This window comes from Bolinopsis microptera, chromosome 1 (assembly GCF_026151205.1).
Source record: "Bolinopsis microptera isolate Bmic1 chromosome 1, MBARI_Bmic_1.0, whole genome shotgun sequence".
NCBI classification, from domain to species: Eukaryota; Metazoa; Ctenophora; class Tentaculata; order Lobata; family Bolinopsidae; genus Bolinopsis; species Bolinopsis microptera.
The window spans coordinates 16194551-16439257 of record NC_087072.1 but is presented as its reverse complement, the minus strand read 5'-3'; the positions used below and the strand labels follow the sequence as shown (position 1 = coordinate 16439257).

The window sequence follows — 244707 nt, the reverse complement described above, 5'->3', positions numbered from 1 at the left end:
ATTCATGTACCAACGCTACATAATATGCAGTAATGGGAGGGAGAGCGAGGAGGGAGAAAAAGAGAGCCATTTTATGTCACATTTGTGGTACAAAAACATCAATTAAACCACTTACCACCGACCAATTTGAAAAACCTTATTCATTTGGCTTCGTCAGAGTTTTGTCGAAACTATACCGAAAAAAACCAGTCCAGTAACTCTTACCGTTTTCTTGATTAAGCCGCTCGGAAATTACACGCGCACACACACAGACAGACAGACTGACACATACACACTCTGAGATTATTGTTCAAGATGTTTGGTTTGGATCTAATACTAAGGCAAAATCGCAAAAACGTTTATTTCAAAACCGCTTGGACCCATTTCCGCTCAATATAAGGCAATAAGGTTCATCCAGCGCTAGTTATCGAACTGTTTTCTGCGATGGCCAGTTGCGCTGGCCATCGCAAACTATCGCGTGCGACAGTGTCGCATAGCCAGCGACAACTAGCGCTGGATGGCGACAACTAGCGCTGGATGGCGACAACTAGCGCTGGATGGCGATAACTAGCGCTGGATAGCGACAATTATCGAACATATATATTTTGCGCTGGCCAGCGTTATCCAGCGCTGGATAGCGACAACTAGCGCTGGATGGCGACAACTAGTTGTCGCCATCCAGCGCTAGTTGTCGCGTTTTGACTATCGCAAAAGAACCGGCAATAATTGAATAATTTTGATAACAAATAATTTGAGGACAACATGACACTTCAAAACTTTGAACATAACACGAGGAAATATGGACAGAATTGAAAAATAACAAAAACCACATTCAAAGACTGAGGAATCTGGAAGACTCTGCAACCCAGGAATCAACTACTTAGCTATCATAGTTCAATAATCGGTTCGGTATCGACGTTACATACTTTGATTTTCCGACTTTCCGACTAAAGCTGACTTAAGAAATGGAATAAATTTTACTTTCCTAAAATTAAATCGTTGATTTTATTTCTATATATCATTTTTTTCCCTTCAAATATTCCAGTACATTGTGCAGAAAGTTGGAGATTTACATTTTGGAAGCATGTAGGGATAGAAATCTGATATCGATCGTAAATACTAAAAATACTCTAGCACAATTGTAACTGCAGTTTTACAGAACTCTAAATGCTTAATGAACACGTTTGCAGCCTGCAGGTACCACCCGTATTCACACTCAGAATTGAGTTTAGTCATTTTCCAATACGAGATTGGGGACGTGTCCTATAAACAAATAGCAAACAAGGCAATAATTACGACCCTCTCGAAAGCTGAATTATGATTTTTTTAAATATATGGACACGTTCATTGAAGTTTGAGGATATTGGTAAATTTCTAAAATAGCGTTTTCGACGATAGTGGCTTAATTTGAGCATCTATTAATCTAGCGTGTTCATAAGTTATGAACATTAGCCACGTGACCCATACTCCCATGTGCACTGCTAAGAAATAAAATTTATTGCTTTTAGGCACTATAATGTAAAAAATGTCACATTTTTGTGACATTGTTTACCATAGCTGCCCAATTAGCATTTTTTGGTCTAAAATATAGTAGATTAGGTCAATCTAACAATTATGATACAACGTAGGCCTAAAGGGCAGTAATCGAACGGCTTTAAGGCAATATTTCGTAAACTTTGTCACACTCAGAATACGAGACCTCTTTTCTACTGTGAGGTTTCCTCAAAACCCTTTCAACTCATTATTTGATGGTTCTTCTGCCAGTCATAGCCCTAAAATATGTTGTTTTGAAAAGTTAGCAAATACATGCACTTGGTTATTGGGAAATGATGTAAATTCTGTCACATTATATGGAATTTGAAATTCTGGGTGGATTTCCGAAATCATTTAAATATCTGATTTTGGTTTGGAAGGCGGGAAACTCTATATAAGGACGATACACGGATACAGTTGATTCAAGTATAGGGCAGTTGTTGTAAACATCGTCACAAAATGATACGACATCGTAAATAGGTTACATTTTGCGGGAAAACTCTATATAATGACGATACACGGATACAGTTGATTCAAGTATAGGGCAGTTGATGTAAACATCGTCACAAAATGATACGACATCATAAATAAGTTAAATTTTGCGGGAAAACTCTATATAAGGACGATACACGGATACAGTTGATTCAAGTATAGGGCAGTTGATGTAAACATCGTCACAAAATGATACGACATCCTAAATAGGTTAAATTTTGCGGGAAAACTCTATATAAGGACGATACACGGATACAGTTGATTCAAGTATAGGGCAGTTGATGTAAACATCGTCACAAAATGATAAGACATCATAAATAGGTTAAATTTTGCGGGAAAACTCTATATAAGGACGATACACGGATACAGTTGATTCAAGTATAGGGCAGTTGATGTAAACATCGTCACAAAATGATACGACATCATAAATAGGTTAAATTTTGCGGGAAAACTCTATATAAGGACGATACACGGATACAGTTGATTCAAGTATAGGGAAGTTGATGTAAACATCGTCACAAAATGATACGACAGCGTAAATAGGTTAAATTTGGAAACAATGATTATAGTATGAAATAGTCTGTGATTAACATATTACGTACATTATAAAATGGGCAGGGGTTACTCATTTCAGACTGTAATTAGGACTGTTCACGTGAAAGAAATTGTATCTAAATTTTTACAATGTCGTATGTGATGAAATTTACATTTCTTGACCCTATTTTGAAGAACCATATCTCAGTTAGAATTCAATGTTCTTCCAGGACTTATTGGTTGGTTATTGTTCAGCAAATTAGAACTCAAGTTTAACAATGCTGAGTTTAATTTTACTAAGTTACTGAAATGTGACAAAATTCACTTTTCCTGCCCCAACAGTATAATTTCAATGTGACTAAAAATTGGCATGGGTTTCTACGTTTCTTGTATAAATCCATTCCAACTATAATAAGGACTATTGATATGAAAGAAATCTATCTAAATTTTAAAATGACGTATGTGACGAAATTTACATTTCTTGCCCCTATTTTTAAGAACCATATCTCAGTTAAAATTCAATTTTCTTCCAGGAATTATCGGTTGGTTGTTGTTCAGCAAATTAGAACTCAAGTTTAACAATGCTGAGTTTAATTTTACTAAGTTACTGAAATGTGACGAAATTTACTTTTCCTGCCACAACAGTTTAATTTCAATGTGATGAAAAATTGGCATGGGTTTCTCTATTTCCTGTATAAACCCATTCTAACTATAATAAGGACTGTTGATATGAAAGAAAATCTATCTAACTAATGCAATGGCTGATGTGACGAAATTTACATTTCTTTCCCCCTATTTTGAAGAATCATACCTCGATTAGGATATAATGTTACTTTATCACCATACCTATGTCGATAAACTAGTTATTTTGCCAACAAATAGCAAATAAAGTTATAATATTTTTTTGTGACGAAATTTACAAATTTTTACCCTGTTCAGGTGTTGAAATTTATCCAATGTTAACATATCACTGCCATATAATAATTTATATGACCGGCGTATGGTTGAAATATTGTTAATTGATCCATAGTACGTAATATAGGGTGTTTAAGTTGGTATACTAATATTTACTCAATTTCACACATGTTGAGATATCATACAAATTTATGTGACTAAATTTACCTATTTCTGCCTTCTGTATTTGTATTTGCCTATAACAATGAAATATGTGAACAATTCCAAACACATTCAGCTCACAAAATAATGCTAAACTATTCGGCATTTCTTGTCAGGATATCATAAACATCCCTCATATAAATTTATTAAATGTGTGACGGAGTTTACATGGTGCTACCATTTAAGGAAAAAAGTCGCTAAATATGTAGATAATAGTCTTATACAACTATTCTATGAATTGGAAATTCGAAAATTTGGTCAAACACGGCAACAAGGGGTCCATATAAACTCCGTCACGTTTTTATAGTGTGACAAAGTTTACAACTCACTGCCGGCTGCATTTAAGCGATATCTTATCGTCTGATAAAGATATCGTTATGCGACAAAGTTTATCTAGAGGATGAAACGATTATCCTAGGGTTAGAGGGTTTATATAGTTTTATAGTGTGACACATTTTACATCATCGTGCCATTCAGTAGGGTCACTAATATTTACCAATATCCTCAAACTTCAATGAACGTGTCCATATAAGAGCGTACTGTAGCCAGGTGATGCTAGAAAGATTTGTTCGGTAAAAGTATAGATTTGAAGCATAATCACAGTGATTGCATTTTGATGTCGCGTCGAGCCCTGAAAGTCATTATATTATCAAACGCGTGCCACAACTATCAAGATAAGCATATTGAAGTGCGCAGATGCACACACGCATATATGTATATACTATATAATTATATATAATATATATGGATTATGGAGACATAAAAGGTGCTTGATGCTGATAGGACGTTATAATGATACATATGTGATTTCTCATTTCATGCATTGTTATTGTGAGGGTACCATACTTTGCTAAGGAAGGGTGGATACAGGATACTGTACGATGATATGATATTATATGATCGAGGAATCGGTATAAGTCACGATATTGGCAATACGAAACTTTTCCGTAAAGAACAAGCCATGTCGGCGTCAAATGCATGAATGCTATTTTTAAGCAAAATAAGGGGAATACGGATTACTATTGGGGATTAAACATGTGTTGTATATAAATTACAACTTGCTCTTAGTCCTACTGTTTCGTTAAAATATATACCAGTAGTATAATCACAGCTGGTTACTTGATAACAGTATTTGTAAGAGTTAAGAAGACTGACCAGTCGGCCAGACTGATGTGATGTGTACGGCTATCTAGAGATATTTTATAAAATAATGAATATTAGGGCAATAATTACACTATACCCTGATCGATTTGATAAAGCTGTTCGCGAAAAAGTTTAAAGAGGTAACAAATGGTAAAATGTTATGGAGCTGTTGGTTCAAATATTCATAAGACTACTTAAAACGATGGTCAAAAGAAATAGAGCATATCGGTGTGCAGTGTGGGGCAATTGGCAAAGGATCAATAGATATATTTTTTCCGCTCTCTTGACTCTTGATTCATGATCAAAGATCGACCCACTCAAGAGAGCGAAAAATACATTATGCATTGTCGACGTTTCAGCTACAGGCTGCCAAAAAAGAGGTCATTACTCATAAGATAGGCGTATATAAAATAAGGTTGTCCAGATTACTGGTTATCTTTGACTCTTCACCCTTGGTGTAGGGCTCATTGGATAGAATTAGATCTCGGAACGGTATTTCTAAGTTTAATATTGAAATTTAACCGTACAAAACTTGTAGTTATTATATTCCGCAACATGACGCTAGAGAGAGGCTATTGTCAAATAATTAACAGGATGGAAAAGAGACAAAGAGTATCTCTACATATTATTACTACATATTTTTACCACATATTTTTACTTCTATTCGGGTCGGAAGAAAATAACATCACAGCAGTGGCTTTTCAAATTCTGCATATGTATGCATTCTAACATTATAATTTAAGTAGTTTGCCGTATTACACGATTACAGACTATTACAAGATAGTATTAGTAGTGAACCACCTGCCCAGCGCACCTAATTTTGCTGATCAGTAGCTGTAATGCCCATTTATTGACCCAGTACAGACTGCACTACTAAATAATAGTGGACTGTATACTGTATACTGTATATTATCACCAGTGTCCAATAGCGCACCTAATTCTACTGATATGTTGGGCTCATTCATTTAAGTATTTATCCAGTATATAGAGGTACCACGACAATTGACCCCCCGACAATTGACCCCCCGACAATTGACTCCCCGACAATTGACCCCCCGACAATTGACCCCCCGACAATTGACCCCCTATGTAATTACACTGGGGTCAATTGTCGCGAAATCTAGGGTTTAGTACGACAATTGACCCCCCGACAATTGACCCCCCGACAATTGACGCCTATAATGTAATAACACTGGGGTCAATTGCTGCGAAATCTAGGGCTTAGTACGACAATTGACCCCCCATGTAATTACACTGGGGTCAATTGATCGGGTCAGGGTCGGGGTCGGGGTCGGGGTCGGGGTCGGGGTCGGGGTCGGGGTCGGGGTCGGGGTCGGGGTCGGGGTCGGGGTCGGGGTCGGGGTCGGGGTCGGGGTCGGGGTCGGGGTCGGGGTCGGGGTCGGGGTCGGGGTCGGGGTCGGGGTCGGGGTCGGGGTCGGGGTCGGCCCACATCCAGAAAGTTAAAAATTTCCTCGCAGATACAAATTTTCTGCTTTTTGTGGCCCGCTCGCTTCGCTCGCGAATTTTCCACTTTCGCAATGTCGGCAATTGAAGCAGGACAGTTCTAAAGCATTTGGAGCTAGGCCCCAGAAAATGTTGTTGCTTGGCCACATTAAAATCTACAATAACAAAATATTTAAAGCCCTTCAAAATAGTGTCTTACAAAATGGCTTTCTCCTACAACCCAGTTACAAAATGACCCACAAGTAAAACATGGCCAGCTTGCACCATCTGTCTTAGTTATCACAAATTATTATATGTGCCTTGCAGAGTAGAGGCAACCATACCTGAGAAATGTAGACTGCATACAACTTAAACTTTCGCACAAACAGGAATTGAAGATATGTTTGCCGCAGCCAAAAATTCTTGATGATTTTGCCCACACAGAAGGCCTAGAAGCAATTTGGCAATAGAGATCACATTCAAACACAGTTTCAAAAACGATTAAAAAAACTGTTAGTTTTTTCCTATTTCATCAGGGACAAAAGAAAATCGCGATTATTTAGGCTAAAAATCGCGGTGCCGCGACAATTCAAACTAAGCAAAATTGCGGCGAAAGATAATGTATTTGCAGAGCTTTTAGATGTCAGAAATTCGTTAACTAGCTTGTTAGCATAGTTTAAGATTAGGGAGCGACAGGCTCGTCAGGCAAAACAATAGCATCTATATTAATAATCTTTAGTGTGTTAGCCAAGGAATAGTGCTAAGATCTAAACAAACTCTTCTTCATGATGCCTAGGGGGGGGGGGGGGGGGGGGTCTTCACCAAAATTTTCTCGAAATTGACTTTGTAGTTGTTTCTGATGGAGGGGAGTGATATCTATCAGCTGTTTTTGGTCCCATGGAAAAATATTGTTCCTAGCCGAAATTATTGCCTGTCAAAGGTCAGCGCTTATGTGTAATTGTATTGCGCGAGCGATTTTCAATCGCGCGCCCTGAAAATTGAGTCTAAATTAAAAATTTTCTAAAGCCTATCTCAAAATTCTGGCCCAACAATCTCTTCTAAATGGTCTTTAGAACATATCCTGAAAGTTTCAGGGTGATTGCTCAAAAAATGTAGGAGAAGATAGATTTTTAGACTCGATTTTCAGGGCGCGCGATTGAAAATCGCTCGCGCAATACAATTACACATAAGCGTTGACCTTTGACTGGCAATAATTTCGGCTAGGAACAATATTTTTCCATGGGACTAAAAACAGCTGATAGATATCACTCCCCTCTATCAGAAACAACTACAAAGTCAATTTCGAGAGAATTTTGATGAAGACCCCCTCCCGGCCCCCTTAAGTTAGAAAACGGTAAGAGGAACGTGGCTGGTTTTTTTTTCGGTATAGTGCCCACAAAACTCTGACAAAGCACAAGAGCCTAAGTTTTTTAATCGGCCGGTGATAAGTGGTTTAATTGATGATTTTGTGACCCAAATTTGATACTAATGTGTCTCTCCCTCTTATCTCTCGGTCTCTCCCTCTTATCTCTCGGTCTCTCCCATACTCAACAGATATGCTATATCGAGTATTACTATTAGATACGTGAGGGGCACTCAGAATTGAATTGAAGTATGCTTTGACTGAGTGATTTCATACTTTTGCACCGTTTTAACTACCAAAATAAATGTAATGGGTTTTTAGAATACAATAGGCGGGTTTATACTTTTGCATTTCAACTCCGATAGTGAAGTCCCGGACGTAGGCCTCGGTTACACTAGTATAACATAATCTTGAATATATTATTGCTATCAAACAGCATACTGGAAGCTATACTGGTCAATTATGTGTTGAGTTTGTACAATTTGTATAGCAACTTAGACAAATAAACACCAGCGATTCAAGCTGTAACTTACTCATTGTTACACGAATTATGAATTAGGGATACACGGGTTCATAGGATTAGATAATTAATGACAATTACTAGTTGGTTTGTGTGTATATAGAAGGTCTGTGCGGCTTCTAGTGATAATAGAAAATTAATGATAATAATAATAACAAAGTATTTATATCCCGCTCATATTAGCTTATTAGCAACTAGTAACCAAGAATGGTACTAGCTACTTATGTCAGAGCGGCTCTCCTAACAAAGAGAAAACTATAATAATTTAGAAATCTCCAACAAAAATTTTTCATTATTATATTATAATTATTACGTAAAAATTATTGTAAAAGTTATCTTTATATAGAAACAAGGAGAGTAACTTACATATCGAGGCACTCTCCTTTGAATACCTAGCTATCGAGAAGGACTCGGAGCGAAAATTTTCTAAATCGAAATTATTTTCAAAGTTTTTCTGGAAACTACTTTTGTTCATGTTTCATGCTACCCTGATCATTATGAGCAGAAAATACTTTTTCGGTCCGTACCTACATTTGGAAGGCTGTGGATGTGATTAGTTCCATATACTTATAAAGAATGTGATATTTGGCCCTCAGATTTAAAGGAGAATGCGCAAATTTGGTCCTCAGAGAACTGGAATAATCAGGATTTGTCGAGAGGATCGGAGAAAATTGCGATTTGTCTCTACTCGGCAAACGTCAAAACTCGCGATTTGTCGCGGAGAATGGGAAAAATCGCGATTCTGCACGTGCCGTGATTTCCTTTTGACCTTGTCTTTTATTTGTCAACAATTTTGGATTGTTTTTAGAAAATTCCCTCTTTACCCCAGAAAATATATGGTAAAATGTTTCAAATTTCAGATCATAAACTATAAATTTCCTCTTTGGCACCAAAAATTTCCTCCGAAATCGAAAATTTCCTTGCAGATTATCTGCTAGTCTGCTATGGTTTCTGGCAGTGGGGGGGGGGGGGGGGGGGGGGTCGGAGTCGGGGTCGGGGTCGGGGTCGGGGTCGGGGTCGGGGTCAGGGTCAGGGTCGGGGTCGGGGTCGGGGTCCTTGGTCAGGGTCGGGGTCGGGGTCAGGGTCAGGGTCAGGGTCAGGGTCAGGGTCAGGGTCAGGGTCAGGGTCAGGGTCAGGGTCAGGGTCAGGGTCAGGGTCAGGGTCAGGGTCAGGGTCAGGGTCAGGGTCAGGGTCAGGGTCAGGGTCAGGGCCAGGGCCAGGGTCAGGGTCAGGGTCAGGGTCAGGGTCAGGGTCAGGGTCAGGGTCAGGGTCAGGGTCAGGGTCAGGGTCAGGGTCAGGGTCAGGGTCAGGGTCAGGGTCAGGGTTAATTGTATTTAATTATATTGTCGGGGGGTCAATTGTCGGGAGGTCAATTGTCGGGAGGTCAATTGTCGGGGGGTCAATTGTCGCCCACCCGTATATTATAGAGTACAGACTATTATTAAATAAAAGTGTAGCGGAGGACCTCCTGTTACTACTTTTTTAAAAGCTCTCACCGGTCACCCTCTAAAAACCCTTCTTTTCTATCCTTCTATGCGGTACTTTTCATTGTGTTTGACCTCTACTACTCTACTCAACTCTGATTTCTTTGTTTTCTTTATCTTCTTAGCACTTCCGATTCTCCTTTTTTCTGGAGGACGAATTCTTTGTTAAAGAATTGCATTTTGTTAACCGGCGATCTGATGAATGAAAATATGCGAAAATAAGGGAAGCTGTGAAAGCCAGGTAAAATTGTAGAGTGATAGGAATGAAAATAAAATAAATGACATCAATGATGACTGAACGGCTAAAATTCGGGTATTGGGAGCTAAAGAAATAAAAGGAAATGATACAAGCTTGCATTTATTTACCAACATGATAAGTGCCCTGCACATTTAAGTTGTACAGGGTACCTCTTACGTTGGTCACTTCCTTATAAACTTATAGTCCTGCCTCATCGATGCGAAACCGACAATGAAGAGGCATAAGAATACAGTTATAGTTGTTCTGGACCGCCATGATAGAAACAAAGATTAACTGATTAAGGTACGTAAGCCCAAAGTTAGCTCCCTCCAAACCACAATCATAGATTTATGGGATAGATATGTGGAATTTATCAGTGTTTGATTTACAATAGTCATAATATTGAGTGTGCTTGTGAATATTTTTGGGTCATTCTAATGCCAGTCAAATATTGTAAATATAGGGAGGTGATGGATAGTGATCATTTATGACTCTCAGAGTCAGAAGTAACAGGTCTAAGGTCTATTTGTAATGTTGTTGTCGAGGCACGAGGCATTACACCCAGGCTTTTCTTGAGTTGTAATGATATCATGAAAGAAAGCCTTTACTAAATAGGGAATCTTCATACTGTGCAATAATGCTACTGTGTTACTATGGAGATTATGTTTAAAATCACCTGCTATGTGTTGTTTTGGTGCTTATCAGTATTGACGGACAGTTCTTGGGAGAGCTTGCCTCTGCATTGCCCACCTTGGGATGGGCGGTTTTATTACTCACCTATAGAAGTAGATTTCCTAGACTACCTATTGTTACAAAGAGGGTTTCTAGATTTTCTGTTATTGTGAAAGAGTTGTTATTTTTGACAGCATTGAAGGAGTTCTAGGACATATTGAGCTACTCCTGAGCCTTTTACTTTCGAGGCGAAGTATCTGATAGAAGCTCTCATAGACTAGTGAGTTCGTACAAGTTTTTCATTTCAGGCCTACATTTCGTTTCAGAGAACAATTACAGAGAATTGTTAGTAAACACTTAGCTATTTCCATTTGCCAGCGAGTCAAAGTTTGATTTGTTGCCATCAAGTTTGTGAAAAATATTAGTGTGTTTTGCACTGTTAATTCGTTAGCAAAGTGCGGGTTTATGTCTTTTTACAGAATAATGAGTCACAGCTTTCAAGTACCATCAGAGATTTACGTATGACAGCATCTGATCAGTGTTGTCATCATTGTCATCTTTCAGAAGCTTAAATGGGTTATAAAGGTGTTACTGTAGGTGGATACATTTTTATTGCTGTACAGTCATACTTTTTTATTTTGTTTGTCATGGTGTTATAAAATTAGAGTGACTGGGACAAGTACAGTGGTAGCATTCATTTATTAGATTGACCTAAGTAAATACTTTTTAAACAGTGGGCAACAGGACCTCTTATTTAAGAACATTCATGTTGGAGGGCTGATTAGCCTTCAAACAATGAGGTGTCCTCCGGCGGCATGGAGCATAAAGTGTTGAACCTAACCTTACCGTCCCTCCTCCCCCTCTCCTCCTATCACGTCCCTCCATTGCATCCTAACTAGGACTGTATTACGGTTTAAAGTAGCTAGTTTGGCCACTCCCTTCATATTGAATTTTTTGCAGGTAATCCGTTCGGCCCTTATCTGTCAATCTCCCTGGACAGGTTAGGCACAGGTTATCCAGTGTTTATTGGCTAGGAAGTCATCAAAGCCATCATACAGAATGGACCACCAAAGTTTTTGGGGAGTACATCACGACGAATAAGTTTCTATAAAGGAAGACTTTCCTATTTTATCAGCATTTCGAGTTGGTAAAAAGAGGACATAGAAATACTTGGGCCAGTTGGATTGGCCTCTTGAAATTTGTCAATCTTTGACTACTAGATGACTAATATTAGCAAAGAATTTCACGCTGAGATTTAACAGATGGTCTTCAACATCATTTACCACACTTAATATACAATGTTCTTGTCTCAATGCAAGTTATGGTTATTGTCATCTATTGTAGGAGTCCAAACATTCCGACCAGGCAGAGCCACTTACAAAGCTCCTTGTGTGATCCTCTCTCCAAAATTTCATACCTGCTCCATTTGAATCAGAGAAGATACAAGTAATGTCCGATTTCTTTCCATCTATTGATCTGGAAGGTGAAAACTATATCGTACTGCACCAGTGACTGACCCATTCTGGATAGAGTGCTTGTAGTGAGCATGACTCCTTCTGGTATCTGTAAAATGATCTTGGAGTAACTACTTGTGCGTGGAACTGGGTTGTTCTTTTCAGTGATGAGGACTTTGCATTCACCTCATGGAAAGAGTCAATATGCTAGACTCTGGATGTATACCGGTTCATTGTTCCTGAATGTTCAGGCCAGATACCCTCGCCTTCTTCATAGCGGTTGATCAACACGCTTGTTCATTACAGGGTTTCCTTCTGCAAGAACTCCCATTGATTTTCAGGTACAAGTGTAGCAATTTTATCGGGATCTCCACGGTTTTCTTATTCTCATCTCTGGATCCGCTTTTACTTGTACTCTCTCCAAAGATTCATACTGAATGCCCATTCTCCTGTCTGAACTCTGAAGATGATAACTCGCAGTATTGGAGAAGGTCTTGAATCAGCATCACTGTCGATGAATTCTTCAACGGTGTCTTCCACAGTTTTCTCCTCATGTTTTGATTGAAATAATTTTCGTGCAATACATACAGAATGAATGGTTAATAATTTAATATAGATGTTGGACCATTGCTCTGTGTTCGGGATGATTCCTGGAAGAATCCAGTTCTTTTATGCGGGGCACCCTACTAAAGCCAAATTGAGATTATAATAATCATATTCTAGAGAAATAATCAGATATCGAATACCATCAAATAATATGATATATATGAGTAGTACCATATTTACTATGCAATAATGCCCCAACCAACAATAGTGTAAATTTTTATATAGAATTCAATTTCCATCTTCATCATTAAACCTCAATACCTAGTCAATTTAATGCCAAGCAAAATTAAATAACTTTCTTATATACCTTACTGTATTAATACAAAATTAATTAAACATTTGGAATCTGTTGACCAGTGAATAATTTTCTAAGCCGAATGCAAGTGAAATAATTTAGATGGCTATAATGAATGCCTAATGTGAGTATCATTTGTCAATGTCCTTGTAAAAAAAAGTCTGTACAAGAGATATGAGTAACTTAATATAGAAGAAAAAAAGGAAGTTGTCGTTGTTGTAAATAAATAATATATCTAGATTAAATTAGATTTTAAAATATCATTCAGTCAATGTGTCGTCAATAAACTGTTACGATTATCAAATGTTAAAACTGGGTGATACAGTCACCAAAAAAAAATACTAAGTATGATAAGTTTATAAATTAAATGTGGGCTATAAAAAACTACACTAAGTATAATAGGTCAATAAATAAAAGTGGTTTAAAGGTGGTCTTGGATTAGAAGGTGCTTTTCATTTAATGCAGAACCAGATGATGGGCTGATCATGAGGAATTGTCGTCTGTTTGGAAGATTGATCGCTCGTTCGGTTATCTCACAGCATCGCGAACCACTGTTTCCTGAAATTAAAAAGTATTATTATGTTTAATCAAACAGATAAATGCATTATCCGGCCAAGTTTCAACAAAAACTGAAAGTTTGAACTGGTGACGTTTAATAAGTGAAACCCATGTTTATTTTTACGCACAGATGATTTTGTTTTGGCCATTTACTGTAAAGAATAATAAAGATCCGCTTTAGTGCAGTCTCTGCCGCAAGCATCTTTTCAGCAGTCCCTTCAAATGTGCGATAAGATGTCTGGAAAATCGCAGGGTGACGCCAATTGATGCTCGGAGAATGGGTGTATATTGTATATGAAAGAAGATATTACATGTCACAATACCGAGTTATCTTAATATATATATAAGCGAGACGATTATTTGTATGTATATATCCGCTCCCCCCCCCGCCATTTTACTGAACACACGGGCATCAACTTTAACGCAACTTTCCGCAATAACCGTTTAAAAGATATACATCTGAAACTTTTTTGACTGGGTCAAATGCTTTAATGGCCTTCAAATCAGCATGAAAAAATAAAAAATTGGCCAAGATTAATAATTTTAGTGCACAAATTTGGCTCCAAGTGGTGTCAAAAACGCGAATTATATAGGGTAATTATCTTTTTTGTCTCTCGAGTCTTTAAAACCACTTTTGGGTTAGACGGGTTCAACTGCTAGAATAATTCCTCTGGACAAACCAGAAAATGTGACATCATCCTTTGAGACAGTATGTAGCTCAATAAACTTTTTTCCCTGTTTTGCAAGCTGCTCAAAGTTGTATCCAGGACAGGGTCGTTACTTTAACTTAACACTTGGCAAACGGCATTGAAAAGCGTCTTATTTGGATAAGTTCGGCCAGGTATCCTAATGTTGAAATACAATATTACAAAGTTTGGTAACATAAACTTGTTTACGCAAAATTACAAAAGGGAGATTTACATTCTTTTAAATTTGATTTAAACGTTTAACTAAACCTGTCCAGAGCATTGCCGACTGCTATATCCAGGGTTTCTCGAATATCATGTAGCTTGTTCATGTAATGATACCTGTGTATTGCCTCCGACATCGTTAGGAGTACTGTGGGTATCTGCAACCTGTACTGTCAGTATACATTACACATGATTATATTGTATTCAGATACTCAGATGTTTTGATTGTTTTGTATTCCCTTGTATACACATCAATCATGCATTATATCAATTTTAAACATTTAATTAGTTTGATATCTGAATAATGTCACTGTTCATAGATTTCCTTATCCATGTGCCAGATGTATGTAAAATATCTTTTCCTTTGTAAGATTAAAACAAAATAAATCAAGCTGTAACTCAATCAACTGAGAGAAATGGATTGAAATCTGTTTTCACCAAAACTACGAGAACTATCATTCTGAAGAAAATAAACGATTAATTCACAAAACAAATTAGTATACAGAACCTGTCTCCCCATCTCTAACATGAGGCGATACAATGGTTAACAGGCATGAGTGGAATGTTCCAGAGTTGCGCCAGAGTGCGCGCTACAACTGCAGTGCTGACTAGCGGCGCTCCCATGCCCGGTCCTTTAGTATAACTCACACAGTCTATATCGGATAATTGATACACCTGCTTCCTGAAAAGAAGAGGATAGTGCTTACGCTGCACGTTTTTCCTTTACAAGTAAACTACACATACAAGTTTCAGTATGGCTCGGTGAAAGTCACAGGATGAGTTTGTTAAGTTTTAAAACAGCAACTTACATCGATAAGCCTGTTTGACTAGTTTGAGGATATTGTCTCGGTGATGTTGCGCGGTGTTGTGACGTGGTAGAAACGTGACCCCGTGGTGGCACAGGTAGGTGCGTCGGGGTGTTGGGACAATTTCTTCAAGATCCGCACAGTCCTATCCTATCGTGTTTGCACTTCCTTCCAACCGATTGAGATAACCATTGTTTCAGCTAACTATAAAGATGGAAATTAATTGTGCTGAAAAAATGGTTGCTTACTATTCTTTGTTCTAATTAATACAGTATATAAAATCAAATTGATTGAGACAGTAAATTAGGCAGTAATATACCATACTATAGGAATGTTACGGTAAATGAAATAAGTTAAATAAAAAAGTAACGGTAGTCATATTTCTTAAACGTTCACAATGTAAGCTAAGCTAAGTCGCTGAAAAAATCAGCAGTCTCGTTCGACTTAATTTCCTTCGAATCTATAATATGTTTAATTTTTTTTCTTAGGCTCATCTCTGACGATCTGACCATTATCATCATTTTCTCTGATTCACCACTATCCTGATCACTGTGCCTTACAGAAAGTTTTCTTAATATCATAATCAGTTTCTCTAACGTGACCACGCCCGAACAAACATAATCATGTCTATTGACAAGATCTCCTCTCATCATGCGCAAACACAAGGCTCTCTATAGAGTTTATCAGAGTGATCCCCAATGGGGTCAGGGGGTTTGTGAGGAATAGAGGGAGTAGCTCGGATAACACCGTCCTAACATCCTAAAACTAGAATTCTCAGGAATTAACAACACAGTATCACGCTCACTTCCTCCTGAAAACGGGTATTCCTGTCTGATATATCCCCCCAGTTGTTCCCACATAAATATGTTCAACACCCCCTCTCCGTCCCGCACACACTTTACTGTTGGTACGCAACCCACGTCACATGTTATAATGCTCACTGTACATTCCGTCAGATCGTGATTGGTGTTTGGTTGTCGTGAGTTCTGACAGAGAGGCGACCCATCTCAGATGCAGTACCTGGGTGGATCCTGTGGAATCCGAACTGGAAGGTGGAGTGAATTGTCGTGCTCTGGTTGTTTCATCGATGGGTTCTTCTTTTCTACAGATCCCACAATTTTATAACCTGTAAATTGGAAAAAGCATTATGGAAAGTTTGTTAAATGCACATGGCTATAATTTGGAAAGATTTGAATGATATTTTGACCTTTTTGAGGAGAATTCAGCAAGAGATCAGAATTATTACTCACACTCACAAAAACATTCAATATATATAATGAGCATTAAAACTAAAGAAAGTAAATACAACTTACCCCTTCGTCTCCCCAGTTGCGAATACCTTCCCATCCCTGACTTCACACAGTGCCTCCAGCGGATTATCGTGAGCATTTGATACCTATGCTGTACTTCCTAGTCTCAATATCACACACAGAAAATGATTAGTCACTTGAAATGGACAGTGGGTGTGAAGTTGCCTGGAAAATCAAAAATACGCCGACAAGAGGTCCGCGTGTGTAGAATCAGTATCTTTTTTGGAGATCATCATCTTTGCAGGGACAGGAAGACGATCTCGCCCTCGGATGGTGATGACTGCTGTGAGGTCTTGGGTCGGATGGGAGATGATGTCGAAGGGGAAAAGGGGCTCTGGTTTTTTTTTTAGTTTGAGACATCTTTTGGGCTTCTTCATTGTGCTTTGTGTTTTTAATAAATTGTTGTCTACCACCTCTACAGTTGCTATCTGTAGATCATTATTATAATAACGGTCCGGGATATAAAGCTTGGTATCGTGATTATGCACTCAAAAGCAACATTGACAAACAGTGTAATGAATGACTTCTAATTTTTGCCTTCATAAAACACAGAAAATTACATCTGTCTTTGATTCGTTCTTCTTAACATTATAAAATCAGTCAGTACTTTAAATAACGCAAATCAAATATTTAAATATGCTGTGGTAGTCGTTAAAGTCAAAATATATTTGTCAAACTGTAATTCCGTGTAGTTGTGGTCACAAAAAACAGTAGCCTGTTTGAGATTTTGTAGCAACAATAAACTGTTTAATTCTCGAGTTAATTATCTTTATATCATATTCATTGTGTATTCTTGTAATCCGATAACATTCTAGTTGACTGTACTTTATTGAAATCTTTTTCAGTATTTTAAGATTAAAATTTCGTAGTTCAGATAACTCAGAAATCAGAAACTCATGATCAATCTTTGTATCCTCAATGTCCGACGGATGTTGTCTCCTTTTTTCTTTTTTTTGTTCTTTCTGAACTACTCTTTTTTTTACCTTGATCTGTATCTTGCTCCTCCGTGGATTGACTGACTTTTTCCTTTTCTTTTTATTCTTCTTGCTCTTTCTTCTTCTATTCTTCTTTTCTTTTTCGGACGTCTTAATCACTGCCACCACTAGTATCTTCCATCCAACATTGCTTTCATCTGAGCTATCCTCCAACTCTTTTTGGTGTGCCTCCATATCCTGGGTATCGTGCTGAGGAATTATTTTAATTATTTCTAATTATTAATTAGATAAATTGCCACATGCCTAGCTTGAAAATATTTCCTACTTACTTGGCACTTGTGTAGCGTCTGTAGAAGCATGATTCGGGCGTTGTCTGCCACGCTATCCCGATTAGAAGCTTGCTTGCATTCATTCATCAATTATTAAGTGATAATTGTATAACATCAATTTTTATTGCTTGATTGGATTTTCAAAAATAAATGTGTATGCGGAATCAAAGAATTTGATCGTTCATTACTGATGGCAAATCGGTCGATTACAATTTTAACGACACTCTAAAATAGCAATTTCACGTAGACCAACGAAGGATCTCTAGGCACAAGCAATTCATACCTTCTGCCGCATCATGTGATAACATTCTGGATCCTCGTGCATCTTACAGGAACTGTTCGTTTCTGAAGGTTCCCTTTAGAGGCTAAGTACACTCTGTATCTCTGTTCGGTGAACATACTGTTTGCATCGCCCAACTATTGCTTCACTTGTACCTCCTTCCCTAGTGGAACTCACAAGCCCTTTGTTGGGGCAGACTTCAGAAAATTCTCGCACTGCAACGAAAAACTTACCATTATGTGCCCATAACTTATCCCTCGAAACTTTTTACTCGAAATTACTAGTACCAGAATAGCCTCGATATAAAATTAATCATAAAGACGTATTTAAAAGTTTATAAATCATACTTGATACACTTGTTTGTTTAGTAAACCAACTTGTACACGTTCTTCACCTCGCTGTTCTCCGGCTGGTTCGGGCACAAGTCTCGGGTTTCTGCTCAGACCTGCCTCCGTGACCATCTTCTAATGGATCTTTGTAGAACAAGTCCAGTTGTTTTAACTTGTTGCTCTTTATCTCGAGTTGGAGCCAGGCGTTCTCGAGCTTGGGGGGATACTGAACCCTTCGACATTTCTGCTACAGGGTGGGATGATTGTAAAACAATGGATTTTTTAGATGGTTTAGAGTCTCTGTAGGAAGATGAATTAATCAATTCAGGAACGAAACTTAGAAGCTTTCACTTAATAGAATGAATCGTGCAAAATAACAAAAGATTTGATTAATTAGAATATGCCAAACTTTATGTAGTCAGTAAATACTCGTTCTGATCATTAATCAGCGATATAATAAACATGAACTAAAAATTAAGAGCTTAGTTGGTCATACGTTATACTAACATCCACTAAGTCTTATATATCGGTTTGACCCATAATCATTCATTTTACGTAGTCGGTTTGTAGCATGTTCTTGAATAATTAAATGTAAACATCAACTCTAATTAATTATTTGAATCCAGTCGAGATATAACTAAAAAGTCTAGGGCCCGGTCAAGGTGAAATTTTGAATAGGTAAATATTAAATCCTAAACAGAACCGATTGAGCTAAAAGGTACAAACAAAAGACATCTGAAACTAAACTTATATTGTTATTAAAACTACTTTAAATATAATTAATAATCAAATAACGTTATGATTAGATAAATCTGATTATCTGAAACTGTCAGCAAAAACTTTTGGTAAGGTTAGATGATATTTAAGGGAATTTAAAAGTAAGATACAGCTAACTGGTTGCTATTTTTTATGAATAAACGAGAATTTTATCAGCTGTGGAGACAGAAAATTTAAATACCCATTTAACCCTAAATTAAATGTTTCAGAGTTTTCTCAACCTTGACAGTTTTACCAATACCTAGCGTTAGACTAGTCCCGCAAAGACAACGCAGTACTATCCACTGAGGGTGGCAGTGCATTACCAATAACAAAAACGAAGATCCCAGGATTGTATAGAACTGAAGGGTAAGGGTCATGAGGAGCACATCATGGGGCCCGAACTCAGACACGGTGATGAAGATGAAGTTTTGACCATGAGAGCAACTGGCAAATCGAAAGTGATGATTTCGGGAACGACTTCGGGGTGTTTTGTTGCAGAATGTGAGCGGCTTCCCCAGAATCTATCCAGTGGCCAACTGAGATTATCGTCATGAACAACTGAAATATATTGTCTATATGATTTATGGCAATAGAATTCTCTCTTTTATTTATAAATCTTAAGAAGCCACGGGATAGTTAATTTATGGACACGTGGTCAGCCAATTAATCTACCAATTGCAATGTTCAGAGATAACACACTCACAGCTAGGATTTTATATAAAGTTTGTAAATATCCTTACCAATGCTGACAGGTTCATCATTAACATCTTGTAGTGTGCTTATCCGTGTCCTCTCATTTTCTCTTATATGATCCACACCAGTTAAGACCGTCTGTAAGTGATTATTAATTAGTGGAAATTCGTGAGTAACGACATGGAAACATACCATGCAAGGAGAGGTATTGTCAGCGATGAGAAGTCTGTACACTTGGGCAAGTATTTTATGGTCATAGTATTTCTAACATTTTTATCACAAATCGTTTTTATTATAGTAAAACGACGGACAATCCTATGCAGATTTAAAATACATAAACTCAGATTGGATCAAAATGTTAAGTCAATCACATAATCAAAATGCTAAACTGATACGTGAGAAGTTAGTTATATTTGTCCGTGTACCCACCAAGTGTCAAGGAGGTGAGATGCTAACATTTCAACCAGACATCGTACATACAGAGCCGTCCAGATTTACCGTCTTTATACATGAACGAGCAACTCAACTACTATCAACATCACCGACAGGTACTTGACAATATTATACCTTTTTTACTGAGTTAATTTGAAAATAATAAAAACCAAAGTTATCGTCACTTAACATTAGTGTTTATGTTTTTTTCAATTTAATCTCACAATGTGATACATGGTAAGCAATAGCTTCTCCTGTTCAAAATTTAACATCATATAACCCAGTCATCTGCTTTGTTTTAACGTAACCAGCATAATATCACTCCAAAAGCAAGCATACGGGAATGGGTTTCAACTCTTTCCCCAACACTTGAGTCGGATAGTTTTGACCCATTTTAAGGGAGGCATTGGATGCCAACATGGCTCCCAACGTAAGTACTCCGCAGATAAAATCAGGTCTATGTGGTGTCCTTGTCGATGGCGAGTCTTGTCACCAGAAGTTTTACTGTGATTAAATGGGTATTTACAGATCCGCAGGTAAGACCACTTTCAGGTACATGATCACTATTTGGGCTTCAAAATAATAGCCATTTAGAATAGTCCATGGTTTTGTAGTCACATGGGATTTTAGGACATGTTAAGTCGTCCATTCCTTTGGCGAACATAGCATTGTTGATGCACTGGCAAAAGACAAAGAAACATGGTGTAGAAATATCTCTCTTTTCAGCCCCATATGTTTCCTCGTGTTATTTTCTCGTGGGGTCTATGCTGTAGTAGAAGTAAGCACAGAATATTCCTGAAAAGAAGTTTTAAATGAATATCTAATTCAGGAATTTTTGTTATGAAGTCATGTATCTGTTTGAGTAAGCAATATTAAAGCGCTCAATTGGTTAGATAGATGGAAATCTTAAACATGGAACCAGATACTGATTTACTGCTATCATATTTTTAACATATGTAATGGTCGATTGAATTAAATATTCACCATCTTACCTATAACAACATAGTAGTAACTTGGCATTGTGTTCCTATTTCATGATATAAAACTCTTAATATGAGAGTTTGGTGTTCTCAGAACAAAACAGTATAACTTGTTAATATTACAAGTATTATAACCTCTGTTTTTGTTGCTTAACCCAAAACACCACCCTCTTTATCTTAAATAAGAGTAATGCTAAAAAACTGGTAAATTATTACAACTGCATTTAGATTTTATATATTGGTGTGAAACAAGAATATTGATAAATTTAAGTAATGAATGATATAATTTGAGCCTAACAGCGTTTACTATGGTGACTTATTTTTTCATGCAAGCTTCAATTCTACATCTGTTTTGACTGGACACAAAACATAAAGGTAATCTGAAATGGCTCCTGGGATAGCAATCTTGTTAGTAGTTCTTGTGCAAAGTTTGTCAGAATTTGTGAGGTAGTACAGTGTCAACACATCTTTTATATATACTACAGAGGAAAGAAAACGACAAAGCAATTGCAGTGGTACACACGCCGAAAAAGGGTTCCTGTTAGGTACAAGCGATCAAATCAAGCTATTAGGGGTCGTTCACATAATACGTATCAGTTTTTGGACAATTTTTAAACCCCCTTCCCCTACGTAATCAGTTTTCACAAAGCTTTGTGTCAAAATTACACTATCGTTATCATTTGGAAACTTCATCCCTAGGCTGATTATGTAATATGTGAGCGGACCCCTGGAGTACAGGTACTATACTATGAAACATATAACAAACCGTTGTGTGAATATTTTCATAAAAAATTGTACGAGCGATAGCGTCGATTTAAATATATTTGGTCAAAATACGCGATGGTCCTTGAGTAATTATTCAATGCCTTGTTATCATTGCTTATAAACGAATAAGTGTTTCTAATTGCACATGTAATGAGGCGAGCGTACGGAGGCGACAAAGTCCTTGACGGGTGATACTGGTAAAATATTTGTTCCAAGTCCGTGACGAGGTCCGCCACAGACGTTTTTGTAGGTTATAAACCTACAAAAATTGCAAAGCATACAGTTTGGGATTTGACAAATTATACTCGTCTAAGATTTCTTCGAAGTAGCGCACGCTGCTTCCTTTTGATTCCCCAGCAAATCATGTCATGGTCCTGACTCTAGTAAATTTTCCGACCTTTCTTCCCCCATCTCAATTCATCAAGAGCCGTCTCAAAAAAGCTCTTCACTTGATACCAGCAATTGACAACACATGGGCGTGAAATTGAGTGGCTCCCCTAAATAGCTGGGGGCTTTAACCAGCGTAGTCATTCAGCTATCCATCCCTTGCATACAACTAATTACAAAAGCGCTAATTATACCTGTTTCAAAAAGGCATCCTGTCTGGAAGTCCCTGACTGCCGTGTGATAATCTTTGGAGCTATTTTTGGATCTATTTTTATATTGATATGTATTGTATATACCTTTATATTCCTCCGCATAATATTTTCCATGTCCGCCTGAAAACCTGGCACCCTCAAATCCTACTCTAGATACCCCAGAACTCATCAAGCCTAGTCTGAATCAAAACTAGTTGACCAGCTCGTACCAGTTTCTGGAACAATGGGAACCTTTGGGCCATGCACAAGCAATAGCATGTATGGTCTGCAGTGGGGTCTCCTTGTCCTTGGATCTGGTGTTTTGATCCGTCTTTTTTCTCTTATAAAATTTCCATTTTGTACTTAGAATCACCTTTTTAATATGTTAATTCGACACCACTGGTCCTAGTTAAAATTTAGCCATGGGCTCGACTACTCGAACGAAACAGTTCAATAGGTGTGACATATTTTATATTCTATAATTATTTCATATGAATCGATTGCAATGATAATAAATTAAAATACTTTGTTTTACTAAAAATAATTTGTTTTACTAAAGAGCAGCGGCTGTCGGTACTGCATATCATTAAACAAATGTAAAGTTATGGGATTGTGCTTTGACATTTACTAGTCTGATAGTTCCTTGTTGCTCCTCTCTCACGTATTTTTCTTCCTGTTACGTCGACGCTTTCATGAAGCTTGATTAAAAAGCCGCACGCGTGCAAAGCGCTTAGTGACTGGCGGCATGTAATAAATAAGTAAAAAACTATAAAGAATAATCACGAAAAAACACTTTTATTCGAGGTAGACCGTGCATTTTGTTTGAGATTAAATTTTATATTCGCACTTAGTGTTTCGTAAGGCTTAATGATGAGATATGGGGACTGAATTTTGTTGGTTATAGTGTTGGAGGGACTTCGCAGCCGCTTTCGACGCGCCCGCAGCGAATACTAGGCATTCTTGCTTTCGCATCTTCGATGCGCGTCATCGTCGTCGTCGTTCGTCGTCGTCGATCGTTGCTAGGCTTCGCAGAGCAACTGATCTGACGGATTGCATGTTCATTTTGGTATAGCGCGCAAAACTTCTTAAACATTGTATAAACTTATATTTCATTACACCAGCGTGATTTACCGCGCCAGTATAATGAAATGGCCCGCGCTATATCCGTTAAACTTGCAGTCATTATATCTTATATTTTTATTTTGTATCTCTTATAAGTAACGCGAAATAAGTTGTATCACCACTCCCGGTTTGGGACCCCAATGTTAACCTTCAGCAACTGTCCGCCAATATACTTCTAGAAGTATGTTCACACTATTTAATGAACAAGGGAGATCCAAATTAATATTATCGAAACTCATCAACAGCAGCAGTTTCCGTCAGTGCTGTGATGGGTTTTGTCCTTCTCTTTTCTGTGTCCCGTCCGTTTTGTTTTGTGAATTGTTTTGTAGGAGTGTTTTAATATTTTAAATCGAATACGTAACTCAATAGGTTAATAATAACAAACACCATACTTATTTTAAATTAATTGATTAATATCGATATATAACCAACATCCAAACATTAATTTATTTATTACCTTTTATATATGAGTTAAACGATCGATGGCTTATCTAAAATTTCGATAATGAACTTCATATTTATTAGTGCCGCGTGCTGATATATATTTGGGATTCAATCCCACCCAATCGTGGCGATAACATACTTTTGTGCTTGGCCGGTTTTAGGTTTGAGGTTTGTGCTCCAAAAGTGGTAAATCGGGTGCTAGGTAAAGACTCTGCAGCCAACTGGGTCCTTTTTGCCATATAATAATACAAAAGTAATAAATCAAAGTTAAATTTATTACCATTATTCACATCAATACTTATCATAAATTCTAAGATTGGCAACACAATGCGAAAATGGATGTCTTAATAAAAACTTGATTTTGTGTTCACTAATAATCTATGTACTTTCAAAGTTGAATTTAGTTAATGTATGAAATGCCACCCTCATTGTTAGGGTTAAAATTTAATTCTTAAAAATTTTTTAAAATTGAGAAGATTGCTCATATGACTTAAAATTTATATTTTAGCATAAGATATCTAATTTTTAAATAGTTGGTTACAGTTCTATGACAGTACTGGCATGATCAATTTTGTTGTGGCTGGTAAAAGGACCCAGTGCCTGTAAGGGCTTTACAGAACCCCTGGGGCCCACAATGTGCTGGGATCAGGCCAGATGTTATATGTAGAGCAATGTATTTATTTCGGTGCTAGGGTACGTGGTATAGTGGTGGTTCATGTTTAATGGGTCAGTTTTTCTTTGTGTGATAATGATCCATCCAGTGCTAGTGATGTGAGTAAATCATGCCCTTCCTACAATATATCACGTTTAACTATAAATTTGGTTTTTACCAAAGAAATACTGTGGCACTAAGTCAAGAATTTAAAATTTGTTCTCTCATGGGACTCATTGTATTGTTAAAGCGTTTTTTTTCCCCAGCACTATACACAACAAAAACCTGATCGGCCCACGAGGAAACCACAGTCGCAGAACAGGAACCCCAATTCGTGATCCTCTATTCTGCAGATCGTGTGTATTTATCTATGAACTAAGCTTAATGCAGTTAGTAAATTTTCTGGATAATTAAAGTCGTTTGATTTGTTTATGTGTCAAAGTAATGTCCTGTTATCATATATTGGCATCCCGGTGGGCAAACACTCCACCCAAAGGCTAAGGCAAAACCCTTTCAGTGTTTCACCATACGAAGTTTAGGTGATTTGAACACTTACTTCAGCTACAACTCCTCACCCATGGACGGCGAGACGTAGTGAGCTCAAAATATCTATAGCATTTACAGTCAGCAAACACTATACACAACATACATACGATAACTAACAATGTTCAATGACATTACTCATTTAAAAGAAAATATAATCTGTATCTAATTTTTAAAATAAATTGAAGAATAATAATACCTGAAAGAGAGGAAGTGAAGGTGTGTGGGGGTTCGGGTGAGGTTAGATAGAGTAGGAAAACAACCAGGATCCTGGGGCCGCAGGATTTTATAACTTTGTTGTTGATGATTCGTTTTTTGTCGTCTCTTAGGTTAAATATAGGCTGATAACTTGTCATGGTTTTTTTTATTTTGCAATACACCGTGGTTTACTATATGATCTATGTTTACTAAATGCCAACCTATTTCAATGATAATTCATTTGCATCAAAGTTGTAACTGCACCAAAGCTGTCGGTGCATATTTAGATTTATTGTTCTAACATTAGATTTCTTATGAATTAATTCTTGATTTTACTGATGGGAGTGAGAGAAAGTCTATTTATACTTGTTGACTTCGGTCAGTGAATTTCCAAATACTAGTTGATTTGATAGATGAAATAGTGATGGATGGAGTGGTTGGGATGAAGTAGTTGTCTCGTCTTGGTGACTGTTGAATAATGAGAACTTGAGACTGGTGATTGGAACTTATTAATTTATCATTTCCATTTATCAGTGAACTTATGAAGATTGTGTGGAACTGTCAGAATGTTAACTAGGTACAGCATTGTTTTACTGTGAGTCTAGTCAGAATTCTTTGCCTAACATCTGCTTGATGTACTTTCGGTCTTTTCCGAGTGATAGGCCTTACTCTGGCACTTGTTTGATTTATTGAAGTATGTAATCATTATCACCAAGGAGATAATCTATGATTTCTTTTGTGTTTTAAATATGGCTTCTAGTTTTTATGTGTTACTCCTCCCCAAACAGATATTCAATAACATAGGTGTGATTAAAATGGGTGGAGGTACAGGTCCCTTATATAGTTTTTTAGGTACTCAGCAGTCTTAAGTTCCACATAGTATACCTATCTAACATTTCCAATTTACGGTTTAACGCTCTTAAAGGAGCATCCAAGTTCAGTTTTTGTTCAATACTGGACTCCAGAAACTTAGTTTTCCCTCCACCTTTTTATTTAATATTTTATTTAGTGTCAGTTCTAATTACATTTGTGTTTGAATCTGGTTCATTTCTACAGTTCGGGCTTTAAAGTGGATTTTAACTAACATTTCTTTATGTTGATTTTGCAGCAAGTTACTATTCATATACTGGATGACATGTGTAAGTATTTTTATTTGCTTTGCAGTTAAAAGTGTTTTTATACATTTATCTACAACAAATATGTTGGTTGTAATCGGCAAAAAAGTATAAACTTACCTAGGTCTGATAATCTGTATATTTCATGATGTTGATTAAGAAATGCAAGGGACCTAATATACCCCTGAGGTACTCCAAATATTACAGCAGTTTCGGATCTTCTCCAGTACTGAATACATTTTGCTGTCTATTAGTAAGGTAACTGGCTATCATATTTATTTGCCCGTCCCCCGAATTCCATTATCATTCACTGTTTTTAAGTCAGTTTATCATGACAGATTGTGTCAATTGCTTTTCTTAAATCAATGGAAGTTGCCTAGTACGTGTTTTTTATCTCTTTAAGAATTTTTCAATGTTGTCGCAAGATGTTGAGTGCATGGTTGTCGAGTGATTTTTTCTTAAGCATATTGATGTTCATATAATAATCCTGCGACTGTAAGAAACTGTTAAGCCTGGAGAATTTGATTTATTTCATGTATTTTTACCGAATATTGCTATGATTGAGATAGGCTGTAATTTTCTAGAAGCTACAGCATTTTCTTTCTGAGTTTTGGACTTATTTTACCTACTTTTAGGTCTCGAAAAAGTCACTGTTGCAACTTTCGTAGTACAATAACGATTTGTTGTGGTGCTACATTTTGACTGATTCTGCCTTTTACTTATGTACTGGTATGTCGCTAGCCTTGCCATTCTTAAGTTCCCGATATGTTCTTAGCCACCTCATCAGGTGAGCATCATGTAGCTATATATTTGCTGTATTCGATTTAGTAAGAAGTCACAGGAACTTGGAAGCTGATTATTTGTAAGCTTCCTAGTTCTGTGTATGGCTGCATTAGTTAGATGCTAGGGTACAAAATACTTATGAATTCATTAGCGATAAACTCTGCGAATCAGTTATCTTTTCATTGTCTTTGGTAAAATATAGGTCTGATATCACGGTTTCGGTTGCACGAATTTTTATTTATCAGTGCCCTGGTTTTACTTGGATTTCCCTGAGTTTCCAAGTAAATTACTTGTCAGAATAATATCAAGATACAGCTTTTGATTACGAACCTTTTTTAGTAGACTTTCTATATGCTTTGTAGTCATCATAACGGTTTCTTTTATTACAGCAGATTTGAACACAGGCATGGCCCCTTTTGTGTCTGTTTCGCCTGGTTACACTTAACTTTTCCTGACTTTCGCCCCAGTCATATAAGCCCATGGCTGTGGTTATGAGGGCTATATCCCGCCAGTAATCCATGGTTGTTCTGGATAGTGCGCTTAGTGGTTTTGGTACCAGCTAGTTTGCAGTTTCGTCAATTGCTGTTTTTAAAGATATCATGAAGTAGTAAAATCTATAATTGGTTCAGTGGTCTAGTTTGTTACCCAAGACTTCAGCAAATGTATCAGTGGTTTGATTTACTATAGTCATATAATGAGTGTGCTTGTGTCATAATTTTTGGTCTTGCTAATTTCCAGTCAAATATTGTAATTAGGGAGGTGATGAGATATGTGTTCAGTTATGTCTCAGAGCAGTATCAGAGTCTAGGTCTTTTGTAATGATGTTGTCGATGCACTGAGGCATTACATCCAGGCTTTTCATGGAGTTGCTAATGATTATCAATGGAAGAAGGCCTACTACTAAATAGGTACATCTTCATACTGTGCAATAATGCTACTGTGGTTACTATGGAGATTAATGTTAAATCATCGACTCCTGCCATAAAAAAAAAAAATAAATTGTGTGTATGTTTTGGTGCTTTATCAAGTATTGACGTCTGTTCTTGGAGAGCTTGCCTCTGCATTGCCACTTGGAGGGCGGTATACTACTCCTATAGAAGTAGAATTCCTAGTGAACTTCCTATTGTTACCAAAGGGGTTTCTAGATTTTCTGTTACTTGATGAAAGAGTTGTTTTTTGGGGACAGCATTTGAAGTGTTCGGAATAGGAGCTACTCCTGAGCCTTTTTCTTTCGAGTCGTAGGTATCTTGATAGAAGCCTCTCATAGCCTTTGTGTGTTCGTACTAGTTTTTCATTTCAGGGCCTACATTGTTTCGCAAGACCCAATTACATGAGAATTTGTTAGTAAACCTAGCGATTTCAATTGCCAGCGAGTCAAAAGTTTGATTTGTTGCCATCAAGATTTTGAAATATTAGTGAGTTTTGCACTTGTAATTCGTTAGCAAAGGTGCGGTATATGTCTGTTACTGAATATGAGTCACAGCTTTCAAAGTAACTCAGAGATTTTACGTATTACATTCATCTGATCAGTGTTGTCTTCATTGTCTCATTCAGAAGCTTAAATGGGTTATAACGGTTTACTGCTAGGTGGGATACAATTATTGCAGTACAAGTAAACTTTTTTATTTTGTTTGTACTGGTGTTAAAACATCTAGAGTGAATGGACAATTTACAGTGGTTGCCATTCAATTTTAGATTGACCTAAGTAAATACTTTTTTAACTGTGGGACAACCTCTTTTTTAAGAACTTTCGTGTTGGAGGCTGATAGCCTTCAACATTGACGGCTGTCCTCACGGCGGATGAGAATAAAGTGTTGAACCTACCTTACCGTCCTCCTCCACCTCTTCCTCTATCAGTCCCTCCATGCATCCTAACATGGAAGTATTACGGATTTAAAGTAGAGTTTGGCCACTCCCTTTCCATTTGAGGTGCAGGTAATCACGTTCGGCCTTATCTGTCAACTTCCCTGGACATGGTTAGGCAAAGTAAGCCAGTGTTTATTGTCAGGAAGTCATCAAAGCATCAACGAATCTGGAACACCAAAGTTTTTGGGGAGTAGCTCACGCGAATAAGTTCTATAAATGTAAGATCTTTCCTATTTAAACAGCATTTCGAGTTGGTTAAAAGAGGGACAAGAAATAACTTGGCGGTTGGATTGGCCTCTTGCATTTGTCAATCTTGAATTCTAGATGACTAATTATAGCAAAAAATTGCACGCTGAGATATTTAAACAGATGGTCTTCTATCATCATTTATACACCACACTTAATAACAATGTTCTTGTATCACATGCAAGGATAAGGGTTAATGTTCAATCTATTGTAGGAGTCCAAACATCCGACAGGCAGCCACTTACCAAAGCTCCCTTTTGTGTTCCTCTCCAAATTTCATACCTGCTCCATTTGAATCAGAAGAAGATACAAGTATGGCACGATTCTTTCCATCTATGATCTGAAGGTGGAACTATATCGTACTGCACCAGTGACTGACCCCTTCTGGATAGAGTGCTTGTAGTGAGCTGCTCCTTCTGGTCATCCTGTAAAGATCTTGGAGTACACTTGTGCGTGTGAACTGGGTTGTTTCATTTCAGTGAAGAGATTTGCATCACTCAATGGGAAATGATGTCATATATGCTAGACTCTGGTTGTATCACCGTTTCTTAGTCTGTATTGTTCAGGCAGATACCCTGCCTTCTTCAGCAGCGGTTGTGATTCAACTCCGATGTTATTTACAGGGTTTCCTTCTGACAGAACTCCTATTGATTTTAGGACAAGTGTAAGCAATTTTATCAGGGATCTCACGGTTTTCTTATTCTCATCTCTGGATCGCTATACTTGTACCTCTCGCAAAAGGTAAATACTGAAGCCCATTCTCCGAACTGAACTGAAGAGATTCGCAGTATTGGAGAAGGTCTGATTCTGCATTCCACTGTCGTTGAATTATTCACGGTGTCTACCACAGGTTTTTCCTCTGTTTTGATTGAAATAAATTTCGTGCACATACATGAATGAATGGTTATTAATTTAATTTTATGTAGACCAAGCTCGTGACGGATGCTTCCTGGTAGATTCCAGTTCTTTTAGGCGGGGCACCCGACTAAAGCCAATTTAGATATAATAATCTATTTCATGAGAAATTAACAGAAAACGGAATACCAATCAAATAGATGATTATAGATGAGTTAGTACCATATTGAATATGCAAAATGCCCCCAACCACATAGTGTAAATTTATATAGAATTCAATTCCATATTCCTCATTAAACCTCAATACCTAGTCAATATAATAGCCCAAGCAAAATTTAAATAACTTCTTATATACCTTACATTGTCATACTACAAATGAATTAAAACATTTTAAATACTGCTTGACCTAGAGAATAAATTCTAAGCCTATAATGCAAGTGAAATATTTAGATGCAATTAATGTATGCCTAATGTGAGTATCATTTGTCATGTCCTTGTAAAAAAGTCTGTACATGAGATTTGAGTAAAACTAATATAGAAGAAAAAACAGGAAGTTGTCGTCTGTTGTAATATTATATAAAATATCTAGAATTTTATTAGAATATAAATATCATTCAGTCAAATTGGGTTGTTCAATATACTGTACATTATCAAATGTTAAAACTGGGTGATACAGTCACACAAAATAAAAATTTACTAAGTATGATATGTTAATAAATTAATGTGGTCCTATAAAAACTACCAACTAAGTATAATAGGTCAATAATTAAAAGTGGTTTAATGGTGGTCTTTGATAGGAAGGTGCTTAGCATTTTATGCAGAACAGTTGATGGATTATCTGAGGAATTGTCGTCTGTTGGGAGATAGATCGCTCGTTCGGTTATCTCCACTGCATCGCGAACACTGTTTCTGGAAATTACAGTATTATTATGTTTAATCAACAGATAAATGCATTATCCGGCCAAGTTTCAACAAACTGAAAGTTAGTAATGGGTGACGTTTAATAAGTGAACCCATGTTAATTTTACGCACAGAAGATGATTTTGTTTTGCTTAACCCTGTAAAGAATAACAAAGATCGCTTTAGGGCAGTCTCCTGCCGCAAGGCATCTTTACAGCAGTCCTTCAATGTGCGATAACAGTCTGGAAATTGCAGGGTGACGCCAATTGAATGTTAGAGAATGGGATGTATATTGTATATGAAAGAAGATATTACATGATACAATATCCGAGCTTATCTTTACTATATATAAACGCGAGACGATATATTTGTATGTATATATCCGTGCCCTTTTACTGACTCCACGGCATCAACTTTAACGCATCTTTCCGCAAAAACCGTTATAAGTTATACAACTGAAACTTTTTTTGACTGGGTCAATGCTTTAATGGCTTCAAATCAGCACTGAAAAAAATAAAATAAAAAATGGCCAAGGAATATTAATTTAGTGCCCAATAAAATAATAAAAAATTTTTTTTTGGGGTACTCCAAGTGGTTGTCAAAAAACGCGAATTAAATAGGGAATAATCACTTTTTGTCTATCGTGTCTTAAAACCACTTTAGTGTTAGACGGGGTTCCTGCTAGAATAAACATTCTTTGACCAAACCAAGGAAAAGATGACCATCCTTTCCTTTGACTCAGTTAAGGTAGCTCAATAAAACTTTTTTCCCTGTTTAGCAAGTGCTCACATGTTGTATCCTGGGACAGGGGTCGTTACTTACTTCATCACTCTGGCTAACCTGCATGTAGGCGTCTTATTTTGGAATTAATTCGGCCAGAATCCAATGTTGAAATACCAAAGATACTAAGTTTGGCTATACAAAATAGTTTTTACGAAATAGAAAGCGGAGATTTACTCTTTTAAATAATTTGATTAAACGTTTAAACTAAAACCGTTCCAAGTGCTTTGACGACTGCTAGTATCCAGGGTTTCAACGTTATCATGTATCTCTGTTTCATGTAATTGATCAACCTGTGTATGGCCTCCGACTCGTAGAGTACTGTGGGGTTATTGCAACCTGTTCCTGGTCAGTATACACTACACCTATGCTTTATTGTATTCTGTATACATCTGATGATTATATGTATTGATTTTCCTTCTTATTACACATCAATCTGCATTATAATCATTTTAAACTATTTATTATTTTGTTTTTCGGAATATTTTACCCACGTATTGATTTCCTTATCCTTGGCAGAAGTATTGTAAAAATATCTTTTCCTTCGTAGATTAAACAAAATAAGTCAAGGCTGTAACTCAATTCAACTGAGGGAAAGGGGGGGGAAAAAAAAAAAAAAAAAAAAAAAAAAAAAAAAAAAAAAAAATAAAAAAAAAAAAAAAAAAAAAAAAAAATGGATTGAAATCTGTTTTCACCAAAACTGAGAATATCATTGAAGAAAATAAAGATTAAATTCACAACAACATGTAATACAGACCTGTCTCACCCATTCTCAAAATGAGACGATACATTGGTTAAAAGGCATTGAGTGGAATGTTCCAGGTTGCTCCAGAGAGAGGTGCGCGCGCTACACGGCAGTGCTGGACATAGCCGGCGCTCCCATCCGGTCTTTAGTATAACTCACACAGTCTATATCGGTTATTGATAGACCACCTGTTCCTGAAAAGAAGAGATACGGTGTTAAGCGCTCGTTTTTCCATACAAAACTACACATCAAGTTTCAAGTATGGCTCGGTGAAAGTCCATAGATTGAGTATGTTAAGTTTTAAAACAGCATACTTAATCGATAGCCTGTTTGAATAGTTTGAGGATATTGTCTCGGTGATGTTGCGCGGTGTGACGTTGGTAAGACCGTTGACCGGGGGTGCACAGTAGGGTGGTCGGGGGTTGGACAATACTTCCACCATCCGCTCAAATCCCTACTCCTTTTTACTTGTTTGCATCTTCCTTCAAACCGATTGAGAGTACCATTGTTTCAGCTAACTTTAAGATGGAAATTATTGTGTTGATTGTTGCGTACTATTCGTACTATTTATTTAGTATATATAATCAAATTGATTGAGAACAGTTAATTAGGCAGGTTAAATACCATACTATGGTCAATTTTACGGTAAATAGAAATAGTTAATATAAAAAGTCAACGGTAGTCTATACTTCTCTTTAACCGTTCACTATAGTAAGACTAAGCTAAGTTGCTGGAAATAAATCCGCAGTCTCGTTCGTACTTAATTTCCTTCGAACTAATATGTTTAATTTTCTTTTTCTTAGGTTGCTCATCTTCTGACGATTCTGACTCTTCATCATCATTATCCTCTGAATCACCACTATCCTTATCACTGTCCCTCAACAGAATGTTTTTAATATCCTCATCCTGTTTTCAACGGGACCACTGCCCTAACAAATTAATCATTCTATTGTCATGATCTCTCTTCATCATGCGACAAACTACAGGCCCTTATAGAGTTATCAGAGTGATCCCAATGTGGCGTCAGGGGTTTGTGAGGGAAAGAGGGTGGATGGAGGTAGCTCGGATAACACCGTCCATACATCCTAAAACTAGAATATCATAAGAATAACACAACCACGTATTCCACGCTCACTTCCTCCGAAAGGGTATCCTGTCTGATATTCCCCCCAGTTGTCCCACGGAAATATGTTCAACACCCTCTCCGTCCCCGCAAACAACTTACGTTGGTTCGCTCCAGTCACATGTTAACAGCTCACTGTCTCATTCGTCAGAACGTGCTATGAGTTTGCTTTGTGTCTTGGTTCCAGACTAGAGAGGCGCCATCTCCAGATGCAGTACCACGGGTGGATCCTGTGGATATCGACTGAGAAGGCGGCGATGAAGTGTCGTGCTTGGTTGTATCATCACGATGGGTTCTCTTTTGTCAGTTCCCACAATTTATAACCTGTAATATTTGAAAAGACAATTAGTAAAGTTTGTTATATGCACAAGGCTCTTAATTAGGAAAGGATTTGAATGTATTTTGACTTTTTGAGGGAGGGAATCAGCAAAGATATTTTCAGGAATTATTACTAACCTCACAAAAACATTCCTTAAAATAACTGAGCTTAAAAACTAAAGAAGTATAAAACAAACTTACCCCTTCGTCATCCCCAGTAGGCGAATACTTCCCATCCCTGACTTCTACAGTGCATACAGCGGATTATCGTGAGGGCATTGATACCTATGCGGTTCTTCCTAGTCTCAATATATCTCACACAAATGATTGTCACTTGAAATGGACAGGAGTGAAGTGCCTGAAAACAAAATACGCGACAAGAGTCCGTGTGTTTGACCAGTATATATTTTGGGAGATATATCTTGCAGGGACAGATAGACGATCTCACTCTCGATGGTGCTGACTGCTGTGAGGTCTGGGTCGGTGGGGATGATGTCGAACGGGAAGGCTGTTTATTTGCGAGACATCTTTTGGGCTTCTTCATTGTGCTTTGTGTTCTTAATTACTTGTTGTCTACAATCTACTGCATGCTATCTGTAGATCACTTTATTAATAACGGTCCGGATATAATGCTGGTATCGTGATTTATGCACTCCAAAAGCAAACATTGCAACAGTGTATGATATGATTCGAATTTTTGCCTTCAATAAAACACAGTGAAAAATTACATCTTGTTCGTATCTTCTTAACATTATAAAAATCAGTTCGTACTTTATAACTCACAATAAATAGGTAATATGGCTGTGGTAGACGTTAAAGTCAATAATATTTGTCAAAACTGTATTTCCGTCGTTGTGTGTCAAAAAAACTAGTAGTCTGTTTGAGAGTTTGTAGAAAATATAACTGGGGTTAATTCAAGAGTTAATACCTTTTAGTCCATATCATGTGTATTTTGTAATCCCGATAACATTCTAGTTGACGTACTGTATTGAAATACTTTTTCAGTATTTTATGATTAAATCGTAGTTCAGAAACTCTGAATCTCAGAAAACTCATGATCATTCTTTTGAATCCTCATGTCCGACGGGTTGTGTCTCCTTTTTTTCTTCTTTTTATTTTTCTTTTCTGAACTCCTCTTTTTTCCATGATCTGTATCTTTCTCCCTCGTGGATTGATTGACTTTTTCTTTTCTTCTTATTGCCTCTTCTTCTTTCGTCTTCTTCTTTTCTTTTTCGGAGTCTTCATCACTGCCACCACTAGTATCTTCTCCACTTTGCTTTTCATCTGAGCTATCCCTCAACTCTTTTTGGTGTTGCCATCCTCATCCTGGTCATCGTTTGCTGAGGAATTATTTTAATTATTTATTATATTAATTGCCATGCCTAGCATGAAATATTTTACTACTTACTTGCACTTGTGTAGGTTGTAGTAGCATTAGATCGGCGTTGTCTGCCACAGGCTATCCCGAATTAAGGAAGCTTGCTTCATCATTCATCAATTTATTAATTGATATTTGTAATATACATCAATTTTATTGCTTGATTGGATTTTCAAAAATAAATGTGTAAGCTGAATCAAAGTATACTGATCGTTCATTACTGATGGGCAAATCGGTCGATACAATTTTAAACGACACTTCTAAAACATAGCAATTACAACGTAGACCAACGAAGGATCTCTAGCTCAAAGGCTCAATTTACCTACCTTCTGCCGCATCATGTGATACATTGATCCTCGTGAATCTTACGAAGCTGTTCGTTTGAGGTTCCCTTTAGAGGCTAATGTTCACTCTTTATTCCTGTTTCGGTGACCATACTGTGTGCATCGCCAACATTGCATCACTTTTACCTCCTTCCCTAGTGGCATCCACAGCCCTTTTGTTGGGGCAGACTTCAGAATTTTCTCGCACTGCAAACGATAAACATACATTATGTGCCTAACTTATTCCCTTCGAAAACATTTTATCGAAATATCGTACCTGCATAGCCACGAATATAAAATTATCAAAAGACGTATTTTAAAACGTTATAAACATATTGTACACTTGTTTGTTATAAACAAATTTACACGTTTTCACCTCGCTGTTCATCCGGCAGGCGGCTCACAAGTCTCGGGTTTCTGCTTCAGATCTGCTACGTGACCATTTCTAATGGATCTTGGTAGAACAAGTCAGTTTGTGTTAACTTGTTGGCTTCTTTTCTCGGAGTTTTGGAGCCAGGCGATCTCGAGCTTGCCCCCCCCCCCCCCCCCCCCCCCCCCCCCCCCCCCCCCCCCCCCCCCCCCCCCCCCCCAATTCGGGGGGATAATGAACCCTTCCGACATTTTCGCTACAGGGTGGGATATTGTATAAACAATGGTTATTTTAGATGGTTTAGTGTCTGTAGGATGATGATTTAAACAATTCCAGGAACGAAAACATAGAGCTTTACATAATAGAATGTATCGTGGCAAATTAAACCATAACGAGCTTTGAATATCTTGAATAATGGCCAACTTTATGTAGTCGTAAACGCGATTCTGATCATTAGTCAGCGAAATATAAACAGGATACTAATATTAAGAGCTTAGTTGGTCATAGCTATACTAACATCACATATACTTTCTTATCGGTACCAAATCATCATTTTCGTAGTCGGTTATGTAGCATGTTCTTGAAAAAGAAATGTATTAACTCACTCTAATAAATATTTTGAAATACAGTCGGAGAATTTAACTAAAAAGTCTAGGGGGTCCAAGGTGAAATTTTGAATTGTTTAATATTTAATCCCTTAATACAGACCTGTGAGCTAAAAGGTACAACAAAAGAGATCTTTGAAACTAAACTTAACTGTTATTAAACTATCTTCAATATATGTAATAATCAATTAAAACGTTATGAATAGATTAAAATTTGATTATCAGATAAACTGTCTAGCAAAAACTTTTGGTTTTTTTTAAGATGAAATTTAAGGGTATTTAAAGTAATATTACAGTCTAAAACTGGTGCAATTTTTTATGTAAATAAACGAGAATTATATCAGTTACTGTGGTGACCCAGAATAATTTATTCCCATTTCAACACCTAAAGTTAAATGTTTCAGGTGTCTCAACCTTGACAGTTTTACCAAACCTATCGGTCAGACTAGTCCCGCAAAGACAATCTGCTGTCCATCCACTGTCGGGTTGCCAGGGCATTACAAACAATATCGACAGTATCCTCAGGATGTTAAAGTTACTTACGGGTTGGGGTCAGTTGGAGCACATCAGGGGCCCGAACTAGACACGGTGTGAAGATGAAGTTTGACCGTGGCACTGGCAACTCCGAATGTGAGATGTCGGAACGACTTCGCGGGTGTTTTGTGCAAGAATGTGTGGCTTCCCAGATCTCTCCAGTGGCAAAAGAGATATCGTCATGATCAACCTGAAATATATTGTCATAATTGATTTTGCAATTATACATCTCTCTTTATTTATAAACTAAGAAGCCACGGGAGAAGTTAATTTATGGACGGTGATGCAATTAACTAACCAATAGCAATGATTAGAGATACACTCACAGCTAGGATTTATATAAGTTTTGAAATATTTACATTGCTGACGGGGTTCATCATTAACATCATGTAGTGAGCTTCTTTCCGTGTCTCTTTTTCTTTGAGCTCTCAGTTTGGACGTCTTGTAAGTGATAATTTTAATTAGTGATATTCGTGAGTACGACTTCCGACATGGAACTAGCATGCAAGGAGCAGGCTATATTGTTCAGCGATGAGAAGTTATTGTACTTACTTGGCTATGTATTTTATGGTCAAAGTTTTAACCTTTTATCAAATCGGTTTTATTATAAGGTAAAACGACGGCAATTGTGCAGATTATACAGATTGTCAAAATGTTAAGTCAATCACATAGCTTCAAAACAAGCTAAATGATTCCGAATAAGAAGTTAGTTATATTTGTCGTCTGTACCCACCAAGTGTCAAAGGATGTGTGAAAGTAACAATTTCAACTGAACAATCGTAAATCCAGAGCCGTCGATTTACCGTTCTTTATACATGCACAGAGCATCTCCAACTACTATCAACTCACGACAGGTCTTGACATCTATTATACCTTTTTCTGAGTTAATTTGATAAAAATAAACCAAAGTTATCGTACTTAACATTAAGGTCACTGTTTTTTTCAATTAACTCACATTGTGATACATGGAGCAAAAGCTTCTCCTGTTCAATTTCAACATCATATAAAACCCAGACAACTGCTTTTGTTTATACGTACCAGCTAATATCACTCAAGCAGCTCACGGGAATGGGTTTACAACTCTTGTCAACACTTGCGTTCGGATAGTTGGCCTTTTAAGGGAGGCATGGAGGCCAACATGGGCTCCAACGTAAGTAACTCCGCTGATATATCTAGGTATGATGTGTTTTGTCCGGAGGCGTGTCTGTCACCAGGAAGTATTCCTGTAATTAAATGGGTATTTACAGACACAATGTAAGACCACTTCAGGTACTGATCACTATTTGGCTTCTAAAAAAATAGCCAATTATATTTGTCACAATGGTTTGTTATAGGTCACATGGTATTTTAGACATGATTAAGTAGTACCATACCTTTGGCGACATAGCATTGATGATGCACTGGCAAAAGACAAGAAACATGGTGTAGAAATATTCTCTCATTTTCAGCCCCATATGTTCCTCTTGTTATTTTCTTCGTTGGGACATATGCCGTAGTACGAAGTAGCAACAGGAATATTTCCCGAAAAGTAAGTTTTAATGAACTATCTAATTCAGGGAATTTTTGGTATGAAGTATGTCATCTGTTTGTGTAAGCTTAAAGCGTCATTGGTTAGATAGATGGAATCTTTACATGGACCACAGATACTGATTTACTGACTTATTTAACATATGTAATGGTCGATGAATTAAATATATCACCATTTACATATAAAATAGTTGTAACTTGCAATTGTGTCCAATTTCTGATATATAAAAAACTCTAATCTGAGAGAATGGTGTTTTCAGTACAACAGTTTACTTTTTATAATATTACATAAGTATTATTACTGGTTTTATGTAGCTTAACACAATAACCACCTCTTATCTCTAAATAGAGTTATGCTAAAAAATGGTAATTTATAAACAACTTCATTTAAGATTTTATATATTGGTGTGAAAACAAATAATGAGTAAATTTAAAGTATTGAATGTATATAATTTGAGATTAACGCGTTTACTATGTGACTTCATTTTCTATGCAATCTCAAATCACAAAACTGTTGGACTGGACCCAAATCATAAGTAATCTCTAAATAGCTCCTGGGAAGCAATCTGGTAGTAGTTACTTGTGCAAGATGTCGATGTTGTGAGGTCAGTACACAGTGTCAACAACATTCTTTTAGATATACTACTGAGGAAAAGAAAACAGACAAAGCACATTTGCAGGGTGACCACACGCGAAATAAGGAAGTTCCTGTTAGGTACAAAGCGACTCAAAATCAGCTATTGGGGGTGTTCACATAATACGTAATCAGTTTTTGGAACATTTTTTAACCCCCCTTTCCCCTCCGTATCAGATTTCCACAAAGTATTGTGTCAAATTACCTATCGTTATTTTGGAAAACCTTCCTCCCTCGGTGAGTACGTAATTATGTGAGCGACCCTGTGAACCAGGTACTATACTTGAAACATATAACAACCGTTGTGTGAATATGTCTTTTCCGCCAGGCCTAAAAAAACCTCACCCGTTCATAAAATGGTACGAATCGATAGCGCTCGATTTAAAATTTTTGGCAAATACGCGAATGGCCGCAAATTGTGTAACTTATTCAATGCTTGTTACATTGCTTTTTACGAAATAAAGTGTGTCCTAATTGCACATGGAATGTGCGCAGCGTACGAGGCGAACAACCGTCATTGACGGGTGATGTTACTGGTTAAAATTTTGTCTCTAAAGACCGTCGACGAGTCCGCTCGCGTTTTTGTAGGTTTATAAACCTACCAAAAATTGCAATGCTTTACAGTTTGGGATTTGCAAATTATACTCGTCTAAATTTCTTCGATGGATGCGCACGCTTGCTTCCTTTTGATATCACCTGAAAACAATGTCATGGTCCCTGCTCTAGTATAATTTTCCGACCTTTCTTCCCCCCACTCAATTTCAAAGAGCCGTATCAAAAAGCTCTTACGTGAAAACCCAGCTAATTGACAACATGGGCGTCCAGTGAAATTGAGTGGCTCCCTCCTAATTGCTGGAATTGTAACCAGCTTTGTCTATCAGCATCCCTTCCCTTGCATACATCTAAATTACAAAAGCGCTTATTAGACCTGTTTCAAAAGCATCCCTGTCTGAATGTTACCTGACTGCCGTGTGAATTCTTTGGATCTATTTTTGGATCTATTTTTTATTGGATATGATTTTTATATACATTTATATTACCTCGCTTATTTCCATGTCCGCCTGAAACAAACCTGGCACATCCTAAATCCTACTCCCCACCCCTAGAAACCCCAGACGCATCAAGCCTAGTCTGAATTCAAAACTAGGTGACCTGCTTCGTTAAGTTTCCTGGACAACTCGAACCTTTTGGGCCATGCACAAGCCAATAGCATGTATGGTCCTGCAGTGGGGTCTCCTTTGTCCTTGGATCTGTGTTTTTGATCCGTCTTTTCTTAAAATTTTCCATTTGTGTCACTTTAGAAGCACCTTTTTAAAATTGTTAATCGACACCACTGGTCCTAGTTAAATTTAGCCATGGCACGACTACTCGAAACGTATCAGTTATATGGTGTGAATTACTATTATATTCTTATAATTATTTCTTATGAATCGATTGCATGCTAATAAATAAAAATACTTTGTTTTACTAAAAATTACTTTGTTTTACTAAAGCGCAAAAGCGGTGGGTTGCATTTCATTAACAATTGAAAAGTTTGGGATTGTGCTTTGACATTTTCCTAGCTTGATGTTCCTTGTGTGATCCTCTCATCGTATTTTTCTTCTGTACGCGACGTTCATGAAGCTTGAAAAAAGCGGCGTGCAAAGCGCTAGTGACTGCTGCCATGTTAAAATAAGGGGTAAACTAAAAGAAAAAATCCGAAAAACACTTTTATTCGAGGTAGACGTGCATTTTGATTGTTATGTTAAATTATTATATTGCAATTGTTTTATCGACGGCTTAATGAAGAGATATGGGACTCTGAATTTTTGGTATAGTGTTGGAGGTCTCGCCGCTTCGACTGCGCCGCAGCGAACTTAGCATTCTTGCTTCGCATCTTCGATGGAGTCATGCGTCGTACGTTCGGCGTCGCGTCGACGTTGCTCTGCTTCGCAGAGCAAACGATTCTGGTCGGATTGACTTTGTCAATCAAGGTATAGCGCGCCAAAAACTTAAACATTGTATAACTTTTTCATTTCATTACCCAGCGTGATTTACCAGCGCCAGAATTATGAAATGGCGCCGCTCGCTCGCGCTATATCCGTAAACTTGCAGTATTTATATTCTTTATATTTTTTATTTTGTATCTCTTACTAGTAAAAACAGCGAAAATTATAAGTTGTACTCAACACTCTACGTTTTGGACCCCAATGTTAAACCTTGCAGCAACTGTGACAGCCCAATATACTCTAGTAGTATGATCACACCTTTTTAATTGAACAAAGATCATAATTAAATATAATTCAGATTCTCAATCTACAGCAAGCCAGTTCTCCGTGTGTGTGGTGTCCTTCTCCTTTCTGTGTCCCGTCGTTTTGTTTTGTGAAAGTATTGTAGTAGTGTTTTAATATGTAAGCGATCGTAAATCAAATAGTTACTATTACAAACACATATTACTATTTTAATAATTGATAATATCGATATATCCCAACAACCAATCATTAAATTATTCTTTAATAACCTTCTATTTTATGTGTTAAACGATCGATGGGCATACTAAAATTAGTATTGAACTTCATATATTAGTGCGAGTGCTGATAAATATTTTGGATTCAATCAACCCAATGTTGTGCGATAACATTTCTTTTGTGCGGCGGTTTTAGGTTGAGTTTGTGCCCAATAAGTGGGTAAATCGGGTGCTAGTTAAAGCTCTTGCTGGCATCTGGCTCCTTTCGCCCAAATAATAAATAAAGGTTAATAAATACCATAAATGTTAATTTATTACCAATTATTCAATCAATACTATCTTAAACTTCTAATATTGGATAACACAATGGCAGATTGGATGTCTTAAAATATAATTTTTGTATGTCACTTCTAAGCTATTTACTTTCCAAAGTTGAAATTTTTAGTTAAGTAGAAATGCCACCCACATCATTGTTAGGGTTAAAAATATCATCTTAAAAATTTTAAATTGAGAAGATTGCTCTAGGAGACTTAAATTGAAATTTTGCAAAAGATATCTAATTTTTAAATAGTTGGTTACAGTTTTATGACAGTACTGGCATGATCAATTTTATTGTGTGGTTAAAAAAGGACCCAGTTGCCTGTAAGGCTTTACGAACCCTGGGACCACAATGTGATGAGATCAGGCAGATGTTTTCTATGTTAGGAGCAATTTATTTATTTCGGAGCTATGGTTACGTGGTTATAGCTGGTGGTCTGTTTAAAGGTCCGTTTATCTTTGTGCTTGCTAATTATCCATCCTGATGCTTAGTGATGTGAGTAATCATGCCCTTAGACAATATATCACGTGTAACTATAAATTTTGTTTTTACACAGAACTGTGGCCAATAAGTAAAGTAGTTAAAAATTTGTACTCTCATTGACTCATTGATAGTTATAAGCGTTTGTTTCCCAGCCACTACTACACAACAAAAACTGTCGGACCACCGAGGAAACACATTCGCAGAAAAGGAAACCCAATTGTGCTCCTCTATTCTGCGATTCGTGGTGTATTTACTATATACTAGCTAAATGCAGTTAGTATCAATTTTCTGGAATCATTAAGTCGTTTGATTAGTTTATGTGTCAAAGTAATGTCCATGATAATCATATATTTGGAGCCCGGTGGGCATAAAACACTCGACCAAAGGCTAAGGCAAACCTTCAGTGTTTCACCATACGAAAGTAAGGAGATTTGAAACACATACTCAGCCTAAACTCCACCCAGGGTCTCGAGACGTTCGTGAGCCTCAAATTATATAGCAAGACACCAGTCAGCAAAACACTATACACAAACATACATACGATAACAATAACAATGTATAATGCCATTACTTTCATTAAAAGAAATATATCTGATATCTAATTTAAAAAATGAAGAATAACTGAGAGAGGAGATGGGAGAGTGGGGTTTGGGAGAGAGTAGGTAGGAAAACAAACTGGGATCCTGTGCCGCAGGATTTTAAAATTTGTTGTATGATTGTTTCGTTTTTGTCGTCTCTTAGATTATTTTGATGTTCTGATACCCTTGTCATGGTGTTTTTTGCAATAACACCGTGGTGTTTTACTCATATGTTTTGTTTACTAAATCAACTATTTCAATGATAAGCATTTGTATTCAAAGTTGTAACTGCACCTAAGCTTTCGGTCATATTTTGAATTGTCGTTCTATCATAAGACTTTCTTAAGTTATTCTTGAATTTACTGATGGGAGTGGGAGAAGTCTATTTACACTTGTGGACTTACGGCAGTGATTCCAAATACTAGTTGATTGATGAGAATTAGTGAGGATGGAAGTGGGTGGGATGAGTAGTTGTCTCGTCTTGGTGACCTGTTGATTAAAGTGAACAGTGAGACTGTGTGTATGGGAACTTATTAATTTTTATATCATTTCCAGTAAACAGTGCAACTTATGAAGAATGTGGTCAGTCAGGAAGTTATGTCTCCGTTACTGATTGGTTTACTGTGTTCTAGTTCAAAGAATCTTTGCCTAACATTCTGTTGATAACTTACGGTCTTATCCCTAGTGATAGGCCTTACTCTGGGCACATGTTTTGAACTTATTGAAGATATGCTTAATTATCACACAAGAGAATTCTTATGCATTTCTTTTGTGTTTAAATATGGCTTTAGTTTATTATTGTTACACCTCCCCCCAAAAAGATATTCCATAACTTAGGTGTGATTCAAAAAAGGGTGTCTGGTACATGTCCTTTATATAGTTTTTTAGGTACACAGCGTCTAATTCCACATAGTCTACTATCTCACATTTCAATTTTACGTTTAACGCTCTTACAGTGGCATCCAAGTTCAGTTTTTGTCAATATATGACTCCAAGAAACTTAGTTGCTCCACCTTTTTAATCCTATATTATTTAGTGTCAGTTCTAATTCATTGGTGTTTGATCTGGTTCATTTCATACAGTTCGGCTTAAGTGGATTTAACAACAATTTCTTTATGTTGATATGCAGCAAGTTACTCTTCATTTACTGATGACATGTTTTAGTATTTTTATTAGCTTTGCAGTAAAGGTTTTTATACATTTTTCTAAAAACAAATAGGTTGGTGTTCTTCGGCAAAAAGTATAAACTTACCTAGGTCTGATACTCTGTATATTTCATTGATGTAGATAATGAAAAGCAAGGGACCTAATACTGACCCCTGAGAACACCAATATTACCGTACAGTTTTTCGGATTCCTTCATCCACAAGTACTGAAAACATATTTGCTGTCTATTGAATGGTTAAACTGCTATTCAATTTATTTGCAGTCCATCGAAATTCTATAATCACTTCAGTTTTTTAAGCAGTTTAATCATGACAGTTTGTGTCAAAAGCTTTACTTAGATCATGAAGATGCCTAGTACGTGATTTTTTATCTCTTAAAGATTTTTCAATGTTGGTCGTCAGAGATGTTGAGTGCATGGCTTGTCGAGTGATTTTTTCTAAAGCCATATTGGATTTTCATATTTAATTTTTAAAAAAATTAATAAAATTATTTCCTTTTGGGGGCGGAACGAAATAAATAAAATAAGAAAACTGTAATGCCTGGAGATTATGATTTTTTGCAAGTATTTTTCCGAATATTGCTATGGTTGAGGTTGGCCTGTTAAATTGTCAAGAAGCTCAGCATTTTCTTTTACTTATATATTGGATTATTTTACTACTTTTAGGTCGAATATGGAAAAAAGTCCCTGTTGCATACATTCGTTGTACAATACCGATAGAGTGGGCTAATTTTGCCTGAAACTTGCCTTTATATATGTAATGGTTTGTCGTAGCACTTGCCATTCTTAAGTGCCGATATGTTCTAGCCACTCCTCAGGTGTGCAGTCAGTAAGATATATATTTGCTGTATTCGTATTTAGGTAAGAAGTCACAGAAACTTGGAAGCTGATTTATTGGATCTCTCCTGTTCTGTGTAGGCTGCATTAAGGTTAGATGCTAGGGATACAAAATTGCTATGATTTCATTAGCTATAACTCTGCGATCAGTTATTTTTTTCAATTGTCTATGGTTAATTTAGGTCTGATATCCGTTTCTGTTTGCCTCGATTGTATTTTTCAGTTCCAGTTTTCTTGGAAATTTCCCTAGTTTCAAGAAACTTGTCTAGAATAATATTCAGATACAGCTTTTTTACGAACCTTTTTTAGAGCCTTTCTATATTCTTTGTAGTCAGTCATACGGTTTCTTTTATTACATGCAGATAGATACACTGGCTTGTGCCCCCTTTTGGGTCATTTGCATTGTTCTACACTTAATCTTTCCTGACTTTCGCCAGTCATCATACAGGCCCATGGCAGTGGTGTACTGAGGCTTTAATCCCGCCAGTATCCTTGGGTTGTTCTGGATAGTGCGTTAGTGGTTTGGGGCTACAGCTAGTTTCAGGTTTCGCACTGCTGTTTTTTAAAGATTTATGATAGTTAGTATCATCTATAATGGTTCATTGTCTAGTTTGTTACCCAGTCTTCTCAGCTTTTTTATCAGTGTTTGTTTTACAATTGTCATAATTTTGAGGTGCTTGTGAATTATTTTTGGTCTTGCTAATTTTCCCAGTCTCATATTGTAAATATAGGGAGGTGATGGATATGTGTTCAGTTATGACTCCAGAGGCAGTAACAGGTCTAGTATTTGTAATGTTGTTGTCGATTGCACGAGGACATTACATCCAGGCGTTTCTTGAGTTGCTAATGTATCAAATGGAAAGAAGATCTACTAATAGGACATCTTCATATGTGCAATAATGTACTGTGGTTACTATGGAGATTAATGTTAAATCAACCTGCAATGTGTGTTATGGTTTGGTGCTGTTATCATGTATTGACGACAGTTCTTGGGAGAGCTTGCTCAGCATTGCCACCTTGGAGGGCGGTATATTAATCACTATAGAAGTTGAATTTCCTAGACTACTATAGTTACAAAGTGGGTTTCTGATTTTCTGTTTACTTGTGATATGGTTGTTATTTTTGACAGCTTTGAAGGTAGTTACTCTGGACATATGGAGCTTACTCTTGTGACATTTTACTTTCGAGTCGATGGTATCTGGATAGAAGCTTCTCATAGCTGTGAGTTCGTACAAGTTTTTCATTTAGGCCTACATTCGTTTCAGCAGACAATTACAGAGAATTTGTTAGTAATCTAGCTATTTCAATGCCAGCGAGTCAAAGTTTGAATTTGTTCCCATCAAGGATTTTGAATATTAGTGAGTTTTGCACTTGTAATTCGTTTGCAAAGGTGCGGTTTTATGTCTTTTATAGATATGAGTCACCGCTTTCAAGTAACACAGGGATTTTTCGTTTTTACATCATCTGCTTCAGTGTTGTCATTCTCATTTCATATTCAGAAGCTTAAATGGGTTTTATAACGGTTTTACTGCTAGTTGGGATTCTATTATTGCTGTACAAGTCAACTTTTTATTCTTGTTTGTTATGGTGTTAAATATTCTAGAGTGAATGGGACTATTACCGTGCGGTTGATCCAATTACTAGATTGGGACCTAAGTAAATAATTTGATAAACCAGTGGGCACAGATCCTCTTTTTTTTAGAACATTCTATGTTGGTGGATGTTTGCCTTCAAACATGTGGCTTCCTCCGGCTGCATGAGTGATAAAGTGTTGAAACCTACCTTTACCGTCCCTCCTCCCCCTCTTCCTCTATCAGTCCCTCAATGAATCCTTACAAGGGACAGTATTACGGATTAAAGTAGGCAGTTTGGCCACTCCCTCCTCCAATTTGAGGTGCAGGTAATCCGTTCGGCCTTATCTGTCAAACTCCTGGTCTAGGTTAGGCTAAGTAAGACAGTGTTATTGTCAAGGAAGTCAGCAAGCAATCATCGAACTGGACACAAAAGTTTTTTGGGGAGTTGCTCACGACGAATAAGTTCTTATTAAGTAAAGAACTTTCCTATTTTAATCTGCATTCGAGTTGGTAAAGAGGACAAAGAAATATCTTGGCAGGTGTTTGGCCTCTTGAATTTGCTCATTATGATTCTTGATGATCTTATTTAGCAAATTTTTCACGCTGAGTTTTTACATGGTCTTCTAATCATCATTTTTATTTCCTCACATATATACAATGGTTTGTTTCCACATGCAAGATAGGTGGTAGGTTTCTATTGGTGGTGTCATACATTCCGAACAGCAGCCACTTACAATGTCTTTTGTGATCCTCTCCAAATTTCATACCTGCCCATTTGAATCAGAGGAGATACAAGTATGGCACGTTTTTCAATCTATTGATTGAAGGTTGAATCTATATCGTACTGCACCCCAGTGAATGACCTTCTGGTAGTAGTGCTTCTTGTAGTGAGCCTGACTCCTGATGGTCATCTTGTATATCTGTTCTGGGTGTTACACTTGGGCGTGTGAACGGGGTTGTTCAATTCAGTGAAGAGGATTTGCTGGCTACCTCCAAGGTATAGAGTCATTATGCTAGATCTCGGGATGTTTCACCGGTTTTTGTCTGATGTTCAGGCAGATAACCCTCGCCTTCTTTCATTGCGGTGATCAACACGCGGTTCATTTCAGGGTTCCTTCTGACAGAATCCTCATTGATTTCAGGACAAGTGTAGCCATTTTATCAGGGATCTCCTCGGTTTTTATTATCTCATCTCTGGATCTCGCCTATACTTGTACCTCTCTCCAAATGAAAATACTGAATGCCCATTTCCTGACTGAACTGAAGAGATTCGCAGTATTGGGAGATGGTACTGATTCGCATCAATGTCGATGAATTCTTCCACCGGTGGTCTACCACAGGTTTTCCTCATGTTTGATTGAAAATAAATTTTTCTGTGCACTTACAGTTAATGGTTAATAATTTATATTTATGTAGACCAAGCTCTGTGCACGGATGCTTCCTGGAATGATCACCGTTCTTTTTGGGGGCACCCTACCTAAAGCCAATTGAGATTATATTATCATATTCCTAGAGAAATAATCAGAAATAGAATACACAATCAAATCATCTATGATATATTTTGAGTAGTAACCATATTTATATGCAAAATGCCCCAAACCACATAGTGTAAAACTTATATAGTTTTCAAATTCCAATATCATCATTAAACCTCAATAAACCTAGTCAATATTATAGCCCAAGGAAAATTATATAACTTATTATATACCTTATGTCATACTACAAAGTATTAACAACATTTGAAAATCTGTTGACCAGAGAATAAATTTCTAAGCCTTCATGCAAGTGAAATAATTTAGATGCAATATGAATGCCTAATGTGAGCTATCATTTGCAATGTTCCTTGTTAAAAAGTCTGTACAAGAGATATGAGTAACTAATATAGAAGAAAAAACAGGAGTTGTCGTATGTTGTAAAATAATAAAAATATCTAGATATAAATTAGAATATTTAAAATCACATTCAGTCAATATGTGTTCGTCAATAAATTTTACAATTATCAAATGTTAAACTGGGTTGTACTGTCACCAAAAAAAAATACAAGTATGATAAGTTAATAAATTAAATGTGGTCTATAAAACTTCCACAAGTTAATAGGTTCAATAAATTTTATGTGGTTTAAAGTGGTCTTGTTTAGAAGTGGCTTATCATTTAATGCAGAACAGATGATGGTGATTCATGAGGAATTGTCGTCTGTTGGAAGATAGATCGCTCGTTCGGTTATCTCCACCAGCATCGCGACACTGTTTCCTGGAAAATAAAAAGTATTATTACTGTTTAATCACCAAGTAAGTGCATTATCCGGCCAAGTTTCAACAATTCTGTAAAGTTTGAACTGGTGGTGTCGTTTAATAAGTGAACCTCATGTTTAATTTTTTCGCACAGATGATTTTGTTATGGTAAACCTGGTTTAAAGATAACAAAGATCGCTTTAGTGAGTCTCCATGCCGCAAGCATCTTTTCAGCAGTCCTTCAATGTGCGATAAACAGTCCTGGAAATAAATAGCTTGGTGACGCAATGAATGTCGAGATTGGTGTATATTGTATTTGAAAGATGATATTACATGCAACAATATCCGAGTTATCTTACTATTTATAAAGCGAATGACGATATATATGTATGTATATATCAGTGCATTTACTGACACCAGCGCATCACTTTTTAACGTAACACTTCCGACATAAAAACCGTAAAAGATATATACAACTGAAACTTTTTTTGATGGGTCATATGCTTTATATGGCCTTCAATCAGGCATGAAAAAATAAAAATTGGCCAAGGATTATAATTTAGTGCCCAATAAATTGGACTACCAAGTGTGTCAAACCGCGAATTAAATATGGTAATAATCATTTTAGTCTCTCGAGTCTTAAAACCTACTTTAGGGTTAGCCGGGTCTGCTAGACTATACTTCTTGGACAAACCTGAAAAAGCATAGACAATCCATTCTTTGACACAGTAAGGTTAGCTCAATAAACTTTGTTCCCTGTTTTGCAATGTGCTCAATGTTGTATTCAGGCCAGGGTCGTTACTTAACTTAACACTCTGGCAATCCTGCATGAGCGTTTTTTGATTAAGTAGGCCAGAATCAATGTTGAATTACAAAGATACAAGTTTTGGCTAACAAAAACTAGGTTTTTACGAAAATACAAAGCGGGAGATTACATCTTTAAAAATTTGTATTATCGTTTAAATCTTACCTGTCCGAGCTATTGCCGACAGCTATAATCCAGGGTTTCACCGACTTTTCATGTTTCTCTGATTTTGGAACTGATTACCTGGTAATTGCCACCCGAACGTAGAGTACTGTGGGGTTATCTGCACTGTTACCTGGTCGTTTACTTTTACACATGTTTATATGTATTCCAGTTTACCTCAGATGATTATATTCGTATTGATTACACTTCTTATTACACTCAATCTGCATTTATAATCATTTAAACATTTATTATTTTGTTTCGGAATAATTTTTCACTGTCATAGATTTCCTTATCCAGGTGCAGAGTATGTAAATATCTTTTCCTTTGTAGATTAAACATTAATTCAAGGCTGTAACTCAATCAATGAGAAATGATTGAAATCTGTTTTCACCAAAACACGAGAACTATCATTCTGATGAAAATAAAGATTAATTTCACAAACAACTTGTCAAACAGACCTGTCTCCCCATCTCCAACATGAGCGATACATTGGTTAACAGGGCATGAGAGGAATGTTCAGAGTTGCGCAGGATGTGCGCGCCTGCAACAGCAGTGGCTGACTAGCGGCCGCTCCCATGCCCCCGGTCCTTTAGAATACTCACATCATTCTATATCGGATATGATCCCTCGCTTCCTCCCCCTGAAAAAGATGAGGATACGTTGTTAAGCTGCACGTTTTTCCTTAAAAAACTACACAACAAGGTTTCAGTATTGTCGGTGAAAGCCTGAGATTGGAGTCATGTTAAAGTTTTAAACAGCAACTTTACTCGATTAGCCTGTTTTGACTTGGTTTGAGGATATTGTCTCGGTGTGTTGCGCGGTGTGACGTGGTATGAAAACCACGATTGACCCGTGGGAGCACAAGTAGGTGCGTCGGGGGTTGACAATTCTTCACCATCCCGCACAATCCCCTACTCCCTATCATGTTTGCACTTCCTTCCAAAAACCGATTGAGATAACCATTGTTTCAGCTATCTATAAATAGTTGGAAATTAATTGTGCTGAATGTTGCTTACTATTCGTTTCAATTAATACAGTATATAAAAATAAATTGTTTGAGTACACAGTAAATTAGGCGTAAAATTACCATTCTATAGTCAATTATACGGTAAAAGAATAAGTTAAATAAAAAAGTTAAACCGGTAGTCAATATTCGTCATAAACGTTCACAAAAGTAATGCTAGCTATATGTCAGCTGAAAAAAGCAGCAGTCTCGTTCGACTTTTATTTCCTTCGTTACTAATATGTTTAATTTTCTTTTTTGGTAGACTCATCCTTCTACGAATCTGATCATCATCATCATTATCTCTCGAATCACCATATCCTTATCACTGTCCTCAATGCAGAAAGTTCTTAATATCCTCGTCCAGTTTCTCACACGGTCCACGCCCGAACAAATAATCCATGTCTATTGACAAGATTTCCTCTTCTCATGCGACAAACACAAGCCTCTCTATTTAGAGTTATCTGAGTGATCCCCATGTGGGTCAGGGGTTTCGTGAGGAAAGAGGGAGGTAGCTCGAGAATAACACCGTCCATACATCTAAAAACTAGAATTTCTCAGAATATCACAACTCAGTATCCACGTCACTTCCTCCTGAACGGGTATCCTGTTGATATATCCCCCCAGTTGTCCATACGTAAAATATGTTCAACACCCCTCTCCGTCCCGCACACAACTTTACTGTTGGTACGCACCACGTACATGTTACCAGCTCACTGTCACATTCGTCATGAACGTGTGCTCATGAGTTTGCGTTTGTCGTGAGTTCCAGACAGAGAGGCAGACCATCTCCAGATGCAGCTACCAGGGTGATCTGTGGAACGACTGAGTAGGAGGTGATGAGTTGTCGTGACTCTGGTTGTATCAATTCACGATGTGTTCTTCTTTTCTTCAGATCCCACAATTTTATAACTGTAAATTGGAAAAGCATTAGGTAAAGTTTGTTAAATGCCACATAGGCTATAATTAGGATAGATTGAATGATATTTGACTTTGAGGAGAATCAGCAAGATTTTCAGTATTATTACTCAAAACCTCACCAAAAACATTCACATATAAAACTGAGCTTAAAAACTAAAGAAAGTAAAAAACAAACTTACCCCTTCGTCATCCCCACGTAGCGAATACCTTCCCATCCTGACTTCACACAGTGCATACAGCGGATTATCGTGAGCATTTTTTGATACCTATGTGTTACTTTCCTAGTTCAATATCACACACACAAAAATTTTTGTCAACTTGAAATGGAAACAGGCGTGAGGCCTGAAAACAAAATACGCCGACAAGGAGTCCGCGTGATGTAGTACAGTATTATTTTGGAGATATCATCTTGCTGGGACAGAAGGACGTATCTCACCCTCGGATGGTGCTGACTGATGTGAGGTCCTGGTTCGGATGGGAGATGATTGTCGAAAGGAAGGCTGTTAGTTTGAGAAATCTTTTGGGCTTCTTCATTGTGCTTCGTGTTTCTTAATACTTGTAGTCACAACTCTTCTGCATGACTATCTGAGATCATATTATAATAACGGTACGGGATATAATGCATGTTTCGTGATTATGCACTCCACAAAGCAATACATTGCAAACAGAGTACATGATATGACTTCTAATTTTTGCTTCATTTAAACACAGAAAAATTACATCTGTCGTATCTTATTAAAATTATATAATCAGTTCGTACTTAAAACTCACAAGAAATATGTAAATATGCTGTGTGGTAGACGTTAAAGTCAAATTATATTTGTCAAACTGTATTGCGTCGTAGTTGTGTCATAAAAAAAACAGTAGCCTGTTTGAGTTTTGTATCAAAATAAACTGTTTAATTTCAAGAGTTAATACCCTTTTTATCCATATCATAGTTGTTATTTCTTGTAATCCGATAACATTCTAGTTGACTGTACTTTATTGAAATACTTTTTCCAGTATTTTTAAGATTAAATGTAGTTCAGAAACTCAGGAAACTCAGAAACTCATGATTCAATCTTTTGAATCCTCACTAGTCCGACGGATGTTGTCTCCTTTTTTTCTTCTTTTTATTTTCTTTTCTAGAACTCCTCTTTTTACCATGATCTGTATCTTTCTCCTCAGGGGATTGATCTGACTTTTTCCTTTTCTTCTTCTTGTCTTCTTCTTCTTCTTCTTCTTTTTCTTTTCGGAGTCCTTCATCACTGCACATAGTATCTTCTCCAACATTGCTTTCATCTGAGCTTACCTCAACTCTTTTTGGTGTGTGCCTCCTCCTTCCTGGTCATCGTGCTGGGAATTATTTTAATTATTTTAATTATTAATTACACTTGCAACACAGGCATAGCTCTATGAAATATTTACCTACTTACTTGCACTTGTGTCGGTCTGTAGAAGCATTTGAACTCGGGCTTGTCTGCCACAGGCTATCCCGAATTTAGAAGCTTGCTTTCTTCATTCATCATATTATTATATTGATAATTGTAATTACATCAATTTTTATTGCTTGATTGGATTTTCAAATATAAATGTGTAAGTGAACTATGAATACTGATCGTTCATTACTGATGGGCAAATCGGTCGATTACATTTTTAAAACGAACACTTCTAAAAACTAGAATTACACGTAGGGTCCAACGAAGATCCTTCTAGCTCACAAAGCATTTCTTACTTCTGCCGCATCATGTGACATTGGAATCCTCGTGCATCTTACGAAACTGTTCGTTCTGAAGGTTCCCTTTAGAGGCTAAAGTACACTCTTTTTTCCTGTTCGGTGACCAAACTGTTTGGCATCGCCAACTTTGCATCACTTTTACCTCCTTCCCTAGTGGACATCCACCAGCGGAGGCTTTTGTTGGGGCAGAACTTCATAAATTCTCGACTGCAACGAAAAAACATACATTATGTGCCATAACTTATTACCTCGAAAACATTTTACTCGAAATAATAGTACAGCATAGCACGAATATAAAATTTAATCAATAAGACGTATTAAAACGTTTATAAACAACTTGTTACACTTGTTTGTTAGAAACACTTGTAACGTTCTTACCTCGCAGTTCTACGGCAGGTCGGGCACACAGTTCCTGGGTTTTCGCTCAAGTTCTGCCTCGTGACCTCTTTCTATGGATCTTGGTTGAACAGGTCCAGTTGTTTTAACTTGTTGCTCTTTTCTCGGAGTTTGGGAGGCCAGGCGATCTCGAGATTGGGGGGATACTGAACCTTCGACTTTTCTCGCTACAGGGTGGGATATTGTATATACAAATGGATATTTTAGGAGGGTTTAGGGTCTGTAGGAAGATGAATTAAAACAATTCAGGAACGAAAATTAGAGCTTTCACATAATAGGAATGAATCGTGCAAAATATCCAAAGCTTTGATTATCTAGAATATTGCCAAACTTTATGTAGTCAGTAACTCGATTCTGATCATTAATCAGCGAAATAAAAAACATGAACTAAAAATTAAAGAGCTGGTGGTCATACGTATATAACTTCCACAATTTACTTATATATCGGTTACCATATCATCATTTTAGTAGTCGGTTATGTAGATGTTCTTGAAAAATAAATGTATTAACATCAACTCTAAATAATATTTTGATCGTCGAGAATATAACTAAAAAGTCTAGGGCTAAGAGGGTCCAAGGTGAAATTTTGATTAGTTAAATATTATATCCTTAATAACAGACCGATGAGCTAAAAGGTACAACATAGACATTGGAAAAACTAACTCTAAATGTTATTCTCACTAATTCAATATAATTAATAATCAAATAACGTTAAGAATTGATAAAATATGATTATAAGTAACTGTCAGCATAAAACTATGTTAATGGTAGATGGAAATTTAAGGGACTTTAAAGTAAAATAAGCTACTGGTTGCATTTTAATGAAAAATACGAGTAATTATAAATCAGTCTGTGGAGACAGAAATATTAAACCTTAACCCAACCTAAAATTAAATGTTTTCAGAGTTTCTCACCTTGGACAGTTTACAATACTAGTTCTGGAAGTCCGCTAAAGACAACAGCGTACTTATCCCACGGCCGGGTGGACTGTGCATTAACCAAACAAAACGATCAGATCCAGGATTGTAAAAGAACTTCCGGGTAGTGGTCATGTATGGAGCACATCAGGGGCCCGAACTCAGACACGGTGATGAAGATGAAGTTTGACCGATGGCACTGGCAAATCCGAAAGTGATGTTTTCCGGGAACGACTTCGGTTGTTTTGTGCAGATTGTGTGGGCTTCCAGGTTCTCTCCGTGGCCAACAGAGATTCGTCATGACTACGAAATATATTGTCATAATTGATTATGCAATATAATCTCTTTATTTATAAACTTTAAGGATGCCACGGGAAGTTAATTAGGACACGTGGACAGCATTTTAACCAACCATTTGCCAATGTTCTCTAGGAGAGTACACTCTCTGCTTGGAATTTTATTGATAGTTGGATTATCTAAATATTTCTTACCAATGCTGGGGGAAAAGGGTTCATCATTAAAATCATTTTTTGTTATTATGGTTAAGTTGAGCTTTCATTTCCGTGTCCTATCATTTCTCCTGAGCCACCACTAAGTTAGACCGTCTGTAAGTGAATAATAATTAGTGGAAATTGTGAGTACGTAATGGAAAACTTTGCCATGCAAGAGCAGGCTACTTATATTGTCATGCGATGAGATGTCTGTAATACTGGCAAGTATTTTATGGTCAAAGTATTTAACATTTTAATCAAATCGGTTTAATTATAAGTAAAAACGACGGCAATCTGTGCAGATTATAAGTTTTGATCTATATGTTAGTCACTCTCATATATCAAAAAGCTAACTGTTCGATAGAGTTAGTTATATTGTCGTGGTACCCACCAAGTGTCAAGGATGTGAGAAGTACATTTTCACAGAACCAAATCGTAAATCAAGCCGTCAGATTTACCGTTTCTTTATTCATGAAAAGAGCAACTCCAACTACTATCAACATCACGACAGGTACTGACAATATTATACCTTTGTCCTGAGTTAATTTGAAAATAAACCTAAGGTTATCGTCACTATAACATTTTTGTCATTGTTATTTTCAAATTAATCACTATTGTGATACATGGAGCAAAGCTTGACTGTTCAAATTTAACATCATAAAACCAGACTTGCTTTGTTTTAACGTACAGCTATATATCACCTATGCAGCATCACGGGAATGGTTTACAAACTCTTTCCCAACACTTGAGTCGGATTTGTTGACCCTTTTAAGGGACGGCTTTTGGAAGCCACATCGGCTCCAACGTAAGTAATCCGCAGATTCAAACATCAAGGTATGCTGGGTCTTGTTCCGGAGGCGAGTCTGTCACAAGAAGTATTCCTGTAATTATATGTGTCATTTACAGGACACAATGTAAGACCACTTTCCGGTACATGAACACTATTTGGCTTCTAAAAAATAGCCAATTTTAATAGTTCAATGCGTTTGTTAGTACATGGTTTTTTTAGACATGATTATGTAGTACCATTACCTTTGGCGAACACTAGCTTTGATGATTGCACTGGCAAAAGTCAGAACATGGGATAGAAATATCTCTCAATTTCGGCCCCTATGTTCCTCTTGTTATTTTCTCTTGGTCTATTGCAGTTGTAGAGTAGCACAGAATTTTCCTGAAAAGTAGTTTAAAATGAAACTATTAAGTTTAAGGGATTTTTGTTATGAATAAGATAATGTTCATTGTTTGAGTAAGCATTAAAGCAGCTCAATTGGTTAGATAGAGGAATCTTAATCATGGACACAGATACTGATTTACTGACATATTTTAACATAAGTAATGTACGAGTGAATTATATATATCACCATCTTACCTAATTAAAACATAGTAGTAACTTGGCTTTGTGTCCCAATTTCATGATATAAAACTCTAAATCTGAGAGAATGGTGTTATCAGAAAACAGTTAACTATAATATTACAAGTTATTATAATTGGTTTATGTAACTTAACCCAAAACACCTCCTCTAATCTTTAAATAAGGTTAATGCTAAAAAAACTTGGTAAGTATAAAAAAACAACTTCATTTACGATTTATATTATGGTGAAAACAAATATGATAAATTTATAGTAATGAATGACATTATTTGTGATAACAGCGTTTACTATGTGACTTAATTTTCATTGCAATCTCAAATCAAACTGTTTGACTGGACACAAATCAAAGTAATCTTAAATAGCTCCTGGGAACAAATATTGTAGTAGTACTTTGTGCAAAGATTTGTCGATTTGTGAGGTCAAAGTACAGTTGTCAACAACAATCTTTTATATATACTACAGAGGAAAGAAAACAAGACAAAGCACATTGCAGGGTTACCTCACGCCGAAAAATGGAGTTCCTGTTAGGTACAAGCGACTCCAAAATCAAAGCTATTAGGGGTCGTTCACATATTACGTAATCTGTTTTGGAACAATTTTTTAACCCCCTTCACCTCGTAAGCAGTTTACACAAAGCTATTGTTTCGTCAAAATTACACCTTAGTTACTCATTTGGAAAACCCTTCTCACCTCGGCTGATTAGTAATAGTGTGAGCGACCCCTGAGTACCTGGTAACTTACTTTGAAACATATAACAAACGTTGTGTGAATATTTTTCATAAAAAAATTGTCGAATTCGATAGCGCGCGATTTAAAATTTTTGGCAAACATACGCGATGGTCCATTGTGTAACATTATTCAATGCTTGTTATCATTGATATAAAACGGACAATTAAAGTGTTTTTTCCTATTTGCACATTGAATGTGCGCAGCGTACGAGGCGTCAACGTCCTTGACGGGTGATACTGGTAAAAATTTGTTCCAAAGACCGTCGACGGAGTCCGCCCAGCGTTTTTGTAGGTTATAAACCTACAAAATTGCAATGATACAGTTTGGATTTGCAAATTTACTCGTCTAATTTATGCTGAAGTAGCGCACGCTGCTTCCCTTTGATCTCACCAGAAAAACTATGTCTTGGTCCATGGCTCTAGTAAATTTCCGACCTTTCTTCCTACATTCAATTATCAAGAGCACGTATAAAAAAGCTCGTACTGAATACCCAGCATTTGCAATACACCTGGGACGTGAAATTGAGTGGCTCCCCACTAAATAGCTGGGCTTGAACCAGACTTAGTCATTCAGCATCCCACCCTTGCAACAACTAATTACAATAAGCGCTAATTATTACCTGTTTCAAAGCATCCTGTCATGGAAGTTCCACTGACTGCCGTGTGAAATCTTTGGATCTATTTTTTTGATCTATTTTTATTATTGATATGAGTTTTATTTCCTTTATATTCCTCGCAGAATTTCATGTCCGCCTGACAAACCTGGCACCATCAATATCCTACTCTAGACAACCCCAGCACTCATCATGCTTGTTGAATTCAAAACTAGTTGACCAGGCTACGTTACTGTTTCACTGGTCATACTGGAACCCTTGGGACATGCACAAGACAATTAGCATGTTTGGTCCTGCAGAGTGGGGTTCCTTGTCTTGGATCGGTGTTTTGATCCGTCTTTTCTTAAAATTTTCCATTTGGTCAACTTAGAATCACCTTTTAAATTTTAATCGACACCACTGGGTCCTCCTAGTTAAATTTAGCTCATGGCACGACTATCGAACGTAACAGTTAAATAGGTGTGACCTACTATTATATTCTTATAATTATATCATATGAATCGATGCACTTGATAATAAATAAAATACTTTGTTTTTAACTAAAAATACTTTGTTTTACTAAAAAGAGGCAAGCGGTGGGTCTGCATTTCATTAACATTTGAAATGTTTGGGATTGTGCTTTGACATTACCTAGCTTGATAGTTCCTTGTTTGCTCCTTCTCACGTATTTTTCTTCCTGTATCGACGTTCATGAAGCTTGAATAAAGCGCCGTGCAAAGCGCTAGTGACTGGCGTGCCATGTAAATATTAAGTAAAACTATAAAAAGAAAATCACGAAAAACAACTTTTTTTATCGAGGTAGACCGTGCATTTTGATGTTATATTAAATTATTATTTTCGCACTTGTTTTTCGAACGCTTAATGGATGAGATATGGGGACTGACAATTTTGGTATAGGGTTGGAGGACTTCGCCGCCTCGTCGCGCATGCGGTACTAGCTTCTTGCTTCGCATCTTCGATGCGCGTCATCGTCGTCGTCGTCATCGTCTCGTCGTCGATCGTTGCTCGGCTTCGCTGAGCAACGTTCTGGACGGATTGACATTGTCATTCTTAGGTTTAGCGCGCAAAATCTTAAACAGTGTATAACTTTATCATTTTTCTTTAACCAGCAGTGATTTACCGCGCCAGATTAATGAATGGCGCCGCGCTATATCGTAAACTTGCAGTCATTTATATCTTATATTTTAGTTTTTGTATCTCTTATACGTAACGCGAAATAAGTTGTATCACAACTCCCGGTTTTGGACCCCAATGTTAACCTTGCAGCTAACTGTGCCAGCCCAATATACTCTAGAAGTATTGATCACACCTATTTTATGAACAAGCGATCCATAATTATATAATCAGATACTCATCAACAGCAGCAGTTTTCCGTCCGTGTGATGTGTTGTCCTTCTCATTTCTGTGTCCCGTCAGTTGTGTTTGTGTATTGTATTGTAGTAGTGTTTTATTATTTAATCGAAACGTAACTCAATAGTTTATTATAACAAACACAAATCTATTTTAAATAATTGATTAATATCGATATATACCAACAACCAATATATTAATTATTCTTTATAACCTTTTATATATGTGTTTAACGATCGATGGCATATCTAATTTCGATAATGAACTTCATATTATTAGTGCCGCGTGATGATAAATATTTTGGGATTCAATCCTCCCATGTGGCGCTAACATACTTTTGCTGCATGGCCGGTTTTAGTTGAGTTTGTGCTCCAAAAGTGGTAAATTCGGGTGCTAGTAAGCTATTGCAGGCAACTGGTCCTTTGCAATAATAAAACAAAAGTTAATAAAAACAAAGTTAAATTTAATTACCATTTATTCATTCAATAACAATATCATAAATTCTATATTGGAATACACAATGCAGAATGGATGTCTTAATAATATAATTTTGTTGGTCGCTAATTATCTATTTACTTTCAAAGTTGAAATTTAGTTAAGTTGAAATGCCACCACTTCATAGTAGGGTAATATATTAATTCTTAAAAATTTTAATTGAGAAGATTTCTCTTTGACTTAAAATTTTAAATTTAGAAAAGATATCTTATTTTTAAATTGTTGGTTACAGTTCTATGGACAGTACTGGCATGATTCAATTTTATTGTGGCTGGTAAAAGGACCCAGTTGCCTGTAAGGGCTCTTTACGAACACCTGGGGACCACAATGTGCATGGGATCCAGGCAGTTGTTTTATGTGAGAGCAATTTATTTTATTCGGAAGCTATGGTTACGTTGGTATAGCTGGTGGTCATGTTTTAAAGGTCAGTTTATTCTTTGTGTGCTAATTATCCATCCTGAGCTTAGTGATGTTGAGTAAATCATGCCCTTCTACAATATATCACGTTTAATTATTAATTTGTTTTTACCACAGAAACTGTGGCACTAGGTCAGAATTTATAAATTGTACTCTCATTGACTCATTGATAGTTAAAGCGTTTTTTTCCCCAGCACTATACACAACAAAAAAACCTGTCGGCCCACCTCGAGGGAAACACGTCGCAGAACGAGGAACCATTTGTGTCCTCTTTTCTTTGCGATCGTGTGTATTTCTATATACATTGACTTAATGCAGGTTGTAAAAATTTTCTGAATCATTAAAGTCGTTTGATTAGTATGGGTGTCAATGTAATGTCCATGTAATCATATAATTGGATCCCCGGTGGGGCCAAAAACACTGATCCCAAAGGGCTAAGGCAACCTTTCAGTGTTTCAACCATACGATGTAAGGAGATTGAACACATACTCAGCCTACCAAAACTCCACCCATGGGAAGAGACGTCGTGAGCCTCAAAATATCTAGCATATCCCCAGTCATAGCATACACTATACACAATTACATACGATAAAACAAAACAATGTATAATGCCATTATTCATTTAAAATAGAAAATATATACTGCTATCTATTTTTCAAAAAATTGAAGAATAAACCTGAAGAGAGGAGAAGGAGAGTGGGGTTTGGTGAGGTAGTGTAGGGAAAACAAACAGGATCCTGTGCGCAGGATTTTCAAAATTTGTTGTTGATGATTCGTTTTTTGTGTCTCTTAGATTAATATAGGTCTGATACTTGTCATTGGTTTTTGCAATAACACCATGGTTTACTCATATGATTATGTTTACTAAATCCAACCTATTTCAATGTAATTCATTTGCTTCAAGTTGTTGTAATGCACAAAGCTGTCGGTCATTATTTAGATTGTAGTTCTAACAAAGATTTCTTAAGAGTATTCTTGTGAATATATTATGGGAGTGGAGAAGTCTATTTCCTTGTTGACTTACGGCAGTGATTCCATAATACTAAGTTGATTGATAGAGGATAGTGAGGATGGAGTGGGTGGGATGAAGTAGTGGTTCGTCATGAGTGAAATGTTGAATAAAGGAGAACTTGAGACTGTGGATTGGAAACTTATTAATTTTAAACAGTTACAGTAATACAGTGAATTATGAAGATTGTGACAGTCAGGAATGTTATATCGTTAAGATTGGTTTTAATGTGTGCTAGTTCAAAGAAATCTTTGCCTACATCTGCTTGATAACTTTACCGGTTCTTACGTCCCTGTGATAGGCCTTACTATGGCACATGTTTTGAACTTATTGAAGTAGCATCCATTATCACCAAAGAGAATTCTTATGCATTGCTTTTGTGTTTTAAATATGGCTTCTAGATTTTTATTTGATACACTCCCCAACTGATATTCAAAACATAGGGTGATGATTCAAAAAGGTGTGGTACAGGTTCCTTATATAGTTTTTAGGTACACAGCGTCTAATTCCACATAGGTCTACCTATCCTCACATTTCAATTTACGTTTAAACGCTCTTAAGTGAGCATCCCAGTTTCAGTTTTTTGGTCAATAATGACTCCAAGAAAACTTAGTTTCCTCACCCTTTTAATTACTATATTTTTTAGTGTCCGTTCTAATTCATTGGGTGTTTGAATCTGGTTCATTTTTACAGTGGTTAAAGTGGATTAACAAAATTTCTTTATGTTGATATGCTGCCAGTTACTCTTCATATATGATGTAACAAAGTTTATGAAATTTTATTAGCTCTTGGCAGTAAAGTGTTTTTATTACATTTATCTACAAAATTATCGTTGGTGTTCATCGGCCTAAAAGTATATACTTACCTAGGTCTGATTTATCGGTATATTCATTGATGTAGATAATGAAAAGCAAGGGGACCTAATATGTTCCCCTGAGGAAACAACAAATATACAGACAGTTTTTCGGATTCTTCTCCCAAGTACTGAACATATTGCTGTCTATAGAAAGGTAATGGCTATCAATTTATTTGCAGTCCCCCCGAATTCCATAATCCATTCAGTTTTGTAGCAGTTTATCATGACAGATTGTGTCAAAATGCTTTACTTAAATCATTGAAGAGGACTAGTACGTGAATTTTTATCTCTAAAGATTTTTCATTGTAAGTCGACAGAGAAGGTGAGTGAATGGCTTGTCGGTGATTTTTCTAAAGCCATAGTGTTTCATATATTTAATCCTTGCGATCTGAAAGGAAACTGTAAAGCCTGGAGAATATGATTTTTTCAAAGTATTTTACGTTATTGCTTAAGGTTGGGGTGGAGAAATAGGCCGTATTTTCTGAAGAAGCTAGCTTTTTCTTTCTTATTTTTGGACTTATTTTTACTACTTTTAGGTCGCTGGTGAAATACGTCCCTGTTGCATACATTCGTTGTACAATACCGTAGTTACTTTGTGGTAATTTTGCATGATACTGCCTTTACTATTTGTTACTGGTATATTGTCGCTAGCCTTGCCATTCTTATGTTCCGATATGTTATTAGCACCTCCTCAGGTGAGCGTATGGTAGATATATATTAGCTGTAGTCGATTTAAGGTAAGAAGTAAAGAAACTTGGAAGCTGATTTATTTTGTATCTCTCCTAGGTCATGTGTAGGCTGCATTAATGTTGATGCTAGGGTTACACAATTACTTATTGAATCATTTGATTTAAAACTTGCGCTCTGTTATCTTTTCTTCGTCTATGGTAATAAATATAGGTTCTGATATCACGTTTATGTTTGGCCACGAATTATATTTATCAGTTCCCAGTTTTCTTGGTAGAATTTCCCTGATGTTATTCAAGTAACTTGTCAGAATAATATTCAGATACAGCTTTTTTACGAACTTTTTAGAGCATTTCTATATTCTTTGTAGTATCCATAACGGTTTCTTTTATTACAGAAGATAGGAACACAGGCTTGTGCCCCCTTTTGTGTCAGTTTCGCCTTGTTTACACTTAAACTTTCCTGACTTTCGCCCAGTCTTCATACAGCGCTTGGCAGTGGTTTATGAGGCTATATACGCCAGTAATCCATGGTTGTTCTGGATAGTGCGCTTAGTGGTTGTTGGTACAGCTTAGTTTGCAGGTTTCGTCTATGCTGTTTTTTTAAGATATATGAAAGTTAGTAAAATTCTATTAAATTGGTTCATTGTTCTAGTTTGTTCACCAAAGACTTCTAGCATAAATTTCATCAGTGTTGATTTACAATTGTCATAATATTGAGTGTGTTGTGAAATATGTTTGGTCTTGCTAATTTCCCAGTCAAATATGGTAAATATAGGGAGGTGAGAGATTATGTGATCAGTTATGACTCCAGAGGCAGTAACAGAGTCTTAGGTCATTTGTAATGATGGTTGTCGATGCACGAGGCATTTTCATCCAGGCTTTTCATGAGTTGCTATTTGAATATCAATGGATAGAAGCCTCTACAAATAGGAGACTTCTTCATACTTTTGGTTTTTTTTTTGTATGCTATATGCTACTGTTGTTACTATGGTGATTATGTTAATATCACCTGCTATGTGTGTAAGTTTGGGGCTTTATCAAGTATTGACGACTGTTCTTGGTGAGTTGCTCAGAATTGCACCACTTGGAGGCGGTATATTAACTCCTATTGTGTTGATGTCCTTAGACTTCCCTATAGTTACAAGTGGGTTTATAGTTTTCTGTTACTTGTGTAAGGTTGTTATTTTGACTGCTTGAAGGGTTCAGGACTTATAGAGTACTCCTGAGCCTTTACTTTTCGATCACGAAGGTATCTGATGGATGCTCTCTTTAGCCTGTGAGTTGTACAAGTTTTTCATTTCAGGGGCTACATTCGTTTCTGCAAGGACCAATTACAGAGAATTTGTTAGTTAACCTAGCTATTTCATTGCAAGGAGTCATAGTTGATTTGTTGCCTATCAGATTTGAAATATTAGTGAGTTTTGCACTTGTTATTCGTTAGCAAAGGTGCGGTTTTATGTCTTTTAACAGAATATGGTCACAGCTTTCAAGTAATAGAGATTTTTACGTTATTACTTCATCTGCATCAGCTGTTGTCTTCATTGTCCATCATTCAGTAGCTTAATTGCGGTTATAACGGTTTAATGCTAGGTGGATTACTATTATGGCAAGTACAACGTAACTTTTTATTTTGTTTGTCACTGGTGTTAATATCATCTAGAGGGATTGGACAATTGCAGTGGTTGCATTAATTATAGATTGTCCTAAGTAAAATACTTTTTAAACAGTGGGCACAGACCTCTTTTTTATGAACATTCATGTTGGAGGAGTGTTGATAGCCTTCAAACATGAGGCGGTCCTCCGGCGCATGAGTATAAATAGTGTTGAACCTCCTTACCGTCCCTCCTCCCCCTCTTCCTCTATCGTCCTCATGCATCCTAACAAGGACAGTTATTACGATTAAGTAGAAGTTTGGCCACTCCTTCCAATTGAGGTGACAGGTAATTCGTTCGGCCATTTCTGTCAAACTCCCTGGACAAGGTTAGGCAAAGTAAGCAGTGTTATTGTCAAGGAAGCATTCATTGCCTCTCATCGTATCTGGACTCCAAAAGTTTTTTGGGGAGTAGCTGACGACGAATAAGTTCTATAAAGTATAGAACTTTCTATTTAAACAGCAATTTCGGTTGTAAAAGGGACAAAGAAGAAATACTTGGGGCATGTTGGATTGGCCTCTTGATTTTGCTCATTACTTGCATTCTAGATGACTAATTATAGCAAATAATTTCACGCTGAGATTTATACAGATGGTCTTCTATACATCATTTAGTACCACCATATAAAACTATGTTCTTGTATCCTCAGCATGATATGGGTTATGTATCTATTGTAGGAGCCAAACCATTCCGACCAGGCAGCCACTCCCAAAGCTCCTTTGTGATCCTCTCATATTTCATACCTGCTCCATTTGAATCAGAGATAGATACATGTACTGGCACGATTTCCTTTCCATCTATTTGATCGGAGGTGAAACTATATCGTACTGTGCACAGTGACTGACCCTTTGGATAGAGTGCTTGTAGTGAGCCTGACTCCTTCTGGTCATCTGTAACTGAATCTTGGAGTACACTTGTGCGTGTGAACTGGTTTGTCTTTTCAGAGAAAGGGACTTTTGCTTTCACCTCCCAATGGAAGAGTCAATATGCTAGTCTCTGGATGTATCACCGGTTCATTGTCTGAATGTTCAGGCAGATAACCTCGCACTTCTCATTGCGGTTGTATAACACGCTGTTCATTACAGGGTTTCTTATGCTACAGATAATCCTCATGATTTTCAGGACAAGGTGTAGCAATTTTATCAGGGATCTCCACGGTTTTCTTAGTTCTCATCTCTGGATCGCTATACTTGTACCTCTCTCCAAAAGAACATACTGAATGCTTTCTACCTGACTGAACTGAAGAGATTCGCCGTCATTGGTGAAGGTCTGATTTCAGCATACTGTCGATGAATTCTTCCACGGTGTCTACACTGGTTTTTCCTATGTTTGAGTGAAATAATTTTTCGTGTGCACATACAGAATGTTGGTTATTAATTTAATATATATGTAGACAAGCTCTTGCTCGGATGCTCCTGGAAGAATCAAGTTTCTTTTTGCGGGGCACCTACCTAAAGCCTAAATGAGATATTAATAATCATATTCCTTGAGTAATATTCAGGAAATCGAATTACCAATCTCAAATAATATGATATATATGAGTTGTAATCCTATTTACTATGCAAAATTCCCAACCTCATAGGTTAATTTTATGATTTCAAATTCCATATCTTCATTAAACCTCAATACATAGTTCAATATAATAGCCCAAGCTAATATTAATTAACTTCTTATATACTCTTTTTTTTTTGTTTTTTTTAACACTGGTTTTTCATACTACATAATTAATTAAACATTTGAATATCTGTTGACGCAGAGAATATAATTTCTAAGCCTAATGCATGTGAAATAATTTAGATGAAATATGATTGCCTAATGGTGTGTATCTTTGCAATGTCTTGTAATAAAGTCGGTATCAAGAGTTATGGTAACTAATATTGAAGAAAAAACAGGACAGTTGTCGTCTGTGGTAAAATAAAAAAAATATCTAGAATATAAAGTAGAATATAAAATAAAATTCAGTTCAATGTGTCGTCAAATAATACTGTACAATTATCAAATGTTAAAACTAGGGTGATACTGTTCACCAAATTAATATATAAATAAGTTGATAAGTTTAATATTTAAATGTGGTCTATAAAACTACCACTAGTATAATAGGTCATATATAATTAGAAGTGGTTTAATAGGTGGTCTTTGATAGAAGGGGCTTATCATTTAATGCAGAACCAGAAGATGGCTAGATCATGAGGAATTGTCGTCGGTGGGGGAAAGATAGTAGATCGCTCGTTACGGTTATCTCCTCCAGCATCGCGAACACTGTTTCTGGATTTAAAGTATTATTTAGTTTAATCAAGATTTAAATGCATATTTCAGGCAAGTTCTCATACAAAACTGTAAGTTTGAACTTGGTGAGTGTTATAAGGTGGACCTCATGTTATAATTTTACGCATCAGTGGATGTTGTGATGGTTTTAACCTGTATAGAAAAACAAAGATCCGCTTTAGTGCAGTTCTCCCTGCCGCAAGGCATCGTTACTGCTGTCCCTTCAATGTGCGATAGACAGTCCTGGGAAGAATAGCCGGGTGACGCCAATGGAATGTCGAGAAATGGGATGTTATTGTTTATGAAAGTAGATATTACATGCAACTATCCGAGTTATTTACATATATTATGCGAGACGTTAATATGTATGTATATTCCGTGCATTTTACTGTCACAACGGCATCAACTTTAACGCAACTTTCCGCAAAAACCGTAAAGATATACAACTGAAACTTTTTTGACTGGGTCAAATGCTTTTTATGGCTTCATAATCGCATGAAAAAATTAATAATTGGCCTAGGAATAAATAATTTTAGTGCCACAATTTGGGCTCCCAAGTGGTGTCAAAAACGCGAATTAAATAGGTAATTAATCATTTTAGTCTCTCGAGTCTTAAAAACCACTTTAGGGTTTAGGACGGGTTCCTGCTAGATATACATCTTGACAAACCAGAAAAAGACTGACATCAATTCTTTGGACACAGGTAGGTAGACTCTAATAAACTTTTTCCCTGTTTGCAAGCTGCTCAATGTTGTATCCAGGACAGGGGTCGTTACTTAAACTTCAACACTCTGGCAAACCTGGCATGAAAGCGTCTTATTTGGATTAAGTACGGCCAGGAATCCAATGTTGAAATACAAAGATACAAAGTTTGGCTAACATAATACTAGTTTTACGAAATACAAAGCGGAGATTTACATCTTTAAAAATTTGTTAAGTTTTTAAACTACATCCTGTCCCAGGACATTGCCGACTGCTATATCAGGGTTTCACCGTATCATTGTATCTCTGAGTCTTGTAACTGTTAACCTTGTGTTTTGCTCCCGACACGTAGAGTACTGTGGGGTTATCTGCCACTGTTACCTGTGTCAGTATACATACACATGATTATATTGTTATTCAGGTATAACCTCTCAGATGATTATATTGTATTGATTAACCTTCTTATTAAACATCATATCTGCATTATAATCAATTTGTAATCATTTATTATTTTGATAATCGGAATAATTTACTCTGTCATGGATTTTCCTTATCCATGTGCTAGAAAGTATGTAAAATATCTTTTTCTTGTAGATTTAAACAAATAATCAAGGCTGTAACTCATCTCAACTGGAAATGGATTGAGAAATCTGTTTTCATCAAATCACGAGAACTATCATTCTGAAGTAAAATAAAGATTTAATTCACAACAAACATGTAATCGACCTGTTCTCCCAATCTCAAACATCGAGCGATACAAATGGTTAACAGCTGAGAGGATTGTTCCAGAGTTGCGCTCAGAGTGCGCGCTACAATCTGCAGTGCTGACTATCGGTCGCTCCCATGCCGGTCCGATAGTATAACTCACACAAGTTCATATCGGATATTGATACAACTGCTTCCGAAAGAAGAGGATTACGTTGTTAGAGCTGCAGTTTTTCCTTACAAAACAACACAATACAAGTTCAGTGATGGCTCGGTGAAAGTCCAGAGATTGTGTATGGTTAAGTTTTCATAACAGCAACTTAATCGATAGCCTGTTTGGACTAGTTTGAGGATATGAGTCTCGGTGATGTTGCGCCGGTGTGAGTGGTAAGAAACCGTGGAACCGTGGGAGCAAGTAGGTGCGTCGGGGTTGGACAATACTTCACCATCCCGCACAATCCATACTCCTATCTTGTATGCACTTCCTTCAAAGATTGTGATAACATTGTTTCAGCTTAATTCTATAAAGATGGAAATAATTGTGATGATGTGCTTCACTATCGTTCAATTTATACAGTATATAAAATCAAATTGATGAGAACCGTAAATTAGGCAGTAAAATACCATACTTAGATCAATTATACGGTAAATAGAAATTAGGTAAATAAAAAGTATCCGGTAGTCCAATTATTCTCTTAAAACGTTCACAAATGTAAGCTAAGCTAAGTCGCTGAAAAAATCAGCAGTCTCGTTAGGACTTAATTTCCTTACGAACTATTATGTTTTAATTTCTTTTTCTTAGGTTGCTCATTTCTGACGATCTGACTCATCATATCATTATCTCTGAATCCACTATCCTTATCACTGTCTCAACAGAAGATTCTTAAATATCCTATCCAGTTTCTCAAACGGACCCGCCCGACAAAATAATCATGTCTATTGACAAGTTTCCTCTTCATCATGCGACAAAACAAAAGGCCTCTATGAGTTATCAGAGTGATCCCCTAGTTGTGGGTCAGGGGTTTGTGTGAAAGAGGGAGGTAGCTGGATAACACCGTCCATACATCCTAAAACTAGAATTTCCTCAGGAATACACAACACAGTATCAAGCTACACTTCTCCTGAACGGGTATCCTGTTGATTTATACCCCCAGTGTCCACGTAAATTTTGTTCAACACCCCCTCTCCGTCTCCCTCGCACACAACTTTACTGTTGGTTATGCACCACGTAACATGTTACAGCTCATGTACACATTCGGTCAGATACGTGCTATGAGATGCGTTGTCGTGGTTCAGACAGACGTGCGACCTTCTCCAGATTTGTAAGACTACCAGGGTGGATCCTGTGGATCGACTGAAGAAGGGGAGATGAGTTTGTCGTGCTCTGGTTTATGCATCACGATGGGTTCTTCTTTTCTCAGATCCCCACATTTTATACTCTGTAAATTGGAAAAGCATTAGGTAAAGTTTGTTAAATGCCAAAAGGCTATAATTAGGATAAGATTGAATGAATTTTGAACTTTTTGAGGAGCTCAGCATGATATTCAGAATTATTATCAACCTCACAAAAAACTTTCATAATAATAACTGTAGCTTAAAAAACTAATGAAGTAAAACAAACTTCCCCTTCGTTCATCACCAGTAGCGAATATCCTTCCCATCCCGACTTCACACAGTTCATACAGCGGATTATCGTGTGCATTTGATACCTATGCTGTAATTTCCTAGTCTCAATATCACACACACAAAATGATTTGTCACTTGAAATGGACAGGTGTGAAGTGCTCTGAAAACAAAATACGCCGACAGATTCCGCGTGCGTAGAACAGTATCTATTTGGAGATATCATCTTGCAGGGACAGAGGAAGACGGATTCTCACCTCCGATGGTGCTGACTGCTGTGAGGTCATGGGTCGGATGGGGAGATGATGTCGAAGGGAAGGCTGTATAGTTTGTCGACATCTTTTGGGCTTCTTCTATTGTGCTTTGTGTTTATTAATAACTTTGTTGTCTACACTCTAAGCATGCTATCTGTAGATCATCATTATAATAACGGTCCGGGTCCGGGATATAAGACTGGTATCGTGTTATGCACTCAAATAGCAAAACATTTGCCAAAAGTTAATGATAAGATTCTATTTTTGCCTTCAATAAAACACAGGTAAATTACATCTGTTCGTATCGTTTAACATTAGAAAATCAGTTCGTAATTTAAAACTCACAATAAATAAGAAATATGCTGTTGGTAGACGTTTTAAGTCAAATAATATTTGTCAACTGTAAGTCCGTAGTAGTTGTGTCAAAAAACAGTAGCTGTTTGAGAATTTGTAGCAAAATAAAATCTGTTTAATTCAAGAGTTATAATACTTTATATCCCATATCATAGTGTATTCTTGTAATCCCGTACATTTCTAGTTGACTGTACTTTATTGAAATACTTTTTCAGTATTTTAAGATTAAATCGTAGTCGAACTTCAGAAACTCAGAAACTCATGATCAATCTTTTGAATCCTCATCCTGTCCGGAGGATGTAGTCTCCTCTTTTTTCTTCTTTTTATTTTTCTTTTCTGAAACTCCTCATTTTCTACATGATCTTATTCTTTCTCCTCGCTGGATTGATCTGAATTTTTCCGTTCTCTTTTGCACTTCTTCCTTCTTCCTTTTCTTTTTCTTTTGGGAGTCTTCATCACTGCCACCCCACTTTTATCTTCACTACATAATGGCTTTCATTGAGCATATCCTCAACTCTTTTGGTGTGCCTCCTCATTCCTGGTCATCGTGCTGAGGAATTATTTTAATATTTAATTATTAATTTAAATTGGCCTCATGCTAGCATGAAATATTTACCACTTACTTGCATTGTGTAGGTCTGTAGAGCATTAGAATCGGGCGTTGTCTTGCCACAGGCTATCCGAATTTAGAAGCTGCTTTCATCATTATCAATTATTAATTTGATATTTGTAAATAACATCACAATTTTTATGCTTGATTGGTTTTTCAATAATAAATGTGTATGCTGAATCAAAAAGAATACTGATCGTTCATTTATGATTGGCAATCAGGTCGTTCAATTTTAATCGACTCTTCTAAAAACTAGCAATACACGTAGAACCACGAAGGATCTCTAGGCTCAAAGCAATTTCATACCTTCTTGCCGCATCTTGTGGTACATTGGATCCTCGTGCTTTTCGAAACTGTTCGTTCGAAGGTTCCTTTAGAGTAAAGTTCACTCTTTATCTCCTGTTCGGTGACCATAATGTTTGGCTTCGCCAACATTGAATACTTTTACCTCCTTCCTAGTGGATCACAGCCCTTTTGTTGGGGCAGACTTCAGATATTCTCGCACCTGCACGAAATTCATACATTATGTGCCCCATAACTTATTTCCCTCGAAAACATTTTACTCGAAATTAATAGTACCAGCATAGCCACGAATATAAATTAATCACAAAAGAGGACGTATTTAAACGTTTTTAAATAACTTGTACACCTTGTATGTATATAAACAACTTGTACACGTTCTTTCCTCGCTGTTCTCCGGCAGGGCGGAACATCAGCCTCGGGTTCTGCTCAGATCTGCCTCCGTGACCATCTTCTAATTGGATCCTTTGTTAGAACTAAGTCCAGTTGTTTTACTTGTTGCTCTTTTCTCGGAAGTTTTGGAGCAGGCGATCTCGAGTTGGGGGGATACTGAACCCTTCGACCATTTCTGCTACAGGTTGGGATATTGTATAAAATGGATATTTTAGTAAGGTGTTAGAGTCTGTAGGAAGATGATTTAAACAATCAGTGAACGAAACTTAGAGCTTTCATTTATAGAATGAATGTGCAAAATAAACAAGCTTTGATTAATCTCGATTTTTGCCAACTTTATGTAGTCAGTTTTAAACTCGATTCTGATCTTGAAATCAGCGAAATAAATAAATGAATAAAAATTAAGAGCTTAGTTGGTCATACGTTATACTAACCATCCACAAATACTTACTTATACGGTTACCCAAATCATCATTGTACGTAGTCAGGTTAGTAGCATGTTCTTGAAAAATAATTGTATTATCATCAACTCGAATAAATTTTTTTGAATCCACGTCGAGAATATATCTAAAAAGTCTAGGGGTCTAGGTGAAATTTCTGATAGTTAAATATTAAATCCCTAAAACAGACCGAATTGAGCTAAAGGCAACATAAGACATCTGAAACTACTTAAATGTTATTAATCTAACTTCCCATATAATTATTAAACATAATATTCGTTATGAATAGATAAAATTATGATTATCAGAAACTGTCAGACAAAACTATTGTTAATGTTAGATGAAATTTAGTAGGGAATTTAAAATAAAATACAGCTATACTGGTTGCAATTTTTTTATGAATTAACGGAATTGATATCAGTCTGTGGAGACAGATAATTTTAACCCATTTAACACCAAATTAATTGTTTCTGAGTGTCTCAACCGTGTACATGTTTTACCAAAACCTATCGTTCTGGACTAGTCCCTGCATAGACAACAGCATACCTATCCACTGACGGAGGTGGCCAGTGCATATGCATTACCAAACAAAAACGACAGATCCCAGGATTGTAAAGATACTTGGGTTAGTGTCTATGAGGAGAACATCAGGGGCCCGACACTTCATGACACGGGGTATGAAGATGAAGTTATGACCAGAGAGCACTGGCAATATCGTAAAGTTGATGATTTCGGGGGAACGACTTTCGGGGTGTTTTGTGCAGAATGTGAGGGCTTCCCAGATCTCTCCAGTGGCCAACAGAGAATTCGTCATGACACCTGATATATATTGTCATAATTGATTATGCAATAGACATCTTCTTATTTATAAACTTAAGAAGCCACGGAAGTTAATATATGGACACGTGACAGCAATTAACCAAACCAATTGCAATGTTCAGGAGATAACTCTCACAGCTAGGATGTTATAAAGTTTGAAAATATCTTACCATTGCTGACAGGTTCATCTACTTCATGTTGTGGCATTTCATTTCCGTGTCTATCTTTCCTTGAGCCACTCAGTTAGTAAGACCGTCTGTAAGTGCCTTTTAATTGTGGAAATTCGTGAGTTACGGTCATGGATACCTATAGCCATGCAAGAGCAGGCTATATTGTCAGCGATGAGAAGTCTTACTACTTGGCCAAGTATTATATGGTCAAAGTATTTAACATTTTAATCAAATCGGTTTAATTATAGTAAACGACGGCATTGTGCTGATTATACAGATTTGATCAAAATGTTAAGTCCATTACATAAATCAAAAAGTAACTGATTCGGTTAAGAAGGTAGTTATTTTTGTCGTGTACCCACCAAGTGTCTAGGATGTGAGAAGTAAATTTCACCAGAATCATGTAAATCCAGGAGACGTCCCGATTTATCCGTCTTTATACATGAACAAAGAGCAACTCAACTACTATCTACATCACCGACAGGTATTGACAATATTTATACCTTTTTCTCTGAGTTAATTTGAAAATAAACCAAAGTTATCGTCACTTAACATTAATGTCATGTTATTTTCAATAACTCACAATTGTGTTACAAGGAGCTAAGCTTCTCCTGTTCAAATTTACATCATAAAAACCAGTCATCTGCTTTGTTTTAAAGTACCAGCTAATATACTCCAAGCAGCATCACGGGACTGGGGTTACAACTCTTTCCCAACGCTTGAGTCGGATTAGTTGAACATTTAAGGGGACGGGCATTTGGAAGCCAAAATGGCTCCAGCGTAAGTAACTCGCAGTTAAACTAGGTATGTGGTGTTTGTCCTGGAGGCGAGTCTGTCACCAGAAGTATTCCTGTAATTAAAGTGTTTTTTACAGCACACAATGTTAGACCACTCTTTCAGGTACATGAATCACTATTTGGCTTCTAAAATAATAGCCAAGTATAATAGTTCATATCAAGGTTTGTTAGTAAAATGGTTTTTTAGGACATGATTATGTAGTAACCATACCTTTGGCGAAACATAGCATTGATGATGCACTGGCAAAAGTCAAGAAACATGGAGTAGTATATATTCTCATTTTCAGACCCCATATGTTCATCTTGTTTATTTTCTCTTGGACTCTATGCCGTAGTTGATGTAGAAACTGAATATTCCTGAAAAGTTAGTTTTAAATAAATGAATATTCTAATTTCAGGGAATTTTTGTTATGATGTAATGTCATCTGTTTGAGTAAAAGCCATTAAAGCGCTCTATTAGTTAGATAGATGGAATCTTATACATGGGTCACAGATACTGGATTTTACTGAACTTATTTGAACACATAAGTAATGGTCGAATGATTAAATATATCACCATTCTTACATTTAAAACATTTGTAGTAATTGCATTGTGTCCCAATTTCATGATATAAAAAAACTCTAAATCGTGAGTATGGTGTTATCAGAACAACAGTTATCTTTATAATAGTACAAGAATTATAACTTGGTTTATGTAGCTTACCAAAACAACACCTCTATATCTTAAATTAAGAGTAATGCTAATTAATCTGTGTAAATTATATAAACAACTCATTTTTAGTTTTATATATTGGTGGAAATACAAATAATGAGAAATTAAGTAATGAAAGACTATAATTTGAGATATACAGGTTTATACTATGTGCTTAATTTTCATGCAATCTCAAATACAACTGTTTGACTGGGACACAATTTCATAGTATTAAATAGCTCTGGGGAAGCAATTTGTAGTAGTACTTGTGCAAAGATTGTCGATTTTGTGAGGTCAAGTTACAGTGTCAACTAACATCTTTTATATATACTCAGACGGGAAATGAAAAAGACAAAGCACATTGACAGGGTTATACCACCACGCCGAAAATGGAGTTCCTGTTAGGTACATGCGACTCCAAATCAAGTATTTGGGGTCGTTCAATAAATACGTATCAGTTTTTGGACAATTTTACCCACTTCCTCCGTTAATCTGTTTTACACAAAGCGATTGTGTCATAATTACACTATCGTTATCATTGGGAAACCTTACTCCCTCGGCTGTTTAGTAATATAGTGTGCGACCCCTGAGGTACCTGTTATATACTATGATACATATAAACAAACCGTTGTGTGAATATTTTCATAAAAATTGTACGATCGATATGCGGCTCGATTTAAAAATTTTTGGCACAAATTACGCATGGTCCATTTGTAATATTCAATGCTTGTTTATCAATGCTTATAAACGACAATAAAGTGTTTCCTATTTGCATCATGAATGTGCGCAGCGTACGAGGCGGACAAGTCCTTGAGGGTGATACTGGTAAAATAATTTGTTTCCAAGAACGGTCGCGAGTGTCAGCCACGCGGGGCTTTTTTGTAGGTTATGAACCTACATAATTGCAATGCATTCAGTTTGGGGATTTGCAATTATACTCGTCTAATTCATTCGAAGTAGAGCTCGCTGCTTCCTTTGATCTCCACCAGAAAACAATGTCATGGTCCCTGGCCTCTAGTAAATTTCCGACTTTCTTCCCCCATCTCAATTATCAAGAGCCGTATCAAAAAGCTCTTACTTGAATCCCAGATCGATGACAACACCTGCGGGCGTGAATTGAGTGGCTCCCATAAATAGCTGGGGCATGATCAGCTAGTCAATCAGCATTCCCATCCTTGCATACAACCTAATTACAAATGCGCTTAATTATTCTGTTCAAAAGCATCCTGTCTGGAAGTTCCCTGACTGCCTTTGGGTGAATCTTTGGATCTATTTTTGGATCTATTTTGAATATTGATATGATTTTTATATACTATATATTCATCGCTTAATTTCCATTGTCGCCTGAAACAATGGCCACAATCAAATCTACTCTAGAAACCCAGTACTCATCAAGCCTAGTTGAATTCATAACTAGTTGAACAGATAAGTTCCAGTTTCATGGTCAACTGGAACCTTTTGGGCCATGCACAAGCCAATAGCATGTATGGGTCCTGCAGTGGGGTCTCTTGTCTTGGATCTGTGTTTTGATCCGTCTTTTCTTAAATTTTCCATTTGTGTCACTAGAATACACCTTTTAAAATGTTAATCGACACCACTGGTCCTAGTTAAATTAGCCATGGCGCGACTTCTCGAACGTAACAGTTATTATAGGTTGTGACATACTATTATATTCTTATTTTTATATTCATATGAATCGAGTGCATGCTAATAAATAAAACTTTGTTTTACTAAAAATACTTTGTTTTACGAAGAGGCAGCGGCTGGGTCTGCATTTCATTAACCATTGAATAAGTTTGGGATTGTGCTTTGACATTACCTAGCTTGATTGTTCCTTGTTTGCTCCTCTCAAGGATTTTTCATCCTGGAAGCAGGACGTTCATGAAGCTTGAAAAAAGCGACCGTGAAAGCGCTAGTGACTGGCGTGCCATGTAAATAAGTTAAACTAAATAAGAAATCTCGGAAAAACACGTTTATTCGAGGTAGGACGTGCATTTTGATTTTTATATTTAATTATTTATATGTCGACACTTGTTTTCGAACGGCTTAATGAAGTGATATTGGGATCTGATTTTTGGTATTGTGTGGAGGACTTAGCCGCCGTCGACGCACGCCGCGCGTAATTGCAGTTCTTGCTTCGCATTCTTCAGATGCGCGTCTTCTGTCGTCGTCGTCGTCAGTCGTCGTCGTTGCTTGCTTCGAGAGCAAACGATCTGGTCGGAGTGACATTGTCAATCATGGGATAAGCGCAGCAAACTTAAACATTGTATAAACTTTATCTTTTCATTTCCACTGCGTGATTTACCGTCGCCGATATAATGAAATGGCGCACGCGCTTATCCGTAACTTGCAGTCTTTTAGTTCTTTATATTTTATTATTTGGTATCTCTTACGAACGTAACGCGAAAATAAGTTGTATCACACTCCCGGTTTTGGAACCTCAATGTTAACTGCAGCACTGTGCCAGCCCAATATACTCTAGAAGTATGATCACACCTATTTGAAATGAACAAGGATCCATAATTTAATATAATCAGATACTCATCAACAGCAGAGTTTCCGGTCCGTGTGATGTGTTGTCCTTCTCCTATCTGTGTTCCACGTCGTTTTGTTTTTGATGAAATGTATTGTAGTAGTGTGTTAATATTTAAATCGATCGTACTCAATTGTTAATAATAACACAAAATCCAATTACTATTTTAAATTAATGGATTAATATCGGATATATACCAACAACAACATTAATTATTCTTTAATAACCTTTTATATATGTGTTAACGCTCGATGGCATATCTAAATTGAATAATGAACTTCTATATTATTGTGCCGCGTGCTGATAACTTATTTTGGGAATCAATCCCACCAATCGTGCGATAACATACTTTGTGTTGGCGGTTTTAGGTTTGAGTTTGTGCCCAAAAGTGGTAATCGGGTGCTAGTTAACGCTCTTGCAGGCAACTGGCTCCTTTTGCCAAATAATAAAACAAAAGTTAATAAAACAAAAGTTAAAATTTATTACCATTATTCAATCATACATATCATAATTTCTAATATGGAAAAACAATGCAGAATGGATGTCTTAAACTATATTTGTTGGCATAATAATCTATTTACTTTCAAGTTGAAATTTAGTTAAGTATGAAATGCTCCACATCATAGTTAGGGTTAAATTATAATTCTTAAAAATTTTAAAAATTGAGAAGATTGCTCTTTGATTAAATTTCAAATTAGCAAAAGATTTCTATATTTTTAAAAACTAGTTGGGTTAAGTTTTGGGCAGTACTGGCTTGATCAATTTTTTTGTGGTGGTAAAGGACCCAGTTGCCTGTAAGGGCTTTACGAACCCTGGGACCCACAATGTGATGGGATCAGGCCAGATGTTATATGTAGAGCAATTTATTTATTTCGGAGTATGGTTACGTGGTATAGCTGGTGGTCATGTTTAAAGGTCAGTTTATCTTTGTGTGCAATTTTCATCCAGTGCTTAGTGTGTGGAGTAAATCATGCCCTTCTACATTATATCACGTTTAACTAATAAATTTGTTTTACCACTGAAATCTGTGGCACTAAGGCAAGAATTAAAAATTTTGTACTCTCATTGACTCATTGGATAGTTAAAGCGTTTTTTTCACCAGCACTACTACACAACAAAAAACCTGTGGCCACCGAGGTCAACACAGTCGCAGAACAAGGAAACCAATTGTGCTCGCACTCTATTCTGCGATCGTGTTTATTTACTTTAAACTAGCTAATTGCAGTTAGTAAAAATTTTTGGAATCATCTAAGTCGTTTTGATTAGTTTTTATGTGTCAAAGTAATGGCATGATAATCATATATGTGTGATCCCCGGTGGGCAAACACTTCGACCCAATAGGCTAAGGCAAACCGTTTTCAGTGTTTCACCTTTACGATGTAGAGATTTTGAAACATACTAGCACCTACAAACTCACCCATGGGACGAGACGTCGTGAGCCTCAAAATATATAGCATATACCAGTCAGCAAACACTATACACACATACTACGAATAACAAACAATGTATAATGCCATTACTTCAGTAAATGACAAATATATTGCTATCTAATTTTAAAAAAATTGAAGAATAAACCTGATGAGAGGAGAAGGAGAGAGGGGTTTGGGAGAGTTAGAGTAGGAAACACAGGATCCTGTGCGCAGGATTTTAAAAATTTGTTGTATGATGATTCGTATTTTGTCGTCTCTTTGTATTAATATAGGTCTGATATCTTGTCATGGTTTATTCGCTAAAACTCCGTGGGTTTACTCATATGATTATGTTTACTAAATCACTATTTCATGATAATTCAAATTGCATCAAAGTTGTAACTGCACAAATGCTTGTCGGTCATTATTTAGATTGTAGTTCTAACAATGATTTCTTAAGATTATTCTTGAATATACTCGATGGGAGTGGAGTAGTCTATTTCACTTGTTGACTTACGGCAAGTGAGTCCAAATACGAGTTGATTGATAGATGGAATAAGTGAGGATGGAGTGGGAGGATGAAGTAGTTGTCCGTCTTGTGACCTGTTGAATAAAGAGGGAAACATTGAGACTGGTGATTGAAATTTATTAATTTAAACATCTTTCAGTAAACAGTGCAACTTATGAAGATTGTGGACAGGGCAGGAAGGTATATCTTACAGTTTGGTTTACTGTGTTTCTAGTTCAAGAAATCTTTTGCCTAACATCTGCTTGATAACTTTTACGGTCTTTTCCCTAGTGATAGGCCTTACTCCTGGCACATGTTTTGAACTTTTTGAAGTATGAATCATTCTCACCAAAGTGAAATTCTTATTGCATTTCTTTTGTGTTTTAATAAATATGGCTTCTAGTTTATTATTGATACACACTCCCCAAAAGATATTCCATAACAGAGGTTGGTGTTCAAAAAGGGTGTGGTACAGGTCCTATATAGTTTTTTAGGTACACAGGTCTAATTCCACATGTCTACCTATCTCACATTCAATTTACGGTTTACCGCTCTTAAGGTGAGCATCCCAGTTCAGTTTGGTCAATAATGACTTCCAAGAAATCTTAGTTTCCTCCACATTTTTAATTTCTAATATTTAATTTAGTGTCAGTCTATTTCATTGGTGTTTGAATCTGATCATTTCTAACAGTCGGCTTAAAGTGGATATATCAACATTTCTTTATGTTGTTATGCAGCAAGTTACTCTTCATATACTGATTGAACAAGTTTAAGAATTTTATTAGCTTTGCAGTAAAGTGTTTTTATACATTTATCTACAACAATATGTTGGTGTCATCGGCAAAAAGTATAAGCTTACCTAGGTCTGTTACTCTGTTATTTCTTTGATGTAGATATTGAAAAGCAAGGGACCTAATACTGACCCCTGAGGACACCAAATATTTACAGACAGGTTTTTTTTCGGAGTCTTCTCCAAGTTACTGATAATATTGTGTCTATTAGAAATGGTAACTGTGCTATCAATTTATTTGGCCGTCCCCCGAAATTCCATAAATCATTCAGTTTTTTAAGCAGGTTTCATGACAGATTGTCAAAAGCTTTACTTTATCAATGAAGATGCCTAGTACGTGATTTTTATTCTCTTAAATGATTTTTTCAATGTAGTCGACAGTGAAGTTGAGTGCATGGCTTGTCGAGTGATTTTTTCTAAGCCTTATTGATTTTTCATATAATAATCCTTGCGACTGAAAGAAAACTGTTAAAGCCTGGAGAAATATGATTTTTTCAAGTATTTTTACAGAAATATTGCGAGATGAGTTAGGCCTGTATTTTCAAAGAAGCTCAGACATTTTCTTTCTTATATATTTGACTTATTTACTACATTTAGGTCGTTTCTGGAAAAGTCACGTGTTGCATACATTCGTTTACAATACCCGATAGTAGGTGGGCTAATTATGCATGATATGCCTTTACTATATGTACTGGTATGTCGCTAGCCTTGCCATTCTTTAAGTTCCGTTGATCTTAGCCACTCCTCAGGTGAGCTAGTCTGTAGTTTATAATTAGCTGTATTTCGGGAAATTTTTTAGGTAAGAAGTCACAGAAACTTGGAAGCTGATTTATTTGTATCTCTCCTAGTTTGTGTAGGCTGCATTAAGTTTAGATGCTAGGGATACAAAATACTTATTGAATTCATTAGCTATAAATCTGCGAGCAGTTATCTTGCATTGTTCTATGGAAACTATAGGTCTGATAATCACGTTTCTGTTTTGCACGAATTTTATTTATCAGTTCCAGGTTTTCTGGAAATTTCCTGAGTTTTCAGGTAACTTCGTCTGAATAAATATTCAGATACAGCTTTTTTACGAACCTTTTTTAGAGCCTTTCTATATTTTTGTTTGTCATCACATAACGGTTTTTCTTTTATTACAGCAGATAGAACACAGTGATGTGCCCCTTTTGTGTCAGTTTCGCTTTGTTTACACTTAACGTTCCGGACTTTCGCACCAGTCATCGTACAGCCCATGGCCAGTGGTTTACTTGAGGGCTTTATCCCGCAGTATCAATGGGGTGTTCTGGATAGTGCGCTTAGTGGTTTTGGGTACAGCTAGTTTGCAAGTTTTTCGTCAATGTGTTTTTAAATATATCATTGAAAGTTAGTTAAAATTCTATATTTGGTTCATTGTCTTGTTCTAGTTTGTTACCCAAGACTTCCGAAAAATTATCATGTTGTTTGATTTACAATAGTCATAATTTTGAGTGTGCTTGTGAATATTTTTGGGTCTTGCTAATTTCTCCCAGTCTTATATTGTTAAATAATTGGGAGGTGATGAGATATGTGATCAGTTATGACTCCAGATGCAGTAACCAGAGTCTAGGTCATTTGTACTGTATGTGTGTCGATGCACGAGGCATTACATCCAGGCTTTTATGAGTTGATAATGATATTCAATGGAAAGAAGCCTCTACTTAAATAGGAACATTCTTCATATCTGTGCATTAATGCTACTGTTGGTTACTATGGAGATTATAGTTAAATCACGCAATGTGTGTATGTTTTGGTGCTTTATAAGTATGACGACAGTTCTTGGTGAGCTTGTCAGCTTGCCACTTGGCAGGGCGGTTATAGTACTATATAGAAGTAGAATTTCCTAGACTACCTTATAGTTACAAAGAGGGTTTCTAGATTTTCTGTTACTTGTGAAGGGTGTTATTTTTGACAGCATTGAAGAGTCAGGAATTATAGAGCTAATCCTGAGCCTTTTACTTTCGAGTCGAAGGTTCTTGATAGACTGCTTCATAGCCTGTGAGTTGTACAAGTTTTTCATTCAGGGCCTTCATTCGTTTTCAGCAAGTCCATATTACAGGAGAATTTGTTAGTTAAACCTAGCTATTTCAATTGCAAGCGGTTCAAAGTTTGATTTGTTGCATCAAGATTTTAAATTATTAGTGAGTTTTGACTTGTAATTCGTTAGCAAAGGTGCGGTTTATGTCTTTTACAAGAATAAGAGTCACAGCCTTTCAAGTACCTCAGAGATTTTACGTATTACTCATCTGCATCTGTGCTGTCATCATTGTCTCATTCAGATAGCTTAAAGGGGTTATAAAACGGTTTACTGCTAGGTGGATACAATTATTGCAGTACAAGTCAACTTTTTTATTTGTTTGTCACTGGTGTTAAAACATCTAGGGAGTGAACTGGGACAATTACAGTGGTAGATTTCAATTGATAGATTGACTAAGTAAATACTTTTTAAACTGTGGGCTACAGACCTCTTTTAATGAACATTCATGTGGAGGCTGATGCCTTCAACATGGAGGCTGTCCTCCGGCGGGATGAGAATAAAGTGTTGAACCTACCTTACCGTCCTCCTCCCCACCTCTTCCTCCTATCAGTCCCTCATGCATCTAACAAGGACAGTATTACGGAATTAAGTAGCAAGTTTGGCCACTCCCTTCCATTGAGGTGCAGGTAAATCCGTTCGCCATATCTGTCAAAGCCTGGGACTAGGTTAGGCAAAGTAAGCAGTGTTTTTGTCATGGAAAGTCATCAAAGCCAACAACGACTGGACACCAATGTTTTTGGGGCGTAGCTTCACGACGGACTAAGTTCTATAAAGAGTACATTTCCTATTTAAATCAGCATTTCGAGTTGTAAAAGAGGACAAGAAAATACTTGGGCAGTTGATTGGCCTCTTGAATTTGCTCAATCTTGAATTCTAGATGGACTAAATTGGCAAAAAGTTCACGCTGAGATTTAACAGATGGTCTTATAACATCATTTATTACCCAAATAAAACAGGTTCTTGTATCCACATGCCAAGATATGGGTTAATGGTCCATCCTATTGTAGAGTCCAAAATTCCGACAGGCAGCCACTTACCAAGCTCTTTTGTGATCCTTTCCAAATTTCATAACTGCTCCATTGAATCAAGAGAAGATAATTACTGGCACGTCTTTCCATTATTGATCTGATGGTGAAACTATATATCGTACTGCACAGTGACTGACCCTTATGGAATAGAGTGCTTGTAGTGAGCCGACTCTGTCTGGTATCCTGTAAAACTGGATCTTGGAGTACACTTGTGCGTGTGAATGGGTTGTTCATTTCAGTGAAGAGGATTTGCATTCACCTCCAATGGAAAAGAGTCAATATGCTAGACTCTGGATGTATCACCGGTTCATTGTCTGAATGTTCAGGCAGATAACCCTTCGCCTTCTTATACGGTTGATAAAACATCGCTGTTTCATTCTGGAGTTTCCGTCGGCCACGAACTCTCATGATTTTCAGGCAAGTGTAGCAATTTTATCAGGGATCTCCACGGTTTTCTTATTCTATCTCGGGATCCGCTATACTTGTATCTCTCAAATGAACATATGAATGCCCATCTCTGACTGAACTGAAGAGATTCGCAGTAATTGGTGACAGGTCGATTCAGCATCACTGTTTCATGAATTCTTCCTACGTTGTCTACACAGGTTTTTCCTCATGTTTTGATGAAAATAAATTTTTGTGCACATACAGAAATGGTGGTTTAATAATTTAATATATATGTAGACCAAGCTCTGTGCACGGGATGCTTCCTGGAAGAATCACAGTTCTTTTAGCGGGGCACTACCTAAAGCCAAATTGAGATATAATACTCTTATCCTAGAGAAATTAATCAGAAATCGAATACCACATCATAATAATTGATATATATGAGTTGATAACCATATTTACTATGCAAAATGCCCCAACCACATAGCTGTAAATTTATATAGATTCAAATGCCATATTCATCATTAAACCTCCATACCTAGTCCATATAATAGCCCAAGCAAAATTAAATACGTCTTTATTACTTACTGTCATACTTCAATTAATTAACATTTGAAATCTGTTGACCAGAGAATAATTTCTAAGCTATGCAGTGAAAAATTTAGATGCATTAATGAATGCCTAATGTGGGTATCATTTGTCAATGTCTTCGTAAAAAAGCTGTTCAAGAAGATAGGAGTAACTAATATAGAGAAAAATTACAGGAAGTTGTCGTCTGTTGTAAAAGAAAATAAAATATCTAGAATATTAATTTAGAATATAAATAACTTCAGTCAATGGTGTCGTCAATAAACTGTACAATTTTCAATGTTAAAACTGGGTGATACAGTCACAAAAGACAAATACTAATTTTGATAAGTTAATAAATTAATGTGGTCTATAAACTACCATAAGTATAATAGGTCAATAAATTAATAGTGGTTTAAAGGTGGTCTTGATAGAGGTGCTTATCATTTAATGCAGAACCAGATGATGGTGGAGCATGAGGAATTGTCGTTGTTGGGAAGATGATGCTCGTTCGTTTATCTCCACAGCTTCGCCGAACATGTTTCATGGAAATAAAAGTATTATTTGTTTAAATTCAACAGATATAAATGCATTATCGGCAAGTTTCAACAAAACTGCAAAGTTTGAACTGGTTGACGTTTAATAACGTGAACCTGTTAATTTTACGCACAGATGATTGGTTATGGCTAAACCTGTAAAAGAATAACAAAGATCGCTTAGTGCAGTCTCCTGCCGCAAGATCTGTACAGCAGTCCCTTCAATGTGCGATAACAAGTCCTGGAAAATTAGCAGGGTGACGCAAATTGAATGTCGGAGGATTGGGATGTTGATTGTTATGGAAGAAGATATTACATGCAACAATATCCGAGTTATTACTATATATAAAGCGAGTACGATATATTTGTATGTATATATCCGTGCATTTTACTGACAACACGGCATCAACTTTACGCAACTTTCCGCAAAAACGTATAAAGATATACAACATGAATCTTTTTGACTGGGTCAAATGCTTTAATGGCTTCAATATCAGCATGAAAAAATAAAAAATTGGCCAAGGATTAATTAATTTTAGTGCCCAAAATAAAACAATATGGACTCCCAAACGTGGTGTCAAAAACGCGAATTTAAATAGTAATAATCATTTTAGTCTCTCGAGTCATTTAAAACACTTTAGGGTTAGACGGGTTCCTGCTAGAATAAACTATTGCGAATAACCAGAAAAAAGTTGACATACCATTCCTTTTTGACACAGTAAGGTAGCTCAATAATCTTTTTTCCCTGTTTAGCTAGCTGTCAATGTTGTATCAGTACGGGGTCGTTACTTAACTTCAACACTCTGGCAAACCTGCATGAAAGCGTATTATTTGGATTAAGTCCGGCCAGATTCAATGTGAAATAAAAAGATACAAAGTTTTGGCTAACAAAAAACTAGTTTTCCGAAATAACAAAGCGGAGATTTAATCTTTAAATTTGATTAAACGTTTAAAACTAAAACCTGTCCAGAGACATTGCCGACAGCTATATCCAGGGTTTCACCGAATATCATGTATCTCTGATTCATGTAACTGATACCTGTGTATTGCCTCCCGACACGTAGAGTTACTGTGGGGTTATCTTGAACCTGTTACCTGGTCAGTATACATTACACATGATTATTTTGTATTCAGTATACCTCAGACGTTTTTATTGTATTGATTACCCTTCTTATTAACATAATCTGCATTATAATCAATTCTAAACATTTCTTATTTTGATATCGGAAATAATTTACACTGTCATAGATTTCCTTATCCATGTGCAGAGTATGTAAAATATCTTTCCTTTGTAGATTTTAAACAAATAAATTCAAGGGCTGTCCTCAATCAACTGAGAAATGGATTGAAAATCTGTTTGCACAAAACACGGAGAACTATCATTCTGAAGAAACTACAAGATTAATCACAATCAAACATGTAATACAGACCTGTCTCCCATATCAAACCTGGTGCGTACAATGTTAACAGGCATGAGAGGAATGTGCCAGAGTTGCGGCCAGGTGCGCGCTACAACTGCAGTGCTGCCTAGCGGCGCTCATGACCGGTCCTTTTAGTATAACTCACACAGTCTATTATCGGATATTGTACACCTGCTGCCGGAAAGAGAGGATACGTTGTTAAGCTGCACGTTTTTCCATACATAACTACAAACAGTTTCAGTATGGCTCGGTGAAAGTCCAGAGATTGGTATGTTAAGTTTTAAACGCACTTACTTCGTTAGCCTGTTTGACTAGTTTGAGGATATTGTTCGGTGATGTTGCGCGGTTGTGACGTGGTAAGAAACCGTGACCCGTGGGAGACAGTAGGTGGCGTCGGGGGGTTGGACAATACTTCACCATCCCGCACAATCCCTACTCATATCGTCGTTTGCACTTCCTTCCCAAACCGATTGAGATAAACCATTGTTTCAGCTAACTATAAAGTATGGAAATTAATGTGGTGAATGTTGCATTTAACTATTCGTTCAATTAATTACAGTTTATAAAATCAAAATTGAATTGAGAACAGTCAATTAGGCAGTTAAATACCATTTACTATAGTCATATGATACGCGTAAAAGAAATATGTTAAATAAAAGAGTAAACGGTAGTCAATATCTCTGATAAACGTTCACAAAAGTAAGCTAGCTAAGTCCGCTGAGAAAAAATCAAGCAGGTTCGTTCGACTTAATTCCTTCGAAACTACTAAGTTTTAATTTCTTTTTCTTGGTTGCTCATCTTCTGGACGAATTGACTCATACATCATCATATCCTTCTGAATCACCACTATCCTTATCATGTCCTCAACTAGAAAGTTCTTAATATCCTCATCAGTTTCCTCGACGGACCACGCCCGGATCAAAATAATCACTGTCCTATTGACAAGATCTCCTCATTCATCATGCGAAAACACAAGTCCTATATAGAGTTATCAGAGTGATCCCAAATGTGGGTCAGGGTTTGTGAGGAAAGAGGGAGGTAGCTCGGATAACACCGTCCATACATCCATAAAACTTGGAATATCCTCAGAATAACAAACACAGTATCCACGCTCACTTCTCCTGAACGGGTATCCTGTCTAGATTTTTCCCCCCGTTGTCCACGATAAAATGTTCAACACACCCCATATCCGTCCCGCTCACAACTTTACTGTTGGTACGCACCACGTCATTGTTAATACAGCTCACTGTCAATTGTCAGATAGTGCTATGAGTTTGCGTTGTCGTGAGAGTTCCAGACAGAGAGGCGACCTTCTCCAGATGCAGCTACCGGGTGGATCCTGTGGAATCGACTGAGAGGAGGAGATGAAGTTGTCGTGCTTGGTTTTTTCATCACGATGGGTTCTTCTTTTCTCAGGATCCCAAATTTTATAACTGTAAATTGGGAAAAAAGCATTAGGTTAAAGTGTGTTAAATGCACAAGGCTATAATTTGGAAAGATTGAATGATATTTTGACTTTTTGAGGAGAATCAGCAAGATATTCAGAATTATTACTCAACCTCACTGAAAACATTCAATAATAATAACTGAGCTTTATTAACTAAAGAAAGTAAAATTCAAAACTTAACCTTCGTTCTATTCCCAGTAGCGAATACCTTCCCATCCCTGACTTCACACGTGCATACAGCGGATTATCGTGAGATTTTGATACATATGCTGTACTTTCCTAGTCTCAATATCAACTACACTCAATAATGATTTGTCACTTGAAATGGAAGGAGTGTTTGAAGTGCCTGAAAACAAATACGCCGACAAGAGTCGGCGTGCTGTAGTTAGAACAGTATCTATTTAGGAGATATCATTTGCGGGACAGGAAGACGATCTCACTCGATGGTAGCTGATGCTGTGAGGTCCTGGGTCGGATCGGGAGATGATGTGAAGGGGAAGGATATCGTTTAGTTTGAGGATCTTTTGGCTTTTCAGTTGTGCTTGTGTTTCTTAATAATTGTTGTCTACACTCTACAGCATGCGTTATCTGTAGATCATTTATAATAACGGTCCGGGATATTAAAGCAGGGTTTCGTGATTATGGCACTCCAAAAGCAAACATTGCAATACAGTTGTAATGATATGACTCTAATTTTTGCCTTCAATTTAAAACACAAGAAATTACTTCTGTTCGTATCTTCTTAACATTATAAAATCATGTTCGTACTTTAACAATCACATATAAAATGTAAATAGGGCTGTGGTAGACGTTAAGTCAATTAATATTTGTCAAAACTGTAATTCCGTCGTAGTTGGTCAAAAAAACGTAGCCTGTTTGAGATCTTTGTAGACAAAATAAACTGTTTAATTCAAGAGTTTATACCTTTATATCCATATCATAGTTGTTTTCTTGTTATCCCGTGAACATTCTAGGTTGACTGTACTTTATTGAAATAACTTTTTGTCAGTATTTTATAGATTAAATCGTAGTTCAGAAAACTCAGAAAACTCGAAAACTCATGATCATTCTTTTGAATCCTCACTGTCCGTCGGATGTAGTCTCCTTTTTTCTTCTTTTTATTTTTCTTTTCTGAACTCCTCTTTTTTTCCATGATCTGTATCTTTCTCCTCCGTGGATTGATCTGACCCCTTTTTTCCTTTTCTTCTTCGTGATCTTCTTCTTTCTTCTTCTTTTTTTTTTTCGGAGTCTTCATCACTGCCAACCACTAGTATCTTCTCTACATCATTGCTTTCAATTGAGCTATCCTCACTAACTCTTTTTGGTGTGCCTCCTACATCCTGGTCTTCGTGTTGAGAATTATTTTAATTATTTAATTATTAATTAAATTGCCACTTGCCTAGCATGAATATTTACCTACTTACTTGCAATTGTGTAGGTCTGTAGATAGCTTTGAATCGGGCGTGTCTGCACAGGCTACCCGATTTCAAGAAGCTTTCTTTCATTCATTCATCAATTATTAATTGATAATTGTAATAACATCAATTTTTATTGCTTGATTGGATTTTCAAAAATAAATGTGTAAGCTGAATCAAAGGAATTCTGATCGGTTCATTACTGATGGGCAAATCGGGTCAGATAAATTGTATAAGACACTTCTAAACTAGCAATTTCACGTAGACCTCAACGATGGATCTCTAGCTTCAAGCAATTTCATACCTTCTGCCGTATCATGTGTTACATTGGTCCTCGTGATCTTACGAATTGATTCGTTCTGATGGTTCCATTTAGAGGCTAAGTACACTCTTTATCTCCTGTTCGGTGACCATACTTTTGCTCCGCAACAATTGCATCACTTTTACCTCTTCCCCTAGTGGCATCCATCCAAGCCTTTGGTTGGGGCAGACTTCAGAATTTCTCGCACTCTGCAAGAAAAAACATACCATTATGTGCCCCATAACTTATTCCCTCGATACATTTTACTCGAATTAATAGTACCCGCATAGCCACGATATATAATTAATCAAAAGACGTTTTTAAACGTTTATAACACTTGTACATTGTATGTTTATTAACAACTTGTACACGTTCTTCACCTCGCTGTTCTCCGGCAGGTCGGGCACACAGTCTCGGGTGTTGCTCAGATCTGCCTCCGTGTGCCATCGTCTTATGGTCTTTGTAGAACAAGTCAGGTGTTTTATACTTGTTGCTCTTTTCTCGAGTTTTGGAGGCCAGGCGATCTCGAGCTTGGGGGATACTGAACCCTTACGACATTTCTGCTACAGGGTGGGATTTGTATAAACTATGGATATTTTAGATGTTTAGAGTCTGTAGGAAGATGTATTAAACAATTCAGGAACGCAAAAATTAGAGCTTTCACATAATAGAATGAATCGAGCAAATAAACCAAAGCTTTGATTAATCTAGAATATTGCCAACTTTATGTAAGTCAGTAAAACTGATTCTGTATCATTAATCAGCGAAATAAAAACATTGAAATAAAAATTAAGGCTTTGTTGGTCATTACGTATACTAACATCCACAAATTACTTACTATATCGGGTAACCAAATCATCATTTTTACGTAGTCGGTTATGTAGAATGTTCTGATAATAATTGTATTATCATCAACCTGATCATTAGGCCTGAAAAGTGCCCACCGTTAAAAAATCAGATCACTGTCACTTTTTATTCTAGATTATCACATTTAAGATTAAATTTACTATCTAAAAATGCTTCTATACATAAGTGCAAGATTATTTCCAATTGCTAAAAAATTCAAAATTTTGTACTCAAAAAGTAAAAAATTTGCCCCTTGAACCCCTGAATTGGGCTCTGCGCACACCGTGCTTTGTACGCTGCTACAGTTGACAAACCAGAGCAGGCATTGCTTGCTCGGCTGTGATCACCCAAGTTCAAAAATGGAATTATGGCCCTGTAAAATAGACTATGCTTAACCAAAGATGAAGCACATTCTGCAATAAAGAAGAGTTGGACAAAACAAAAGGGGTCTACGGAACAACACTTAAAGATAGCGGCCATGACCACCAGCTGGAGTTTATAGACACTAACACCACCCTGCCACGAGACAACAGGAAGAGATCCAGGAATCCCATACAGCTTCAACTTGACAACCAATATAGAAAAACATATTTTCAGATTGCCAGGCAAGCAATTCCCCAGAAGAGAAATATACGAAGAGAACGAGAAGGAGAAGAAGGATGGGTACTTAGAGAGAGTGTTGAATGTGAAGAGGGCCACCTTCAGTCTTCACCCTGGCTGTATTTCTCACATCTGGAGGCATGTCCAAAGAGTGTAAGCAGTTTGTAAACAGATTAGCAGACCTTATAGCCAGGAAAAAGAAAGACAGATATTGCGACGTGGTGAGGCATGTGAGGACAAAAATAAGATCCGCAATGTTAAGAACAATGTTGCTCTAAACAGAGCCCTTGCGCTTGCAGTAGCGCACGCCGCCGACCCGGCTTGTGAAACAAGCATGCCTGCAGTGGTGGAAAGCACATGGTTAGGTGAAAGGTTGTAGCGCGATGCACTACTGGGTCGCGCGCGCGCATCCAATAATGCTTCTCGCAACCACACCTCGTATGCAGATCGGCGAGATGCGAAGGATTGACATCGTGAATCAAGGTGAAAGGACAATGCTCATCACCTTATGAGGTTACAAAGGCAAGAAAATGGAGAAGAAATATGAGACCCCTTTATCAGAAGTCTTTTACAACCTCATCCCTGCTCCTATGATGGAGTACATGTGTATAATATATACTTGATTGATGATATTTCAGTAGCAGTGGACAATTTCCGTTACTTGTGTATTGTGCTCTCATGCCAATTGCATCACTTGATTTAATTTTCACTAGTCCAAAAAAGCAATTCCCCAGAGGACACCGGTTTCGCAATTTTTCATCCAGTTGCCTACCTAATGTAATAAAATTCATTCTAGTTTGTAGGTTTAAAACCTACCAAGACGCGCGCCGAGTTGGAACAAATATTTTAGTTTTATATTCTACGAGTATCACTCGTTAAATCCTAGTGAGCACCAGACACATAGCTCAGAAGGAGACAACAAAAAGGCTGCGGGAAATGTGCAATTGCAGGAAACCAAAACGTGCCCACTGAAACTTTCAGTAGACATATTGATAGACGATGTCAACCCTTCGATCCAGATCGTTGCTCTGCGAATTAACTAAGCAACGATATCGTCGATGCGAAGTAAAAATGATAATTTGCGTGTGTCCTCCAAGTTGCAAGTAGACATGTAATTTGCACCTTTTTCATTTGTGGTTGCGATAAACATTATTTGATACGCGGCGCGGCCTCATTAAGTACAACATTGCTGATTGTGTTGTACATTGTAGGTTTACAACCTACCAGGACGCGCGCCGCTAGTTGGACTCGTCGACGGTCCAATATATGGACATGGAACAAATATCACCCGTGAATGATCGTGCTACAACATACAAAATTAAACATATACTGTAAATTTAGAATTAAATATTATTTGATTCGATTTGTTTTTATTATAGCAACAATTAACAATTGGTTGCACATTCAAATTTTATTTAAATATTCAACATTTTTTTAGTTGCGAAAATGGTTAATTTATAAAATTAATAATAAACGGATTATTATTTATTGTTTATTCAATAATTAACAACTATTTTGTAAAATGTGCGGCTCAAGTTGTATTTGTCAATTGTCTTGTAGCGCGATGCACTACTGGGTCGCGCGCGCATCAAATAATGCTTCTCGGTAGATCGGCGAGATGCACCACTGTGCCTCACCGAGCTGCGAAGGATTGACATCGTGAATCAATCAATTGTCATACGTTGTATGATTTGACCCACTTGTATCACACAGGGGGAGCTGAAACCAGGTTTTCAATCAAACGCTGCCATGTGTAGTCAAACGTCGCCAAAAGTTGCTCTCGTCCAATGAAATCGCTGCATTTTGCAAGGCAAGCTCCGCAGTCCGCATATGAATATATGTAATTCAATTATGCATACTGACTTGCAAAATGTTGATTCACGATGTCAATCCTTCGCATCTCGCCGATCTGCATACGGTTGCGAGAAGCATTATTGGATGCGCGCGCGCGACCCAGTAGTGCATCGCGCTACAAGCAAAATGCAGCGATTTTATTGGACGAAAGCAACTGTTGGCGACGTTTGACTACAAATGGCAGCATTTGATCGAAATCCTGGTTTCAGCCCCCCTGTGATCACGTCGTGACCCCCACTTGTATCACATCGTGACCCCCACGGTCGTTTCACTGTAGAGTTTCTACGATACAGGAGAGCCGCGCACTCGTGCGCGGCTGGTCATACAATGTATGACTATGAGTGCGCGGCTTCCCCTGTATCGTAGAAACTCTACAGAGTCGAGATCAAGCTATATTATAGTGAAACGACAATGGGGGTCACTATGTGATACAAAGTTGTATGTGGTTTCATAATAATAAACAATTTTTAAATTGTAAAAACAAAAAATGAAGTTTCAACACCAAACACGCATGACACAGAAGTTTATAATTTTCATATAATCATCTAATCTTAAATAAAAATAATATTTATAATAGTTATTTTATTAAAACTTTTTTCACTAAATATACACAAAATAAAATATGTTCTTAAATTTTTAGTTTTAAGTGTCGCGCATGTTGAAAAACGTATTGAATCGAGCGCTACCATGACATTCGCTAACCAATTTTAATTATCGAGTAATAAAGCCGCTGATGGTACGTTAGGTCACTTAGACATGTTCCTGTTTTATTGCTCCGTCAGAAAAGGAGTCTTTCTTGTGGTGCCTTCAAAGTGAACGGAAAGGACTCCTCGTTCAATTTCAATCGAGCAAAGCTGACTAGCGGTGACAAATAAGTGAGATATGAGAGAGTTCCGTATTCTGTTAGGTGAAGGTTACATATCTTCGACCTCTTGGCAGCTCCAGGTACAGTAGTATTAACACGATGAGATTCCATTCATTTTCATCTATAACCTCTGCACTGTGCAATTTGTTCCACCTGATATCAAGACAATCTCGACCATGAACCAGGTCAAGGCAGTGCTTGATAGATTTCTTCGTACGTTTCCTACCCCTTGTTACACTGGGCCTAACAGAAATTCTCTGTTGGAGTGAGTTGGTAGCAAGAGTCAATAATTTGTAGTCGCATTTACTACCTATGGAACCGATAGCGGTGGAGATACTCGTTATCGTGGCCTAAGCAAGCTAGATCGAAGCTAACCCAAGATTGACAAGGCTAAGGTTTGATAACAACAGATTGTACAATTAAAATTTCGGCCTGACATATAAACTACTTTCGAATCGTACATTTAGCTTAATTAGGGTATTTAAAGCTTGTCACAGTCACTATAATCAATCATGATCTATAAGTTGCCTTTAACAAATAATTTAAGTTAAAATTAAAATTTAATAAATTAGACATAGCATTTAATTTTCTTGTTATTTATAACTGATCTGATATGAATTGAAATGTAAATCAAATTTAACTACATATTCTCGATTCTTAATTGTTTCATAAATTCAGGCATCTGATATGTTCATTTCAGGAAGTATGAATGAATAAAATAATGTAGTCTTTGTTGAGGTTTCAAAGATGAATGATGACGATAACCCTATGTTGATACTGGAAAATGTTGGAGAAGATAAAAAGTTGGAGTTCATCAAGAAATGTATTTATCGTATCAGTGATGCTTCCACAGTATCACTCACAGATCTTTGCAAATCATTTCCGGAAGTTGACCCAGCCTTAATTATGATATGTTTTGATGCAATCCTCAAGGACACAGAAAGTTATGTTACAAACAAAAGAGACAACATTGATGGAACTCTTCTGCAGATTTTAAAGGCTGAATCTGATAACATAATTGACAGTTTTAAAGATAATTTCCTAGCCAATCAGGAAGATCTGCTAAATTTTGACTGGAAAGCTAATTTAGTATTAGAAAGTAACTCTATCTCAAACCTCAGTGAACCTCTGGTGACTTTATCATTCAGTATAAAAAACCAGTCTGATGTTATTGTAGAGTGTAACGAGGAAGAGTTAGATTCTCTTATCCAGGAGTTAGAAAAAGCTAAATCAGAAGCTCAGTCCATTTTTTCATAACATCTTAGTGGATCTAAGTTTGTTCCCAATTCACTAATAAAATTCGATGGACTTGTGTATTTTAGTTTGATTTGAACATTTTATGTTTGTGTTTTTACCAGAATTAATCAATAGATGACTTCGTTTTTTGGGCAATTCTTACTGCTGTTAATATATTCATGCAGGGATTTTGTAAACTGATTGTTACACTTGATTTAAATTTTTACAGAAATAACTTTGTGCCTCTTACCCATCTCTTGATATTATTGTTTTACGTGTAAAATATTTTAAAGTTTGTATTCAGCATATCCACATTTATTTTGAGACTCTCTATGATATATTGTTTATTACTGGTAGTACCCAAAATATAACTGAGTACTAATAACAATGGAGCTGTAAGTTAAGAAAGGGTAACATTTACTAATTTCATCACACAAACTTAGTACAAGTATTCAATGAGCAGAACGACGCTAACAAGCCAAGAAAATACTGCTATCGTAAGTAGACTCAGCCATCAGTTATATTCCTGAACATTGTAACTTTTGGTTTTGGTTTTTTATTATTTTATAACTAATATGTATTCGGGGCATTGTGTACGGAAATAACCTATTATAATTTATACTGTATGTAAATTGTAAACAAAAAAAGATAGATTTGAACTGAAACGCGGCTTAGATTTTAACTACACTCCGTAAATAATCTTATCCTCTCAGGTTGATAAATACAAGAATGAATTCTGCCAGGAAGTGAGCTGTTTTATGTTTCTTATGTTCTTACAGAATATATCAACATTTTAAATTGGCTCAAGCCGTCCATCATTGTTCTGGTTTAGTTGAATTACTCAGTTCCATAATATTGAATTCCTTTATTTTAAATACTAATTTCTTCAGGTGGAGGAAATTCTCAAGGATGTTTTCCCCAAGAAAATAATAGAGCTTGACAAGCTTTATAAGGTAAATTTACTCTTACTGAATAACTGAACAAACAAAACTCTAGTATATTTCTAATTTCCAAACTTATGTATTTAATGATTGTATTTGTGTTCCTTTGATATCATGTACAGTAAAACCCCGATTTACTGCGGAGTTTGAAGAAAGCAAACATCCGCGGTAAATCGGGGTTCGCAATAATTCGGGGTTTTGTTTGTTTACATCATATGTGTTAAGCCTTATTTGGGGAAAGGGAGCTTGGAGATGGCCGCGGTAAATCGGGGTATATGCTAAATCGGGGTTTATGCTAAATCGGGGTGTATGCTAAATCGGGGCGCGGTAAATCGGGGTTTATACTAAATCGGGGGCGGTAAATTGGGGTTATGCTAAATCGGGGCGTGGTAAATCGGGGGTTTATGCTAAATCGGGGCGGGGTAAATTGGGGTTCATGCTAAATCGGGGGGCGGTAAATCGGGGTTCTACTGTACATCAAGTTTATAGTTAAAAACCTGTCTCCCTGGCCATGTACGAAGTTTGGTTTATAACCTTTGTAATCCTGTATCATGTCTTTAGAGTGATCAACTAAAGCTGAGTAGAGCTGAAGAAGTTAAGGAAGCGGCTAAAGCCTCGCTGAAGGATGTGATAGCTCAAAAAGAAGCAACTAGTATTCCACCAGCAGCCAAGAGGAAACGCAACGCATCGTCTTCCATTGAAAACGGAGATGACACTAAGAAGGGTAAGATAATTTGAGCTGACTTTATAGGAAAACTTTATTAGACTTCTAGCGTGGGACTCGATGTACTTAAATCATAGACCCCTTTCTAGTGCGGGCAGTGTGAGATTGTTATCTCATTGACATTAGGTGTACAATATTTAAAACCAATTATTTGTGGTTGCTATTTTTCATTAAATTCACAAATATTTATTTTTCAGAGATTCGATTTAGCACTAAAGTTAGCTGCAATCCAGTAAGTTTTGGCAAAATACCTCGTTAGGAATATATTTATTTCATGGTCGAATTTATTGCAATAAATAACATGAATAATAGAATACTCTATCGATGATAATTCCATTATTATTCCATTATATCGCTATATCCGAAGCTTTGGAGGGAAAAAATGAATTTTTTTATTTGTCTTGATTGATATGTACTAGTACCTTTTATTATACCGACAATAATCACAGGCAGCCGATCTGACATGGTTAACCACCCTCCTTGATGGTTAATCATATACGAGCGGAATATAAATACCTCATTTCATTCATTATTATATTGCATAATACCCGATTGATTTTATTCTATTCTATTCTATTCTATTCTATTCTATTCTATTCTATTCTATTCTATTCTATTCTATTCTATTGCTAATTAACAAATTTCAGGTTGTTACAGAGCTGATAGGATTTTTAAAGCCAGAGATAAGAGAACTTATAGAGTACTGTAACAAAGTGAGTGTATTAACTTTTTATTTTGTCATACGCATTAACATCATACATGTTCCGATACTTGGTGGTTTAAGTTACAAAGCCATATAGTTAATTTATTTAATTTGTTTGTCCATGCATCAAGCATTGATAATTGAGGGTTTCTTATATTAACTAGTAATATAACTTACACGGTCAGACAATGAAAATGGTCGACTGCTAACAGACTAATATCTTCTTAATTTAATCTTACAAGATCATAATTAAATAATCTCCTTAAATGTCGGGGGGATGTTAATATATATAGATAATGATGCTGTATTCAGTGTTTCAAATACACTGCTCTATTTTTAACATTTTGAAGAGGAACCTTTTAGAGCAGAAATAACATTGTTGAGCAAACATGATGAACCCAATCTTTCAATGCGCTGAAATAAGATCCTGATTATGAAACCAACATAATGTGTGACGTTCACTCCAAAAACAGTATTATATTCATTATTCAAATGACCCTAATCAGTGGTGTCGATTTCTTTGGTAATTACTTCTTTTTAAATTATTTTGTTTAAGTTTTCTGAGTTACATCAAGGGAAGGTTACCTGGCCTAGTTTATATTACCAAATGAAAGCTCTCCACATTATGAGTGATGCGTTTACTGCTGCATTAGAATGTCAAGTATTCAGGAATATTCTTACATTACTCTTATATAATCCGACTGTGTGCTAATTCTCAAAGGAACAGACAATGCATGTTGTTACTTGTTAACTTTGAATTTTACTTCCTACATTTAAGAAATTTAGTCTTTTTTATCGTTTAAAAAAAAAACTTCAATAATTTAACAAAATATCATTCAACCAGATAAAGATGTGGATACAACTACTCATACCAAAGATAGAAGATGGCAACAACTTTGGCGTTTCAATTCAGGTAACAGCTTTATAACCATATTTTTGGAGCCGTTCTTTGTCTTCAACTCTCTGACATGAGTTATGTACATAATATAATATGTAGATAGATAGCTTTATAAGCTCAATTCGTTGTTTTATTACATAATGTTCAGACAAATTTCCCGGCCTCCAAATCAGACCAATGAGGTTTTGAACATGACATCTATTTCGTGTTAATATTCTCTCGTATTACTTAAACAATAGTATCAAGTTACATAATTGACAAGCGGAACACAGTTGTGAGTTGTCGTGCCTCATTTAAAGGGTCTTTAACAACTGAACTTGAATCTGGCGCGCAATTAAATTGTGTGTATACTTTTTCAGCATTCGGCTCGCGCGTTTAGTTAGCGATAAACGCGCGCTAGTTATTACACAGTCTTAGCTTGTGCGTGGTCTGTGTTTATGTTAACACCCTGATGTCGTAACTCGGAAGGATAACTGCTTTAAAGTTCGTTATAATTCCGAAATTATCAAAGTACAATCAACCATCATACATCAAAATTGTCCTTAGCAGACTCTCGTTTGTTGGCCTTAGGAAAAATTTGACAAATGTCGTTGCGTCATCAAGTGACAAGTGACCTTATGGTATTTGTAAATGGTCAGGTCATTAGCCACATATTGGTCAATTCGATGGTATAATATTCGTAGAGACTTAAACTTTGAGCAATTTACAGTTTTTATATTTCTGCTTATTCGTAGTTTCATCTTCCCGCCTTTTTTAGTAAAGACTCAAATAAAGATTGACATTAGATTTTATCCTTTGTCTTTCAGGAAGAGACAATCTCTGAAGTATCAACATTTTGTGAATTTGCAAAGGGCTCCTTCGATGATATGTCTCGGTAAGAATTGATTTTTTAACAGGAATTCTTCTATGAATCTGTTCACTGCCCATATTTTACAGTCTCCCCAAATTCTCGGACATAACACGTGGAATTTTCAGGTACTTCGTCACGCGGGGGAAAGTTTCCTCTAAGATCGTCAAATACCCGCACTTGGTTAGTAAACAAAGTTTCTTAGTTTCCAGTTGTAAATCAGGTGACTTAGTGGTTTAACTAGCGGAATTAATTGTAATTATACTATGTTCTGTTACTGTTGGACCAAAGTAAGTTAATCATTATTGTGATATTGATTATTTGCAGGAAGATTACGTAAAGTACCTGACCGAGTTAGACGAGAAGCAGTTTCTGCATATCCGAGTGTTCACTAACGAGCTCAAGATGATCTATGTGAGTACCTCTCAGAATATCTAGCGTGTAACACTCTTCTTCAGTTTCGTGTTTTCTTCTGTTTTTAAATTTTGCAATAGTTTTATTTTCTAGTTTTCTTGTTTTTTTTTTCAACTTCTACGTACCCACAGTGTTGTATGTTTGATATCATCAACAAAAACCTGGAGAAGATCAAGCAGCCGAGGAGTCAAATGAGTTCGAACCTCTACTGAGCATTCAGTTAAAATCATCTTATGCAGAGAAACCCCCTCTTGATGTCACGGACTGTTGAACATCGTCACTATCATCGCAAATTCGGGAGAATTCTTTTAGATTTGGGTTTTTAATTGAACTGCTTTTATTGTATTAATAATTAATTCAGTTTTAAAAAGTTTAAAAAATAAAGAAGAGTTATTTACTGCATTATTTCACTATTTAAACTGCAAGGAGGAAATGACGACTTAAAAGTGTTATAATCTGAAGTATGATTTCAGCTATTTCCTGAAAAAGTCTAGAACTTGAAAAGTAGTAGATCGTATTTCTGAAGCTCAGAATGTACTAAAACTGTGTTCATTGATCGCGTCAGTGTTTTGTTTTGCTCTGCAGAGTTAACGAGCATCTAGATTTCAGTCTCTCACAGTGCACGATGTCTAGTTTCAAGTCAAGATTTCTTCAGTGGTCTAAGTCTGCTACTGGGAAAACTGTTTTAGAGGTGAAGTTACACATCTTGCTATTTGTACAACTTTCAAATCTCTGGCTACTTAAATTGTTCACTAAAAAATAAGTTATCTGCCATTTCCAATTTGGTTCACCACGTCAGGTTACTACAGTGGTGTTGCTCCTAGTGCTAGGGTGGACCTCCTGTTGGTCCGTACTCGGAGATGAGTGTCTCCCTGACTCCAACATCTTCGGTGAGCATCTTTTTTAAATTTCGTGGCCTGGTGCAGATTATAGCAGGTACTGCCCGTACATCAAATTCACATTGATTATTTGGCCATTAATTTAACCCGCCATAATTAAACGAAGAAAGGTATGTATAATGTACCTTCTATTCCGCAGTCTATGTATATTGTATAATTTATCTTCTAGTCCGTAGTCTGTATATTGTAAAATGTACCTTCTAGTCCGCAGTCTACATGTATATTGTATAATGTAGCTGACTTTTTGAATTCACTGCCCGGCCTCCATGTACTGGTGTTGACAGTTTCTAATACATTCAATGTACTCTCCTATTACGCAATACTCTCTGTATAATGAGTGTAGTACATAGGACAGGGCTTTCTTGGGAATTTAGTTCAGTGTTATCGAGAAATTCGGATTATGTAATCTTTGAACGATTTCATGATGATACATGACTTGCCTTCGCTATGGCACCATGTGGCCATTCAGCTGTAAATTAAACAAACCGGACCTAAATTCAACTAATATTAGAATGATAAGAAACTGCAACATATACCTAAAAAAGGCATCAATGAATTTAGCATGAAATGGTGAAAGTTGTGCAAAAATGCTACGCTTACAATCAATTTAATATTGAGTTCTAGAAGATGAAAACCAAAGGGGTGACCAATCCTACCAAATTGGGAGAAATATGTTAGTTATCTATACATTTTACATGAATTATGGGGATTATGATTTATGGCACTTAGGTATCCTGGTATCCTGCGTTTGCGGGAAACTCCTGGGAATGTTGCTTGGTCTCGTCAACATTCCACCTCTCATCGGGATGATCGCATCGGGAATTATTTTCAGGTTTTAAAATCTTCAAATTTTCCAAATGGAGCGTTTAAATTTTGGAATTTTACGAGAGATCCTGTAATATTAGAATCTCCTAATTCCTATCTCCTTCATTATCCATTTTATTTAGTCGTATTTAGTCCCTTACATTGTAATGTAATGAACAGTGAACACCTCTCCGCAGGAACGTGCCTAAGATAAATGTAGCAGGTGATATAGACGTGAAATGGTCCTCTGCTCTCCGAACCGGGGCTTTTGTTATTCTGCTTCTTAGAGCTGGGTTGGGACTTAGGTTGGACATTCTTCGTAAAAACAAGGTGTGTTTTTTAATTCGCATTATTCTTTGTATCCTATATTTATCAATAGCTCCAACCTACCTTTTTACTATACATGTACATAGTAAAAACTACATGTAGTTTAAGAAAAAATTCTTTATTTTGGGGGTCGAAGAAGGTTTGGACTTTGGTCATTGTCAAACGTTTGACGATAAAGTTAGCTGTTATTGATTTACCTAATTGATTATTCCACTTAATTAATCAATTAATATAACTAATACTCAGATGCTGGTAGCGTGTTTGTCAGTACTACCTTGTGTTGTGGAGGTCATTATAATTGCCTGTGTTTCCCGACCTCTTCTAGACCTTCCTTGGAACTGGGCTTTTCTCCTCGGGTAACACCGTCTTCTTCATCCTTTCTAAAACCTATAAATCTTACTACAACTAAGAGCTGGGGGGGGGGCCAAGTGGATATTTGTAGATATTTGGATAATGTCATCCACTTTCTTCGTGAATTATCCATTACAATAATCTACAAATATCTACATTTATCTACAAAAAATGTATATCTCAAATATGTGCCCAGAAATTCTACTGAGATTTTGGAGATAAATGTATAAATTTGTAGAATTTGTAGAATTTTCGTGAATTATCCATTGACAATAATCTACAAATATCTACATTTATCTACAAAAAATGTAATCTCAAATATGTGCCCAGAAATTCTACTGAATTTTTGGAGATAAATGTATAAATTTGTAGAATGTCATCCACTTTTTTCGTGGATTATCCACTCTACATTAATCTACAAATATCTACAAATATCCACTTGGCCCCCCCCCCCCCCCCCCCCCCCCTAAGAGCTCTATTATCACTGTCGATCAGTCCAATAACACACATTTACACAATATTCCAATAGAAAGGTAGCCCCCATCCCAGGTTTGTGATAGTAGCCCCCATCTCAGGTTTGTGATAGTAACCCCCATCCCAGGTTTGTGATAGTAACCCCCATCCCAGGTTTGTGATAGTAACCCCCATCTCAGGTTTGTGATAGTAACCCCCATCCCAGGTTTGTGATAGTAACCCCCATCCCAGGTTTGTGATAGTAACTCCCGTCCCAGGTTTGTTATAGTAACCCCCATCCCATGTTTGTGATAGTAACCCCGGCCCCCATCCCAGGTTTGTGATAGTAACCCCCATCCCAGGTTTGTGATAGTAACCCCCGTCCCAGGTTTGTGATAGTAACCCCCATCCCAGGTTTGTGATAGTTACCCCCATCCCAGGTTTGTGATAGTAACCCCCATCCCAGGTTTGTGATAGTAACCCCCATCCCAGGTTTGTGATAGTAACCCCCATCCCAGGTTTGTGATAGTAACCCCCATCCCAGGTTTGTGATAGTAACCCCCATCCCAGGTTTGTGATAGTAACCCCCATCCCAGGTTTGTGATAGTAACCCCCATCCCAGGTTTGTGATAGTAACCCCCATCCCAGGTTTTTGAAAGTAACCCCCATCCCAATTCCCAGGTTTGTGATAGTAACCCCCATCCCAGGTTTGTGATAGCTGGAGTATCCCCGGCAGTGGTGATCCCTAGTATGTTGTCCCTGATAGACCCCCATCCCAGGTTTGTGATAGTAACCCCCATCCCAGGTTTGTGATAGTAACCCCCATCCCAGGTTTGTGATAGTAACCCCCATCCCAGGTTTGTGATAGTAACCCCCATCCCAGGTTTGTGATAGTAACCCCCATCCCAGGTTTGTGATAGTAACCCCCATCCCAGGTTTGTGATAGTAACCCCGGCCCATCCCAGGTTTGTGATAGTAACCCCCGTCCCAGGTTTGTGATAGTAACCCCCATCCCAGGTTTTTGAAAGTAACCCCCATCCCAATTCCCAGGTTTGTGATAGTAACCCCCATCCCAGGTTTGTGATAGCTGGAGTATCCCCGGCAGTGGTGATCCCTAGTATGTTGTCCCTGATAGACAGGGGATACGGAAACAGAGCAGGAGTCCCTACCCTTCTCATGGCTGCTGCAACTGCTGATAACGCCTTTACCATCACCGGGTTCAGTGTAGCCCTCAAATTTGTCTTCCCGGAGAGTACTCATGCTGCTATGGTTATCATGGAGGGGCCTATTGAGGTCGTCTTGGGTTAGTTTGCGTTCTTCTCCTTCTATATTATTTTACACTTTTACATTACAGTACAGGATTTTTAGATGACGAGTTAGTATGACTTCTCTAGCATATGACCCACTTGTAATAACGATAATTAGCAATTTATACCACTTACCAAGACATAGTTTTAAGAGACCCTACATTTAGGTGGAGTATGTGGTGTGGTACTAGGGTACATCCTGTCCCACCTGCCTCCCCACTCCCCTCACCAGGCATCAGTGCAGACCCTCCTTCTCACCATGGTGGGGTTCAGCTGTGTGTTTGGGCTAAAGAGGGCTACCTTCGCTGGGGCAGGGGTCCTGGCTGCTCTTGTTATGTCTACTGTAGCTGCTCAAACCTGGCAGACTAAGGTAGGAGCCGCTGGTTTTTAAGTCTTTTACTTTCACTTTTATTTGTTAATAAAGTTATCCAATGGACTGATAAAGTTTAATTTGTAGCTCACTATCCTTGTCGGCAGTATTTATCACCTCTCACCTTGTCACCCCAACAGACTGAGATATCAGCGTCTCTACAGAAGTTATGGCTGGTAGGGGAGACTCTGCTCTTCACTCTGGTCGGAGCTCAGGTGGAACTTTCTTTACTCAACTATAAGATAGTCGGTGAGTTGGAGAATGAGGCCTGTTAACTCTGATCATTTGCTACTTTAGGATAGTGAATTAGCAATATGTTATTGTGTATTCTTTAAATCTGGAAGAGTTTAAATGACCAGGTTACGGTGTGGTTTGTTTAATAGTGGGAGTATTGCTACGATGTGGGGTGGCGTTCCTCTCTGTCCACTGCTCTTCCCTGCATCTTAGTGAGAAACTGTTTATGTGCACCTCTTGGACTCCCAAAGCTACTGTGCAGGTATATTATCCATGTATTTCTCTAAGTTTTCCTTGGTTAATAATCTATTATTGACTGTAATAATTTATAATTAGCTGTTATAACTGTTCTGAAACTCCCTTTTCAAGTTCTGAAACTCTCTTATGTTCCAGATAACCGACATGCTCCCTTTTCAGGCTGCTATTGGGTCAATAGCTCTTGACAGAGTACGAGAGACCCTCCCAGGAGACAAGACAGCAGAGTTGTACGGTGTAACAGTGTTGTGTGTAGCTGTGCTGGCTATTATCGTCACCTCCCCACCTGGTGCTGCTCTCATTTCTCTACTCGGACCTCGTCTACTAGACTTTAAGTACAGACTACACTTCTATTTATAGGAATTATCCCTAGAGCCGTTTTACTTAGCACAAAAAAATTCAGTCTGCTTCAAGATCCCCTTGATCGGTTTGGTATTTGGTAAAATTCTTTTTTTTTCGCACTCACTGAAACTAAAAGATACCTTTTACAGGTCAGAAGAAGTTGAACCTATCCGTGTGAAGGAGAGTGAGAAGGAAGAAGTATCCACTGGTTTAAACAGCGTACATAACTCTGACGATGCAGATGGTTATAGGAATGTTTAACTCAAGACTAGCAGATACACGAATGGATTGAGATTTACGGTTCATTATAGCACTCATATCCCTGAAATCAGTTTGACTAGACGCTTAATTAATGTTACAATAATTAAATCGGTAAATAGAATAGTAATTTTACAATATATATATAGATAACATTAATTCATTAATTCATCAAATCACTTCAGACTTTTCGTAAAATTGTTGTACAGTCATCATTATCACAGTCATCACTCCCTTCCATCTTTGAAGTTGTTGCTCTCTTGCCCTCGACCCCGGTTTGAACGTGGTGAGAAGGACTTGGTCTGAAGCCATGTCTCAGTAGCTGTTTTAACACGGAACATGTGCCTTATCTGTACCTTCTAGATTTGTGTTTCTTTACATAGTGCTCGAAGCTCTCCAAACTGCTGTCGCTCTCCGAGCCCGACGAATCCTTGTACTCGATAACAGCGGGGTCTTCCCATCTCTTCATAATGCACATGCTGCCCCTCGCCCTCTCGCTGTTTCCCAAAGTCATCGTCCGTATCCCAGGGTCCACATCGAACCGGACGTTAACCGGGTGCCTTCTTCTGAAGTTACAGCACGAGCCGGAGAATGTGCGCATCCGGAGTGAAATCCGGCCGGACATCTCCACGTTATAAGTGATGAAGATGACCGGATCGAAGGCAGAGTTCATGAAGGGCAGGATTACACCCGTAATGAACAAGATGGTGCAGTTCGGCTCTGAAATTGTTAGACATAATTATCAATTATAATGTGTTCTACTTGAAATGAAATTAATTGTAACACAATATACTATATACAATATGAATATGGACATCATTATTCCAATTGTGATAAGTCCAATATCGGCGCTATGAAAGACGATAGTATGATAATAAAATCCAACAATGATTCAATATAACCAAGTGAACAATAGTACATGGTTGGCCTCATGTTTTTCTCTAAATGATTTGTATGAAACAAAAGGTCAGCCTCGTACAAAATAACAATGGATTGACAAGGGTTTTCAACTTACTTTTGTCGGATTTAGGGTAAGCAACATCGATTAGCATGAGGACCACATAAGGCAGGTAACATGCCAGTAACAGAGCCGTCAGAGCCACATCTGTAACCTTGCTCTGACCGTATGTTGGCTGCTGGACCACACCTCTGTAAGTTTGATCTGCCTTGAGTTTGTGCAGGTAGTCCGCTCTGTGTTTCTGTCTCTGTTTGTAGAGACACACTGCCAGACTGGTGAGTATGATGCCTAGAGGCAGGACGTACAGGATACATATGGACACTATCCTGAGACTATTTTTCTTAGTGTTTCGCTCTGGGTAGTAGATGTACTGTTGCATGTTTACCTGGTAGATTGATTGGTGGTCAAGTTTTAAGTTTGATGAAAAGCACAAGTCAAGCAGAATGCTTTAGGTAAAACTGTTAACTTCTACTATACATGTGTTCATTGTTGTGATAGTAAAATAATATTTATATTTAAATGAAGAAATATTAATATTTATTTGATATCAATATTTATATTAATGAAGAAGCTGCCTTATTTCTTATACCAACCACAAGTAAAAAGTACCTAGTAGTCGTATAAAAGTATAAGCCTAGAGTGACTAAACCGTACCTCTGCTGGAAGAGCGAACTGGAAGTCGAGAGTTCCCGCCAAAAACAGCATCCAGCCAATGGGGAACAGTAAGATAACAGCAGAGCTTGTCCTCCTTGAGAAGACATGAGTGGGACTGCAGTACTTGACTGCTCTCATCGATATGAGAATAGTATTGTAGACCAACTTGGAGTTCCTAGCAGTGGAGGTGAGCGTGTAGGTAACAAATATGAGGTAGTTGAAGAGTTTCTGGGACCCTGGGGTGTCTTCAGGGGAGTAGAGCACGTAGAGGAGGAGGAGGATGGTGTGGATGACAGCATCCAGACCCAGGATACTGTTACAGAGCGTGGTGATGAAGTAGTACAGGGGGAATACCCCCTCCCTCTTCTCCCTGTAGTAGCCTAACACGTACATGTTGAGCAGCACTGTTTGTAGACCCAGCATGAAGGTGAAACCTGCGATGTAGGTGTGCTGGTCCCCTTTTATGTCCAGCTTAATTATCGCGCTCTTATTAAATGTGTACGCGCCAGAACAGAGCGTTAACGTCCTCGGAATAAGCCATCCTTCAGCCATCGCAATAGCTTCTACGTGGAATTAGAGCTTTGACTGTTCTGATCTCTCAAACGAAGGAATGCTAAGATTGAAAAATGACAATGTATTATAAGCAGGAGCTGGTTTTGTCAAAGGAAAATAGACGACGAAATATCCTGTCGAGAATTAAATCATTGTTCAACCTGGAGGGTATTTAAGTCAAACTTGGAATAAATGAACTTTTTGTGGTCAGCTGTACTGTTTTAATAACATCCTCAATAACGCCATTATGAGCCGAATGATGTTCCACCCTCATTTTAATTGGTACACATCACTTGGTGTAATGGAAAAGCTATGCTATAGTGTAATGCGACTAGTAACTGTAGTGATGGCATTTTTCTTCCTTGATATGCTGGGCTACACGAGTCTGGATAACTTACATGGTATATTATGCTTCGTTTTATACAACTTCAATACTGTGAACCATGACCATGTGGCATGTCACATGTTCAGTGTCGTTTTCTGGAAAACTGGTAAAAAAGATATTTAAGTCTAAAGAAAAGTGGTCCACTGACAGTGGTGTCTACTGTCTACAGTATAAGAGAAACTAATAAATGTATAATAATCACCTTGCTCTACTCAAACAATTAAATTATAAGATATTTAAGATACATCGTGCTTGTCAAAATAGTCATCTACATTATAGCATTAGCAATTAGCAAGAGCTCACCACTTTTCATGGCAAAGTCTATTAGTTTAGTAAGTTCCTCAACATTCCATTAGCTCAAATTTCGAGAAATGTGGTCTGATTTTAATAATACTATGATGTCGATTAATCTTAAACCAGTTAGGCAAACTTTAGAGATGAACATGCAAGGGTACATTCCTCAGATCCTGAACAAATATAGTCGATGATTCTGAAGTCAAAATTGCTAAGTTTATCTACAAAACGATTACTAGTCTGACCTAAATTTAACCGAGCGGTATTGCGTACAAAGATTAACCCTCGATACATAGAATTAGATGATAGATGGAACATGGCAACCCACTTAACTCATGAACCACCACTAAACACTATCGTTAACTTCTTACAGAATTGATTGTGAATATTAACGGATAAGATGTTCTTAAAGCTTAAATAAACTTTATATAAATCTGCACAGCATGCAGATAAAGTGTTCTATTTTTTTTCAGTCAGCTTGGGAGAAATCAAACTTGATTTTCAGTTCATTCCAGAAATTTGTATGTTTTAATTGTATGTTATTCAAAATTATCATGTTTTGCTAATTTCGTTTGTCATGTCGACAATAATGCGATACGTGTACATGGTTAATTTTCAATTTTAGGTCATAAAAACGGCCACAACTTTTCCAAGTACGTGCCCGTGATCTTCATTATGCTCGAAGATAAGTGTACAATTTGTATGTCACACGTTCAGCGGTTCAACACTTTTAGCATGAATAGCAAGCTCTTGCAGTTGCCTCACGTTGTAGGCGCACGCGAATGCGCGGTTATATACGTTGTATGACCTTGTATCACGTGGTGACCCCACTGTCGGTTCACTATAGTAGAGTTTCGACGATACAGGGGGAGCCGCGCACGAGTGCTCAGCATGCGCGGCTCCCCCTGTCCCGTAGACACTATAGGGTGAAAGGACATAGTGAAACGACCGTGGCCGTCACTTGTATCACGTCGTGACCCCATCGTCGTTTCACTATACCCCTGTAGAATTTATACGATACAGGAGGAGCCGCACACTCGTGCGCGGCGGGTCATACAACGTATGACAAGGGGTCACGACGTGATACATGATACAATCAATTTAATATCGTGACTTTCAGTACCCCGATACTGAATGGAATGATGCAAGGATGATGATTAATCACTCTACACTCGACTGTCACGTAGGGACTACCGGTGGGTGATGAATAATTGAGAATCCAACAGGATCTTGTTCTCTTCATTGTGCTGATTCCGGGAAGCATTCGTTTTACGCTCTAATCATATTAAAAATCGAGATATCGGTCATTGAAAAATGAGTAATTATAGGCCTGTCAATGATTGCAGCCCAATTAAGAGCTGATCAGTTGCAGCTACTTGTGCCATATAAGGGATAACTGAAGTCACGTGACCGCCAATCCTATCACGTGACCTTGATTCGTAAATCCTTGGTCACGTGATCACATTCGTAACGTGTCGAATGCTGACTAGGATATCTCGTGACGTCACCAGAGCTCAAGTTTCCTGACCAGGCCTTATATGGAATAATATAGTGTATCACGTGTAATTGGATCCAATGAAGAGGAGTTGCGCAATTATCGCAGCATCTCGATCTGTGACAGTGTCACGTGACTTTTTCAACCCGTTCGTTCTCTAGCTGGTCCTGAACGACTATTCGAAACCCTAACCCTCTTATCTGATCCCAACCCTAACCCTAACCCAATCCTTAACAAAAGTATATGCTGAAACCCTAACCCTAACGAGAATTTAGAGTTAGACTAACTTCCTTATACGGTCATATCACGTGATCGAGACAGTTTTTCGCCAATATCTCGTCAGGGGAGCATTTTAACCCTATGTCATGACATGAGGGGTGATTCGGAATCAGCGTCCGAAAATACATCGATTGAAGTTGGTTTCAACATGTCGGGGGCCCTTTTAGAACAATCTCGAAGATCGACTGTAGAGTGATTTAGCACGCTCGATGAAGCAAAGGGGGTCACCACTCACCTTTTCCATTGTTTATATGAATTGTTAATGGACTAGCCTGTCGACGGATCTTACTGATTGTCTAAATTTCTTCGAAGTAGCGCGCGCCGGGCCAAATCATTAATGATTAACAATGGTCAAACTAGCCCGGCGCGCTAACATTTCGAAAAGAAAGCGGGCGCGCTACTTCGAAGAAATTTGATATCTACGAGTAACATCTGTCATTCATCATAGGTCATGCGTCTGCAAGGCGAAAGCAGTGCGGCGGGCCTACAACGTGAGATAAGGATGATGATTAATTAATCTACACTCGACTGCAACTGTCACGTAACTTTTTCAACCGAATTCTCTAGCTGGCCATGGGCCTGAATGACTATTTTTTCCAAATATAATTGCTTGCTCTAACCAGAGCCCTCTCGCTTGCAGTAGCGCGTGACCGCAGTACGCGTATTTACATGAGGACCCCAGGCTATTATGTTACTGGGCCGCGCTCAGCCTGTCATTCCGCCAAATCTTTATTCGTTAATGAACATAATAGCCTGGGGTCCTCAGGTAAGCTATTATGTTCATTAACATATAAACCGAATATATAACCGAATATATAACCGAATAAAGATTTGGCGGAATGACAGGCTGAGCGCAGCCCAGTAATACGCGTATACACATAACATTTATTTATGAATTGATGTATAGCCAAAACGAGTCCGTTAGTGTTCTTCTTGGTAATTTCAAATTTAATTCCAGTTTAAAAATTCCAGTTTAATTCCATAACATGGCTATGGGAATCTAATTGCCACTGAAATGAGCTTAAAAATACATTCAACATTTGACATTGGTGTTAATTGACGGTGTCAATTCATGGCAGCTCGGCGCGGCACAGTAGCGCATCTCGCCGATCAGTAGCGCATCTCGTCGCTGTGAGAAGCCTTATTGAGTGCGCGGCGCGGCACAGTAACGCATCGCGCTACAAACATTGGTGTTACTGCATACTGAGTTGACGGATGTTACTAGTCTAAATTTATTCGAAGTAGCGCTTTCTTTAACAATGGTCATCAATTCAACATACTGGGCCGCACTCAGCCTGTCATTCCGCCTAATATAATTTTTATTCTCTAAGTCTAATCTCCATATGTTTATGAACATCGTGATAGCCTGATGTCCCCAGGTAACATTGGTGTAGCTTACTTTCACAATTAAATCCCACAGCTTTCTAGCATAAACAATAAAACAAAAACGTATAAGCATGTACTGTACACAGAACGATTAAAATCAAGTCGCGCGGCGCCCGCGGTTGATTATTGATTCAGAGTTTGGAATTAGCGTTCAAAATACATTGGAGGACTTTGCCGCTTCGACGCGCCGCGCAAACTTGTACATTGTAGGTTTACAACCTACCAGGACGCGCGCCGAGTTTGGAGTTGGTCCAATATATGGAACAGATATTTTACGAGTATCAACCGTTAACGCGCAAACTAGCATTCTTGCTTCGCCGCGAATAGTTGCAGGGTTACGATTTCAATTCGGAAGGGTTGACATGACATCATCAATTAAAAATACATTGAATCTAGTTGTATCACGTCGTGACCCCCACGGTCGTTTCACTATGTAAAGTTTCTTTACCTGAGGACCCCAGGCTATTATGTTCATTAACAGGCTGAGCGCGGCCCAGTAAAAGTTTCTACGATCCAGGGGAGCCGCGCACTTTCAAAGGCGAGGGTCTTTGTCGTCTTGAAAGCTCCAGGTTATTCAGTATCAACACGATGAGATTCTATTCATTTTTATATACAGTCTGCACTAATAGAAGGTGTCGTGAGTCGGAAACTGCCAGCTGTTCTGACATTTATAGACTTTAAGAAGGCTTTCGGCAGTGTACATCGTGGGAAATTGTTCAAGATTCTAAGAGCTTACGGCATTCCAGTCAAAATCGTAGAGCTGATTTGGCTCATTTACGAGAAGAGAATGTCCAAAGTCCTAACTCCAGGCGTGACGGAGAAACAGAATTGTTCAAGATACTTGCGGGTGTTTTATAGGGTGATGCCTTATAGCACCTTACCTCTTTACAATTAATTACAAAAGCATACAATTAATTACAAAAGCGCTGATTATACCTGTTTCAAAAGCATCCTGTCTGGAAGTTCCCTGACTGCCGTGTGAATCTTTGGATCTATTTTTGGATCTATTTTTATATTGATATGATTCTTATATACCTATATATTCCTCGCATAATTTCCATGTCCGCCTGGATAAACCTGGCACCATCAAATCTTACCTCTAGAAACCCCAGAACTCATCAAGCCTAGTCTGAATTCAAAACTAGTTGACCAGCTACGTACAGTTTCCTGGACAACTGGAACCTTTAGCATGTATGGTCCTGCAGTTGGGTCTGATCTCCTTGTCCTTGGATCTGTGTTTTGATCCGTCTTTTCTTAAAATTTTCCATTTGTGTCACTTAGACTCACCTATAAAATGTGACACCACTGGTCCTAGTTAGATTTAGCCATGGCACGACTACTCAAACGTAACAGTTAAATAGGTGTGACATACTATTATATTCTTATAATTATATCACATGAATTGATTGCACTGCTAATAAATAGGGGGGGGGGGGGGGGTGTCACGTCCGTCTATGTCCGCTTGTCTCATAGAATCCAAAAAGGACAGGACATAGGCGGACATAGGCGGACATAGGCGGACATAGACGGACATAGGCGGACATAGACGGACATAGACGGACATAAGCGGACATTAATGGACACCTAAATTGCTAAATAAAATTTTGCTGTTATAGGGGGATCATGTTTTTTGTCCGTTCGGTACCCTATATTTTCAAAACAGACAAAAAATAGAGCGGACAAAAATGGACAAAAACGGACAAAAAGTGAAATAACATTTAGATGCTTCCTCCTCCTACTCTTCCTCCTCCTCCTCCTGGGTCTTCCTGATCCTCCTCAGTCCTCTTCCTCCTCCCCTCCTCAGTCCTCCTCCTACTCCTCCTCCTCGTCCTCAGTCCTCCTCATCAGTCCTCAACAGTCCGACAAAAACGGACAAAAATGGAAATAACATTTAGATGCTTCCTCCTCCTACTCTTCCTCCTCCTCCTCCTGGGTCTTCCTGATCCTCCTCAGTCCTCTTCCTCCTCCCCTCCCCAGTCCTCCTCCTCCTCCTGAGTCCTCCTCCTGGGTCCTCCTCCTGGGTCCTCCTCCTTCTCTTCGTCCTCCTCCTCTTCCTCCTCAGTCCTCCTCAGTCCTCCTCAGTCCTCCTCCTCACCCTTCTCCTCAGTCCTCCATCCTCCTCCTCAGTCCTCCCCCAGTCCCCCTCCTCCTCCTCCTATTCAGTCCTCCTCCTCCTCCTCCTCCTCAGTCCTCCTCCTTCTCAGTCCTCCTCAGTCCTCCTCCTCAGTCCTCCTCCTCCTCAGTCCTCCTCCTCCTCCTGAGTCCTCCTCCTCCTCTTTCCTCTCAGTCATCCTCCTCAGCCATCCTCCTCAGTCCTCCTCAGTCCTCCTCCTCAGTCCTCCCCCTCCTCTTCATCCTCCTCCTCTTCCTCCTCGGTCCTCAGTCCTCCTCCTCAGTCCTCCTCCTCATCCTTCTCATCAGTCCTCCTCCTCCTCAGTCCTCTCCCAGTCCCCCTCCTTCTCCTCCTCCTATTCAGTCCTCCTCCTCCTCCTCCTAAGTTCTCCTCAGTCCTCCTTCTCATTTCTCCTAAGTCCTCCTCCTGAGTCCTCCTCCTCTTCCTCCTGAGTCCTCCCTCTCAGTCATCCTCCTCAGTCATCCTCCTCAGCCATCCTCCTCAGCCATCCTCCTCAGCCATCCTCCTCAGTACTCCTCAGTCCTCCTCATTCTCAGTCATCGTCAGTCTTCCTCCTCAGTCCTCCTCAGTCCTCCTCAGTCCTCCTCCTCCTCCTGGGTCCTCCTCCTGGGTCCTCCTCCTGGGTCTTCCTGATCCTCCCCAGTCCTCTTCCTCCTCCCCTCCTCAGTCCTCCTCCTACTGCTCCTCCTCGTCCTCAGAACTCCTGATCCTCATCAGTCCTCAACAGTCCTCCTCCTCCCCAGTCCTCCTCCTCCTCCTGGGGCCTTTTCCTGGGTCCTCCTCCTGGGTCCTCCTCCTCCTGGTTCCTCCTTCTCCTCCTCAGTCCTTCTCCTCCTCCTCCTCAGTCCTCTTCCTCCTCTTCCTCCTCCTCCTCCCTCTCAGTCATCCTCCTCAGCCATCCTCCTCAGCCATCCTCCTCAGTCCTCCTCCTCCTCAGTCCTCCTCAGTCCTCCTCAGTCCTCCTCCTGGGTCCTCCTCCTGGGTCCTCCTCCTGGGTCTTCCTGATCCTCCCCAGTCCTCTTCCTCCTCCCCTCCTCAGTCCTCCTCCTACTGCTCCTCCTCGTCCTCAGTCCTCCTGATCCTCATCAGTCCTCAACAGCCCTCCTCCTCCCCAGTCCTCCTTCTCCTCCTGGGGCCTTTTCCTGGGTCCTCTTCCTGGGTCCTCCTCCTCCTGGGTCCTCCTCCTCCTGGGTCCTCCTTCTCCTCCTCAGTCCTTCTCCTCCTCCTCCTCAGTCCTCTTCCTCCTCTTCCTCCTCCTCCTCCCTCTCAGTCATCCTCCTCAGCCATCCTCCTCAGCCATCCTCCTCAGTCCTCCTCCTTCTCAGTCCTCCTCAGTCCTCCTCATGAGTCCTCCTCCTCCTCAGTCATCCTCCTCAGTTCTCCTCCTCCTCCTAGGTCATCCTTCTGGGTCCTCCTCCTCCTCCTCCTCCTGGGTCTTCCTGATCCTCCTCCTCCCTCTCAGTCATCCTCCTCAGTCATCCTCCTCAGTCATCCTCCTCAGCCATCCTCCTCAGCCATCCTCCTCAGCCATCCTCCTCAGTACTCTTCAGTACTCTTCAGTCTTCCTCCTTCTCAGTCCTCCTCAGTCCTCCTCCTCAGTCCTCCACTTCCTGAGTCATCCTCCTCAGTCCTCCTCCTCCTCCTGGGTAAGTTAAAGCTATTAATAGCTTTAGTGTGATTTTGTACAAAATTATAATACATAGAAGTTGCGAAAAATTCTCAAAATGTTTGTCCGCTAATGTCCACCAATGTCCGTCCGAGTCCGCCAATGTCCGTCCGGGTCCGCAAATGTCCGTCCGGGTCCGCCAATGTCCGTCTGAGTCCGCCAATGTCCGTCCGAGTCCGCCAATGTCCGTCCGTGTCCGCCAATGTCCCAAAAAACACGTCCGTTGTCTCATAGAATCCAAAAAGGACAGGACATAGGCGGACATAGACGGACATGACACCCCCCCCTAAATAAAATACTTTGTTTTACTAAAAATACTTTGTTTTACTAAATAGTCATCGACTGTGAGTCAGTACTTCTCTACGGATCAGAAACCTGGACACTGACAAATGCTCAAGAAAAAAGTTTGGACGGGACATACACAAAGATGGTGCTGGGTATCTCATGGAAGGGCAAGGTCAGCAATATAACTTTGTATGGTAGCCTACCAAGGCTGTCAAACAAGTTACGAAGCAGTAGATTAAAAATGGCGGGACACTGCATCACTCATCAGATATCCTGAGCTACTTGCGTCTTGCCAGTGATTTAGTCTTATTGGGCACGGTAGAGCACAGCAAGGCCAACCAAGACAAAGCTACTTGTCTATGTTACTGAAGGAAGTTGGGACAAACTCTAAAGAGGAACTGCGAACCCTGATGCGGGGCAGGGATATATGGAGGGGGCTATCTGGCGTAGATCGGACTTAGTTCCGACATAGTAGTAGTAGTAGTAGTAGTAGTCTGCGCTGGGTAATTAAATTAATTAAATGTTGCTCCACCTGGCATCAAGATGATCTCAACAGAAAAATTTGTTAAAATTAAGGAATTGTGAAAGTACTGTAGTAGTAGTAGTAGTAATAGTAATAATATAATTATTATATAATAATTTATTTTCAGAAGTCCAATAATTTTCCAGTATACATCAATGTAACTTATAGAATAAATTATTGACTTATGTTCCCTGTAAGTGTGTACTGAAATTAGTTTCAGCATTTGGACATTATTGGTTTCTTCCTAAAAATGGCATCAAATATCTTTTTTTCCCTTTTTGAGATCACAAAATGCATAGCGTATTGTTTCATTATAACTACATTATATTTCACTCAGAAGAATGGTTTATGACAAGTCGGTTATCAAACTCCTTCAAGTCTATGGTGATGACCCTGTCCATGTCACCCCTACTGTCATCATAAAGATCTATGAGAGAATATTTGGTCATCTGCCAACAGGTTGCATAAAAGATCCCACCTGTCAGACAGATGATGTCCTGAATATATCAAGAATTCTTAGCTATCTTCAAGATTATGTTTTGAAAGTTGATCTGAGTCACATTGATAGCCTCAAAGTTGTCCACGGAGATCCGATCTCAGGTACACTTTACAGTATTGGTATTATAAAAATAAAAAATAAAAATTGACATGTTGTGATGTTGCGTTGGTTTCAATATTGTAGGACACTAACCTTGATAGAATGTTGCATATAATATGTGAAACTCATGATCTAAACTTTTGTTTTTAGGTTCCTTTCATTTTTTCACATCAATAGAACTTAGCAAATTAGCTTTCTTTTCAGTCGAGTATCTACTAGAGATTCTAGCAGGGTATGTTGAATATATCCTGGATGGTGATGGGGACAACAGTCAGAATATATCTGACCTCACTGATGAAGAGGCAACTCCCAAAGTTGTGAACAAAACTTACACGCCAACTAAAGAAATTCTATCAGAATCCCCTATCAGATCAATACTTAGATTTGACGATGAATCAGATTCAACTGATGAAATAATAGTGGAGCCTGAAATTCGTAACACGTCAGCTTTCTTGGCTGGTTACAAGGAGGGAATGGCCATGTCTTATGAGCCAGATGACCTGACAGTAAGCATTGATAATAAGAACAAAGCATCTTTACTTGACCGGCTCAATCAGCTTCCAAATCTATCTGAAGCATTAAAGAAGAATGGGGTAAATGTGCATGATTACACAGCTTCTTCAGAGCAAATTAGTAAAGTAAATGACACTGATGAATTACTGGAAGCAACAGGAAATACGAATGACTTGCTTGCAGCATCTGTTTCAGACCTAGGAGACTGTGTTGCTCAGTCCACTCCATATCCAACAAAGGCTGAGTACAGAGTTAGCTCTCCAGTTGCCACTCAAACTGACCAAAATGTGGTGAAAAGCCAAGAGTACCCTAAAACTCCTGACCAGAAATTAGATGAAAGCATTAAAACCAGGTTGTTATTTTTACTGGAACAGAGTGGAAACAAGAAGTCGCAGAAGCGGCAGGTTAGATTTAACGTACCAGATTCACCTAATGATGAAACAGAAGATCCCAACAAGTTGATGGAACAACAGAGGTTCGAATATGAATTGGAGAAGAGAATATTAGAGGAGGAGCTAAAAGAAAAGGTGGACCAGCTTGTTTTAGAGAAAAAGAAACTTCGAGAAATCACCAAACAAAGAACCACTCCTAGACCACCCAAGAAGAAACTTATCAAGAAAACACCACAATCTAAAACTAAACCCAATGCTACAAAATCTGAAGTTAAAGCATCTGGACCACAAAGCACGAATAATGTTATACAAGACTATCTTCTCCCACAAATGCTGGACGATTTTCCGTACCTACACGTGTCTCCACAAACAGCAAGGGTTCTGTGGAACAAGCAAGTTAAGCAGATCAATGCTCTGACACAGACTGACGGTAGCAAGACCAAGCTGATTAAGAAGCATCTAGAAGAAGAGGAGAGGAGACAAGAGTTGCTGCTGAACCTGATGAAGAAAGAGTTGGAGTTTGTCAATAGGGTCAGCAATAAGAATGCTATCAAGGATGAAAAACGTTTGCTGACAGCTAAATTAAGAGGTCTTTTTAAAGTTTTATTAGATAGTTCATCCAAATGTAACGAACTTTTTTTTCATTTGATCTTTCTTGCCATTTTTGATAATTAGTGATAAAAATTGCTGAATATTAGGTAGAAAATAAAAATTCTATTCTTTCAGAAAAGAAACTCACCACTGCACGGGTTAGGAAGTATCACCAAGATTACTGTCGGAGGACGAAAGCAAGAATGTGCAACAAAAGTTATAAAGAAGAAGTTATGTTTAAGCAGCTATTCGAAAAAGGTCGGTTATTTCAGTTTTCAACTTTGTAATCCTAATGTAATGGGAAAAGCTTTGTAGCTTTATATATAGCATTACAACCCCCCCAGTGGTGTAACGTTCCCTGTTTGCGCCCCCCTTCCGAAAAAGCGCCCCCCTTTTGGCACCCCCTCCCCGTTTGGCGCCCTTCCCTAAAATTGGACAAATTAGCCGAATTTATTGCCAGTCAAAGGTCAGCGCTCATGTGTAATTGTATTGCGCGAGCGATTTTCAATCGCGCAATACAATTACACATCTTTTGAGCAATCACCTTGAAACTTTCAGGATATGTTCTAAGGACCATTTAGAAACTTCTGGTCGATCAGAATTTTGAGATAGGCCTTTAAAAATTTTTTATTCGATTTTGAAAATCTTGGACCTCGTTTTTTGACGATTTTTCCAGGTCCGGGATTTTCAAAATTGATTAAAAAATTTTAAAAGGCCTATCTCAAAATTCTGATCGACCAGAAGTTTCTAAATGGTCCTCAGAACATATCCTGAAAGTTTCAAGGTGATTGCTCAAAAAATGTAGGAGAAGATAGATTTCTAGACTCGATTTTCAGGGCGCGCGATTGAAAATCGCTCGCGCAATACAATTACTCATGAGCGCTGACCTTTGACCGGCAATAAATTCGGCTAGGAACAATATTTTTCCATAGGACCAAAAGCAGCAGATAGATATCACTCCCCTCTATCAGAAACAACTATAAAATCAATTTCGAGAGAAATTTCATAAAGACCCCCCCTGCCCCCTTAACAGGATACTCTGGTAAAATATCTAAAAAAGTGTGTTTCTAGAGCAAAACGCGCAGTTTTGCTAGTACAGTAGTTAAGTTTTTCCAAATTGTCCCACATTCAAACGACGATTTGGGGCCCCCCCTAAGACGGCACCCGCCGCACAGCAGGGTCGGCGGGGCCCTTCGTTACTCCACTGCCCCCCCCCCCCCCCCCCCCCCCCCCGGATAAAAAAATACACTTATGACTTCTTTATAACAAGGTGGTCAAAATTACTAAACACAAAACTGACACTTTAACTATTTCTACGATTGTGTACATTATCGGGTTTACTTAATCTTCAGGACTGAAGGTTCAGAAAGAGAACTTACTGGAAGCCAAGAGACTGGCCAAGGAAGATAACGAAACCGCAAGGATAAAACATGAGAAAAACACGAAAGAGTTAGAGAATGTCAGTATCTATAGATATTTTTATATCTTATAACTGATTTAATAGTTTATGATCCCTTACAAATCTCAGTACCCACCAGTGCATGATAAAATAAAACTAATTTTGTTTCAGTACTACACGGACCAGTTTGATCTGATGGCGACTGAGGTAGACAAGGCAAAGAAGGAGAAGGAAATTCTGCAACAAGAAAAGAGACTTCGATTGAACAAGCAAAAGATACATCAGGTGAAATTATGTTCTTGAATTACTCTAGTGAGTAGTGACGCGTATTCTGTTCTACTCCTGGAAGAAAAAACATATTTTGAAATTGATAATGTTACTCCTTCAAACCATTCTAACTATTCGAATATTATGATTTTAAATCGGTTTAACTAACAATACATGATTTTAAGTATGAAAGTCAATTGTAATCTAGCTTTTGGTATATTTCAGCGCCAGAAGATGAAAGAAGAGATCGAAGTTCTCCAAGAAAACTTAGTCAGATCAGACGAGCATCTCCACTACAAAGAAATTGAGTTTGACAAAGCCCTTCAGAACATTCATTAAGAGAGGGACATATTATTTGTATCAGGTTTTTGTAAATAAAACTTACATTATTGAACGAAGTGGGCAATTAACTCATCAGAGTTTCTTACAAACAGTGTGTATACTTTTTATTTAATTAGGGGTAACTGCTGGCAGTATGACAATGTAACCACACTTTTCAAATTTAGTTTAACTTTTCTTGATTCCGGCCACTGATTGCCACTGACTCACAAGATTGCTTTATTTTACCGTAAATTATTGTTTTGTAAATGAATAGGGCAGCTATATAAAATAATTTGATATATGTATTTAACTTGATTTGTACTCACTACAACATCACATATTCATACAGATCATGTTTTATACCTGTCCATATGGAATGATGAGATATAGATGTGTCTTTTTTTCGTTGGCTGGCTGGATCTTTTGATCAGACTGTTCAACACTTTAGGTGTGTTTTCACCCAAATAATTATATGTACCAATCGAGAGATCTGTGCATCGAGGAGTATATTGAAGAGTTTAGATTTTAGGCATCATCACGGTCATCGCGTTATCTACTCTGATTCTACCTGGCGATTATAAAATTTTCATTTTCTGCTGTTTATTTTCGGGTTGGGAGATCATCCTGTAACCGATAGTGTCAAAAAACAAGGGCTGTCGTCTATCTGGAAGCTAGGTCTGGTTGTTCATTTCTTTTGGGATAGTGCTCCAGAGTTTGACACCTCATACAGTAATGTAATTGTTAGCCTTCCCATAATTTCGCTTTTCCTGATCAGAATTCAAGTTTGGTCAGGGTTGCAAGAACATCAAACGTTAGTCTAATAAATCAGATCCATATAGATTACAGACGGTCCTGATGAAAAATTCAATCAAACTTTTATCGATTCACTGCTCATAATAACAAATCCGTGTTGTGATCTGTACTTCTGTAGTAATTTTGATTTATGGCGGTTTCGATTTATATGTTTAAATGCGCGCGACCTAATTTCTTGTGCACTTTTTTCATCGCCTGCAGTTTGCGTGCTACGCGCACGTGAGTTTACATACGCAAGATGCAGTTTACCTCTTTTTCTAGCTATTTCTTGGGCAGCAGAACTGAGAACCCCATGGTCCATTCGAAAGCCTGGTAGTATAGTTGGGACAACTTAATTGGATTTAACGCTAATACAAAATCAACAGGGAGATAAATAAGGTATTGTGGTCCATTCAGATCAGTTCATGTTTTGAACACTTATCTCATATAGCTACACATTTTCCTCGACTGACTGATTGTGACCTCCCTAGCTGTTCTCATTAATCGGACTATTGGTTTATCTGAATCATGAATATTCTCAAGCATTTAATGCTTATGTTCACCTAGATTCTCAGTAGATCACGTTGGGTAAATAATTGAATTATAATATTTCAAAAATACTTAAAAATGTAAATTCCAAATGTCAAATATTAAGATTAAAGATATTAATTTCTCGATTAAAGATTAAAGATATTAATTTCTCGCTTTAATAGATTTAATGGATAGCAACAACAGGGACTTGTGGGTCTGAAAAAAAATTGGAGGACTTAAGGCGGATAGAGTTCTGTGGACACAATTCGCATCGACACTGATCCTGAGACGTTGCGAAGCCGCCTTTGCCCTTTAGTCAAGTAAGTAAAGCCAGTTAATAGTTTAACTTTAAAGTAGTCCGTTTCCGTAAAAGCTATAACAGTATAAGACTGCCATAATTTTATCAACGACTTGGATCAGAAACGTTCTAGTAAAAACTTTAAAATGTGGATGATCATTGACATTGATATCAAATTAAAATTTGTGTCATTCTTACGTTTTGCACTTTGGGAGCTATAGTGTCAGTAGCTGATGATGTTGCGTCATTCTACACTGAACTATCACGTGACTTAGTTTAACACGTTCTCCGGATTGTGGATGGCTCTGACGGATAATTCATAACTATAACACCCTGTTCTGGCCCGACCCAAATCCTAACTCAATCCCGGCCTATAGCTTATATTAAGCATACATCGCTGCTCAAACCCTTAATAACCCCAACGAGAAATTGGAGTTACTTAATTATATCATATATGGCCGCATGTCGCTTTTATGTATGTGGTACCCGGTCTGTTAGCCTAACAGGACGCTTGGCCTAACTGTACTATTGGTCTACCTAAGTATCTGTATACTGAAAAAATGGACGGATGGCCTAATCCTAATTTAGAACAGATTATAGACCAATAGCCCACTTTAGGTCGCTTGGCCTAACTGGACTTCGTCATTTCTCATCCGTTTTGTTTCATTTTTTCAGATCATATTTGATAATACACTCTCACTGCCGTTTTAAATTTGTTAGCTCTCGTTATCGCACTGCTTATCTCTTGATAATTGCACCGCTACTGCGCTGCTAGCTTGTTGTGCTGATCTTTACGATGGCAGAATTGGACTTGGAAAGTATCAATTACATGTGGAATGAGATGTTCACCTGGAGCAAAGAGACTCTGAAGAAATTTGGCAAGCCGTACGGAAAGTTAAAGGACATTGCGGACGCTAAGAACTTCAACAGACTGAATAAGCCGGAGATTGTCGATGTGTGTGGTCGATCTTTTGAGTATACGAACTATCTTATGGAGACCGTTGAAGCGTATAAGAATGTGTTGACCAGACTTCAGGGTCAGTTAATTGAGAAGCAAGAGCAGGTTATCAGTGTTCAGGCCGAGCTATCAGCTTGCAAGACTGAGAAACTTGAAGCGATGAAGAAAACTGTGTCAAGTTCAGTTGCTGATTCAGTGAAAGCGGAGTTCCAATCTTACAGCTCTATCGTTCAAAGTTTTCCAGCACAGTCTCCAGTAATCAGCCCAGAAGCATTGACGTCTGTAGTTAAGACTATTGTTGCAGAGGAGGACCGCAGCAGGAACCTTCTTATCTTCGGTCTGCCTGAGGAAAAAGAAGAGAAGCTCGAATCTCAAGTCAGTGAAGTTCTGGAAACTATTGGCATAAAGCCAAAAGTAGAGGCTCAGAGAATAGGAAAAAAGAAAACGGTTGACTCAACGCGACCAGTTAAAGTTATTACCTCAAACTCGCTCATCGTTGATCAGATTCTGAGGAATGCCAGGAACCTGCGGCAGAGTGAGAAGTTTAAGACAGTTTTCCTGAGCCCTGATCGGTCTGTCGAACAGAGGAAGCTCCGGAAAGATCTGGTACAGGACATGAAGAAGCGGGCACTTGCAGAACCGACCAAAAAGTTTTACATAAAGAACGGGCAAATTTATTGTGCCGATGAGAGCAACGGTTGACAACTTTTTTTGAGTGTGTGTTTCGTGTGCTGTTTTGATATGTTTTGGACCATGTTTGTGAGGGACATAGTAGCTGGTAGCTGTAGTTATTTTCTAAACAAGACTGAATAGTCTTCAGGCTTTAGCTGAGCTTTAATTTCCGACGCAGTTTTGTTGAGCCACTAGTCCATGATGGGGAATATAAACAATATATTTAACTCTTAATGGTCATAGCTACTTTTAATTTCAGGAATCATACAGATTTTAAAGTACGCTGGTACGATTTTTATCTTATTAAATTGCTGTTCAATATTTATTTTAGTAAACATTAACTGGGGTAGTAAAACCCAGTTCCCAATCGATGCAACATTTAATAATACCGCCTCTGAAAAAAATAGGCGTCCAGCATGTTCTGAAAGAACAATAAAGGTGTTTTAATATTGAATGGGCGTGGTCTAAAATATTTGAATTTTAAAATTTTGGCGACGGAATCACAAGTAGGTACAGTATGCCATCTGCAAAGCAACAACTCTCAAATATAAAACACGGCGGAGGTATAAGACCCAACGTATGTGTACTGACTTTTGGCCCACACTGTATATATGTTTATTTAGAATTAGATAGTGATACAACAAGCTTATTAAAATAGAATTAATTTATGATAATCAAATCAATAACATATTTCATTGCAACAAAATATCGAATTATATATCAAACGGTTCGCATCACACTGTAGGCCATCCGTCCACTCAGTCCAGTTATATGCGACCTTAAGTGGACTGGTGGCCTAAACTCTGATCTAAAGTAGTATTAGGCCATCAGACCTCAAAACGGTCGCTTGACCTAACTGGTCTCATGGCCTAATTCATGGTTTTAGGCGTTAGGCCATCCGTCCAGTTAGGCCAAGAGACTTAGAATCCTTTAATGTTTTAGAAAAAATCTCAAATTGTTCCAGTGTATGTAAAAATTGATTAAGCACGCTTGTTTGTTTGATAAATATATATAAGCAGCACGTAAACACTTTGATCAAAATAGGATAAAACAGCTTTCAGTTTCATTATCAAATATATACGATAAGACACAATTAAAACTTGCATATACTTTTTCGCGCGTAAAAAGGATATGCATCGTGTAGCAAGATAAAACGCTGAACAAAATTAAATTCCAATAAACAATACACAATTATCCTTTGACAAATCATAGCTAGCCCTGTCAATGATGAGCTATGAAGAAATCGTGCCATCGTGGGATCTCATCAATGCTGGCCGGATTTAAGTTCATTAATTAATCGAGTTGTATAAAAGGTATCCTTAGATAAGAAATTGCTCCTTACATAAGAAATTGCTTTTCGTATGTGTTGGCTTCTTCAAAGCAAGTGAATGCGAGATAGTCACATTCAATATTTCCAATCATGTAACACGTTACGTAACGTCTTATAGCTAGGGTCAAAGACTGCATCTTGTATCGTGTCACTTGACACCTCACGCGGCGTATAGGTATAGCTGGTAGGGTCAGAGCCCAGAGGGTCTAATGGCACATAAACATTTAATAAGTACACTTGATAATAGTTAATACCAAATACGGATAAAATCTGTCTAGTGTCCTGCATGCTGACGATCACATATACCGTTTAATATGGTTATTACAGTAACCATAGTGGTAGATATTCAGTCCTCCAAACGGACTTGATTCCTATTTCCCACTGGAATGAATCTCTATCAGGAGTATACAGTTTGGGGGTCCGGGTAGGTATTCGGTCCGCTTATCGCTTCTGGAATATTGGAAGTCAACCTCATTAATATTTCACTAATGGTCCTCGGCTATTTACAGTATGCACTTGCATGGCTTCCGGCTTCCCTCCTCTCTGCTCTTCATCCGTGTAGTCACCCTGGAGGAGTTTGTTTCATACTCGGGACCCACGCGTACGCCATTTCCTTGTAGCAACGACCATGTGAATACTCTGATCTTATGGTTAAGAAATACAACAACTATCGGATTCAACATGGACGTGAAACACGGTACGATGACGAAGGTCAGATAAACATATCCATATCTTGCTAGATTAGTCTTGGATAGGATAAAGTTGATGGCTGACAGGCAGTAAGGAAGATTCATGATAAGGATGATCCAGCAGCTTCTTGTTCTCGAGTCAGCCTCAGCTCCTCTCTTGGAGAAGATTCTGCCCGTGGTCAAAAATGAAGCTACTATTCCCAGGATACACTGAGCGATGTTCAACCAGTAGCAACAGTCCACCGTGAGAATAATAATGTAACGTACCGAAGGGGTGAGTTCCAGGAATTGACAGAAAGCAAACCCGAAGTTGTTGACAGCCATAAGCAGGGAGTAGAGAGCAATGTACGAGAGAAACACCCCCTGGGGGATGTGGAGGAATGGGCAGAATATTGAGATCATACGGACGATGGCCAGGGCAGAGGTCGTCACTTGAGAGAGGCAGCCAAACGAGCACATTATTAGGCTAGGTACTGCGTAGAACCTGAGGATTAAGCGAATTAATTAAATTAGGGGAGATTAACCTCATATCTGTTTTTCAGTAGGAGGTTCTACTGCTCAAAAAAATTAATTTAATTCTAACAATTTACCTGAACATGTCGTCAATTTTCTGGTCTTTGTTTGTATTGACCGCCAAGTCGACATCAGTTGAGATACAGAAGTACAAGATGTGAAGTACAGGGTAACTGTTTGTACAGAAATCAGAGACAGACACCAGCATGAACAGCTTCCTACTTAGCTTCTCTGATTTGTTCTTCCTGAATATTGATTTATTAGTTGACTAATCAACGAATCGAGATCAATTAAGTCGCTCCCTAAAATAGTTTAAGCGCATTCAAATAATAAACGGATTGTTTGTTTTTGAACTTTTGTAAAAATGATTTATTAACCAAGATGACTACATAACTGATCTCAAAAGCTCTTAAAACATTTAATTTGGCATCTTGTTTGTGACAGGTAAATGGGACAGAATTAGGTAACCTGTAGTAAAGAAGGATCACAGGGTTAAGTAAAGTTGATATAAAGAATCCGGTGAAGAGAAACACAATAACGAACAGGTTCAAAGATCTGAGTTGCTCGTGTGAGAGGTTCGTCATCCATCTGATCATCTTGCTTTCTTCCAAGTGTTATCAAGTTAATAAATTAATTTATAATTATTTCAGAGCTTAGTTCGTTACTTGGCGATTAGTCGATCAAATATTGGTATTAGTAATACTTCTTGAACCGGCTTATATGGTTCACTCTTAGCAACCAAAGAATTCGAGCTTAAGACAAATCGAAAATCGACTCTGGCAACAATTGGAAATTATCTGCTCATTATAATAATAATATTAACTAAACTATATAATTATAATATTATTGTATTGTATCAGATGCCATCGTGGAGTAGGTGGTCTCCTGCACCTTTTCCCCCTCGACATAATAGAAAAACCTAAACATGCAACCTGTCACTTGGCCATGAAAATTGAAAAAAGGCTGGGATTGACCGTAAAATTGTATAGAAATAAATGCCCTTCGTAACATTTATTCCTCTGAATTGAAAAACGACGTAGTATGTTGAAAGTATGAATCAGTATGGATCGTGGTGTGAAGATTAGGTACACCTCTGTGTAAACAGATACAGGTTATGAAGTTTAAACATAAAGTAATATGGTGTAAAATGTACATAATATCGCAGTTCAAAAAAGCATAAAAAACAGAGACGCGAACATCACGTGTTGCTGTCACATGGGAGAGTAGAGATAATAAGGGTTAATTACCGATTCAAAGTCCCAAATGATTTAAACGGGTGGAAAACGGAAAATTGCGGGGTAATTATGGAACTAATAAATACTGAGTGTGGTGCTACATAATGACTAATGATCCTCCTCGATAGAGAATTTAAAAAGAGTTTAGAATAAAATGTTACGGAAAAATGCGAAGAAAAAGGTTTACTATGCTATACTCTAGTAGCAGGGAGTAGTTGAGTGTGCACTTCGATGTGTACGATTTCTGACAACACAAGGTTGTTTGTTAGGTCATTCTAAACCAAAATCGTTTAGGTGCACAATTTGTTTCGCTAGAGACAACCCTACAGGGCAAATTTTCTAAATTACCCTCAGTCGCGTATACAGGATTTTTGTATTTCAGCTCCTGAAGGTCTTGCTCCTGAAGGTCTTGCTTCATAACTTGTATATAAATGTGGTCATTGCGGTAATTTTAAGCTAAAATTGAAGTCTCTATGACCTTCAGGAGCTGAAATACAAAAATCCTGTATAAGCGACTGAGGGTAATTTGGAAAATTTGCCCTGTAGGGTTGTCTCTAGCGAAACAAATTGTGCACCTAAACGATTTTGGTTTAGAATGACCTAACAAGTTAACAAACCACCCTGTGTTGTCAGAAATCGTACACATCGAAATTCGAAGTGCACACTCAACTACTCCCTGCTACTAGAGTACTAGGATAAACAGGGGATTAAAGATGATAATAGGCACGCGGGGACAAAGGTGCATAATTTTGACAGTCGACAAGAGGACGAGTAAGATTTGAACAAAAGGAGGAGAAAATTGCTACAAAATAAGTTTAGCCCCCTCGAGTCTCTAATTGGTTGGTCAAGAGAATATAATTGGTCTCTAATGTTCTTCACATTGGTACATGAGGAATTATATCTCCTTGATAGGTAATTAGAGAAGTACTATATCAATATGATTAGAACTTCTCTAATTACCTAGCTGCACAGTGCACTAACTAAGTGCACAAGTATTAGGACCGCAGGAAAACTGTTGAGGTAAATATAAAAATACATGCTATGATCGTGTCGTGTGGCAGGTTAAAAGTTGAATAAGTTTAAAAGGTGAGAGGAAAAATAACGGAGGCAGTTAAACAAGCGAAGTCAACATAATAGGCGGGCAATTTGGCCGGTATCCAGTGTTAGTAGAACATAATCATAGACTCTGGTGCTCTGTTACGGTGAACATGAACCTGTGAACTAGGGACGAAACAAGAATGTTTTGCGATATAATTGGTGCTAGAAGGTGAGCTATACGGTGAATGGATTGCTAGAAAAACAAAGAAAGACCGAGCTCCAAGAGAGAAATAAGGTGGCAGGTAATGAGGTAACCTGAAGATCAGAACAGAGAATAGAGGGTCTCATACTATACCAATACTATGAAAGTGTGAACTGGGGGCGAAACAAGGGCTGTCCGTGGATGAACTAAAACTGAAATGGTCCTAGAAAATGAGATGATTCAGGAAATAGATTGAGCTATAACTTATACAATCGACAGTAGAAATGGATAAAACGAAACGATGAAATAACAATGAAGGATTCAAGGATGTTGTAACATTGAGTGCTCCTAAACACGGAAATAAACTGCCAATGAAAATAAGATGTCAGAGAATATACGGAATATACAGATCTGAAAATACAGAGGAGAGATACCAGAGGATACAGGATACGAATTGAGGATATAACGGGTTATGTATTATGATAAGTATTAAAAGAGATGAACTTAATATCTACAACGAGAAGAACTACAGTTGTAGTACTGGCAACAAGAGTCGAGACTGATAACTAAGTGCTTTGAACACGATGTTACTGCTTAAGCTGAAATATTATGATGACTTTGAGTGAGATTTTAAGTAATAAATATTATTTATTTACAATTACCTATTAAAATTAACATTAATGAAGTATTGTCTCTGTTTCGTCTCCGAAATTATAGCACTAGAAACCAGGCAGCAGCTAAACTAGAACGGTATTTGGAAACCTGTTAAACTGTTAGTGATTTCTAGTGACGATTGGGTTCAGTTGTCGTTTCAAAGTTAATTAGGTAGACTGATTGGGTTTATAAATATCTTCCCAAGCTACCCTGTCTAGGAAAAGTCCAAATTGGGTTCAGTTGTCCGGTAGCCTGTTGATTACATAATTAACGAAAATTGTCCAATTGGTATTTCGAAAATCGGTAAAAAATTAAAATTTTGATTACGTAATCAACGACCAAAACCCCCTCCCCTCCCCCTGTAATCAACCGTAAGCATTTAAATCCCCCCCCCCCCTCGGCTGATTACGTAATATGTGAACGACCCCTAAGGCAAAATCGCAAAAACTTTTAGTTCAAAACCGCTTGGACCCATTTCCGCTCGAAATAAGGCAATAATTGAATAATTTGAATAACAAATAATTTGAGGACAACATGACACTTCAAAACTTTGAACATAACACGAGGAAATATGGACAGAACTGAACAAGAACAAAAACCACATTCAAAGACTGAGGAATCTGGAGGACTCTGCAACCCAGGAAACAACTTCGTTACAAACTTTGATTTTCCGACTTAAGAAACCAGGGAATAAATTTTACTTTCCTAAAATTAAATCGTTGATTTTATTTCTATATCATTTTTTCCCTCAAATATTACATTCTGCAGAAAGTTGAAGATTTACATTTTGGAAGCATGTAGGGATAGAAATCTGATATCGATCGTAAATACTAAAAATACTCTAGCACAATTGTAATTGCAGTTTTACAGAACTCTAAATGCTTAATGAACACACTTGCAGCCTGCAGGTACCACCCGTATTCACACTCAGAATTGAGTTTAGTCATTTTCCAATACGAGATTGGGGACGTGTTCTATAAAAAAACAGCAAACAAGGCAATAATTACGACCCTCTCGAAAGCTGAATTATGATTTAAAAATAATAATATATAAGAGCGTACTGTAGCCAGGTGATGCTAGAAAGATTTGTTCGGTAAAAGTATAGATTTGAAGCATAATCACAGTGATTGCATTTTGATGTCGCGTCGAGCCCTGAAAGTCATTATATTATTAAACGCGTGCCACAACTACCAAGATAAGCATATTGAAGTGCGCAGATGCACACACGCATATATGTATATACTATATAATTATATATAATATATATGGATTATGGAGACATAAAAGGTGCTTGATGCTGATAGGACGTTATAATGATACATATGTGATTTCTCATTTCATGCAATGTTATTGTGAGGGTACCATACTTTGCTAAGGAAGGGTGGATACAGGATACTGTACGATGATATGATATTATATGATCGAGGAATCGGTATAAGTCACGATATTGGCAATGCGAAACTTTTCCGTAAAGAACAACCCATGTCGGCGTCAAATGCATGAATGCTATTTATAAGCAAAATAAGGGGAATACGGATTACTATTGGGGATTTTTTAAAATAAACATGTGTTGTATATAAATTATAACCTGCTGTTAGTCCTACTGTTTCGTTAAAATATATAGTATAATCACAGCTGGTTACTTGATAACAGTATTTGTAAGAGTTAAGAAGACTGATGAGTCGGCCAGACTGATGTGATGTGTACGGCTATCTAGAGAAATTTTATAAAATAATGAATATTAGGGCAATAATTACACTATACCCTGATCCTTTTGATAAAGCTGTTCGCGAAAAAGTTTAAAGAGGTAACAAATGGTAAAATGTTATGGAGCTGTTGGTTCAAATATGCATAAGACTACTTAAAACGCTGGTCAAAAGAAATAGAGCATATCGGTGTGCAGTGTGGGGCAATTGGCAAAGGATCGAGAGATATATTTTTTCCGCTCTCTTGACTCTTGATTCATGATCAATGATCGACCCACTCAAGAGAGCGAAAAATACATTATATATTGTCGACGTTTCAGCTACAGGCTGCCAAAAAAGAGGTCATTAGATAGGCGTATATGTAAAATACTGGTTATCTTTGACTCTTCACCCTTGGTGTAGGGCTCATTGGATAGAATTAGATCTCGGAACGGCCTAACAGTATTTCTAAGTTTAATATTGAAATTCAACCGTACAAAACTTTTAGTTATTATATTCCGCAACATGACGCTAGAGAGAGATTGATTGAGGAGCACTACCCGAGGGCATTACTCGGCACTAACGCCTTAAAATCTTTAATTACAATCAAATATAAATATATGCACACAATGTATAAAATATGAATAATGTATAAAAGAGGCTATTGTCATATAATTAACAGGATGGAAAAGAGACAAAGAGTATCTCTACATATTATTACTACATATTTTTACCACATATTTTTACTTCTATTCGGGTCGGAAGAAAATAACATCACAGCAGTGGCTTTTCAAATTCTACATATGTATGCATTCTAACATTATAATTTAAGTAGTTTGCCGTATTACACGATTACAGACTATTACAAGATAGTATTAGTAGTGAACCACCTGCCCAGCGCACCTAATTTTGCTGATCAGTAGCTGTAATGCCCATTTATTGACCCAGTACAGACTGCACTACTAAATAATAGTGGACTATATACTGTATAGTGTATAGTGTATACCACCTATGTCCAATAGCGCACATAATTCTACTGATATGTTGGGCTCATTTATTTAAGTATTTATCCAGTATATAGAGGTACTGCGACAATTGACCCCCCGACAATTGACCCCCCGACAATTGACCCCCTATGTAATAACACTGGGGTCAATTGTCGCGAAATCTACGGCTTAGTACGACAATTGACCCCCGACAATTGACCCCCCATGTAATTACACTGGGGTCAATTGATCAGGTTAGGGTCAGGGTCGGGGTCGGGGTCGGGGTCGGGGTCGGGGTCGGGGTCGGGGTCGGGGTCGGGGTCGGGGTCGGGGTCGGGGTCGGGGTTAATTGTATTAAATTATATTGTCGGGGGGTCAATTGTCGGGGGGTCAATTGTCGGGGGGGGGGGGGGGGGGGGGTCAATTGTCGCCCACCCGTATATTATAGAGTACAGGCTATTATTAAATAAAAGTGTAGCGGAGGACCTCCTGTTACTTCTTTTTTTTAAAGCTCTCACCGGTCACCCTCTAAAAACCCTTCTTTTTTATCCTTCTATGCGGTACTTTTTGTTGTGTTTGACCTCTACTCAACTCTGATTTCTTTGTTTTCTTTATCTTCTTAGCACCTCCGATTCTCCTTTTTTCTGGAGGACGAATTCTTTGTTAAAGAATTGCATTTTGTTAACCAGCTATCTGATGAATGAAAATATGCGAAAATAAGGGAAGCTGTGAAAGCCAGGTAAAATTGTAGAGTGATAGGAATGAAAATAAAATAAATGACATTAATGATGACTGAACGGCTAAAATTCGGGTATTGGGAGCTAAAAGAAAAAAAGGAAATGATACAAGCTTGCATTTATATTTACCAACATGATAAGTGCCCCTGCACATTTACGTTGTACATGGTACCTCCTTAGCGTTGGGCACTGTCCTTTTAAGCTTATAGTCCTGCCTCATCGATGCGAAACCGGCAATTAAGAGGCATAAAGAATACATTTATAGTTTGTTCTTGACCGCCATGATAGAAACAAAGATTAAGGTACGAAAGCCCAAAAAAGTTAGCGCCCTCCAAACCACAATCATAGATTTATGGGATAGATATGTGGACGACTGTTTCGGCATAGTGGAGGGAGAAGGAAACAAGATCCTGTTAAATACATCAACTCTTTGAACAGCGACTTACAATTCACATACGAGTGCTGAAAAGAAGGCGGAAGTACTGATAAGATTTAGTCTAGAGCTGCAGACAAAGTGTAATAAGCAAAGCGACAGCAAATGCTACTAGTGTGACAAATCCTGCATGACCAAGAATGATGCCAGGATTGCCAGAAGACCTACATTGGAGAAACTGGCAGGTTCAAAAGAAATAGAGCCTGGGAACACTACAAAGCTGTGAGGGCTGGCAACAAATCAACAGCCATGGGAGAGCATTACCTAGAGACATGCAAGGACATGCAGACCCACAACTTCTCTAGGTTAGGTACTGTAGTCTGAACGCAAAAGATGTACAGACCATATGTTGTGGCAGTCAGTACTCATCAAACGTGAAAATCCGGCTATTAACACACAGTCATCTGAGTCGATAGGAGGGAGATTGGATTAAATACGCTTGGAAAGTGACGTGGAACTTTTATTTATTTAGTCGATCCAATTAGTAGTGTGAAGAATGTGCACGCTACTACTTTGCATACCTTTATGTTTTATCATTTTAAGATGTGACAAACCTTTTGTAATTCCTGGTTTAGTAACCGTTCCCACTTTTGTGATGATGTGGAATGTGGATTCTTTCGACGCAATTCTTTACCTCTTAGATGTTTGTTTCGTTTATACGTTTGAAGTCATTTTTCACGATCGCGATATTACTAGTTACATTTTCATTTTAGTTTAACATTTGTAGGGGATTTGTAGGTACGTTTCAGGTTATTAATGGTTATATTGTAAAGAATTATTTTAAACATTCATGTGTGTTGCAGCTATGTAAAGAGTTATTTCAATGTTCGTTTATGACAAAGGCCTGAAGCCGAAACGTCGACGATACATGATGATTTTTGTTTTTATAGTGAGTGGAGTACTTTTTCAAAGAACACATCGAAATAATTTCGGCCGTCTCGAAAACCATTTGTCCCTGCAGAGGGCAGAGGCGGAGAGAGCGAAATAGATCCTGATCCATGCATGGAAGATGGCAAACAACCTTGCTCCAAATGACATCAAGATAATATTGAAGGAAAACGCTCGACATGGCCTAAAAGGCCAAATTCCCACCACTAAACAACAAATCACAACGATCAGTGGCTACCCATTACGATAACTCCTTCGGAGTCAATGCGACGAGACTACGCAACCTTCTTCCCACGATAATTGAACTAAGCTAAACAGATTAACTGCTGTTTAAAGTATGACTTGCTAAAGTTCTAGTCGACTAATTATATTAGAGGTAACGCCGTTTAGACATCAACGAAGAGTTGAGTTAAATACTGTGGTGCATTTAGCTAATTCAGACCACTTCCTCTCAAGAACGCTATAGAAATGTCTCCAAACTAACCGCTATCATAGTGCAATATTATTTTATAATCTATGCTGCAACAATGTATTATGTTATGTCAAATATTAAGAGCAAAAATTTAACTTTAAATAGTCTAATAGTCCATCTCAGTCCGATTGGACGGAAAAAAAAGTCCATAATGTCATCAAACAATCTGATCGAAAACGTCTATCTCATTTATATATTAAAGTCACTATTGTGACGGTACATTAGAACTAGACAGAAACAATATGGCTGTTTGGATAAACCTTTTCCAAACAGCCGTATAATAACGTGTTAACTGACAATAACCATAAACTAATAAGTACCTATAAAGCTATAACTGTATTAGGCAGTATCCAGATAGTAACCATCATGTCATTAGTTGTTCGGGAACACCTGTTCGTGTTCAACTGTTGGGAAACACCTGTTCGCGAACACGTGTCGGGCTATCTGGATATTGCCCTGTATTATAAGTAGATAAAATAAATTGGGTCGTTGACCCCCGCTGGAGTTTCCTATGTTTTTTAGAAAATGAGATTTGTAGATCGTGTAAAAGTTAGACCCATAGTCAAAAGTCCCGCTCGAGTAGAGAAAGAAGTGCTTTTTGTTTTTTAGCAGCAAGGATTTTATGTCCCTTCTTAGTGTAGCACACGTACGATAGTTGTGGAACCTGCTTATTTCTCAGTGACATAACAGGCTGTTTTGCAGTAGGTTGCTGGAACTCAACCTCGCCAAGCACTGCATCGTGTTACACAAGTCTCAGCAGTTATTTTCGTCTGGTTACAGCAGGTTCATGTCCATTTATTGAATGTCCTCTGAGATTAACACCTCAAGTCTAGTTTTCCTCCTTTCTACTTATCGTTTTTGAAGTCACCCTGTAGGAGGTTGATTCAAGGTCGGGACCCACGCGTACTTCATTTCCTTGTAGTAACGACCATGTGAATACTCTGATCTTATGGTTAAGAAATCAACAACTATCGGATTCAACATGGACGTGAAACACGGTAACGATGACAAGGACAGATAAACCTACCATACTGCTAGATTAGTCTTTTGGATAAAATAAAGTTATGGCTGACAGGCAGTAAGGAAGATTCATGATAAGGATGATCCACAGCTCTGTTTCTCGCGTCAGCCTCAGATCCTCTCTTGGGAGAAGATCTTGACAGTGGTGAAAAGTGAAGCTAATATTCCCAGGATACACTGAACAATGTTCAACCAGTAGCAATATTCCAACGTGAGAGTTATCACGTAGCGTACTGAAGGGGTCAGTTCCAGGAATTGACAGTAAGCAAACCCGAAGTTGTTGACAGCCATAAGCAGGGAGTAGAGAGCGATGTACGAGAGAAACACCCTCTGAGGGATGTGGAGGAATGGACAGAATATTGAGATCATACGGACGATGGCCAGGGCAGAGGTCGTCACTTGAGAGAGGCAGCCAAATTTGCACACTATTATGTAAGGGACTGCGAAGAACCTGAGAATAAGGAAAATTGAATTTAATAGCGGGTTTGGGCCGAAAAAGTAACATATTCAGATTCTAACCTCTGAAGCTCTATACTTATTAATATGACACAGTGAACTCTATACTGCAAACGTTCCGAAATTAACCTTGCGGCTGTATTATTAAAGTGAATCAAATCTACGATCTCTAATTCTAATGCAGTGAACTAGTAATAGATTCATCCAAGAAGATAACCACTTATAAAAATGAACGCATATTCCCAAATAAATCCCTTTAAATAACTCCGGACGCTCACACTTTACCTATACATGTCATCAATCTTCTGGTCTTTGTTTGCATTGACCGCCAAATTGACATCAGGCGAAATACAGAAGTACAGGATGTGAAGTACAGGGTAACTGTTTGTACAGAAGTCAGAGACAGACACCAGCATGAACAGCTTCCTACTTAGCTTCTCTGACTTTTTCTTCCTGATTATCAATTATTTGTTTATTAGTTGACTAATCAACGGATCAGAGATCAATGCAGTCACTCCCAAAGGTACTAAGGTAGATTAAGCTGATTCAAATAATAAACAGAGTGTTTGGTTTTAGAACTATGATTTATTAACCAAGATGATTACATTCACATAACCGAATCAGAGATATATTGAAAAACAATCGCAGTTCAATTTGGCATCTCGTTTGTGACAGATAAATGGGACAGAATTTGGTAACCTGTAATAAAGAAGGATCACTGGGTTAAGTAAAGTTGATATAAAGAATCCGGTGAAGAGAAACACAATAACGAACAGGTTCAAAGATCTGAGTTGCTCGTGTGAGAGGTTCGTCATCCATCTGATCATCTCAGCTTTCTTCCTAAACGTCATTCAAGTAATTCAAAAGCATAGCTTACAGTTACACCTTGTTAGTAATATTGTTAGATGATAAGTGAAAATGGATTTTTTTGCTCATCTCCCCGTAGCAGGGCCAATAAAATCGCGACGTGAGATAAGTTTCAGCCCAGAAATTACGGGCCCGAAAAGGCCTGATTGGCTGTAAATTTGTTGATAATCTTCCCGAAACTCGAGGAAGGGAGAATCATATCCATGATTGGGAGCTTGTAGTTCTGAGATTTCATCAAAAGATTTATTATCGGCAATGATTGCATGACTATTGACTATAAAAATAATACAGTTCCAATTCTAGGAATAAAACTTCAAGCGAAGCTTACCTAACCCAATTACTTTGGATTAATACAGAAGTCTGCAGCTATTGGGCACTGACCAACAAATACACTTAATCTCAAATTATAAAAATAGATATGAAATACGATACACAAAGTAACCCGGCAATACTTGAATAAAACGTCTGCTAAATACTCTCCACTCAAGACACTTAAAAATACTACCCCGCTCTTAGATCCTACAAACTTATCCTAGAATTTCTCTCTGCCGACTCTCCTTATGTTAGATCTAATGTATCTTAACAGTATCTACTATTTAACAGTTTCTAACAGTATCTAATAGTATCTAACAGTATCTACTATCTAACAGTTTCTACAGTATTACCTCAAGTAATGGTAGTTTAATGCGATAAGATGATCCTAATGGTACACAGCTCTCTCGTATCTCCCGCCTCTCTATTGGTCAGTTATACCATGTTCACTGACCAGAGCTCAAATACAGAGCTTAGGACGGCCTTCATGTAATATGTGCTACTGTGGTGTTTCTCACACTTACTGTGATAAGTAGCCCACTTATCGGAGATAACTTGCTCGGTTTTGATCACGTGACAAACTAACCCATAAAAGGATCGTTTAACAATAAATCTACACATTTACTACAAACTCGTCTTACCTTAACATCAGCCATCTATCTACATTCTACCCTGATCTAGGCCTACCAGAACCCAACTACTATAGTTACAGGTTCCGGCCCCAAAATCTTCCGACAATAACCATCCTACGATAGGAAAAACTAATAACTCGTGCAGGTCAATCTGCCCGATTTATATACAGATATACTGTCCAGTACTGCGTGCTTTTAGGTCATTACTTACAAACGATCTGGAAGGTTTTTTCAGCTCCCCAGACATACCAGCTGCTACTTCGCACCTCCCAATTCCCATTATACAAAGATCCGACATCATCTTGTCGCCCTAAATTTCTCCGTTTCTAGCTATCAGTTTATTTCTCATTAACATGTCCTACACTTTTCTCCATAATGTCGTTCGGTTTTCTGCATATTTAATGCAGGCTGTCCAAACCCTCCTACTTTCTAATCTTTAACAGTCCCCCTACTTTTCTCCTACTTGTTGACAATTTGTTTTCCTTATTATTTAATATTCAACTTTAGTGATCTGATCCCATTTGGGGCAGTTTCTAGAGCTCAGCAAGTTGTGTTATGATTTTGAACCCCCTTATAATGATCGAGCTCTTATTACCAATGTCTATCAATCATCATGGTCAGCCAATGACCCAACTAAAAATTTAGTCAGTGGTGCCAAAGTATGTCTTGCACCACTGATAGAAAAGTTTCTACGAAAACATGTGGCTCCTGGGCTTTGCTCCGCCGACTCCTGCTCATTGGCCTCCTGATTCTTTGTCAAACGAAGCAACATCAGTTAGTGATTGGTAATGTACAAAATTATTCTGCTGACGGACACATCATTATCAAATCTTTCGCTCCTTGGGAGTTGGGGCTGTGCCCTCAGACACTGCTCCTGATAGTGATACTTCGTCCAACGAAATAAATTACCTTAGAGTCAAAGATCAGTTTCATATCTGAAATATTATTCAGCAGATGATAACGTTTTGTTATGAACACAGCTTATAATTATATCCGCTTAATCTACTCAATTTGGCTTCGATTCTATAAGTCTGGTTCACATTTCTCAACTGCGTGAACTGAACATGAAGTGGCGACAAAGATATTCCCTAAAGAAAACGATTATAATATTACGTTTTCAGCAATTGAACGCTTTTCAAAAAATTCAAAATAAATTCATCGTCATTATATTTATATTATACAACATCAGTTACTACTCAATATTCATCTGAACTCTGATATGACTGTGTGTAATTAAAGAAATATTTTTAACTCTCCTTCACAAGTACCAGATTGTTATCTGTATCAGTCTAATGGTATTTTGTAAGTAAATTTTACTTTCTTTCAAACTCCAGAAATAATGTTTTATATCAAATGGAAAACTGTAGATGACCAGCAATCGTCATTTGTATTATTAAAATGTTTTCTGTCAAAGACATAAAAATAAAACTTTAAATCTATTCAGTAATTTAATCGATACGAAAACAAACACTTCATTATAAAAATTGGTATAATCTATGCCAAATCATAATAACTTCTGATTACTGCTGATTACTGCCAATAGTCTAGGTACATAACATTAGTAGTTATTCATGATACTAATGATACTCATGATACTAATGATAGTTATATATAATTATTGATAGGTGTGATACGCTAGTTCAGTGCTGAAACACTATGAAATATCAGTTGTCCTCCTTCAACAAGTTTAGATATCCAGTTCATGTATCTGTTTGAAGTAGTGCTCATCTGAAATATTGTAGCATATTTAATAGTTTACTCAAAAGTCCCTACTTATTGATTCGATTTAATTAATTCTCTGAATTGCGATCTACCTTACTCGGGAATATTATAGCGGGTTAATTTATGACTGGGAAAATTAATGACCGGGAAAAATATGGCGGAATTTTCCAAAACCCACCAAGCATCAAAATGTATTACTATTAGTTTACCTTACTCGGGAACATTATAGCGGGTTAATTTATGACTGGGAAAATTAATGACCGGGAAAAATATGGCGGAATTTCCCAAAACCCACCACTTTATTCCAGTCATAATATTCCCGAGTAAGGTAGATGTAATATCTACAATAATATGAATTGCAGAAGCGCGGCTCGTGAAACGTAACCATCACATCAGGTTGAGCCATGAGGGCTACAATTATTATGGTCGCGTCCTGAGCAGTGGTGTAACGTTACCCTCCCTAAAATTGAACAAATAAGGTGATATTAGAGGATACACCGGTAAAATCTCTAAAAAAGTGAGTTTCTAGAGTAAAACGCGCAGTTTTGCTAGTACCTCAGTTAAGTTTTTCAAAATTGTCCCACATTCAAACGACGATTTGGCGCCCCCCTAAGATGGCGCCACCCTGAGCACCAGAGCTTGAAGCACCCCGGTGTACCAAAACCTATGTATTTATATATTAAGGTGCGGATTGAAATATGGAAGTTAAATGCGTGTACCGAGTAAATTGTTCTTCCTCCAGACATCAGCTCAAAGTAAGAGTGCGAGTATTCTCACAAGCTACTTCCGCTATGAAACACTGTATGAACCGGGTCTTGAGGCTGTGACTTTATAAAACTGCCGATAAGAATCATAGATCGTGGTAACATGATCCAATATGTACTTACGGTAAGGATTGGGACAGTGAGAATCTTTTCTGTAGTACTCGTACGATCCGTTTCCCTGTTCTGTGGGTGATAGTCCCGTGACTCTCCAACTGCTTCCTTTCCCCCACACTCCTTTACACCCTCCACCTATTGATCATAAATACTCGACTGTTAATGAAACATCATTAGAAATCTTCAATGCTGAGGTAAAATATTGAGTAAAATATTTGGTTCATTGAACTTGATGTTCGATCTAGGAGTCCTATAGAAATAAAATCAATTCTGTAAATAAAACAGCGGTTGAAATTTGAATCTTACCAAGTTTATCGCAGATTATTTGAGCGCTCGCGATATCCCCGAACTCTATAGGGTTATCCGAATCAATGAGAGTTTCTGAGGTATCGTTTCGATCGTACATGCATGCCAACAAAGGATCTGGAACAAAAGAAAAAATGTACGTTAGATTAACGAGAAAGCAACTTGTGGATTTTGGAACTTATATTGGTCATGATTCCAATCTCATCGTATTTTAACTTTAGGCTTAAAGCATGTACTCATCATCATTCTCAGCTATCAGTGCTCACATCGCAAATTGCTCATTAAGATGAAAGAAATAAAAGCGCCAACAGATTTTAAAGTGGCTCACAAGTTCACAAATTAATATTAAGATTACCCGGATCATTGCATTTGGGAATATCACAATCTTCTTGAGCACCATCAGCCCTTTCACAGTAGGGCTTTTTGTGGCCATGGGTTCCTCTGAAGTTTCTACAGCGACAGATCCTGTCGCAGTGTTGGTGCGGTCCTGTAAATGCGTATAAACGGCTAATAAGTTAAGTTTTTCTGCAAAACATTATTTCAATAGAAGATATTCTTGGTATCATATTTATGATCGACTGCATTCCTCAAAGGATTAACCCTAGGAGTTTGGGGTGGGTGTTAACTGTTAACCAACCTGTGCACGTGCTCCCCGACTTTGTTTTAGCTGCATTCCCTTTGTATTTTGAGCCATCTCCGGTGTAGCAATAAACGTCCTCAACTGAAATTTAGTCCAGTTATTATTTAGATATTCCACATTTTATCGTCCAATTTAGTTTTTCTCGAGGGATAATAAATGTTTGGTTGCTATCATTTAAAACATCTTCATTCCAACTGCCTCGAAACTCAGCAGTATTCTTATATCTCTAATTATCGTATTTTTAGAGTTAAAATAAATTCACTGATTTGCTTACTTATCGGCTCAAATCCTTTAACACCTCTCTTAAAGAGAGCTCTTGGTCCCTTAGAGAACGAAGTTGTGTATTTTTCCAGGATCTTTGCGAAAAACTTTCCGTTACTTTTGGACAACTTCCAATTTCCTATGCTGCCCCAATAGCCTGCTTTTGCCTCTTCACTCCCTGTGTTAAATTTTACTATGGGCATTGTATGCATATTATGCAATTTGCATTCCATAATGTAGTATTCATAGGGATATTAAGATTCCACCTTCAAGCTACATTATACCATCCACGCAATAAAAATCAGGTACTGAAGATACAAAATATTAATTTTAAAACTAACCCAGGGTTTCGTAGCTGACCAGAGCAGTGAAGACTTTCTTTTCTCTTTTACTATCCGAATAATGGTAAAGTTGAGGACCAACACACGTGTTGGGAGTGTGGGTATATGTAGTGTGACCTGCTGGACAGTAGAGACACTCACTTGCTCCTTTTCCTTCTGTGTATCTTCCTCTTGGGCAGGGTTTACATTCCGCCCCATCAGAGTAGCTTCCTTTGTCACAGGGCTGGCAAATATTATCAACAAGATGGCTGCCTCCTGGGCAAGGTCCGCAGAGGGTCCCGTTCTTGTACGCCGCAACCAAGTTCCATCCTGATCCGTCTCTTATAAATCTGTCACATCGTGCTGAAGGTCACACCATTAATTAGGTAACTAATTAATTACCTAATTAATCACACAATTAATTGATTAATTAATTAATTAATTAGTTAATCAATCACACGATTGATCGGATTCTTTAGTATATTTATGACTGACGGGGTCTTATCGTCTGACCATTTAAAGGTCTATGGTTTACCGTGCGGTAGATTTCCGTAATTTACCAATTGATTCCTCGACACTATGTACGTATATTTAGCAAACACGAATCTAATACTATAATTAGTATATTTATAATATTTTCTCTTCAGTTAATAACCTGTTGTGTCCACTATCCCACTTTCAGAGGCTCTGCATGTACATTTACCCACAGAATCACCAATCTTAATGGGGACCTCAGCTTCGTAATCTATTGTATTAGAGCAGGAAATCTTACGTCTGAGTTGTGAGTACAGAAAACTTCTACAGCATCCTTAAAATTGAATAGTTAAATAATATTGAGCTTTTTTTCAAAAATCTTTATTTTTAAATCGTGGACATTAAAGTTATTATAAATTACTTCAAATATAGTCATCCCCTGAAAAATGTTTATCACCTTTCTTAGAGTAAGTATATATGTATTTAGCAATTGGTGATTTTTAGAGTGAGTAAAATATGGAAAATATGAAGAATGCAAATTTTATCTGGCGGATCGCTCTGAGATTAAAAAACTAAGTGATAAACAACTTTTGAAAATCCGCAGATAACGATTTTAATATTGATATTATGCTGTATGCATTTTGTATGTTTTGGAAGATTCATCATTTTGGTTGGAATAATTACCGCGTACGAAGCATAATGAGGATTCCTCCATTGTGATTGCTAAGGCCGCTGACTCAACCCTGAAGTTTAAAGTAGTCAAGAATTCGCCCGCTTCTCTGCATTCCATTCCGTATTTCAGGTTGTTGTTACCTTCTAAAACAATTACTTTCCGATCAAGAGTGCACTCTGCATCTCCTGAAAAAGTTGTCATTAAGTCTAATATTATTGCATATTATTGCATATTATTGCATGGTTATTACTGCGGTATTATGCGATATTATTGCATGGTTATTACTGCGGTATTATGCCATCACTAAGCCATTGTTAGAGATTATTAGACAGTAGACATGTTATTTCACAAGAAATTGTAATTTTGGCCTATAAATTGGTTCGTAAAAGATCACAATCTTTTCTAAGAATTTTCTAATAGTATTATCATGTGTATTTAAACCTGAAAATCAGCTGTTGATCTTAGTTCTTACAGGTCAACCTCAATAGACAACAAATAAACAGTCGTCTCTATGCACTTTTAAAACAGCACGAACTTACTTAAACTTTGCCATCACCACGACATTTCATCCTCAAAATGCGACATTTCATCCTCAAAATGCGACATTTCATCCCAAAGTATAATAATAGTGAATTTTTTATCACAACAATTTTAATTTGTGCTAATATAATAACAGTTTATTCTAAAACTTTCATCCTGTTTTTGATAACATATAAAGTAAAAACCTGTTTGAAGAAGAGCAAGATGAGCAATGCAGCCAATCAATAGCGTATTCCATCCCATCACTCAGCAATAAACGACACAGCTCAGCAAATAAGCAATATGGTTTAGTGATCAGCAAATATCGAACAGTGTAAAAACGGAAATAAGGACGTGAATATGCTGTGAGCACTGCTGGCTGCAGCTGAGATACTCAACTGCAAGTTTGAGGAGCAGAATCCGTCACGTGACAGCTTGGTGCTGAATGCTTGGTCACGTGACAGATTGGTGCTGGTTACCTCGGCTCTACACTTCATTGTTATGGAGGAAAACCAATGTACCTAAATCATCATATTATAGCACACTTTGGGTGGCAAATTTTTGGGCTCTAACAGCGAATGCAGAATACGCTCCAATTTACTAGGCGTTGAGAACCGTGTAACGAGTGTTCCTTTTGTTTCCGCTTACTGAGATGTGAACTCGAGATCGTACCTACCAAACTAATGGAGTAATGAAAATAAATATAAATACGTATATGTATTATTTTAACTCTTTTGAGATTTTGAAAAGTTAGAATCTTTGTCAGTGTTCAAATAATGATATGTTGGCTTATTGTTTGCTCAAGCAGTCCCAACGGGGGAGAAGCATATTTGCATCACAATTCTTATTTGCACGATTGATTTCCTGACAGCTATTTTCATTTTTTAAAGAAACCTGTATATCACCAATTTTAAAAACTAATAGAAATGTAATGGCTATATATCCACAGAGCGCTGCGATCGTACAGCACGAATCAAACTCTATATAATTTTTATTCGTAATTTCGATTATTGATATTCTGGTTCCTGACTTTTGCGTATTATTTTGCTTGTATTTGATGTAAATCGTACAATAAGACTGGGGGGGGGGGGGGGGGGGCTGACCAAATTAAAGTATATCCCCGCCCCTAAATCGGGAAAAAAAACCTACATTCCAATATACTTTAATATATATATTTTGACGGCCCCAACGTTAATGTGGCTCTTGCTATGTGTTGGTTCAGCCGAATTAATTATTGTGTAATCAAGTTTATTTTTCTCTTTTAGTTAGTTGTCATCGGGCCAAACATTAAGCAACTTATATTGCAGAACCATTTATCAATTAGTTTATCAAAATATGTCATTTTAATTTTGCATGGCTGAAATGTAACGCTTGATTTATATATATAATAATTAATTGAATTTTCAAATAAAATAAAAAAATACTTTAATATACCCAAAATTAGTCGAGCTATATTCTTCGTTTAGATTTGCAAGATAAGCCTGTTTTTGGACTAGTACATGAATTAACATCCAGTTTGGTAAAAAGTGGCTGAGTTATGAGCTTTAAACCATATGCCAATATTTGGGCATACGCACAAAATTTAAAAGCTTTCGCCCAAAATTCGATAAGTTACAGTACACAAAGAGCTACACTCCTTATATGGGCATCACGTGTTACAGTACACAAAGAGCTACTGGCTGCCAAGTACCAACAGCTCTATTACCTGAAAGCTGTGGTTGTGGCATCAGTTGATCGTATTTGGGCTTTGAAAAAATTGAGGCTCTTCAAACCTTTAGTTTCAATGACATGTTTTTACGATTTAATTTGATCTTTATAGTATTTTCGCTCATTTCTACGTTGTTAGTACAGCATTTCGATCAGTATGCAAGAAGTTAGTGCAAATGATACATTATAGGATAAACAAGAACAAACATATCCTTCACGGACTGAATGAATAAATTAAAAATCAATATTTTCGTCGCGAATATTTTCTACGGCGAAAGTGTTTCGTCACGAAAATTTTCGTCCGAGTTCGGATTCTGACAAAAAATACGCACTGAAAATGTTCGCAGTTAAGATAGTGTGTATTAACTTATTAAGTATTAACACAAGGACAAGAAACGAATGGTTCGACCTGTTCTCGAGCAGGTCAACACAGGTGAGCAGGTGTTTGTTAATGGAATGTGTGTGTGTGTGTGTGTGTGTGTGTGGGTGTGTGTGTGTGTGTGTGTGTGTGTGTGTGTGTGTGTGTGTGTGTGTGTGTGTGTGTGTGTGTGTGTGTGTGTGTGTGTGTGTGTGTGTGTGTGTGTGTGTGTGTGTGTGTGTGTGTGTGTGTGTGTGTGTGTGTGTGTGTGTGTGTGTGTGTGTGTGTGTGTGTGTGTGTGTGTGTGTGTGTGTGTGTGTGTGTGTGTGTGTGTGTGTGTGTGTGTGTGTGTGTGTGTGTGTGTGTGTGTGTGTGTGTGTGTGTGTGTGTGTGTGTGTGTGCGCGCGCGTGTGCGTGCGTGCTTGTGTGCGTGCTTGTGTGCGTGTGGTAAGACTTTTCTTTTAAAAAGTTATTGTTATATACCTCGGACATAATTTGAAGTTGAACGGACATTGCATGAGCGGACATAATTCTGTATATTCTGTATAACAAAACGGTCAATATTTGTGAACCAGCTGTTTTGCCAGACGCACAATGTCAAACTAAAAGCCGAAAATTTGGTGCTTCTTATAGTGGTGTGTTAATAATACGTTTAAAGGTGTACGAAATAAAACATAGCAATTTTGAATTTTAGCTTCAATTATTACCACATCATTAAACAAAGAACTTCTTTGATAGCTCTAATCGGCTCAATAAGCAATACAAGCAATACAAGCAATACAAGCAATACAAGCATTGCTACTATATTTCAAAATAAGTAGAACTTAATTATAAAGTTCCTTTCAGTCGTAAAAATCAATGTCACTGGTTAAAACCAAATAAAAGTTATCAGATTTATTTGATAATTGCACGATGATAATTCTATATCTACTCGTAATAAATGGTAAAGCCGTTACAGTGGTCATCAAACTACCGATGCGGTCAATTCTCCTGGACAAGCAGCTTATCTTTTGGGTAAATAAATAAATAAGCTTAGAAAGTCACAAATAATCGAGGTTAGTTTCGAGGATTATACTGATTTTAACTTTACCGTCAACTTTACCAAAAAATCAAATTGTTCGTATCCATTAGATAATATTGAGTAAGAATTACAAGATATAATTTTATCATGATATGATTCTGTTTCTCTATATGAGCCTTCGAAAATTATCAAACGTCCTCGTTCAACTTTTAAAATTCCACTTATACCAGCCTCATTCTTGTTGGAAGTAGTACTGATCTGAAATATCGGTACCCTGGTTAATAAAACATTACAATTTAATCCTTTTTATTGTAACCGCTCGATCACAAAACAAATGTGAAAAATAAACTCTTAAATGCTATGATAAGTGGTAGAATCAATGAACTATTATATCGTGGTAACATGATCCAGTACTTACGGTAAGGATTGGGACAGTGAGGATCTTTTCTGTAATACTCGTAAGATCCAGTTCCTTGTTCTGTGGGTGATAGTCCCGTGACTCTCCAACTGTTTCCTTTCCCCCACACTCCTTTACACTCTCCGCCTGAAACAAAAGCGGGATTTTTATTGAAGTCTTTTAAATCAATCAATTACATACAAAGTACTCAATGGAATAATCTACGAAATATACCTTGAGAGAAAATACATGGTTTTGCAATTTGCAGGCTAGTTTACTATGCAAAATACTTAAAATGTAATTAATCAAATGACTTATTGGGTCACCAAAACACAGATATCGAGTGCAGATGCAACTCCTGTACAAGCATGGGCCCATAATAAATTATATTTCTAGTAATACTAACAGCTGATATTTGAGAAGGAAAAACCATTTCACAGTTAACCATTTGTCGTGGTATACTTGATATTGGTGTTCAAGTGGACACAAATCGCTTGTTAAATAAAAGGAGCACATAAAGTTTGGCATGTCAACAGTTATAATTTACCGAGCTTATCGCACACTTTTCGCGCGCTGTCGTTATCTGCAAAACCAATAGAAGAGGACACGGATTCTATCGATGAGACATGGGTGTTCTTCTCGTAGCCACATCGTGTAACTTGGTGGACACTCCGCTCTGGGTTATGGACAATTCACCTTCATGAAGAAGAGTAAATATGAGAGGTTCGATGCAATGTTCATGATTTGAATTACTGCATTCGTAGCTCTACATTCGAATTAAATATATAATTATAAATTGAAGAAGCTCACTTCCTTATGATAACTTCATGTCTCTTTGAAACAAATGTAAGTTACCTTGATCATTACACTTTGGAACATCACAATATTCTTCTGCCCCGTCCTGTCCCTCACAATAAGGCTTGCTGTGACTTCCAGTCGCTTTGTTCCTGCAGTAACATACCCTCTCTCTGTTCATAGTTGTGCAATGTTCAGATGGTCCTGTAAATAAGTTGTGATCTGCTGATATTGAATAGTGAATAGTTCGTGAATAAACACATCACGTGATCGAAGTTCAAAGAAGGTGCAGGGCTTGTAAATTACCAACCTCTGCACACGCCACCAAACTTAGATTTGTTTTCGTATCCTGCATACTTTTCTCCACTTCCACTGTAACAATACACGTCCTTTACTGAAGATAATCTCAGATACTTTAAATGTCGATGAAGCATGCTCTCCACTCCAATTTAATTTCGATCCTTACTTATGCAGCGGTAATTGGTGCGATGGCTAACGGAAATATTGAAAAAGTGTCATCTCAACTAACTTATTTGTCTGACTGCAGTCGTCACAGGTGACTTCCTGATGACTCTGGGCCCTCTACGGTACGATGTTGTGTACTTCTGGGTGATTTTTGCGAATTTTCTCTTGTATCTGTTGAGCAGGTTCCAGTCTCCAACACTTTTCCAGTAGACTGCTTTTCTCTCTTGATTCCCTGTGAAACATATCGAGTGGTAATGATTTTCAATTAACGTTGGACTGCACCGCTGTAAGAAGTCTATTGTACGTGTACAACCTCAAAGTCAAAACCTTATCATATCATTTATCGAATACATTAATTCTTGTTCATAAATCGTTTTCGGTTTTCAGATCCAAAAAGTAAACTTATTATTCATTTAATTCAGCAAAGTTTTACACTTTACAGGTTGCCAGTATAGGACAGTCGTTAGTTTAAAGGATGTAGCCATGATACTATATTATGTTGCAATCAACCTTAAAGTTTCAAAAGAATTAAAACTGACCTAGTGTGTCGTAGCTTACTCGAACACTGAAGACAGCGTTTCTCTTCTTCCTGTCCAACCCTTCAAGTTGAGGACCAACACACGTGTTGGGAGTGTGGGTGTATGTAGTGTGACCTGCTGGACAGTAGAGACACTCACTTGCTCCTTTTCCTTCTGTGTATCTTCCTCTTGGGCAGGGTTTACATTCAGTCGCTCCCTCTACATCAGAGTAGTTTCCTTTAGGACAAGTCTTGCATTCAGTCGCTCCCTCTACATCAGAGTAGTTTCCTTGAAGACAAGTCTTGCATTCAGTCGCTCCCTCTACATCAGAGTAGTTTCCTTGAAGACAAGTCTTGCATTCAGTCGCTCCCTCTACATCAGAGTAGTTTCCTTGAAGACAAGTCTTGCATTCAGTCGCTCCCTCTACATCAGAGTAGTTTCCTTGAAGACAAGTCTTGCATTCAGTCGCTCCCTCTACATCAGAGTAGTTTCCTTGAAGACAAGTCTTGCATTCAGTCGCTCCCTCTACATCAGAGTAGTTTCCTTGAAGACAAGTTTTGCATTCAGTCGCTCCCTCTACATCAGAGTAGTTTCCTTTTTGGCAAAGTTTACATACAGCATCTGCAAGATAGCTTCCACTCTCACACTTTAGACATAGTGAGTTGTTGTTATCCGCCCGAACTAAGTTCCACCCTGATCCATCTGTTTCAAATGTGTCACATCGCGCTGGGGACAAGTTTTCAATTACTCTGATGTTAAGATAATATTTCCCATCGTAAGTCAATAGGTACGTACTCAAATATATAAGAATACATATATTGAATATTGATCATTGATAACGTAACTAAAACTTTATTAAACTTTACATTATTGTTTTAATCGGGTCTTCGAAATAAACAATGTACCGATTTTTATATTTGCTCTTCGATTTACCTGTGTCGTTCGATATTACTTGACCGTCGGCCTTACACCTCCATTTTCCATCTATCTCAGCACCAATTTTAGTGACTCCTTCACAATTGATTCTAGTGCATGCGTTCACGTCCGGCCCCGGGAGGAAGATTTTAGGAAATAGCCGTTTTAGGATTTTGTTGCAGCATGCTGAGGTGAAATATTGAAATGCTTTACGCGCATATCATAGCCATAACCTCTGTCCTTTGTAAAGTATATGAGTATGGTCTATAACATTATAACTTGTTAAGTTTCTAGAAACTAGTTGGCTTACCGAGATAAAAACATTCTGCGCTGTCTCGTTTAAGGGAAACACTCAAGTTGTTCACTCCAAATGGAAGACTCCTCAAAAAAGCGTGGTTGTCCCGGTAATTGCAAGCTATAATATGTTTCTCCAAATCTTGTTTTATATCATCTCTTGCTAAGCCACACTCCGAATCAGAGCGAGACTGTCCTGAAATTCAATTATTTTATCGTTTTTTTGAGATAAGCGATTAATTTCACACATTAATCTGCCTGAACTCTGAAGTTTTGGCCAGGATATTGCCGCAATTTATCGTAAAAGTCGACAATTTAACGTCTTTTATATCTTAAATATCGTCATCTTTGATCAAAAAGTTGTAATTAGTTCTAGTGAAATTTGGAAAACTTATCGGCTTTTGCCCTCAGCAGAAAAAAAATATCGGTTTTATCTAGATAAAACCTAGATCATTAATTAATTCACGGCCTGCAAATTGTAAAGAGTTGAGGTATATTACGTGTATATCACACACTGTCGAAATCTTTTTGGGTTGACTTTGAGAAACATGGCATACAATCAATCAATATCATTAATTTCGAAATAATTGGAAAAGCGATCGATCGATTTCATTCTCGCTATCGTTTTGCGTTTGAGATTTAAATCAATGTCATTTAACTTTGTTTGTAAGAAGAAAACACTGGCAACCGTCCAGTCTACCCAATTTTGGGTTTTGGTAAAAAATAATTAACAAATTAAAAACCAATAAACTAATTAAAAACCTGTCATAAGGAAAACTACTGCACCGAGAAGTAATGTGGATCTCCGCATTGTACAACACAAAAAGAGGGTTGCAAAGAAAAAAAACTTCAGAAAGTAATGGAAAATATAGAAAAGGTTAGACAAGAAGCCCACGCAATCGCAATTCGCATGTAGAGATACTCAGTTTTAAGTTTGACAGTAGCTGAGGCAGAAAGAACATGCAGTTCCGTTTAGGTACCGCTGACAATGAAGGGGATTTCAATTCTTACGAAAATCGGATGACACAAATTTGGAACCGTTCCAATTTTTCTAAAAGGTAAAGTCCTGATAGTGAAGTTATCCACCAATTAACAACTTTAAATAAATCATAAAGCAGGATTTTCAGATGGATTTGTTCACGTAGCGTAGATGTTCATTATAACTTTACTGTGAATTGACTCACCGAACTGATTGCTCTGCTAATCACCCGTCATTATACAACGTACCGTATAATACTGCAAATCTGGTAGCAACCATTAGCTACTCCATGCTCTAGTATTTGTGACACGAAATAAAAACATACCCTGATAGTTCCGAGATTTGAAAACATTACTCTCGTCAGTCGTCTCTCAGTACATCGAATTGAAAATACAGTGGTTCTTTTGATGCTGATTGCAATTGGTTTAAATAGCAAATATCTTTTTGGCTCAGGTCTTTATTTCGGATGTGGCAGTGCATTGTGAAGATAATAATATGAACATAAATTCTCTATGCTAATTCTCTGTGCACTTACTCACTTCTTAGTTATCATAATACAGTTATTGTGGGTGAAATTCGCCAGTCGCTGCCAATTCAAGGTCGCCCTGCCAGGAGCGATTTTACCAGATTCCTGGATCTTTCATCATAGAGTAATATACTTCTGTGTCCTTTGACTTGTCAATTTTTCAGTCGATGCAGTCGATGCAGTGAAAAGCGATTAGAGGACCCATCAGAAACATGTGACAAAAGTCCGCTGCAGGTCAAGAAGAAGACTCCTCTTTCTTTACGGATGACTGAGAACGGTGAGTTGGAATTCGTTAGTCGATAACACGACACTTACCACAACAATGTTAACTAGAAACTCCCCGTTGAGTATGTCTCCTGATATGTGTTACCTGTAGTACTTGCAGGGGTTCCCCCCTAATTCCCTCAATCAGCTCGAGACCAGCTACTCAGCTCGTTACAACGCGCGCACGCACGTGCCAAATCCGATTAATCAGCCTCCAATTCCGTTTATCTGGTCTCTAGGGGGTCTTTATGAGTTGTCAATTAATTCCCTTATCCTTGATTTCGGTTCTGCGGGTGAGCGAAAGGTCGAAGGTTTATCTTTTTTCCTGTATCTGGATTTGTATTTACTCAAGGTACAAGTTGGGTTGGTGTAATCTGGGGACTGGCAGTACTATACACTATTACATTACGTTTATATTGATTATACGGAGTAAGAAGTTTCTCTAATCACTAGTCTGGAGGATGGTGTCCGTGTAGTAGTGGAGGTAATGATTTACTTACGTTATACTTAACGAATTACATACTCACTGTGTTTTTGTAACCTCTACAATACGTGAATTTTCTGTTCTCTGGTGCACGATCAGTCATCAGTATTTCTTTATTTTGATTTAGGAGTAATAATAATGAATGGAACTTTATGTGTCTACTGGTTTACCAAGTGAACATTATTCAGCCAAAGCAGCACGATATTTCCTCTTTTAATTTGAGCTGATTTTAATTTTTAGGAAACGGACCGCGTTTTCACTAAGTTATGAAATCATTTTATTTCTGACACCATTATAATACTGGATTATAGGCACAATGTGGGACAATTTCACTACACCTGTTAAGTTGTGAAATACCGCACCACATTGAGCTCATCATGCACCTGTTCAGAAATTTAAAAATTTGAGAGTTCAGATTACCATTTACTTTGACTTACTTTTTCCTATAGTACAAAATATTTATTCTTTAGTAACTGATCAAATAACCGATCTGTTAGTCATATAATTTATTGGGTGTTCTGTGAGAATGGTAAAAATACGTTCGTGTTCTCCGATTCCTTTCTTCGCAATAAAAGTTCCTCGACGATCTTTAACGATATTCACCATATTCTGATGAACCAGATGAGGCACTATTTCAGTAGAGTAAGAGAGTAAGAGTAAGATGATACTATAATGGCCCGAATATCAGATATTTGGATCTTGTCAATTGTGAAGGTCTTCTTCTGTCTTTTCAGGATTTGGACGAAGATAACCGGCCCATTTAGCCCCCGCCCATAACTGAAGATCTATATTAAGCTGGCTCGCTGACAAGGCAGTTAACAGTTGAATCGTAGGAGCAGATAATACCACATAATTGGGTGTAGAGAGCGGAGGATGGCATGAAGTTAAGTGTCCACTGTGTTCAGTGAGGTGGCCAGTATGTAGGTTTCACTTCTACCCCAATATCTACTGCACCCATGTGTCTGTGTGTGTGTGTGCCGTGTACTCTTCATTTGTCATGTTGTATCTCTCGGATTAGGATGAACTGCAGTGTCTCACTTTCATTATCATAATTCATAGTATCGTGTATTTCGTATCGGTATATTTATTTCTATTGTAATCATGCTGGGACTTCTGCTGTTTTCTTTCCCGCCGTTTCGCAGCATCTGAAAACCTCTGTGACAAAAGTGGTACCGCAACGATAATATTCTCGCGTCCCAGAGGCAACACATAAGTGCGGTTTGGGTGCGAGTTGAATCGCACTATCGACCTAATACCGCACTTTTCGCACCATCGACCGCTATTCGTTCTAAAAACGTTCTTAAACTACGTGTTGAACTTGGTCGGAGCCCAACCGTTTCAAAAGGTTATCTCGTTAGCTTTTCGTGTTAAAAGCGATTTCTCGACGGTTATCACCTCTTTAGATGATGCTTAAAACATTTGGACTGTATGGCATTTTTGTACTCAATACCATACGGGCGTTTTCGGTCCCACCCTTTCCTAAAGTTTTGCGGTCACTCGAATTTTTGTATTTCGGCCTAGGAAGGTTGTAGAAACTTTTCCGATACATCAAAATGTGCCTAATAATCATATTTATCTACAACTTATAAAACAATATATACCTTAGAATGCTTATTTTCGGAAATATGGCTGAAAAATGGATTTTTGCCAAGCGAACGATGGAAATACTCACAAATGGGTCATTGGACTGGTAACTAGGAAGGTCCTAAAGACTCATGAGCAATATTAAATTTGTCCCAAGATGACTTACTAGCTGTCCAGAAACACCTCAAAAGTTGGAGAATGTTCTAGTTCTATTTAGTTCTGCTAATTAATTGTGCATCTATCAAAATAGGCCAGGCCAACTAAACATCATATTTGCGTCTTACGAAAGGTCAATTTTTCAAACTTCGGTTTCTTAAGGTTAAAGAGTCTTTTGCTGACAGTTAATTGTCGCATAGAATGGCCTGCCGTGATACTGATACCACAGAACATCATTATGCAGACTTTACGTATCATGGAGCTAGGCATGTAAAACTTAGTCATATGATTCAGTCATTAGTCATATTCATAAGGAGTCTAGGGTGCACATTTTGTCCATCTTACATCTCCATCCACCACATGAAATTCCATCACCTTTTGTACTTGTAGAGCAGTTAAATTGCAGAATAATATTGAATTCTATTGTTTCTGTTATTCCTGATCGTCAATATTGCAACATATACGATGTTACACGTACTGTAGTTCGCCAAAGTTCGACTTTTTAGCACTAAATTACCTCGTAAAAACATTGAAATAAAGAGAAAATATTTTAGGATTGTACTATTTTACTCTTATCAAAAACCAGTTCAATACCCTGAACCTTACGCACTTCAAGTGACTGAGTCATATGACTCAGTCATTAGTCATATTCATAAGGAGTCTAGGGTGCACATTTTGTCCATCTTACATCTCCATCCACCACATGAAATTCCATCACCTTTTGTACTTGTAGAGCAGTTAAATTGCAGAATAATATTGATTTCTATTGTTTCTGTTATTCCTGATCGTCAATATTGCAACATATACGATGTTACACGTACTGTAGTTCGCCAAAGTTCGACTTTTTAGCACTAAATTACCTCATAAAAACATTGAAATAAAGAGAAAATATTTTAGGATTGTACTATTTTACTCTGATCAAAAACCAGTTCAATACCCTGAACCTTACGCACTTCAAATGCGGTTACGCAAATATGCGGTTTAGTTGGCCTGGCCTATTTTGAGAGATGCACAATTAAGTAGAACTAAATAGAACTAGAACATTCTCCAACTTTAGAGGTGTTTCTGGACAGCTAGTAAGTCATCTTGGGACAAATTTAATATTGCTCATGAGTCTTTAGGACCTTCCTAGTTACCAGTCCAATAACCCATTTGTGAGTATTTCCATCGTTCGCTTGGCAAAAATCCATTTTTCAGCCACATTCCATAGCTATTGGACACATTTTGATGTATCAGAATAGTGATATCTGGATATTATCCGGTTGGAAGAGACAAGGACAAGTGAAACAAGGAAGTTAGGAGTAAGGGCAAATTTTCGGCGTCAACGCCATCTTCAGGCTCAAATTATTTGTTATATAGTAGTGTTGAAAGTATTAAAACAGTTTTAATACTTTCAACACTACTATATAACAAATAATTTGAGCCTGAAGATGGCGTTGACGCCGAAAATTTGCCCTTACTCCTAACTTCCTTGTTTCACTTGTCCTTGTCTCTTCCAACCGGATAATATCCAGATATCAGTATTTCAATCATGAGACTAATAAACAGCGAACTACTCCGTTATTTGATATCAGAATAGTCTCGCGACCTTCCCAGGCACAAATTATGAGCTGCGTCAAGCCAAAAACCGTTTTTCGGCCATATTTCCGAAAATAAGCATTCTAAGGTAAATTTTGCTTCATAACTTGTAGATAAATATGACTATTAGGCACATTTTAATGTATCGGAAAAGTCTCTACGACCTTCCTGAGCCGAAATACAAAAATTCGAGTGACTGCAAAACTCTAGAAAAGGTTGTGGCCAAAAACGCCCGTATGGCATTGAGTACAAAAATGCCATACATGCCAAATGGTTTACGCATCATCTAAAGAGGTGATAACCGTCGAGAAATCGCTTTTAACACGAAAAGCTAACGAGCTTCCCTTTCGTCTCGGACTATAGAGTGCTTGCTTATAGAGTACGTGTACTTCATCAAGCTGGATCGCAATGACAAAATCCCTCAACATATTAAAATTGAGTCACTTTATTTTAGTTACGTTAGCCGCTTATACGCACAATTTAGTCGAATTTAATGCTGTAATGTTACCTGCAGATCTGCCTCAAATATGCCTATCTTCAGGCATCAGCTCACCTACACGTCCTACAGCCTCATCTAATTTGAACCTTTATAATTTTATAAAAGGGTATAACTATAAGGGTAATTCTAGATCTACACATACTACTACTACTAACGTTAGGTACGTTATATGGGGAATTGTTCACCTTAATTAAAGTGTTCTTTTTTGTTCTTTTGTTTTCTAAATTTGCCGCACATAAAAATATGTAGGCAGGTGCAGAATCGCACTATTAGCAACATATCACCGCACCTATATGTTGCCTCTGCATTGCGACCTCAGCCGACGAACCGTGGACATTTGCGGGCTCTGAACCATATCGTCTGCTCCTCAGGAAACTGTGAGAGAGATCCAGGGCGGTTTCAGTTTAAATGATTTAGTTATCACATTGCAGAGGGCCACCGGGCAGCTACCTCAACTTATTGTAGCTCTGAACGAGCACGGCTATATACTATTACTACTACGCTGTTCACATGTTTTTCCATCATCTAGTTTTTAATCTTTATTAGTCTGTAGGGACTTGTGTTTCGCCATTGACTGTGCGATATGTTGTCTTTTATTTATTTTGTCATTATTATTTAAAATGACTTTATAATGCTATAATTATAAACTCGCTTTTGTACTTTCTTGACTTTTGATAGACTCTGTTATAGTGTTTGTGCTAAATTGGATCATGTTTGCAGTTTGACGGTTAAGTTTACGAATTATAGCTGATAGTTTTGTAAATACTATATGATCTGATCTTTCAGCCAACCCATCGCTAGAATTTTAACACTTGATATGAGCAATCATGAATCTTGTAATACCTATCATAAAGATTCGACAGTTGCAGTCGTCTACTTTCAACCTCTAGACTGACTTACTAGAAGCCACAGTTTCTCATTAACTCATTTACTAATGTAAGGGTACTTTATCTTGAGACGCTCGTATGTTTTGTCGTTTCCTAGTTACCAGACTGGTTTCCTAGTTACCAGACTGAGATTTCCTGATTTAACTAGTTACAGTGTTGAGTGTAACATAATAAACAGTTCGTTACTGTGCAGCATGGTACCCCTTATACTGCATTGTTATAATGCATTGTTGAACTGTTGTACAGTAAAGGTCTGATTGAAAGTAAGCCGATCATGTTCGAGTATCTATCGCACATGACATGACCGTGATTATATCTTATGCTGGCGGTGTATTCGCACTTGGTTGATATTTTATTATGTTACTTACATAATAATATTTTACACAGAATACGTTACTTACAAAATGCGTCCCTGTACTGGCAGCTGACTTTTAGATTGCCTTTTTCGTATTTTATTCAAAGAATATGCTGTACCTTGTGCAATGTTAGAGGGCCCAGTCTTCAATCATGTGATGCGCTCTTTCTCTCCTCTCTTGTGATTGGATAAGCCAGACTTTTTAGATGGTATTCCGACCATATTGTACTGAGTGTGACACTTCAGCGCTTGAAATAGTTACCACCAAGAAGCTTGTAAAACTAAATAGTAACTCTATTCACAGAGATTCAAGTGTTACTATAAGTATAGGTTTGTTGTATCCGAATTACACGGTCAAAATTGTATGTCTTCTCTCGAACGATTCGAATTTTTGTGGCTGCCTGGCAAAGGACTAAAGGTCGAGGTCACATTATGCTACAGTGCGCTATTGTCCTTCCTCTTCGTTTACTGATTGATCCTATTAACCGTTTTACTATGCTAAACTTATTGTCTTACAAAAGGAGAGCTAGTTTGTCAGTAAGGAGAGCTAGTTTGTCAGTAAGGAGAGCTAGTTTGTCAGTAAGGAGAGCTAGTTTGTCAGTAAGGAGAGCTAGTTTGTCAGTAAGGAGAGCTAGTTTGTCAGTAAGGAGAGCTAGTTTGTCAGTAAGGAGAGCTAGTTTGTCAGTAAGGAGAGCTAGTTTGTCAGTAAGGAGAGCTAGTTTGACGCCCTGTTAGAATGTATATTTACCAGGCAGCAGGTGTTTGTTTGGGCATTGTTCGAGCATGTAGCTTATTACCTATAACAGTCTCTGTTCATAAAGATCATCACGAACAGAGACTGTAGAGTGTAGATAACGTTACTCATGAAAGGTGTGTGGATCAGTAACCCGTGTGAGCGTTCTTTTATTTGTGAGCCTTCGTCATTGAGCCGTTCAAGAATCTTATTGAGTGACTAGTTTGATAAATTGAGCGAAAACTCGTTGCTGAGCCAGTCAGTTATCTTGTTATGTGACTGTAGTTTGATAAACTGAGTGATAGTATTTCGCGACACTTGTAGGGGTCATTGTTACATTGTTACACTGTTACATTGTTACATTGTTACACTGTTACATTGTTACATTGTTACATTGTTACATTGTTACACTGTTACATTGTAACATTGTTACACTGTTACATTGTAACACTGTGGCCTGACAGTTTCAACCATTTTAACCTCCTCAAATAACGCAACTCCTGATACATCCCCAGGGAATGGCTGAATATAGCAGTTTAGTTAAATCACAAAGAACGCTTGATACTTGTTTACATGCTATGACCACTACATGCCCTTTTGAAAAATTGAGGGGACTTATCATTTCAATTCATTCCTTGTGACCCTCTTGCTCGCAGAATATTCACTTGAAACGTGACAACCATGCATTATTTGCATTAGGCGCCATCATTGTCACCAGGCTGCTACGATTAGGATCACTAATTAGCGTACTGTTTCTGCCCTGCTGGAAGCTTTGTTAGGACTGTTCAAAGTACTGGCCTAATAGGAGCGCGAGTAGGATCTCTCTCAAACTCTCAAGTTGTTCAAATGACGTTAGTTTGCGGGAGCATTAATCTTCCGATTACTTAGAGGTTTAAAAGTAGCAGACTTGGTAAGCTTATATTAAACATCTTAACATCTTAACCTCCCTAAATTGCGCAAGTGATTAGAAAGGTGCATAAACTTTAAAGCTGCGATGCGTCACGTGAGCAGAATTTGGCTGAAGTTATTAAAAATGGGCACAATATCATTACGATATCCTGCTTAAAAATAAATTAAAATTTAATGCGAGGCAAAAACTGCGAGCATTTTGCTTTAATATTAAGCCAAATAAACTGAGAAATACCAAGATATTTCATGCAATCCGTCGAAAACTCTTTGAAGTTTAAAACATTTTACAGTGACGTTTGCTCTCTATCTTTCCCATATTCCTTGAAACCTATAGCTGGTAATCAAACGGCAAACTATGACTCCACGCTCAAGGAAAGTGTAATCAATACACATGTAATAGGTTTGGAACATTGGACTTAGGGAATACCGTACTCAAGGAATACCGCATGTTACTCTGCAGTGTACAGATCAGTGATTATGTATTAGAGTCGTGTCGTGTTATTATCTGTACACATCTAACTAGTAGTCGTATCATCACACAGGCTACAGGGAGGACTCACAAACATGAGACATACTTTCAAATCTTGGTATTTCCATAATCTATCATTTAAATGTGAATATCCTGGAGCTGGGCGGTGGCTTGTTTCGGGGACCTTTCCAGGGTTATTTGGAGATTTAGCAGGGTTATCGTGTATAAGATCGTTATGTTAGGGTGGGGAGTATTCAGTATGCAGAGATAACGTACTTATACACACTACACAGGCTAGGTAGGAGCTGGAGCTGTATCTGTCGATAATAATATAACATAGTGTGGCAGTAATAGTATACCTGCTAGTATTACTTGTCTTTGGGAGCTGTCACCACCCTTTTACTGCTCTAATCCATTTTTATACCCACCAATCCTTCCCTGGGAATCCCATTAAATGTAAGTGATACCGAAATTGTTCTGCGTGCCATATGTTTGCTGTTTTGCTCGCCGAAAACTGGTTTTCTGATTAATTTGACCCGTGATCCCGGACAGCTTGTCACGTGGGCTGATTATTTGTCAAGTATGATGTGTTGTGATGGTTAGAGATTGGTACCGCACCCTGCAGCCGAGATTCTTATTTCTTATTCCATTATTGTTGCAGCGTACCTAATTCTTTTGCAGAGCAGAAACATGCGAAGCTGTGTTGCATGAGTCGCAGTTGATTGAATCCTGTCAAGATCAAATATCGATTTCCTGTTAGGAAGTTAGAATAGGATTCCTGTTGTAATAGTGAGGCGACTAATGAGCAGGCCACTAACATAGCCCACTTTAACGAGCGTGTAGGTACAAAGGAACATCTCCCAGTCTGGTGTTATGTCCTTGTAAAATATCTAATTATAGCTCGACGAGAAATGGGAGCTGCGGTTCTTCCCACCACGCGCTAATCTGTCATCGGTGCATCACGTGACTTTTACCTCAGCGTTGATTGGTTATCTTTACATAAGATTGCTCACTGATTGGTTGGTGTCCCCCGACAACAGTTCCCGCGCTCCCACTTTCGATCTCCCGATTAAAAAGACAGGTCAGAGTTTTCGCGACGCCCTGTCATGGTTTAAAACCTATGAATAGAGCCCTGTGCCGGGGAATGAGAAATATCTCATCTGGGCTTGGAGGCCTGATCGGATTATTACGTGACCTTTTTATTTTATATACTTACTTATTTCATTATATATTAAAACGTGACTTGTTTTATTTTACATGCTGTGAAATAGGTCTGGTGTAGTGTAAATATATATCACTATTTCCCTGCCTTGAGTAAACACCCACTGTGTAATGACGTTTCCTGTATCTCGGGCTATAATCCACGTAATCCTCCCTTTTGCTTCCTTCTTACATTTCTAATTGAACCCTTGCAGACATTTTCTTTGCTCTGGCTTTGCTTTCAAGCTGTTACCTTTCGATAACATTTCATGTTGGGTCGGGACTTGGGTTTTGAAAAGTCTTTGTTGGACTTCTCTTTATGATAGACCTCATACAGACCTTTGTTCACAGTATCTGAGGGCCAATGGAACTCCACTTGATAGCCTTGTCAAAGCGCACTAACTACTTATAGCTAATAAGACTCGATAGCTTGCTATCGTTTGACGTGCACATCAAATTGCTGAGCTCCCAATAAAGTACTCAACACATATCTAGCTGGTGAGGTCATTACCTGTAGCAGACCGGAATTGAGCCCTGTTTTTAGGCAGTTGTTGTGTAGCTGAGCTGCTCATATCGCATACCGACCTCCACCACTCCGACTCTCACGCAGATAAGTGACAAAACTGTGTGACAAACTTATGGGTTTCGGTGACAATCTAAGGATTTGTAGTGACAAAGCAAAAACTTGACAAATCATTTGTAGCAATATGAGTTGTATATACGTATAAGTGACACGCTGCTGCAAGCGAGGTGAAACTCTTTAATACGAGATACAAATTAGAATGAGGGAAGCTAGACTTCCCATAAACGTTGGATAACTAAACGTGCCGAACGTCGTTGCAGATACCCGATACAGCTTTATTAAATACACTTGTGATTATTGTTGTAGAGGCCCTCCCTCCATCAGTATGACGCTCATTATATAGACCACCGTGTTGCAGAGTTATGTCTATCCTGTTTGTTAGTTTGTCGTTCCCTTTATTATTTATAACTGCTCAATGTTTAGAGACGTGGTGATACCTGTCAAGTCATCACTTATTACTCATTAGAATAGAGTGTTATATAATATATTACTCAATTCTACGAACATTGGAAATGAATACACCGATTATTGCCCGTAACCCGCCACCTTTATATTCAATTGTGGTACACTATAATATATCTGTTGCATATTATATATTTATAGTTGGATGACAAGGAGCATCATGTAGTAACAATATTTTCAAGAGGTGCTTTGTGGATCGCCTCTTGTTGCCTTGCCAATATGCACTAATGAGGTTACAGCTTTACCAACAGATTCGATCAAACGCACATAATATATATAACATTTGACATTTTATTCTTCTGTAAATGTATTTTCAATCTCACTCGTACTCCTTTTGTTCTGCAGCCTTGTGCAGTTTACTTCTAATCAGGTAGTTATAATTTATATAAGTAGTATAGTAGTAGTGGTATAACTGTAGTTTATATATACATGCTGGCGTATGTAAATGTCTACTGTTCACTGTGCTCAGTGCTGTGTCCACGTTTCATCATGCAATGTATACAGTAATGACATGCCACCTGGTAAACAGACGAAAGCGCTATCCATTCCATTGGTTTTAGGCTCACATAATTTTGCATTTTATTCCTAGGTTGTTTGTTGGCAGATCCTGTATGGTATCTGACATTAGGCACTATAATTATTGTTCTTTGCTTACACCACGTCCGCGTATGTGACATTCTGACTTCTGTCCATCTAGTTCAGTGCTTCTGCGCTTCCTGGCAGAGTCTTGTTTGTCCTTAATTCTTGTTTAAATTCGAATTTGTATCAGATTTATGGACAAGGCTATAAGTATAATATGTTGCTTCGTTGTGTTTGCAATCATATTGGGCGTTGACACTTAAATGCATACAAATAACGTAATCCATTGGCTCGAATCCCATCAGAAGCTTCCAGCTTGCTTGTTCGCTAAGAAGCTAGCTTTTAATCCGCTGTCTCTCTTACATTGACAAGCAGTCGACGCTCAATTTTCTTGAAATTTCACCGCACTTTTGCACAATCAACTCTTACTTAAAGTAACGAACACTTATACGTACGTGCTATCGCTTTACTGTAAATACCAGTGCGAGCAGTACGACCCTGGCTTACGTCGTACTATTATTTCTGTATATAGTCAGAGTTGTAGAGGTGGTTAGTAACTGCTATATAAGAGTTAAACAGAGGTTAAAACCTCCATATAATGGACGCATCTGTAGGGGCTACATATCTGAGGCGGGTTTTAAACAGTGTGGTATAGTTTCTAGTCTGCATCGGTGCGTGCTGTGCTGTACGCTGGTTGTATGATTGTTTTGTTAGTACTATGTACTGTTAGTACTGTTTTGTTGTGCTGTGCTGTTAATCCTATTGTTTTGTTGTTAGTTTTGTTCGAGCCTGGCTCCAAATACTCGAGTAGTTTCGCACAATGTGTATTAAAGTTGGTGTGTTTGGAATTTGGATTGTCTTGAGTGCTGGTGTTCCTTTGTTTTGAGAATATAGTGGTGAAATCTAGCAATAATTTTGGTAACTTGCTCTGAGTGTTTGCACGGTGTACCTAGGTTAAATGTTTGACGTAAATCATTTGAAGTCTCACTTCGTATTTTGAGCTTGTCAAAATCTCGAGGAGATCTATTACATATAATATATGTATTAGTACTCCAAATCATTGTCTGTAACCCGGCCTGAACTCCTATTCCGACATTCTATTGCCTGGGTGGAATCCACCAGAACGAGTTCAGAACCCTTATAAACGCCCGAAATACACTGCTGACCAAGATGTAGCCTCTGAAAACGGGCATTGAATCTGCTGTCTTAGTATTTACAGTTTCACTTAATGAGTGGCACGTTTTGGTGTTACTAATCAAATTCAGCAGTTTTTTATCAATAATTCAATTCCATTTTCCAAACAGGCCGTTGTCAGTCTGTCGTTTAGACCTGAATGTTGGAATATTGGCCGGTCCTATTTTTATCAATTATTAAATCAGCATTCCAAAAGTTTAGAATTTCAGCCAATTGTACAGACTTCAGCTGTGCTACGTCTCGATTAACAAAATGTCGTTTCGGCTTTCTCTTTTTAAACGTATGAACTTTGTTCGGCAACATTTTGTTTAAATTATAACTCAGACCTTAGTCTTCATCGACTTTAACCTTTTAATGTATGGTTTCAAATTTCAATTGTGACCCACCAGTGTTAGTGCGCTATAATGGACTGATGACACAACGATCCCAGTCTGGTGTACATCTGTTGAAAACCTGTCCAACCCAAAGAATGCCGATCTATATTACATCTGTAAATTAGTTTAATTAATGATAATCACTAATAATATATAACTGATATACAAATACAACAAGTGACCAGCTCAACAGTATCGTGCACGTGTTAAAATATAAAGCATTTATCAAGATACACAAAATACATACAAGGGCCGGATTTGTTGCCAATCTCAACAAGTTATAATGTACAACACATTGTTCTCAGGCGGCGCCTACATTTAAGTGAAAATACTCGAAGCTATGTGGTGTATCTGGATAATACCGTTGACAAGAGACTAATAAGAGGCTAATATTGTACCGGTGTGTTGTCAGCAAGTATTTAACTGCGGCTCCCACTCCCCACTAAGCTCCTCACTAGCCACCTTACCTGGAGTACTCACAGCTCCCTGACCCTGAATTAGCCCTCTGTTGCCTGGCATCAGTTCGACGCTTGATATGCAGCGGTATTACTTTCATGATAGCCACCTGCCTAGGTGTATTTCTGCGTTTTATGCGGCGCGACCGCACCCAGTTGTATTTTCACAGTTGTGGACATGTTTTCACCTTTTGTCAACATTTAAAAGCTTCCAATTCGCATTTCGTTATGCATAGGGAGCTCATTTTTTATTATACTTTAAGTGCTCTCTAATAGTCATCTCTGTTTATAGATCTCGCAAGCTGCAGCAATTTTCTCTAATAGATTGCAAAGTTTTCATTAGGTTTGGGCGGTTTGATTCGTGCGATATGTTAAATCTGATTAGTTGGTGTACTGTTATACTACTACTATACTGTTCGTTGTTGGATATTTCTCAATCACAATATCCTCACGGTCCTTTCCCACACCCCTGGAGTTTCTTTCAAATTACTGGTCTGTTGACTGTCCATTGCAGAGATTTGATTTTATTACAAAAGTTAGTGCTGTTAAGCCACGTTGAGGTGATTGTATTGTCAAAGGTACACAAAATAGTTGGATCACAGCTAAATAAGAATGTCATTACTTTATGGCTTTTGAACACTCGAACTACTATTTCACTGTGATTTGACTTTGTGTTATGTATGTGCCAACACCACTGACAAACACACAGATCTGTGTCTTCTATAAACAAATCCTCACGTTTTCATAACGTTTAGCTTTTGGAAAACAAGATCTCAAGCTCAGAAAGAAAGTTTAAGAACTCTCCTTAATTTTTTTCATAGTCTGAGCAAGCGAGAGTTCTTGTAAATATGTATGTAGTTTGGTACTGTAATGTCTTGACTTAGCAACGAATTACAGTTTCGTGATAATGAAAGATTTGAAGACAGCCTCAATTGTTAAAAACCTTGCATTCAAAAATAAAAACAAACACGTTCATTCGCATTTAGAAAACCCTAAGCAACTTTGCTGAATTAAAATTTGCAAAAACGATCTGTTTTAAAACTCAGGTTACTTGCTTGTAAACAAATATTTAGCTCTTCATGCTTGACAACACAAGGCGTCTTCAGTCACCAGTTCTTGATCTTATGATGTATAAACACTCGCCCGACAGGCCCGTGTTAATAGATCTACGGGTTTGGACACCGGATCTACCCACAATCGGACCAAATACTACCCGTGTTAAGTGTCATATAAATCAATCAATGGGTTGGCTCCTAAATACAAACATTATATAGGACACAATTCAGTCTGTCATCATGATCTCTCGTTTAAATAGGTGATAACTTTCATTTCATATCAGTTTGCAATTAACGTTTTAGTGTTACGTATGACCTACGATACTAGAGGCATAGTTATTCCTTATACAGTCTACTTCTAGTTATAGTAATAGTCAGTTCTGAAATTTGTTTCAAATTTTATCTTATTCTAAAACTCAAGGTTCTTGCTCGGATTTCTGTAGAAAACTTCAACCACATAACAACACTCCAGACTTCTGTTATTCTAGCAGAAATTCTAGTTTCTCTGTTGAAATTATCCGAAGGCCCCCTCGCTTCGAAGTGGGTCCTGGTAAATATTTATCGGTTTATCACGTCACTCCCCAGCCATGTTGTTAGTTTAAACACATCTCTTACATGTTTCTGGTCAAAAACTCCAAGATTAGGCATTTTTGGCATATGTTGCTTCATAAATTTTATATAATAATGATTATCATAGGCACAGTGCAACCAGGTAACGCGCGACCTTTGTCTTCCATCTTTCAACATTGTCAATCTTGATAATTATAGAACTAGAATAAAGTAGATTTCTACCATTTTTTCAATATACAAGCCTAGCTCTAACGCAAAAAAATCTGCTGTACTCGAGCTACAGCTTGTTGCTGGGGCAACTATTGTTTGAGAGATGAGAGCTTTCGTAAATTCTTACTGCTTTGCCATTGCGTTATGTTATTGCTAAAAATAAAGCACTGTCGTAAGTACCTAATGCTAATTTGTACGACCACGCTGCTCTTATTTTATTCTAAAACTCAAGTTGGCCGCTCGGATTTCTGTGGAAAACTTCAACCATAGTTCGAGGCATGATGTGGTACCCATAATCATCGATTTAAATCGTTTCTTGGTACGTTTTCTTGATGGTTCATTTCTCGAAATTTTGATGTTGGCTGCACTCCTTTTTACGTTCCCGCATTTTGTATCATAAAATTTGTATTGGAGGCGAATGTATCGTGCAGATTTGATAAGATTAAGACAATGAAATTACGATAAGGATATAATCGAGCATTTACTAGTGACCTGCCACAAAAAGTGAGATATAAAAGATGAGATGAGGAGGCCTGAACTTGATGTGATTAACTTCCAATAATATGACACAAACAAGAGATATGACCGCAACATCAGTAACTGTAAGAATATTGCTGAGTGGAGTTGGGTTAAAAACATATAAGAGATACGATGATTTAACTTGTAGAAGCTTTCAATAAACATGTGTTAATCGTCGTCAGCTGAATGTGATGTGGTGGACAATGCTTATATGTGATTGAGTGGTGTCAGGGATGGAGGGTGGGGGGGGTGGGGGTGGGAAAGTGAAAATTACAGTACAATGTCAATAAAAATTTAGTCTTCTGTTGAGGTTGAGAAGGAAATGCCAGATGGTCTGGACTTTAAGGATTTGGCAATTTTAGGAAGAATGGGGTCCCAGAGGGAACTACATTTGGGTGCGCGGTCTGTTCTGTTCATAGCTGGTTGTCGTATTTGTATAGCTGCGTGTTCTGTGAGGTCAAGTTGGGAGCGTGAGGTGAGGGATTTGAGGACTTCGATGTTGTTCCAGGAGATGGTGTGGCCGGTGGTCAGGGCATGATGTGCAGGGGCTGATTTGATTCTGTCTGTGGATTCGTCGATGGCGTTTTGTAAGAATATTGGTTCACATGTCAAAGGATCACATGTCAAAGGATTGACATATCAATATCATGTATTGTCTACTTGTACAGCTAGAATTGTTTATATAAACCATGGTTGTTTGCACCCGTACGATTGTCGAAGGCATGCTTTGTCTTGTATGGCACCTCTGAGATGACCTCAATAGGTTACGAAATGCTAAAAAACAGACTTTACGAACTTGGTGTCAAAATATTATATAATATTATTTGTGTTGCCTTTCTTTTTTTTTTGTACAAGTAAGTACTTAAACACTACAAATAAATGTGCTCTAAAACATGGCAAAATCACTCTGCGGCTCTCTGCCACAAATAGTAACCAGTATAGTAGTTACCAGTAGTGACCATTTGTTACCAGTAGTTACCAATAATTACCAGTAGTTACCAGTATAGTCGGATCCCAACCATTCTAAAAGGCTATCTCGTTAGCTTTTCGTGTTAAAAGCGATTTCTCAACGGTTATCACCTCTCTAGATGATTCTTAAAACATTTGGACTTCATTGCATTTTTGAAATAAATGCAATGAGGGCGTTTTCGGCCACACCCCTTTTCAGGGTTTCGCGGTCAATCGAATTTTTGTATTTCAGCCCAGGAAGGTTTTGAAGACTATTCCGATACACCAAAATGTGCCTAATAGCCACATTTATTTACAACTTATGAAGCAACATATACCTTAAAATGCTTCGTTTCGGAAATATGGCCGAAAAACGGTTTTTGGCTTGAAGCAGTTCATATTTTCCGTGATTTTTGGCATTTTCGCCTAGGAAGGTCGCAGAGACTATTCTGATACACTAAAATGTACATAACGGCCACATTTATATACAACTTATGAAGCAACATATACCCTAAAAGGCTTACTTTCGGAAATGTGGCTGAAAAACGAATTTTTGCCGAGCGAACAAGACAGTATTCACAAATGGGCTATTGGACTGTTAACTAAAAAGGTCTTAAAGAAGATTCATGAGGAACATAGCATTTTTCACAAGATGTAAGATGACTCACTTTGTGTCCAGAAACACCTACAAAAATTGGAGAATGATCTACTTTATTGGGCATCTCTCTTAATCAGTGGTCGACCGGGGGCAGGATTCTGACCGGGGCCGGGGCCGGGGAGCCCCAATATAGCCGGGGCCAGGGCTGGCCACTGAGAATTGGCCGGGGCCGGGAAATCTTCCATTTTGCCGGGGCCAGGGGTAGTTTACCAAACTGTAGTCAGAAATTGAAACGTGAATTTGATAATAATTTTGAAAATATTTAAAAAAATTTTGAAAAAATAACTTTGAATTCTCATAATAACCATTAAATTGTGTTTGATTTTTTTCGAAAATGTGCCAAAATCATTCATGAAATCCCCGGCTGTGCCCCCGGTAAATGCATGGTTTTTGGCCGGGGCCGGGGGTAGATATATTGGCCGGGGCCGGGGCCGGGGTTTACCCCCGGCGAATTGCCAAATTTTAGCCGGGGCCGGGAAGGGCCGGGGGTTGTGATTTTGGCCGGGGCCGGGACCGGGGCTGGGGCCCCGGTCGACCACTGCTCTTAATGCTTTAATGGGCCAGGACAGCAGCATATTTGTGTTTTACGAAAGGGCAATTTTTCAAAATTACGGTTTCTTAAGGTCAAAGGATCGGCTGCTAACAGCAAATTGTTCGCAATTGCCGACTCATGTACATCATATACTCAAAAACGCTCACTTTAGGAGTCATTAGTAAATAACTACTACATGATTTGTGACAACCCCAACAATTTTTCCTTGGCACCAATTTAAATAAAATGTGTTTTTTTTTATTTTATTTGAAAATTCAATTAATCATTATATATATAAATCAAGCGTTACATTTCAGCCATGCAAAATTACAATGACATATTTTGATATACAAATTGATGAATGGTACTGCAATATAAGTTGCTTAATGTTTGGCCGGATGACAACTAACGAGAAAAATAAACTTGATTAAAAATAATAATTAATTCGGCTGAACCAACACATAGTTAGAGCCACATTAACGTTGTTGACCAAAATTCAATTTCAAACTTTTTATTTATATTCATGCCATGAAACCATGATATATGTACCAAGAATACCGCACCTAAAATAAATCGGCACTGGATCCGGGCCAGATTGTTGCTTGACAGCTGACCAGTACCCCACTTTAAGTGCCTCGACCAATATTGATCTGTAATCCCTGGATTGAGATCTGTTGGCCGCAGTTTAATTTAGTTAATTTCCTATAATACCGCAGTGGTTTGGTTCTCACTTCAGAATGACCCCATATTTAATCAAGTGGTGACTGGCTAGTTCTTCTGTTATTACAGCTGCCTCGAGATCTTATCTGGGGCATGGGCATTAACTAAGAACATTAGAACTGTAATTCTAGAACCTCATATTAAGGTTACTTGGCAGAATAGCATTAGCAGGGTTCGAGATTTAACTGAGGGCATTCAGGTAACATACCATGTTCATATCACCAGTTGAGGTGGATCTTAATTTCGGCATGCAATGCCTTATAAGTTATAAGCTTATAGTAGGATCACGGGGTTTATATAATAGAAGGTCTCGAGATGCTGATTTAGCTATTTAGGTTTCACATGTGAAATTTTTCCAGCTTTGGGTAAAGTGCTAAAGTGGATTTTAGAGCGGGGAGGGGGTCTAAATGACCAAAATCTGAACGATCTCTTACTTACGGGGCACTAGTACTACGGGACAAGGGACGGATATCGGGCCTAGTAGCTGTTTTCTAATGAGAGGCTGGGGTATGGACCTAGATGGTCAACGTGAGGATAGCATGAGGATTTAGGATGCTCTGCCTGCCTTTCGTGGGGTCTTGTAACCCCGAAAGCTGGTATATATTATCTAAATTAACCTTGGTTAAATCCCGTGCTGTTTCGAATATATCATTAGATTTATAGGTCCAATATCAAGCAAAAAAGTTTGATCTCCGGTACTGATTTTACACTTACATGATCTCCGACGCAATGATCTCCGAAGTCCGATCTTAAAGTTGGATCTCAGAGCCAAAAAGAGGAACCTACGCCTTGGTTCCTCTCTTTGAGAGTCAAACAGGAAATTCGGTGTTATCAACTCAAACTCGGATTCGTAGCACAATTGAAAAACCAAAGAATAAAAATCTGAATGAATTTCCCGAAATCCTAAAATTAATATCAGGTTGTATTCGATTCAGTGGCCCAAACTCCAGTTTGGGCTTACGAGACTTAAGTTCAAGTCGAGGAACACTTTGATTAAGCATGATCCTTGTCTAGTTGGAGTTTTCGCACATCATGCATCTACTAATCACTCCTAAACTGAGAGTTTTAGAGTCGACTCTCGAACCCTGCCATTCAGTCAAGTAATCTTAATCTGAAGTTCTAGAATTACAGTTCTAGTGTTCTAGTACTAATGCATTAGTGCCCTAGATAAGATCTCGAGGCAGCTGTAATAACAAAAGAGCTAGCTAGTAACCACTTGATTAAAAAACGAGGGAATGACACACATTATCATACGATGGGAAAATCTATGCGAACCAAACCACTGCGGTATTACTATTTAAATGGTAAATGAGCTAAATTAAACTGCAGCCAACAGATCTCAATCCAGGGATTACAGACCAATATTGGTCGAGGCAGTGAAGTCAATTATAATTATAAAGTGGGGTACTGGTCAGCGGTCAAGCAACAATATGGTTTTATGGAATGAATAAATTAAAAACTTTGAATTTTGGTCATTACATTTTGGCTAAATTGGTGCCAATGAAAAATTGTTGGAGTTTTCACAAATCATGCAGTATAGTTAAACTTATTTACTAATGACTCCTAAAGTTTGAGTATATGATGTGCATGAGTCGGCAATTGCAAATAATCTGCTGTTAGCAACTGACCCTTTGACCTTTACTTTGACCTTTACTAAAGAAACCGTAATTTTGAAAAATTGCCCTTTCGTAAGACAAAAATATGCTGCTGTCCTGGCCCATTAAGAGAGATGCCCAATAAAGTAGATTATTCTACAATTTTTGTGAGTGTTTCTGGACACAAAGTGAGTCATCTTACATCTTGTGACAAATGCTATGTTCCTCATGAGTCTTCTTTAAGACCTTTTTAGTTAACAGTCCAATAGCCCATTTGTGAATACTGTCTTGTTCGCTCGGCAAAAATTCGTTTTTCAGCCACATTTCCGAAAGTAAGCCTTTTAGGGTATATGTTGCTTCATAAGTTGTACATAAATGTGGCCATTATGTACATTTTAGTATATCAGAATAGTCTCTACGACCTTCCTAGGCGGAAATGCCAAAAATCACGGAAATTATGAACTGCGTCAAGCCAAAAACCGTTTTTCGGCCATAATTCCGAAACGAAGCATTTTAAGGTATATGTTGCTTCATAAGTTGTATATAAATGTGGCTATTAGGCACATTTTGGTGTATCAGAATAGTCTTTTAGACCTTCCTGAGCTGATATACAAAAATTCGAGTGACCGCGAAACCCTGAAAAAGGGTGTGGCCGAAAACGCCCTCATTGCATTTATTTCAAAAATGCAATGAAGTCCAAATGTTTTAAGAATCATCTAGAGAGGTGATAACCGTTGAGAAATCGCTTTTAACACGAAAAGCTAACGAGATTCCGTTTCGTCCCTGACTAGTAGTTACCAGTAGTTACCAGTAGTTACCAGTTGTTACCAGTAGTTATCAGTTGTTACCAGTAGTTACCAGTCGTGACAAGTACTGTTAATGTCATATTTTCTGGAAATCTTCGTAAAACAAGAATAGTAGATCAGAGGCACCATATAATAAGTGCGGAATCGCACAATAGATCTAATACCGCACTTTTTCGCACCATCGGCCGTTATTCGTTATCAGATTTGTGTATTTGGTATCGATGTGTACAATGAGATCGACATTCGACATGCCCTCAACTATGGTTATTAGGATCAAATGCTTTTCATTACGAAACTGTTGTAAACCCTCTAAGATGAGGGCGGTTCTAAGATTCATACATCTTGAATTACCACGAATCCTACTCTCAGTGAAAGAATATGACCTTATATTAATGTTAATTAATGCTTTTCATACACAGTTACAACAAAGTCTTCATGTTATGTATCCTGGGTTTGGACAGGATATTACCCGCTTAAAATATTTCCATCGCGTTACATAATACTGAAATATAATATATTTACAATAAATTATGCAATCACAACATCAATTCATTATAATCAACAAAATAAATTTAATCACAGAATCTCAGATACAAGTAATCATAAATTAAATATATTATGAGTCAAGAGAACAGACGAATTTTGTTCTCCCTTTGTATCGAAGAGAAGCGCCCTCTTAGGACTACTCATACTACATTCCTTCTGTAACACTCTCAATAGAAGTAATAGATTTGTAGTGCTTCAATTAATTTAAAACGCTGTTGAATAATCCTTAACCTGATAGTACCTGCGAATTTTGCGAATTGTTCAGCTTAATTGCGGTGTTTTTTCTCCAAATTTGCCGCACATAAATAGGTTTTAGTGTTTAGGCAGGTGCGGAATCGCACTATTTGCAAAATATTACCGCACCTGCATGTTGGCTCTGCAGTAGTTTTGTTGTTCACGTTTAAACTATTTACATCACCATCATTTGACTATAGTTTCTTGGGTGATTAATTTGTACATTTCTCCGCTAAGGAGCCTGCTTAATGCAGAGTGGGGAATCCTTCCAAATATTTTTCATAATCAATGTTTCATTGTTCTTTCGCTTGATTATTGGATTCAAATGATTAATTTAAGCTTTCATTTGAAATGAATTCTATATATTTTTAACGTGGCTTCCACCTCAGCATTCAAATGGGACCACTTTCCTGCGCCTACTCATGTTAGAAGAATTACAACTGACGGATATTTAGATATTGGACACATTCTGAGAAGACCACCAACTTCGATATCTTAAACAGAGAAATTCCAGTTCCCGTTCAAATAAACTGAGTTGTTACAAAGCATCATGGGTGTTGATTTGGTTAAGATCAAAGTGATCCTGCATCTCCTGGTTTCCCCGATGACCAGATATATTAATTATTACTATTCTAAACCCACGAGGTGAGCAGATAATCAATTCTTAATTTGATTTATATATAATTATATAATGACAGTTAGGCTTAAACTTACTAATCTCATGATTTCAAATTTTTAGTAATTGATGTATAATTAATGTAATGTTTATTTGTGATATAATCGTGTTATTCCTGTACCTGGCAAACAATCCCGTTCACATCGTCCCCAAGTTCTCGGTATTATTCTACTTGTAAGACCCTAAATAACTAAATTGACTCGGGTACACTTTCTCACCACTTCAACATTGACCAATCTCGGGTACCGGACGATGTGATTACCAGGTACAGGTTTAAAAGATTCGATAGAATAACGTTATTTAACATATTAACAACAGTGCAGATGTAGGTGACTGAATGAACTTTATTTCAGGTTGATAAACAAAAGAGTGGGATTAGCGGCGCTTGTGTTATTAGCTATTTACTTTATATTTATTAGGGAACAAGCCATATTTATTCACATTCACATTGGAGAGGTAAGCATGAGTGGTAAACAAGTTTTTAAATTCTATCCACTTTCTCGGTCTACAACTTTTATTTTAAGAAATTGTGTGTTCATATCTATACCAGATTGATATAATTTTAACGAATTCCACCAAACTGTGTTGACTATCTTCATCATAATACCTCTGTATTACCCTCAGCCAGATTTTGTAGATACAAACAAGTTCAGATTTAAACGTGAAGTAAAGTGGGGTGCAGCCTACATTGACCACGTTCACCGGCAGCCGGTTTACGTGGACGACAAGAATCCAGATAACTTATTTTATGACAAGGTGCGTGCAGTTAGGGCTTGTTAGTGGCGCTGTTATTCCTCTTTGTTACCCCAATATGTCAGAAATATTGTCTCGGTTTTGTGTTATGTAGTTATAAATTTAAAACTTTGTTTGATCTGAAAGCTAGTTCAGTGGTGATATCTAAATATAGCTCTGCTGCTGTATAACAGGTCACCGATATTATATCCTATATTCAGCATTCTTAAGGATGTGCTATTTTTGGTGCTTTCCTATATTTTGGAGCCTACAATACAATCGCGCCAGGATTCCACGGAAAAAGATATTATGCCATAAATCTTAGAAGCAATGTATTGCTCATTGTACAAATCCCCAACAATCTTCCTTCCTCAGGACAAAGAAAAACAGCTCATCGACAAGTTTCAGTTCAACAAATATCTCAGTGATAGGACACCTATAAACCGTCCCATGAAGGACTTCCGACACACCACGTAAGTTGGAGAGAGAGAGAGAGAACTCCCTCCTTTGTAGATCTAGAAAGCTACTATTTGTTTCGTTTCAATAATATGTTAACGTGTGAACAAAAATTCTTATCCGACTTCCTGTTTGTGGAATAGTGGTGAATGAGAAAGTAAGAAACAAAAAAGGGCCGAAATATACGAAGCAGATATTATAAAGGAGCACACACACACACACACACACACACACACACACACACACACACACACACACACACACACACACACACACACACACACACACACACACACACACACACACACACACACACACACACACACACACACACACACACACACACACACACACACACACACACACACACACACACACACACACACACACACACACACACACACACACACACACACACACACACACACACACACACACACACACACACACACACACACACACACACACACACACACACACACACACACACACACACACACACACACACACACACACACACACACACACACACACACACACACACACACACACACACACACACACCACACACACACACACACACACACACCCGCACACACACACACACACACACACACACACACACACACACACACACACACACACACACACACACACACACACACACACACACACACACACCCGCACACACACACACACACACACACACACACACACACCCGCACACACACACACACACACACACACACACACACACACACTAACACAGTTCCTTTAACAGATGTTTACAGCGACAATACCCTGATGACATGCCCTCTGCCAGTGTAATCATGGTGTTCTACAACGAGGCAGCCAGTGTAGTCCTCAGAACAGTGCACTCTGTGCTCAATAAATCTCCCCCTCACCTTATACACGAGATATTGTTGTATGATGACAACAGTGATCTAGGTAACGGTCTTCTTCTTTTTTGTTTTCCAAGACATTAAGGGGGCCGGGGGGTTTTCATCACCCCCCTGGCCCCCTTAATGTCCGTTATTATAACATTAATGTCCGTTATTATAACATTAATGTCCGTTATTATATTATAATGTCCGTTATTATGATATGATCGAGATAAGAGTATAATCATGTTCCGAAAAGGTTCATTTTGAGATTCCAATCTTATTTCCACGTGGTTTAGCGATACAATGTAATAGTTTCGGTTTAAGTATAAAGATTAAATTTGCAGACGAGGTGGTTGAAGGATCGTGGTTCACGAAACACATTAAAACTCTCCCTAAAGTAAGGCTGGAACGTTCTACACATGGCCGGGGCGGTCTTATCAAGGTAAGCATCAAGATATCCTCAAAGTGAGAATCACTCTTATTGATGAACAATTTATGATAGAGAAATTTAATATAAATAAAAATAAGTTGGCAGTCGACAATAATTGTTAAATATATCGTTACTCCGGACGTACATTTTGTCACATTAAGTTAATCGTATTAAACTCATCAGGCTAAGACGTTTGCTGGAAAACTAGCGACGGGTAAGATTCTAGTGTATCTAGATGCACATTGTGAGTGCAATGATGGATGGCTGGAGCCCCTTATATACCCCATCTATATGAACAAGACCGCTTGTACCACTCCTAATATTGACAGTATATGTAAGTAAACTTTCTGTCGGACTTGTTAATTCTATTCTATTCGTCATTTCGATTTAATGTTCGCTTGGGGAGGGTCACTCTGTTAGGTTAAAATAAAAATATCTCTGCACTGTTAACGCTTTCTACTGCAGCCTGGCAGAGGCTGGAGATCCACGCACCGGAGGTTGTTGAAGTGACCGGGGGACTGAACTGGATCCTGAACATGCTGTGGAGCCCTCTCTCCGTTGAGGAGCAGGCTAGACGAGCTAAAGACCCCTATCCTATCACTGCTGATATCAGGTAACCAGTATTTAGAGAAAGATATCTGATATTGTGGGAGTTGTTAAGGATTGTGTGCACCATTAATTTAAAGTTTTCTTGATATCTATTCTGTAATTACGCCCAGTTATTAACTTTTGAATAAATTGTTAGATAATTCATTGACACCACTCCATGTACAGGACCCCGACTATGGCAGGAGGTCTATTTGCAATCGACAGGGAGTGGTTTGTGGAACTGGGTATGTACGATGATGGTCAGGATATCTGGGGAGGAGAAAACATAGACCTCTCCTTCAGAGTATGGCTGTGTGGGGGTACGCAGTGGTTGTGTCCCTGCAGCAAGGTGGCTCATGTGTTCAGACCAAAACATCCATACTCCTTTGGCAGCGGCGATGAACAAAATTTCAAGGTCGGTGTCCGCCAATTGTTGTAATGATTCGTTGACGTTTTGTAGCGAATAGTCGGATCATAAAGTATTGATTCTCGATAATTGAGCGCCCTGGTACCAACCATTTCGCTAATAGCTGTGTTTTAAACACTCCTTTGTGCAGGTGGTGATGAAGAACTACAAGAGGAACGCCCTGGTGTGGCTGGATGGTGAACATCTCGACTTTTTCTATAAGTGGAAACCCCAAGCCATCGATGTAGACGCCGGTGATGTATCGGGGCGACTGAAGCTTAAACAAAAATTGCAGTGCAAGTCCTTTGATTACTTTCTGGAGAATGTATGGCCGCTGCCGGCAGAGAGGGACTGCGTCGCTACCGGCATGATCAAAAGTCCTGATAATCAGTGCTTAGATAACGCTGGTGGATCCGATACGTACGGGCAACATCTTCAGATATGGGGATGCCATAATCTTGGTAAGTCGAACACCGTCGAGTTTTACCTACTCAAAGCGAACATATTTCCAACCAGACTACTTGACATTCTTACCCGGTTACTGTACTGGTACATACCTTAAATACCTCGACACGTATCTAATGTCACATGATACATAACTCTAACCGTTTCTCAGGAAACAATCAGTTCTGGATGTACCGAAAGGACCGCAGATTAATGGGCTTGTTGTATGTGTTTGATGTAGACGGTCTTAGTCCTGGTTCAAATGTTATTTTGGTATGGATCGACCTCAAATCTGACAGACAATTCTTCGACTATAATCCAAATGTTAGTTAATAAAAAGGTTATTAATAAATATTATTAAATTGCACTATAGTTCATTCAGTTTATTGTAATTGGTAATTAAACTTGCTCGGTTTAGGCAATTGATTCTAAGAAAATAGTCATGATACTGATAGGAATTCAATCAGCTTTGCTTTTTACTACAGCTATTAATAATAACCTATTTTTTACAGACGGAACAGTTAATACATAGAAAGAGTGGGTTATGTATCGACCGGCATGCAACTACGCGTGACATTATTATCGACACGTGTGACTCTTACAGAAATAACCAGAAATGGACATTTCAGTACACATACTCTGACCGGCCCCTTTAGTCCTATGTTAAATGAGATCTGAATCAACTGAGTTATTTTTTTTCACTTTTCATCACAGTTGCGTACTTTTGATTGGCTAAATTTACGAAATCATAACATTATCAGAAATACTCCTACTTCTAGTTCTAGCGGCATCACTGCTATTTGAAAAAGCTTTGCAATTCAAATTAAAATGTTTTACAGTAGTCGGGGTTATAAACTTGGAAGCAGCAGATTTTCAGATTAAATTTGTTGAGTCTAAGAATTTTTAAAGACTATTGTTTTGTGCTTTGCCATATTATATAAGTTATAAGTTTTGTTAAATTATAAATTGAAATTTACTGACTAATTCCCGCTTTGTAATTAGACTAAGGAAAGGTTGCAGTTAATTTATTTGTATTATGGGTGGTTGATTGTTGAAGAATTTTGTTAAGAGTACCTCAACCTACAGATATTAGGTTACACTAATGATTACACTAATGTGTAATTAGTTATATAGTTGTTAGCGGACGCTGTTAGATAATATTGTTTGGGTTGAAGTACGAAATTCATATTGCTCGAACATTGAACAGAGCGACTAAATTCAGATTAGTACAGATAAGTCCAAAATGACAAACTTAATCGTACAATTGTATCGCTATTAACATTTTGTCTTTTGCAGGAGCTAATGTAATGAGTAATGATTTGGACATACTCATAGTAAATCATAAATCTGACTAATGTTTACGTTTTTAAACTATTTAATTGTTATATTTCGAACAAATTGGCACAATATAAACAAAGAATAATAACTGTGTTTGATATTTTCCACCATTCACTGGCACTTATAATTGTATGTGTACCTTCGAAATTTTGTGTTGGAAGGGTTTTCGAAAGATCTCAGACTGCCCCTGACTTACAACTCACAACTAGTACTACATTCCTAGGATGATGATTAATCACTCTACACTCGACTGTCACGTGACTTTGTCAACCCGTTTTCTAGCTGGTTCTGAACGACTTTTCGAAACCCTAACCCTCTAATCCATAATCTGATCCCAACCCTAACCCAATCCTTAACAAAAACATATGCTGAAACCCTAACGAGAAATTAGACTAACTTCCTTATACGGTCATATCACGTGATCAAGACACTTTTTCGCCAATATTTCGTCAGGGGAGCATTTTAATCCTATATCATGGGGGTGATTCGGAATCTCAATCAGCGTCCGAAAATACATCTATTGAAGTTGGTTACAAGTACAACAGTCGGGGGCTCTTTTAGAACAATCTCGAAGATCGACTGTAATAGAGTGATTTAGCACGCTCGAGCTATAGATATATATATACTAGTTTCATATTTGTATGACATTGACGTGACATGGGCATTTGAGCAAACGACAACAAATGTATTACACGGGGATCTGAGGATTTTTTACTGGGCGGCGCTGCAGGCTGCAGCCTGTCCACTGTCATTCCGCCACAAATATGTTGTTTAGGAACAGAAAAAGGTTCCCAAAAAAAAGGTTCCCAAGAAATTAAGGCTTTAATTTTGTAAAGATTTGATTTGATTTAAATCTTTAATTAGTACTAGTAGCTAGCAAGCAGAAAATTCAAATTTAACATTTTATTAAAAAAAGTAACGTAAAGTAAGTAAACGAAACGAAACGAAACGAAACACAATATTTACTACCCCGCCCTTATGCGACAAAGATATTGCATAAAAATACCTAAATAATTTACACAATACGGTGCCCATGTCTGAGCGGCTCTCCACAAAAACTTTCTCTCTTCCTCAGAGCAGAAAGTTTTTTTTTAAATATATAAAACAGGGTCTCATAAAAATTGAAGAACAAATGTACTTTATTTCACACAAAAAATGAAGAATATGTCACATATATAAAGGTTTAAAAACTACCAAGACACGCGCCAAGTTGGACTCGTCGACGGTCTTAAATATTTAGATAATTTTACGAGTATCACCCGTTTAGTCACAAATAAGAAACACTTCATAAATATGCACCGTTCACTTTGATATCTTGTCCTCACAACAAATAATACCCCTTCTGATATAATATCGTCTTTTCAAGTCCTTCGTTGCCTTCTCTTTCATCTCCAAAACGAGCAGATGATGTCTGGCTTGCTCTTCAGGTGACCGATCTGGTGAAATGAACACAGTTTTGTGGTGCTCACTTAGTTTCAGGTTTTTCGATTTTAATAAAATCTGATGTACAGTATTCGAATTTGATAGCAAAATTTTTACAGACCTGGTCTCAGGTCTTGTCAGCTGATTTCCTTCCAATCCTTACAGCTTCAAAGTGGGGTTTCACTTCATGTTCAATCTGTTGAAAAATTTCGTCTACTTTGTTTGATAGTTTCTCTTCATCTGTCTCCACCAAAAATGAGAACATTCCTGCTGCGATCGTCTTCTGACACAGCCTTCTGCACAACTTTTTTCAGGCTCTCCTCCGTTATTGTAGTGTTCGGCGAGGCTTTTAACACAGCTTGACTGTATGACTTGATCTCAGCTTGAACAGTGTCCTGAACAGCAGATTTTACTGCGGTCTGAACGGATTCCAACTGATTGGCTTTGGCTTCAAGAAGTTCCCTTTGCAGTTTGATAACAGACTCTTGTGATCGGATGAGAAAACTCTTCAATTCCTCAACATCTTTCATTGCAGTCAAAGTTTCTCCGACGATAGAATTCAACTGATTGTACATATTATACATCAAATTTGATAAAACCTTCTTGACTGGCTTTTCAAACTTTTCAACTGAAAACACTATTCTACTTTCACAGTTCGTGGCTTTTGCAACATTCGAAATTAAAGCGTTGAAATCCTCATGCGCTTCGTTGAAAAATGTAGAGTGTCCTGATAAACGCTGCAAAGTTTAAAAAACGCTGCAAAGTAAAATTTATGACATCACATTGACACACGCTGTAATATATTTGTAGGTTTACAACCTACCAGTACGCGCGCGCCGAGTTGGACTCGTCGACGGTCCTATATGGAACAAATATTTTACGAGTATCACCCGTTAATAATATATAACCCCTTTTGATCGCGCGCGGCCGGCCGGCGTGCACGCTTTGCGTGCACAAAAGGTATACAACGTGTAGCAATCATCACACATGTTTTTAACGGGTGATACTGATCGTAAAATATTTGTTCCAATTATTATATCCAGGACCGTCGACGAGTCCAACTCGGCGCGCGTCCTGGTAGGTTGAAAACCTACAAACATGTTTAAACCTACAAACAAGTACAATATTTTTAAAAAATTTATCAAAACATTAACCAATTTTAAAAACCTAATCAAACTTCCCAGTGGAATAAAATTTATAAAACGCTTCTAATTTGCCACATAAGCTGATAAAACCAAAAATAATTTTGTATCACCTCGTGACCCCCATTGTCGTTTCACTAAGTGTATAGTAGCGTTTCTTTGTCATACGTTGTATGACCCGCCGCGCACCATAGTGTATCACCATAGTTGTAATAGCTTGAAGTACTAGGGCAACGGTTTGTGGCTTGATCGATAAGGAACAATTGGCAACAAGGAAATGCTTAGAAGGTTTACAAGAAGCTTTAATTAATGGGATTTCTTGATCATTAATCGTTAATGTCAAGTTTTTAAAGCTGATTTCACAATCAGTCGCTGACATGAAATCACGGCCAAGGATTAATTTATGGTTTATCCCTGAAACAACTATGAGTTGGAGAGAAATTCGAACGTCACCAAAATTAACAGGCAAACTGACAGTTCCTGAAATACATAAAGGGGTTCCAGTAACACCATTAAGTCGAACTGAAGTGGGCGATAAAACGACGTCAGGCGGCAAAATATCCTCAGAGCATAATGAGTAAGCAGCACCTGTGTCTACCAAACAATTGACAAACAGTGAACCTATATTAGCAGCTACGTAAATATTAGAAGTGTTATTAGATTTACGATGAATGTTACTAAAGGCCAAACCACTCGAATTTGTGACATTTACTGACGAGGGCTCGGCCCTGCCTGAAAATTCTGGGCCTCGTCACTAGCTTTAGTTCTGCAATTACGGATGAGGTGTCCGGAGCGATTGCAATACCAGCACCGCTTTTGGGAGTTCCTATTGTTGTATCTGTTGGGATTTTGAGGAAAACCAGTCCTATTGGCAAATCCAAAGTTGTTATTGGTAGCTCTATTCGAATATGGAGGAACATGCTCACGCTGATAGCTTTGAGGATTGGGCGCATTTCGAGGTAATGTGCCGTAGGTTGAAATATCGAAGTCAGGATGTAATCTATTATCAGGCGGGCCGGCTACTGCTTGATCAGATGCCGGGGTTCGTCTTGCGGGTACGGTCGCAAGTATCTCAAGGCCTGTAGTATCATTGGAATCTGCTGCAATTGGTCTGACATATTTACGTATCTTAGAAGCTCCATCAATTTTCTGGGCTCGTTCCAAAGCTAACGAAAGTGCATCAAAACTATGTTCAAGAAGTTTTATGCTCAGATCAGTGTCTCGCACACCTGTACAAAAAGAATCAACAAGAAGCTCCTCTTTCGCAGGTTTTGCAACACCAGCCTTATTGGCCAGCATTTCAAGAGCAAATGCAAACTCGGCTAGGGATTCATCGGATTCCTGTACTCTATAACGAAGTGCAAGTCTAGGTGGAATCTTATCTTTACGTTTTAAAGCTCTTTCAAGAATAGGACCAAACTTAGTAGGATCTTCCTTATCACCTGCAGCAAACTCAAGGTTCTGAACTATGGTAAAAGCTGACGTATCTAGGAACGAGCTTAGTATATGCAACAAACTGATTTTTAGTGTCAATCGATACTGCTGTTGCATAGTTAGTAAACTGAGCGTACCAGGTTTGAAAATCATCGGTTGTGTTGAGTTTAAATACGGACGGCTGTTTAGCAACAGACATGACAGAGTTAAAAGCAGGCGATAGTCGCTGTGTCGCTGTCAACTTTTAAAATAAAATGAAATAACGGTATCTACACGGTAGATATAAATACAAGTAACTGAAAAGTAAGGCTAAAAGAAATCAATTGGGATCGAAAATGCCCGCGTATGTAATAGCTTGAAGTACTTTACTTACATAATAACCAATAGAGACACGATCATGATTGATGATAAAGTCGTTAAGAGATGCGTATAGTAAATCGTGAATACAATAACTGAACTCTTAACAAAAATATCTGGTACATATTAAATCTCAATCGCCCACCCGCGGAATGCGGTCACCTAGGTAATTGGAAGATGGTCGCGGCCACGTCAGCTCGGCAACTATTCTCACAAGTAAGAGGACACTCCTAATTGGTGCAATGTTGTTTTAGAAGGCTGGATTCCTGGAACTCAAAAGTGATCCGTCTAGATTCTGCAAGTCGCTTGCAGAAACCGAATAAAAGTAGCACAAAGGAATTTGGAACATGAGGTGGTTTAACTAAATACAGGTTATCGTAACCTGTTATGATGATGTTTTTAGCGGCAAAAGTGGAGACAGGTTTGGCGTTTGCTGGAGTCCAATAATTACTTAATATAGTTGACCATTGTTAATGATCTGGCCCGGCGCGCGCTTGATACATGTTTTGTATCCCAATATCTTCGGCGGCGCGCGCTTCGCGCGCGAAAAGTTGCATGCAACGTATGTCAAGCGCGCGCTACTTCGTAGCACTTGCCGTCGGGCATTTCGAGAAGAAAGCGGCGCGCGCTACTTCGAAGAAATTTAGACGAGTAACATCCGTCAACACCATAGTTGATAGTGAAACTACCGTGGGGGTCGCAACGTGGTACAAGTGTTTCTATGATACAGGGGGAGCCGTGCACTCGTGCGCGGCGGGTCATACAACGACCAACGTATGACACAATTAACAATTAACAGTCAACAGAACGATCGAACGGTCAAAATCTAATTGAGCCCGGAAAGTCCTTGGCCTCGTAGTTTAATAACGTACCAAGACGCGCGCCGAGTTGGACTCGTCGCGACGGTCTTTGGAGTGGAACAAATATTTTACGAGTATCATCCGTTAAAAATCCCGGGATTCCTGAAAATCGGGGAAAACAATCAGGATTTTCGAAAATCGAGATTCCCGAAAGCATGTGCAAAATGGCGCTCATCTTGGATGATGATTAATCACTCTACACTCGACTGTCACGTGACTTTTTCAACCCCTTCTCTAGCTGGTCCTGAACGACTATTCGAAACCCTAACCCGCTAATCTGATCCCATCCCTAACCCTAACCCAATCCTTAATTACTGGGCCGCGCTCAGCCTGTCATTCCGCCAAATCTATATTATGTTAATGAACATAATAGCCTGGGGTCCTCAGGTAAAATCCTTAACAAAAGCATATGCTGAAACCCTAACCCTAACTAGATATTAGACTAACTTCCTTATACGGTCATATCACGTGATCGAAACAGTTTTTCGCAAATATCTCGTCAGGGGAGTATTTTAACCCTATGTCATGGGGGTGATTCGTAATCAGCGTCCGAAAATACATCGAATGAAGTTGGTTTCAACTGAAGGGGGCCCTTTTAGAACAATCTCGAAGATCGACTATAGAGTGATTTAGCACGCTCGGCTCATCTTCAGTGTTCAGGTCTCATTCGTGTAATATATAATATAAATAAAGTCATTTTCATACCATGACTTAACTTTTAATTCTTAAGAAGGTGTATTTATGATTACATGGCGCAGTTTATATCTCCGCCAAAAGCACACTGAGATTTGTATCTTCAAACTATAACACATTTAATGAAAACTCCCGAATTGATAAAATTTCCCGGCTGGGAATTTCCGACGGAAAATCGTCGGGAAATTCCGGGATTGCCTTCACTTTAAAGTATAGGAATGTCGAGCGTGCTGAATCACTCTACAGTCGATCTTCGAGATTGTTCTAAAAGGGCCCCCGACTGTTGTAACTAACTTTAATAGATGTATTTTCGGACGCTGATTCCGAATCACCCCCATGACATAGGGTTAAAATGCTCCCCTGACGAGATATTGGCGAAAACTGTCTTGATCACGTGATATGATCGACTGTATAAGGAAGTTAGTTTAATTTCTCGTTAGGGTTAAGGTTTCAGCATATGTTTTTGTTAAGGATTGGGTTAGGGTTAGGGTTGGGATCAGATTAGAGGGTTAGGGTTTCGAAATGTCGTTCAGAACCAGCTAGAGAACGGGTTGAAAAATTCACGTGACAGTCGAGTGTAGAGTGATTAATCATCATCCAAACTAGCTACCATGTGGTTCACTGTTTACTAGTTACGGTTCACTGTTTACTAGTCACTGTTTACTAGTTACGGTGTAGAACTTTTGAAGTTGAAGATTAGTACATGATATGTTATCCAGTCGTAGTGTGTGTAGTGTGTGTAGCTTACGTTGCAATTATCGAGCTCTCTTATCTTTTGTAACTTAGCGATACGTTCAGTTTGCTGCTACTGCGTAGTTAGCCTTTGGGTGTGTATACTGTATACTTGTACATTACTATACAATGTACACCACGGAGGATGATTTAAATTTGACCCGATCTCAGAAGAAACTCAAGGATTTCAACTATGAAGAAAAGGAAGATGTAGAGGGCTGTGCTGATAGATGGTTCAATTCGATGGCAAGACAACTGAAATTAGAAAACTTCGAAATTCGTGGAAATATGGACCAAGAAATACTCATGTCTCCGTCTATCTATAAAAGGTATATGGCAGAATGGGTTATGCAAGCAGCAGACCTCGGCAGAGTAGTCAGATGAGCGCTATGATGGAAATCGTTGAGTGCCTCAAGACGGAAGCACTAGAAGACAAGGAAAAGATGGTCAGGTTGCAGGACCAGTTGCTAGTGCAGAAGGACGAACAACTACAGTTGTTTAAGACGTCAGTTGAAGAGACAGTACAAACAACGGTGGAGACAGGGATTAAGAGCTACAGTGCAGCTGTACAAAAGAACAGCACAAGTGGCACGGTCTGCAACAGTAAAATTCTGAAGAATGTAATGAAGAGTGTAGCTGCAGAGGAGGACAGGAGCAAGAATCTGATAGTGTTTGGACTGAAAGAAGAGGATGAAGAACAGCTTCCAGCTCTGGTAACCACACTATTGGAGGAGATCGGGGAGAAACCTCATTTTGAAGCGACTAGAGTCGGCTGGAAGAGGCCAGGTATCACGGCTATGCGACCAGTCAAGATCACCGTCCCAAGCTCAACAGCAGTTCATCAGATTCTGATGAAAACAGGGAGACTGAGGATGGCTGATGCACACAAAGATGTATGGATCTGTCCTGATAGATCCAGTGAAGAGCGTGCAGCAAGGAAGAACGTGGTAACTGACCTGAAGAAGAAGAGGGCTGAACAGACTCATCTCGACCACTACATCCGTAACGGGAAGGTCTGTAGCCGGGTTAAGAAGGCACCATGATGACGTTATTCATGTTTCTCGGACACCGATCAGTATGTACTTGTAGGGGAATTTTAAGAGTTTACGGACGTTATCTGTATTTGAGAGACAATTATATTATATACATACATTATTATTTGATTGTTTCACACTTTTCACATTTCATAATTTTATTGCTAGGTGGAGGTGATGTTATTGAGACTTTGGGCGGCCAAAAAACTCCTGTTCTGAAAGTTGTCCTCTGTACTTGTTTCACTGACCCACGCTTTTTAGCATTTATACATTTCGGCCCATTTTATATGTTTGTTCGAATTGCTGTACATTTGTATACTTGCTATTTTGTAAAAGTTTCAAATCAAATCAAATCATCATTTATCTTCTCCTAGCAGTATTTCCGTCGGAAGTTTGTTTTGATGTAGTACTGAATAAAATACTGCATCACTCCTAACTCTTCTTTATTCAGTTGCACACAGTTAGCTGTGTTGTATCAGGTGTCATGGTTATAGGTGACGTAACCTCTGAACCTATTCTCTTGAAAGGGAACATGCTACAAGTTGGGTTGTAGCTGGATTTACTGCTTGTGATGCCCTTGGACAGTTTTTTAAACAAATTGCTTTTTTCAAAGATAGTTTTGGCAGACCTGCTTGTAGGTTTATAACCTACCAAGACATGCGCCGAGTAAGACTCGTCGACGGTCTTTGGAACAAATATTTTACAAGATTCACCCGTTAACAGATCTGCTACTGCTGAAAGTCGATTATATGTGTTCAAGAAAACAACAATTTCAGTCAACACAGGATTGGTTTTGATAAGGGCCATTATTTATTATATGACAATCGCTTTTGTGGCAATATGTATGCATACCTACTTTTGTGGCAGTCTGTATGCACCCTAAAACAGAAAGCTAAGGGCGGATTCTGACACAGAATAGCTTTACCCTACGGAGAAACCTGGTTACTGTTGAAGTGATTTGCAATTTACAATGAAACCTTGAACTTATAAATTTCTAATAATTCTTTATACATTACATTATAACAGGTTAATAGTCTATGTACACGTATTCAACTATGATGTCACAATAATCATGACGTAGTATGTGTGATTCATTTCTTCATCCAAGACCTGGTTTTTCAACCTTTCTCCGATCGGATGCTAATGGGCCAGTTTGTGCTAGAAAATACCCTAAGGTTCGTTTGAAGACGAACTGGACAAAAATTAATCTAAAGTTAATTTAATCATGGATAACAGTTAAATTTCATGATAATTTTTTATTGGCATTTCTTCGCTGGAATAGATATATTTTCAGCATGGGGGACTAGTTAAACGACAGATAAAATTACCTGAGGATGGAAAAACAAATTCTAGTTATCCTTCTTTTCATCCAATCTACACCCCTCTTCTTGACAATATCTCCGGAACTATTTCCTCTGCAATTGGTAACTATATATTTCCAATCATAAATTATCCAATATTCGTTTGTTGATTATCCATTTTACGATATTTGTGTATTATTTGTTGTCAATGTTTTTCATCAGAGCTGAGTCTTACGGGACAACATAGCAAGACTAGTAGCGGAGGATTTGCCAAGTTCTATGATGACTGCAATATCAGCAAACCTCCTCACAAGACCACTCCGAGGTTGATTACTTCTAAATTCAAAATAATTCTTTTTACAATTTAACTGTGAATTAGTTTGTAGGTAGTAGTTAATGGGAGGGGAGTATCCTTTGGAAATCGTTTTTTATTTGTTTCGGAAGGTTTAAAAGTTTCAACATGCTGATCTGCTAGTCACCTTTTAACATCTCTGCAGATCGATTTCCCACCAAACATTTACACGACCCCAAACTGCTCCAGCACGGATTGCAAATGGTGCTGAATTATCAACAGTACAGAGAGGTTGGTCAGAATCAATATTGTACTTTTATAGAGTAGCAACCAACTATTGGTTTCATTAAAGCTATTTGTTTTTGTTCTCTTAAACACATCATTCAAAATTTGTTACTACATCATTCACTACATCAGTCACTACATCATTCAATACATCATTCAATTAATAAATATAAACTATTAGATCAATTTTAATGGGATAAATTTCTGACAACTATACTTTCAGAGAGAGGTCACACCGCTGCTCAGTTGACAGAGGAGCTTATTCAGCATCATACATCTAATACTTGTTAGTACATGATACACCGACCAAAGCAATTGTTGCGTTTCCATCTACGATCTACAATTGTATCTCAGCATATCAATGTTGGAGAGCAAATACTTATGTCATGCATGAAATTCTATAATGGTCTTTCATTGTTCACTTGGTCAACATCTGTTTCTTCATAGTTTTCTTTGTTGCAAATGGAATCGTTCCTTTTAGTTTTCGGAAAGATTAGTTCTTCTGAGATTTCAGATGGGGTGTCCAATGTTTCTGGTTTGCTTTCCTGATCTCGCTCTCCCATAGAATTGACTACAAAGATCTGGAAAAAACTCAGCACCAAGCCAAATCTAATCGCCATTTGCGGTGAAGCAAAAGAAACCAATGTATTGCCAGCCACCACTGACATAGAACTTGCACTTAGTATCATGCCTGCTCCAATAGCCAAGCCGTTTGTTCCTAAATATTGAACGTCGTAGCTTATGTAAGTCTTTTCCATGGACATCATTCCGTATCCAAATTTTCCAACAAATGACATGACCACAATAACAACTAAGTCTTCTTGGATAAGCAGCAACATCATGTAGCAGATTAGGACGAGCACAGTAATTGAGGAGTACAAAATTCTAAATCTAATCTTCTTCCTGATGATCGGAGATGCAATTCTTCCCAGTGCTTCTGCTCCAGCGACACATGTTAGGAAGAAGAATTCAGTTCCGTGAGTGATCGATTCGCAGTTGCTACCTCCTCCTCCGCCTTTTTTAATGTTGAAAAGTCTTATCAATGCTGGCAAGAGTAGAATAGTCCCACAGCCATGGTAGCCATTGATGCTTGAAAACAAGCACAATCTAAATAGTCTCATTTTGAAATTTGGTACCTCCACAACTTCTGTTTCTTCATCTTCACTTTGTTTTGTCTGGTTGCTAAATTCCAACCTCGATGTACTGGTTATGGAAAAGTGTAGGATTAACATTAGAGGTATCATGACTGGAATAGAGGCAACAATCAGAAATATTCTCCAGCCGAGTAGATCTAGAATATAATACCCGAGTACTGGAACCCAGATACTACCTAAAGAGTAACCTAAGCAGCCGACTAGAAGTAGAGTGTCCAGAACCTTCTTACTGCTAGCTTGTTCAGCCAGCAGCACAAAGCAGACCGACAGGTGCAACCCGACAGTAAAACCAACGAGGGCCCTTGAGAGTAGGAGAGTCAGGTAGTTCCCCACCACAGAACAGGCGATGGTGCTGACTATACCCCCATAGAGGGACAGTAGGGATGTTTCTCGTCGTCCTAATCTGCAAAGTTTAGTATAATTTGAGGAATGTAACATAACTCTTTTACTTTTACTACTATTCAAAAGGTTGTGAGTTCAAACCCCACCACTCATCAGGGGCAGTTCTCAAAAACCAAAAGGGAGCGACCGATCACCAAACCATGGTGTTGCCTAGCATAAAATAGTACAGTGACATCTGGAAGGGTGCATGAAGGATTTCCAGTTCACTCTTGGGATTATATTCACAGTTGGATGCAACATTGTCTGCTGGCCGCAGGTTGCTTTCGCAAGCAGTACTCATGCATTGAAGCTATTACAGGTCACAACTCGCATTCATCATACAACTCAAAAAGCGTTTTTATATCTTTATTTTTTAAATAGTGTTGTTCGAAGAGTATTTAACTATAACAAACGCAATAAACTTCTTACCGATTCGATATCGGACCTGCACAAAAAATAGACATCCCCATTGTTAGATAAAGTATGCAGCCCAGAAATCCTTCCTGAAAATCATCTACTCCAATTTCACAGGCCACGTATTGTGTCATAACACCTGTAAATTTAAAAGTTTTACAAAATCCTTGACAATGGGCAGCTTTGTGTTCACAAAATACTCGTATGTATCGATTTTGATCAAATGTTTTTAAATTGATCATGCTTCAATTCTTATAGAATCTATAGATACCTGGTAAGTATATCTCCACTCCATCCCCGACACTGATCAATAGCGAAAAGAAAAGAAGTATCCAATCCTTTATTGTCCAAGCATCTTGTGTCTTGTTAAGAAGACCACTCTGTTCGTCTGGTTTTTGTTCCATAGCAGTAGCTGTTAAAATATAAAATAACTGAAAATCTACTTAATTTGCGTAATGTCTCATCCTAAGACTAGTCGTATTTTAAAATTTGTATTGAAAAGAACAGTCCTAAAAATGCGTGTCAAACCTGATATATAGTAACAGACGACTTAGTTTGAACGATCCATTTTATCGTCTTGTCGGTAAGTCAATGAGTGATAACTGATGATGATGTCCAAAAATCAGATTCCATGTGGAATGTAATGATAGAATTTTGAGCTTTTGACCTATACCAATTACCAAAAACATACTTTTTGTCGTCCTCAACAGTGTGACAAGCAAGAAAGCTATGTTAGGAATTTATGGAATAAAGCTGGTTTAATAAATTGTATGAATTGTGATGGTGTCTTGCAAGTCTTACACTAGTATGAGCACTTCTCTAAATTATAATAATCTTACTCTTAAACCCTTACATTATAATATGTATGTCGCATATTATCTGATGTTAAATTACACAGAGAGGATGCCTGCACTTTGTGTCCATGGTTACCACTTACAGTCCATTATGTCGATATAGCAAACAATCATGGCTAACTCTTATGAGAATATTCAGTTATATTGTCGTACAAATTATATTAAGAAGATGATACTCTCCGCGGACTATGTTTATTGTACTTAAGCACTTCATTTCCAATTAATTAGTCTTATCTAATCCTGTAGTAGGTATTCAATCACATACTTTAAATAGCCACGAATGGAATGAGATATGCAGTCGTGTCGTGCCGACGACAGTTAGCAAGGTCTTGGGTTGGTAGCAAACATCATACTACCATACTTCTTCATTCATTAACAACAGACAGAAATACAGAAGCCAATGCCCCTTATTAAGGTATACTGTGGGCTGAACAGGAGACTGTCTCTCACTGTCCCTGCTCATACATTGTACAACTTTGAAGCAACCACTGAGCGACGAGCGTCTTACTGTACCCGAGGAACTGGATCAAACCGAAATGACCTAATGTTTACTGTCATGACGTTATAGCTCCTCATCACTGGGTATGATCTTTCCTGCACCGAACAAAGTTTTCTACTAATTCCTGTCCCCATTTTCTCTCATCGCCTCCAACAAAACGTGCTTATCCAAAAGGTCTCTTCAATCTTCAACCATGAAAATTACCGACAAAGACCTTACCAACGTGAATAACTACGAGCTGTGAGTAGAGCACAATTTCGAGTAAATAAATTTGCACTATGGCAAGGTTTAATGCATATTTTCAAATAATTCATTATTAGCGTGACTAATTGCAGCAAACATTGATTTTGTAGCACCTTCTTGAGGCTTAGAATTTTGACTCGAAAATGATATTTTTGCACGTGCAAATAGCGCATTTGCACAACGAAAATTGTATTCCTACACGCAGCTTTCAGCAGAAAATTGGGTGAAAGTTAAATAGTGCCCGACGAATATTAACTGGGCCACAAGAACTCACTCCCTGACACTTGCCAGTTAGTATGATTACTTTTAGGGCACTTTATATATTTTGATACAATGAGCTATGACAGAGAACCATTGTTTGATTCTCTGAAATTTATTCTCCAATTCCAGACGAGACTAAACGGGCGGACGTTACAATAGAAACCGAGAGCAGTGGAGTAGTAGCTTGGAGGATCGTTGCAGGTAGGGTTTGCTTAATAACTGACCTTAGCCTTTAGAAAATCATGAAAGTTGTTGTCATAATTACTAATTAGCCACATGAAATATAGCCACCAATTTGGAAATATTTTCTTGTGTTTGAAGTGATATCTCAAGTTTGGCACATATAAATTTGCCCAAACTCGCACAGATTGTTCCTATTATAGTTATTTTACTATCTGGAAAGTTTAAAGAAAATATATCGACACGATCTCGTGTACCAAATATTGTACCTCATTTTTGTTTCATACTTGTACAGTTTGGTACAGAAACTTTTGGTACAAATTTATGAGTTTAGGGAAGGCACAAGTTGAAATATATGCACAACAGTTTCAATCGTGAATGCACTTTAAGCCGCGCATTTATATACCGTCACGCATTTTCATTTTGTCTGGCCAAAGTCGCGTCCTTCGATTTTCTAACAAATTCAGATCAAATTTTAATTCAAAATGTCATCGCGGTCAGGAACCGGCCGGATACCCCGCTCCGGACTACTTGGCCGGATTTCAACCGGAAATTTCAAGAATTTTCAGGAAAAATTGCAATTTTTGAAAATTAGATTTGGGATACTCAGATAATATTCCAGGTCCTTATAGTCTGATCTCGTGATTTGAGACCTGAAAGCATGTCTCGAGATCTAATCCGGTTAAAAAGGCTATATGCCGGGTCCTTAGTATACGATCAGAGGGTCCGATGACATGAGGTGAACGAAATCGGAAAACCTTTAGGATACATTTTAAAATTTGGTGACATCTATCAACCAGTCGGAAATTTCAAAACCAAAATTTCAAAACCAGTAAAATTTGGATTTTCCTGTTTGCCACTCGGTTCCGGGGTCTGTTGCTTCTCCGCATAGTCTCCAATTGTACTAACTTACAATGGAGTTATAACTTATAAGGTTATAAGGTAGCTAAACATAAACTTGTAATGATCATTGATCAATCAGCTCGCATTAAGATTGCATTCACGCATAATTGAACTTAACGGGTGATAATCTTAAAATATTTGTTCCAACTCGGCATGCGTCTTGGTAGGTTATAAATATAAGCCTACAAAATTGAACAACATGAGATGCGTGGAAAATAAACGAACGAGTAGACTTCAAGTTCGTTCAGGATCTTCGCGGATCGTCGCAGTATTTTTTTTTCTATTATTAATATTATATCATATGGACAGATAGAATAACAAACAAATTTGTGGGCACATTTAGAAAGGCACGATTAAAAGCGCTATTATCCGATTATCGCCATGTTGACATTTTTACTTACGATGGCTTTTTGCAGTAATTCGAGTTTTTAACACCCTTAAACTTATCACAGTCGATCATTTCAGGTCAAATGGTACCTAGAATTTCGGTAAGTCAAATTTATCTTTACCAATAAATTATCTCCTCAACTTGCTTGCTACACGTTACTTCCGACATGAACCACAGTATTTTACCTGGGAACCCCAGGCGGCCAGGCTGTAATGTTCATAAACATAAAGATTCGGCGGAATGACAGGCTGAGCGCCGCCCAGTGAACAGTATATTGAACGATTATGTTCCCTATAGCTTAGACTAGTAGTAGTTAAGATCGATACTGTAATTGGTTAGACATAAATTACCAATTGCCATAGTAAATCTTGTGATTACACTGCACTTGTGATTCTGTTCTGTGTATGGTTTCTATGGCAACAACAAGCTGGGAAGTTCTGCTCGTTGTTCAGCTTGTTCTATCCATCAAATTATATCATACTGGACCCCTGCTGAGATAACACATTCTGTCACGGTCCTCCTTTATTACCTTAGTTACTGTTTCTTTTACCAGTAGTTGACTTGCAGATAGTTGCGGAGGTTTTTGTAGGCCTCTGTTAAATTTGTCCGGTGTCAATACAGATAGATCATGAATGCCGAATGTAAACTAGTATGTATATTTTTGATTATATTAGTAATGCTTGCCGTGAACCGTGAAATTTAGAGGAAATGGAATGAGCGGTACAGTCATTCTTAGAGGTGTCGCAGTTGCTATCAGTGCACAGTTTTTATAAGCAAGCAAATTGATACACAATAATTACATAATATTCGCATTCAATCATTGTCCTATTGAGAAGTTCGAGTGAGTCATGTTGACTAACTGTTACACATGAAGTTTTGAGAGGAGACTGATTTTTCATTCGATGAATCGCACGGTACTCCCTCGAGTTGTTTTGAAATTTCCGTTTTACAAAGCATATTCATTTTCCCACCATTCGTATGCAGAACTATGATTGTGAAGCGAGTGTTTTGAAAGTTTAAAAGTCAAATTCTGTACATTTAGCTGTGAACTCGCAGATTGATTAATCAGATAGTCGGAGCTCTGTTCTATAACCAGCTTTCTTATCGATTTTGGGCATGTTTGTTGATAACTTTAAAATCAAGGTGATACAAGTGGCTTTATTTTTACTTTCTCAAACGATTATTTCTGAACTTTTACGACAAACCCACGGAAACTATTTGATACTACTACTAGAACAACACAGCTAACTTTTAGCCCTACGTTTGTAAATTGTTCAGATCTATTCTTACTTGTACCAATACTATTGACTGATCAGGCGGCACTGCCCGAAACTCAAACAGAAAGAGACGCCCTCGAGATAAAGACGCGGTACACTTCTGTCTCACATCGGGCTATGGAGGAAATACCCTGGAAAATGAAAACTACTCCTGTTGTGAAGAAACAGTCTAGAGAAACCAGACCAGACATGGTGAGAAGTTTCTAAGTTCCTATAAGCATTAAGCATGTACCTTAGAAACCGACCGGTCTCTGGTTTTGGCTGCCGGACCGGATTCCTAATGTACCTAAACAGACTTGGTATGATGTTTTCTCAGCCTCGGGGCCAGGGCGATACCATCCTAGTGTTTTCATACTCAAAGGTCTAGGTAAGTAGGTGAACCTCACTCAGAATCCAGATCATCAACTTAGTTTATTATTCTTAAGTCTTAACCTTGTACCCCACTCCAGGTCAAGCAGCCAGTTCAGAGATATGAATCTAAATCCTACGCGTGGCAAGCTGTAGGACCTGCCTTTGATCGGACTTCTCCGCGGAAACACACCTTCTGCTCAAAACCAATCGCATACATCAGCGGTAAATTAATAATTTCCATTTCACTACAAACCAAATTTAGAACCTTTTCTAACAGGAAGACCAAGGAAATTATTATAAATTGTGCATACTCCCAAGTTCGAGGGTCCATTCAGATCATTGTTATCTCACAAATTACCTTAGTATCAATAGTACCTGCTTAAAATTGTAACACTTGTTCCTCCGAACAGATAGTAGACAGTCCCAAAACACTCCTGGATACACGGGACAAGTACCACTGGTATCCGGGGAGCTGGGCTTATCTGATGGACCTATTGTCAAGAGGACGGAGGTTAGGAGGGATCTACCACCAGCCACTGCTGTTTCCAGGTAACGTGGGGCTGATAAATACGGCCTGATGGGGGGGGGGGGGGCAATGACCTGAAATGGCATAAATTTAAATTTTTGCCATTTTAGATTTGAAAATTTAGAAAAACTAAAATTTTTAAAAGTTTCAGTCTTAGTATAAACATGATAAAGGACAGCGTAAATTAAATATAAAATTCATCTTGAATCTGGATATTGTTTAAATTTCCCCCAATTTCGTAAAATGAGGTCAAATGGGCATAAGACGGGATTAGAGAGCCTCATGGTGATTCTGCTCGATACACTAGGAGTTCTGTACATACTTTACTAAACGTATTATTTTCTCTCAAAAACCAATATAAATCGGTGTACAGTATTAAATGAACAAAACCATTTTAAATACTTAAAATCATAATACAGCAGGTTCGAATGTGCCTTAGGTGCATGTTCTTTATTAGTGGTCATTAGCTAATTAGGTAAGTACTTACACATTGATAAGATGAACACTCTCTATTAATCCGTCACCTTCTATAATGTTCGTAGCTAAAGATATTTGAATGTGGCAAAAAGTGCCCAAAGTGGCCTTAAATACGTGGAAAGGTTTGGATAAGTCGGTCAGTCGTGTAGGCTCCCTAGTACCTGATGGAAGTCAAACACCTTAAAAATCCGCTGAAATCTCGTTGGTTCGGTAAATCGATTTTTCAGGCAGATAAGTGTTTACTGATTAGGAAAATACTTACTGGGCGTTCCCAGGTTAGAAAATACAATACAATGCAATTAGATAAAATACGTGCCTGGATAAACTAATAGATTAACTTGTATGGGTATGGGTAGAGAGAATTTAGTCAGGTCATTTTCCAATACGAGATTTGGGGCCGGTTCTAGAACGACTCCTCTCAATGATGTTCCCGATTCTAATTGTAACGAAATTGTATTCTATGCTTGAGTCTTGAGATTGTATAACTTATTTTGTGTGGAGTGTGAGACTAAACACTATAAGCGCCCAACAAAACAGGACTCAAGGGTTTGTTAAGCAGCACTGTAAGGTTCCTCCACACCCTCTAACCTCTGGCTTTACAGCAGACAGATTAATCTACCTTCACGATCATCCGGGGGAGAACCGCAACCAGTCTTCCTGGTACACTTCACACTTGCTGGTACAATTGTAAAGCCCTGAACATCACCTAGACTCTACTAGTACTTCGACATAGTTGAACTTCAGGGCTTGTTGAATCGACAAGCCCTGAAGTTCAACTCTGTCGAACTATAGAGTTATAGATTACGCTACATGGATTGTACTAGTACTTAAACAATGGTCACAGCTACGTTCGACTTCTAACCATGATAATTTGCGAAATTTTGATACCATCTAACCTACGCGCGATGTTCCAACCTAAGAGACGACAAAAATTTGGGTTCGAGTTGGGCGCCTATAGTGTATAGTTTTTGACAGGTTTGGTTCTAGTCGGGTTCGGCAAAATGTGTAGCGAAACTGAAACAATGTGTCCAATTTAGGTATCAGATGATGTCAAATATGTAATTCTATGACCAAAATACATGGCATAAACGGCATAAAATTTCAATTTACTCGAATTTCAAAGGTTTTCCATTTTCTCTATGAAAACTTATGCCATTCTATGTCATGTCATTGCTCCTACACCATCGAAATTTATTCCTTAATGCAGCTTGTTTATAATTTTCATTGATTTTTTGGAGTTAACAACTTACATAAAGGTATTTGTACAGGAGAGCAAATATAATCGGATACTCGGGGTACGTCAGACCGGGTACCACCAAACCAGCCCACCACCTGAAACCTGCCTCCACTCAAACACTTACTCACAGGTACCCTATTAAACTTGTTTTAATGCAACATATTGATATTTACTGCGAAAGAGATTGAATGTTTTTAGTTTTAATTTATGATATTTATTACAGTTAACAGTGATAAAACTAAAAGCATACTCGCATAATCATTATTGATTAAAACTAAATCAATCAAGTGATCTAAATGATTGATTATTTCCTTTTCAGAGAGATACCTGCGAGTGCGGGGTGCCAGGGAGAGATGTACCCTAGAGTGAACCCCGTTTCTAATCTGGTCACTCTGACTCATCCTTACAATCCGTACAACAGTATCAACCCAACCATCCGACAACGTGCTTAGACGCAAGAACTCTCTGAGACGTAGGCTGTATGTTTTGAATATGCACCTGTGACCTGACTTCATTCTCCAGACAATTCTTTACTTCTAGCATATAGTTAAATTATTCCATATCCTATCACAGTGCTGGCAAGCACGACCGGTGAATTTATTGTGGGTATACTATGTACCCCCTTTACTATTATACCCCCTTTACTATTATAAATCAAGAGGCTTGCATATAATGAACATATTGACACGGGTGCAGAGTTGAGTCTGTACGGAACCTAGTAGTTTCAGATCCTTGTTTAACTTGCCGTACAGCAAGGTCATCCACTACTTTAGCCCGGCGAGGCACATAACTCCCTCTACAACTCCATGACAAATGTTTCATATATACTATATTATACCCCCTTTGGTACACGTTACAAGCCTCTTTCGTGCACGCGAAACGTGCACTCCGGCCGGAGGAGGCGGCCGAAGGCCGCCGCCTCCGGCAGGAGTTTTTCAGGCATTAAGACTCATCGGAAGTCGTTCAGCAGATTTATTTTTAGTTCAAAACATTCTAATTTGATGTCAAAGATGACAGGAATAAAAAATAGTTATGTTGAGATTTTTAAGAAATTTGCATAAAATACTCGCCAGCACTGTTATACGAAATTCGGTAAAAAACCCAAAATCGCCATATTCAGGAGCCTTAAAAACCATGTTAAAATCGAGTTAGAGATCTGAAATTTTTCAGGGCGTCTAGACGTTGACCAAATCGACTGCAAAAAAAGTTGCAGGTTTCAGGAACATCGGGAAGTGGGTTTTCTAGAACCCCTGTTTTACGACAGATTGTCGTGATATCTATATACATATATTTTACCAAAACCCATAATCATGGGTAGAGTGGACCGCTGCCAGTGTCTCTCTTTCCCAAACAAAAGGAAATGATATTAATTTGATTGACCGTTCTCAAATGCAAAATGATACCGAGAATGAAATCGGTCGCTCGCTTTTCCCATTCATTCACGGCTTACGAATTGTAATAATTTTCGATTGATTACATGTCAATCAGATGCTGTAAAAATCTCTTTGGGTTGCGTTCGGGTCGATACCTAGTATTTCGGGGTAAGGGTGGTAGTTATTACTTATTGCATTAGCTGAAGTTTATTGAATCTTTATTGCCGAGTACAGCTGCCTTTGGGTAGTTCTTCTTAATCTATTACAATTGTAAATGAATGGGAAAAGCGAGCGACCGATTTCATTCTCGGTATCATTTTGCATTTGAGAACGGTCAATCAAATTAATATCATTTCCTTTTGTTTGGGAAAGAGAGACACTGGCAGCGGTCCACTCTACCCATGATTATGGGTTTTGGTAAAATATCATCTCTTTTTGATTATAATGTCAGGGTACTTTATAAAGTCGAAATATAAACTGGGTGGGCGACAATTGACCCCCCGACAATTGACCCCCCGACAATTGACCCCCCGACAATTGACCCCCCGACAATTGACCCCCCGGCTGACCTTGACCCTGACCCTGACCCAGGACCCAGGACCCAGGACCCAGGACCAAGGACCCAGGACCCAGGACCCAGGACCCAGGACCCAGGACCCAGGACCCAGGACCCAGGACCAAAGGACCCAGGACCCAGGACCCTGACCCTGACCCTGACCCTGACCCTGACCCAGGACCCTAAACCTAACCCTAACCCTAACCCTAACCCTAACCCTAACACTAACCCTAACCATAACCCTAACCCTAACCCTAACCCTAACCCTAACCCTAACCCTAACCCTAACCCTAACCCTAACCCTAACTCTAACCCTAACCCTAACCCTGACCCAGGACCCTAACCCTAACCCTAACCCTAACCCTAACCCTAACCCTGACCCAGGATCCTGATTCAGGACCCTGATCCTGTTTAATTGTCGGGGGGTCAATTGTCGTACTAAACCCTGGATTTCGCGACAATTGACCCCAGTGTAATTACATAGGGGTCAATTGTCGGGGGGTCAATTGTCGGGGGGTCAATTGTCGGGGGGTCAATTGTCGGGGGGTCAATTGTCGCGGTACCTATAAACTGATATCTTCATTATAATAAGGAGGAAGTTTCAACGATTTCGAAATTTTTCCTTTAAAAACATTTCCTTGTGTTTAGGTAAGCATATCGGTCCATCACTGACTGAATATACCACTTAATACTCATTCAAGTTGACATTAAATTCATATATAATGACATTAAACTGTCGTGGCAAAGCAGAATTTGTTGGAAATCACGAATGAGCAAAATTCTCACCTTTCGCACGTGCAAACTTTGAGCGGACGTTGCATGCGCATCCAATATTGAATCGCCGTAAATTTTTGCATGTAATTGTTTTATATATAGCTTGATAAGCATGCAAAGTTTCAAAGTATTTCAAGAAGAACTGTAATCACAACGGCACTCTAAAGTTGACAGAAAATGACGAAAACAGCAATTTTCAGTGATTTTAGCAATTTTCTATCAATTTGGGCGTGTCCCCACGTGTGCAACTTTTCGATTTTCAACTTTAAAACTAGCCTAGCACAATTTATACCTATAGGAAGCAGAACTGAGCTCCACAACCCAAGGCATGGCCCAACACCAAAGAATACTAAATCGCAAAATTGACGTTTTTATAAAATAATTCTTCAAAAAAGCACAAACTTCAATGACAAATATCTTTATGAAGGAGCAAGCTAGAAAAACTTTCCGGTAGATTTTCAGAATGCTTGAACAATTATCTAAGGTGAAAATTTCCTCAGATTTTGAATAAAATTACTCCTTAATGGGTTAAAATTAATTTTAAAAGTTATTACTTTGTCAAAAATCAAGTTTTAAAAACGGTTAACTTGATGACGTCATCAAGGGGTGTTTATGACGTCAAATAAATTTTTTATACAATGTAAACTAAAGTGTAAACAATTATTTGCAAGACCTGTGGTCGGAAATGGCTGTATCTTTTATACTTTTGAATCTATGGACACTTAAATACAGGCTACAATTGACTGGCAAAGCGTTTATCCCTGAATATATATGTATACTAGTGTAACCCGGCCTACGGCCGGGATTTCACTGCCGCAGTTAAAAAGGGTAGGAGTAATTACCCGCTGAGTCAAAACCCGCATTAGGTGACCCAATAGTTTCTTAAACAATAATCTCATAATCAGTTATTTCTTGTGGATAATTTAATCATTATTAGGCACCACATTCCATGATCATAAGGTCTGAACACCGAGTATTACACCTCATCACTCCCGTCCTGAACCGCTTAAATCGTTATAGAAATTAACCCTTGTTAACTCCGCACCACACCCGCATATTATATTTGAAAACACGCATAACATTGTCGTATGAACTCTCTCTCTCTCTCTCTCTGCAGTCCAAACAGACCCCAAACACTAACAGTACTCCCTCCCCTAATAAGCTTAAGGTATAACATTACAGCAAATCTTCCGGGCTAATCCAATTATGACGCTACTTAAATGCAGCAGATAACATATTACACAGTAATGAGAGAGAGCGAGAGAAAGAGAGAGCAGGCCCCGTAACTCTTGCCGTTCTGCTCAAGCAACTTTATGTAACATTTGTGGTACAAAACCATCAATAAAACCACTTACCACCGGCCGATTTTAAAAAAAATTTCCTATGGGCTTCATCAGAGTTTTGTCGACACTATACCGAAAAAATCAGTCCCGTAACTCTAACCGTTTTTTTTGTATAACCGACCGGAAATTACACACGGACAGACAGACAGACAGACACACACACACACACACATTCTGGTGTTATTAAGGTGATCTGTATGTATATGTCCCGACAATCTGTCGTAAAACAGGGGTTCTAGAAAACCCATTTCCCGATGCTCCTGAAACCTGAAACTTTTGTTGCAGTCAAGTTGGTCAACGTCTAGACGCCCTGAAAAATTTCAGATCTCTAACTCAATTTTAACATGGTTTTTAGGGCACCTGAATATGGCGATTTTGGGTTTTTTACCGAATTTCGTATAACAGTGCTGGCGAGTATTTTATGCAAATTTCTTAAAAATCTGAACATAACTATTTTTTATTCCTGTCATCTTTGACATCAAATTAGAATGTTTTGAACTAAAAATAAATCTGCTGAACGACTTCCGATGAGTCTTAGTGCCTGGAAAACTCCTGCCGGAGGCGGCGGCCTTCGGCCGCCGCCTCCGGCCGGAGTGCACGCTTCGCGTGCACAAAAGAGGCTTGTAACGTGTACCAAAGGGGGTATAATAGTAAAAGGGGTATAATAGTAAAGGGGGTATAATAGTAAAGGGGGTATAATAGTAAATGGGGAACATAGTATACCCACAATAAATGCAACGGTCGTGCTTGCCAGCACTGTGATACATATATTCAGGGATAGACGCTTTGCCAGTCAATTGTAGCCTGTATTTAATTGTCCATAGATTCAAAATTATAAAAGATACAGCCATTTCTGACCACAAGTCTTGAAAATAATTGTTTACACTTTAGTTTACATTGTATAAACAAATTATTTGACGTCATGAACACCCCTTGATGACGTCATCAAGTTAACCGTTTTTAAAACTTGATTTTTGACAAAGTAATAACTTTAAAAAATGATTTTACACCATTAAAAAGTAATTGTATTCAAAATCTGAGGAAATTTTTACCTTAGATAATTGTTCAAGCATTCTGAAAATCTACCGGAAAGTTTTTCTAGCTTGCTCCTTCATAAAGATATTCGTCATTGAAGTTTGTGCTTTTTTGAAGAATTATTTTATAAAAACGTCAATTTTGCGATTTAGTATTCTCTGGTGTTGGGCCATGCCTTGGGTTGTGGAGCTCAGTTCTGCTTCCTATAGGTATTAATTGTGCATTAGGCTAGTTTTAAAGTTAAAAATCGAAAATTTGCACACGTGGGGACACGCCCAAATTGATAGAAAATTGCTAAAATCACTGAAAATTGCTGTTTTCGTCATTTTCTGTCAACTTTAGAGTGCCGTTGTGATTACAGTTCTTCTTGAAATACTTTGAAACTTTGCATGCTTATCAAGCTATATATAAAACAATTACATGCAAAAAGTTACGGCGATTCAATATTGAATGCGCACGCAACGTCCGCTCAAAGTTTGCACGTGCGAAAGGTGAGAATTTTGCTCATTCGTGATTTCCAACAAATTCTGCTTTGCCACGACAGTTTAATGTCATTATAAATGAATTTAATGCCAACTTGAATGAGTATTAAGTGGCATATTCAGTCAGTGATCGACCGATATGCTTACCTAAACACAAGGAAATGTTTTTAAAGGAAAAATTTCGAAATTGTTGAAACTTCCTCCTTATTAATGAAGATATCAGTTTAAATTTCGACTTTATAAAGTACCCTGACATTATAATAAAAAAGAGATGATATTTGACCAAAACCCATAATCATGGGTAGAGTGGACCGCTGCCAGTGTCTCTCTTTCCCAAACAAAAGGAAATGATATTAATTTGATTGACCGTTCTCAAATGCAAAATGATACCAAGAATGAAATCGGTCGCTCGCTTTTCCCATTCATTTACAATTGTAATAGATTTATTAAGAAGAACTACCCAAAGGCAGCTGTACTCGGCAATAAAGATTCAATAAACTTCAGCTAATTCAATAAGTAATAACTACCACCCTTACCCCGAAATACTAGGTATCGACCCGAACGCAACCCAAAGAGATTTGTACAGCATCTGATTGATGTACCTAATCAATCGAAACTTATTATACAATTCGTAAGCCGTGAATGAATGGGAAAAGCGAGCGACCGATTTCATTCTCGGTATCATTTTGCATTTGAGAACGGTCAATCAAATTAATATCATTTCCTTTTGTTTGGGAAAGAGAGACACTGGCAGCGGTCCACTCTACCCATGATTATGGGTTTTGGTCAAATTACCAATACCAATATTAATAAAGAATATATTATTACTAATAGTAATACTAGATACATCAACTTTAGTAAAATATGGTAATTGGTAACGTTTGCTACACGTTGTAATTGTATACCTCTCGTCCACGCGAAGCGTGCATTAACGGTGGTACTCGTAAAATATTTGCAACGTGTGTCACATTCACAATCACATGTCAAGGGACTGGGAATGTATGACGTACTGTTAACTAGTATAGTAGTACTAGTAGCAATAATTCTGATGTTGAGTTTTTACTTTTTAGATTTGATTCACGATGTCAATCCTTCGCAGATCGGTGAGGCCCAGTAGTGCATCTTGCCGATCTACCGAAGAAGAATTATTTGATGCGCGGCCCAGTAGTTAAGTGCATAGCCAGTAGTTAAGAGTAAGACTTATTAATAAGTGCATCGCACTACAATTTTTAGATCTGAACCGAGACGATTTGTAATTGTACTTGTAGCGCGATGCGTTACTGTGCCGCGCCGAGCTGCGATGAATAAGAATTGACATCGTCAATTAATAACGAGGCGATGATTAAATTTAATAAATATAAATGTATATTGACTAATTTAATTGATTTAACTAATTTATGATTTAATTCATGGTTAATGCGTGATTTTATCTCCACAGAAAGCACACTCCCAAATTGTGCATATTGCAATAACTTCTTTTAAACTTCATGATCAAATCTTTTGCAATGTTTTCAGAATCAATATATGCACTTACACAAACCACTCTGAATACTTTTTATTAAAGATCAATAATAAACTCAAAAACGCTATCAGACATCAGTACTACATTGTCAATTGTTTGACGGATGTTACCAGTTACTCGTCTAAATTTCTTCGAAGTAGCGCGCGCCGCTTTCTTCTCGAAATGTTGGCCCGAGGCAAGTGCTATATGCTACGAAGTAGCGCGCTAGGCTAGTCCACTGTATTACCCGGGGACCTCAGGCTATTCTGTTCATAATCATAAACATATAGAATAGAGATTCGGCGGAATGACAGGCTGAGCGCGGCCCAGTAATTCCACTATAAAATATATATATATAACAATGGACGACTACATAATTGTACATACTAAGGGGTCGTTCACATATTACGTAATAATTTTCTGGAACATTTTTACCCCCCCGGCCCCCCTCTGTAATCAGTTTTAGTTTTACACATAGCTATTGTGTCAAAATTACACTAGCGTAATCATTCGGAAACCCCCCCTCAGCTGATTACGTAATATCATTAAATATGCATTAAATATCCATTTATGATTTACATATTATAAGAGAAGCAATATTATCAATAATGCTTCTCGCCTTCTCGCAACCATCTTCGTTAGATCGTGAAGATGCACCATTGCATTTGCAATTTGAGTTTGACATTGGGCCTCGCCGAGTAGGGTCGACTCTCTCTCTCTCTCTCTCTCTCTCTCTCTCTCTCTCTCTCTCTCTCTCTCTCTCTCTCTCTCTCTCTCTCTCTCTCTCTCTCTCTCTCTCTCTCTCTCTCTCTCTCTCTCTCTCTCTCTCTCTCTCTCTCTCTCTCTCTCTCTCTCTCTCTCTCTCTCTCTCTCTCTCTCTCTCTCTCTCTCTCTCTCTCTCTCTCTCTCTCTCTCTCTCTCTCTCTCTCTCTCTCTCTCTCTCTCTCTCTCTCTCTCTCTCTCTTTCTCTCTCTCTCTCTCTCTCTCTCTCTTTCTCTCTCTATAATATAGAGGCACGGTCATGCTTGCCAGAGACACGGTCAATGTCATGCTTGCCAGCACTGTGATTTTAATTTACAACATTGAACATATAATGCAAGTTCAATTTGAATACTGTCGTAATTGTCGTAGGTCATCAGTAAGAGTAAAAGCTTGTTTTCAATTATTGACTCATTATTGTGTGATTTTGGTTCAAATTCAATGGTTATATGTAAACAATTTGTTTGCCTTTGCCAAAGCTTTTCTGGAGGTGTAACTGTTAGACGTTAGTGTGAGGGAGGCTGCTGTTAGAACTAGAAAGTAGAGGACTTTTCCGAAGTGCGTTTCGGTTTATAATGGTAAAAAACAAATGAAAAGCCCAAATAATAAATAGATAAAAAGAAAGAGTCAAAGAAATACATCACCACGGTCACAGCAAAAAAATTAAAATCCTTCCCGATCAAGGTCAGGCCTTAAGGGGCCATCTATGTACTTAGGACGTCCGGCAATTGGCAAATCGGGAGGGGGTGGTTTTGGAATTTCGGAAAAATCCGGACAGGGGAGGGGGGTTTCTGAAAATCCGGACGTCCGGAAATTTTGGCAGAATTAACGAAAAAGTCCCATTTATTTCAACTCTTTGAATTTTATTTCAAGTCTTTGAATTTTATTAACAATGAATTTGAGTTGGTTTTATGTGTACTCTTAAAAGTAGCTGGAAATCCAGACGTCCGGGGGAGGGAGGTGGTATTGAAAATTCGGACACACTCGGACAGGGGAAGGGGGTGGTATGAAAATCTGCGATTTTGGCGGACGTCCTAAGTAGATAGCCCCTAAATAGACGCAAAAGTCACTGAAATTTAAAATCCATTGGATTCACAATAATAAATACTGCTCGTATTAAACTGTAAACGTTACTGAATTGTAAATGTCTTTTATTGATCTCACGTTGAGGACGATTATATCGCAAATAATCTTATACACTCGGCTTTTATGGCTCAAGCGAAGGTGTCGTTCCGTTGCACTTGCGATGTGATCTCTGAGAGTCTGGTTTCGGAACGTAACCTGAACGTGCTCACGATATAGTCTGATCTAGATATTCGTCTCCTCACTACGCCGTACCTTCTTATTACACTCTTCCTTAGATCGCGTATTAACTGTAGGAATAGTGAATTTAAATCATGACACCAGCAAACGCTTTGATTGTTTGTTTACCTCTGCAGTAAGTCCACCAACTGGGCTGACGTCTAATGGGGTCCGTCTGCACTGGTGCAGGGATTGAGCTTATTTAAACTGAACTATGTTCTGGGTAAAGTTCAGATATTTGCTCCCTGCAGAGGGATAAGCCTTGTGGACGGCGACATCCACAAGGTTGTCTGCCATAGTGTCCAAGCCATCGAGAAGATATAACTGTCACCAAGATGTAACTAGGTTGAACGGAGAAATTAGGTCTCACGCAGGAATTAGGTCTCACGCAGGCGCAGCTTTTAAGTTATTTATATATATATATATATATATATCACGCGCCTGCGTGAGACCTAATTCCTGCGTGAGACCTAATTTCCCCGTTCGACCTAGTTACATCTTGGTGACAGTAAGCCAAAACACGGCATCTTCCCGAAGTAAAAACCTCGCTATAATTAATAGCGAGGTCCGCCCGCAAGCCCCGCATGTAAAGATTGTAAAGTTGAAACTGAAAGCTGCACACGTACGTACCATCATTTCTGCAGTTTTTATTTCTTGAAGCAAATTAAAAAGGCGGTCCAAAAATTCACGGCCACTTTAAAATAGCTGACAAATCTTTTCGATAAATTAAAGATTTTACAGTTATTATAGAAATTCCTGAATCATGAATATCCAAACCTGTGTCCGTATCCTCCTATTCTTGAGACCAATAGCAAACTGATTGAGAAGAGAGGTCAGGAATATGGCGGATGTTTTGAATATATTCCACTCACTGCATGTTGTCATGAAGTTTATCTGAGCGCTCTTCGGCAGTAAGTAGTCATTTATCTGAAATAATGCTTTTCAGACGGTGCTGTTAAATAGAATGTGACGTAGTAAGAGTAAAATTAGGATCTTAAGGAGATTGTTCTATGAAAACATTTACAAAATAATGAAACTGAAATACGTGTTTCCTGCTTTCGCAGCTAACAAAATGCTTCTTAAAAAACAAACCTAAGTTTCATGGTAGCCTTGAGGCAATACAAAGGCAGAATCTTAAATCTTAATCTTATTTTTTTCTTGAAGCTTTGTACACGATAGAAACAAATACAATTGACAATAAGGCTTACCTGAGTTAGTATAAGGAAGGTGACACCCACAAGATAAGAGAGACTGAGCAGTATACCCTCAGCAAGATTAGGAGCCTTCCCGCGCTTCTTCCCCTTCATCCCCTTCTTCTTTCCTTGTTGCTGACCATGCTTCTTCAGTATACTGTGTGAATTATCTTTTAGGATCACAAATGAGTTGTGTGTATTCGATATTATGCTCAAAACATGGCTGGGATGAATTTATATAATCATGTTTTGACTGAATCGAGGAAACAAGGATTAAAATGGATCCAGGTCGCTTTTCCATAGACTAATACAGGTTTATATAATGTAATAGGTTATAGGTTTATACTCACTATCTAGCCTAATACAGGTTTATATAATGTAATAGGTTATAGGTTTATACTCACTATCTAGCCTTGATAACGAGGACGGAGGCGACAGTAACAGATCCGACCATGAGGACTATCTGTAACGTTCCGAACAGAGGATAGAACCAAGTTGCAAACTGAAAACAAGACGGTTAGTTTAAAAGGGACACTACGGCGGGGTACGGTACGGTGCAATTACATACTACATAGTAGTGTAATTACTACATAGTAGTGTTAGTCATGGAAGACTAGCGAGGTGTGATGATGGTGTGATGTTGATGCAGGTGTGATGAGGTGAAAAGGAAAAGAGTGAATCTGTGAAGATCATATTATTTGACAAATTATCTCTCCAGAGTTGTCACAGTCTGTGATCGTACCCTTATTGTTCATTGTGTTTAATGCATCAAATAAATGGTGAGTTACGATAACACCCTTGATACACGTTGCATATCTCTTTCTTGCACGCGAAGTGGTGTCCTACCGGGACCGGACAGTACGACAGAGGACGGTTTTATATTGCAATTGTCCGATTGAAAAGAAGTTTGATAAGTTGGTCGCTTTTATCCCCGTTTCTGTGAATTCTACTAATAAAAAGACCAGCATATATTTATATTTGATTGTAATTAAAGAGTTTAAGGCTTTAGTGCCGAGTAATGTCTCTGGATAGTGCTCCTCAATCAATCAATCAGCATCAAAACACTAGGGACACTGTACTAGGAGGGGGGGGGGGGGGGGGGCAATGGGCAATGAACATTATTCTATGAGTACAGTGTACACTATTCTTATACTATTTTAGAAAGAAAAGTTGGATGGAAAAAATAAGAGAGTGAAATGAATACAGTGAGATACCAAACACCGAGTTAGGGAAGTTAAGGAAGTGAATTTCATCAGAGGCACATATTACTATTAGGTGCGATGGGTGCGGGATCGCACAATTTACCGTTTTCCGCACATTTCCGCATAATTTATTGTTTTCCGCACATTTCCGAACATTTTGTAATTTTCTGCATATTTCCGCATAATCTAGCATTTTCCGCGTAATTTCGCATAATTTTGAAATTTTCGCGTTAAGATTTTCAAGTGTAAAAACCAAAATATTTTAAAAGTCGGGCTCTTTTAGGACCGTGACTCAGGCCCTTTCAGGACCCTGACCCAGGCCCTTTCGGGACCCTGACCCAGGCCCTTTCGGGACCCTGACCCAGGCCCTTTCGGGACCGTGACCCAGGCCCTTTTGGAACTCATGCCTAGGCCACGTTACCCGGTTACCACGTGACCCAGGCCCTTTCGGGACCGTTACCCAAGCCCTTTCGGGACCGTGACTCAGGCCCTTTCGGGACCGTGACCCAGGCCCTTTCGGGACCGTGACCCAGGCCCTTTCGGGACCGTGACCCAGGCCCTTTCGGGACCGTGACCCAGGCCGTTATGGAACCCTCGTCGTTACCGTACTTCGATTATAGTGTATCAGTTATCATTCGTAACTTCACCACATCATCTGCTTACTCTATATCACATCACAACGTCATGGACCGTTTCCTAAAGAAACGAACAGCTACACACAGTGACCGGCTGCACGACGGCCAGGCCCCCTCATTATTCGGGGTCCCACGGAGATCAGATCATGACACCAATTAGTGACGTATGATTAGTGATGTGATCCATCAGTAGAATTTAATTGACCTAGAAATGGGCTAGATACAGAGTAGAGTTCACATGTCGACTCTGTTCACATAATATTATTAGTTAAATTGTGTTAATACTTTACCATACTACACGTAATAAAACAAATAAACCCTGTTTACAATGAGATAACATCACATGATCGAATCACGTGTTTTGATAACAAAGCTAGAGACTAAGGGGTATGGAGCACACTGCTTTTCATGTGTTTTATAGACTGACCATTAGTTCTTTTACACAGATTGTACTACTAGTCTTAACTATAATTATAAAGATTATCTTTTGTGGGGACCGAGGGCTCGTCGTCCGAGTATAAAGCTGACACTCCTGATCACTACGTCCATAGAAATATTTCCTTTACCCTCATGAGATGTTGTCTGTATAGATTGTCTTAACAATTGATCAATGTTCTCATTGTTCCAAATCTCATGATTCAAATTCACTTAACAAATTAACTCCTAACTAACCTTATGCCTAACACGCATTACACATTATTTTATTTCCTCATCTTTGCCTTTGTTGATTGTTCATCTTCTCGCACAATTCCTTAAGTGGGTGAGTCATCGTCATGTGAATGTTTGCATAATGATCACTATGATCATTATGAGCTTAACATATTTTTTCCGGTTTACTTGCTACACGTTGCGATCAAAAGGGTGTGTCAACGATTTACTTTACTGAAGCCCGTACCTTTTAGTAGTACCTACCTCTCGATATACGATTTTGGAATCGAAGCTTCCCCCTTGTAATGCGACCACTTATGTGATATACGAGTCAAGCGGTCAGATCTTAAAGATCATGTTTACTTCTTAATGCAATGCCATGATGTACAGAGTTGACATGTGAACTCTACCCTGTATCTAGCCCATTTCTAGGTCAGTTAAATTCTACTGATGGATCACATCACTAATTATACGTCACTAATTGGTGATATGATCTGATCTACGTGGGACCCCTAATAATAAGGGGGCCTGGTCGTCGGCCTCTCCAGTGACCCATCATCAAGCTCACCACACAAGAAACAGAAGATACCTGCATGGGATCTGATCGACTCTATCAAGAGGCGACTTCAAATAACTGTCTCCTGATCTCTACCAGATCAAGTCACTGTTCTCAGATAACTGAATCTCAATATTAGGTTCAATCATGGTCTTAGTAAAGAACTACACCTTCAGTAACACATAAACAGACCTATTTTTGATAAGAGCGGCGGTTATACGTTTAGAATTTCCAAAGTCCTTGAGAAAATGCAAAAGAAAACCGCACAATTCCCGCACAAATTTCGAAAAAATCGCCGCACATTTGCCGCATAATTGGTAAAAATTTACCGCACCTTACCGCACATTTAACCTTTATAGTCGGGTGTGGTACCGCATAATTTCGATTTTTTTTACCGCACCTAATATGTGCCTCTGAATTTCATTCTCCTTTTTATTTGACTTTACTATAGATTGTATAGATGTAAAGTAAACTTTTAATCAAACTGGAAGGAAACATGATTGCACCATAGCTGAGTTTCTTTCTGTTGTTATACAATTATAAAGAACAAGTGCATGTGAATTATAAAGTTCTCACTTCTCGCTGCAGCCCTCATGGGATGAGGGGATAAGTTTAAACGTCACCTTACTGTCATGAAGATGATGTAACTATAAGGTGAGACCGAGCTAATAGTCGTTACCACTTACCAGTGCGCAGCTCTACTTGTATACTACAGGTAAGTAGACCCCCGCGCACTGGTAACGACTATTAGCTCGGCCTCACCTTATAGTTACATCATCTTCATGACAGATAGACTTAAGAGCAGTGTTTGTTTATTTTGGACATAAAACGAGTAGACACACGTATTACACATTACACAACTTGTCGCTTTTGCTTGTATTTTTCTAACTGGCACGATCGTACTACTATTATATATTCATCATATTTCTCATTTCATTACAGTTAAAACATGCGATAATATCAGTATATCGAGAGCAGTATTGGGCGTGTCTTCGTCCTTTAATACTGTCGTTTGTGCCGTATAAAGTATAAACGGTGGGACATTATAATTAAACGTTGCTAACCACACAGTTCTAATGCACGTGCAACTTATACTGCTATCTTACAACTATACTAGTTTACAGTAGTAACGATAACGAGCCGTAACTAAACTTATACAGCTGTTTGGGGCCCACTCAGTCCCCACTTTGGCTTGGTCAGTCCCCAGTCCCCACACTTGATACATATATTGACAATTGGTTCAGTTCCATACTTCAGTAGTTTGCTGTCCTCTAAACTAAGATCATGCGATTATACTGTAATCAGATCATGTCATTATACCGTGCACCTCACGAATAGCCGGATTTTCTCAGTTTCATGTTGTAATTAACTGACTGCTGTAAGATTTCTTCACCGATCCCCTGATCCCATGAGGGTTTGCACTTGTTCTTTATAATTCAACAGAAGGAGACTCAGCTCTGGTGCAATCACGTTTCCTTTAGAAGTTTACTTTAAATCTATACGTTCTATAGTAAAGTCAAATAAAGAGGAGAATGAAATTCACTTCCTTAACTTCCCTAAACCGGTGTTTGGTATCTCACTGTATTCATTTCACTCTCATTACATTCTTGAGACTAGAAATTTTGTTTATAATTTATTTCGTGAAAGATTTCCTGAAAGTAAGCTGTGACTTAGTATCCATAATCTGTGCACACTTTGAAACCATTTCTTTATTTGTGATATGTTTTTCGTTTGGTTGAATAAGTTTCATTTAATTGATTTGGATCTGACACATGTAATTTTGTAATGATCTTTCTAATTTCTAATTTCTAACCACACGATATTAGAGTTTTATAATTAATTACAGTACACTGTACAGCCTTATCGATTTTCACAGAAACTGCACCAAAGGCACATTCAAGATCGAACCGATATCCTGCCGTACTATCATTTTATTGATTTTTTAAATTGGTGAATCAGTGGAGTTAAAATAATCACATTTGTAATAAATAAAACCTCTCTGTACCGTCAATCGTGCTAATCTAAACCGGCCTACCTGGATTACCATACCTCTTCTTTTCCTCAACAAGCAGACCGAGTTGTGCAAGAAATGTGATGTATCACAAATTAATTTTATGAAGGAGTAAGTTGTCAGTGGATGTGCATTTGTCTATTCATTTATTGCTTGTTTAATTTTTTTTTGTGTTTAATTTACGATTATTTGCATTTGAGATTTTGCGATTAAATTTATTTTGTTGATTGTAATGTTGTGATATTGCATAATTTATTGTAAATGTAATATATGTTTCAGAATTATGTAGTGTAACGCGATGGAAGTATTTTAAGCGGGCATATCCTGTCCAAACCCAGGATGCACGAAATAAAGAATTTGTTTTAACTTGTTTGTATGAAAAGTATCATTAGGGTGACGTAAGTAATATCGACACATAATAGCAATCACCCTGTGATTGAATACAGCTCGATATTACTTACGTCACCCACCAAATCCGATATTAGCTATGATACATCCGCATCACATTTGTTGCAAAACTCGGTCTGATTGTTGAGAAAAAAAGAGGTCTGGTAATCCAGGTAGGCCGGTTTAGATTCGAACGATTGACGCGGTACAGAGAGGTTTTGTCTATTACAAATGTGATTATCTTAACTCCACTGATTCATCATTGAAATCAATAAATGGCGGGTAAAAATAATGGCGAGTAAAAATATGGCGGATTTTCCGAAAACACGCCAAATTTAACCCGCCGCTTATTTACCTGCAACATTATTTTCACACAAAAATTTGAAAATCCACGAATTTCTACCTGCCATATTGTAAAATTCTACCCAATTTTCTTTTCAGACTGCGTGTTTGTTTGCAATTTCAAAGTATAATAACATTTAAAATTAAACGTTTTGCAGTATAACATCTCTGTTGATATGAAAAGGTAGTAAGTACGAATAGGTAATAAGTATCATAGCACGGTATCAATCAGTTTAACAGTACTTGTGCGTCCATTACAACCAAAGTATTCGATTTTTTCGAATAAAACCACCTCGTTGAGGTCGGAAAACCTAGTGAGTGCATGACGCTTGTTTCAATGTAAAAAAGGAAAGATTATTATGCCAGAACTCCAAAAGTTGACTCGGCGGGTTGTATTATGGCGGGTAAAAATAATGACGGGTAAAAATATGGCGGAAGGCAGATTTTCCGAAAAACCGCCAAATTTAACCCGCCATAATTAAACGAACTAAGGTAAGCACTTTTGTCAGAAAACGGCAGATTGAGTCATGATAATGTAAATGTAACTGATTACAAGATAAAGCTGATATCTCAAGCTGTTTAAGTTGTCGACTTCACAGAATGTATACAAAGAATGCGGTGAGAAAGCTTTCTTTATCTTGTTGTGTTCCTACTTATCAATTCGGGGACCGGACACTACGGCAAAATACGTAAGGCGGAACTAATTTAGAAAAAGATCTGGATAGTACGGCGGAATCGCATGTTACTCAGATCACTATTTTTGTACATTGAATCGAATGTCCACTGCCGTAGTGTCCTATACCCATCAATTCAAATATATGATTCTCATAGGCCTAGGATAGATAAGAATAAAACATTGCTCCTTGATTCACGAATCTTGTATCTTTGTATCTCACGATTAGGTTACAACAGAGAATGAATCCCCCATTTACAGTTCTGTTAATTCTTGTTTATCGAGTACATACTAAAACTATCGTGTTGTCAGATAAAATCAGCCCCTGGACAACATTCAACAAGTGTTTGTCAGATTCGGTGCACCCTTGTTGTAAAATGTGATAGCTACTGGAAAATTTCATTGCTCTGATCGGTCGATTGATATCAAGTGTGCACCGCCTCCGAGAAAAACAAGCTACCCAGATCACTCCAGAAGTGGCTTATTTCATCTGATAGCACTATATAACTGTTTAAGTTATCCAGTAAATATCACCGCAGGCGAAGATAATACTGATCGTAATAGTTACAATCACGATCGTTCATTTCATCAACACAGCTAGAAACGTTGGTTTTACAACTACAATTGCAACCTTCACAGCAGACAACAGCGATCAGAGAGATCTGACAAACCTACTCAGAAGAGAATCACCCGATGTTTTTAACCACCTCCCAGCTCAGTTCCTGAGCGAATACAAAAGCTTCTGCTGGAGAGAAGAAGAAGACTCTAAACTTCTCTGTTTGCCTAGTGTGTATTTAGCTGGAATGCCAAAATGCGGTTCCACGGACTTGTACCGAAAATTGGTATGGCATCCAGATTTGGTGCAACCAACCGCTGGTAAAGAAAACCACTACTGGGCAAGAAAAAGGCTAGGAAAACCATCAAACCACCTTTCAAAGGGAACCACAGACCCCACACAGTTCTCAGCTTTTTTAAATAAGCTGGGTCCTGAAAAAATGGAAGGAAACACCAACCTGATGCTACTAGATGGTACACAGTCCATGCTGTGGGACTTGAGGGGATGGGAGACCCGATATTCAGGGCAAAACCAGCCGCCTTACACTAACGCGGACCTGCTTAATGAGCTGACTCCAGAAGCAAAGATTCTGGTCATCACTCGGGACCCCGTTCAGAGATTATACTCTGACTATTTATACTTTAATATTGGGAATGATCCAAATGTAACAGCATACGGATTTGAAGCGGCTGTTACCAAGGAGATGAACAGGTTTCATAAGTGTTTGGAGACACAAGATCTTAAGACTTGTTGTTATGATTCACAGAACGACCCCAAATTAAGACTTAATCTTGGTATCTACATCTGTTTTATAAGAGACTGGAAAAAAGTCTTCGGAGGTAACATCTTGGTGGTTTCGTTAGAGGATTACAGTTTATATCCCTTCCCAACAATCTCCAGGATATTTTCTTTTCTGGGAGTTTCCCAACCAACGAGTCAACAACTCGAAGACTTTTTGCAAAATTCAATTAAGGAGAACAGCCGACGAAAAAGCGCAGTTAAGGAAGGTGACATGCTTCCGCAAACAAAGAAGGCCTTGCAGGACTTTTATGGACCTTATAATAGGGACCTTTCTCGATATCTTGAAGATACCAGGTTCTTGTACAACTACCAATGACATTTAATACCTTAATTCTACACTTTGACAGAGTCTCCCTTACTCTTAGCTAAAATACCTCCATATTATAGAGAATGGCAGACCATGTACTGTGACAGTATAACTTTTGTTTCAACTTGATATTGTTTCAACTATTGTTTCATTTTATTTTTTTGCCCTCTATTCATACTACATGGGTGTAGTTCCATGGTCAAATAATACAGTGAAAAAATGTGTGCACATTTTATTTGTGAAATACAATTATACGGGTGACCTGTTCCATGTTCAAATAATTTGCACGCAGTAAGACTATGAGTAATCGATACGCGTTTTGGTGGTGTCGGGCAGGATCAGGGCTCTATAAATAATTAGTCAAATTTTACAGGCGATTGAAGACTGCGATCGCCAACCAAAACATTATAAATTTGTGATAAATGTCGGGAGTCGAATCCGTAGAAATGCCCAGCGAGCCGAGTTCTGTGCAAATAAAGCTTCCAAACATTTCCCAAGATAAAATCATAATATTCACATTCAGACATACAACAATGCAAATATGTAACCCTGAATACGAAAAACAAGGTAGATTAGACAGCAAGAAAATACAAAGAAAAAAAATAGTAAAAAACCTGGATGTAGTTAAAGCCTGACGCGTCGATATGACCGTTAAAGTTCCAGGTACACATGTGTCCGGAGGTGTCGTACTGGAAGAAGAAGTCCTGCTTCACCATACAAGGTAAGACAAACACAAACATCAGCATGTACCTGTAGAGGGTATTACAGTGGTTATATCAGGTTATCGGAATGTATCTTTGCGAAAGTGTTTAATTGAGATTAATTGGAATTTCAAGTGAAGACAACATGTAGATATTAGCAATGAGTAAAAAATTAAAAAATTAAAAATTAAAAAATTAAAAAATTAAAAAATTAAAAAATTAAAAAATTAAAAAATTAAATTAATTAATTAATTTAATATAAGAAATAATATTTTTTAAAAGCATGATAATACAATAACCACCAGCACTATAAGGACCAATAACACAGGACAACCCACCTTACAAAGGAAGATATCCTGACTGTATAGGTTCTGATGTGACATCTGAAAGCCAGGGGTCTCAAATAAGCATATGTCTGGAGGATGCTGATAAGACAGACTGTAGATCCAGAGGCCATGCTCACAAACACCACTGACAGCCCGTACAGATTACACAACGGACTCAGGAATATTCTGGGGAGAAACAATTGTAATTATAATATATTTATAATTATTATTATTTAATTAATATTACTGTATAATTATATAATTATTCTATAAACTATACAATCGCTTTGCGACTTTAAGTTTAATACGTCATGAGCAGACCAAAGTTTTAATCCGATTAAAGATGTGTTAATTCGGCTTCATTTTAACAAACTTGACAACATATTGGATAATTCATAATCTGTAATTAATTTATGGCTTGCATTATCAAAGTGAATTAACACTCAGTTTTTATTCATCAATACTATTTATTAAATTATCTTATTTGTCCTTACATATGTTGGAAACATAATATTAAACAATTTAGGGTTTAAGTCTTATAACAGCTACACCTAAGAAGCGGTATTGGGATGTAACAATTTAGCGGTAGAGTAAAAATAAAGAAGAAGTCAGCAGGTGGTACCGATAACCGAATATAAGGTCTCCACAAAATTCTAAATCTCTGTAACCTCTAATGACTCCCACTTCAAAGGTTAACGCCTTCACAATATAATACTGTAACTATTTATAGAAAGAGAGAATTTAAGCTGTAACTATAGTGTATAGAGAGTTTAACTTACTGATCTGACTTAAAAGAAGCGATGAATAAAGGAATGATAATGAGGGCTGTCAATAGATCCTCCACACAGAGGCCGTAGACCAAACCGTTAATCGGGGTTCTGCAGTGCTTCTTTCGAGCCGTCCACAGAATGACTAGATTCAGGAATAGTATAGTTCCACCGATCACCTGCAGGAGGGAGGTTTGTCTACAATGTTCAGAATAGTGTCAACTATCAGTATCATAATATGGTTATAGTCTCTAGATAACAAAGTGGTAAGTAAATGTAGGTAAATACTTACGATGGAGGTGCTGAGAATGGCCATATCCAGAGTGCGAGGGTTAATTTCAGTGCAGGACATTAACGTTTGCCCGGATTTGCAGGCGAAGTCATAGATGTTGCAAGTGCCATTACTGTCGGCCCCTTGCTCCGTCATCTTTATATCTTCCTTAGATAAACTAGTTTAAAAATGGTAAAAGAAAATGCGGCTTAGATATAGAAAAGATATTGCTTGAGAATGAGATGGAACAGTAAAACCCAAGACGACAAACATTGAGACTGTTTCTTTCTTCATAATCATATCGCAGACCGATTTTATTTGACGTTTGCTTTGTGAATCAATTGAAGAAACAAAGCATCATGGCATCACGCATAATTGAAAGTCAGACCTATATATAAGTCTGAAGCAAATCTTTGCTTTAAAGCTCGTCGTCATCAAATGTAACGTGCCGTTTAAAACCGCCCATATTGCATATCTTTCGGCTATTAAAACTGCCCCCGTGACACGTAAACACCCATAAAACAATAAACATCTATTGACAAACTAATTGTGTTTATTCATTCTTCGAACGCGAGGCTCGAGATGGCTTAATTGATGGTGAAAATCCTTGAAAATAATGGTTTATTCAACTTGTGATAATAAGCATTAAGCATTGTAGAGATCATTTCAATCAAACAACGAATGAGTAGGTGTTCATGTAGGTGTTCGTACGTGATCGGGCGACAATATGAGACTGATGTAATGCGTCTCTACTCTCTAAGTTAGGTTATATTCTTATATTCTGCTGACGTTTTGGAAAACGGCAATACACAGAGTACGGACAGCGAAAAACTGAAAGAAGATCAGTAAATATTTTGTATACCATAAAAATAAGCGAACTGTCTTTGAAATCAAGTCGCGATGAAGGAGATATAGAAAGAGACCTTGTTTCAAGGTTTCTACGTTCCGCGAAACATCACGTCCTTGATAAGTTGTTTTTAAGTAAAAGTAAACTGACAGTGCTCACGTTACACTGGAACATGTGAGAGACAAAAAGCCAGCTAACTGGATCGGCGTGATATCAACTATCAAGTACATGCATAAAGCTGAGGGAAAAGTGTACCAAGGACAATAAATATAAGTGACAATAAGTGACAATCAGAGCGAGAACGAGCTCAATGGTCTGCTACCGTTTGTTTCGTCTCAGGAGACGTGGCACGTCTCACGTCTGGATTACCAAGACTAACGGAGAGCTATTATAACTGAGACATGATTCAGATGGCAGCGTAACTATTAGCATAATTAGCTTATTGGCCTTAGTGTCGAATTTTCGGACACAGTCTCAAGAAAATGAAATTATTAACCTGATTATACATTTTATTATTAGTACGACAGATTTACAGTTGTGCTGGAAGTTTCTAGTAGTAGAAGCACGGTGCTTAGCAACAGTCAGCAACAGAAGCACGGTGCTTAGCAACAGTCAGCTAACTAACTGCTTATTGCAATTTAAGCAGAGTAATAAAGCGATGATTAAGATATGCTGATTATTGTATCTGATAAACTTTTTACTGCTTATCACATTAAGTAGGCTGGTATACATATTATTATCTATTCTTATAACTGATTGCAGTTGGTTTCGCCAAATTAGCAGTAATTATTCGTATGCTGCCTGTTGTCAGGGTATACCTGGTTCTGCTTTGGTAATAGAAAATACCAATGCATCCAATATAAGAATATATTCTCGAATGTACACTATGCAGAAAAATTTAATTCAATAATACTGGGAATATTATACAACAACTACTGATTTCTTGGGTAAATTTATACTAATCCCGTTTGGTGCGACAAGCAAAAGGCTCTTATCAGGAAAGGAATAATTCCTTTCCTGATAAGAGCCTTTTCCTTGTCGCACCAAACGGGATCAATCGAAATTTACCCAATACAAGAAAACATTACAACTATGCGAATCATAAATAATATTCCAATCCGGATTTTACACAACCAGTACTGGTTGAATACAATTTAAAAAGGGTATATGCACCAAACGTACGACAACAATAAAGAAACAATTCACCGGACTCCGTGTAACAAATAGTTGACTGTTGAGAAGTATTACTATATCCTGTACACCACCATTGAGTGTCGCAACTTTCAAATTTATAACAATGAAATGAAATGAGGTATTTATATCCCGCTCATATATGATTAACCATCAATTAGGAGGGTATAAATCAATACCTATAAGGCTAAGACAAAATTAAAACATCTTTTATTGTAAACCACACTAAACTTAAAAGAAGCAGATACCATACAATGCATGTAGGTATAATAAAGGTTAGTACAGTGATCACATACTCAACCAAATCTAATTAAACGATTAATTGAAATCTGATTGACCTATATAATTACTCCCAACGCGGTTCATGGATTTTATCTGAGTTTTGCGAATAAAATACATGAACTGTGTGGAAAGTATTACATCAATACTTATCAAATTTCATTTAATCTTAACTTTGTTAAATATCGATGAAATACTTTGCAAAGGGATGGTTAACTAGCTATTTTACAGGTCGAGACTTGAGGAACTCTCTATGTGCAAATACGTTTAACAATTGATAGATTTACCAAATGATTTCACGGTTCACCACAGCCGATGTAAGCACATATCCATTATCCGTTCACCATGCATATTCGGCAAAATTGTTTCATTGTATTATACAGCTTAAACGAGATATTAGAATAGAATTAAGGCCACTATAAAAGATAGTGGCCTCAGTCTCACAGCTTAAATATTAAGAATAAGAACAAAGAAGAGTAAACTACGTTGTTCTTAAACGGAAATAGGACAAATGATCAATAAACATAACTTGGATCTTTCATTTAAGTTGAACATTTCACGGTGGGCTTCGATAATTTAAAGAAACCAACAAATATTATTTCAGCCTCCTAATATGCATTTCTAATGATCAAGTGGAACTCTCAATCGCTGAAAAGGGACAGCTGTTGCTAGGGGATACAGCTATTGCTAGGAGATACAGCTATTGCTAGGGGATACAGCTATTGCTAGGGATACAGCTATTGCTAGGGGATACAGCTATTGCTAGGGGATACATCTATTGCTAGGGGATACAGCTATTGCTAGGGATACAACTATTGCTAGGGGATACAGCTATTGCTAGGGGTACAGCTATTGCTAGGGGGTACAGCTATTGCTAGGGGGTACAGCTATTGCTAGGGGATACAGCTATTGCTAGGGGATACAGCTATTGCTAGGGGATACAGCTATTGCTAGGGGATACAGCTATTGCTAGGAGATACAGCTATTGCTAGGGGTACAGCTATTGCTAGGGGATACAGCTATTGCTAGGGGATACAGCTATTGCTAGGGGATACAGCTATTGCTAGGGGTACAGCTATTGCTAGGGGATACATCTATTGCTAGGGGATACAGCTATTGCTAGGGATACAGCTATTGCTAGGGATACAGCTATTGCTAGGGGATACAGCTATTGCTAGGGGTACAGCTATTGCTAGGGGATACATCTATTGCTAGGGGATACAGCTATTGCTAGGGGATACAGCTATTGCTAGGGGATACAGCTATTGCTAGGGGGTACCCGGTACAGCGTGCTCTTCCCATCTAAACACTTAAACTGATCTACTAACTATTGAGACACTTGTAGTCTAACTTGACGTACAAATGGGATTGGTGTACGACCAGCCCCAAAATAAGGCTATATTTATTATTTACTATAATTTATAGTCTTATTTTGGGGCTGATTATACGGTATAAAACTTCATGTGAATGCCTCCCTATAAATAGTGGCTCACATCCAAGTCTATTAATGAAGTTAAGCTCCGAAATTAAGTTGGCGTTTGATCCATGGTGACCACAATTATCTATACGGTATATTCCCCTACACAGCAACTTGCAAGTGGAAACTATTACAAAAAACGATACTCTTTAATCTTATTTTAGGTCTACTGTCCAAGAAGGAATTATACATATATATGATATGTTTTAATATTAATCTTTCCACAGACACTTGCATTTTGATGTTTACTTTCACCTCTGCATCTTTTGTTTATATCTTATGATTGAATGAGACTTACTCACAAATTTCCCATCTCAGTATTGATCTATTTTTGTCATGTTTTTAATTTACTTCATAGAACAGTTATTTTAATAAACTTGCTTTCAGAATGAGACATGTAAAGATTACACAATCGATAGCTTAATGTGAATTTCGTGTTTTACTGTTTCACTGAATGTCTCAAATATATATATATTATATAATAGTTTATAGTTGTACGTATAAAGGGTAGAATTATTTTACTGTTTGTGACTAGTGTTGATAAGCACACTGCCAACCGACAACTAGCCTGGCCGTTAAATAGTACAAAAAGTTACCAGATTGACAAAAAATGATTGTGTTGTAAGAGTGGCGATGCTTAAATACCTAAAAATTATCTAGACGTTATTGGGAGAAATTTCCAAAAGGGCTTGAATACTTTGATTTGATCTATTTTAATTGAAATATCGGACAATTTTAATTTGCCCTGAAAGAAAAAGCGATGACAGAGAACCGCTTTCTAATAAAGGATCTAGGGTGTAGGGGTAGTTCTGTCGGGTAGGGGGGAATGCAACGTCAATTAATGTCAATTAATGTCAATTAATGTCAATTAATGTCAATTAATGTCAATTAATGTCAATGTCAGTTTTGCAAAATTTTGGAATACTGACATTAATTGACACGATATTTTTCGACCAGAGATTATGTAGTTCTACCATATTTTTAGCACTTTAGAACGTTTATATCATCAATTTATTCACTACTATCACATATGGAAATGTGAAATGTGAAAAAAATTCAGATCATTAGACAATAAAACTAAAATAATACGGTTTCCCGAAATTTAATTTTCTTAAATAGGCGTGGCCATCCAAGGGCGTGGTTCTCAACATCATCAGAACTTAAAACCCACATTAAACGAAATGCCTTCATGACATTTATATTTGAATAACGAATCTTAAACAGCTAACATTACTCCTTCATACTAAAAAAGCCGATTTTAGATATTTTACCTGTATAAGAAACCAATAAAATATGGGCGTGGCCGGTGGGGACCGAAGATGGAAGAGTTGGAAGCTGACATTTTTTTTTGTGGTCTTTGAACCTAAGGATCAACAGATAAGAACATACTCATAATTATTCAAGGACATTTTGTTTTTTTGAACCGGTCTAACTTACATAGACGTGAATATCTTGAATATTTATCGAATAATGATAATCTCAAATTTCAAGACAACTTAATGTCAATTAATGTCAATTAATGTCAATTAATGTCAATTAATGTCAATTAATGTCAATTAATGTCAATTAATGTCAATTAATGTCAATTAATGTCAATTAATGTCAATTAATGTCAATTAATGTCAATGTCAGTTTGGGGTTTTTATGGAATACTGACATTAATTGACGTTGCATCACCCCCGTCGGGTATATAAATTAAGAATTGTCAGTTCACATAGAATAATAGACCAACAATGATGTTGAATGTTGACCGGGAGATCACGTAATCTGAAAAACCACAAAAACCAACCTATTATGAGACTAATTTCTTTACAATCATTTAAAATGCATTATTGTGCTTAGTCACTTAGCTCTTAATGCCTAGCACTCAGTATAAACCAGTGCCATTAGTGACGTAACTAAAATACTAGTGGGAGTATTTGAAATGTTTCCATTCTAAATTGTAAATGAACATTCTCTGCTTAGATTGGTGTCTTATAAATGAACCATAACGTGCTTTTAGATAAAAATCCTATTGTAAACCCTGTATGATGATGATTTAGTCATTAGTTAAGCATTGATCGGTTCAAAATTGTAAATTAAATGATACATCTAATTTCATGGTGATACTGATAAGTCAGAAAACGAAATGCTTGTAAATTGTAAATTACTGTTTTGAAAATTATAAGTCTCAGAAAATTACCAGCCTGAAATTCATCTGTCTGTAATTGATATGTTTGAAAGATGAACTATGAAGCACTATAGTGAACCGCATCAAAATAGCGCTACTAATGACAAATTGAACAATTCGTGGACCGTGTCAAACTCAAAATGAAGAAACGAAGTACGAATTCTGTTTGCTGGTAGTGGTATAGCCGGCCCTGTAAAACTGAAGGATTATTTAGATCTGAGTCATCCAGACCAACAACCATTTATTCCGACTAGTTTATATTATGATGTAATAGATAAAAACAAAACTAGTTTTGGAGAATGGAGTAGCGTCATGGGTAAAATATAACAAAAGAAATTCATATTGACATCATTTCTTTTATTTGGGGAAAGGATACACTAGCGACGGTCAACTCTACCTAATTGTGGGTTTTGGTAAAAATACAAAAGGACACAATTATCGACGTTTGGATGTACAGGTTGTAAGTGATAAATGATCGACTAAATACGGAAAATAAAGCTCAACTTTTTAGTCCTACTTGTTAACAAATTTTAACTTGCATCAAACGTAATAACCTGCTAACTGGTTCACCACAATGAGAATTGTCGGCGATCAAAGATATGAAAGATCAAGCTTTGGATCGTGTGCTGTTTAACGTTGTGGAAACCAGAGCACGAAAAAAACTTTATACTTTTAGTTGTGTTAAAAACTTTAACTTTTTAAAGTTAAAAACTTAAAAGTTTGTAACACAACTAAAAGTTAAAAGTATAAAGTTTTTTCGTGCTCTGGTTTTCACAAAGTGCAGTGCACGTGACAACCTCACTGAAGAACTCAGAGGTCCAATCATCCAGATACAAAGTAAACTTCGTTGTACTAAATACTACATCGAAAAAATGTAGGAGCTTATTCTGAGTCCTTTTCTTTGTCCAGTAATTATTATCATTCAAACAACCAAATTTGCAGCATCACTTCAAGAATTTCGCAATTAAACAACATGACGATTAAAAAGGACCACAATAGTTTACTTTACCCTGAACGTTATCATTTGCAATGATCTGACATGAGCATAATACAACGCGTTATTTAACGAATAAATAATAAATACGACTTAATGTATAATTAAATATATAAATGGGGACTGTATATAATGACATCAAAGGTGACGCAATGAAATAAACTTAAACTTCATTGGATACTGTACTTATACACTGATGAACAATTATTTGGAATTAAAAACTTTTGTCCATGTTCAACGCATAAAGAGTATCGGTAACATTTCAGTAACTCTGCACTAAACAATAACACCACCATGTCTCTACATAATAAACATATTCACGAGAATAGTGAATGTTCGTGAAGGTAATTGTGCGTAATCGCCACAATGATGTCCACTATTATAGACAATACGGTTGGACGGCCGAGGAGCAGTAATAGAGCCTCATGAAAGTGATAGCACGCAGACCACTAACCCACCACTCCAGAAGTTAACATCACTTCGCTTTATCAACACGTTCATTTCCTAATGACCCACTCTGATCAAGGAGAGAAAACTTACTCTCAGTGTTGTTGAAGAGGATTGATTATGAAACCGTGCTAAATAAGCAGCACACATTTGTCAGTAAAACTAAAAGTGTGAACAAATAGACACTGGTAAATATGTGTCATTATAATAACCGAGAAGAGTGAGTATACATGTAGACACATAATAATGATATGCTCCCAATGTCATGGACATTCAGCGTTACGACCAATGACGTTCGCAGACGAATGATAATTCTAATTGTGACGACACTAATAACTGGTTCTTCAGATGTTCTGGCGTTATATATTTTCATAGTCGCACTCTGTTAGCTTTTAAATGTTGAAGATATTTAAGAAAGTTTAGTAAACCAGCCATAAATTATACTGACAAAACAACTGAATACTTTAATACTTATACAGCGCGAAAATTTAAAACGGTTGTCATTGTAACGTCGTAACAATTGCAAAGTCGTAACAATTGAGGTTAAAATTATGTCTAATATCCATGATAAACAATTAAAACGAAATTATGGCAAACTATAATTGCTTCTCATAATATTAATACGGTACTTTCCGTTATCAAGCTCGCTTTACCAGAATTGTTTACTGTCAAAGTTAAAGCACTTTACAAAATAGTATAAACCACGACGTGAAAATAGGCAGTTTTTTAATTTAAAAAATTAAGACGGTTTCTTGAGAAAGAGAACATATAAAGGGATAGTAGCAAAATAAGTTAGGTGACAGAAAATAGTGCTAATAAACACATATAAAATAGTGCAAGACTGGGAATACAATTAGGAACCAGCCACTTTACAAGCTGGTCTTACTATTAATACATTACAGTTTAACTCAGAATGGTATTCCGAGTGGATAAAACTCTTCTTCGATAGCGGGGTTCTTTTACAGGAGCCTAGTTGATTGACACACGTCAATTGGGGCAGAGAAATTGTGAGACAGTACATTATAAATGCCCTTAATGAGCAGACGTGTGCTGTGCCAACGTCTCGAATCTAAGGTGGTGATATTATTTGTGTGCTATTATATAACAGTGGGAATTTTTTGAAAATTGTGAATTAAAACTTAAAGTTTAGACCTTCTTTGTCACTTTTCCTGTACTCCAAAATGTTGGTAAATTGTTCTATTAGAACAAGGCTCCGTAGTTCGGAACTTTTCAGTAAAGTCTTCTTCACTCTTCAGCCCATAATCCATATAGGTCTCCAGAGGAAGGTGCCAAGCAGCAACAGCTTGTATTAGGACACAAGAAGAGATCAAACGACGAGCCAGACAAAAGACACTTCATCAAAGGAGGTAAAGTGTGTAGTGTGGACAAATAACTTATCTTGAAAACTGTTTATGAGAAACGTTTTTGTATTTATTTTCAGGACTCGGTTAATGTGATTGTGATGTTAGAATCACTGAGATAATATTTCACATTATATTTTCCATGCAAGACTGAAAGTCTTTGAGATATAAAATTGATTTTGACATGTAGGCAGCGATCATTTTTGATTTTTCACGTTTTCAGACTACTGAAATTGGGGTGCAGCTCTTTACTTATAATATTATTTGAATATAACTTTTTTTGTAAATTGGTCATCAGAACTACCGGCACCGTCCGGACAACAAACAAACAAATTACTACTACTACTACTACTATGAGATTCTGGAGAGGTTCGTTGTTTATCAGTCTCATGATAAGATAATGATTCCAGGGATAATATCCGGTTATAGTACTAGTAGAGACTAGGTAGGACAAGTGAAACTACTGTTTATGAGGAAACGCGAGCTTTCAGTGTGCTACCCCTTTTAATTTTAGCCTGATGAAAGTGTAGCACACTGAAAGCTCGCATTTCCTCCTAAACAGTAGTTTCACTTGTCCTACCTAGTCTCTACTACCGGATATTATCCCTGGAATCATTACTACTACTATGTCGGAACTAAGTCCGATCTACGCCAGATAACCCCCTCTATATATCCCTGTCCCGCATCAGGGTTCGCCATTCCTCTTTAGAGTTTTTCCAACTTCCTTCAGTAACATAGACAAGTAGCTTTGTCTTGGTCAGCCTTGACAAAGCTACTTGTCTATGAAAAACAAAGGGAGACGAAAATTAAAAGATCAGATAAGTTTAAATGCATTAATAAACTGATACAATAGCTGAAGTCTATATCCCCATTATAAACAACAGATAAGAACTATATCCATTATCCAATACATTAATCACTACTAGCTGTAGACACTATACCATGTTATACGCGATGTGTATGTTAACATCATTAGTCCACACCCCTTTTTTCCCCATGAGGCTGACTACAGTCCACAGCGTCCACAGCTTTATTGATAATACAGCACCAACAATCAACATTATGGAAGAACAAGATTTCATTTACATGAAGATTTCATGTAGATAAAGATAAGAAGACATCATATCGAAAAATAACACAAATCACTCCATAAATACAGACAGACCTCAATAACAAATAATTCGCAACAGTTGGTTCGGATACAAACTTTCAGTTAAGAAATCAGCGACTAATTTAGTAACATAGAAAATTAGAAAAGTGACTTCCCGGAGCCGACTAACAGTTATGAGCAGAATCTAGCATGTTATAAGTGGAGGAAACGTATGAAAATGGATGTGCTTTTTACGGAGATATAGACTATAGAGGTACGTTAATTAACAATATAACAACAATATAACTTAAAGTACATATAAGGGATGCATTTCATCTCGAATTAGTCTTACGCGTCCTCTGCAATGGGGGATACACATATCATAGCATTAGCAAACATTATCAAAGTAACCCAGATGGATAATCAGCAGTATCCAATGGGTCATGCTTCTTGAATACTGTCGGGTATAATTAATGGAATATCAAATGCGGTGACACCAACGTTGTTATCCGCAAGCAACATCAAAGATACGACAAACTGAAACAATGTTGAGATGTAACAATGTAACGTACATCATGTTGGTCAATAATACAATACTCTAATACTATTGCTCCAGAATGGACAGATAATAAACCGAAACATTGTGACCTCACGGTTGACCTCATCCTGTACCACATGAGTTTCAGGATGTAGGAAGATCAAAGATGTGAATTCAGAATTGAAATATTCTAATATCATGAGAATTAACGGAAACGGGAAACGTCTGCAATGATTTTTCCATTTTTATGCACACCGCATTAAAGTGTGAGTTAACATTACTACAGCTAAGTTAATTGGACGAATTATCTTGGGATAGGGAAACAACAGCTTCGATTCAGTTGGGACTGGCCAGTTTTACCCATTACCTCATCTGAACTTCAAGTAAAGTCAAATATTGCAATAATTGTAACTTTTATATGCACCAAATGCATATGATAAAACATTAAAACACAATTTAGTCCTAATTTTAACCATAAATTAAAAGCAAAGGTTGAAAAACCGGGACGGAACCTGCATTAAACACAAGTCGTAATCATTAAAATAGGGCGATGGCACTTCTATTCCATCCGCGTTTTTAGGACAGACTTATATTTTCATTATACTTGTAGTTGTCGGTCTGTCAGAAATGAACACTTTTGTATCAAGAGCCAAACGACCAGCTCCGCGTCCAAATGATTTACCCGGCGTTTCACGCACATTAAAACTTAATTTACCCACGTCACAAGAACGTTAGTAAATAGAGCGAGCCGTGTGGTAGGTATGAGCACAACAAGGTATATTGTGTTAGAGTGGAGCATGTGAAGGTAGTGTTGAGAGGGCTGATCCATTTCACTGCCGGGGGAGTTTACAGTTCAACTGCACATCTGTCTGTGTGGCCGTCATTTAACGACTCAGCATCAGCCGCGCCGGGGATCCTGAAAAATATATCCTTCGGCAGTATAACGATTTAACCTACAGCTCTTGCTAGTCTATATGTCACGGATATGCGAAGAGTAACACGAGTGCTTGCGGAGGGAATGGCGCGCCGGGTAATATGACGACTGTTAGTCAGGTAGTGAGCTTCACTGCTAAGTCTCATCCTCCCAACTTCTAGTATCTGTCAGCAAGTACTCGGCAGCTGCCTAGACCATGGCCTGGTAAGCCAAGTTCATGATAATATCACGGTAGTTCTGTGGCTTCTTAGTTTTCGCTCTAGCGAAGAAAGCTTAAAATCCCGGTTGGTTTTTCTGTAACTGGATTTTCTCCATTCAGATCAGATCAATCCGACCAGAATTACAATCCCAAGCCCACATCTCACGGTAAAACATTTACAGGCGTGTCAGCCGGATGAAAACCAACAGGATAATTAGGTGAATAATAATGGTATACGATTTAGTCTGATGTTTTTGTTGCTGTACTAGTGATTTAAATTGTTCATCTTAATACAAATATGTGCACACAAATTTAACGCGTAAGATATAAAATTAAAACTGACTCTTACAGAAATCAGAATGGCCAAAAAGTTGTTGAGTATGTTCCAACTTCCAAGAATATTCTTTAATTATCGTTTATCTAATTTAAGCAATCGAACACGTCCTTTATCGCCTAACCTAAATTCCAGGCAAAGCTATTGTATCCCCGGACAATAGGTCTTATCAGGCTATATTGGGCTAAGCGACTACAATCTGCAGCTCTCTTACAACTCACTATAAACAAATCGTCCTTCCCAGTGCGTTTATGTCGGTTATGTGGCTAACAGTGGGGCTATTATGAGGCTATTATTGGAACAGTCAGGCGGTGGCTGGTGATCCCAACATTAACAGGCAGAATGTTGAGTTGCTGCTGAAACAATACAAATAGTGTATTTGATGATGTATAATGTGACTTGGATAAACAATATGACCTGGATTGTAGGAGAGAGAGAGAGAGAGAGAGAGAGAGAGAGAGAGATAGAGAGAGAGAGAGAGAGAGAGAGAGAGAGAGAGAGAGAGAGAGAGAGAGAGAGAGAGAGAGAGAGAGAGAGAGAGAGATAGATAGAGAGAGATAGAGAAAGATAGATAGAGAGATAGAGAGAGATAGAGATATATATAGAGAGAGATAGAGATAGATAGATATAGAGAGAGAGAGAGAGAGAGAGAGAGAGATAGAGAGAGATATAGAGAGATAGAGATAGATATATATATATAGAGAGAGAGAGAGAGAGAGAGAGAGAGAGAGAGAAAGAGATAGAGAGAGATAGAGAGAGAGATATAGATAGAGAAAGAGAGATAGAGAGAGATATATAGATAGAGAAAGAGAGATAGAGATAGAGAAAGAGATAGAGAGATAGAGAGAGAGAGATATAGAGAGAGAGAGAGAGAGAGAGAGAGAGAGAGAGAGAGAGAGAGAGAGAGAGAGAGAGAGAGAGAGAGAGAGAGAGAGAGAGAGAGAGAGAGAGAGAGAGAGAGAGAGCGAGATCTATTGTTTAAGGTTGTAACTTGTAGATCTTAATATAACCCGGTTAACCCTGACAGTTACCAAGGTAAAAGATTTAGAAACAATTATGAAATTTGGGAAAGATTATGGTATTAAGTAATTTTGATGGCTTAAATACTGATAGTGATCGTTATCGAATAAATTCTGTCCTTAAATCTGACATTAAATCGAACAAACAGGAAATGTTCCACGGTTAAGCCTTCAATAATTGAAATTCGTTTGAAATTAGTTAAATGTTCACAGAAACAGACCACCGACATGAAGAATATTTAAAACTAGACTCTGCTCTTCTCGAAAAGTGAACAGAAATAAAGAGATTCAGTTTCCATGAAAGAACTACAGTATATTTAACACCACTGCTAACTATAATTAGAGCAGTCCTGGTCGCTCAGACCAGCAGAGCGGCTGTCTTGTGTCCAGCTGGATATTATTGAGAACCATCGCAAACGATCTGAGACAATAGCCCAGCCGCATTAGTCATGATCTGTGGCATAGTAAGTATTGGATCACGTTGCAAGTCAGACTCAGAGGATATGCTTTGCTGATTACGCGTGAATAATAACCTGTATAATATACGCACAGTTTGTATAATCAATCAGTTTAGTGCCCCTTGATAAGAGTTAAGAGGGTATTATGACCTATAATTAGCATAACCGAAAGAGCTACAGAATCTTTTCGTTTGCTCTGTCCAGTGTCCATCAATTAATAGCTGCAAAGAAACTGGGCTGCATTCATGATTGGTTGCATCAGTGAACTGATTGGTAGGAACTCTAGTAATAAAATTTAAAAGGTCTTCTATATCATGGTCGTGTGATTAACGTATAATTATCTCGTATAATTAAATCTTATAGTCATATAATTATAGTATGATATCCGATATGAGTTTGTATGATTTTATTCGATTGCTAGTGCTATTAAAACATTTAAATATCTAAATATCAATCATATTCACAAGGAAAAGTAAAACAGCGGTATGAATTAATAAGCATTCAAATTGAATAACAGAACTCACTCCACGGAGGTCTGCCACAAATTAGAACGAAAAAACTATTCTGACGAAGTTATGACGTCCAACACTCATTATTGGATCCTAAAGTTGGATCCTAAAGTTTATAATTGTTATAATTGTTATAATCGTTATAATTGTCAGGTCAATTATCGTGGTACTACCGAAGCTGGGGTACCATTCCAAGTCGCAAATCTCAAGTGTCGCTTTTTGTAATTTAACTGTCCACGATTTCTACTCCCCAAGCTGAAGCTTACAAATTACAAATGTAGGGGTTCCAATTTTTAGGAAAATTATAAAACCCTACTGCTGAGCGATATAAGCTGAATGGGTACTCAGATGAACGCCAAATAGGCCAACACCTGACGTGGTTCAAGTAAACTACAGAGTACTGAGTAGACAAGAGATACGAATGACAGACGACAAAACCAACGTTATTTCAGAAAAGCACGAGGCATTATTGACAAGGTTGGTGGAAAAATCGTCACCTTTTGCTGGAACTGCATGTCGCAATTTTTTCAGGTTTCACTTTTGGAACTATTTTATGCGGCAAGTAAGCCAATATTGACAGTACCCACAGCAGACACAAATGACGAGCAACTTTTCCGATATGAGCTGAACAGATGTTATTTGTTGTCTATTGGAATGTTTCACATTATCAGGCTCGACAAGACCCATCACATGAACTCATCATAAAAGTGTGCTGCGTGAGAAACTTTGGACTGCTAATCGTACTAAAACACCTGCTTATACATTTATTACGTCGCACAGCTTATCTTTTCGAGGATGTTGAAAGGCTTTTTATAATCAACAATTGAGGTTTTCGCCGTAACGCCCATATTTTTGTCCGCCACAGAACATTTTGATATTTAACAAAACCCCAAATTTGAGTCCCTAGTTAAGCGGCAGATAACGTTACTCGAAGGTTATCAATATCAAATTGCCAAATATAAGGCCAATACTTACTAATACCACTATTCAGCTCCGTACAAGGTGCCTGGTGCAACGATCGTAACTATCAAAAGAAGCGCAAATATGAGGTAACTAGGTATTTACAGGTAACTAGGTAAAGATCTCATAATAAACCAATAGTCCCGTTAACTTGGTAACGCGACAAAAGCAACCGACCAATTGATGAGGTCCTTTTATAATAAGTGCCTTTGTTCGATATTTCCAATGTATGAATTCATAATTAATTTTGCACATACAAGCCTCGGCCTCGTTCTGACGCCAAATGTCCCATGAATATGAAACATCCCATGCGATAGCTTACCTCAAATATACCAGTAAATGTTTCGTGTTACAAGGACCTAGGATGCTGGTGGAGCTCCCACTAAATCGATCGCCCAAATAAAAAATCGTGTGTAAAGGCCCTGGTGGCATGAAAGTGACTTCATTCGATGTATTTTGAACGCTGATTCCGAATCACCCAAACTACGTTAGGTAAAAATGCATCCATGAGGAATTACGGTCAAAATTTGTTTTGGTCACGTAACAGGCTATTAAAACGCAAATCTGATCGTGGTTATGGTTAGTTTCGGAGTTATATTAGGGTTGGGGAGGTAAGACCATATTATCTTATTATGGTACTATATGAGCAATCTCGCGCGGTGCATATTCGTCAAGTAGGCAACATATAGTCTAGAGAGACGTGCTGCCTGCTATTTCTATTACATATAAGCTGGTAACAAGGGGTACCAGTGTGTCAGAGATAATATCTATAGTATTAGACACTTATCGCCCTTAAATCTTTAGATAGTAACTGTAGCTCCTTCGTGAAGTACCAACGACTTGTCAGTCCCGCTCATATTTAACAAAGGCATCTCATCAAGACTGTGTATAATACAGTCGACAATTCTCTTAATAACAAGCTCATTGGTCACATTATACAGTAGACAATATCTAGTCCCTCAACACCGATTGTATCGCCGCGGAACTGTCTACATTGTATATGTCACAGTGAGACTCTTCGTATCTCCTACCTAAAGTGAAAGTCTCGTTATTGGAATAATGTCCTCTTCAGCTCAGAAGAACCCCAGCATTAAGTCTAAGGTATGTTGTATCCTGTTTAGATAGGCTGTATCCTGTGTTTCCTAGTTCTGGGACTATTGATAGAAGAGACTTGTGGAGCTGGGATAGCCGCTAACTTCTCCTGGTTCACCAAGTGCAGCTCCTCGTTCATTATAAACCGCTCCTCCACTATACTTTGGCACCATCTGAACAGGGGACAAGATATTCCAATGAACGGAGCAAACGTGAGTTATTATTATTAAGGATATGGTAAGCGATTTAAACTATCATATCCAGAGAACTTGATTCAAATAAATTGTAAAGCGCGCGACCAGGTAATTAACTTGCTCACGTATCCAACTACTTAATAACTACAGATTTTATGGTCGCTCGAAAAACGGCAATTTTTCAGATAAGCACTTCACGGAGTTAATAATCACGAAAAAAGATAATTTGCGGATAATTTCCAGATGGTCAGTACTAACTTGTACATGGGTAGAGCAATTGGACATTCCTCCTGGATCGTTATATCATCTATCTCTTTTAGCAGCGTCGAAACCTCTGTTATTCTGCGAAGATTAGGCAATTACGGCCGGCAAAGTTTCGAACATTAACCACTATGGGTCTGCAGTGAACATTTACATAATAAGATCGATATCCTTAATTAGCTACGAAGTCATTATTCTTGAACAAAAGCGATCACTTTTGTTCAATAATAATGACTTTGTAGCCATTGTGATGTGGTGATTATATTCGGCAGCGGTTTATAAACTGTTTCTCCTGCAATTTTAGGGACCTTAATTTAAATATATTACTAATGATTTGTTTATCTTATAAATTATAAATGATGATAACCAGATGAGTCCAGGCCCTTGGACCGGCCGTTACTAGGAAGTATGAATACATTATCCAGTACTTCGGAGGAAGGTACAATTTTAATTAGGAAATGGCTTCTAGCGGTGTAGGTAACATTAAATCGAGCGAGGATTCTAGTATGCGACATTCAGCACTGTTTATTTAACGAGTACTTTTTTTCGAAGTTTAACCCAATAAAAAGATCAGTGAACTACATACACACTAATCTTCAACAGATGACAAACAACTAACATTTCAGGAGGAATCATCTCAACTTCACAGCACATAGCCCTCCGTTTAAGAGAGCCCTCTCCCATTCTGGTAACCATCGCTTGGAGCTCCATCCAGCACTCCTCCTCACCCCCTAGTAACTTTGCTATTGCCTGCAGAACCTGGAGACGGAGTGTTATAGAGTGTTACGGAGTTACTCACAGAGTGTTACCGAGTGTTACAGTATGTTACGGAGTGTTACAGAGTGTTACGGAGTGTGATCTCACCGTTTAAATAAACGAATGCTATGATATAATACAGATATATCTACAATCTACATGTATTATATTATTATTATATTAATTTATTTATACGGTGACATCATATAAATTACATATAAATTGTATAATATATAAAATTACATATTGGGATAATTCAGGATGATGCAAACATTTATTTAAATAGCGTGAATTGATAAGTACAGAAGATATAAAAAGTAGGTTGAAAACAGAATAGCTGTGACAATTGTCATACCCTCATAAGGGATTCTGGTGCAGGGTTATCACCCCCTTCATCCGGGTCGGAGTAATCGATGAGATCCTGCATCTGCATGTGGTTCATCTCCAACACAGCTTTTAACAGGTGCTGAGTATGAAACTGATGTTTTACCTTTATTTTATTTTACCTTTTTCCAGATTTGATTACTTCCTTGTAATACTCAGTGTATCATTATAGAGCAAATGTAATGAAAAATTAAAATTTTACCCAGTTTCTTACCTGAAACTTTTCAATCCTCTCCGTTTTGAGTTTAGCTCGGAAGACGAGTCGAGCACATTTCTTCTCAAAGCCCAGATCTCTAATTTTAGCTAGAATATTACACAATTCTTCGTATGAGCCCCCTTCTAATGCCCTCTCCAACGCGTCAGCACTGCGGGCAGTGGAGAATGTTTGTAAAAGTGGAAATATTTGGAAATTTCAACAGAGTTACTAGTGCGCTAAACTAATTTATATAGTGTTATTTTTACTGAGTATGAGACTCTAAAAATGGAAGGTTTGACATTAAAAACCAGAACATCAAACTTACTACTCCAAGAAGAAAAGTATTTCCCGAGCCCACTTCAAGATTCTCTCTTCTTCGTTGATCTTTTTCCTTCTAGCCTTCTCAATGATCGGTGCCAGAGTAAGAGGGTCTCGCTTTGTTAGTTCTACTGCCAGGTCCCATAGGATGCGAGTTTTTAAAACTCTGCCATCACAGACAATCTGAAGTAGAGTATTATCAACTATATAATAGTGGGAAATGGGAATAAGGGATGATATAAAGAATAAGAACAACCAAAAAATGTTGCTCTACTGTTTTGAAGATAACTAGTGTACTACTGTTTTGGAAGACGAAATGAAAATGGTGGGAGATTATTGGATTTTCTTGTTTCTAATGGTTTGTTTGCTGCAAACACTGCATTTCGTCATTCCAGTCGTCATATAACCACAAGAACTGGTTGGGTGAAAGACAAGAAGACCAAAAGAAGTCGCCCTTATTTTTCTCAGATTGATTATGTTTTATGCCGGTCACGCAGCACTGTTTTTCTCAATGATGCAAGGGCCTATGCAGGAGCTAAACTACATTCTGATCATAAGATTGTAAAAGCTACCATAGACCTGAGGCAGCAAACTAAGTTATACCGAAACAGTACATCAGCTGCTAAAAGGTACAACACGACATCGCTGGTTTGTAACAAGGAACTACAAGATCAGTACCAGCAAACTGTCACTCAGCAAATTGACAGTCTTCCACCTTCCGCTGACACTAAGACAGGATTCAAACAGCTGTTTGAAACTATCAAGTCTTCAGCCTCTAACACTGTGGGTGTCAAGAAGAAAACCCAAAGACATCATCATTCATCAGATCAGCATGTATGTAATATGTCTGACGAGAGACACAAACTTTTACAAGAACTGAACGACAATTCAGTTAGAGACAGGACAGTATTGAGAAAACGTATCAATAAACTCAAGAACGATATCAATAAACGTTTTAAAGTGCTAGGAACAGCTCTAGCCAACCAACTAGCTGACACCATCAACGCTGCAGATGACACGAAGAGGATGTTCGAGGCTACCAGAGCTCTTGCTGCCAACAAAGAGTCAGAGCCAATATCTGTCTTCAACTCTGAAAATCAGCTAGTTGCAAGTGACGATGAGAAAGCAAGTATCATTAGAGAGTGGTTTAAAAATCACTACACCAGCTCAGACCCTCCTTTGGTACCTTTCACTGGACTCCCACGTCCTCTGAATACTCCTATAACTTCCTTAGAAGTCCAATATGCTGCTTCAAAGTTGAAAAATGGAAAAGCAGTAAGTCCTGATGAGATTCCTAACGAGCTGCTGAAGTACGCACCACCTGTATTCTTCCAGCAATATGCATGTCTCATTAATCGATCATTCGAAGTACATGAGCATGTACCCTCTTTTACGGAAGGGTTTCTAACCCCTCTTCAGAAGCCAGGGAAACCAAAAGGACCTCTAAAGAGCCTCAGACCTCTTTGCCTTCTGAATGGAACTAGGAAACTGCTCTCCTTGATTACTCTACACAGAATTCAAAGACAAATTGCAGAGTACACAGGACCATGGCAAAATGCCTACAAGGCTGGTCATAGTTGTGCCAATATTGTCTGGACTCAACGAATTCTGATTTCTGTTGTGAAAGAGAAGAGATGGGAGTTCCACAAGATGGGAATCGACATGAGCTCGGCCTTCGATACCATCAAGAGATCAGTTATCCTGGATCTTTTGGCTGATGCTGGTTGTTGTGAGGATGACATTCGTTTGGCGAGATACTTGCTCTCCAACACCAAATTGAGGATAAAAATCAACAAAACCATTTCTTTAGAGTTTGAAACATCCGAGGGTTCGTTTCAAGGTGATGCTGCATCTGGTGCATTCTTCACACTGTACTTTGCTGGAGCTCTGTACCACTTCCGTGCAGTAGTGATTACCATTCGGCCTAACCAACCGTTCAACCCCGAGACCCTCATGCCTATTGAATGGGAATACGCCGACGATGGCGATTTTGCAGATGAGGATGAGGAAACTCTTAAAGAAATGCTGCCCATATGTAAGGAGATCCTTGAAGAATGGAACCTGTTTGTGAACGAGGACAAAACAGAACATGTCCACTTCTACATTGCAGATAAGGACGAGGTAGACGCCAAGGGTGAACCCGTGAAGAACAGAGAGCCCTGGCGCAACACTATTTCTCTTGGATCCAAGCTCTGCAGTAAGGCTGATATCTCTCGCCGATGCATCCTTGCTTACGTTGCCTTTGAGAAATACAGCAAGGTATGGGCAGAGAAATCCCGCATTTCTCTTCCTGTAAAAATCAAGCTGTATGAAGCATTTGTTACCCCTGTTTTATTGTACAACTGTAACAGCTGGGCAGCTCCACAGAACATTATCAATAAAGTTGATGTGTGTCAACGAAAACATCTAAGACGTATCATCAACATGACCTATCCCCGCATCATCAGCAACAAGGACTTGTATGCTCGTTGCAATGTAACTCCACTTTCAGAGAGAGTTCATAAATCCCGCTGGAAAATGTTTGGGCACATTCTTCGTAGCGACTGCAACTCACCACCACAACTAGCTCTAAATTTTGCTGTTGATAGTATGTCAAATATGAGGGGAAGGATTGGTAGACATCAATGTAATATTTTTAAAACTATTTTAGACGATTTGAATAAAAGAAAGATTAATTTGAATAATAGTGACGACTTGACAGACTTAAGGTATTTAGCCTCGAACCGCCAATTGTGGAGAAATTTATTTTAAATTTGTTTAGTTCAATAATTTCAGTTTTAAGTTCAATTTTTTGCATAATTTTTGATTTTGATAAGTTCAGTTTTAAGTTCCATTTTTTGTATTTATAGTAAGTTTTCAGTTCTACAAGTCTTTTAAGTAGACTTATCAGGTCTTTAGGATGTTCTTAGTAACTACTTTGGATTTGTGTAAAGTTTGATAATAATAATAACTACTGTTTTCAGGAGATGTTCATCCCTGCTCTCAGGATAAGAAAACTGGTGCTCTAACATTTTCAGAAGAAAGGAAGGTACTGTACCAAGATTACTGGTAAACAGTGATAAAAATCGACAATTAGTTTTTGTGAAATTTGGAAAACATTTTGGCTTTTGCCTTCAGCAGAAAAATTATCGGTTTTATCGGTTTTATCTAGATAAAACCTAAATCTTTATCTGTTTATCTACATAAAAGATTTCATACCGATAATGGATAGCCTAGTATTCATCTTTTTAAAGAATGAGGTTGAGTAAATCATCAGTAAAACCTTTCTTTGTAGAGCTTGATCAATGTGGATAGAGTCCTCCTGATTCCTTTGGGCTTTCTCCAAGATCTCAGATCCTATTCTAGCTCGACTCTCTGCCAACTCTAACTCAATCCTTTGCTTTTGCAAACCATCTTCCGCGTTTTGCTGCGAGAAGGTGAATAATTAATAGGAACCAGATAGTCTGATTGCAGCAGTACTAATTAAATGTATACCAGTTTTACAGTAACCTCCACTGGGAGTTTGAGAGTCATTTAGCCCACCTTAAGGACTGAAATTTCAAATTACCTCTAATTAGGTTGATAATCATAATAATTATCCACATATATTATAGTAATTACACTAATTATGAGTTTATCTAGTACTACAAACCTTCTCTTGTAGCCAGGCCTGATCCTCCTGGTAACATGCATCTTGGTAACTTATCCTAACCCGGTCTACAGCTCCTGTTCTATCTGACTGTTTCAACTGATGTGGGATAGTGGCTATAATAGTGGCTATAATTGTGGCTATAATAGTGGCTATAATCAAAGTAGCATCTTATCAAGAATAAGAATCGATATGGTTTATCTTTAAATGAGAATGATGTATCACGGTACTACTATCATTCGACAGTCTAGCTGATAATATCAGCAAACCTGATCAACGGTGACATCTTTAGCCTTCAAAATATCGATCTGAAAAATAATAAATAAAATGTTTTAAATGTAAAACGTTAGATGATGAAGGGATCTTAATGGTTAAGAACTATTACTAAGAAAGGATAGGTATAATTTCAATAAGTTAACTGAAAAAAAAACAGACCTTTTGAGGGAATGCCCGGCAGAGCAGCACAGAAGCGAGGGAGATTATGGCTACCAGCGCCACAAAACCGATCATTCCAAACATGACACTGAAATTGATTAAAAACTTTGTGATAATTGTAAATATTCCACTTTGGGAGTGCCATTAGGATTGATATTGATCCAAACGAAAATTTGTTGTCGAAATCGGCGAACAACTTTTTTTGACCAAACAATAAATATATCCCTGACAATTTTTCGTCATCAATAGTGAAAATGTTCTCGCCATCGAGATGCAACATCCATTTTTTACGGCAAAAGACGAATGGTGAAAACGGGGTTAGCCCTTACATTATGATTATCAAAATTGCAACAGCGCTAGCATCAGTTAAAAAAGCAAAGGTCGGACATAGCTGATAAGACATCATTACTACCGTGTTTGGTTAAACGTTCTACAACCTATTATAAAATCTGCTGAAAAGCTATAGGTTATAAGGTTAATGACACTCTTGAATCCACGTTTAAATGGTTAAGTAATACAACTTAATGTAAGCAACTTAAGCAGCTTTCCTACATAGACGTAACGGGTAATATTAGAACTGGAGCCTCCAATATATCTCCTCCGCTTCCCAAGAGATTCAGTCTCTGATCCTGTTAACTTTATTTTGCTCCGTGCTTAACACCTCAGATTAAACCTCAGGTCTGTCAATACTACATTTAGAAACATTACAAGACCACTGAGTGATATTGCAATCGCTGGAGCAGATCATCTCAGTAAAACCATTACATCCACCATAGGTGCAGATTTCGTTTTGAGGTGAACTTTTAAGTTCCCGAGAAATTTTCTTAAGTTTGCTTTTTTTTCCTCCTCGGGCACATTCGTAACCTACGGGCCAGGTAAACCTAAACTACATATTGACCGCTATGTACGTCGGTATCTGTTGAGGAGCCAAATCATCTGAAAAGCCCTTAACCTATATTTTGCTCAGGCACGTAGCCAGGATTTTTCTTTGGGGGGGGGGGGGGGGGGCTGTCGGCGAGCGAAGCTGCAAGCTGTGGCAGGGGTCTGGGGGGCGGCCCCCAGCGGGGTCCAGGCAAAGGGCGGACCACATTGGCGGGGGCTAGTGGGGCGCAGCCCCCCGGAAAAATTTTGCGAAATAGGGTGTTTTAGGCTAAATTGAAAGTTTAATGAATTTACAAAAATGTATGGTTTGGCATAATCATTGCCTACAATCCTGACCTGAGTAATTTACCCCTTTGAGACTTTATTTTGGGTTGAAAATTAAGTTTATCGAGAGGAAGTGAAAAATCTCTGGTTCAAATTTGGATTTGAAGCCATGTTTAATTTTTTCTGTTGAGGTCAATTTTTTGCGCAGAAAGCGTTCGATTTTAGGGGAAAAAATTTATGTTTGCTTTTAATTTTTATGGTGCCGACGGCACCTGAAATCGACGAAATCTGCAGGGGTGACATCCACTAGAAGTAGTCAAATGTGTGCTCCTGTCAGAGAACTCTTCTCTAAAACCAGTGTCGTAATGTTGACCGAGACTCCGCTGTATCCGGCTGAGTCTGGATTCAGCCTGATGATTGACGATCTTAAATCGAATTAAAATCGTCGTCCGTGATCGTCCGAGATCAAACTGCCAATATAAGGGGATCAAACGGCAAAAGGGGGATAGCATGAAGTCAGACAATCTAGCCTCTCGATACTTGCTATGAGAAAATTGCTCGCTCGCAAAGGTTCTGTTGACCGTTATTATATTATTATTACTCGCTTATACTCGTTATATATTATTACTTGCTTGTCAGCCTGATCATGAAAGCTCAAAACGTAACTAAGATCGTGTGTCTAGACTTCAGATTATCAAGCTAAATCACTTTTCTTAATTTCATAGGTCTACATCATATGACGTCATAGTAGTAATGAAATGTGTTTCGTAGGAATACCTTGAATCACACTTAGTACTTATACAAGCCAAGTACAATTGATTGGGTTTAACCTCTTGAGACCCCGACTGACGTATCACGTGATGAGTTTTGAAGAAACTGTCACTTGAAAATGTCATTATTAGTGCAGAGATCGCATCATGACTGCCTATACAAATGGTAGAAATTGCGCAGATTTGATTTTAATAAGCATCGAACGGTTTCCGTAGACAAGAACAGAGAATGGGAGTTCTCAAAATAAGAATTGACGTGAGTTCAGCCTTTGACGCGATTAAGAGAAGATATATCTTTAAGTTCCTCGTTAGAGTTGGCTGTACTCATTAAGTAAGGCTCGTATGATATGTTAACTCAGAAACTTCGAGTGGCAGTGAAAATGAAAGTTTTCGAATTATTTGAGATCTATTTACGATCACCACAAAGGTGACAGGTCATCGTGTAAACTAGTCATTCTTCTTCTTGCTGCAGTGTTTTATCAATCAAGAGACTGCGAAATACTTAATGGTGAATTAACGAGATACTATTATCATATTTAGGGGAAATTCCTGAATGGGATTTTGCCGGCAGCAGAAAAATACAGTACAGTAGTTAAGAAATATAGCGGTAAAACATTTATAGTTGACTGCAGTAGGAGAGGGTTTACATATTAGAGGGCCCTTATTTGGTTATGAGTCAATTTAAAAATCAACATGTTCAATTCATTGGTTAATTTATAATGGCCTAGCTTCTACAAATTCAACTTTGAGTAAAACCGATGAATTTACCAAACTTAGAGAGTAACCATTTAAATTAGTGAGAGCACTTGTAACCTTAACTAAACTTGTAGTTTCAAATGACTGTTTGTGAACCCTGACACTGCATACATTTTAAGTTGTTGAAATTCTTGACCATCTTGAAAGGTTGATACATATTCTTGGCAATTACAAAGTGCTCTCACTTATTTATTTTAAATGCTTAAACTCTAAGTTCCCTCTAAGTTTGATAAATTGGTCGGTTTAAGTGTTAACGGGTGATACTCGTAAAATATTTGTTCCAAATATATATATTATGTTCCAAGACCGTCGACGAGTCCAACTCGGCGCGCGTCTTGGTAGTTTATAAACCTACAATTTAAGGGGGGGGGGGGGGGGGGGGGGCAGCCAATGGGTATTTTTTGACCAACAAACAAGGATCAGTGCCCAAACTTTTGAGGGGGTCCCGGACCCTAACCGCCAAACGGTGCCCGCGGGGCAGCCACGCCCATATTTGGTCAAAATTAGGCCCAATTTAGCCAAATACCCTGAACATGCCCAAAACCCTGGTTTATGGTGCTCGTAAAAATTTGGCGGCCAAATTCCAAAATTTGCACTGCAAAATTCAGAATTAGGCCGCCAAATTATTTTGGAGGCCTAAATTAAAAATCGGCTTGCTAGAATAAGGTCGAAATGCGATTTAGAGTCGATTCCGAAAATTTCATGCAAAAATTTTGAAAACTGATTGAGTTATTTTCCAAATTGATGAAATCAGTTCCGCGAATATCGCGAACGAAGATACGGGCAATTTTGTTCATTTTTGGGGTATTTTCGCCTTATATTAAGATATTAGTATATCCACATTTAAACAGATATAAAGCTATAATTTACAGAGAATATGTAGATTAGGCCTACCTTTCATATAAAGTTAGTCTCATCCAAAAATATTGATATTTGACCAATTTATGGGACGAAATCTGCCAAATTTGGTGCATATGCCCAAATATGGGCATATGGTTTTTGGCTCATAACTCAGTCATTTTTTGTCCAATCTTGATGAAATTTCATATACGAGTTTAGGAGACCACTAGCTACAAGTAGAGCACCATAAACCTGGATTTTGGGCATGTTCAGGGTATTTGGCTAAATTGGGCCTAATTTGGACCAAATATGGGCGTGGCTGCCCTGCGCGCACCGTTTGGTCACTGGTCCTAGTTTGTTGGCCAACTGCTATCTCGAATTCAAGTTTCACAAAAAAATACACATTGCCCCCCCCCCCCCCCCCCCCTTAAGTGTCACAAACACTAAATTCAATGACTCCCCCACGTAAAGAAGTTGTAAAACTCACTACTTGAGGGTGTTATCAATAACACAGCAGTGTATCCCGTCTTCTCCACAACACTCAAATCTGTCTGGACAACTGAAAATAGGTGAATAAGTACACTTCCTCATGTTCAACACAACAATTTGTTTGTTGAAGTTAATCAGTGTTAATGGCACTTCTTATTCCAAGCTTCCACAATTCAATATTCCTGAAGATAATTTTTCAAACGAAATAATCAAATCAGCATTGCGAACTTTTGAACTACGATCGATTTGTAATGAATGTAATAAGCAAACTCCGGTGGTAACTGAATGATTATTAAAATAAATTTACTAACTAATGTCTGAGATAAGCAGTAGTCCGACAAACATCATAACTGGAACAACTGCAAATCAGGACCTGAAAGGACTGAGCTGTCATCTTCAGCTAGATCACATCTACCGGCTACATAGTACATATATCTGTTGGCTCATATTGAACATTTTGTTTTCAATGACAAACGACTCGTGACTGAACTCCAAGTTTAAGAAAAGTTAATAGAAGAACAAAATCCACAAATTACAACTCGAATTCAAATTGCACACCTATTGGAAAGTTAATGCCAAACAACCTGCAAAGCTGGTACATTTTAAGCATGTTAATACTGACAATCGAAAGATACGTTACAATAACATGCAGAACACTAAACATTACCACGAAAAGTAACCACCAGCTGGGTATCCTCATGTTAGAGATCAAAATATACTCTTTACAGACTAATAAAGTGATTAAAACACACTACGACAGAAAGTACGACAAGCTCTGGTGTGCACCTGTGTAAAATGTGTTTTATTATGCAGTCATCTAGCAAGTATATCACGTGGTGTTGTTGGAGCTTGTTGTGTACTATTGACGACAAAACTTCTCCGTGATTTAATTGTTCTGTACTCTATATCAGAGCACGTGATCACCAAATATGGTCATGTCACGTGGTGGATATATTTACGTATCTTGATTCAATATTATGACACGTTATTTATTGATAAAGGTTGAAGGACTGTAGTGTTGTCAGATTGAATCGGACATCAGCGGTGATCTTAGTATAGCTGTAATCCAATCAAAATACGCAAACCATCGACATTCGACAGTGGTGTAATATTAATAGCAAGAACACCACAGGACATGACAGGGGGGGGGGTTCTCCACACTTTTTTACACCATACATAAAAAAGGCAAAAGTTTAATGTAAAATAGCTTAAAAAAGCCTAAACAAGTGTAAAAAAGTGACATTTCTTTCTCACCAAAGATATGTTTTACCCCTGTTTTGCCTTTGGAAATGTACTATGTGAAGACTGATGGGAAAATGTTAGGAAAAAAGAAGATTTTGAGAAGATAATTTGGGGAAGTGTAGTGTAAAAAAGGGAAGTGTCTAGTGTAAAAAAGTGACAACACTAAGTATGTATAATATCTTTGAAAACTTTCACCAAGTATTCCTTGCATTTCTTGACCTGTGCTTCATCAAGTTCTTCTTTATCAAAGCCTTCAAGGTACATTTCAGGAATAGCATTCAATGACGCAAATTTGGTACCTATTCTTGACGGAGTGTCACATCCTGTGCCAATATGGGCTGCAAGTA

General features: G+C 37.9%; 11 protein-coding genes across 15 annotated transcripts; 6 read left to right on the top strand and 5 right to left on the bottom strand.

Annotated features, from left to right (window-relative positions):
- The first annotated feature begins 95177 nt into the window (after positions 1-95177).
- Positions 95178-99593, top strand: LOC134819834 (proteasome activator complex subunit 3-like). Its single transcript, XM_063829987.1, has 11 exons — positions 95178-95246; positions 95463-95495; positions 95640-95702; positions 96252-96414; positions 96612-96646; positions 97062-97127; positions 97962-98030; positions 98822-98889; positions 98991-99045; positions 99190-99276; positions 99408-99593. The coding sequence occupies exons 1-11, from the start codon at positions 95205-95207 to the stop codon at positions 99486-99488; spliced, it is 762 nt and encodes a 253-aa protein (XP_063686057.1). The 5' UTR covers positions 95178-95204; the 3' UTR covers positions 99489-99593.
- A 240-nt stretch (positions 99594-99833) lies between these two features.
- LOC134820599 (sodium/hydrogen exchanger 9B2-like) lies at positions 99834-104940 on the top strand. Its single transcript, XM_063831128.1, has 11 exons — positions 99834-99967; positions 100076-100166; positions 100905-101007; positions 101177-101309; positions 101553-101662; positions 103187-103413; positions 103585-103787; positions 103928-104036; positions 104147-104283; positions 104439-104611; positions 104768-104940. Exons 1-11 carry the CDS (start codon positions 99902-99904, stop codon positions 104877-104879), a joined length of 1464 nt encoding a protein of 487 aa, XP_063687198.1. The 5' UTR covers positions 99834-99901; the 3' UTR covers positions 104880-104940.
- Positions 104941-105005: 65 nt separating this feature from the next.
- Positions 105006-107101, bottom strand: LOC134814029 (uncharacterized). The gene is made up of 3 exons (XM_063822007.1): positions 106489-107101; positions 105892-106219; positions 105006-105596 (listed from the first exon to the last, which is right to left on the bottom strand). Exons 1-3 carry the CDS (start codon positions 107038-107040, stop codon positions 105223-105225), a joined length of 1254 nt encoding a protein of 417 aa, XP_063678077.1. The 5' UTR covers positions 107041-107101; the 3' UTR covers positions 105006-105222.
- Positions 107102-115814: 8713 nt separating this feature from the next.
- LOC134819266 (centrosomal protein of 95 kDa-like) lies at positions 115815-120806 on the top strand. The gene is made up of 6 exons (XM_063829102.1): positions 115815-116087; positions 116290-117579; positions 117717-117839; positions 118934-119040; positions 119152-119265; positions 119473-120806. Exons 1-6 carry the CDS (start codon positions 115829-115831, stop codon positions 119584-119586), a joined length of 2007 nt encoding a protein of 668 aa, XP_063685172.1. The 5' UTR covers positions 115815-115828; the 3' UTR covers positions 119587-120806.
- A 265-nt stretch (positions 120807-121071) lies between these two features.
- Positions 121072-177971, top strand: LOC134825994 (polypeptide N-acetylgalactosaminyltransferase 1-like). Of its 3 annotated transcripts, XM_063838232.1 has the most exons (15): positions 121072-121211; positions 125796-125926; positions 150901-151013; positions 172284-172539; positions 172924-173026; positions 173195-173326; positions 173678-173775; positions 174540-174706; positions 174987-175084; positions 175256-175406; positions 175538-175685; positions 175847-176075; positions 176218-176527; positions 176683-176834; positions 177023-177971. In XM_063838232.1, exons 4-15 carry the CDS (start codon positions 172445-172447, stop codon positions 177164-177166), a joined length of 1827 nt encoding a protein of 608 aa, XP_063694302.1. In that variant the 5' UTR covers positions 121072-121211; positions 125796-125926; positions 150901-151013; positions 172284-172444; the 3' UTR covers positions 177167-177971. The 3 variants fall into 3 exon arrangements, with proteins under 3 accessions (XP_063694302.1, XP_063694300.1, XP_063694303.1); XM_063838230.1 differs by lacking the exon at positions 125796-125926; XM_063838233.1 differs by lacking the exons at positions 125796-125926; positions 150901-151013.
- Positions 124547-126024, bottom strand: LOC134826001 (uncharacterized). The gene is made up of 3 exons (XM_063838243.1): positions 125820-126024; positions 125429-125596; positions 124547-125322 (listed from the first exon to the last, which is right to left on the bottom strand). The coding sequence occupies exons 1-3, from the start codon at positions 125945-125947 to the stop codon at positions 124653-124655; spliced, it is 966 nt and encodes a 321-aa protein (XP_063694313.1). The 5' UTR covers positions 125948-126024; the 3' UTR covers positions 124547-124652.
- Positions 138078-150083, bottom strand: LOC134820793 (uncharacterized). Of its 3 annotated transcripts, none has more exons than XM_063831421.1 (10): positions 149994-150076; positions 149248-149427; positions 148956-149123; positions 148044-148748; positions 147569-147736; positions 147350-147433; positions 147100-147243; positions 146792-146920; positions 146266-146391; positions 138078-138696 (listed from the first exon to the last, which is right to left on the bottom strand). In XM_063831421.1, exons 1-10 carry the CDS (start codon positions 150040-150042, stop codon positions 138656-138658), a joined length of 1794 nt encoding a protein of 597 aa, XP_063687491.1. In that variant the 5' UTR covers positions 150043-150076; the 3' UTR covers positions 138078-138655. The 3 variants fall into 3 exon arrangements, with proteins under 3 accessions (XP_063687491.1, XP_063687506.1, XP_063687499.1); XM_063831436.1 differs by lacking the exons at positions 146266-146391; positions 146792-146920; positions 147100-147243; ... (4 more) ...; positions 149248-149427; positions 149994-150076 and adding exons at positions 139578-139703; positions 139875-139991; positions 140230-140361; ... (4 more) ...; positions 142254-142427; positions 142968-143103; XM_063831429.1 differs by lacking the exon at positions 138078-138696 and adding an exon at positions 145504-146105 and having other exon boundaries at positions 149994-150083.
- Positions 177972-186546: 8575 nt separating the features above from the next.
- Positions 186547-197160, top strand: LOC134816718 (uncharacterized). The gene is made up of 12 exons (XM_063825690.1): positions 186547-186697; positions 186817-186946; positions 187046-187148; positions 187321-187406; positions 187624-187686; positions 191336-191407; positions 192755-192777; positions 193994-194146; positions 194404-194527; positions 194716-194854; positions 196577-196675; positions 196865-197160. The coding sequence occupies exons 1-12, from the start codon at positions 186605-186607 to the stop codon at positions 196995-196997; spliced, it is 1218 nt and encodes a 405-aa protein (XP_063681760.1). The 5' UTR covers positions 186547-186604; the 3' UTR covers positions 196998-197160.
- A 7811-nt stretch (positions 197161-204971) lies between these two features.
- On the bottom strand, positions 204972-217215 carry LOC134825981 (uncharacterized). The gene is made up of 8 exons (XM_063838199.1): positions 217068-217215; positions 216788-216954; positions 216021-216194; positions 215596-215731; positions 207268-207365; positions 206879-207020; positions 206448-206597; positions 204972-205741 (listed from the first exon to the last, which is right to left on the bottom strand). The coding sequence occupies exons 1-8, from the start codon at positions 217200-217202 to the stop codon at positions 205583-205585; spliced, it is 1161 nt and encodes a 386-aa protein (XP_063694269.1). The 5' UTR covers positions 217203-217215; the 3' UTR covers positions 204972-205582.
- LOC134825982 (carbohydrate sulfotransferase 15-like) lies at positions 213158-215121 on the top strand. Its single transcript, XM_063838200.1, has 2 exons — positions 213158-213262; positions 213857-215121. The coding sequence occupies exons 1-2, from the start codon at positions 213245-213247 to the stop codon at positions 214988-214990; spliced, it is 1152 nt and encodes a 383-aa protein (XP_063694270.1). The 5' UTR covers positions 213158-213244; the 3' UTR covers positions 214991-215121.
- Positions 217216-230870: 13655 nt separating the features above from the next.
- Positions 230871-243890, bottom strand: LOC134814135 (uncharacterized). The gene is made up of 13 exons (XM_063822178.1): positions 243786-243890; positions 243430-243491; positions 243117-243188; positions 239118-239205; positions 238952-238990; positions 238686-238781; positions 238317-238460; positions 235062-235237; positions 234755-234905; positions 234512-234622; positions 234020-234159; positions 233398-233481; positions 230871-233118 (listed from the first exon to the last, which is right to left on the bottom strand). The coding sequence occupies exons 1-13, from the start codon at positions 243816-243818 to the stop codon at positions 232971-232973; spliced, it is 1344 nt and encodes a 447-aa protein (XP_063678248.1). The 5' UTR covers positions 243819-243890; the 3' UTR covers positions 230871-232970.
- Positions 243891-244707: the final 817 nt, after the last annotated feature.

Coding starts and splice junctions, on each gene's coding strand:
- LOC134819834 (XM_063829987.1), top strand. CDS start 95,205: ATGAGCAGAACGACGCTAACAAGCCAAGAAAATACTGCTATC. Junction 96,415..96,611: donor CGGAGATGACACTAAGAAGG/GTAAGATAATTT, acceptor TTTATTTTTCAG/AGATTCGATTTAGCACTAAA. Junction 99,277..99,407: donor ACGAGCTCAAGATGATCTAT/GTGAGTACCTCT, acceptor ACGTACCCACAG/TGTTGTATGTTTGATATCAT.
- LOC134820599 (XM_063831128.1), top strand. CDS start 99,902: ATGTCTAGTTTCAAGTCAAGATTTCTTCAGTGGTCTAAGTCTGCTACT. Junction 99,968..100,075: donor CTGGGAAAACTGTTTTAGAG/GTGAAGTTACAC, acceptor TCACCACGTCAG/GTTACTACAGTGGTGTTGCT. Junction 101,310..101,552: donor ACATTCTTCGTAAAAACAAG/GTGTGTTTTTTA, acceptor ACTAATACTCAG/ATGCTGGTAGCGTGTTTGTC.
- LOC134814029 (XM_063822007.1), bottom strand. CDS start 107,040: ATGGCTGAAGGATGGCTTATTCCGAGGACGTTAACGCTCTGTTCTGGC. Junction 106,220..106,488: donor AGTTCGCTCTTCCAGCAGAG/GTACGGTTTAGT, acceptor TCAATCTACCAG/GTAAACATGCAACAGTACAT. Junction 105,597..105,891: donor TTACCCTAAATCCGACAAAA/GTAAGTTGAAAA, acceptor TAACAATTTCAG/AGCCGAACTGCACCATCTTG.
- LOC134819266 (XM_063829102.1), top strand. CDS start 115,829: ATGGTTTATGACAAGTCGGTTATCAAACTCCTTCAAGTCTATGGTGAT. Junction 116,088..116,289: donor CCACGGAGATCCGATCTCAG/GTACACTTTACA, acceptor CTTTCTTTTCAG/TCGAGTATCTACTAGAGATT. Junction 119,266..119,472: donor ACAAGCAAAAGATACATCAG/GTGAAATTATGT, acceptor GGTATATTTCAG/CGCCAGAAGATGAAAGAAGA.
- LOC134826001 (XM_063838243.1), bottom strand. CDS start 125,947: ATGATCAGATGGATGACGAACCTCTCACACGAGCAACTCAGATCTTTG. Junction 125,597..125,819: donor GTGATCCTTCTTTACTACAG/GTTACCTAATTC, acceptor ATCAATATTCAG/GAAGAACAAATCAGAGAAGC. Junction 125,323..125,428: donor AAAATTGACGACATGTTCAG/GTAAATTGTTAG, acceptor CTTAATCCTCAG/GTTCTACGCAGTACCTAGCC.
- LOC134820793 (XM_063831421.1), bottom strand. CDS start 150,042: ATGCGGAGATCCACATTACTTCTCGGTGCAGTAGTTTTCCTTATGACA. Junction 149,124..149,247: donor CGCAGAATGTTTTTATCTCG/GTAAGCCAACTA, acceptor ATTTCACCTCAG/CATGCTGCAACAAAATCCTA. Junction 146,921..147,099: donor TCCAAAGTGTAATGATCAAG/GTAACTTACATT, acceptor TCCATAACCCAG/AGCGGAGTGTCCACCAAGTT.
- LOC134825994 (XM_063838233.1), top strand. CDS start 172,445: ATGGGTGTTGATTTGGTTAAGATCAAAGTGATCCTGCATCTCCTGGTT. Junction 175,407..175,537: donor TCCTAATATTGACAGTATAT/GTAAGTAAACTT, acceptor TTTCTACTGCAG/CCTGGCAGAGGCTGGAGATC. Junction 176,528..176,682: donor ATGGGGATGCCATAATCTTG/GTAAGTCGAACA, acceptor ACCGTTTCTCAG/GAAACAATCAGTTCTGGATG.
- LOC134816718 (XM_063825690.1), top strand. CDS start 186,605: ATGTGTGATTCATTTCTTCATCCAAGACCTGGTTTTTCAACCTTTCTC. Junction 186,947..187,045: donor AACTATTTCCTCTGCAATTG/GTAACTATATAT, acceptor GTTTTTCATCAG/AGCTGAGTCTTACGGGACAA. Junction 196,676..196,864: donor ACTCAAACACTTACTCACAG/GTACCCTATTAA, acceptor TTTCCTTTTCAG/AGAGATACCTGCGAGTGCGG.
- LOC134825981 (XM_063838199.1), bottom strand. CDS start 217,202: ATGACGGAGCAAGGGGCCGACAGTAATGGCACTTGCAACATCTATGAC. Junction 216,195..216,787: donor GCTTCTTTTAAGTCAGATCA/GTAAGTTAAACT, acceptor GTTTCTCCCCAG/AATATTCCTGAGTCCGTTGT. Junction 207,021..207,267: donor CTCGTTATCAAGGCTAGATA/GTGAGTATAAAC, acceptor TAATTCACACAG/TATACTGAAGAAGCATGGTC.
- LOC134814135 (XM_063822178.1), bottom strand. CDS start 243,818: ATGAGGATACCCAGCTGGTGGTTACTTTTCGTG. Junction 238,991..239,117: donor GCCGGGCATTCCCTCAAAAG/GTCTGTTTTTTT, acceptor ATTATTTTTCAG/ATCGATATTTTGAAGGCTAA. Junction 233,482..234,019: donor GAGATGATTCCTCCTGAAAT/GTTAGTTGTTTG, acceptor TAATCTTCGCAG/AATAACAGAGGTTTCGACGC.